Raw genomic sequence first — 217,981 nt, forward strand, 5'->3', positions numbered from 1 at the left:
AGCTTAAGAAAAGTTTACTTCTGTGTGGAGAAACTCACATTTTCTATACACTTAAATCTATCATCGTACAAGTATATATGGAAAACTATCATTGACTTAAGAGGCAGACTTGTAATTACGCCCAGTGGTTTGTTTTTGTTCTGTTTTTATTGTATCGATCCTGGAATATTTTTCTTCAATTAGATGTTTACCTTCACGCAGGCAGTAAAACAGACCAGCTGCACTGACTGATCGTAACTCTCTGGACAGACGGACTCCGAACTCCGTGGTTAGACGCCCGTTTTCACATTTCATCTGTCACTGATTGGCTCATCCTCTTTCCTGGAGAGCAGGAAAATGCCGCTACTGATTTTGTGGTCTTAGAATTGTATGTCAAACTCTGTCCTTGTAAGGCTGCGTCCCTTCATACCGAATTCCTGGCGTGCCATACATTTACCATAGGTCTTGTGAATTTCTCCTTGTTGCCATTGATAATTATATTTTAAACCGTTTAGAAGCTGTAGTAGCCTTTTCTACGTGCACCTTAACAATTTTCTGTATCTCAAAATTTAAATATTTACTAAGCCACTCTAAAATTTGATTTTTACTCAAAGTGGCCAGATTATTTGTGTAACAGAAATGAGAAAAATCATCTGATAAAATACAAAACCTAATATATTTTTATATTTAGTTATAGTTTCAAGTATGTATAATCGGTATATTCGCTGATCTGAGAGAAGAAGGGAAGGGCTACTGCAGCTTTAAAAGCAATTTATTAAATGATTGTAAAATAGCTTGTATAGTGTATAATAAGGATGATTTTTAGATGACAGATTGCTTTATCATGATACATGTAATTATATTTTTTGTAGGGGTCACAAATATGTGGAATGGTAACCTGTACAAGTTGTGGTTTGTCTGGAAATAGTCCTGAAGGCGTTGGTGTTCAATATCCAAAGAAGTGCTGTCTGGAGAGAAGAACCTGGGTTCGGTGGATGCTTTCGGGGTTGATCTTATATTTATCAAATCACTGTGTAGAAATTGAAGTTGGACCTTGGATGGGATACTCCTATCTGTATGTTTGGTTACCATTCACGTTTCCGTAGTGAATCAGACCTCCGCTGCAAAAAATGTAAGCCGAAAAGATGCGCATGTGCGCGTGGATGCGTACCGCTCCGAGCAGATGGGGTTAATTTCATATACCGCCTCGCACACCGCAGCAAAAACAGCTCGAGAAATTTGGCAATAATATGCATACAGGTACCAGCAATATGTAAATACGAGCATAGGTTGTTCACGATACACTAGTACGTTTCTATTGTTCAGCAAAAGTTTGTTTCCAAGTGAAATAGGAAACTAAATTTTCATCCTTTCTTAAATCTCTTTTTGAATGTTATACCTATTAAAAAAAAAAGATACTATATTCAGTACTTTGGAGTAAAATATCTTTAATAAAAAAAAGTAATCATTCTCTTCTCTTTGAATGATCTGTAAAGAATATGTACATTTTGTAACAGTTAAGCTAAACGTCAGTATTTTAATTCTAGCTTTCAACCCAAGTCAATGAAAATATTTATGCGACTTGTTCAAGATACAGATAGGAGTTTCTTGCTGTTGGGTTTCAGAAGGGCTCTTTATTTAAAAGAAGAGCTGGAAAACTGTTCTTACTTTAGAGAATGTTTTTTTTTAAAAAAAAAAAACTAAACCGGGAAGCTCAGTTCACTGCTCTCACTTTGATCCCCAGATACCTGGGTTTGAGCCTGGGCGGGGGCCGCGGGCGCTCGCCTGCAGCGCCGCCCTGCGCATCCCCCTGCACCGAAACGCGCAATTTTGTGTGCCGGCAAAGCGTGACCACAACGGACACGAACAAAGCGGTGTTATCGCCTGCGGAGAACTAGTGACATAGGAGAAGAGAGGCTCTCTACCCCCTTCGGTCTATATGCCTGTATATTCATTTTTAGTTTAAGGATTTGAGGAGGAAAAAAAAAAAAAAAAGGAAACTGTGATGTTAGCGGAAAGCGTTCATCCTGTATGTGCTGTTAGGTTTATAAACTTCACGATTAAAAATACGTAGTGCGTTAGTGAGCAGTGCAAAGTCCATGTCGTGTGTATCAGTAGTCCTTGTAGCACTGGGAAATATCTGCACTCTGGGTAGAGCAGGGAGAATTGCGACTTCTGTCCCTTCAGTGCCTTATCGCAGTGCAGGCGCCTGGCCGAGGGGCCCCGCTCCGGCTCCGCGCGGCGTCGGCTCCGTGCGGGATCGCCCGAGAGGGGAGGAACTGTGAATCTCGCCCGGGACGGTCGTCGCCCGGAGCCGGGTCTTCCCGCGGCCGGACGGGGGGAAGGCGCGCGAGCGGGTCTGCAAACCGGTGCCCGTTGCACAAACGAGGCGGGAAGCCGGAGGGAAGTGCCTGGACACGTCGGCTCGATCCCGTTTCCCTTAGCCATGCTTTAACGAGTGAGGACTTGAGGGTCGTACCTTAAGAGCGAGATTTTTTTTTTTTTTTTAAAGATTGTATGTATTATATACCAGTTAAGCGCTATCCTTAGTCCAGTCTGCAACCAGGCGTTGCTGAGCCATCGATGTTGCATAGGAATCAAATTTTCAGGAAAGGATCGGAGCCTCCGTAAAACCGCAGGAGGCGTTGGTTTCTAGGGAAAGGCTGTGTGTATGAAAATATCCCCCACCTCCCGACTAACTTGCGTAACAGCATAGATTCAACAATGTGTCATTACTCTATTTTGTATATTAAACAAAAGATATATAATGGGGCGGATCCTATATCATACCGGTGTATGGCATTATTAAAAAAAATCATTATTTTTATCACAGTAATTTTAAACAGCATAAAAAATTAAACCAGTGACTCCTGTTTAAGAATAAAAGTTGTAGTTTTTTATTCATGCTGAATAATTCTGTAGTAACAAGTCTGTAGTTTTCACCTACTCAGTGAAATGTTGGACTGTAAAAGCTTGTGTGGAACTGTTGAACATTTATTTTTTCATTTAAATTTGCTGTTCTGGTAATACAAAGCCACACATCTGTACAGAAGTTGCAGTAAATGTGAGTCATTTACAGCAATGCCGAATAATGGACAGAAACCGTATAATAAAATTCTGCTTTTTTCATTAAATGGCTTCAAAATGCTTTTGTAGAGTTTTTGCTGTGTACCTGAAAAAGATCATTAGCGACAGTTGAATCAGTTCATTTATGTCATTCTCATTATTCGCCACATACGCAAAAATTACTTACACTGAAGCCAGTTTCTACTGTAGTTAAGTTGTAGAGTGGAAGAATCTCTGATAATTAAGTTCAGATTAACATTTCAATTGGAAATCATTAGTTGCATTTTCCAAACCTTGCCAGATCTGCTGTTCAATCCATAACCTCCGTTTTCTGGAGAGGGATCGGTACCGGTTTGCTAATCAGCCAAGTGCAGGTCTGTGCGATGGATCGAAGGGATGCGCGCACGTGTCAGCTGGGTACGGGCAGCTCTGTCCGGACAGGCAAACCGGGAGAAACGGAGCACGCTGCGTATTTAGAGAAAAATTAAAATTTATTTAAAGCATCTTTGGTTATTGCAGTGTTTCTTAACAACTTGGTATTTGTCAGCATGTTGACGAAAGCTCCTTACCAAGGAAAGTCTGGGAGGCTGAAAAGTCAGAGGAGGAAAATAAGCAACGTGCGTGTGTGTGTGTGATTGCTTTGGTACCGGTTTTGGCACAGTTTCCGCACACGAAGTCTGCGCTTGCACGTGGCAACGTGATGCGGTGACGCCATCCGACCGGGATGCTGGCGAAGCCGCGCGTCCCCGGGGCCCCTCGGCACAGCAGGAAGCAGCGGCCGGCGGCGGGAGCACATGCGGGCAGCGACGGAGCGGGCTGCAGCGGGCGCCTGCTCCGGGGATGCTCCTGGCCGGAGTGACCCGCGGCGGGGGCAGCCGGCACCGGCGCCAGGCCCGTCCCTGCCACGCGCTTCCTGGCGGGTCCGGCCGAAACCTCCGGCGCCGTGCGGGAGGTTTTTTCCTTAACGTAACTTACTCCTTTACCCCTCCAGATTAGCAATGTACAATTAATGCTATAATAAAATCTAGTGTAACTGCAACATAAAATGCCAACTTCCCAGCAGGGAACAGTTTCTTTGAATTGTTTACAATTAAACCAAGGCTTACATAAATCTCACTCTTTCTTCCCGAGCTGGTTGTCCGCGGATCAGGTTGAGCTGCAACGCAAGAACAAGGTTTACGATAACTGCACGTTTAGTCGTCTAACAATTATGCAAAGACACTTTCAGAAGATATATACTAAGATAAAACAGTCACTTTATGACTAAAATACCAACTCGAAGTCTTGGCTATGCATCAGTTACTAAACATCTCCACCTTCCACCAAAATCTGCTTTGCCCCACAGCGTTTCCGGAGTTATTTGCACTAAAAATGGCCCTGAAAGGCACCAAAGCGCCCTGCTCGTAGGCAGCCTCCGTGTCGCCCACGGTTTCCCGGCTGCCGCCTCCCGCGCTGCCGGCAGCGCCGGCCCGGGTGGCTGCTTTCGCGGGTCAGGGCGCGGGCGAGAGTCGCCGCCGAGCTGCCGCTCGTCCTGCTCTGTCACGATGCTTCGTGCGGCACCTTCATCTCTGGGACGCGCGGCTGGAGCCCAGCGTGACGGCGAGGGCCGCGATTCCCGTTTTGTTTGTGCAATCCCAGCAAAACGGTTGCACGGCTGCCCCGCTGCAGCCCCGGCGTCTGCTCCCGGTTCTGCTCCCGGTTCTGCTTCCCGGCTCCCAAATGACTTAGACGTTCCCGCGGGTTTCGCGCACCAGCACCGGCGGTGCGGCACACGGAAAGGTGCCGCGAATCCGGCCCAGCGGTTGGCGGCGCCCGTCCCCGTGCAGCACCCGGCGGCCGGCGTCACCCCCACCCACAGTCAAGGGCGTTGGTTATCCCCCGAGGTCGCAGCAGGGGACCTTAAGTCTAGAAAACAGCAAGCGAGTGGCAGCCTCCTAATTACAGGCTCTGCTGATTCCAGGCTAAACCACATGAAAAGCTGGAGGGAAGCTGCTGATGCAGCGCTGCCGCCGGGACACGGTTTTCCTTCCCGCTGGAGCAAGCGGCACACGGGGCCCGGCCGAAAGCGGCTCCTGCGCCCCCGCAGCGGGGACGAGCCGGGGCTGGTTTTTTTCCCCCATGCAGCAGATTAGGAGCGACTCGAGCTACAGCATCGCCCTAAAAAAGGGAAGGGGTCAGGAGCTAAAGCAGCAGCATAAGCAGGGTGTGTGTGTGTGTGTGTGTGTGTGTGTGTGTGTGCGCGCGCACATGCACACAGGCACCTTGCTGTCTGCCTGTACATAAACTGCAGCATTAGGGAGGGACAAATACATATATACTGTATACACACGGGTGTGTGTGTGTGTATATATACACATGTAATTATGTATATTGTTTATATAATACATATTGTATAAACACACATACCTATGTATATAAAATATATACGTGTATATAAAAAGCACATATGTTTGCATCCCTGCCCAGTGGCGCAGTTTTAACCCCCCGCTGGCTGGCGGAGCGGGAACGGGGCGGCGGGAGGGCTCGGAGCTGGTGGCTGCATCGGCAGGCGCCTGTGCCCACGCTGCGGTGGTGATACTGTTTGCAAGAGGGGAAAAAAGAAAGAAGGAAAGAAAGAAGGAAAAAGCAAACGCTGGCCTGGGTCGCAGCAGCTATGTGCAACGCAGGCAGGCCGGCAGGGCGCTCCCGGCTGCGCACCCCGCGGGGGAGCTCCCGCGCCCACCCCTGCACGGGGGCCAGCGACCTGCAAAACCCGGGAAGTCACCAAAATCACAAGGTCTCGCGCCAGCGCCGGCCATGCTCCCATACGCGCTCGTGCTTGCTCTGTGCACGCATAAAATATTCATTGCTATAGGAGCATATTAATATCTTTGCATTTTATTCAACACACCACCAGCTCGTTGGTATCTCGCCCATTCGCCCGAAGCCGTCCCCGCTGGTTGCCCCTGGCCAGGGCAGCTGTGGTAAATCACGGGTATCTGGTTATTCCAGAGCCTCCCAAACTGGCTGGATTTTAGTGAGGAGGGAAATGGTCAAAATCACCTGCTCCGCCCCCAAAAAAACCAGGTTTGCCACTGGTTTTGCTATTAAGAAAGCGAAGCACCTGCAGCCCCAGCTGCCGAGTGACTGCGCCTGCTGCAGGGCTGCCCGATCCCGGCGGCAGCCACAGCGGGGCCGAAAACAGGCTGCCAAGGGGCTCGAGCGCTGGAAAACCAGAACATTTGTCCAACAAGCGATTAAGAGATATTAGCTGCCTAAAGAATATCCACAAATGGTTTGACAAACATTTCTCCTTTGCCAGAAGAGCAGCTCTTTGGTCGTCCCTGCTTATAAATAGCCGTATTACTGCCGCGCTGCGAATGGGCGACGATTATTTTTCAAATCACTTACCATAGCTCACTCCTTATTAGCAGCTCTGTACTAATTGCTTCCTGCACCCTGGGGCTGCCATGCCTGGGCTCCCGCGGCCAGATTTGGGAATCACCCCAGATTTGGGACTCGCCACGGATTCAGGAATTGCCCCGGATTTATCTGGGACTCGCCCTGCTTCGCACTGACATTGCTGATGCTCGTTGCTTCTGGTTTTTCCTTTCGGCTTGCGTGTTTGCCTGCCATAACCGAGCTGCAGGAGAACGGCATGTGTTTTTATTTAAAAAAAAAGAAAAAAAGAAGTATGTTTCTAGAAGGCTCAAAACAGAGCAATCACAGGAAAAAAGCCCCAGATCCAACCAACCAACCCGATGCCTGGCAAACCAAAAGAGACCCCAGCATCTCTTTTTTGCAGCCCTCCTGAGCTGCGATACCTTTCTGGGTTTTGAAGGCTTCGTCCCGGGGTCGCGTGTGCCGCCGCCTGTCCGCGGCCCTGCCGGGGCCAAGCACCAAAGCTGGTCTGCAAAAGCTCAAAGCTCTTGGGCTAAACATGTCATCGTTGCTGGGGAAATAAATAATAACCAGTGACCTGATGATGATCCGGGGGTTTAGCTGGTGTCCGTATTGCGGCTGGAGGGCCGTGCACCGGCACAGGCACGGCAGGAGCCCGGCCGACCCACGGCGACAGCCGTTTAGCAAAACCCCACCAAACAGACAGGATAAAGACGGCACAGGCTGGAAGAAGCACACGCATGTCCCAGGCCTAGGGATATTTGGCTTGTAATGGTCTTTTGATGTCCCATGAACCTGCTGCAGCACGAGGACGAAGACACCGTGAGTTTGCGTGCAACAGCAGCCCGGGACAGGGCAGAGTTAGGAGCCCTTTGCAGGGTGAAAGCTGGCGCAGAGCCGCTCTGCAGCCCCACGCCCGGCGCCCGGAGCACCCAAACCGGCCCCGATGGTGCTACTGCAGCTGGCAAGCGCCGATGCAGAGGGAGGGTTTTTTGCATGTGCCGCATTTCCTCCCCGCCGCGTTGGGGAGCGCTGGGGCTTTTGCCCGCGGCAGCCGGGCGCTGCAGGGATCCAACCCCAAATGAAAACCGGGATCAAATCTGCGCCAAGCAGCTCGGAGAGCCGGCGCGATTAAAGCCCCCATGCTGCCGAACCATCAAGTCCCGGGGACGGGGTTGGACCCTGCCGCGGGGACGCCAGGGCTTCCTATTGTAGGAAATCCCACATCCCTGACCCGCCGCTGGCTCCCAGCTTTGCCCCCTAAACCTGGAGCCCGGCGGCAGCGTCCCCCGGCGCTGCGCTGGGGCGGCTTCTTCTCCCTTTGCTAGTGCGTCAGTGAGTTTTCGAGCGCAGGTGCGATTTTTCTAGACACCTTTGTCTGAGGTTCAGAAGCAAGAATAAGCTTCATTAACCGGAGGGCGGATTTATAACGGGTAATAGCTAGGTGCTACCGTGCGAGCAGTCAAACAGTTGTGCTAAATTACAAGCTGCTTTGCCATGCTTGTCTTCAAATAATCAGCTCCTCGCCCAGAGAATAGGATTTTAAATGGCTATTTTTTAAAAAACTTGTTTCTAATCTTTATTTCCCAAAAGCTGAAAATTTGAATTAGCCCAAATGTACAAACTATAATTGCTTTGAGGTTTCTGGTTCATTAGAGTAATTAAAATCCTATGCATTTTCCAAGCAGAACATGTCCCTTCAGCACTAGCTTTTCTTTTCTGCATAGGTAACTCTCCTCAATTATATAGCAATTTGCCTTAAATCAATGCTATGTAGAGCTGGCTGAGATTTAACACACACATGCGCTGCTTGGGCCCTCGTTTTGCAGCTTTGCTGTCAGGCAGCTCCGAGGGGTAAATCAGAGATGTGCAAACGCTCTGCAGAGGAAGGAGGGGGCGAAGCCGAGCTGGGGACACGTTGCGTTTCTGCAGGGTTTCCTGCTGGAAATAGTGGTCGCGGCTATTGCACATCCCACGCACCCGCCAGGCAGTGCCTCGAAATAGGCCTTGGCTGGAAGAGCGATTGCTGAGCCAAGCCTTTGCCGCCTCTTTCCGGGGCGGCCCCGCACCGTCCCGCGGCTTCGTGGCACCCCTGCCGCCCGCCCGCGCTTTCCTGAGCCTTGCGCAGCTCCCGGGTCCCAATTCGGGCGCTCTGCACCAATTCCTGCTCCTCAAGAGCCACGCATGAGATTATGCATCCCCCCCCCCCCCCCCCCCCTTTGCCTGCACTGCCGGGGATGCTTCGGCGTTCATGTCCACACGTGACAACTGAAAGGCTTGCATATATTTAAAAAATTCGGGGAAATGGGTTTTTTTTTTAGCCCTGCAGTAGCGATACTAGCTATAAACTCGTTGAGCCATGTGCAGCCGTCCCACGGCCGGACCAGCCGGCAGCAGCCCCACGAGCGCAGCACGGAGTCCTGAACGGGGTCCCGCCGGCCACGAGGAGTCGCAACGCCCCTCGAACACCCACGGCTTGCCCAGGTCGCGGTGGCAGAAAAGGGGCCGACGGACACCTCTGCGGCCATGGGGGAAGAGCAGAGGAGCCTTTGCAATTGCCCACAGCAAAGGGCGATGATGATTTTTGACTTTTCCGCAGTGGCTGCCTTGGATTTCCGCCTTAAAGGGTAATTTTTCCCCAAGAGCCTCAGGCCAAACAGGGCTCCAGCTTTGGTGGCCCGGGGAGGCTCTGAGACGCACCCCGGGGACCGCAGCCGGCGCTGTGCGAAGCCGCGCGGATTTGTGCCGCCAAAGCTCCCAGGGAAAGCAGAATAACTCCATGCTGGTATTTAAGCAGAGCAATCTGCCGGCTCCTCCAGGAACCCCACGTGTGGCACTGCAGCTCCGGCAAGCGTTTTTCTCTCATCCCTCGCTTCCGTCTTCTTTTGAGGTGTGAAACTGCACTAAGAGCCATCGCTCATCTCAGCTCAGCTGATGGTGCCGATGCAGCTGCGAACCCATGCAGCCCCGTGCACAGCCCTGTGTGTGTTTATGTGCACACGTGTTTATGTGCATATGTATTTAAGTGCACATATATTTATGTGCATATGTATTTAAGTGCATACATCCCGGCGGCGGCCGGGGAGGGCACCACCGGTCTGTGCCCAAGCGGCTGAGATCAGCCGTGATGCTCTGCAGGCCACTGAGGCTCAGCAGAGACCTCGAGACCGGCCAGCTGCAGGGACCACGTCCGTCTGACTGCAGGGCTGAGCAGGAACCTGAGCAACTCGTGGCCAGACACTGAAATTGTTGCTCTTACTGAGTAACAGCCCACTCAGAAAAAGCAAGACGAAACAGCCCCCAACTCCAGCGCTTCCCAAGGAAGCATAACGCTGGAAGCTGGGCACAGAGCCTAGATGCTCCCAAGCCACCCCGGAAAAGCCCAAAGTGGCCCAAAACCCAGGCAGCAGCCAGCGACTGGAGGGACAGACCTGCAGGAAGGTGCCGAAACACCGGGCCCGCGTGCGTCCAGCCAGTCCCAAGCCGGGCGATGTCCTGTGCTGGGATGGCGCACGGCCGCCGGCAGTCGTGACATCCGTGGACCTTCTGCCATTGACTTGAATCATGGCAGGGCTTTGCCCTAAGGCTTGTGACTGGCCTCTGTTTCAGCAGATATTATTGCAACCTGTCTTTTCTTTTAATGCCTAAAATGATGAAACACGCAACACAGGAGAAACTTCCCCAATTAGCAAGTTCAACTGTCCCCACTTTCTGGTAATTTTGACTGATGGCTTTTACAATAATTACGGCACCAAATGCCATGTCAAGTTTGATGAAAGAGAGATATTTTCTATCTTTAATTTCTCTTGGAATAAACAAATGTTTACTCCAGTATTATAGCTGGCCTTAGATGGGAACATTTAGTAAGCATTTCAGCCAAATTTTCCTTTTGGAAAGTTTTTAATTAAAAAAAAAACCCCTCCACTAGCTCTCCTGCAAGAGCAATAACTTCTATTTATGCTTCATTTTTCTTTCCTGCAGAAGACATCTTGCAGACATGTTAGTGTGGTACTTTTCTTCACAGTTATACTCTAGGTAGTCTATCAAAAGTGACTAGAAAAGGAATTTACTCCATTTTCAGAATCACTTGAGCATTTAAGAGCCAAAGGGATGCACTCCACTACAAAAGTTTTGTGGGGTGAACTATTGGCAAAAGCCTCCTAGCGCAGGAGGGGTTTGTGCTGGCAAAAAGCGCTTTTGCTTGTGCACTTTTACTACTTCGAAGCGCGGACCGCGCCATATGCCGTGTCATCTGCAGCAAGGCGGTGGCCAAAACAGAAATGCCGCAGGTGACTTCCAGCCAGCAAACACCACGACATGAGCAAACCGACCGCTCCGGCTCTGGCCAGGGCATTACGTAAGGGAGGCCGGACCGCAGCGCCAACGCCGCTTCTGAAAAGAGCGGTCGAGTACGAGTTCTCGGTGGGAACGGGTTCTCCAGCCGCTGCCGACACCGACCTTTCAGCGTGGGCTTCTGACGTGTTTGACACGAGCGCTTACACCAAGTCAGCTCTCTCTTTGAAGGCCAAAACCCAAGTTTTCGAGCCCAAGCCCATGCCGGGGACCCCCAGGGCCACCCCAGCGCGGGCGCCGAGCGGCAGGGGCTGCAGCGCCTCGGGCTGCGGCAGTCGCGCGTGCAAGCCCAAGGATTTGGCTGGTGTCGCCTCCTTTCCATTGCTCCATCCTCTCCCGACGCCCTGCAAACGCACCGACACGAAGGCGGCAGCGTGCCACCCCCAGCGCCGGCAGCGAGGATGCCCAGAATTCCCACCCGGGCTTCCCCCGCCAAGCGGGATAGCAGGAAAACAGCAATCGCTTTTTTCCCCCCTTTCCTTCCGAAACAAAACTGCGGGAAGTTTAATCACTGCGAACGAAGCGTCAAGAGGACCGGACTTTTAATTCACCCCCTTCGCTAAGGGCCGCTGCGGGCGCTCGGGAACGTGCCTGTGTTTGCAAGCTTTTTTCTGCAAACCGGTTTCAAATGTCCTTCACGTCTCTCATTACAGGTCTTCTAAAAATATCAAATATAGATCTTCCCCTTGTAACATTTTAAGATACTCTATTTATACATTAATTCTTTCAAAAATAAAAAGCGACACATACAGCAAGTCAGTCACTCGGAGTCTTTAAAATCCTTACAAAGAGCGAAGACACCGGTTGCCCGCAGGGCGCGACAGCGGCAGTCCTGCCGGCGGGGTCCTCCCGCCCGCGCCGGCGCTCCTCTCGTCATTCCCTACGGCAGAACGTCGGCGTCCCGGCATGGCCTGGCCCTGGCACGGCCGGGCGCCGCGCTCCCGCCCTCCGTTCGCCTTCGTTTCTGGCTGCACAAACACGAATAGCTGGGAATAATTTACCTTGCACAACCAGCACCGCACGGGGTTGGCACCGAGCGGCACGCGCCGGGCGGCGAGCGAGGAGACCGCCGGAAAGGCGGCAGCGGCCCCGGGCGCCTCCGGCTGCAACGCGCAGCGGCAAGCGGGATGCGGAGCAGCAAGTCCGACACGCGACGTGGCTTCATCCGGGGCTGCACCTTCCCTGCAGGAAGGACGCGCTGGTCGCACAGATCACAGGCGGCTGCCCCGCATAAATCTACCCCCCCCCCCGCCCCCCAAAAAAGAAGAAGTTTGAGAGGTTTGGTCCCAAATATCCTCCCGGCGTTGCGCTGGCGTCTGCCGGAGACGTGGCAGTCCGCAGCCGGCACCGTGCGGAGACCCTTCACCTCCCGGTCTTCGCCCGGCGAGGAGGCTCGGCGAGGAGGACGGACGGGGCCGGGAGCGGCGCTGCTCTTCACGCCCGGAGTTATAGGAACTCGACGTAGTTTTCGGGGATGAGTCCCGTCCTGCCGTTCAGGGTCCCTTCCAGCCAGCCAGGCTCCTGCGACGGGTGCACTGGGGGGGGGGGGGGGGGGGGGGGGGCAGAAGGAAAAGGGGCGTTAGTGCAAATCGGGGCCGCGGCGCCGGCATCGCCTCCCCTCGCACGCGAGCCCCGAAGTCCCGCCAGCGGGAAGCCGGCGACAAGCAGCGGCTCGTGCAGCGCGGTGACGAGACGCGGCCCGCGGGAGAGGGCGGAAGGAAGGACGGAAGGAAGGAAGGACAGACGGGTTATTACGGAGGGGCCACGGCTGTGTGTGCTGATAACGTGGAAGTTGCTCTCGGGAGAGAACAAGGCCTTGCCTTTAATTTGTATTTGCTTCAAAGAAAGGAAACAAATAATCATCTGAGGAGTTTGCAAAGCTGAAGCGCTCTTGCTTTCCGCGCCCGCTCGTTACCGTAACTAACTCCTCCGTGTTTGCTTGTAAAAGCACTAAGATCACGCACCGAAGCGGCGCAGGGGCAGAGCGAGCTGAGCACCAGCTACGGGGCCGGTGTCCGAGTAAGAGCTGGTGCCGCAGGGCCGAGGTAAAAGTGGAGTATTTAGAGTAAAAGCAGGGGCTCAAAGCTTCCTCCAGATTTGGGCTGAAACCTGTTTCATGTTCAAGAAAATGTGGCAAATGCCGTTGTCTCGTAACCCTGCACTTCCTGGCTTGGCCCGGGACCAGGCTCGGAAAGAAAATACATTAGCAAATGCTCCCCCGAAGGAAAGCAAGCACTGCAATCTTATTTCTGCAAAACACGAAGCCTGCACAGTCCGTACAGGATCCCGGGTTGCTCCACAGTCCTGAATTCAAGCAACTGTTGGAAATGTGCTGATTTATAAGAACAAGGCTTACGCCAGCGCAGGCAGGGAAACATTCCCCGCGGTAGGCGATAGCAAGTCAATATTTCAGAGCTACCCAAATTGCCGCCGATTCTCTGCAGGGCCCTTTCGGCTACGCGTTCGCTGGTTCCAGCCGCAGAAGCGACGCGAGCCCCCGGCACTGCTCCTGCAGCCCCTCGTCCCCGCGGGGGCCGGCGTGCCGACGCCGTCCCGGCCGGGGAGGCCAGGGAGGCAGCTCTCGCGCCGCTCCCCGGGGAGGCAGAGCCTCCGCCTGCTCCTCCGCCCGAGGCGCTAATCCTGCAGCGAGCTGAAGCGCAGCTCTGAAACGCGCTAAAAAAATTAATATTTAGATAGCAGCTCGGCTGCGGTTATTAAAGTTAGCGCATTAAAGCACCCTGCAGCATCCCAGGGGGAACGGTGCTGGCGGCGCAGGGTCCGCGTCAGCCCCGAAAGCGGGAAGCCCCGTCGCCCAAGGGCACCCAGCTGCCGACTGCCGGAGATGATAGCTGCAAAGCTGGTCGAGACTCGATGTCTCGTATAGTTCAAGCAGAATGACGCTACGAAATATAGATGCACATTCTTGAAACGTGATGCTATTTGCTGCCTGCACGTCCCTCAGCGTGGTGAGCACCACCCCACTTTCCCAGGCAGATTTAGATGCTACTTTGCCGTGGAAAACCTCAGAGAAGCTTGAAGTCAAGCAAAAAGCTGGCTTTCTTCTAAAGATTTCCAAGATACATTTTCTCAGAGTGGGTTTTATAAAACCCCTTCACCATAACAGTACTTCTACCACACAGTGCCATTTCTAACTCACTTCCCCCAGGTAACGGGAGCCTCCGTTACACCGCTAAGTGATTAGGACATGCTGTATATTTTTTCCTTTGAATAATCCATTGATTCTTGTCTAGCAAACACAATGTATTTAATTCAAACCTGTTCCCCTACTAGCTTTTCTAATTCCCACAGGCTTTCCAAGGGGAGACTATGTTTATTTATAAGATATCTATGGAGCTGCTTAGGAAAAGTGTTTTCCCTAATTCACATGTATTAATTCTCTTCTTGTTTCTGCTATATTCATCCTAGGGTAAAAACAGTGTATGTGGTAGCTGTTTCCCAAATGACAATACTTAACACACAAAAGCCAAAACTACTTGGAAAGTAGTAAAAAGTCTTTTCTTTACATTGGGATTATATCGAAACCAGAGCTGCTTAATTCCATTGGGCACAGTCTCTTCCTCTTGATGCAGGAAACAGAAGGTCTGTGTTCATTAATATCATCTCCAAAAAAACTGACTAATCAGAGTCCACCTATTCCAAGTCTCAGGATACATAGGAAAAAAAGCACACACTACTTTTCCATCTCCTGCATGAAGCATTATGGCAACTGCATAAAACATTTCTGGTGCCGATACTTGGAAACTCATCTCTCTTACCTAGAAACCACTGAAGAATACTTCTTTATACTGTAAATGCTGCTGTCAGTCAACTGCTCACTAGTTTTGGTCTTACACTTAAATTATGGGTCCATATCCATAGAAGGGATGTGGTGTGGTCAGGAGGCCCCGCAGCCACCGCTGAGACCGGGTGCCCAAACACCCACCCAGGCAGCGTGTCCCACCGGACATGGCTGTGAGCACCCCCATACGCTGGCAGAACGGTTTGCATATCACATATCACTTTTTAGCTAAAAAACTGGGGCACGCGTATTGCAAGATCTAGAATAAGTTCCAGTAACCAGCTGCAACATCTGGCAGCTGCTGGAAAAAGGAAACGGCTCGGCTGCTGAAGGTCAGCTTTCATTTCGGAGCAGAGCGTTAGCCCCGTTTGCACGGGTTTCCTTGGCTTACCGTGGCACAAGAGTGACACTGTGCCCCACCAAACATTTTGCTTGTTTTTCTACCTTGGCTCATAGCACACACACCATGTTTTGCAGCATAGTCTGGCGAGCCGCCGCACCTCTTCCACGTTAAGCCTGAACCTTCTCTTATCAACTGCTGCAACACGGCTATCATCTGTCTGGATGAACGTGGTCCAACAGAAGCAGCCGTCCATGCATGCCCTCGCCTCGCGGTGCTGTGACCACCCTCTGCCCTGAAGATGTGCAGCCACTTGCGCATGCCAAAAACCCCCTCTGTTATCAGCCCTGGGGCCGGCGACCATGTACATGGGCAGGGGAATGAGCAGGACACAGAGGGGGTTCAGCTCTCCACCTACGCTCTGTTCTGGGGGAGAAAAGAGGAATCCGTAGCGCACGCTTCAGCCCACCTACTTCACACGTCTTCCTTGGGATGAAGGAACTCATGGTCTCAAAAAAACCATTTTCCCACTGGTCCCAAACGAGGGCTGGATGACCAGCAGATTTTCAGCACGGATACCAAAAGTGGGGCAAGGCACATCCCAAGTTTAATGCTTTTGTTTGAAGTATTTCCGCTTTTTTCTTTCAAGGGGGGTTTTAGTGGTGGGAGTGGGACTGATGATAGTCATTAAACACAAGACTGAAAGGAAACCCCATGAATTTAGAGTCCAAATCATTCCCTGGGTCACAGGAGGAGTAACAAGAATTTGCAAGACTCAGTGATAAATATAAAATAAATGATATTCAAGTGTCATTCTACGTAGCTTTATTTGTATTACTGTTAATGCTCTATCTGTAGTTTCTCACGTGTATGTTAAATAAAATGAGCGCACTGATACGGCATAAGAGCGTCCAGTCTAAAATAAGGGGCAGTGGAGCCCGAGGGAGCCCGGCGAGCCGGTCCCTCGACACGCGGGGCTCCAGCAACTCACCGTTGTCGAACACGGTGCCGGCCGTGAAGGAGAGCTCGGAGTCGTGTTCCGCCTTGCACGCGTACAAAGCTCTGGCTTTCCGCAACGGAGAGCTGCAAAAACACAGAATTTATCGGCGTAAAGGACATGTTATTTATACACCCCCCTGCCTGCTCTCCGGCGGCACGTTGGGGCAAGCAAGGAGCAGTGCCGCAGGTGAAGCTGGAGGCTGGCAGCGGTCGTGGCTGCTGCCGGAGCCGCCTTCGCTGCGCGGGAATCGCGGTACGAGCAGGGCCGCGGTGACCCAGCGCGCCCGGCAGCACTACGGCAGGAGTCACTCGGAGAGCTTCCAAGGGCTAAAGAGGAGAACTAGAGCAGGGTCGGCCACAAGTGTTTTGTGAGTCACTGAAGTGCAATAAGTAACTAAGTGCCCGGCGCTGGACGAGGGCGGCAGCGGGTGCCGTCAGCCACCGGCGCTGCAGAGCCGCCCAGGTAATTGCCGCAGCCATCACTCCTGGAGAGCTCATTTTGCAGCTGCAACCGCAAGAAGCATTTCAGGAGGAAGAATTAGCACTTGGGGAAGGGTATTTCAAAGCAGAAAAATAAATAAGTCCGTGAAGAATTTGTTGCCCTTCTTCAGAGACTGTACCTGAAGATAAAAAAGATTTAACAACCATTAGATGTTAGTGGAAAGGAGCCCGTGTGCCCCCGCTGTGCAGTGGAGTAAATGAGAGTGAAAAGCGCATAGACCCCAAAACGAAGGCAAATCACTGACAGAAGCAGGGGAAAAGGCCGGGACGCAGGACGGTGCAGAGCCACGTGCCCCAGCAGCGCAGGAGCTGCCGGCCCGTCCTGCTCCGCTCCGCGGTCCAACACCACCGGGGGCAAACTGAGACGACAGCGCGGGCAGCGGCCAAGCAAGCACCAGCGGCAGCTTAGACTGATCCAAGCACTTGGCCTTCAGGCCACCCAGCCCCTGCCGAGGCTGCAGCAAACCGTTCAACCGCAGCAGGTTCAAGAAAAGTAACAAAAACGCCCCAAAGAATTGCTGGAATAACAAACCAGGTGTCACTGTTTTCTAGTTCAGTGGCTTCACAAACTTTTCTCTTTCCAAAGGACTTGAAATTATCCTCCTAAACATTCTCAAACCGAGCCAGGATGACCTGCAAGCTTTCACCTGGTAGGGGATGTGGCTCGTACTCATAGAGAAACCACAAGCCAGGGAAGTCAGGGATGGGTTTGGTTTCACCGTGAACAGAGCTCCAAGGCTTAGGCTTTTGCTGTCTAAATTCCAGTCATCTGAGGTGGGAATGGGCAGAATATTAAACAAGCACCCTGAGAGGGTTAACGCTTTTGCTGTTGGCGAGCGGTTCCTTCGCTAGCGGGAGCCGCTCCTCCCGCAAAACTCGTGCAGGCTGTCAAACACAACGCGAAAGGCGTTTTTCTGCCTCTACCACCTTGGACTAGCCAAGCTGTTGCTTCCCGGGCTCCCTCCGGCCTTCGTTTGCACCCTGCGCGCGACTCGCGGCAGGCTGCTGCCGCCGGGGCTGAGACACGTCGGCCGCGGCTCTTCCCTCCGAAGCCCCGCTGGGGCTGCAGGGACTAAAACGCCTGCATCCCGGCAAGCGCTCATCTTGAATTTCTGCCTCCGAGCACGGCACCAAGCCAGGAAAGCACTCAGAGCAGCGTCACCCAGGTGCCCCGTGCAGCTTCGGGGATGAGGAGCATCTCTCCCTCGGAGGAGGAAGGCCGCTCGGGTGATATTACACCGTCGTCAGCCACTGCAGGCTGGGAGCAAACCAAATTAACTACTCTGCCGAACAGGCAGGCGTTTTGGAGCTGACATCTGTGCGGCTGCAACGTGGGGGGACCTGCAATGCACAAACAGGTTCGGCATCCTGCTTCCTCCCTGCTCCCGGAGGTGCCGAGGTCCCGCGGTCCTGCCCAGCATCCCGCTACCTCCAGCTCAGAGCCCAGCCATCCCCACGGTCTGCATCTCCGGCACCCAAAGCAATAGGACACCCTGCGGCACAGCGGGATGCTCCTGGGGTCGAGTGCCGGAGCAAACCACAGCCTGCAACCCAGTGCTCCGGTGGGGGATGGGGGAGACTCTCCCTGATCCCTTACGGCTGTTTTCCCTGTCCGGAGGCATTACAGCGCTCGGCACCCTTGGGGGTGACGCATGTTACTGCAGGAGCTGGCTGGAAATCCTCCCTCTGCGTGTCTGTGACCTCAGGGAACAGCTTACTCCATGGAAGTGCCTGAGTACCAGGGACATGGAGCAGCAGCAGCAGACGAACGTCTATGTCGCACAATTGCCTAACGTCACTTATGCTCCTCAGATGACAGATAAGGGAAGTGGCCAGACAACAAGGCATCACATATTACAAACATTTGCTATTCTCTGCAGCGTCTGCGAAGACAGTGCATTTCTTACCTGCTGTAGAGCTGATGAGTAAAGTGAGCTGCAGGCGGCTTAAATGACTGGGCAAAACCCACAGAAACCACAAGCAAGTTCATTCACTGCGAACGTGACCCGAGAGCGCTGACTCCTGCCTGCCTGACCACCGCAGGCCTGCAGAGCTGCCGGCACGAGGCGGGCGCCGGCAGCCCCGCGGCTCGCCACCAGGCCATGGCCAGCGACCTCCTCGGGGTCAGGAGATGTTGGACAGACTCCTCTTGCTGCATGCAGATAGCTTCATCGGGGGAATTCGAGCAGGATGCAAAGGGAAAAGGAAAGTGAAGTGGGGGAAATCAAGTAAATCAAACAGAAAATAGCAAAAGCAAAGCAAAGCAAAGCAAATTCTGCCACAGACCTGATGGGGGATGAGTCGCTGGACGTAGAGGAGGTGGGCATAGGGCTTGATGGCGCGGAGAACATGGGCCAGGACGGTGAGAGGGGTGACGTTGGGCTTGGACTCTGAGGGCTGCAAGACATAACCAGATAACTTATCAACATGCAACCACAGCAACAAACACGGCCGAGAGACACGCAGACGACAGCCGACGATAGCGAGCGCCTTGGGAATGCTCAGAGCATGAGACATGGCTGCGAAACCAAGCGCCAAGACCTTGGGAAATGCTTCAAGGCCGGATCTGCATTTCTCCAGACAACAAGAGCTGGGTCTTCCAATTAACCCCTGTGAGCTGGGTACCTCGAAAATGGTAAAATTGTAAAATACTGTGCCGTGTGCCCGGTTTTGGGGCTGCTTCACTGTGCACAGCCGCTTGATCCCCGCAGCAACTTACCTGCTTGGTTCATCCTCCCCCTGTCTGGCAGAAAGGGCTGACCGTACTTCTGGATGTTACCGATGCCTGCGAGCAGCTGCATTGCCCTTTTTATTTCGGCCCCCGTGGCGTCCGCATATTAAAGGCTGTTCTCCCGCCCGGACCCGCGCCCAAGCACAATTCCCCATTTGCAGTTTGGACTAAAGGGGTCGTAGGCACCGGGAGCCCTTGGCCCGCTGCGATCGCGCTGCGGCCGCCCCGCTCGCGGGGGATCCCCGAGGTGCACGGCTGGGCACCCACTGCGAGAAGAAGGACCTGCTGGAGCAACGGCTCCTGCCCTCGGATGATGCACAAAGCAAAATTAAGGGCAGCACATCCTCTCGAAACCTAAAAAGGGCAGTGAAGGAAGCGCCGGCGCCCCGATGGCCCGTGCAGCTCCCGGTCCGCAGCCGAACACAGCCGGTCAGCGCCTGTCAAACACCCAAGCGACCCCGGCGCCGGGGCTCTGCGGGACCCCAGCGGCAGCCCGCTGCCTTACAGGTGCTGGAAACGGCTCACGTCGAGCTAATCGATCCTTCAGTATCTCTGCAGTGCTCATGAAATTGCAGTACTATAAAATATTAATTGATCTTCTTCTTTATGCTTCATATTGAAGATCTCTTTCCCCTCCTCCAAACTGCTCTGGACTCCTTACTTTTAAGTTACTACTGTCAATTAAAGCTGAAGCAGGTTACAGACCTGGTAAATGCATGCAGAAGTCGAGTGAGAAGTGTTTGTTTTCTTCAAAACAGTTATATTTAGGTTATTTTCAGGTTTACCGAAAAGCAATTATTGTACTAAAATACTCATCTGAGTCTCATTAAGCTTCTACTGCTCCCGAATTTATCAACTCATCTGCATTCTCTGCCTAGTTTCCCCGCGCTACCACGCGGCGTGCAGGGCTGCGCTTCCTCGGCGCTCAAGGAGAAGCCTCCTGAAGAGCACGGCGTTAGTTGCCAACTGGGGAAAAAATCCCCAAACCCTAAAGCAAACAAGGGTGAAGTCACCCCCATCCCGAAACGGCAGCGCGGGTGGGGGCAGCCCAGCGTGCAGGGCAGGAGGACACGGTGCTGGGTGCCTCGGCTGGGCATGGGGACCCACGGGGACCCACGGGGGCCTGCCAGCCGCCCTGCGGGCTCCAGCGGCTCTTGGGTTGACGAGCACCTCCTAAACCTTGAGGAGCAAGGCAAAGGCTCTGTAAGAAGGGTAATGCTGTAACCCGCGATCATTCGAGGACCATTGCAGCTCACAGCAGGAGAAGCTCCTTCTTCCAGCACCCGGCTTCTGTTTTTTAAGCCCAGACTGAAATACTTTGTTATACTAACAGAGAAGAGAACATAACACACACCTTTTTTTCCATTTCAAGCTCCATTTAAAACTCCAACCTCTATCGTTCTAAAGAAAAAAACCCAACCCCCCCCCAAATCCAGGAGGTTCTCCGAGAAAAATTTATGGTTAATCTTGAATTTTGCGGCGTGATTGCAATTCTCTTTCTTTCAGTCTGAGTTACAATTTAGTAGCTTAAAACTAGAACGGCACTTTGCATGCCAGCTTCCGCCCGGGCAGCGGGTTTGAGCCCCTGCAGTTGACACGCGCGTGTGCTGAACACGCTAGCGTTCGCCGCGCCTGCCTCACACCCGCCTCCGCTCCCCAGCACGGGAAAACGGGGGCTTCCAGCAGTGCCAGGACCTTGCTGACGAGACTGTGACTCACATTAGTATTTCCTGCGTGCCCTTTCATGAGCTCGCCGAGCGGAGCCGAAAGCCAGCTCTATTTTGCATTCTCTGATTGTGACAACTCAAAATTGAAAGGATAAAAGTCTGTGGATTTGGTCCAATTGCTAGGGAGAAAGTGTCCATGTCATAAATATCACCAGTACAACTGGCACCTAGAGGACACTGAAGAAGGTTAAATTTTTGGTCAGAACTGCTTTGAAGTCCAGATCCGTTTAAGGGCAAACTCTTGGCTTCTTCATTCTTTGGAGAAGTTGTGTCACCGAATTCAACAGACACTGACACTCGCCCCCTTGCACGGAAGGGCAATACCTTTATTATTCAGCGATTACATGCATATAGACACGAAGTACAGCAGTGCAGCAGAACCTTCACAGGAGGGCTGTAAAACAGGGAATGGTCATAGCCAGACTTAACAGAAATCCTCAAAATGTTCACCTAATAATTATCAGCATTTAGAAACAATCTGCTTGTATTTTTCTATCAAAATTGTCAGTCTTTTTCAAAATGACTAATTACCTAAATTATTTTGTTTTTGATGAATCTATCAGACATTTGTACTTACCATATCTTAAATCTATTTCCAATTTTAAACAGAGGGAGGTGCTACAAAGAGCACTGAGTCATCCCCAATCACAGAAATTAACCCTTGAAACACCAGTTCTTGCCGCTTCTTTTTCTTTGTAGCAGGAATAGCTGTCTGGCTCTCCCGTGATGATGTCCTACCTTCCCTTAACACGGCAAATTATATAGCATATATGGCATGTAATTTTGTTTTATTTTATCTGTGCATAAGCATGCTTCTGCCCTCTAATGGAGAGAGTACGTTAGACCCATTTGAGCATATGGAGAGTGCTCTCCTCTGCATAAAAGAACCTCAAACATTTCATTATCAGTATTGCAGGAGGTGCTGCTATTTTGGAAGCCCAAGCCCTTTGGCTCTAATACCCGTATGCAATGTTTCCTGATTCTGCACACTTAATTTAAACGGCTCTGGAACATGACAGCAAGCTCCGGGAGGGCCACACGGTTGCAGGGCAAGCCAAGTATGAAGGTGCACCACCCGGGAGGCAGCAGAGGTGCTGCATGCGCCCCTCGTCTTACCACGGCCTCGCGGCACTCGTGTGGACTCCTCTGTCCAGCCACCTCCACCAGCTCTTCATGGAGGTGCACGTTACCCGCTGCAGCCTCTGCGCCCATGTGGGTTTTCTACGGCCAAGGAGAGCCACACCGGGAACAGCCCTCAGCCTCCGGCTCCCGGCTGGAACTAGGTGCCTTTTGCTGAGCAGCCTGCAGGGCAGAGTGAGCCCTAGGACAGCCGAGATACCTTGGCCATCAGGTCATCTTCTGGCTAGCCACATGCCCCCTGAGCGGCCGTGGCTAAGGGACGGTGAAGGCCCCGAGCTGGGGTAGGACAAAGTGGTCACAGCTTCTTCCAAAGAGGAGTGTTGCCCAGAGTCAGAAGGTGCCGGGGAGCAGGGCGGTGAGCCAGCGATTGAAATAACCCCAGGCTTGTTCCCTGCAAGTCAGGAGCATCCATGCAGCAATGCCACCGCCTCTTGCATGGACTCCCAGCACTCTTATTTTAAAATTCCTATTTCAAAATTTTAAAAACCATCCAAATGTAAAATGCACTGGGACTAGAAATTCCCAATGCACTTTTTGAGATGAAATCATTTTAAAAGAATACAGCTCTAGCTAATCATAAAGTCAGCTCTGTCATCACTACATCAACTGCTCCGTCTGCTGCACTAATTACAGTGTATAATACAATCAATATGATTCTCAGAGAATTATTCTGCAATCTTGTCTAGTAAAAAAGCCTTAAGAGCAAGAAGCCCGTACTCGGACTAGCCTTTATCCAAGAAGCTATAAATAATGTGGAGGAGGATTTTGGTGTCTTTGGATCCAAAATGGCACAGAAGACACTCAGTGCCTACCAAAAAACCCGACAGAAATATTAAGTAATGACAGTATGCAATTTTTTCAGCAGTAAGATCATCCTTTTTCAGTTAAGTTACTCACAGAAGAGATGAATTTGGTCCTATGACAACTGAGCTACTTTTGCTCCATCTTGCAGTCCTTCTGCAAGTCTCTCCAGCAAATTTCCTCAAGAAGAACAAATGGACTTTCCAGGCTCCTGCCTGAGCTGGCCCTCCCCAGCACCTACAAACAGTGCGGCTATGAGGCATGCAAGGGTTTATCATCTCCTTTCAGTGTAATACATGCACTTATTTTCAAAGACATTGCTTGAATTTCACCCTACTGAGTTACGCAATTGCAAGGCCTAGGTCTTCCCTTGTCTCATTAGAGAAGTAAATGCACTTGAGTAAACAGGCTATGCTGAGACCTCATTGCATTTTGGAAAACAGGTTTCTTGTAGAATCCAATTTCCTTTTTCTTTCCCATGGAAATAGCAGAGGTGGTGACGGGCTTTTTGGAAATAGTGGCTGCAGCCTGCCTTCAGTTCTCTCTGCAGAAAGTAAATGTCATCTGGACCTTTTTTTTCTTCTTCTTACTCTTGAGGACTTTGCGAGGGGCTCTTCCTGTTAGGTGCATAGTGGGAAACAAAACAGAAAATAAAAATAAAAATGCTAAGAACCAAAAATATCAAAAGCAGGAAACAAAGAAGTGGCTAAAATTAGAGTCTTCACAGGAGGATATTAACTTTTCACGACTAGAAGCAGGAGAGGGAACGCCGTGAGTCAGGAGCCCAGAACATCCCGGTGCTTTAGCCTTTCCTCCTCGTTCACTCCGGGCCCCTCTACTTGAACCACCTTCCAGAAACGCAAAAACAGCAGCAGGGACCTGCAACTCGGGAAGCCAAAGACGTGGCAAAAAAGTGCGCTGGAAATGGCACTGGCATGGAGGGTGCGGTATTTCTGCACTCAGCTCGCGTTGGCTTCAGCACTCCTAGGTGCCCCTTCGAAAATCCAACTGTACGAGCAAACAAATATATTTAGAGATGAGTGAAACCAAATCCTCCTCCTTGCTTCCCGTGACTACTGTACATCTTATCTTTCCCACTCGATGTTCAGTTTGCTGCCTGAACGTGTCAGAGAAACAATTCCTATTTCCAGACTCTGATCCTCTCTCCAGTTCTATCTAAAAAACACTTTTCTAATCCCTTCTCATACATAACTTGTCTCTTTCTTTCCTTCTTCTTTCTCCACCACCTACCTACCCAGACCGTCTCTGGCATTTTCTTTACACAGCTCAAGTCCTCAAGCCATTTACTGGTCTAAAAAATTATTCTCGGCAGGGTTTCTAGACAATTTTTGCTGCTTTGCTCTTTTGGCTTAGAGGACACAAGTTCTACTAAAAAAGCTTTCAAACTTGTTATTTATTTTTGCCTAACTTGGGATTCACACCATCTTTTCCAGCACACAACATCTAACACCTATGAATGAGCAGAGTCTACCAATGAGTTTAAGCCCTTTGAAGAAATCACCTCCAGAATAAGCACAATATTCCCATCCTGACATTATCAATACCTGACTGAATTAAAACAAATCAACAACAACCCCTCCCCCTCAACTGTAATTCTACTCTAATCCTATAAAACAAAGCTCCCAAATGTAAGGCTTCTTTCAAAGTTAGCCAGAAAAAACATTACAAAATCGTTTAATGCCAGGGCACTTAACCTTTGCTAACCCAGGGCCAAGACTGCAGGTCACCAATGGCCATAGCGATGTCGCCTACATGAAATGGGACTCGGCCTTGAGCACAGACGCTCATGAAGCCCGTTCATGCAACGCTGCATCCTAGCAAAGCACAGACCGCGGTTTGGATGGGCTCTAGCAAGCACTTTTCCAGACTCTGGCTGCATTGCAGGTTAGTGATGGCATCACACATGATCCCTATATGTTACCGCTAGCTCACAGGGTTTCAGATTGGCAGCATTTCTCCTCTGATACTTTAAATGCAAGCAAAACAATGCTAAAACTCTCTCCAGTGTTATTCGCCTGGGGGTTATCTTGCTGTGTAATCATTCAGGTGGAAAATAATGCCACGTTTAGGGAAATTAGCAGCCAAAATACACTGTGGACAACATCACTTGACCAAACAGGTCCAAGAAAGTTCAATTTCTTCAGCATGGACTTTCCCACATCTCCATTTATTAGTTCCTATGTCTCCATAAGCACAGCTTATATGATCTTCTTTTCAATAATACGGACATGTCCCTCTTCATACTCTTCAAGATAACCAGCACATTGATTTCTCCTCTTACTTTGCTGCTTGACTTATTTCCCATTATATAGAAATATTTCTCTGCTTTGGTAATTTCATAAACCCTCTACAAGCTTTTCCACTTGCATAAGAGGGAGACTGGGAAGAGTTCTGGCTTTGGGAAGGAAAGCTGGAGTTTTTGTTGTCCCACTTAACAGACGTTTCCGTTTCCAAATATAGAGAGGTTACGTTCAGCGTTTCGAATGGATGCGATTGCGTTGATGGTGTGGTACAGCCTTCTGGCAGGAAGCTTAGAGACTGGTGTTAATGCTGGAGGAAGGCTGAGTGAATAAGCAAAGGATCAGAAATGGCTGCGTTTTCAGCATGACTAAGCACTGAGGAAAGAAAGCTGGCGGCAATGGGATGTATTTCAGCGTGACTTGCAGACAGAGGTCTTCCACAGCGGGTGGCATCCAGGCGATGGAAGCATCATGCCGTCTTAACGTGGAACAGCATTTCATTAGTGGTTGCACGGTTCATTTACAGCAACAAACTTTGCAGCATTACTCGCAAGTTACCAACCCATCAGTCACTACTCTTACAAAAAGATCTTAAGCCTAAATATGAGGCCACACATGAAAACCCCCCAGGGAACAACAACACAAGGAGTGTGGCAGGAGACCTTCACCTCCTAGAGCAGTGCAGGGACATCACTGGCATGGTACTCCGGAGACAGCACCCGAGACGGACACAGGAGGAAGAGCATGGGGCAGGGAAGACAGAAGATAGAGGAAATCACAGATCCGTGGCTAACTCGCCCCTGGTCCTTGGTGGCACCTAGCCCTCGTCTGCCTTGCTCCACCGTTTGCTCTGAGGCCGTATTTTCTGCTCCGAAAATAACCACCCTCACTGCTTTCTCTCTGCCCAAAAGGCTCTCAGCAAACTCAGAATCAAGCCGGTAGATTTTTATGTTGAAACAAGTGCTTTCAAAAGGTATTAAAGCTCTTAATTATTAATAGGAAAGTTGTAATGTGCCAGTCGGAAGCCAAACTGCAGTTTAAGAGGGAAGTGTTGGTAAATCAGGAGCCAGCAGCTTAGTCACATCTTTTTGACCAAGCTGCTTTTCTAATGCATGAGGTAATTCTGCAAGTCTAGATGCATTAGTCACCAGCACATTGTACTCGCTATTAAGGGAAACGTTCCAGTCCTCCAGAAATCTCCCGTGTTTTTTTTCTGGCATTCAATCCACCACCACCACATTTCCCCCAGAAAAGAAAACTCTCCCACCTGCCACCCCGGCAGCCATAGGGGATTCCCGCAAAGCGAAGGGAATTAGAGTACCCGGGGGATCCGCAGCCCCCGGATCGGCACGCAGGGAGCGCTCATGGGATCACCGTCCTCCCTACCCAGGGCCAGGAGATGCGGCACCCATCGCCGGAGGGGCTCTTGGGGCCCTGCGGCACGGCCGCGGCTCCTGCGTGCTGGGGACGGTCGCGGAGCAGAGACGCCCGGAGCCGGCTGCTTCGCCCGCACGGTCCCGGGGGCTAACTGGCACCTCGAAGAAGAAGCAACGTTTTGCAGCCAAGTCCCACAAGCTGTTACTGTCAGCTCCCTGAAGGAAGCAAAGTTTCTTTTATTTCTTAAGTAATTTCTGGAAATGGCCAGAAAAGCTATTCCACGCTGTAAAAAATTCATTGCTTGCTAAGTAATTTTCCTTGCATTATCTGATTAAAGACCATTTTCAGACTCAAATCCTTACATAAAACAAGCACTATCTATTTAAGCCTCCATAAGCTAAAAAATCTTATTTTTTTATCATGTGCAAATATTCTTCCTGCAGCATAAGGAACTAACACCTGCCCCCAGAAGTCATACGTGTTGGGAAAAATAAAGGGGATTGTTTTGGCCTGTAAAAGTGATTTGAATAACGGATGAGTAAAGTCACTGCATAATAAATCTCTGAATTTACTCATAGGCCTGATCTCCCTTTGCACATTTGCTCTTGTTCTGCTTTGTGCTTTGCAACAGTTCTGCGAACACCAGTTGTAGAGAGCTGATCAGAACATTTCGCTCAAAACTCTTCTTTAATCGATTTTTGCCATTCTATTTCCCAACAAAATGCCCGCTTCCCAAAGAAAATTCTGGTTTTAGGGAGGAAAGTCTGAAAACCCAAAGACTACAACACCAAAACGATCCGATCTTATCATACTTATCAGAAGAAGTTCAGTTTGCATTTTGTTCTCTCTCTTTTTTTTTTTTTTCTGCCTTTTCAGGTTGAAAACCCCAAACTTCGTAATAACATTTTTGTTTCAGCAGCTGTCCTCGGCAAAGCCCTGCTCTGCCGGAGCAATCCCGCTGGGATGGGGATCCCGCTTACCGAGCCCAGCCTCCACCTCCCGCCTGCCATCCGGAGAAAAACGCAGCCCCTTCCCCATTCCCACTAGGCAAAGCTAAGGAAGGCGAACACAGGCAATTCGCTTTTTTTGGCGGGGGGAAGGTTGGTTTTGCCTCTCCCATCCGTAGGCCGCCCGGGGCTTGCCGGAGGCCGCCCACGCGGCGATTCCCTCTCCGGCACTGCCTGAGCCCGAGCCTGAGACCGGCGCGGGGCATCAAATAACCGGCGGCGGCTCCCGGGCTCCTGATAATTCCCGGCTTAGCACGGCCCCGCCAACAGCCTGCACGGCGGCCGCTCTCGGCCCGCGCGCAGCTGCGCCCGGAGCGCGCCGGGGCGAATTAATCGCCGGCAGAAAGGAGCGGAGGGATTGTATTACCTCCGTTTTATGCTGAAGTGGTGGCCGTAGAGCACCAGCTAATTTACGAACTTAATTAAGCACCGGGATCTTCTTTCAGGGCGAGACAGGATGTCTCCGGGACTGAGCGGCCCCGTTTCCCCTCCTGCCCCTGCAGGGGAAATCGTCGGCTTTTTGCGGAGAAACGGGACGTGGCCGCGGGGCCGGGCAGGACCGTGGGGCACCGAGGTCCCGGAGGCGACCCGGCAGTGGGGTCCGGCCTCCGGAAAGTGGCTCCCACAGTGGAAAGGCTTTCCCCAGGGCAGGTCTAGACTGCGCCCTGGATTCGGGATTAAATTTGCCAGCAGCAAGAGGAACCGGGGAACGCGTGCAGCCGTCTTAAAAAATATCATGCCCGCAGTGACATTTATAGGTGGCGGAAGGACCTGATTCACTGCGGTTTTGCATTCCGAGGTCTCAGCACGCGTTTTGGCTAGGATCGCACTGGGATGCCCCAGCCCGCGGGATGCTCGGATCCGGACGAAGCAGCGGCGGAGGCGATGCCACGCGGCAGGGCAACGCCGGCACCCGGCGCTCGGCAGCAGCCGCCGCTGGCGCGAGGGGAGGCAGGCAGGGAGGGAAGAGGGAAGAGGGAAGAGGGAAGAGGGAAGAGGGAAGAGGGCTGCCGGGCCAGACGACGGCTTTGCGGTCCGCGCGTCGGCTCGTAACAAAACGCCCTCTGTTCCGCGGCTGCCCTGGGGAAGGCTTTGTTGTAGCATCTTTGATTCCTGCATCCATTTCCCCACAATGGCCCTAATGTATTTTCAAATACCGCTTTATTTGAAAGTAAAATTTCCATTAGCCAATATTTGTCTCAGGCAGTTTCTTTGAAGAAAATACTGCTATGCAGCTATCTCCACACTAATTATATGAATTAAGCAAGCAACGAAAGTGCCATGTCTGTATTTTCTTCCTCGGGCTTTCAAGAAAGCTGTCTTTTAAGTGTATGCGATACTGAAGTTTGAGGCTCTTTTTTAGATCTCTTGGATGGAGCCCTGCAACTCTAATTTAATTCAGTGTGCAAGAAGCACCCTTAGATGTTTCCCGAGCAATTCATACAAACAGAACGGCGCTGTTCAAAAGCAGAAACTTCTGAGAAGTCTCTGGAGAGGCGGCACCGGGCAAAGCCGCAGAGAGCAGGCGCTCGATTGGAAGAAGCCGCAGAAAGACCCGTGAAGAGACAACTCGTGTGTCAGCCTGGCTGCGACCCGCTCAGCCCCCGTGGGGCATCACGTCCGAAGAAACGCAGGTAAGTGAACTCCAAAGAAGCAGATCCAAAGCAACCACATAATTTATTCCTGCTGAGGAAAGGAAGAGAAGTTTCTGATCACGTTAGTAAGAAGAGCACTTAACCTGACAAATTATCTTTGTTTTAATGGATGGATGCGTAGAAAATATTTTGACCTATGACTGATAGTTCGCATGGGGTTAGCCACAAAATTGGAGACTTTATTAGAATATTTGGCTTAATTTTCAAGTTTAATTTGTGGAAAGATTCTAGACCAAGAGCCAAATAAAGAGTGAAAGAGAGCTAAAGCTTTAAAAAGTTGTTATGCCAAACTCTGGGGCATATGAAAAGCTCCCACAGTAGAAAACCAGCTAAATCACCCATCTTCAGCCTTTCCCCTCTGTGAGCCCAAAGCAACAGCCCCGAACAGTGGAGCCGGGCGAAGCTGGGGACCTTTCTGGTGCTGGACTTCTCCTTTTGACCAAAGAGCCTTAAATATCTCTCCCTCAAATGCAAGTTTGTAATTTCCCTCTGCCCTCCCAGAACAAGATCGTTGGTCTTGTGGCCTACAAGCATCTTTCTTCTTCATGTATCTTAAAATACCTCATGGTAGCATAAAAATGCATCTAAAATCAATCCAGGATTACTTAAACCCAACACAGGAAAGACTTATGAAAGGTATACATACACATATAGGCATATATATACAATTTTTGAATGTATTGCCATCAGCTACTAAGCTGCAAGTCTATTTATCTGTGGAGTCTACTGAGTATGCTGCTTGCAATTTTCATGAACTGAGTTTAAAAACGTTCGCCAGCCCCTTGAGTCACTCAAGCGATGGAGTTTTCGCGCTGCAGGCACAATCTTGGGCTCCCAAGTTAAAGCTGCTTTATAAAAAAAAAGAAATGCTGTATAACAGCCTTCACCAAGTAATAAATAAGTCATAAGCTACTTTGAATATTATGTCATCTGGAATAATCCAAGCAACAGACTGGGAATTTTAGGATCTTTTCTCAAATAAGAAAACAAGGGGATGTCTGGTTTCTGTTTTAAACTGTAAACAATCTCTAATCCTCCTGGACACAAAGGCAACCCCACGGCTAAAATACAAAACGCGACGCTCTGCAGAAAAGCCGTATGCCTAAATCCCCCTGCCTGGCCCAGAGACCCGCGCCGGCAGAGAACGGCCACGACATCCTGTCGCTCCCGTCGATGATCTGCAGCACGAAGCTCAGTCTGCCAGCTGTGGGACCTGCCTTTTTGCTGGGGAAATTCAGCACTACCCACGGCCCCCATCCGTCCTGCAGCGCCGAAGCGCGGCCGTTGCAACATGCATGCGATGAGACTCTACGGCTCACTTGTTTTGCTTCTTAGCACAAAATCCGACACGCTGTTTCTGCTGCGGTGTGTCTAATGTTGCTCTCGTAAGGTTTTAATATTTCCTGTGATTCCAAACAGCAGAGGAAACCTTGCGTGTTTGGGCTAAACCTCACCCCAAATCTGCACCACACGCCACACTCTTCCTTCCCAGATCAATACCCAGCACAGCGGGGCACGTGGCTGAGCAGCAACAAGAGCTCAGAGAAACTGGAAAAGCATTGCAGGACCCCCAGAGCAAAGTTTTATAGCTACTGAGATTGCAGTTTCCACGTCTGAGAAACCTCTCCCCCTTCAGACAATATTATCTGCAAATTCGTTATGGGGTCCCAGGAGCTCCTTCCCGTTGCGGCGAGCAATCCAGCACCTCCCCGCATCTCCATGAAGAGCCAGAAGAGATGCAAACCCCCGACCAGCCACGGCAGGAGAGAGCAAGGCAGGGAAAGCTGAAACAACTATATACCGCCAGCTGCCTGCAGTGAAACATTTCCTTAAAGCTGCCTCTGCGGAGGCAGAGGTTTTCGCTCGATTCTCTTGCACGGCAGCAGGGGTGGGCACCGCGCGGCCGCTGTGCCCGTCCAGGCGCCCCCGACTTCCCCGGCCCCAGGCACAGCGTGCAACTGCAGCCCGACGAGGTCCGCTGCTTTTAAAAAGAAATTTAGATAAAGCTTTCCCTGATGAGCTATGATTAAGAGATTTTTTTTACCTAATCCTTTAGAAATGCCATTTTTTTGTTTAATGATATCCTAAGACCCACCCCTGGAGACTGGCCTTTGTTATTAAAATCCAGATTAGGCTAAAAGCCCGACGTTTCGAGGTCTGTGCTGTGCTTTACGTGGCCGCACGGTCCGGCACAGACGTGCTCTGGTACGAGACATTTGTCTGCTGCCGAGCAGATGATTGCTTGCGACTCGCTGTGTGTCATCTAATGGTGATGTACATACACACCAGGCTTTCGGCGCTTTAATCACCCGCCGATTAATTACAGCCGAAGGGGCTGATAAACGCTCTCAGAGGAGAAGAGAACCACCCAGGGCCCTTCTGGACGCCGTGACCCCACGTCCGTACGAAAGCCAAGTACAATTTCCTGGTCTTTTCCCAAATTAAAAGTGGGGCTGAACACTGTGAAGGGAGGAGAGCGGGTAAGCGTACAGGTTTCCCAAGGACAGGAGTACCTGATAGGCAAGAAAACGTGTTAAGCAAACGTCCCAGAGATAGCGTTTCACAGAGACGTTCCCAACGTGGCAGGAGGGAAGGCAGGAGGAGGGCAGCACTAACTCACGTGCCTTCTGCACCTCTAATTGCTATTTTTCTCCAAGACTGTGAATAAAATGAATGAAAGAAATCAGTTACAAAAGCCACAAAAGCCTTTGCAAGTGAATGAAAGAGCGAGGAACCGCAGAAGGTCTCGTAGGCTGAGGGCTCCTTTCTCACCGCCACCGGCTGCTCCGGGAGGACGTGGGACGGACGAGCACAGCAAGCGGCTGCGCGAGCCTGCACCCGCGGGAAGGCGCTTCCCCCCGCCGCAGCTCACCTCCCGGGCTGGGGACACCCGGCCGAATCACACCGAGCCCGTCCCGAGCAGAGGAGTTGAGAGCCAGGGCCGTCCGCACACGACCTCCCCGTGCCGCCGCAGCGGCCAGCTCCCACGACGGTGTGCCGGGCAGGTCCTCCGGCCACCGGTCTCCACCTGGCTGTGCGTTCATCTATAGGTAACTCTTCATTTGAAAAACATTACGGGGTTCCTGTCTCCCGAGCCCAATTCATCCTTCTAAAATGGCACAGGGGTAATATGCCTATATGGAAAATATAACGCGCGAAATCACAAAGTGCTTCAGGTCTGCACTTCGCTTGCATCATCTGATTAAAGGGAAGGGAGTCTTTCAAAAATCTGCTAATCTGTAAGCCTGACCTCCAGGAAATGCTGGTGCATGGCAAGAAACGGAAGCTCAAAACCCTCCCAGCTTCTCCCTGCTCCGAGGCTGAGCCTTTCCCGTGCCCAGACACCGCGGCGCCCATCTCATCCCGCCAAGGCGGAAAAGCTGCTGCCTGAACCGCAGCCTTCTTCCAGATGACTTTCCTAGAACCAGGCGAAGAGGAGGGACGTCTTTAAGAAACAAAAGAACGATAAAGAAGCTGGCTGTTCAGCGGCATGTGCACCTCTCCGTGCCACCCACATGCGGCAGCGTGCTGGGGAGAGGAATTCGCTCCCGGAGCCACCGGTGCCTATAGCACTATTGCTCCTGGTTTCCTTGCAAAACCGTGCAAGGTTGGGAGCGAACGAGCTGCTGCGTTGCCTGCCTGGACGAGCCAGTTAACTGTGCTACGCCCAGCGATGCGGAAGACAGCAAGGACACGGCCCCGCTTCGAGCTGGACCCCCAGGCCCCACGTGTGACAGCACTGGCGGGAAACGCCATCAAATTTTTAAAGTGTGTAAATTGGACCCGTAAGCCAGAAACGGAAAAATGAAACCCAATACTGCTATTTTTGGAACGGCTGTTCTGGATCCCACCATCAGGCTGGTTCAAAGCTGAAGGCTCAAGCCTAGACGGACTTGGGAGTTAATATGAGAATTATCTGTGAAATCTTGGCAGAAGGCGACAACGGGCAGTGGAAGAGGGAGGAGAAGAGGGAGAGGCATTTGGGGTGGAAGTTGCCAAAGATTTATACTCTGATGGTTCCCACAGAGCTCCTGAGGACTGGGGCCACGGAGCAGGACTCGGCGCCAGGCCCTGCATTTATCACACGCGATGACGTCGTTTCCCTCCTCGTTATACAGAGCAGAAGTGTTCAGCCGGCAAGGATTTCAGATCTTTTCTTCCAAGTCAGCAAGATGGTATCTGGCGAATATGACAGTTAAACATTAACCACCATCATTCACATCTTAAAGGTGTGAAAAATGCAGCAGCGACTAACGCGAATCTCCCTTTCAAGACTAACCGGTTTCATTTCACGGCTCGCAACCCCGGCCGTTCATCTAGCATTACTGACGGCACTACTAACTTTAGCTGCAACGGGACATTTTCCTAGCTGGAAATTAAATACTCCTCCGCAGCTGTCGCTGCAGCGCTCCGTGCTGGGTCTGCAGGACGGGGAAGGGCTGGCGGTGAGGATGCAGCCCCGGCGCGGAGGAGGGGGCAGCGCGGCCACGCTGCCCTGCCGCCGCCGACCACCTCTGCTGTGACCAACCACCTTGGCCGCGCTGCCTCTTCGTGCCCAGCGAGAAGCCGGATATAAAATATCACAAGTATCTGTAAAGAAACCAAACCAAACTAAAATGTGGCTGACTGAACCAAAAAGGCAGAAATTACAATATTTTGTTACAGCAGTCAGCAGACGTGAAGCTCATCGCTGACAGTAATCACGGGTTAACTCTGTGGCCACCAAAAAGCCCTATTTTGGTAGGACTGCATAGGTTGACAACTGTTTTCTATTACTGCATTTTATATGAAAATATATCTGCTCTTGAGCTCAGCTTTCTCCCACTTTGGTGAGCGGAAGCGGCTTACGGAGGAGGCTGCCTGCGCCGCCCCGCAGCAGCTACCCCAAAGCATCTGGCCGGCGAGGGTGGCCAGGCTTCTGCAGCGCCCTAGGAACGCTCGAGCAGCGCGCCTTTAGAGGGGTTTTCCGCAAACAAAATCAATTTATTCTGGCTGCCGACTTTACGCGGCACCCAGAAATCAAGACACTTTCCTTCCGACTTTCTGATCGGCAGCAGATTCCAGTGTCCCGTCACCTGGCCAGCCTCCCTGCTCGCAGCGCAGCGACGCGGCTCCCGACGCACGCAGGGCTTGTTCTCACGATAACTAGCCTGACGGAGCACGGCGCAGTAAAGGTTCACATCTCTCCTGGCACTGATGTCTCCACGAGAGGGGAAAAAAAAATAAACAATTTATTTTTGCTGCAGATGCCTGCATTCTGTGTAAGCACAGGAAAACAAGGTTGTGTCATGTTTATGTAGTTATTTTTCAAAGTGGAAAAAGCGACAAACTCCGCAAGGAAATCTCACAAACAAGCAGCACTGGAAGGTCTATTTACCTTTCCTTGTGTTTGTTTTTGCTTACGTGTATTACCACTGATAATTATTGAAGCTGTTTGCATTTTTATGAGATTATTTATTCCAAAAAATACTGCCTTATCCGATGCATTCACAATGCTACATTTGCCACTAGGCACAAATTTGGGATCGTGAAGGATTTCAGAAAGGAGCAAAATGCTTAGGAGATGCTAGTTCAGGAAGGCAAAAAGGTGAATCTTTAATTTTATCTCTGCAGCAACGGCAGAAAAGCATCCAAAAAAGCCCGTCTCCCGAAGCGACGCTCCCTTTGGAACGAGTGTTCACGGGAGCACGCTCCCGCTGCTGGCGCCCATCCACCTACACCGCCAAGATATCCTGCCAATCCCAGCAGTGCGGAAGCGGATGCGGAGAGCAAGGTGCGTCCTGCATCGCCGCCGCGCAGCGGGCCGGGCGAGGGGGGACAGGCGGGCACGGCGCGCGCCGACCCCGCTCCTCCCCGGAGCACCACGACCGCCGGCGGCTGCCCTCGCGCCCGCGCCGCGGCCCCCCAGCCAGCCCATCCTGCAAACCTGCTACCGCAGAGGCTTCTCTCAGGCCTTTAATTTTGGGGAAGGAAAGAAGAAACGCTGCTCGGGTTTTAGCTGGGACGCGCAATGCACATTTATTCCGGCCCCGTAAATCAGAAGCACATGGGAACAGCCTCGCTGCCTTGTATTAACGGGGCTATTTTTTTTTCATGACCGCTAGACCTTAGATCTGCTCCTCATCCCTTTCCACACCCATTGAGGGCAAGAAACAGCCATACTTGGTCAATAACAAAACAAAACAAAATGCAAATAGCCACGCGATGACAAAATCCAAGTTTCCCAAAGCTATTATTTCCCTGAAGCCCGAGTCCCCAGGGCAAAGACGGTCCGGAAGCAGCGGGACGGTCGCCGCTCCCGCAGGATGCCCGGACAGGAGCGGCACCAACCCAGAGCGGGGGGCAGGCGACGGGGTGCCCCTCACCGCCCATCAGGCCTGGCTGCGTTAACGTGCGCGCCCCAAACGCCGAGCAGCCCGGCCGCGGCGCTGGCTCGGCCCCGGAGGGCTAGTACAGCGTCCGCCGGCTCGTAGCGCAGACCCAATTAAATGCAGGAGGTAAAACTGCCTCCAAGTTCTCCCAGGCGGTGCTTGCCGTGGTAAGCAGCATCTGGGGGGCCTGGGCCACTCGGAGGATCAGCGACCCGGGGTGCAGCTCGTTTCATCCGAGGTTAGGGATGCTTTTCGGATGCATTTCACGCTGCAGGTGAGCACGGGAACGGCCACCCGGGGAGGCTCCACTGCGCGAGGCTCTCGCAGCTCTGCAAGACCTTAAAAAATTGCTACCTTTAGGTTCCTTAAAAACAAGCAAGCAAGGAAATAAACACGATAATGTGTAATTTTGAGGGAGCAACAGACGATATTTCCTTCTTCGACTGATTTTCCTTTTGGCGTTCATTATTTTTGCCTTGGTGTGGATGTAAAAAGCCAGTTCCAAGAGCAATTGGTAAATGCGTCCGTTTTCGAAAGGAGCTGATCTGCAATCACAGCGCTGACACGCGTGCCGGCACACAAACCGACCCCGTGTTAAAGAGACTTTAGGACTGCCAAGTCATGTACTCCAAAGCTGGGAAATGCTGAATTAAGTCATCCATAAAGCGTCAATAAAGTTCCACCCCTCGGCTGCAGGATCGCAGGAGGAGACAGTCGTCCCGCAGCTGTTGTACGCGCTGCACGAGGCGCATTTCCTCTGAGAGAGGGAAGAAAAGGCGCTGAATTTAAGGATGTATCACGTATGCACAAGGGCAGGCAAACCAGGGCTGCAGAGGCCCCAAGGCGACCCTATCTCCGGCACGTCCTCGCGTGCGAGCGGCTGCCTCCACCGCCCGGAGGAAGCCCTGGCAAAGCAGTGCCGGGGGGGTAATTCCTCGGATTGCCAGCAAAGCGGACCAAGCGCAGGAAGGCGACCCCGTGCCACCCTGTGCCGGCTGCCACCCGCCGGCCCGAGGACACCGCGCCTGCTATTTCTGGAGACATCCGCTAGCAGCACCGACTCGAGTCCTGCCCCGCAGAGAAACGCCAACCCTCCTGCCTGCCGGGTGCGGGCAGCACTGCCTGCGGACGACGACGATCCCGATCCGACCCCAGCCGCGGCTCCCGCTCGGCTGCTTTTCTCCCAAGGCTCAGCCCGGAGGCGCCGAGCCCATGTTTGCAGCAGGCGAGGAAATAAGCACGACCGCCGGGACTTCCAGGTCGGGGGCGAGAAGCTCCCCGAGCCGAAAGGGGCAGCTCCTCCCGGAGTATCCTGACACGGGGGCAGACAAGAAATGTGAAGTTCTGGCCTCCAGGAACTGTCCTAAACAGTATCCCAGCGGAGGAAACGGGCGTCCCGCAGCTTCAGGGGTCAACCAGCGTGCCTCGGCGAGGGTGCCGGGACCCCGTCACGGGGAGCTGCTCGGAGGCTCCCACGGGCCGCAGGCATGGCCCCGGCGTGATGCCGGCGTCACGGGATCGGAAGGAACGGAATTGGCTTCTGGTGGTGGCAAAAAGGTAAAGCAGCAGCGAGGGGGGGAAAAAGAAACACTCAGAGCCACCATGTCGCTGCAAAGCCCTGGCCAAGGACTTTGCCCCCAAAGAAGCGTCCACCTCTCGTATTGGGGTCCCGCTTGCCGGGCGCCCAACGGCGGCCGAGTTTTCATCCCAGTGGTTGCCATCGCGCTCCGAGAGACGTGCAAGGGCTGCAAGGCTCACGCCGCGGGACATCGAGGACGGGCATTGCTAGAGGTTGGAGCAAAACGCCCGGGGGGACCGCAGCGAGCATCGCCGGTGCCACCCGCACGCCGGGGTGCTCCCCGCCTGGCACGTGCCGCCAGGACGCCGACCGCCCCTCGGAAAGGAGAGCGGAGACGCGCTGCGGACCCCGCGTGCGCATTCGTACTTTCAAGAGTACACACGACCTCACACAGCAAAGCTGCAAGGCAAAAATCCAGCTCGTCTAGTTACCCAGCTAAAAAGCATCCGACCCCACCCTCGCTTCAAAACAGTCGTGCGCGGAGAGGAGCGACTGAAACCCTAGCTCCTCCATCTGCCGCGGCCGGCGTGCTTTGGCCCCTGTTTATTATTTTACAAACTGCAATGCATTAATCGTGCAGCTTTGCAAACAGCTGTAACAGGCCGCCGGAAGCTGCCCGCAGCCCATGGGCAGAAAGCTTGCCAGCGTACCGACAGCATTCGCCGAAGGCTAGTTTAAGATCAAGGTGTTATGCCTATTTTAAGCACTGCAAGGTGATTCTAGCGAGGCCGCGTAACATGATCTCTCTGTGTTTGCAGCAAGCCCATCTGACGCGGCCTCAGCTCCGACTGGAACCCGCCGGGCCCCTCCTGCCGGTCCGTGCAGCTCCGAGCGCAGCCCAGGTCTCTGGATAACGCGGAGGGGGCCAACAGATGAACACCAGGGAGCAAGAAGCCCAAAGCAGGCAGCAGGCAAAGCGCAGGCTGCAAGGCAGCCTTTGGCGGCGAGCAGCCAGGAAGCGGCTCCCGCAGGTTCTCTGCACGGACGTCTTCCGCGCCAGGGCTGCGCGGGCAGGTTCGCGCTGCGCAGCCGCCACGGCACGCTGCTTGTCTTTAAGGATTTTTAAAAAATGCTATTTTAAATATAGTGCATGCTTCTAGTGATCACACACTTCAGTCTGCAAATTTCCCCCTTTCTCAGCTGAAGTATGTGCCTCTGCTAGAAAATCACCACTCCCTGTTTTTTATTTTGCCGTGTTTTCTACGGAAGACGCTTTCTGCAACGGCGAGGGCGAAGAAAGCCAGCGCTTTAAGAGAGCGGCGCCGTCCTTGGGGCTGCAGCGGGTGAGGCAGGCGGCCCGCGCGCTGTGCCGTGCCGTGCCGTGCCCTGCCCCGGCCGCGGCGTGGGACAGCAATCCTGCTGACTCACCCGGTACAACTGCCGCCCAGAGCAGTTTTTCCATAAAAATAAAACCAGCCCTAATAAATAAATGCATTCCCATAGTAAAATGCTGATTGGTTGCTAGGGAGGAAGAACCTTCACCCCGGAGGAAAACAATTTCTCCCCGGGCTGGCGAAGGGGGTTCGAGATCCAGGGAAGGCAAAGCTGGAAGTCCCTGGGTTCCCCATAACACGCAGGCATGGGCGATACCGGAGAGCCGGGAAGAGCGCTTCGGACGCCGGCCTGCTGTGCTCCTCCTCTGCAGAAACCCTCAAGCCCTTATGGCACGCAGAAGCCTGGGAAAAGCAGCGCGCAGATGCTTGGACGATTTAAGAACCAGGAGCAGGACTGAAGAACCCGCGAGCACTTAACAGTCTGCTGAAAGGCTTTTGTAAAAGAAACCACGCACAAACGTCTCAAATTTCACAGAGAATGTTCAAACTTTTTAGCATTAGTTATTTTAAAGCAACCTTTGAATGCGTCCGTGCTCACTGCGGCATAGTGAAAACAAGAAATCTCCCAAACTTGCAGTCCTTAACATCTTTCCCACTGAGCTCAAGAGGAGTTTCACAGTTTTATTTCAACAAGAACATCAGTTTTTAGCTTAATAAGCAGCATAGACTTCAAAACTGCACAATTCCTTTCATGACAACACCTAAAAGTGCTTTTGCAGAAATTAAGTAGCGGCGCCACAGGTCTCTCCCGTGCAGCGAGAAGCCACGAAACGCAACGTGCGAAGACGGGTGTTTGGACACCGCACCAAGCGCTCACGGGAAGAACCGACGCACCGAACGCAGCCGCGGTCCGCGGGGAGGAGGCGAGCGACGAGCTACAGCTCGGTGGTCCCGGGGTTCGTGCAACCGCCAAGGCAGGAGGGGGAGCAGAGGTCGGAGGTGGCCACGCGAGGACATGGTGGTGGCCCTCGGTGCCCACCCGGGGCTTCTCGCCTGCCTCCCGCTGGTGACAGGCGCGCGGCTGCAGAGCAGGGAGGGAAGAGGAGCAACTCCGCGATGAGCGGATCCGCCTTAGGGGCTTGCAAACGTGGTGGGACAGCCTCCACTCCGGTTTCCGCAAGCATGCGAAGGAGGGGCTGGTTCTGAGACAGTTTGTGCTAAGCTCCAGTTGCCTGCGTTTTTCGAGGTCTGCATGTGGAAGGCCTGGAGGCAATGCGCCTTCACGCGGAGCAGAAAGCTGGAGGCCACAGGGCAGCAGAGATGGGATTTTTCCAAGCTGTGGTTCCCAGTCAAGATGTCCCACCGCTCCACGGGGAAAGCCACTGAGCTGAACGGGACCTAAACACCACGGCATGCAACCCTGCAACGGCGACAAACCCGCTCCAGGCCGCTCTGCGGGGTGTCCTTCTGCTCCCCAGCGTCCCGAGCGGGGGGCCAAGAGCACAGGGAACGTGGACGCTACTCTGCAGCGACAAAACGCTGAAGCTTTTTCTGACCACAAATCCGAGTTTGGCTCTCGGTACATTGTGACCGACAGAAAAAATGCATTTTCCACTTAGATGTCATGCTGTACATGCTTTGTCGTACATACGAGAAGGTGACACAAAGCCACTAATGGATAACTCACCGATACCAGGAGACAACATAATAAGCAAAGATTTCAAAGCAGTATTTTATTTTTAAAACGGTAAGAAAGAGGCACATCATGTGCCACTTCCACACCACGTCTGCCATCACCTTTGCAAAGGATCCAAAAAGAGGTGGAATAAAATTGGGGGGGGAGGGGGGGGAAGGCTGCAATTACACACGGAGAAAGGAAGTGGCAGAGCCCCGACCCAAACCGAAATAGCGATGCCGCCGCGGGGCCGCGGGACGAGCCGCAGGGCACGGGGGGGGGGGGGGGGGGGGGGGGGGGGCGCCAGCCCTGCTCCCGCGGAGCGCGAGGGAAGCGCCAGCCTTCCCGCATCTTTTTTTAAACCAGAGCTCGGGCAGCCTTGAGACGCTGCCGCAGCAGTGCCTCAAACAGCCACGAGCCGACCTTAATCAGGCCTTGTTTATATGCCAAACTTCTCCCGTCGTCCCGGGGCTGCGGACAAGCCACTGCGAAACCACCCGGTTTTGGCAGGTAATTAAAGCCTCTGGTGGAGACCTCATTTCTGTCAACAGAAAATGACCTTTAACGTGCATGTTTGTGAGCGAGAGAGTAAAAGGGGAGAAATTTGCTTTATTCATCAGGGCGCGTTTTGTCCCGTCCGGGAGCGCGGAGGAGAGCCGGGGTGCCGGGGAGGAAAAATCGCCCCCGCGGCGCCCAGCGAGGGGAGGAGCGAGCGCGGGGGCGTCGAGACAAATTCAGTCCGGACTAAGCGACAGAGCAGCATCAGCAACCGAAGGCACCAGAATTTTCGTTTCCTTCCACGGCAGGAAGCGAGGCTCCCGGACCTCCTCGCCCCCGGAGTTTCACGGCTCCCAGCTGCGGAGCGGCTGAGTTTTGGCTGAAGGTCGGCTCTCTGACTCAGCACGTCGATCAACTCGCGGGCAAGCACCTAGGGACAGCTAATTATTTCTGAAAGGGTCCTGACACACGACGGCCTGGGCGCCTGGCTGAAAAATCATAGGAATCGGGGAAGAATGCAAGAAAAGCAAACAAACTCAGGAGGCAGGACTCAAGGATGGGTCTCGGAGGACTCGCGGAGAAGCCAGGAGAGCGCCTGAAGGGGCGGGACGAGGAAGGTACCTGGGACCCCTCCGTTGCCATAGGCCCTAATTGCAGGTCGGGTAATTACAGAGGAGTCCTAGAAACGCGCGTTATCTGCTACTGCTGTGCAAGGACTGATTGCGGTTTGCAGAGCTGCCCAGGACTTACTGCAACGCCCAGGTTACCCAGCTGGTTAAAAAAACAGCAAGGGCTCTCTACAGCTGTTATTTGCATGCCACCACAGAGTGATGACGACGACGAAGCCCTCGGGATAGGGGCAGCGCCGAGAAGCCGTGCACCGGCTGCGCGAGCAACCGGGAACCAGCTCCGGCTGCAGGATCAGGCTGGGGCTCCCGGTGCAGCCGCAGCCCGCAGCATCGCGGGACCGCGCCGAGGCCGAAGCAGCCCCTTTCTCGTGCGTTTGCGCCAGGGGTCCGGCTGCCTCGCCGGCACGCACAGCGCACGCAGCCCGAGCGAGCTCTCCTTGCACGCCGGCGCTCCGGGACGCGCAGGAGCAGCAGCAGCGATGCAAAAACCAGCTCAGGCAACGTTTCCCCTACCCACGCACGTCGGCGAGCAAAGCAAGGCGAGCAGCTGGGAAGAGGTGCAAAAGCGGCCTCGGTGAAATGCTGCTATAAAAAGCCTCGCTGGAAATAAGTGCAACGGCAGCGAGCAGCCAGCGCGCTCTGAACAGAGCAAAATCATCCTAATGGCCATCCATTGCGCACGCTTTGTACGGAAACGAAGAGCACGCACCCAAAACCCTTACACGTTTAAAAATATATGTTCCTTTTCCTGCAGTAAGCAAGCAAGCCAGCCTGCTGCACACAATGTTCTCTCCAGTTCACCCCAAATTCAGAGCAAAGATTAAACACAATTAGCTGGTATCAGCCAGCTATAAATAAATAAATAAATGAAACCGATCAGCGTATGTTTAACAACTACGGTATTGCTGACGAAAATTTAGCGATAAAATTTTCATGGGACTGCAAATTAGGTTAAAAGCAAATATTTTAAGACAGACTAATGCATTTCAGCAAACAGTAAAAACAACAGCAATGCAGATAAGAACGAGGACAACAAAATTGGTTCATGCGGAGCACAAACTTGTGTTTGCGGGTAACCGGCACAGACTGGTTGCAGTGAGTGACATCAATGCATAGTGTTTAAAAAGAGTAAAACAAGGCCAGACACTTCACTGCTCCTCCTTGAAAGATTGGCTTAAATTTAAAGATACTGGCTTTAAATAATTGGGGTATAGAGAAGAAAATATTTGCTTTCTAGCAGTACACACTTTAAGATTCACTTTTCAGTCTTTATCTCAATATGGACTGAAAACTTGTTTGTTCTGACTGTGTAAAAATTATCGCAGAATAACAGGATTTAAGGAGAAGCACCAAATACCACAAATACTGTCAGAGTCCTAGGAGCTGGCGATGCCGTTCCAGTAACCGCTCCGCAAAATTGCCGAGGCCCCGTGACGGGCGGCGAGCGAGCGGCACCACGCTCAACCCGCGCGCTAATCCTTGGGCAACGCCGACGTGCCCCCGGCACCGCAGCCCCACGCGGCTGACTGATTTACTCCGCTCCTCCTCCGCACGGCTTTCTTTAAGGCAGGAACGAGCAGCAAGAGGCGACTCGTGGAATCCGAAGCGCCGCGCATCCGGCAAACGCCTCCCGCGAGGTCACGGCGGGACCCGCCTGCCCGTCGGAGCGCTGCGAGCGCGCGGCTAAGCCGCCACCGCGCGGGGCGGCAGGTTCCCCCGCACGGCACCCCCGACCCCCCCCCCAAAAAACTGAGGCCCCCGCGGGCAGCCGAGGCACCAGCAGCAGGTTGCACCAACCGCACCAGCTCCGGCTCCGGCACCACTCGCCGCCTCTCCCAAGGCTGCCGCTGTTGGCAGGGCAAAGCCAAAGCAGGATTTTCCCCGGCTAGCGCAGGATTTTGCCCGTTCGCTCCCAAGGGACTAGAGGTCCCTGCTAGGGCTGGGTGGGAATCTGAAGGTTTTGAAGCCTCGGGAGGGTCGGAGGGGGTGGGAAGGGAGGTCTCTCCTAATTGCGGAGGTCACCGGATAGGGCAGAGCCGCGAACTGCCTTGGCTCCGGCAGGGCTCCTCGCGGCCGAGCTACAGGAGCTGGGAGCGCGGGGGGAATATCGGCTGAGGCTTGCAAACGCTGCAACAGCTCCTGGAGATCTGAGCAGATCTTCACGTGCGCGAGAAGGGGAGGCTCTGTGGGAAAATGCTATCGGGCCCAGCAGAGAGGCGAAAGGAAGGAAATTCCCCTCGGCAGAGGCGACCATTGGTGCGAGAGCTCAGCCGTGGCGGTTCGGGGGACTTCATAAATAACTCAGCCGTCCCCAGGGAGTCATTGCTAAGGTCGCTATTTTTTCCCTTGAACTTTCCAGATGAAGGAAGCAATAGCAGAAGCAATGGCACAAATTTGGCTGGAGATCAACTGTACTGACAACAGTCATAGAATTTAACCGAGAAGAAAAGTCTTTTGTGTTTGCTGGAGTTATCACCAGCTGGGTCAAACAGTTCAAACAGCAATGTGAAGTTCTGCTTGAAAAATATTCCACATGGACAAAATCATCAGAGCTGAAACTAGCCAGCAAATATAACCGACAGTAACTAATTCCACCACTTGGACCGAGTTAAAAATGCAGAACACATACCAGGCTCCAATTAAAAATTAAAATGTTAAATTGTATTCTCCAACAAACTGCTCTGATTCAGAGTAAGAAACAGACCTGATTAAAGATTAAGGATGGAAAGTCTATAAAACACTAATTACCGCTGTACTTACAGTGAATTTGGCCTGTTGGGTTTAATTACTTCTAGTTCGAGATCACTTGAGTTCAGGTTGGGCTGCGGAGCACTGTTGGAGTTGAGGAAGCTGTTTACGTTCGAGGATATGACGGATTCCAGGCTGGAGTTGATGATACTGTTCCTGTTCTCCTCTAAAAAAACACCAGACAAACAAGAATCGTCACACCTCACATATAGCTGCCACTAAATCAAACGCTAAAGAACATACTGCTGCAAGACGTGAAGCATTCCTATTAATAATCCTTGCCCTTATATAAATAGGGCAGCACCGCAGCAGTTCCCAGAGGACAGGCAGTTAGTTTACAGTCGTGTTTTCACATATATTATACTTTAAACTATAAGAAATAGCAACTACTTTTTTTTTTTTTTTTTTTTAGGTGCAGGTACATTTTAAATGAGTAACTCTTCTGGTAAGAAGACATTGATTTTTCTCAAGTCATTAATATTTTACATTCCCAAAGACTTCATAAGTACCACATAACCTGAAAAAAAATTAAAATGCAAACTATATACAAGAATGAATTTTTCTGTCACTGAAATGAGCTACCGAGGGACGGAACGTGCCAGCGTGATGGAGTCGGATAACATTTTAGAGCAAGAAAGGGACAGATCACCTAGTTAAAGTGTTTCTCAGCAAAACATGCTTCAGCCTGGGACTTTACATCAACTGCTAGCGATCCTTCCTGGCCTGGTTTGTAATCAAAAAGCGCTATCCTTAAAAGCAGGGGGCAGGAAGGAGGGGAAGGTGTCTCCACCCTGCTCTAATCTTAGCTTTCCTCTTCTGAGACACGTATTACCTGGGTCTCAGAAACTCGGCTCCTTATCTGAGCTGAAAAGGCACCTTCGCGTCTGCTTCCCCTGCAGCTCCCGCTGCGGTTGGAGGTGCCGGGGAAGAGTTTGCCTGCCCTCAGCCGGAGGGAAACCCTAGCACCACATCTGACGGCTCAGAGGTTTCTTAGAGGTTCTCGTTTCACTTGATCGCAGCCTATTGAGAGATTTCTCCCTCATTTCTGCGACTTCAGCAACTAAGCGTGAAAACATCACGCATCCCAAACCGGTGTCTGCAGCTTGGGCTTCCTTCTCAGCTCTGCACCGGATTTCCTAAAAACACATTAATTCATTCTCATAAGATGCCTTTTCCCTATAAGCAGTAATTGTAATTGTGAGAAGCAATTAACATCGCTGACGGCATGGAAAACCGTCCTACGGGAGAAAACTGCCACTTCCGCAGTGATGCTTTCATGACAGATAGGTACCTGCTGGAAATCACAACGAGTCCTACTTTAATGATAAATCTCTCAAAGAAATGATTTTTCCTTCGTACAGTAATATGATTGAACTACTACTAAAAAGCACACAGCAGCAGGGAATCCCCTGTTCTCCATCCCTTCGAATCGTACTACTCTGCTTGCCTTAGGAGGAAAATATTTAATGCTCCTCCACATGCTGCACACATTTAATGAAGGAATTAAGCGAAACGCCAGGATAAGGGGAACTCCTGGTTATATAAAAAGCTAATCCCGAATATACAGCAGAAAAAAATCCCCTACATTTCTGTAAAATAACAAAGGAGTAGTGCTGTCCCAGGCACAGAGGAGCGCGGCACGGTGTAAACTCTTTATCACTGCTTCGAAGGTAAAAGATTACATTAGCAAAAGGTCTGCAGATGCCGGGGAGAAAAGCCAAGTCTAACGCTCCTTGTCACGTCCATTCGCTGGAGTCCCTGAATCTGCCCTGCGCCTGGGCAAAACCAGAGGGCTGGATGACAGCGAGCGAGGGCTAAACCTCAGCCTGGGCAGGGAGATGCCCAGGGACGGAGAAGGAAGGCAGAGAAGAGGGTTTTGCTATGATTTGGTTTGCAGTCTCATCCTCCTCTTGCAGCCGGTACGACGGGGGCTGCAGAGCAGATCCGAGCTGCTCCCGCGTCCGCGCTACGTCTCGCTGCTGCCGACGCGCTGTGCCGGAGGGTCGCGTGTCGCCTCCGTCGGCGAAACCGCGCCGGAGAAGCCGATCAGTCTCAACACGGCTGCCTCATTATTCACACACGCATTGCATAATAGTCCTGAAAGGCTCGATTAATTAAGGCTGAACGGCACAAACCCATAAGAAGAAACAGACTTTATCTCCAACTAGCTTGATGGCTAAATTACATTAGACAGGTTGAAAAAAGTGAATAAAGGATCAGGGAACTCAAAACGACCTGCCAGAAGTCACGGCTACGCTAGTTAACGGTAGCGCTGGGAAGAGAAGCCGGTTCTTCCCACCCTCCAAGGGAAGAGCTCCCACTGCTCCAAGCAGTGCCAGCTATGAGGCCGATGAGGCTGCTCAGGGCAGTTTGGTCTTGAAAATCTCCAAGGATGGAGGTTGCACAACCTCTCTGGGCAACTTGTCCCACTGCTTGCTCCTTGCATCCAGTCTGAAACCTAAGCCTGCATGGGTGAGCTCATCTTCCAAAGATTACCCAGTCAAAGACACGTTAATTACGTCAATAGATTCCTGAAATTGCATTTCGTTAATCTTGATCTCCAATAAGCTAACAAAGGAGCAAATATGATTTACACTTCTCTGTCTCCTCCTTTGTTCCTATGATTTACTTAGTTATAAGCAGGCCACTCGGATCAGGATTTTTTTGCCCAACCAAGGTTTCCAACTTGCCACTTTTTGGCATGTCAAAAGGAAAAAGCCAAACAAACTCTTTAGCTTTGAGTCATGCGGGGATCAAACAAAAAGCCATGCTTTCCTTAAACCAAGTCAGGAAAGCTCATAAACAAGAGTGATTTCCCTGGAGTGCCAAATTTAAAGATATTTATTGGCCTATATTTTACACCCAGCTCCAGCAGCAGGTAATGAGTTTGAAGCTGGAACTGTAATTCAATCTTATCCTGCAAGTATCGCGCCGGTGGATAGGCTGGAAGAGGATAGTTCATAAAGTTCAGCCAGAGTACAGCCCCGCTGAGTGCAGGCTCCACTATGAAGCTGTGAACTAATGAAAGTCTGCATGGGACGCAGAAGGTGACAATGATCAAACCCATGTTTATTGCTATTAATCCTTCACTGAGCTATGCTTTCAAGCTATTTCTTTCAAGCAAGGCTAACTGCCTGGCTACCATTAGCATCGGAGGGACGCTTGGTAAAGTTTTAGCTTCCAGAAGGGAAATTGCTTACATTTATATCCGTCAAGACAGCACTATTTGTCCATCCTCTTTAGTCTGATTTAATGATGGAAGAACGGGAGCGCAGATGGCAGCGGATGGAAGGAAAATACCAATAGCAGCTGAAATGGATGGCAAAATACCCAACAAAATGAAGGCTGAGGGGGCAGCACGGCGTCCAGGGAACCGGAGCGGCAGCGCTTGTGTGTAATAGCTTCTCTAAGGATAATATAGCAAAAGGAAAAAAAAATCTACTCTAGCTCTTTAGGGAACTCAAGGTTAGGCTGTATCAGGGACAAACGACCTAGTTCTGTACAGCAGCTTACCACAGTGAGAAGGCAAAGCTCTCACGCACGTCTCGAACACTGCTCGTTCCCATCAGAAGAGGTGAGGTAATGTGGTTATGAGAAGTTTCTGCATCTCAGTTGTGCTGACTGAGGTATAAATGCTTCGTGATGAAAAAGATTATCCACGCAGGAGATAAGAAGAGGCAAAAGTGAAGAAAAATAGAGCAACGAACTGTACAAATATTGACAAGAAGATAGAGTGGAGTCAGCAGATGAAGTAAGAGAAGAATTAACCCTGTCAAAGGACTTAAAAAAAACCAAGGCAGCCAGGCCAAATCACTCCTGGGTTTTTGCATCTGATCGCACAGGTTCTACGACAATACCGTGACGGACAATCTTCTCAGAGTGGAAAACCAGAAAAGCCCACGAATTACCCCACAATGAACCTCTACCAGACTGCAGCGCCCTAATGAAAGGCTGAAGGAGGGTAGATCTGCATTGCGAGAATGTATTCTAAAGCTACATTTTATTATTTCCAAACATTTTCTGCCCAAGGCTGAAGTCTGAAAATAAGCTCCATAAGCCTAACAAATCAGTGTCAACTGCCTGTGTAATCTAAGAACTAGCTACCAGCCAATATTAAATTAAAGTCACTATCAGCCAAGAAGCCAAAAGTTTCATCTAAAGAAGATGGGAGATGAATGGAAGAATATGAAACTATCTCTTTATTTTATTTCTTCCCTTTTAAAGGCTGATACCATACTTGGCATTGTGTTTTTAACAGCTTACGTAAAGGATTCCTCACTGTGATACTTTATTTGGTGTTACAGCTCCAAAAATGAAACAGCAAATCTGCTAAAACATATTTCTCCTCCGCCACGCGGAAGGCAGGAGAGTCACTTTGCAGACTGCCGCGGGCCTCTGTCGGAGGAGGGTCGCAGCCGGGATCGCTCCGGCTCCGGCCCCGGCTCCGGCCCCACCGGCTCTTCTCCGCCTGCAGCTCAGCCTCGCCACACTGCACCCCGGCTCCCGCAGCCAGGAGAGCTGCCGGCGACAGGCTGGTCTGCAAGTTCTTCCCAAGGCTCCCCAAAACCTTCCTGGAAAGCCAGGTCAGGGAAACACAACCCGTGCCAGGGGAAAGCTCCACTCGTGCGTTTTTTCCAGTCCTCCCTGCCCTGAAGCCCGAGCTCTGCCCTCGCCGCGAGCAAGTGGCGCAGCCCGTCCCATCTCACGCTCTCCAGCTCGAGAACCTGCCCCACGTCAGAGCGAGCCGAGTTTCCGCCGCTGGTCGCCAAAGCCTTTGCGCACCAGAAGGGAAATAACGTCAGGCAGAGCCGCGCGAGCCTCGCCTAGCTCCGCCGCTTCTTTGGGCAAGCTTCCAGCAAACGTCATACCTTGCTAGAAAACACGCAGTAACTTCTGGGTGATTGATAGCTGTTATCAAGGTGCCCTAGATCTCAGTTATCCACCGGGACCGGAGAAGCGATGACAAAAGCACTTTGCATAACAAAGTAAGAGCAACATGCCAAAACACTGCTTGTAACAAAAAACTGATTAAGAACAAAAAGTTGTATTTACTGTATTAATGACACTTGTTCCACAATATACGCTCAGTTCCTGTACACACTTGACCCAGGTCAGTAGTGAGCAAAAATGTGACCATTTAACAACAAAATAATCATTCTAATTATCTGATCTGTTCTCTGGCACGATACTGTCTGAAGAACATTATGCCATAATCTCCGAGTTACACGTAGCTTTCTCTGAAAATTTTAGAAAGACAGTTGACTTCAATGTACAGATTTGCTTCATAGATTGACGGCTCCTGTTGCATGTCTTCAGTACAGCCGTCGCTCTCAGGGCTCCTCCGAACCGCCTTTATCTCTTCCAATAAATATTTAGAGGCATGAGCACCAAAAGTGTCAAACCCCATGCCAAGGAAACCCCGAGCATCTCGCCGCCGCTGAGGATGGTCAGGCCAAATCCTGCACGTGCGCGCAGCCCGAAAGCCGCCCCCGGAGCCGCAGCTGGAGCAAGCCCCGGCGAAGCGCTCGGAGGCAGCCCACGCTCCTCCGCCTCGGGCTGCTGGCAAACACCACCCGGAGCTGGCAGCGGCTGCACTATCTTCCCGTGAGCCCTGAAAAGTAGCGCTATTTCTAGGGAATCAGTGACGCCAGGGAAGCAGCCCTTAGACAGAGCTTCATGGGCGCAATCTGACCTCCAGGCAGCTCCGGACGGGGACACCGTATTCTGCCGTTTCTCAGCATTGATATAACGCTCGGCGTGGCTCGAGTTACTGCTCAAACCCTTGCTCTTCAGCCTCACACGGAGCTACGTCCGCCTCAGGTCAGAAGAGAAAGGAAACCTTAAACTATTCTCCAACTGACACATGCAGCTGAGATGACACCAAAAAAAAAAAAAATGGTGGTGGTTTCTCATGTGCTTGAAGGAAAGCTGCCAACATGGGGAATCTCCAAGCAGAGGTGGTGATAGACTGGCGAGGAGGAAGGCCAAGAAAACAGTGCTTCAGGTGGGAATAAATCACTACACAAACTCAGCTCCTCTTTTGGGTAAGGTGAAGGTGCTACGTGAAGGAACCGGGAAGCAGGTGACTCTCAAATCTAACAACCGTTCTGTTAACAGCGAACAAATCCGTTAGGCCCAAAATTTTCAAAAGCAGCTTCTGATTTTTGATGCTGCACTCAGAATGACATGATATGCTATTTCCAGAGCATGCATTGATACTCCCAGGACTTCCTTAAAAAACCACGTATCGCTACGACATCCTTCAAAATGAGAGTGCCGGATAATTAATTGTAACTTAATCAGAGGCAGAGAAGGCCAAATATTTGAGCCAGGAGAGTAAACAGCAACCACATGTGCGTGCCGCGTGGTGCCAAGTCGCGGCGCGGTGCATTAACGCTGGTCTTCCCCCGCCGGCCCCTCCGGCGGCACGTTAGCCAGCTCCACTCGCCCACCTGCCGCAGCAACCCCAAACAGCCCCCAGACCCTCTGCTCTTTTCACCGGGTCATTTTTCCGCCCTTCTTGCAAACCGGACCAGCTGATGATGAACGTCAGGACCAGTCCGAGGACGGCGGTGGGTGCGCATGGCCAGGAGGAACGGGAGAGCATCAACGGGGCTCAGGCCACAACGTGAAACATCAGCCCAGGTGGGCACGTTAATGCCGCTACATGAGCAGGGAGGGGACACCAACCCTTTCACTTAAATATCCGGAGCATCAATTAGTGACAGAAATGGAAAGGTGATCTTGAACGTTTTTAAACCGCGGGGGCACATAATCCTCAGAAAAACGCAGAGCCTCCTGGCCGAGGTTTTCCCTTCTGTAAAAGGAAAAGCGCCCGGGGACATCCAGGCAGGACCACCTTCCGAGGGTGTGGGGTGTCCACCCTGCCGCGCACGCGCTGCCGAGCGCAGGAATACCTCTCCGGCAGCTGGCGGGGCGAGCACGGCGGGGCCGCGGGAACATGAGAACGGGAATGCGGAGAAGGCCGTCAGGTGGGGAAAGGACGGCAACACTCTACACCGCGGTGACGCAGCCTCGTTGCAAGCCCCTGGTTAAGGCTTGCACGCCGGGCGATCTTCACGCTCCCCCCATCAACGGGATACTGCAGAAAACGCAGGCCCTATCCGGTTGCAGGACGCATCTCTGCCATCGACATCAGCAAAACTGTATTTTGTGGCGTGAGAATTACACTCAGTCGGTCACAAATAGGGCTAAAGGGTAGGAGGACAGCGCGGGGCTGCGACGTGGCCGGGCACCGCAGCGTTTCGGGGCAGGACACTTACGCTTTTCGTTGGGCTGCGCGGTGTGGAAGAGAGTCAGGGGTCTCTCACTGCAGGAGGGCGGCTTCGAGTCCGTGCTCTTCTTGCGGGATAAGAGCAGCTGGGAGTTCGACGGTGGAGTCTCGGGCACCGTGTTAAATATCTAGTAAAAAATAACAGACAGGTTTTTCTTTAGCTTCACCCTTTCAAACAAAATATCAGTCTACCCGCCTGGTCTGAACAGCTCTGCAATCACTTCCAAACCAGCATCTAAGGAAGATATGCATTCAACAAGATAACACTGGCATTTTCTTAAATTCCACATTCCCACCCTCTTTGCACTCCTTTCCTTTCTTCTTCGCCCAAGATGCCTGCTGTAAGGTACGGAAAACCCCGCTCATCCGGTGCTCCCACCAGTCACGAGGCTACGCGAGCACCTCGGAGGCGGCAGGGAAAGGGGGCCCGGAGCCCGTCGGAGCAAGAGCGCCCACCTGCGCGCCGCCCGGGCTCGCCGCGGAGGCGGCCGCCTCCCGCAAAAGCCGGAAAAGCCTGCCGGTGCGAGCAACCGCCAGAGCTTAATGGGGTTGTTCCAGGTAACAACTAAATCCTCACAAATACACATAAAATCTCCATGCAGGTTGTTACAAATAAATGCTAGAAAGCCAAGACGCCTTAGCCAAAAATTTTAATGTCGCACCTCTCCCAAAAAGCACGAAGAAGCAAGCGTCAACGGCAGCACTTACGGCCCTCGGAGAAGCACTGTTAAACACCCGCCCCGGCCTCGGCAGCGCCGCGGGGCTCGTGGAAGGACCGCGCGCCTCTCCCGGGAAGCGCCAGGGATTTGGGTCACAAACACACGTTTGCGTTTCGGAGCCTGCAAACCATGCAAGGAACCGGAAGCGGCGATGAAGCATCGCGCACGAGCTCCCCACGCATCACGGGCGCCGACAAAGCGAGCAGTCCCATCCGCCTGCGCGGAGTTGGACACGCCGCGGAACAGATGGACGGATGACGCAGCCCCACTCCGGGTCCTCCTGACGAGCTCTGCTGATCTCAGCCACTCGCTTCTTGCGGTTTTGTGCGTTAGCTGATGAGGAACCGGCCACAAGCCTTGCTTCTTTAGAGGCGACGCTGCTGCTCTTCACCACGGTTGCTCGCGCAAGCCCGTCCGGAGCAGCTCCCGTCCGCAACGGGTGGTTCCCCGTGCTGCCTTGCACCCATCCCCGGCGCCCCCGGCACTCGGCCTCTGCCGCCGCGGACGCCGGAAGCATGTCCCATTCGGAAGCGCTATCCGTAGCGCATCGCTTCCTGTGCTAAAACGGTACCCGACCGCACATGCTGCAGGTGCCTGTCCCGGCTGGCGGCACCCGCTCCACGGATCGCTCCTTCTACGCCCTAAACACAGCTAAATACAGCTAAACACAGCTAAATAGAGCTCCTCCGCTCGGCGGGGCTCTGCGCGGGGGACAGGCATCGGGCGCGGGAGCACTTCGCCTTGCACTGCGCTCCACTCTCCCCTCCCACAACCAGTATTTTCTCCTTCAAAACGCTCTTGCATTCGAACTGCTTTTCAACATTACGTTCTGCTTGGGAAATATAGTGAAATATATAAATCAAGCAAAATAAAAACACTTATTTGTGAATTTTGTGTAATGATTTCCCACAGCGCAGTTGAAAATAAGCTTCCAGGTTTTCATTTCCTTCTCTTTTTTTTTAATCTTTATTAAGAGACCATATATGCTTTTAAATTACAAATGTAGTGACTAAAACCAGCCTCAGCTCGCAAGGAACTGGCACTGTTTAAGGCAGCTGCAGCACCGCTGTGAATCCCCACCGCTTCCTTTCCGCCACATTTTAAAAAGCACCAATGCTTATTTTGAAGGTCTACAGAGGGAGCAGCCTGAAGACTCAAAGAGCTGTAAGATAAATAGTTTATTCGACGTTTGCCTTTGCCATTACCATCTGCCCGGAAGCTGCGCAGACCTCGAACAGAAAAGGAAACGGTCTTTGCCGGGCGCAGAGCTGCTGCCCCGCTTCCCAGGGCTCCGGCACGCGCTGCATAAAAACTCCCCGCTCCCGCGCAGGAGAAGTTTCCCAGGCTCAGTTTGTTTTCTGATTTAACAAGAATAAGCTCGCCGCGGTCCCCGGCTCGTGGTGCGGAGCCGCGCTGCAACCCTCCCGCTCGCCGGGTCCCGCTAACGGTGTGCGGGAGAGAGACACGGCTTCCCGGCGGAGCGGGAGCAGCGGGGCCGGGACCCGCGGGTCGCGTTCCCAGCCCTGCCGCCCTCCCTCGCCACCGCTCCTGCCGTCCGCCCGCCCGCGGGAAGGACCCGGCGGCGCCTCGTCTCCTTCGGCACCTGCAGGGCTCTTCGAACAGAGCAACAGCAATTCCTTCTAATATAAGAACATTAATTCTCCCCCTGTACAAAGGCTGGTTTGGGGCCCGCGTAATTCCCTTCGCAACCCGCCTTCTGCTCATCATCAGCACCGCGCGCACTGACATTCCCGCTGGTCAGCCTCCTGCCCGAAGGGAACGCCACCACGGCAGCAAATCCATCTCTTAGTTCTGCAACGCTTTAAAACAACGGCCCTTTCCAGGGGGCTATAAAAATAAAAGCTTCGGAAAATAAAATGGATGGGTATCTGCAATTTTCAAAATATTAAGTGCCGACACAGGTAATATTTCAGCGTGCCTTTTGGCTAACTTTTCGTTTTTAAACCAGAAACATAGTGTTAAATGGAAACTACTTGAGCAAACCAGCCATACCTTAGAGCATCCTTATTTTTTTATGCCCAGGATGGATTCCTGGTTCGCTTGTCAGGGCAACATCCAGAGCCATATGGGAAAAATCATTTTCTCTCCCTACCTAATTCTATGTAAGCAGCGTACATTTTACAGCAAAATAATACCTAAGAGTTAATAGCTATTTACAATCAACGCTGCAGCACGGCGCGCCGGGCGCAGGTCGAGTCCCCGGCACGGGAGCCCGGCTCCGTGCCTGCCGGAGGCCTGTTTGTCCCGGATCACGCCGGGGCGCGACGCGAGCCGAGAGCGGGGCGCAGCGGCAGGAGAGGGGCCGGGGCGAAGCTCTGCTGAAACCTCCCTCCTCCCGGAGGCCGCGGCGCGTGAACGAGCTGCCAGCGGCTGTTCACACCAAGGGGTGTCGTCACCGACCCTTTGGGGTTTTTGGTTATGCACCGACGACAACAATTTTAACGGCAGAGGCATTGCGCTTACCTGGGGCGACCGCAACGTCACACCAGACCTTTGCTGATGGCCAGGGACCGGTCACATCAATCCCAATTTCCCTGTGAACGTACTTAATCATCAGCCGCGTCTGTGAGTCGCCGGTGTAAAACAGCATAAAGCAACGGCAGCAGCGGCCCAGTCTGCTCGCGCGCTGCTCATCCCCTGCCCAACGGCGGGGGGAAACTCGATGAGTTCAGATCAGGCCGAATCAAGAAACGCACTGCAACGCAACCCTTGGAAAGACGGAGACGAAGCAGCACGGATACCGAATTTAAACGAGGTTTTTTCGCCCCAGCAGTTAACGTTTTGCAACCTCCCGCCCTCGCAGGCTCCTTCCTGGGAGCCCTGGGCAGGTGGTGACGGTGCTCCGCAGGCACTTTGCGTGCAGACCCTCGCACTAAGCGGTGCACGCGCGTCCGAGGCTCCGCGCAGACCAAGCCCCGCCGGCGCGTCGCGGCCACGAGGGCAGCGGCTAAACCCCGCAACTTCAGCATCCTCCGGACTCGAGCAACCCGAGCGCGAGGACAAGGCGCGCGGCCGGCATGCCGACCAGCAGAATTCAGCGACGAGGAACGGACAGAGCCAACTGGCAGGCTTCCCCCCTCTCTAGTGCCACAAATTACTGGTAAGGAGGTAGCAATCATCTAGGCGCCCGGGAACACCAGGATATTGAAGGTAATGTTAGTGGTAAGCAGAGCGGAGCGCTGCAGCCCACCCCGCCGCGATCGTTTCGGAAACCTGCCGTTGATCCCTTTGGAGATGCCACCTGATGGAGCACTCGGCTGGCACAGCACGAGACCTAGTTCAGACCAGCAGCCAGTAATTAAGCAATCATTTCCATTACATCCCGCGTAGAGAAGAAGAAAATAGCTCCTCTACGCTGAATAAACGCCACGGTGCTTATGTGCCCGTGGCAGCCCTTTCCGGGAGGATATTCAACCGACGGCCGCGGTTTTCCCATCCCCTCCTCGCCGGTTCTGCGCTTGATGAAACACCGCATCTGCCCGAGGCGTCTGCGGCTCCCGCTCCTGCCCGCGGGGAAATATCACAATTCACTCCAATTCACCAGTCTGCTTCAGAAACGCTGCGTTTCTCACTACGCTCTCCACTACCCGCCGGTGAGCAAATATACCCCGACCGCACTGCGCGCGCCCTGAGGTGCGCTGCGGGCAGCCTGCAAGGAACGCTATATATTCAAAATACATATCGCCAGCAAAACGCCATGCGGAGCTGCAGTGCCGCCATCCCCTAAGATGTCTCCGTCCGGTTCTGTTTCTTTACTTCATAGCCTGAGTGCCCAAATTAGTATTTCTTTCCAACCAAAACCAAACCAAAGACTGTAAACAGAGAACTGTTTGAATTCAGAAGAAAAAGGATTTTTTTTTTCCATAGCTGCAGTTTGCAGTATTAAATAGCCTTTAATGGACAACCATTTTACAGTCTTTTCCTGTATTCGCCCCAAGCTCCCTGGCAAGCGGGGAAAGTCAGCTCTGTTTGCTCGGACACAGGCCACCGATGTGCCGAACTCTGCTCGCCGAAGCAAGCAACAGATGAGAATGGCTCTATAACAGACAAATAGACACGCATCATAATTTAGGATAAAGCTAGTATTCAAATAAACATGAGTTTAGTCAGAAAGCAGGAAACAAGCCTATGCCTTCATCTCCCAGACTGGGGTTTTGTAACAATCATCTCTCTCTTGAAACTAGTGACTAATTCCTATTAAACACCACAAAGGGGGGAAAAAAGAGGGGTTTTTGTAAAAGAGACACAAACCTAGATTCACACCAAGATGACCATAAAAAAAAGCTCATTGCTAGAAGTGTTGATTATGCGATTGCCCTTGCTTATGCCCAAGAACACCCAGGTTTGGAGCCCCCGTTGCATTTCCTGAGCCTTCGCCATCACTGGCAAAGATCAGCAGAAGCTACCAGTTTCTGGTCTCCATGCCGGGGGAATTCCCTGACGGACCAGACATCCAAGACACAGTCCAAACATGAGGAAGCGGTACTGTATCCACCCAGAAGAATGATTCTCCCACGTGAAATTTGGGTTTGAAACAAATTGGTCAGCTATCTGGAGGCTCCAGGACCGCTGGGCGCTCGCAGCCCTGTCCACGGTGCCACGCCGCCGGCCAGCCACGGGCAGAAGGGACGTCACTCAAGGCTGCGCGTCCCAGCTTGCAAAGGGAGACACATCCGTCATAATAAATCAACCATGTTGAAAGAAGCAAGTAAAGGCATTACCTTCTCGTGGTTTTCTATTAAAATTTCAATCACAATGTTCTGAAACTTGATGTCCATAATGGCTGCAACAGTTTCCTCCTGAGGCCGGAGCAGCGTTGGCCCAAACACCACACCCAGGTTAGCCACGGTCATCAGGTTCTGCTTGTGGTTATCTGCAACTCTGCAAGAAAAAAAAGAAAAAGAAGTAGGTGATAGAAATCATCGGAATGGAAACCCCCTTCCTGCTCCGCATTTGGCACAGAGCTTACAATTCTGTTTACGTTGTTTAAACTCCTGGTGAGCTCCTTGAAGGCTCAGCCATGTGGAAAAGTACAAATTTAACCATGGTGTTACTAGTGAAATTCCAGCCCCGGTGAATTGACTAATCCCATAAAACCCCAACGCTGCTCTAGCCACCGAGTCTCAAGTTGCAAACCACTCCCAGGAAAACATCTTGAATCATTAATGCTTAAAACCCTTCTCAAAACAAATTGTTGGACCTCTGACACATGCTGCTCTCCAAGAGAATGAGTGACCTAATCTGTTCCAGCTCCCATCGCTCTCACCCAGCGCAGCGCTCGCCTTCGCCGGCGGTCGGGCTCGCCCAGGCCAGCCGGAGCGGGCTGCAGAGAGGAGACCCGGTTCTGCCACCGCAGGCGAGGGCTCCGCACGTGCAGGCGCACGGGCGCACGCCGCGCTCCGAGCCGGCTCGACGCGGCAGCCCCAGGGACCCCGACACACCAGCTTCTCCTCCTGCCACCTCCATCTGCTCTCGCGTTAGCAAGGGTTGCGGCCCGGCGGGAGCAGATCGGATTGGCAAAGCGAGATAGCCTTGCTGAGGACCTGACCTCCTCCCAGTGCGCATTTTGGGGGTTCAAGGTCCACTCGTGGTCAGGGAGCACCAGCAGCACCCCTGGAGCACGTGCTCCAGTCCGGTCTCATCTGACACCTCCTGTCCACACACACCAGGAGCTACAGCTCCGCAGGTGCCTGCGCAAGTCCGACCGCAGCCCGGCTGCGAGGCTGCTCTTCAGTAAAGGCACAGATCAAATCTGTTCCTCTGACACCGTGAATTCTGGCTGAGCCACGTGCACGCATTACACAACGAAGATCTGCATGTGGAAATTCTGCAGCCCTATCTCCACCGCTCTGTTTAGTGGTTTTCTCTTGACCTCTTCAACCAGGAAATTCTTGATGACTTCAGGCTGTGGAATCACAGAAATTAGCTGAAGTTTTTATGCAAGTGTCTTCTCCCTTCACTCTCTCTCCCCCTCTTTCTCTGGAAAAATGCACAAAGCTAGCACAAAGCGAGGGTAAGAGCCTGAGGCTATTGCTGGAATGTCCCCAAGAGTTATTGCTGCGAGCTTGCGTTACTAATCTCAAAGCCAAGACCCCGCCAGGGCTCCTTTGCGAGCACGCTTAGCTCAGCCCAGCCCAGTGCAAACTAGGGCTGTCTTATAAAACAGTGCTTCTTCCCATTCCCCCAGCTCTCACTTTGCACCAGTTAAGAACCAGCTCTTCATTCCTCATCATTCCACGCGGCCCCTCAGGCTGCAGAAGAGGACTTCCTCACTGAGGGATGCCCCTCAGCTGAGAAGTGCTGGCTTAACTCACCAGCGAGGCCAGCTTAAGCCCCGTTCTCCAAGCAGGCGAGAAGTCTCGCCTCTGGCGTCTGCTACGTTCCCGGAGAGGAAGCGGCACGATCATCTCCGGCAACGCGCTGAGCATTTGCTTGACTCGGGTTCAACTTTCGAAGGCGCAGAAGTCCTGCCCACAGTCACCTGGGAGCTTTGCAGAATTTCCCGCTTAACCATAACTTCCCTCGGTGTCAGGAAGCTCTGAATATTTTATCACGTGTCTGAGAAACCGCCTCTGCCAGTAAACTGCAATGCGGTGGGAGGCAGACCGTGCCCGAGGAAGGCTCGAGTTTCGGAGACAAGAGCTGGAACCCAACGCGCCGTGTCCTTCCGGAGAGCACCCGCCGCCGCCCCAGCCCTCTGCAGCCTGAGACCTAACCAGAGCGGTCCCACGCGGCAGGAAAACCGCCACGTGGGCAGGCGGCAGAAGAAGGCACGCGATGATGGGAGGAAGGAAGGCGATGCTCCATCTGATGAGAAGCCCATGGCCAAGCGCCATATGGCCAAGCAGACGCGCCAAGCGCCCCGCTCCCCCCACGCGCCCCTGCCTCGCTCCAGCTTCACGCGCCGGTGCAAAACACCGGTGTGGGGCTGCAGGCCAAAACGCTGCCACGATACATCAAAGTAGCGGGTTCAGACCTCCTTCCCCGCTCCAACCCACCTCCTCATCGGGACTTTTACAAACGCCCGTGAAGTTTTTACATTGCAACAGTGTCTGTATTTATAGACACGTATTCGCATCGCCCTATCTGGATTTTGAAAAATGCAGCTGTAACTCAAATAGTTTTGAAAGTACTTTGAAATAACTCATAGTAATTTTAATGATCTTCGGTGGTTAGTAAAACAACGCTCATTTATAAAAACACAACTACATCGATCCAAGTCTTACAAAATTAGGCCCCCTCATTTCTCATTACCATTATCACGTAAGGCATCACTCTAATAAATTGCTTTGTCATGGCGAGGGGACTGTACATGCTCCTGTTAATTATTAGAGATTAAATTATTAACAGCTTCCCAATCAGCACCCCATCCTGCAGCACGAAGTGCAGACCCGGCCGCAGCCGTGGCTCGCGGGTGCCAAGACGAGGTGGCCCTGGCCACGTCTCAGAGCCACGCTTCGCACCAAACCGCTCCTTGCTACGTTCGTTTTGAATCTGCAAAGCGTGAAACACATTTTGCCACTGCTCGGGTCTCACTCCTCTCTTAAATAAACCAGGGTGGCACATGAATTGCTGATCGATAGCACGGTACTTTTCCACCAGTGCTCTTCATAATGCTTGGTTACCAAAGCTATGCTGCAAAACATGATTCACCTCTCGCATCCTTCAAACTCCACATCCATTATCCACATGATAATTTACGATAAATTATACCTCTTCATCATCCTTTGTACTAGAAAATAATACTGTGGTTTCTAAAGGTGGGGTGTTCTCATCCCAAAGTGTGGTTAATGTAGGTACTTTTTGCAGCTGTTTTTCTCTGGGCATTGTTAGCCCCATTCCTGCGCCTGCCCTTCAGAAGGTCTGCGAGCATTTGCTGTATTTTCTTTTTAACCTGCTGTTCCTTCCCAGCCCCCAGCGCACTCTGAAAGCAATCGCACCAATATTAATTTAGATGGGTGCGCTTTCAGTTCGCTCTCGGTCCACGCTTTGTAGAAGTCGCTTCAAGCACAATTGGGAGGCCGCAACGAGGGCATCAACCACCGATGCAGAAATGCACCAAACAATCTCTTAATTTGCGCCCGATGCTTGCAGCACGCCGCGATATCAAATGGCTTTTTGGCTCGAGGCCGTCTTCTCCCCCTCTTGGCACACGATCGCTCGCGTGCGTCATCTGGGAATAGCAGGAGAAATGGGTCTGGCCAGCGCGGTGACAGGCTTGGTCTTCGGGGGGGGAGCAACTGCGCGGTGCAGCGTGTCACAGCGACCAGCGCGGCAGGCCGGCCCTTTCTGCGAAGGAAGGGAGGTTTTGCGCTGAAGCAGCGCAGGGGGCAGGCTGGTCTCCCCGGCGCGCAGCAGGCAGTGGAGCCCGGGGGGACGCGGCGCATCCGGCCGGGGCAGGCACCGCTCTCGCTCCGCTTTCGCTTTCCCCGCAGCCGCGGCGAAGGGGAGCGGAGCAAATCCACGTTATGTGTTAAATTAGATTATGCCTGGGTTGCCTGGATACCGTATAATCACAGGCATGACCAAACATAATTTAATACAGAGTAATTGGTAGTCAGGCCTCAGTGCAGCGCGAGCGCACAGGAACAGTAAATATTTCTTTGTGGCGCTGGCTGGAAATCAGCAGCACGGCGCAGAGGGCAAAGGCGGCGGAGCCGGGGGAACCGCGAGCTCGGGGGAAGGCAGCGCTTCCCCTCCTTCCTCTTACAGCCGTTAAGGACCGGGGCTCCTCCAGCCCGAGCGGCAGCTCGTCTTCATTTTTATGGAAACGCAATTAGAGAACTCATTTACTTCTCCGGCTCCCTGCAAGGAAAGCTGCCCCGGGAACGCTCCGCGGCTAACGCACATCGCTCCGCTCACGGTCTCTTCGGGGTCTCCCGTTCCCACCTCTGCGCCCATTTAACCTGAGCAGCCGGTAACGCAGAGGGTTAGCAATCCTCAAGCACGGCAAGACGCTCTTGGAGCGTATCCGGCTTTTCCTTGCGGATGTATTTCAAAACCCAGTGCCGTAACACAAGGCTTGTGGCGTGCGTCTGCGCACGACCACCTCCCGAGCCCGGAAGGGTTAACGGTGCTGCGGACCGGGCTAAGGCACAGCCGCCAAACCGGAGCTTCGTCAAAAGCAAACTTGCCTTAGGAGTAAAGAAACAGCTAAAGACTTAAAATAACGCTAATAATCATGAAAACGTTTTCAAGTTACTAACAGGAGGGTTTTTTCAAATCAAAGCTTTCCTCCTGCAATATCGGACGTGCAGGAGACCAGAAACGGGAGTTTTCCACCCAGCACCGCTGCGCGTACAAACGCCACCCGGGGCTCGCAGCGAGAGAGTCGGGACGACCTCGGCGCTTTGGAAAGGGTTTGCACGTGCCGAGCTACGGGTGTCGCAGGCGCTCGGCTCAGACGATGCTTGCTGGTAACAGCTGCGTGCGCAGCCAGGCACGCGGCAGCGCAGGGGCAAACCGACCCGAAATAATAACTGTTTTTACTAATAGTTATTCTACCCCCTCGGGATGATGCCCCGGCCGGCGACGGGGCACATGGTGGGGATTGCTGTGGCCGGGCGGGCTCCGATCCCGCTGGAGCGGGATCACCGCCGCATCCCGTTGCCATGGCAGCCGCTTCCCTCTCCGCCGGGAGCCGCGGGAAGCGCCAAGCGCTTACGCACGTGGCTGCCGCCGGCCCTGCGCCCCCCGGCACAGCCCCCGGCTAGCGGCTTCTTAATTGAAAACTGAAATTGCCGGTGCCTTAATAGTAGCGCTGCAATAAAACCTACGGAGCCAGCGGCGTAACGGAAAGCAGAAGGAGCGAGTGTACGTTTAAAGAAATCCGCTGCAAGATCGACAGCGATGGCAAGCGATATGCCGAAGCCCACCTGAAAGGTGGGAAATAAGTGGCAATAAACGGGCTTTTGGGAAGCAAGAGGCAGTCGAGCTCCCTCGGCTCCTCAGCCAGCCGCAGCCGCTCCGCCCGGGCGGGCACCAGAAATAATCCACAACCGGGAGCCGGCTCGAAGGGTGACGAGCAAACTCGGCCTCGTATTAACTCGTGTGTTAACACAAGAGCATCGTCACGTCACAAATACGTGATTAGCTTCCTCCCCCCAAAAACAGAATTTTGAAGTTTTGTTTAAGTGGAAAGAAATGGAATACAGAAATAGAGTTGTTGATTAAAAATATATCCAACTGAGTTTGGTTTAATATTGGGCCTGTTTAATATAAAGGGCGACCTAGAGAAACTCTGGTTAAGGTTTCTATGTCCCGCTCTGTCGCAGGGGAAGGAGGAGGAACGGCCAGGGAGAGATGCCAGCCGTTTATTGGAAGCCTTTTGCTCACTCTAGATTCAATCTGCCTCCGAACAGAGAGTTTCAGTTTCGCTGTGATGAACTGTTAAAGAGAATCTGGATAATTACGTGCTACCAGCAACGTCCACCCGACAACATAAAGTTCAAGTTCAAACTCGCAAGAATTTGCTCTTGGGTAACACAAGAAGCCCGGTGCTTCTCCCTCACCCCGAGATCGCTGTCCTCCAGCCGGGAGCCGCACGGGAGCCCGGCGTCGACGTTCAGCCACAAAATCTCCATAGCAAACCCACGACACTCCGTAGGACCTGCGACGTTACGGGACGGTCGTTACCAGCGCTGGTGACGCTAGCTTTCGTTTCATTTAAGATCCCCAGTACCATAGCAGGAGAGATGATCCCCACGTGTAGTGAAGACACAGGACTTCTGAAGAGTAGCAACCCAACGGTTAGGAGATCTGGGACACTTTCTTTAAGCAGGCAAGGGGGAATCGAGCTGACATCTCCCCTCGGCACTGCACGGGGAGGTTAGGTCAGGCGGTTTGACAAGAACAGCTACTAGAAAATTGAGTTTTGTGCCTCTCACGCAAACGGCCAATCTATTGGCCATCTAGCTTGAGCAGATTAAAAGTTCATCTGTAGAAGCAGAACAAAAACTCTTGCTAATTTACACGTTACAGGAAGCCAACCATAAAAAATACAGAGAACACCTACGGGATTTCTCTTCTTACTTCTCCAGAAGGTCACATCAAAAACAAAACCAGAACAGTAAGAGGGAGACAGAGTTGGCGGGGGGAGGTTCCTACCGGGCACCGCATCCAGCCTCGCAGTTGCGGCACGGGATTCCCTGGATGGCGATTCCCAAGGAGCATCAGACCTCTCACCAACACCGGGTAATTCCTGAAGGCCTCGGTGCTCTCGGCTCTGACGAGAGCGTTACCGACCACCTCCTGAAACAACGCAGGCGAGGGAAGGGGCATGGAAACGGCCGGGGAAGTGAACGTTGGCAGCTGGCGAGAGCTTCCCTAAATGCTTCCCGAGTGCGCCTGATATAACGTATTCCGAACTTCGGGATGAGAAGAAGCCTCCGCCTTGTCGCACTATCAGTAATCAAATGGACTATTCTGCAGTAGCAGAAGGAAAACGGAGCTGTGCCCGTCGCAAACAGATGCTCTCCTGCACGGCTGCGGGAGAGAGCGCCTGCCATTGCCGGACAGTGTTTGAGCATCCGCTGACGACGTTTCAGTGTTTCCTCTTCCTTTGCATGATCTAAACGTACGTAAGATTCCTGCAGGGAGGCAGGAGAAGGTGCAGAGAGAGGCTCCTACGGCTCTGAAAAGCTCCGTTGTGCTACAGGGACTTTTATTTGTTTTTGGGAAAGATGTATCTATTTCCAACAACCGTTTTTGCACAAGAAACAAAAACAGCGTGTCTTGTGTTTGGAGCATGCACAAATGCCGCGTTGAACCGGGTGCGAAAGAGCTCTGCTCCCCGGGTCTCCACCGTTCCCCTTCTCCACCAAAACGGGGTGGCCGGAGGCCGAGCACTGAAGCCTTTTCCATGATGCTCAGGTAGCTCATTTTACTCAAGAAAGTCGATTTTAGAAGGAGTTGAATAGTAAATGAACAAGGATTTCCGCCTTTGGCTCCAAAGCCACATTCCAGGCCAAACTCTGCTTTGCAGCTCATGTTTGCCGCAGCTCCGTGGTGAGTCCGCTCCCGGCTCCGTGCAAAGCCGCACCAGTACCTGCCAGTGGCATGTCGGGAGTTTCCCCCAGAAATCAAGCGGATGAAGAACCGAAAACCCTAATGAACTATGCTAAAGGCAAAACCGTCTTCAAGGAGATGAATGCAAGAACCAAGAAAGCAAAGGAGGCCGCAGCGCTACAACAAAAACATGCAGATTTCATTACTGTATGAAACGCGTGTGAGTTTGAACAAGCCCAACAGCCAGAACCGTTCCCTGCCGGAGGCTCCGTAAGGGGAATATGGACCTCCGCGTCCTTTGTCTTTTCATAAAGCTACAGGTGGTTTCGGTTAAACACAGTAATTAAATTAGCCATGCAACATGGTCACTCTAAGATTTCAAACTAATCTTCAGAGTAATCTCTCCACCACTGCCTGTTTCCGACTTTAAAAATACACTAGAGTTTACACGGACCCAGACCACCCGACGGAAGAGGAGGAACCCCGAGGATTTCACGCTGCTCTCATGCATGCGTGCTGGGGAAGCTGATCCCGCGCTGGCCGCCTCCGTATTCATCCCACCGGCAGGCCCACGCCTGCCTGCGCTCCCAGGCTTCAGCTCCCAAATCCCCCCGGCCTCCTGCCTTTCGCAGGGAGCCAACCGAATTACTCGTGTTTTGCTTTGTTTTTCCCACTCAGGAACAAAAAATAAACAGACAACCGGCTACACTTGCTAATAATGTCAAAGCCTCCCAACAAAAAGGATTGCTATTGATCTTGACGGGCTCGGCGCCAATTAGGAAGAGGACAATTTACAATAGCTGCTTAGAACCACATTTTCAAAACGGAGGAAGAGAAACACCATCCGCCGCCCCCATAACACAGAGAAATTGCATCGCAGCGGGCCAAAAGCCGCAGCTGCCGCCCCGCGCCCGGGAGCCGCCGGCGCGCTGGTGGAGCGGTCCCACGCCGCGTCCTCCAGCGTCTGCAAGGGGGGCGACGGGTACGGAGAATTACATTTCATACGACCTTTGAAACCTTTCTTCACAATAAACTGCGCTTATTTGGTTACCTACGTAAGCACCCAAATCCCTTGAGTCACTCAGATTCTCTTTAAGTCTTGCTAAATTCCCCAGAGTAACTGGCAGCGACTTTCTCAAGCCGATTACAAAGAGAGTGATAAAAGGTGTCTTTTTTTTTTTTTTTTAAGAAGTTTTTTTAATGCGAAAACTTTGCCTCTCCCCACCTGCCTCCATTGCACAGTTGGGGGAGCCGACCTCCTTGTCAGTTTTTCAAGGCCATCTGCACCGAACCAGCTCCAGGTCTTTGCCCCGGACTCCACGGCGCCGCTCTCCGGAGGCAGAGGAAGCCGCTCCGGGCGAAAGCCGCGTTTCTGGAGCAGGACGAGGCAGCGGGAATGGGACAGGAGCCCCGTCTGCGTTTCCCACGCGAGGCCAAGAGCGCTCGCTCGCTGTTTGCTTCCAGCGGCCGAACCGGGCGAGGAGCACACGACAAGCGCACCGGGAAGCCTGCGGAGGCAGGTGGCCACTTCCATTACTAGCGGCAACGTCCTGGACAAGGGCGACTTACTGGAAGTCACATAAATTGGGTCAATGGATAGTCTGCAGGCAGCCGCCGCGGGGATGAACCCAGAGCTGCTGAGCCCGCGGCGCCGGGCATGCTCCCATGGGAGGCATCCCTGCTCTCCAGCCAAGGAGAGACCGCTCGACGCCAGCGGACACGAGCGCCAGGTCGTATTTGGGGGCAGCAGACCCTGCAGAGTGCTTTTTTCTTTGCCTGTAAGCCTTCCTTTGGCAGAGACCTCCCGCAGCCTGCATCCCGCATCCCACCGCCTGCATCCCGCCGCCTGCATCCCGCCGCCTGCATCCCGCCGCCTGCATCCCGCCCCGCGGTGCGTGCTGCATCTCTGCCTGCAGACGGAGAGCGGTCGCCTCGCCAAGCCGAGGGGAGCCAGCGGCGCCGGCGAGCGGAGGACAATTTGCACTCGAGATAGCAATCGCTATCGTGCTGCTTGAAACACGTAAACCAGAAAGCACTGCCGCAGCAAAAACCAAGGGAACGAGTCAGCTGTGCTTGATGAGAGAAGATTAATTCTGCTAAACACATGCACGCACGCCTCTCCCGCAGCCCCTCCGACGGCCTGGAGCTCTCGCGGCACAGGGGCAGCACGGGCAGCCGGCGGGAGGCACCGGCACGGAGCAGGCGCACGAGCAGAGAGGCCGGCGAAGGCAGCGCAGGAGCCCTGAGGAAGAACAGGGTATTTTTTAATCAATGAGCCCGGTCCTCGCAGCTACCATAAAAAATAAGCCTCGGATGCAAAATTAAGTCCACGAGAAAAAAAAAAAAAATTCTAATTTCCAGAAACATCATCAGTGCAAAATCCTCCTGCTCCGCATCCCCGAAGTGTTTATTCCTTAATGAAAAAGCACACTAAAAGAGGGGGGGAAAAAAAAGGCAGGGATGATATCCCAGCTCCGCTAACCAAAACGGCAAGTTCCTGCCCTGCAACCAGCCTTGGTCCTGCCAGCGCCTCCGGCACAGCCGCCGGACGCCCAGCGCACAGCCGGGTCCGCACGTAGCTTCGAACCCGTTTCCCTTACTTGGCAGGGGAAAGCTTTCGCTTTAATCAGTGCTGGCACATTCCACTGATAAAAAACATTAGAAAATAGAGTGCAGACCTTCTCAGAGATAGGTGCGGGGCCAAAAGGAGATAAATTCATCAAAACAATTCTCAAACGCGCCAGTAACAGCGTGTTGCTAGGCGACGTGCTGCGGGGTGGTCTGCGTGCAGCGGGGCCGCGCGCGCCGCCGCAGCTCCGAGCGGCCCGTCTCCTCCCCGCTCGCCTAGGAACGGGGCAAAAACGCACGGAATAAGCACCAAGGCCTCCGCAGAAGGGGCGAGGAGCCGCACGTCACGAGGAGCCTGGAGGTGCACGGCCTGCCGGGCTGAGCTCGAGCTGCTTGTAGGTGCAACCGCGCCGTCCAGTTCCCCTATGGCTGTTTTACCAGCAAAAAATATATATATATATATATATATATATATATATATATATATATATAAATCCACAGCTTTCAAGCTTTTTAATTTGCCTATTCATGGGGGTTTTCTCTGTTTAATAACAGCATGCGGCTCTTCCTCCTCAGTATCAGCATGGATCAAATCTACAGCCGCCTGCCAGACAACAAAACGGAGACGATGGAGCCAAAAACGAGCGAGGAGCCTTACCGGGCTCCCCGCCGCCCGCCCCAGGCGCCCCGCTTCGGACGGGAGCCCCCAGACCCAGCACCGCAGCGCCCTGCAACTCCCCCCGGCGCGACACGCGCCCCCCGTAGCCACGGGAAAGCTCGGAGGAACTCCAGCCCGCTTGCTTCGAAGGGGCAACCGCGAAAGGCCAGCGGGAATTGCTGAGGGATCATTTAAAACAGCTCGTTGAGAAGACCCGGAGCATCGCGCCGTGGTGGGAAACCTCCCCGTGACGTGCCCTCCGGCCAGCGCGCACGCCGCTTTCCTCGGCATCAATTCCTCACGCGGCTTTTAAAAAAACGGTATTTTTTATTTTTAAAGCAGGGGACCAGGAGCGCTCTCACCAGCCGTTCCTGGCGCAAATACGGAGGTCTGAGAAGTCACAGATCGATCAAGCACCAATAACCTGAAGCAGCCGCAAGGAAAGGAAAAGGTGTAGGCTGGTTTCGTACTTCAATTCTGTGAAAGACATGGCTTGTTCTGGCCTGAAACAGGAATAACCATGCATTTTTTAAGGTCATCCCGAGTCACACCAGCCTCAGCTGATGCACTGCTAGGGACGCCGGTGGGTACAGGCGAGGGGACGGAGACCCCCGTCGCGGGGGCCCTTCAGCTTCGCAGCTGCTCAGGCTTCTCTGCAGAGACGCTCCGGAAAAACGCGGAGCCAAGGAAACTCCTGCCTTTCAGGAACATCGAGCCACAGCTGGGTTTATCACAGAAATCCTGACAGCATGAACATGTCCCAGGAAGGAAAATTAAAGGTTTCGGCTACTCATAGGTCAAGGATTAACATAATAATAGCAAGTTTCACTGGAACTGGGGTCTGCGGAGCAGAGGAGGAAACTCGGAGTCAAGTTCCCGATAGAAGAGCGCCAGCACGGATTGCTCCCGCTGCGTTACACCGGGAAAGCACATGGACACCGGCCCGAGAGACGGGAGGCAGCACAAACAGAGCTTGGGACACAGCAAGAGGCAGAAATCAACCTCGTTCCCTGTTTGCAGGCTCATCGCCTCCCACCCTGCCTACGGCTTTCTCCGGCACCTGTCCTCCCTCTGCATCCGGCTCTCTTTGCGCCTCCTGTTAAGTGTTTTCCGCCGGGACCGGAGGGCCGGCGTCGGGACGCGGCACCAGCTCCAGCGCCGAATTGCAGCGCCCTCGTCGCGCTGCACCGTGCCCGCCACGGCGGACGCAGGAACCCACAAACACGCAGCGGTGCGACGCGGGACGGGACGGGCGCCGCTTCCCCGCTCCACCGAGCCCCATCGCGTCCCCTTTTCAGTGTAAGAGTCCCCACAGCAACACTGTGAGAAACCTTTTTTTTTTTTTAGCTCATCTGATAAAAATGCAAATCTTGATTATTCATACGCTGCTGGAAAACGAACCAAAACACAACCCAGCAGACGAGGCCGTACCCTGCGGGCGCAGGGAGGAAGGACCCCATGACGGCGCCGTTCCCAAGCCGTCCAGGTCCTACCTCCTCCCTCCAAGCAGCCTCCTTGCCCTGAACACGGGGTTTCAGGGGAACAAGGCACTCTTTCCTTCCAGTGATGTTTTCCCTCACTCCGAGTATCTTCCACGGATGTGAAGCCTTATCTTCACTTCAGATCAACTGTCAAGTCATTTATTCTGCTTTATGGCACCTAAACTGGTTCGTCTATAAGAGCCAAAGCAGTGAGTCATGGACCAAGCTCCCCCCGCCACCAGGAAGGTCCCTGGAGGGGCTGGGGGTCTCCTTCCAGGGCACCGCGGGGCAGAAAGGCTGCCACAGCCGCCGAGGATGCCCCCAGTGCACCGGAGAGGTGCGGAGAGCCGGGTCCAGGCCGGCTGCTACCTTGGCACCTGCATCCTGGTAGCATCTCAGGAGCGTCACCTTGCTTGCAGCTCTGGATGCTTCTGTGCCTGAGGACGTCCCAGCTGACACCTTAGGGCAAACCCTCACACTTGTCCATGGCTCCCTCCAGTAACCGCAGGCAGCTCCAGGAACGCCCGGAGCAGTTCAGCTCTCGCAGGGCCGTTCGCCCCGGGCTCCGGTCCCGCTGGAACAACAAGGCTCGCGTTTGTGCAGCTTCCTGCCTTTCTCCAAGATAATATTTTTCCCATTAAACCACCACTATGAGCTGTTTCTCCTCCTAATATAGCAAGCACCACTATGCTCACTGTTTGTTTATGTTTTGTTTCAGTTCCTTCCCTACTAAAACAGCTTGAAACCCACTGTGCTACCTGCCTCCCCCCTCCACATCTCGCGCGCTGTGCCACCAGGTTTTCCTTTCAACAAAAAGCACTTGAGTTGTTATGAGATTCCTTGCACATACTTGGCTGCTGGAAGTACCTGGAACTCCCTATCCCTTGGCTTGAGCCTATAAATGCAGAAGGTTTTGAAACTCGGATCTGAACCAGCCCTCGGTTTTTAACAGCCTTGCTGTGGATTCCATGGAACCGATACAAATACATGTCATGAGAAAGCATCTGGAGGCATTTTTAAACATAACTGAAGTATCACTTATTATTTTTTCCTCTTACACAGATAACTCCAGGTTTCCCCAGAATTCTGCGGAATTTTTCTGCTGATTTTTCTATGTTGATTAACTCCTCCTGCAGGTTTCTGCAAGGGGAACAGCGAAGGGCAGCGATGGCCTCCTAGCCTTGAGGCTGCCACAAACACCTTCTGATGCCTTCACTTTTTAAACACCAATCAAAGGTTTCCATGGTAACCAGCAAGAGCAGGAAGAAGATGGGAAATTATAGGCCAGCTCTAGCATTGAAAGCAAAAAATTTGACTCCTTTGCTCTCAAAAAGTTTCAAGGTGACCTAAAACTATTGATTAATCAAGTTGCACAAAGGCAAAAAGCCATGCCACAGAATAGTCCTCTATTGCCTCAAAGAAAGCTTTTAGTCCTTTAACACGAGGCTGGATCTGAAGCCCAGGGATGCTCTTAACCTCCAGGGCACCTTCTGGGGAGCCCGCAGCCATTAAGGTGCCATTCAAAGCGACGCTAAATTCCCCGTCGAACGGTGGTGCCTGCTCCCCGCAGCGAGCCAGGCCACCACGGCGCCCCACGGGGCACGACGGCGATGCAGGTCAATTGGAGAGCCGCGCTCCCCTTCCTCCTACGTCTCCTTCCGTACCAATTTTTATTTCACTCACACACAGATTTCCAGTTACTAGTCAACCAGATATGACTCAACATCACACACAAAAACAAGGAAACTTTTCTGCCACTATTAACTTTCAGAGGAAGTGGAAAAATGAGAGAAAAACACATCAGTCATATACATACTTTGCCAAGTGGTTCATGAGCAAGTGCAGCATCTGCCTGTTCTTCTCCGGGAGCCGATGAACGAGGCTGTGGATCTCGGACACCCTGGACTCCTGATTTTCCAGTTCTGCATTGGAAATCAAGGATGATTTATCTCTGCTAGAGGGTTTTTACTATAGAAAAAAAACCCATGCAAGCCCAAACAGTAACACAGACAGACATTCTGGGGACCTGAGGCTTCCACCTCTACCCAGGCACACTGTGGACATTCATGACCACGGTTTTTCCTTTTACCAACTCCAATCAGTCGTTTTAAAAAGGAACAAAGCAATGGGCTGAAATAACGAGCTGACAACAGACACCAGCGGTATGAAGAGCCCGTTGTGATCAGAGAACAGGCTGGTTGTAACTCAGATGTTTCTCTGACTTCACAGGTGGGAAGCATCAGCACCTTCTTGCCCAATGTGCTTTCAAGCACCGTAAAGGTGTTCCCAGCACAGCACCTGGGCAGCGTTTAGCACCTGGCCATCAGCCCCAGCTGGGTCACAGCTGCAGACAGGCATGCTCTCGCTGCCTACGTGGGAGGCATCCAAGAAATCACCCTTGTCTAGTCTCTTCTACCACCGCACAGCCTCACTCATCCGGGGAGATGATGGTTAAAAAAGCACATAACTGCAACACCAGTTATTGCCATCAGTAGTTTCTCCTCTCCCCCTGCAGCATCTACGTTTCTTTTCTATCCAGTAAGTCCCAAACAACAACATGCCCCTTGCACCTCGATTCTTATTCTGCTTTCCCAGATCTGTGAATAGGGAGGTTGGTGGGAAAGTCGCAGGGGAGAGGTTACGGGCAGTTACTTGCAAATTATGTGCCTCTTTCCGACAGATGCCATAGACATCAATAAACTCACTTGCTGCTTTGATGAAGCTTCTTTGAAACTGATACATCATGAGCGGCCCTGGAAGCATCCTAGAGTGAAAGAAAGGTAACATGAACAAAATACATTCGAGCAAAAGAATCCACAGAATTGCAGAAACACAACTTTGCCATTACTGCGAATTCAGCTCCATTTTTTTAAACATGCAGAACTAAGCAATAGCAACTCTGCTAATTAATTCCTCTCATCAGAAGGAATAAGATATACTGAGGGAGGTTTGATTTATTCTTCCTTTCTTTTCTGGACCATACTCAATTCATTTTTAATTTTAGCATTCCTTCAGTAACACAGGCTGAGTTTTGCTACATTAGTGAGTTCGTGATTTTCAAATAAGTTTAAAAATAAATTAAAAAAAGAAACAAACCTAGTCATAAAACTTTAGCAATCACTGTTCCCATTAAATTCCCTCTTTTTCCCTCCTGCTTCCAGATCCCTTCAATGTGACATCTTGGTAAACTTAAGCAGATTTAAGAGAGGAAAAAAACCCCCAAAGACTGTTTCATATTGAATACCGATGAAGTTTGGGGGCCTGGTAATCCTGACTAGAGGCAGGCACATGCAGAGCAGTGCTGGGACAGCTCTCCCCCACGTAGCTGCAAATGCACGGTCCTCTCCTGCAGCAGCTCTGCTGTCCTCATCTTCAGGACCTCCCTGGATTTGCCACTTCTCCTTAGTCTTGACCTTTTTACTCAGTGAGCAACTATTCTCATGCTGCTGACTTTCTTCATTGCCTCGCAAACAATTCAATTCTGGAGCAAAGGTTGCCAATCACGCAAAATTATGTAGCGTTTTGTGATTTTCTAGGCTGAGATCCATGACGCTAATTATATTCATCACCCTAATTGGATTTAGCTTCTCTCTTGCTCTCTCTCTCTCAAAAAACCAAACCAAAACAAAACACACAGAACAGCAACAGAAAGCAAAAGCCTGCAGTCACAACAGGTAGAAGCATGTTGGGGATAATGAAGTACTTACAGCTGCCAACAAACGAACATTTTTGGAAGATAACCCAGGATGATAATGGCATCAACCTTCATACAGCAATTACCACTACAATAAAGCTTAGCACCCTGCAAAAAGGATCATATCGCCTGCCGCAGCCCCAGCAGAAGCACTGTGCTCCCTGCCTGCCCCATGCTCCTTAGCTGGAAGCCTGCAGCGAAAAGCTTAGGGAAGAGCGTGAATCGAGGCAGGGGTGCGCAAGAACGAGCTTTGCAAATCACGTTTGTATGATACATGCATCTACTAGAGAGCTCAGCATATTCCCCATGTCCCACTCAGATATGCCGGAGGGTCAAGGAAAGGGCCAGGATAAATTCTGCTGGAGCGGTCTCTCCTTTGTTAATATTAAAGCGCTCTCGGTAAGCAGCTGCGGCCGCGGGCAGTAGCGCCCAGGCCCGCGCGGGTACCTCCTGCAGCCGCACGGCGGACGGGAGACTTTGCCCCTCACCTCAGGTAGGTTTTCAGCGCACTAGTAATGGTCTTTATCTCCCATTCTGCGCAGATCTCCGTCTCTGTTTCAGTGGCTGTTTTGGGATCTAAGGAAAAAGGAAAAAAAGAGAAAAAGTGAGCCGAAAAGGAGACAACACAGCACGCACCACGCCAGCATCAGCAGAACACAGCCGACCGCATGGGAAGATCTTCGTGCCCCATTTTACGAGCTCTTCCAAAAACCCCCAGCGACCGCGAGGTGAACCCCAGCAGACGCTCCTGCAATTAGGCTGAGTCCGTGGCAAGGGGACACAAGGATTCGCTTGCATGGGACCAAAAAAAAAAAAAAAAAAAAGGGAAAAACGTGAATCATGAGCAATGCGGTGGCAGTTTCACTTAAAGCGTGACATCAAGCAGGATGCAGGAGACCGCGGTGCTGAATGACTGCGGTGACAGAGCGGGGCAGGACCGCGGCGCGGAGCAAACCAGCTAGCGGCTGCCGGCCGGCCCGCTGCAGAGACATCGCCGCGCGCCTAAACCAGGCTCCGGGGACCTGCCACAGCCCCAACGCGCGCAAGCCAACGGCGGCAACGCGGGGGCGGCACGGCCTTCCCGGCGAGCGCTCGGGTTCCCGCAGCCCCCCGCCTTCCCGGTGCTGCGGCTCTTCCTACGGAGCAGAGGGGACATTGGAGCCTGGCCCTCCGAGACCCGAATCCCTGGTTCGCTGCAGCGGCGTTGGATGGAAACCTCAACGGGTCTTCAAAACGTTTTGTGGTGATGAACGGCTTCTCCTGAGAGCTTCAGCTTTGACAAAGGCCAGCAGTGGCGTACCTGGGCGAGGGCCGAGCTATGTCCTGTGCCGCCGCCCTGAGCTGTGCTTATCCCGTCTCCGGAAAGTCCCCGGAGCCTCCGATATTGAAACCACCTTCCCGCTCGAGCCGAGGACGTGCTCCGTCCCACCTCTAGACCTCCAGCATCCTTCGCTAGCGCTGCTGTGACCACTTCTATCCAACCACCTCAAAGCCATCCTCAGGAACCCCAAAATTCACGCAAGTCAGAGGAGAAGCGTAACTTTTTCCCCCCAAATAAAGACAAAAGATCAGAACCAGACGCCCCTGCTCACAAAGCTGCATTTCAGGACATCTCCCCTGTCTCAAGACGAAGCTCTCAGCTCGGTTTCTTCACCGGCCACGCACATAATCACAGCTTTTACCTCTCCTTTCATCCTCCTGCGTCACCCATAACCTCTGCGAGGCCCAAACACGACGGACTCGGGCAGCGACTCGCAGCGCTCCCGCGTCTCGGCCGCGTCCCGTCGCGCTCCCTCAGTCCCCCGCCGGCAGAAGAGGGAGGAGACGGACCCTCACGCCCCGCGGGCCCCCGTCCTGCAGAGCGTCGGGCACCCACGGGCCGTCATCCGGCCGCCGGGCCGGCTCCCCCGGGCACGCTGCACATCCGCACGCGGGAAACGAGCTGCAGCGCCGTGCCTCGAACCCCCCGCCGGCTCGGCGGGGACCAGCAGCACCGCGGTGCCGACGGGGACGGGAGCACCCGGGCAGTCCGCCGGTGCCCGTGCCGCGCGGTTCCCGGCACCGGCTCGGAGGTGAGACCCACAGAACTGCCCCTCTGCCCGTATGTGGATGCGCGCTCCACACAGCGCGTCTGCCCGGAGCCCGGGAGCCTCCGGAGCCGCGCTAGTTTTATGGCTGAATACTGCAGCATATTTTTCTCCATTTCCTCCGGGGCCTTCCCTTCCTTTCTGCATTTCTCCCCCCCTCCTATCTTTCCTTTCAAAAATTCCTTTAAAGAAATCAAAAAAACGTGCAGCTGCTCTGCACGATGTAAATATGAGGCTTTGGAGTAACAACACGTTCTTTCCAAGCGCTGATCTGAATCGACCACTGTGAGCACCGTGCTCGCAGGAATCTGGGGCTTGCTGCTTCTCTCCGCTTTCTGTAAACCACCAAACCAGATCAGGAAGCCAGACTTGTTTGCACAGAGTTCTGTAGTGAGACCAGTACAGCACTATTTTTACCGATTTCCATGAAAACACCTTAATGTTTTGAAAATAAAAGAGCCTTCAGGAAAGCAGGGACCGGGACGGACGATCGCGGTTCCTCCGGGCCAGGAGCAACGAACGCTGTTCTGGCCGCCGCGGACGAGGCGGGATGCAAACTCCCTCCTTCTGCAGGCCCGCGTGCGCCGCTCCGCTCCAGCTTTGAGGCTGCTCCATGACTTCTCGTTGCTCTTTCAGTCCTCACCGTCAGCAAGCAAACTCGGTTCATCTCTCAGCCGTCGCAGAGCGCAAATAAAGCCGAAGGTCTTTCTTCGCTGCGAGCGCAGAGCTCCAGGCAAGCAGGACCCGGGCACCCACGCGGCCGGATCCCACCGACACCCGTGGGAAACCTTCCGGGCATTTCGGGACCAACTGGCGCGGGCCCTACACAGTGGCAGGGAGCTGCACGGAGCCCTCGAGAGCTCGCGGCAGGATGCGGAGCCGCTGCAGACCCAACAAGCGGCAGCGCCAAGGGCTCGCTCAGTGCGGCTGCCGACACCAGATGGTCCCAGGGGTTCGGCTCAGTGGCTATTTTTCTTTTCACAGGCATATATACTGTGCTTTTGAATTTTAAAGCAATAGGTAAACATAGCATATTTTTAAAACTAATTAAAAGAATGCACTGAATAAGAGTTAGGATCTCCCTCAGGGCAAAGGGTGTATTTTAATTAAAAAAAAACATCAAGAGAAGCACTTGAAAAAGTAAACATTTAAAAAATGTATATTCACACAAAGTTCATGTGTGTCTCTCACATTAATCACACAAATGAACACCATCCTTCCTTCTCAATGCCAAGGCAACTTCCCATTGCAATGTTAATAAGTTAAACGTAAACATGGCATAGCAAAAAAAAAAAAAACAATAATAATAAAATATATATATACATATATATGTATATTCTAACTTTTTAAAAGCAAGGCCTTCGCTGAAGCTGAGCAAACAACTCCAGAGTGGATGTCTTTTCCAAACCACATCCAGAAGTTTTTAGGCCTGCTGTATGAAATCCTGCTTGAAATTCTACGGTCGGTCTCATGCAAAGGCTCAGAGCAGATAATCAGCTCTCCTTGACCTTCAGATTTATGAGTCTGCAAATGGTTAGCTTTGTAGGTTACAGACGCAGCATCTGTCTTCCAAGCTAAGGAAGGACGCAGCTAGCCCCACGGGCTGGCTTCTATCTTCACACAAGGACAAATTTTCACACGAACTGGTGCAAATGGGAAATAGCGCCCGTAAAAGCGAGGAGGTATTCCACAGGCCAAATTCGGTTTTAACCCTCAGGTTGCTTATCGCTGCGAATTACTGACATGATGCCTCTTAGCAGATACAGAAAAGGTTAAAAGTGGGAGGGTAGGGGGGAAACAGAGTGGAAAAATAACTCCCCCAAACCTTTTATTCCAGCAGAGATTGAAGGAAGCATTTTGCTCTCCCCTGATGCTACCAGCCGCTAGAGCATCTCTCCGTTTTCGCCTGCCCCGGGCTCGTTCTGCGCGGCTGCAAACGCCAGCCGGGCCAGCGCCTCCCCGCAGCTGCCGGAGCACCGGGATTCACCGCCTGCTGCCTCGCTCGGGGGATTCCTGAGGAAATGAAAGGGAGCTGCAAAGCTCCAGATTTCAGGCGAGAAGAAACGGCAATGTGCTTTTTTATGGCACGGGAATTTCCCCACCGGTCTCCCGGCGGTTGGAGGAGCTGCCTGGAATACAGCCTCACCACGCAGCGGGTCGCTGCAGAGATTTCCAAAACAGCCGTGAGACAGCAACCGATGACAACAGCTCTCGGCCCTAGGAAGCGCCGCTCGCCACCCCTTACTGCCGCGTGTGCACGGGGAAGCGGCGACCAGGTCGCACCAAACGCCGCCATCGCAGGACCGCAGGCGGGCTGAGGTTGGGAGGGGACCTCTGCAGATCGCCTGGTCCCACCGCCCCGCTCGAGCAGGGCCACCTAGGGCGGGCTGCCCCACTCATCTGACATTTCTTGGGTTTTGCCCTCCTATTTATGGTACGTGGTGATGGCAAGAGTTAGAGAAAGGCAACTCCTAACCCAGCTGATCTGCCTCTCGCAAGCTTTGGTAGGAGGCCGCCGTGGCCCGTTTCACCCATAGGAAACCCGGAGTTTCAGCAAAAGTGACCCGTTCTGCCGAAGCCACGAGCGGTGGTAGATGCGACGGGCAGAGCGCTCTCGCCTGTCCCCCGCGGCCGAGCGTGCAGCGCGGCCTCCTGCGGAAAGGCGTCGTGCCAAAGGCCTTTGCGGCAGTGTCACTTACAGCAGCCACCGCTCGCTGAAACTTGATCTTTTTGCCATTTAAACTGTATGCAAACCATTAACACTGCCCACATTCATTTCTAAATATAAGGGAAACCTGAAGTTGTAAGCAAAATTTGGCTTCTTAGTTCATGAGCTTTTGCTCTGAACAGGGAACATTTAAGCAGAGTGGTGCTTCTCCTTTCAAGGCATCGAATCCTCAGGGGGCAGGAGAGAACAAAAGGGGGTTTGACAGTTGACGCATTTCGGTTCGACGCTTACTTTATAGACAGCCTGAATGCTGGAATTTTGTACAGAGAAGATTTAATTGCCTGTGATCCTGAGAAAGATATGGAGACACGGGTTTGCAAAGAGTCCCAGCTGCTGGAGAGCACGGGAGACCCACACCGGCGGTGACGCCTGCAGGGTCCGCCTGGCCAGCACCGCAGCGGCAGCAATCCTTCCGGGAAGCACCAGCACGCGGTGGGACTCTCAGCACCCGCAGCTAATGAAGACATGCCAGGACAAAGAAAAACCACGAACTGTATATCACCACGTTATGAGACGCACGGTCGACAGCTGAGTGGCCTCAGTCACCGAGAAGGTAACGGACTCTGGATGGTGTCCAAAACTGCGAATTCCCCCCAGCTCCGGAGAGCTCTTAAAACGGGCAAGCTTTGCCGTCTGTCACAGCCTAGAACCTCAACCCGCCGCTGACGAAACCGTGCAAACGTAACCGCGGGGACAGATTATGCCCTCGCATGAAGAAAGTGAGCTCAGCCGCTCTGCTAGCCCTTGAGATGAGACACACTGGTATAAAAAGCAGAAGCAGAGGACCTGCCGTATCAGCACTGACCGCGTAGCCGGGCACCCAGGCCCCAGCCTATTTTTATCAGCGGCAGCAACGCGCTTTAACCGATGCTCTAACGCAACAGTGCCAAATGTGAGCACCGTGAGACAGGTCTGGCTTATCCGCCGTACGTAGTGGCTAGCAGGACATATCCACATGCTCCAGAGCCTACGCCAGACTCTTATTAATAAAAGAAAGTCAGTCAGTCACTAGCTCTTGTGACTGCAGAGAACCTTCCAAATGCCAGCACATAACCGATGCAGAGATGTCCCCCTGCATCAGCCAGGAGCCTGAAACAGTGATTTAGAGCGTTACCCTTCTGCTTCCCAATAGTCTCGTTGGAGTATCAATTTTACATAGGTTAATGCTGACAACTGTAACAACCACCAGGGGCTTTATTCAATGAACATTTTAATGGTGGGAAAAGAAGGGGGAATTGGAAGAGGAGAGGGAAAGAGACTGAAAGTGAAACATAATGGATTAAAACTTGTCGCAAGGAGAAAGGAGCGCTGGCGCTTTGTGAAGGCATGGAAAAGGAAGTTAAAAAGGGAAGGGATGCTAATAAGCACATGGAAAAAGAGAGGAAAAGAAAGAGAAAAACACAAACGTCACTCATTTGTCCCAGTGAGTAATAAACACATTTAGAAGGGTGCTAACAAATAATTAAGCGTTTGTTTCCTAATTACCGCACCTAAATCATAGGGGTTTTTGCCAAGTCTGACAAGCATGAGACAGGACTGGAGGAGTCCAGCTGCTCCTGCTCTAACTCAGCAAGTGAGAATTTTCTCAAAATTCTTCTTCAAATGCATGTCACACGCACGTCTAGATGGACAAACGATCCAAAGGGGGCATTTAAAGCAATAAACAACGTAATGAAAGCACGAACAGGAGCCAGATTCGACGCAGGGCAGCTAACGCTGTTCCAGTGCGCAGAGGGTTACCTCGCTGGGAGCCGGCGTGGGAACTTCCTCCCGGCACGCGTCCCCGCCGGATCCATCCGGAGGGCCGGGCCGGGCCGGGGAGGGGCGGCAGGCAGGCGCTCGCACGAGCGGCCGGGCGTCTTCCGCATCCTGCTGCTCTTCAGCAGAAGGGTGCCCACCTGACCCCCAACTCTTTGATTACTGCTGCCGGCGCTTCCTTCCCGCGCGGCAGAACAGAGCCGATACGGGGAGCCCGGCGCGGCCGCGCTGGTGGGTCACGGAGTTAAGGCTACAGCGGCGGCTGGGCTCAGAGACGTGCCCGGTGCGGCTGGCCACCGCGAGACCACGCACGCCGGCGGCGGGGCCAGAGCTAGGTGATGCAAAGGCCTCCCTGTCACTGCAGAGGAGGACACCGTCTATTTGGCCATAGATAGCCGTAGCTAGCTTTAGCATCAGCCTGGATCACGGACGAGGGCGTAAGGGGGACGGTAGGTTTTGCTGGACCAGACCAGGCCTGGAAGGGTAGCAAAAAGACTGGAGGCACATGGGGGGAATGACTCACATTTATTTTTGAGTTGGGTATAACCACCAGGCTATACTTAACACGGAAGCTGTTGACCAAGAAGCGTGACCCCACATACGGCTATGCAAGCTAAGGGGAGATGGAAACCCAACAACACCAACAAGGAACACTCCAAGAGAAGTCAGACACAGCTGTCCCAGACCTACCCGACGCCAGGACCAACTACCAGTTCGCTGACAGTCACCGACCCGTTTGCTCCTGCGTGGATCGGTGCTCAAATCAGGCCCAAGGGAATACTGGTTAGAGCAAGAAGGCACTCGTAGCAAGCACCACAACCTCCCTCTTGCCATCGTATCAGCTAACAGAGGTGGGGAGAGGCTGCTGAGGGCTGCTGGGCAGCCGCAGGGTGGCTGCACATCGCGGCCAGCGCTCAGAGGAGCCCTGTCAGCAGGCACATTGCTTAGCACCAGGCTCTGCTGTTGGGTGACCTGACACAACCTCTCCACCCGAGCACCCAGAACCGCAGGATCCACCGCCTCAGGTCTCAAGCATGAGGAAAACGCGTGCTTGAAAGGCCTGAGCAAGACTGCGTTAAAACAGGCAGAAGAAAGTCCAAGGGGAAGGTAACAAGAGCCACAGGCAGCATGCAACAAAGAGAGAAAATAATTAAAAAGTATTCCGGGAACAACGTGGCAGGTAGGAGATTAAAAACCAAAGCTTTTAGCTATTTCTTTGAAGACTTCAGTTTGCATTCAGGAAGGCTGCCAAGACTGCTGCACATGTGAGCAGGACACCAGTGACTGTACCAGAAGACCTGGTAAAGGTAACGTGCCACGTGAGTCCTACCTTTGTAACCTGCCAGTGGTGCCCTGCAGCCTCCCGGCCTCTAGCAGGTTGTGGTCCTACGAGCACATTCACCGCGATGAGGCACCGAGACAAGAGCCTCCATTCTCAGCTGGCAAGACTTCAAAGCAGCACAATCTACTTGCCTTTAATGTAATACGAGATACTTACCCATTAATATACTCAACAGCTTTTGAACTCTAGAGTTTACTCCAACGATTCGGTAGAGCCCTTGCTCATTGATCCCTGGGAAAAATAAAGAGTTCATTAGGAGTATGTCAAAAGAACTACTAACATTTCTTTCATTTCTTTGGCCTCTCTAACAGCAGCAATAATTAAAGCCTCTCACCAACTGCGTACAAACTCTCATCCCACCTATTATAGAAGAGGGTAAAATTTGGTTTTGATGTCAGAGCTTTCATGTATTCATTAAAAATATTACCCCCAATTAGCTCAGGAATCAAAGATACAAGGACACGCTTTCACCACACCACTCATCAGTGAGCGAGTATGGCTGCACCCTGAAGGATCTGCGCTTAACGCTGAATGGCAGCTTTGGAAAAATTTATTGTGCTAAGTTCTTCAGGTTGAGGTCTGAGCCTTCTGTGCGTTCTTCATAAGGGCCTGGAACAACGAGGCCTTGAACAAAACAATGTTATTATTCTTGTAATGCCAAAAACGACAAAAAGTCTAGACCTCTTTGTTATAGCAGACAACAGCCAGAGGACTTAAACAGTGACAGAAGCCCTCTTTTCACCAAAGCATCTTCGAGTTAGATATGCCAAACCTTACAGCTCAAGCTCTCTCAGTTTTCCCTAATAATTGTAATTGCCTTGTTTGCTTGCTGGTCTCATCTATCCCTCTGTTTTTTGTATTTATTTCTTTGTTCCCATATGGCTTTTAAACCATGACCTGGATGTTACAGAAAGTTGTGAGTAGCACGAAAATCTCAAAATATTCTTCATGTGGGAAGCTGCAAAAGCCCAGTAACCACTGTGTCTTCCTTTACTGTCGACAGCAGCTTCTGCACTGCTGCAAGTATTACGGAGAAAACACCAACTTTAGATAGCCCACATCATATTATACTGTCTATGGGTAGGAAGAAGACTCCAGTGAAAGAACACTGGCAGAAATACTGGCAACTCAGATCTTTACTCAACCAAAGGTTGCCTTTGAGGCCATTTATATAAGTGCAGATAACAGTTCTCACAGAAACGATGTGAGAACAAGACCCATATTTCACTGCGAGGTGGCTCGGATGCTAACAAGATAGCCCATCTGTATATAAATAGTCTTTGCAAGAAATTTAGGGGAAGGATCGAAATCCACATCTATTTATTATCCCTTATGAGAGGAAGTGCTTTGCATAAATATCAACTAAGGCATGCTCAGATGAAGTCTGCAACTTCATTCCTTTCCCCCCATTTTGAACGTCCAGTGCATAATTTCCTAATTCAACTCTCTTTCTGATGTTTGCTTAACCACTACCATCCTAGGCCACCTGGCCAATGCATGTCTCAGCAAAGGCATTTGCGTGAGCTTACTACAGCGGTTATCAGATGTGGGTCTCTGAGAGTTAATGAATCATTTTTGTTCATGAAAAGAGCAGGTAAGCAATCGCTATGCTAGGAACAGATGCGAGGCCTTCCCCCAAAACAAGACCATCTGGCGAGCTGCTCTACCTCTTGTTTCAACAGCATGTATGCATTTCTTGATAATGCTGAAGCCGATATTATCCAACTGGGCAGCTGAAAGGAAAGAAAAGAGAGAACTGATAAACACCTAGCACAGCGAGGGCTTCCCACTGAGCGCTCATTCACCCAGGAGTCATCGCTGACATTCAAAGCAATGTCGTATCGCTGTTCAAAACGATGCGGGGAGGAAGGAACAGGAGATAAATTAGGTGTTGGTGGAAGAAAGGCACTCGTACGCTCGTTTGTACCAGGCCTAACGGCGGCAGTACAGAACGCTAACACGTCACCTCAGCCTCCGCGTCTCTCTGAACTGCCGCCTCCCACGCCTCTGCCTGCGTGTCCCTACGGACCAGCAATGCCCCTGGCTATCTGGAGATTTAAGCCCACAGTTGGTCAAAATATTAATTTAGGATCAAGGTGAGACAACCTGAAGAAAACTTTGCCTGGGAAGTTGAAACTAGGTTTCTTGGAAAAAGAAAAATCACATATATATTTGGCCCAACAAATCCTTGAACACTGCACAAGCCATCTTGCTTGATCTGAACACCAGATAATTCCTATAAATCCTCTAAAATCTCCACCCAGTTAATCAAACCATCGTTGCTGCTGGAAAGAGGGCTTCATCTTGAGGCCATCTCCATCTGTGCCGCACGCGGGACTGCCGGTACGCTTGGATTATGTGATTGGCTTCCCAGGGGAAGCAGGGCAGAGGCTTTCCGGTTGCTTGGGTTTCTCGTTGTTGCTTTTGAGTGTTTTTGCGCAGATGCTTTTTTTTTTTTCCAAGAACAAACCATGTGACAGGTTAGAGCACTGAAAAGTGCCATGGGCTAGGGAAAAGGGAAAGATAACAAAAAAGAAAAGGGAAAGAAACGCCTGGAAAAGAGAAGGAGACAAGTACGAGTAGCAATAGGAAGACAAGAGTAAGGAAGTGGAAGGCGAAAGCGTGGAGGTAAGAACACGGTGCAAAGAAGAGAGAAGGGCCATGGCCGAGAGCAACAGCGAGTGCACGTATTCCCGGCCAACCCCCCTTCCAGAGCAGCCCCGTGCGGGCGCAGACCCGTCCGTCCGTGGTGCGCGAGCCGGCCCCAGCCCTCGGGCAGGCCAGTCCCACTGCCCTCCCCAGCTGCTCACGCCCTGCGGGACACCTCAGATGAACACTGCTGCCTCCCAGGCGATAAAAACACCCAACTGTACAATACTGTCTCACGCACAATACACAAAACATCCCATTTACCCCTTCTCCTACGCAGACGTGCATAGTTCAAGAACAGCCCCTTCTTTTATTAGCACAAATGAAATATTTATTTGGTGCAAATTAGGATGTCCTGAAGGCAGCTGCCTCTGCCTGAGAGTAGGATCTAAAACATTCATGTTAGTGGAATGCAAGACTCAATTAACTCAAGCTGTTGCAGGCTTTCAAATTTAATTTAAAGGGGTTACTAATATGTGGATCCAAATACCTGCTGGAATCCTGAAGGAACATTTATCCCTTAGTCAGCTTTCCACTGCTACGTGGGAAACACTGCCTGCAGTCAGCTATTTGTTACGGGAAATTACTTCCTCTCTATACAAAGGTTTGGGAAACCTTTCCCATGGCAGGAGTCACGCAGAGAAGGGCGTGCAAAGGCACCCAGGACTTCGGGACGGCCTGGAAGCCTCAGTGAAGAGGAGGGATGGCGTGGTGGGCAGAGCCCAGGCGCAGCCCGCAGCAAGCTGCCGGTGCTCGACTGGCCGGACCAGGTCACCCGCGCTGCAAGCACCCCTCCGGCTGCAGCACGGATTATAAACACCGGGAGGAACACGATCCTGGCTTTGCCAGAGACTTGGGAACAGTCACCAAACCTCTTAGGTTCTCCCACTTGTAAAATGGAAGATGCAGTATTTTCCCCAGAGTGTCTGACACAAGGGTTGTATAACATTTTTAGGATTTTGAACTCCAGAAGGCAGAGAAGGCGCAGTATTATCTTAAAAGGAGATGACTTTATGTACTTCTGTGCAAACACTAGGGAATGCTAGGTTGCCAGAGACACAAGATGGCTTTCTGCCTACAGCACAACAGGAGCGGATCCAGCACCTGGGCTGGCAGTGCCCTCGCAGCAAGACACACATGCAATTTTATTCCTTCGCATCCTCCCTGTTCACATCATTTATTTAAACATACTAGATTCATTGCTGGTGCATGTTAAGCTGCCAGTTCACTGGCTGTCTCGAGCTTGCATGGTGCAGTGCCGTGCTAATCACTTGTTTCCAAGGTCTCTGCTGGTACTAGTACTTGCATGATGAATGGCAGAAGAACCTCAAACAGCACGGCAGCTCTATTGTATTTTTCTGGGCAAGCATACCGAAGCGCTGCGCCAACATAAGCAGTCAAGTTGCAGGACGCTTGTACTATAGGGTATATCCCCAAGTCCCACAGGTCGTGCTAAGCTCCTCGTGGATCCCTCAGCACAGCTCCAACTATTCTCCAAGCACAGACACAACGCAAAATCAATGGACCATTAACTAGTGGGACAGACCCAGGGACCCCATACCGTTGAAAAACACAAGCAGGAAACGGTGGTGTAGAAACCCTTTTGTACAGACTAACCCAGTTCAACGGATCTTTTTAGCTTTGCTTAGTGCTAGTCCTAACCCTGATCTTTCGGTATCCCTGTATGGTGTTGCCCAGACATATGGTTCATTATTTCAGGCTCTCCACCATGCACTTTTAAGTGCCAACCGTTTCTGCTAACCTACAGTTTTCACTCAGTTCCTAGCAGGTTTGAATTTGAGAACCTGACGCTTACAAACATATGTCCTTCTCCACAATTTACTCCCGCTGCCGAGCCCACTACTCCAGCTCTGAGCAAGAGCTTAAAACCGCACCTTTCGGCAGGGCTCGGTAACAGCCGAGGGAAGAAACAGGAGCAGCCTCTCCGGATGGAAATGACCAAGCATAATCCTCCCAAGTAGATGAATAAGCTCTTCAACTCGTTGCTGAGCTCTGGATCAGGAAAGGTCGGGGATTTATTCGCAGTAGTTATATCCAGAAATAATATCTGATTAAATATCCAAACTGCCTTTATTCATCCTTAAATTTAACTTTTAATGAGCATCATAAAAGCTTGATTTCCCCTCTCACAGAAGAAGCTTCTCGGTATCTCATTCATTTACCCAATGATTCAGTCCAGCAAGAGCACAGATCAAAGCCGGATTTGAATCTGCTACTGCCCTGATCCTTACACTTGCTCCACTTGCCCCAGCGGCAAAACAGTCTCCAGCCCTGTGCTTCGATTCAGCAGCTTGGTCCCTGTTTGGTAATGTCTATGGGTCAGGAGCGATGGGCAAGGGGAGGGACGCCAGCTTGCCTTTCGGGGCTAGGGAGAGCGATGGTGCGTGATCGTGGCCGCAGGAAGCGCGGGCCGTGCAGTCCCTGCAGCGCTGGCCAGACCCCGGCTAGCCTCCTTGGCCCCCTCCCCTTTCCCGCCTCCTCCTTGCCCTGACGGTAGGACTAGTGCCGTGAGATGGTTCAGCCAGTTGACGTGGCTGGAAAAAAAAAAAAAACTATCAAAAAAAAGTAAAACCAGCAAGTCTTCAGCCAGCTGATCTCAGGGAGAGCTCCGGGCGGCGCGAGGCGGGAGCAGGAGCGTGTGCACGGGAGAGCACGGGACCCCGCACTCGGCTGCCTGCAACCGTCGGGCAACGCTGCCCGCAGCCAGCCGCGGTCAGCAACGAGAGCACGAAGACAGCGGGGAAGAGCAAAGCCCCGAACCGCCACAGAAGAGCACGGCCAGCACGCTTCTCGCTTCTGCACAACAGGCATCCCTAATCCACAGAGAGTGGATTTGCAGAGTCTTTTTTAGCAGGGACAGTACGCTACTCTGTTCAGGCATTCAAGCACGCAGCAGGGGCAAAGCCTCCAACGCTACCTCCTGCTCTTCCCTTCTCTCCCTCAGGCGCTCACTGCCCGGGGGAGGATGCGGAACAAGCAGATACAGCCCAAGATGCGTGTCACGGGCTCTCCGTACAAGAGCAGCATTTCAATGCACAACCGAGACGTGGTACTCATACCATATCGGAGAAATATCTTAGATCAGCAAAGGTGACGCTCATTGCCTGTATTTCAGCTATTGCGTGCACACGCATACTTAACAGACCGTCATGTAAGCACTGTATTTCTAGTGCTACTGATCTGGTCTCATCATATTCTATTTTTGACTAGTAGATTATTTCTACTTAATCCATTAATTCCTCTGCTTTATGCTGATATGGCATATAAGACTGTGGGTAAGGGGGAAAGAAGACTGAATCAGCTCTGCTCAGCCTTGGGCAACCTTGCTGACTCCAGATGTGCAAGCATCGGTCATTGCAACACAAGGTCAAACCTGGCCCTTCCGCATGCCCCATTATACATCTTTGTGCTGTGGAGTGAAGCGCCAGGATTACTATGAACTATTTCAAAGATTATTATGGTTTTAAGAGCCACAGAGGGAGGGAGAAACCAAGAAGTGGAGACCAGGGAGAAATGAGTAGCTTAATCTTACTGCAAGTCTCGAACTACCAGTGAGCTGGCAAGATGCTGGGAATGAAGAGCCCTGGGGAAGGAGCTTGGGTCACCCAGTAACCAGGCCACCAAGACAAGCAGAGACACAGAGCAGGGTGTCAAGAAACTCAAGGTCTGTGAAGAGTTTATAAAAATAAAGACAGTTTTCAATGGGGTCCTGAAGTAAATGGGGAATCAAGTGGGTATGGAAAAAAGACGGAAACATGGTGGTGAGGGGAAGGAAAAAGGAGTTCATCAATGCTTGTCCATGCAACATGTGCAAGTGGCCTAGAGGATTTATTTTCAGAGAGCAGGGCAAGTCCTCTCGGGTTGCTCGCTAGTGCATCAAAATTCATTTAGTTCTAGCAGTTCACTGATACTCGTTCCCACACACCCTGCCACTCTGCACTGCTTCCTTCTCACTCCCAAAGAAGATTAAGATAAATCACCTTGTAGGCTGATGGCCATCTGGCCACGCAGCAGGATGTAAAATCCAAAAGCTCTGTAAAATTAGATAGTGGCCAAAAAGCAGACCTCACTACAGTGCTTCGAGTCTCTTTCAGACTAATATAAGTAAGAGCAGGAAACAGAGTTCTATAGGTTTTAAGGGTCAGGAACTGCATCCGGACTCTTTTCAATTACACTCATTTCAAGTCCTTATAGGAAGCTTCTGTATCAAAGACTGCGTGGCAAAAAGCCAGGCTCAGAATCAATTTTGAGTGTCGCTGGTGAGGCGAGCAGTTCACTACAGACATGGTTTTAATGAGCACTAAAACACAGTCAGATGTTTGAACACAGCAGCAGCAGCAGCTCTAGTCAGAGCAGTATGTGAAAATAATTGCTAGCAGACAAGGCAGGAATACCGTTATGTAAGCAACCTTCATCGGAGGCCCCAGCGCGCGCCACAAAACACGGGCAGGGTCTACAAAGCGGGAAAGAAGAACTATTCTTATCTCTAAGACGGACCATCAGAACGGAAAGGATGCTGGAAGATAAGCAACTTCGCCAAAGCCGACCAAGCCCCGACTTCTTCCTTACGCAGGGAAGAGGAGCAGGAAGAAACTTGGCATTCGGTGCCTTCGAAGCTCCACGGCACTTGGCGACACGCAGAGCTGCTGCGCAGGCTGCAGTCAGGGCGAGCTGGGAAGCAACCAGCCCCCGGCACCGGGGAGCCCGGCCGGCCGGGGGGCGCGGGGGAGCTGTCGGCACCCAGCCTCCTCCCCGGGCAGACGGGGCCCCCGGCTCAGCCTCCGAAGGGAGTGCGAAATTCCCTCCGGCGGGCACGCCGGCTCGGATTCAGCCCGGGAAAATGCACTATTTATACGCCAGGATCCCCCAGCGAACGGGACCGTGAGCCGGCCAGGGCAGGATGAGGCTGGTGTCCCGAGGGCAGGGGCAGCGCAGGGCACACGGTGGCCACGCACGAGCCCCGGGGCTGGCCAGCAGCACGGCCACCAAGAGCCATGGTGGCCCGGAGAGCCGTTATCCAAGGAAACCCAGCTCGGCCACCAAGAGCCGCAGTGGCCTGGAGAGCCCTTATCCAAGGAAACCCTGCGCAGGCGCGCGGGAACCCCTCCGCGGCACCCACCGCACGCGGAACAGCTAAAGACGGGGATTAGAAAGCGCGGACAGCCACGGGAACGGCGTGGACACGTTCGACTCGAGCGCTTACCGATCCTCAAAGAGCTGCAGCTGCTTTGCAGCGGGACTCCAGGCAAGTCACCGGCCCCACAAACGCGAGACGGGACGGTCGCAGCCGGACCAGCGTCTCTTTCAGAAGCAGTAATTGCTTCGCCAGCCCCAAATGTTTTTCCTGCTTTTGCGCCCGCCCTCAACAAGGTTTACAAAATAGTTATTTTCACCAGTTTCTTGATCCCAATCACCACATACTGCCCTGGCGCAACCGGGGGTTGCAGGGAGCTCACAGACTGGTGACAATTAACGACTGGACGAGGAGAGCGTCGAGCCAGGTCTGTCCTCTGTCCCTGCAAAACCTCACTTTGCCCTGCTGCGAAACGGAGAGAAAACTGAGCTGCTCTGATGCAAGTTTCGCACTCGGCTACGGCGTTACCCACACAACCCTTTGCAAGTGCGAAGCACGATTTTTAATGCTGGGAGCACCATCTGGATTGCGCAAAACCAAAAGGAATACCTATGGGATAAGATGCATATGCAGCTGATAACGTGGAAGATCCAGAGGGAAGGAGAGGCCACATCAGCGAGGGCAGAAATGAGGAAAAGACTGTTTTACAGAAAGGCTGAAATTGGGTGCAAGGAACATTATCTGTAAATTATACCTATTATTGTGAGAAAAAATGCTTCTAGTCAAGACAAAAACACCCTGTCCAAGACAGTATACAAATGAACTATTTACCAACCGTAAACCCGGGCCGGGCTCCTGCGTGACCAAGGACTTTGGGGGAGGAGGGAAGGGATCAGCATTTTGAGTACTGCAATTAATGGCAATTCAAGCCTTTCGGGAAATGGCTCAATTAAGGGTTTTGAAACAGAGGACACGAGAGCTAGGACCAGATGCAACCACTACTCCAGCAAGAGAAACAAGTGCTTTCTTGACTCCAGTCCTTGACTGCCCAAACTATAATAAAAACAGCCCGTTTTAGGGGCTCTTGTTGAGTTAGGCAGGACCTCCCCAGCCTCGACATTATTGCTCCAGTTCCCCTTTGGAAAGGGGAGTTAGTCCTCCGGGTTCCTCCCCAGCAGGACGGAGCTGGGGAACACACCAGACTTCTCTTTTTTGTGGTTCAGAAGTGAGAATTTGTTGGCCTGGGACACCCACGCTTGTTTGAAGGAATGACCCAGCTCCCCTTTCCCGGCACGCTTCACAGCCTCGGAGGCATGCCAGCCCCAGCCGGTGAGGCCGAGCCTTCCGCAGCAGGCGCCAGGCCCCACGCCACCCCGACGTGCCCACGACCACGCATGGTCGCTGCCCCAGCCCTTCCCAAAGCCTCGGCGCTCTCCCCGCACGCACATGAGAGCCCAGCACAGCTCCCGATCTGCAAATTACCCAACGCAGCCGCGTTCTCGAGGGATAAGGTCATGCTTAAAAAGAAATACTTACTGCCTTCGCTCTGGTTGTCCTTGTTCGAGTTGTAGACCTGGAAAACACAAGAAGAAAGTCTCGTGAACGCCCTGCCTCCGCTTGCGAAGCGGCTGCCGATGCATCTCGTGGCTAACGCCCACCGGCGACAGCTTCCAGGGCACTCTGTGGCCTTTGGGGACCTGGCCGAAAAGGCCACAAAGGACTTCTACATTCAAAAAGCCAGGTTTTCACAGCTTCACAGTTTTATTAGAATAGCAACCAGAATACTTTTTGGAAGGAGAGAACGCAAAAGAGACGAGGTAAGAACAGAAGCTCTAAGAGCTTTTAAACAAACCATGAAACGGGTGCTCTTCTCCTCTCTCTTCTCATGGAGAAGCAAATAAAGCAAATAAACTTAGTGGGAGGCAGGTAATTCCCATTACATCTTATCAGCATGGTAGGAACAGCTGGAAGGTGCTGTTGAGGCAAGGAGCAGGACGCTGTCCCTGCGCACGAGAGCTTACAGCCTGAGTGAACAGGACGGGCAAACAGTAAGAGAGGGAAAAAAACATTAATTTGCAGAGGACCTGAAACGCAGGAGGATTGGGCAACGCACCGACACGGCCGCACCAGAGCCACTTTCCTAGCCAACATTGTGACTTAACCCCAAGACTCTCCCACCTTCAAACATTGGTGATCTTCCTCCTGTCCACACCACTTTTACAACTCGGCTACCTTAGATTAAAGCAACTGCTTCAACAGATCAAATAAAAGGGAAAAGAGCAATGGCAGAAGCTTTTAATCACAGTTTACGCACAATGTAAAAACACAGAGTAATGAAAACTGTGGCTGTAAGGAGAGCAGCCTTCAAACGTGCTGTATTTCACTTGCTCAAAAGACTAACATGATTAAAAAAAAATCCTTTTAGCCCATCAGCCCAGAGCCCAAGCAGAAATACATGCACGGTGGCGCTTCACTGTCATCATAAGATGGAGCCGAGGGTGGCAGCATCCATTACAGCAGGAAACGACGTTTGTGTAGGCTTCCGAACAAAGCGAGCCGCGTGCACACCCTTCCTCTCCCCGGGAGCAAGGCTGGGAGCCCCCTTTCGCAGGAGCCCGAGACACGGAGCGCTGATTTAATCACACGCTACGTCCAGAAATAGCAAGCGGGGAAGGCACGTTTCCAAAGACAATGTTGATAGCAACGCAGCAGCCAGCAGCAACCGGCACGGCGGCGGGAAGCGGCGAGGAAGAGCGGCTCTAATCTGCAGCCAGCATGCAAGCGCCTCCCGGGCTCCCCGCGAAGGGCATCGGCATTAGGCATGAAGAGGTTCACGAGCCTGCCTCCGGGCACGGGGACGGACCACGTGCTTCTGGGGGGTTACTGCTGTAACATTATTCCTGGGTTTTCCTCGCTACAAGCCGTTGCACCGGCCCCGCAGGGAAGCCACCAAGGCACCGCTACGTCGGGCTGCACTTTCGTGGGCACCTCCGCGGTGGCAACGTGCCGTTCCTTCGGTTGCATTTGCAAGGCGGTGGGGTGAGCTAAATTAGGGAACTTAATCAGCATTAAAGATCTCTTCTTCTCCATTTGCCTCTTGCAGGTTTATTTTTAGCCCAGGTCCATTGCTGGATCCCATTCGGGGCCGGGCCCACAACCAGCTGCGCTGGCGCGGGTCGAGGGTGGGCAGGAGCTGCTTACGGCAGCTTTGCCACCGCGGGAAGGATTTGTGGAGCCGTGAATTTAATGGTGCAAGTCCAAACTGAGGGTTTAGGCAGAGACACTGATCCCTTTATGCTAATAGCCAATCTTCTATAACATTTTCCACAGCTCACCTTCCCTCTCCCCCTCCTAAGGTATCTAGACACACAACGCAAGATGAAGTAGAGACTTTGCTCGCAGGAAAGAATCTATTCATCTCACATCTGGAAAGTGGGGGATGATTCAGCATCAAAAACAGCTGTAGTCAGCAAGCGCATTTTCCTGCAGCAACAGTGTTTATATCACGAAAATAAAATAAGAGAAAACAGGGAAGAAAATAAACAGAAGGCTTCTCGGCCAGTGGCGCTGTCTAGCAGGCCTGGCTATGAAGTCAGCTTCCCCCAAAGATGTTTTTCTCTCCAGCGGCAGCACCCACCCTCGAGGACTTGCTGGAGGGGACGGGGGAAGAGCTCCTCATTCCCAGGGACTTCCAGAGGCACGGCCTTCCTCAGGATCCCATTCAACCGCTCCGCTGCGGCTCACAGGAGCAGGAGCCCGGATATCTAAGTTAATAACATATACCACCAAAGTGGGGCTCTGCTCTCTAGTTAAGAGCTCTGGCGCCTGACGCACGTCCCTTATCTGCTGTCCTCCTCCTGCGAGTGTCCTCTGCTGTCCCCGGCCGAAAGGACCCGTCACTGGGCTTTGGGTCTCAGTGCGAGCTGAGCAGCTACGGAGGGAAATCTGTTTGCCTGCACAGCCGTTCTTCCAATTTGGTTAATTGAAACAATAGCGAGGCTGTTAATCACCAGAGATTGTTCTTTAAAAAAAATAAAAGGAAAAGGACAGACAAGGAAACACAATATCTTTGTGCCACTAACTGTAAAGTATGCACACACCGTAAAAAGGAAATTTCATGCAGAGGTCAACTATGCAACTATAAAACAAGGAGACACTGTCACCCTACATCCATCTTATTAAGGACAAACCTTTCCTCCTCTGTCAGGGTGTTAATCCATTAACACTGCTCTACAACATCAAGGTTTTAACCAAGTCCCACTTCTGTGATATCCTTTCATTTTCCAAGAAAAACACTACTTTTAAAACCAGGCCCTTTTCTCGTAATGCCTCTAGCCTTCCAAAGAGAGATTTTTTCAGCGTAAGAGAAAGTCTCCAAGTCTGAAGAAAGGGCTGTAAACGGGCGGCGTGTGTAAGAGGTCCAAGAGCAAAGCTCTCCCAGGCCCTACGGGCTGCCACCTGCCCCACCGTCAAGAACGCGCACTGAGCGCAGCCAAATCGTGCCTGGCAGCGACGGCCGAGCTCCCCTCCGGGCTCTCGGCAGAGCAATCTCCGCTCTCGCCCCGTCGGGGAAACGCCGAAGGGTTGGGGAGACCTCCAATAACCCGCCTAGCTATTGACCCGCTCCGTGCACGGGTCTGCGTTCCGACAAGCTTAGCTTTTCCAAAATAACAAGAAAAAGACGTAACCTTTGCATAGTCACGGGCCTCTGGACGCAGTTCTCCAAAAACAAGAAAAATACAAGAACGTTGCAGAACGCAGTAAACTGCTGGGAGTTTGCAACTGAGTTCTGCACAAGCCCGACTACCCGTTTTAAACAATTCATTAAGCAAAACAACCACCCGTGGGGGTTTTTTGAATGTGAAAAGATTTGATAGTGCTGGCTATATTTTAAATATGCCGACATCAAAGATTATCCAAGTTACTTTAATGATTTTTGGTGAGATTTTCAGTTTCACTATCATTTCAAAGAAAAGCTGGAACTGAATGGATCCATATGTTAGTATGACAAAAAAAAATGAAGTGTGTGGTTATTAGATATGTGTGTTTGTATATGCATATGTACACAAGCCATTTTTCTGTTGTTAAAACACTCTGGAGGAAATGCATCTACATCCAAAAAGCTTCTCATAAAATAAAGAGCTTCTTTCACTTTCCAGCATTATTCTGTGCAAAAGGCTAGGAGACCGCGCAGAGGTGAGGGGCCGGCGCCCCACGCACGGGAAGAGGCTTAGTGATCCGCTCACGAAACCGGGGCGGCAAAGCCCTACCCCGCAGCTCCGCCACCATTTCAACCTCGTGCTCTCGCTGATTATCCCCGTTTGATCGTCTCTTCAGAGCCAAACTATCTTTACTGGAAGTTTCAGAAGTGAAGTTAATAGAAAAAAAACATATAAACCTAAGACAGAATTTGCAGACCTTGATGCCTTAGTGTTCTGAATTCATACTGTAGATGGTCAAATGCCCTGAACAAAATATCTTAGTGGAATCTTAGTATTTTAGTGGAAGCTACTTCTGCTCAACTTCTGCAGCATCATTTCTATTTGGAGGATTAAACAAGGCTTTTGTGACCCAGTTTTAAAAAATTCTGAGATTCATCTGTAAGTAAACCAGGAGTTTAAGTAAACAGCATCACAGAAAATCCAGATTTATGATTATTTTGAAAATTTCCTGCAATGTTAAATTAAAATACCCCCATGAAACACTCACGCTGTGTTCAGTCATTGACTCAATATTTAAAACAATTTGACAAAGGAAAAATTAATTCTTCCTGGTAAAATATTCCACCAAAGCTACACCAAGTTTTGCAGAGGAAGCAGTTTTATACAGACCATTAGTAGGCCTGCGATAGCCACGGGTGCACTAATGAACCTTGCAAAGCAAAGCGCAGCCGCTTTGCCGCCGAGCCGCTGCTGTGCCGGTGAGTCGTTTTACGTCCTATCTGCAGCCACGGGATCCCTTTCAAAGCTGCCACCTGTATTTCCCTTGATTCGCATCTCCAGCATCTCGTGGACCCAGCTGCGGGCAGAGGTAATGCAGACTGTACCCATCCATTCACCCCCTCAGGTTTCAATTCTGTAATTACTACATATAAATATTTAAGTTAGAAATGCAGCTAATAAAAACCCGAGCCTAACCAAAAAGCCTCCTATAGCCACCATCCGTAGCCTCATGCCATTTCTACCTGCACAGGGAACCAGCAAGAACCTACTTCATCGGTTTTGCAGCCCTGCGCTAGATCAATGGCACACACGAACACGCAAGGAGCAAACGGCTAACGCCTGACTGCCCGTGGGCTGTTTAGGATAAAATTGGAAGTTGTGGGTAACAAAAAGAAAAAAGGAAGTAGATGGGGGTTTAGGTGTGGAACTAGCAAAAGAAGATATTGAGTAATTTTAGGTTTATTTCCTCATTTCAGGGTTCATGCTGGTTGGCCATAATGTCTATTAACTTCCACGATGAATTAACTGTGCTCTCATACGGCAATTGCATGTGTGCACACACCCTTTATAAAAAACACTGCATTTGATATACAAAGCAGTTTTGCATTTAAAATGCAAAATGGCACAACGTAAGCTGTAACCCTTGGAGGTTCGGTGGTGTCCAGCACAGTTCCCCAAACGTGTCAGATTCAGACACTGGCCCTAGATTCTGCCCAAAGGGCTAGGAGCTAGAGGAAAGTGTCGTCCAGCTTCTCAGGGGTGGGAGATAAGTGATTTACAGAAAGCCTTAACCGTTAAGAGCGTCAGCAGTCCTGTTTTGCAGGCACAGACGAGGCTCTCCATTTGAGAAGGAAAACACCATTTCAGCCACCTAGTCCCTGCCCTGGCACGGAGGACTCTTCCTTGCACTTCTTTTTCTAGCGTTGGGACTTACCTTCAACCCAGACTTTCCATTTAGACTAAAGCACACTGTCAAAACGGGCCGGTCCTGCCAGACTTCCTTGGGCTCCCTGGAGGAGCGCAATGTTTTTAAAGCAGTGAGCAATAGAAGGAAATGCTGCAATATTATGCAATTTCCTTGTGATTCATATTCAGAAATCCTCAAAACAACCATGAACAAGTTCTTCAACTTTCAGCTCAGAAGATGAACAAGCCAAAAAAGTATAAATAGAAATCATTATATGTCCTGACAATCGGTAGCCCAGCCAGCTTGCGAGCTCCCCAAGGGCCGGTTGAGAAGGCATGGGCAGGGCCTGCACCAACATTTCCCCTGCGGGTTTTGGCACCTTTCCATAAACGAAAGGGGAAACGGGGGGAAAAGTGGCATAGACGCCGGGGTCCAGCCATGCAGATTTACTAAGACGAGACCTAGGCCAAAGTTACTGGGCGTCAAGATCCGTCCTGGAGAATTTGTTCCCAACCCTGTACAAAGAGTCGGGAGCCTGAGAAGCAGCAACCCCTAGGAAAAGGTTTGTGCAAATTATCCCGCAACGCCTGGAGGAGAAAGCCGCTCGGAGGATGTTGCACCATGCTCAGGCGCTCTGAGGAGGCCAGCAAAGACGAGCTCTTTGATTCGCTTAGCGCTTCGGTAGCGCACGAAAACTTTCTCTGATGTCCTGTAGCAAAGAAACCGTAAGCGACAGCAGGTCTTGTGCGCTGACCTTCGGTAGCTCAGGAAGGGTTTCAAGAGAGCAAAACCTCAATGAATTATTTAGCACGTCTTCAGTTTAAAAGACAATAATGCATTACTTTGTTTCTACTGTCAAATACTCCATTATTTCACAGCAATTCAAGAGGGAAAAAAAGAAAGTGATAAAATTACATTTTCAAACTTAATTTTAGCATACATGGGTGGCGCATTTTCTCTGATTGCAAACAGCATAAGGAGGCACCTAATTATTTCCTTAACCTCCTGCCAGATGCCAGTATTTTCTCAGCCTTTTGAGAAGGGCCAGACTGCGGGCTATCTGCTGCTTCTGGCCAGGCACGTCATTCCTCAGCTCTACGTTCATGTGGCAATTACTGCATTTCTGTCTTGGGTTTTCCACGGTATTGCTAAAACTGGCCTTCGCAAGGACAGCCAGCCTCCAGTCTGCCCTGCCTCCACCCGCGCAGCCCACGGGCGGTCACAGGATCACACAACGGTGGAGGTTGGCAGGGAGATCTGGAGATCATCTCGTCCAGCCCCCTGCTCCAGCAGGGTCCCCTAGCGCACGCTGCCCAGGACCCTGTCCAGACGGCTTCCGCATCTCTCCAAGGATGGAGACGCCACGTGTGGTCCCAGGCCGGTAGCACCAGCTGCGGGAGAAATGGGGTCCTGGGCTTGGCTTCCCCACACCATGGACAGCGAGAGGGGCAGCAGAGCCCCATAGAGGTGGAAACCCCTCCGTGCCCGGCACACAGCGAGTCCCATCCATGCAGGGACGGCCGGTTTGGGCTGCGCGGCCGCGGAGCCGCCGTGCCGGGAGCCGGCCGGAGCGGGCTGCCAGCAGCGCCCAGAGCGGGCAGGCTCCTGCGCAGAGCAGCATATTTCCTCGCGGCAAGCGGGACACCTGGAAACCTTGATGAAATCAGCCCTTGCTGCTGGCTCTGCCTTATCAGCCCTGCTCGATTCTTGTGCCGGAGCCAGATCTCATACTCCGAGCAGGATTTTCAGAGCTAGGCTTCACCGTGTCGTGGCTAGAAATAACCTTCCTCGCTCTCCGAGCCAGAACGATATAGATAGGAGCAAGATCCTTCCCAGCCCGCATCACTGCGAACCGCCCCGCGGGGGGAAGGGAGGCAAAAATATGCCGCGACTCCAAAGCGAAAGACTTGGCAGGGCAGCACAAACCTGCTGCGAAATTCTGGTTTATGTCATCCGAGCGAGGGCTGTTCGTTCGGAAGAGGGTGGCCCGGGGTCCCTGGCGCCTCTGCCCTTCCTTCCGCCCTCCCCTGCCTCCTCCCCGCCCGGCGCAGGGCTCGCGTGCCGCAGCCGGCGCTGCCCCCCTGCGCTTTCGCTCTCCCCCTCCTCGCTCCCAGCACAGACTGCAACCCCCAACGTACGCTGAGCCTGAGCTTGATTAAAAAATAATAAATAAATAAATAAAAGAAATGAAAAATCAAAGTGAGCCATCTGGGGGCTTGGATCCTCTGCGCGGGTCTCGCTGCTGCGCGCCTCTGCGCCGAGCGAAGCGATGGGTCTAATTAAAAACAAGCCCACGTTTATCGCAAGTGCAGGCATTCCCCAGGGCCCCCGCAGCCGAGGCCGCCCGGGCGCCTCGCCAGCCATCTGCACTGCTTAGCTCAGCTGAGTTATATAACCCGCTGCGCTTCCTACCTAAGGAAAAAAATTATCGGGGTCAACCTACGGAAAAAAACTACCTTGCTCAAGCTATCAACCTACCATGTCCAAATGTTAAAGGGAAATCAAGCAGCAGGCGGTTTAAAACAAACGAACAACCAAACCAAACAGAAAGAGGGAAGGTGCAAGGTGCAAAGCGTGTTAGCTATACGCCACTCTCTAGAACAACGTAACTAAAGGTCGACTGGTTTAGAAAAATACGTTTTTGGAATAACTAACGTGCTTAAAGCTTCGCAGAGCAGCACTTCTAAGCAATTCCAGCGGAGCGGATATGTCCGGATCACTCAAGTGACTGCTTAAAAGTGAAAACTTTGACTAGTTTAACAGCTTCCCGCAAGTTTTCTAGGATGTTTGAGCAACCCCTCGCACGGCCTCCTCCGCCGGGTACCAGCCCCTCGCGCTCCCGGGTGCACAGCGCCGTCCTCCCTCCAGCGTCCACCGACCAGCCAGCAGCCTCGGGGCACCAAAACCGGCCTAATTTTACACGACACGGTGTCATCTTTATTTTTAAAACAGCTGTAACACAGACAGGCCTTGCATTTGCATCCCATGAAAAGAGGTTTCGCATTGCCCGGTTGCTCTGAGCAGCAGCTGGCGGCCCAGTGCCGAGGCTGGAGCAGCTCCAAGGCCGGAGCGGGTGTAATCCTCCACTCGCAGGACGCGGCTTGCCGGGCCCTTGCACCCGCGCCCAGCCAGGGGCACTTTGCAGCCTGCTCCCTCCGTCCCAGGTGGGATGCGGGAGCCTGGCGCAGGGGGCCGGCAGCCCCCTTGGCTGTGGCGGAAAGCAGCTCTGTGCCGGAGAGCCCAGCTCGCCGCCTCCGCAGGGTTATTCCGCTCCCCCGCGGCTCGCTACAGCGTCCGCACACTCACGAGTTCACACTCAATGGTCTCATTTTCTTCAGCACTTCGCGGGCTGCTCCTGGAGGAGAGCAAGTCCTTCAACCCGTCCGAAGGCTCCTCTCGGAAACGGCATCAGGATATTCAGCTCCTTCCAGGCACGATCTCCAGTCCCACAAAGCCAACGATCTACCCGAGGACAGCGTCCACCGCACGGACCATCGATGTGCACGGCGCCCGCGAGCAGCGTTCCTGGCACCGGGCAAGCCTTAGTTAGGAGGTGGCATGGGACGGGTCCATCCGTGCTGCATCTGCTGCTGGAGCCGCCTCTCGGCAGGGCCCATCCATGCCAGCCCATTCCATCCCAACACGTGCCGGTATCTCGCCCCGTGCGGCACACCTCTGCCGGAACAGCAAACAGGGCAGTGCCGAGGAGAGACCGGAGCCACAGAAATAACACGATTAAAACATTTGCAGTGTCAGAGGGCAATGAAGTTCCTGAGGCTGCAACGAAGAGAAGGAAAAAGCCAGGATCCGGGACCACGGCGGGTCTGTAGCAGGGCAGCAGATCACTGCTTGAAAGGAAACCCAAGGAGCAACGAAAGGAAGAAATAACGGAAGTGGTTTGTTTGTTTGACAACTGATTGTGCAATGAACCATCTACTTCAATTTTTAATCTGGAGCGGAAAAAATAGTCAATGAAAGCGGCAGAGAAGCTTCTGCGACTACCATGGAGCTATTCCCTGAATTTCTAGACGATTCTTGAATTGTCTGCTTGAGTAATCCTAAACGGAGGTAAGACAAGAAGAAAGAGAGGAGCAGAGAGGACATGTCCCCTCCGCCCGCGGCCAGCACAACGATCGCGGTTCGACCCACCACCGCTCCCGGTGCTGTGCGGATTCGGACTACCTCGCGCCGCCTCGCTCGCCTCCTGCCCCGAACACGTTGCGCTGCACCCCGGCGTCGGGGACACGTTCTGCTCAACAGGCGCGCGTGGTGTGGTGTCCTGCGGAGCGGCAGCCGAAGCGACCGTTAAATCCCAGCCCTCACTTCCCTGCCTCCATGGGCATCATCCAGCAAGGCAACGCTTGAGGAGACCAGCGGCCTCCACCAGTTCCCCAGCAGAAGCACCACCATGACCTCCTCCCGAAGGCAGAAGGGTAGGACTGGCCATCCTACCTGCCAAGTACCACCTCGCTTTGGGAGACCACAACCAAGAGAGCTACAGCAGAGCCAGCTCTAGCCAAGCCCACGCTGCAGAAACGCTGAGGTCCTCGCTCACAAAGAGGAATCATGGAGACAGGAGCCACCGCGCCGATCCTTGGTTTCCCAAGCAAGAGTTAGAAGAAGACAAGGACAAACTTCCCGAGAGGAGCTGGCACTGCAGGGTCAGGTTTTAAAGCAGTGTGGAGGGAGGGCTCTTCTCCGCTTTTAAGATCTCGAATGTTTCTCAGCATCTTTTCCTATTTGTGACCCAAACAGCTTGTTAAGCAAAGGACAAAAGCCTCACAGCTTGAAGCAGCCATAATTTTGGCTTATAAAGCTATCAAAATCTGAAGCAGCATTTATTGGAGCCATACCTAAAAGCCTGAAGTCAAGGCTTAGGACTTCACTGGATTAAGTGCTTTGGAAACAAAATAAAAGCTTACAATCTTAGTGTGAAGTTACTACCCATAGGCTTAAAACAAGCCATAAAAGAGGAGAGGGAGAAGGAGGGAGCAGCGGTGAGAGCATGCGATACCAAAACCAACACGCAACACAACGCGTTATCCGTCAGTCTGAAAGCCGGGGCTGACTCTCCGAGGCTCCTCTTTTACCACCTTGTCCCCAAATAAGCTGACCCAAAAACCAGGTAAACTTTTGGCAAAGCAACTGCAGCAACAGCTGGAACTGTGAGATGCGAAAGAGGCGAGCAGGAATGCTGCGGGGCCCAAGCGGGCCGCGGGCTCTCCACCGCTTCACGCAAGCACCAGCAGGAAGCGCCCGCAGGTGACGTCCCTCCACCGAGACAACGATGCCGCTGTCACGGACGTCTACGGACGCTGCCGGGCGGGAGCGAGCGCAGCCCGACGGCCGCGCGGTTCAGGGAGAGCTCACTAGCTTGTCTGGGCCAGGAGGGCAGAGGAGAGGCAAGGAGAAAAGCAAACGATAGAAACCAAGAGATCTGAGGGGGAAAAAGGCTCCATTCAGCAAAGACAGAGACGGTGGGATGGAGAAGCAACTGGAAGGAGCCAGGTCCCGGAAACCAGAGCAGAAAGAAAGGATGCACCATAAGCAGAGAAACCCGGAGAGGACGAAGGCCATGAAAAACTGCAAGATAAAACATAAACAAATACCCATCTTTCTCCGGAAGGCGCACAGAAACACACGTTTGTGGTTGGCATGGGATTGGGAGAGTAAAAAGAGGAGCACGGAAAGGGTTGCAAGGAAGAAGCTGCACGGACAGGCAGGGACGAAGCCCGTGGGAGCACGGGACGAGCCCACGCGACGAGCGTTCGCCCGCCCGCTCGCCCAGGTAAGGGGAAGCCAGGCGAAAGAAGACCAGCTGCAGTCAAGGAAATTCTGGATGGAGATTTTTCTACCGTCTCTAATAATTCAATTTCTCAGTCGCTACCGGTCTGAGGCTCAATTTACGGCCAGCGTTCTCGCAGAAAAACACCGCTGATATTATCGATAACTTGAGTGATTAGTCCCCGAGCCCCTGCCTGATCTTGATGTAGCAGCAGCTGTAAATACCGCATCCCAAGCATAAATCATCGGCCCTCGTCTCAGTCAAAGAGGGTTTTAAAGCATTGCTGGAAACAGTCAGATACGCTGGTAATGAGTGCAGTATAAAAACCAATATAGAGCAGGCAAGTGACCTCTGAGGAGCCAGAGATAAAATGAATTAAAACGATAAAACAGATTTGCAGCTTCCAGTTAGTTACGCTGGAATACGAGAAGGCTGGGAATTGGTACAGCCGGTATCCAGCCATCCCTCCACGGCGTCTCGGGGGCTGTGATTGAAGCCCTTCAAGTTAATTTATTTTCTGAATGAGCCAAAATGACAGGAATGCCGAGGCTGAAAGCGCTGGATTGAGTTCAAAAGACATCATTTCCACTGGGAAATTAATCTCTCACCATTCTGTATAATTAGACAAGGAAAATGAAAAACAATTTTGGAAAGAATTCCCAGCAGCAGTATCTGGGGCGGAGGCGGGAGGAGAGGGTGCGTGGCGTCGGGCAGGAATGCGCGGCCGGGCTTCGCCGTTACGGTGGGGCTTTGCTTCAAAACACGGCATTACGTTTCCCGAGCAGAAATGGCGAACGAGCCGCGATCCCGCCGGACGTCTGCGAGACGGGGAGAGCCGGGAGAGGGGCTGGAGCAGGGACCGGGCCGCCTGCCGCCCCACGGCCGCGTCCCGGGTTGATCCCGTGGGACGGGGACGGGCTCCGGCGACGCGGCCCCAGTTCCAGCACAGCGCTCACCCCGTTTCGGCTGCAAATTGGTGTTTTTTGGCGAAAGGCGCACGGCGAACAGAGGTGGCGCTGGGGGGAGCAGCCTCCCAGAAACCCTGGCTAGAGCCGACGCTTGGTTTTCCTACGGCCCATTTCACTTTTACAAGCTGAAAATCCCCTTCCAGACCTGTCAGTTTTGCACCATTCCCAAAACACGCTTGAAACGAATACAGAAGCGGAGAGAAGAGGGAAACCGCCGCGCGGGGCTGACGCTCGCCCCGACCCCTGGGCTCTTCTGCGTCCCCTGCCCCGTCTCCGCACGGCCAAGCCACCGACGCCGAGACGGCAAGGGGCCACCAGCACGTCGCCGCTGCTGCCGGAGAGCCGAGCGGCTCCGGGCACAAGTGCGATGAGCGGGCTGGTCTCAGCTTGCCATCTAGTGGAGAGCGGCCCCTACGACATCCCGCCGCCCCCGGGGCCTTCTCCATTTTGTGCTGCCCTCCCGGAGGAACCCTCCCGCCGCAACGCGCCATGCAGGACCGGCGGAGGCCGCCCCGTCCCGACCGGACGGCGTTGGGGGACGCGACGAGCAAAAAGCGAACGGTCTCCACGAGACGTCCCGCTCCTGCCGCCCGCCGCCAGGCGAAACGACGCCAGACCCACCAGGAACGCGGCACCCGGGCGCGAACGAGTGCTACCGCGACGGACCGCGCGTCCCTGCACGTCCGCGGCGCCGCAGGAGGCCGAGGAGAGCTTGAGCGTCTCCATAATACCTCAAAAATCATTTACGAGCCTTTGCGGCCCTCCGGGCTTCTATGAACTCGGCTCTAACCACTTCTGAGCCGTCCGGAGAGCCCAGCGCTGGCAAGCGGCATCGCATCTCCACCGGGGCCCTGGCTTGGAAGGGGAGCAACGAGTCCCCGGCACCCGACGGATAAGCACCGGGGCCGCAACGCCTGGGACCTGCTCCTGCTCCTACAACCTTACGGAGCATACGAAGGAATTGGGGGGGGGGGGTGAGGGGAGCAAAGACGGAAAGGCGAGAGCAGCAGTGGTGTGTCTGCGTTTCGGAGATCTGCCTCCCTCCCCGGAGAAGGCACGAAACACGGCTTGGAGCCGGCCGCCCCGTCCCAGCTGACGGCGCGTTCGGCTTCGCGGCGTTAGCAAAGCCAGCCCCCGCACGAAATGCTTGCTGCGTTTTTACAGACTTGTATTGCTTTAAAGAAGAGAAAAGCAAAACAGAGCAAATCGAGCAAAGGGCAGCACGATGCGAGTGCCAGAACAGCCCTGCTCCGAGCCCGTCCACGTCCTACTGCCTCCGTCAGCATCGCAGGACGTTGCATCCGCCTTTTAACACTAACGTCTCCATCACCAATCGAGGCTCTGGATGATGGATTAATACAGCTCAACAGGGACGCGATCTAACATGCTTCATATTCTTAACCCTCTGCCTGCTCCTGTATGGCTAGGCTCATTTTTTGTTGATGAACATTTTTAAGTCCCAAACGCTTCCAAACACTAGTACACGTCTGCTTGTGCGGACGCGAGAATCACTCCCGAGCTTACCGGTCGGCTCGGGAGGCGAGAGCGGGAGCCGCTGTCGCTGCGACCGCTCTCGGGGCTGGCATGCACGCTCACCACAGACGCGGCCCACAAAGCCACGAGCTCGCGGAAACGTTTATCTTCTTCAGCTCTTTGCCCCAAAGCAAACAGCCTGATTTGCACCTCTCGGTCCTACAACCTACCCCGTTCCCCCCCTCTGAGCCAACACAACTTCTGCTCGCGACTCGGGCTCCAACGGGGTTTCAGCATCACCCCGGGCTCCACCGTACACATGTACGAACTGCATCACCGGGGCGGGGGGACATAGGAAACTTGTCCTGAATAACTGGATGAAGATGAGGGCAACTGCTCTGTTATGGAGCTAACATCTTCTCCAATTTCCATCCTCTAACTTAAAAGAAAAATCAAAGTCAACACGGGGTTTTAAGCCAAATTAATAACAAGTGGTAAGAGTTAACAGACTGATGATAGCTATCTGGAGACTGCTTTGACTGTGAGATATATAATAAATCTTTTCAAGTTGTGACAAATGTCTTGGCTAATGTAGCCCATGTTCTATGTTTAGATCTTACTAAAACGTAGTACAACATTTGGTTTTAGTTTTTAAATTATAATTAAGAAACAAACTCCAGTCCACTTCAATCTAGCGCCTGAGTTTGCTGTGGGATCGCAGTCCCCACCACGCCAATCTTTCCCACACTCCGTGTCCTGCTCAACCAAGACATTCTTTCCAGTAGGGGGTTTTTTGGCTACAAAAATATATTCAAAGCCTCGAATGGAGAATTCTAGGAGTCCAAAGGTTAAATCCCTGTCTATTGCTCAAGGAAATCTCTGCAGAGTAGGTAACACCCCACACCCTTGTGTTGCAAGATAAGAACCCAAACAAGAAGACCAAAAATGCGATTTCCTGCAACTCTTGGTGGAGCCAGGAGGATAACTGAGGACAAGGAGCTACCTTGCCTGTCAACACACACCGGCTTCCCCACTAAAATGCCTCTTGGATCCATTTCCACCTGGGCTTCGTTCCCAGGGGCTCCCGCGCCACACCTGGAAGGCCAGCTTTCAGTGTCTTTAGCATTTAAACGCCCTGAGGTATTGCACCAACGCGTAGCAACAACCCTTGATGTGCTGGATGAGCGAGCTACCCGAGGCTGATGGGCACGAGATAGGGGACAAGGAGGCAGGCGGCAGCGTGAGGACCTGTGTGGTTTTCCACACTCGTTCACCTAACCAGCTTCTGAAACAGGCTCAGCCGGGCAGTCCTGCAGCTGTTGCTTCACAGCACCTTTCGCATGTACGGCACTTCACAAACAAGCGAAAAAACCCACAGCCTCTGACCAGAGGCGGCTGCAAATCGCTGGCTGCACTCCTGCAACCCGATCCCGACAGACGGGCCCCGCTTCTGTGCCAAATCCTGAAAACGTCAGCCGGTCAAAATGCAACCGAGGGCTCAGATTCATGCAGCTGCAATTGCAGGTGACTGCGTTTCACATCCTTACAGCAAAATTTTCCAGTGGAGGTGAGGCAGCGGGAAGTAGGTGAACAGGCTAAAGGAGGACAAGGCTCAATTCGGATTACGTGCAGAAATGTGCAAGGACGCATGTTTCGTTACTGAAAAAAAAGAAAACATTATCCTGCCTCCAGGTGCCACCACAGATGCAAAGGAGGGCTTGGTTTAAGAGGGAAAAAGACAGGTCGCATGCGGGAGCCGGAGGGGGTGGTACGACTTGCACAGGAGCATCTCCCACCGCGGCTGCCCCAGGGAAGGGCCACCCGGGCAAGAGCCGAGCTCGAGGAGGCCGACTGCCGAACAAGGGTCCCTTTCCAACAAACGTCAGAGAAAGAGAGCAGGGGTTGTCCTTAGTTCTTGGTACGCAACGCGCATTCAGGCTCGTTTTTGCTTCTCTACGCACGCAGCTCCCACAACGCCTGTTCTTGGAAACGAGTCTAGATGCAGCTGAGCGGCCTCGTCCCAGCAGCACAGCAGGGAGGGATCAGCGCAGCGGAGAGGCGGGATTAGCATCTGCGGCAGGTCCACGCTACACGGCACGTGTCCTCCTCGGGAGCGGGGCTTACCCTGCGTGGAGGAGGAGAGGCTCCGGGGCACCTGACCGCAGCCTTCCTACGAGGAGGGCACCAGGACAGAGCCAGGCTCCTGGCAGCAGGGCATGGCAGCAGGACGAGAGACAACAGGCGGAAATGGAAATGAGAGAGGTTCAGGCTGGGTATCCAGAGAAACTCTTCTCCAGGAGGACAGACAAGGAGCCCGGAGAGACTGTGCAGGCTCCTTCCTTGGGTGTTTTCAACACCCGACTGGATAAAGCTCCGAGTAACCTGCTTTGACTAGGATGTTGGACTAGAGACCTCCCGAGCTCCTTTCCACCTGAATTATCCTACGGATCTGCGATTCAAAGCTGAAGACCTGACTGTAGTCCCCAGAGAACTGCTCTACCTGCAGTACACCGCAGCACCTTCCAACATGCATCGCCCTTCAGACCTCTGAATCACTGCGGATGAGTCAAAGGCAAGTTGCTCGACTAACAACGGCACGTGCTTAAAAACACGCACCGGACAGTCCGCCTGTCTCCTTGGTGTAACGAACATTTTTTTCTGACAAACACCTCAGTGGCCCAGCTTGGGGGGTCTGCTCAGAGCAGGACCAGCCTGCGGCGGCGGGGCTGCTTCGGGCCGGGCCGGCCCGATCCCCTCGCCGACTCTCAGCTCATCGCCAGAGCTTGACTTCAGCCCAGAAGAACAGACACCGACTCCAAAACGTGCAGACTGTCCCGTAACAACCCTGGCTGCTCTAACTATCCGCAGAGTTTCTCTTCGCATCCTGCTACGCTTTTGGCCGTGCCGAGGCACTGGGGCCCCCAGGCTGACCGCAGGCTGCGCTCAAGGGCTGCTCCTCGGGTTCGTGCTTGCTGCCGCTCCGCCGCCGGCTTTTTGGAAAGGATCCAGGATCCCATCGCCTACACACGGCACCCACAGCAAAACATGTCAGAGGGAGCCCGTTCAGAACCAGAGCTCTTCCAGCCCGGCGGGAGAGGGTGCATGCACAGGAGAACCCTCTGCATTGCCCGAAAGCCTCCCTCCTCCCCGCCAGCGCCGAGGAAGCCTGCGCGGCTTCGGCACGACGGGAACAGGCGCAGCAACGCCGAGGCTATCAGGGACAGGGGCTACGCGCTTCAGCTCACACTAAATCTGCAGTACTCTGCCAGACCCAGGAACGGCTGCCAGATGATTTGCAGGACTCAAAAAAGAAAAGCCCTGGAAATCTACAGCGTATTTTCTTCCACTGCTCTTTTTGCCATATTTTCCTTTTAGCACAGCAGAGCACAGCAGCGTGTTTGTGCTGGCTAAGCCTACCCTCCTCCTTTCCACCGCACCTTAGAGCAATCCAAGCACAGGAGATACAGTATTACCTCAAATATTTAACCAAAGGATTAAACTATTCTCTTGGCAGATTGCGCGAGCTGCCCCACGGATACAGTTCTCACACCGGCTGGCAGGCTCCGCACGGCAGGCTGCTGCGCAGCCAACGATCTGCCCCGGGCGAGGAAAAGCTCTCCGCGTTCCTCCCCACCAGTTTTCACTAATATTTCTGCTCACCGGTTCCCGGCCATCCATCGCCTCCATCCAAAGCCTTCGGTCCTCTTCGGAGAGCGCCTGCATGGTGATCACGCCAGGCCTGCAGAGAGAAGGGGGACACCGTCAGTCGGCTGCAGGGAGGAAAACGCGGGTGGCAAAGACAAAACTCCCGGGAGGAGGTGACCTCTCTCCTAGCCGAGCCGGCAGCACCGGGGGCTGAGCCCCGTCGAGCCTTCCCAGGGATGTCCCTGCAGGTCCTAACCCGGATGAATAAACGAGCAGACGACGCCTCCAAGAATCGACCCGCGTTTCCAGCGTGTCTTTAGAGCAAGAGAACCAGCGCGCAACGCTGGATGCCAAACTCTTCCTCCGGCTTTCGCCCACGCAGCTCACCGGCTGGGGCTAGCCACGCTCGTATCGGGGACAGGGGAACGCAAGGCACAAGCCGAACGGGCTCACGGGGTCCAGCCCCGCACCCAGCTCGCAGCAGGGACCTGCAGCGGCGTAAAGAATTTCAGCACCTTTATCCCCAAGATGTTCACAGCTGCGTAGCACCACCATTTCCCCGACTACCGCCGTACGCTGAGGTTGTTATACAGCGGTACTGATGCAGCTCCACGCAAAACGCTACCGTCAGCAGCGCCGTGCTGCGAGGAACCCCCCGAGAAAGCATCGCGCTGCGGCCGCGGGATGACGGCTGTTCACAACAACGCTGGCCCGGGACGTTCCCTCCCGCTGTGGCGGCTCGTTCCTGCCCCCGTGCTGCTGTCCACCCCCGTTTCTACCAACACAACGGTCCGAGAGCCGCGCTGTAAATTCAGCCACTAAAAAATAACTCTATTTTTTTTATTTCAAAGAGGAGGGAGAAGGGGAAAGGACAGGAAAAGTAACTGCAAACAAGCAAGGGGAGCCTGGGAACAAAAGTAGCCCAGTCCTCCCCCTTGGGCACAGCACCATCTCGGCAGCTTCTGGACAACCTTGGACTACCCTTGTCCTTTACAGAGTTAAAACCTTCTTATTTACTCTGCCTACCAAGGTCATGATGGTCTTAAAGTGCAGAGTATTTGCACGCTCTCAGCTTCAGGCGCAACCGCGCACGTGCACAACAGAGGAACCGTGCTGCGGACAGCAAGAGCCAACGACATAGTCCTGCGGGACGCTGGACGGCCTGACGATTACTCTACTGCATCTGGGTATAAGCTGTCAAGCTTTCGATCCCAAATATCACAGCTTCTCTTGCAGCCAAGAAGTACAGAAGACAAAAAGCCTGGCAAGGCTCATGCTGCTGAGGCTGGCGAGCGGGGCTGCGGGTCTCCGCAGGGTCCCGGGCTCTGGAGAAGCAGCCGCCTCCGGCCTCATTGGGATTCCAGGCAGCTCCGCGGAGGGACCGCCGCGCCGCTCTCACAAAACCCGGGGACGGGGCATCGGCTTCAATTGCGGCGAGACGGCCCAGATAGCAAATCAGCTGGGGTTTCGGCTTTGTTTGTTTGGTCTAGTTTTTCTGCTTCCTTCCAAGTTATTTTCAGATGCATTAGCGCCGCAGCGCAGCTATTTCTACGCGAGGGAAGCGGACAGAATCCCTGGCAACGGGGAAACGCAGGCACGGCAAGAGGAACTGCAAGAATCCAACGTGATCAGAAATGTTTATCAGGGCTCTCTTTGCAGGAATACTTGTGGGTTTTCATCCATCAAAAGGATTAGAGCAGAGAACTTCTGACACTGCAGTTTCCATCCCGGGCAAAGCTCAAGGAATTCCAGAGAAGCAGCAGAAACCCAATCTGGAGGATAACTGCTCGTTGGGCACAAGGCTGCTCGTGGTGCAAGGGGGGGGATGAGCGATTTGACTTCAGGAGCAGCCAACAACCTACAGATAGCGTTCAGCAGAGCATGTAGACTCTTTTTGGTACTAAGTCCTCAACAACAGATAAGGCCTGGGAGGGTTGATTCAGCGGGAGAACGTAAGCTGCAGTAACGCTCTCTGCAAAAGCTGCTCGGTCCTTGATAAGAGCTGATCCTCTCTTAAAAAAGAAAACACTAGCAGGGGCTCTCCTGCTCGTGGTTTTGACCCGTTTTCTACTGTTTGCGTGGTACATATGGGCAAGGAACAAAGAATTCAGCCCTGTTCTTAATTCCACTCCCCAACCAAATAGGCAGTTCACATACTGCACACACAAGACAGCTTAACACAGTTTAACCAGTAGAAGCACTATGTTCGGGCTTGCAAGAAGCTTATGTCCAAGTAAACCAGACATAATGTATTTGATCTTCGCTAATCCCATTGGTGAGTCAGTCAATACTCACCAGCTTAGTGGTTTGGAAGTTTACTCATTTCAAAGGGAAGAGGAAACCACTTAACCATCACCCCATTTGAGAAAGAAAATGTTCAGCATCCAACGCCAAACGTTTTCAAAACACTGAACAAGGCTCCTCGTTGTGCAGAGGCAAAGCGATTCAGAAGAGACGGTGGTGCCTAAGGAAGCGCAGCGGCACTCGCGACGGCGCCCGAGGACTCCTGCCCGCCTGGAACGAGGCGGCTTCTCCGTGGGGGACCAGAGACCCCAGCTGCGCTCTCGCTAAACTAGAACTTCATGCTGAGTTTAAAGCAAGCTGCTACTTAAGGAACAGGTATCCCAGTTGGACAGCACTGGAAAGGCTCTGTCTGTGCTAGGGAGATACGCAAAAATGAAATATGGGGATTTCTGCCTCCTAAGCTGCAACATTAAAACATTAAGAAATTTAAACCATTCACTTGTGGCAAACTTGACACGGGACTCTCGATAAGCGACAAGGTCCTAGAAAGACAGCACTGGTATCTCATGTGCCAGCTTCTCACACACACAAGTCAAAAAGGTGATAAAATGAAAATGCTGCTTCTGCCCTTGAGCAGATACCAGCTCTTCAGGCTTCACTTCAAAGTCGGACTTATTTAACAGCAGGAGGGGAGAGGCTGTGGAACTGAATTAAAAACCCATTTACATTGCAAACGGCACTGCGCTTCCTCCCACAGCCTTCCTTTGCCACAGCGGCCACTGCAGCACTCCACCGTGCAGAACAGCTTTCCCGGTTGTGACGCACTTCAAACGCACCCCACACGTTACGCCTCACTCGCTATTTATTTGGACAACGCCACAGGGTACCACATGCTCAACAGTCAGGTAGGATGTCTGCAGCTGAAACGACGTCCTGCTAATGCTGGCAACACGCAGCTGCATCCAGCTCCCGCTGGCTGCAACCAGCTTCATTTTCACGGGGGCTCCTTAAGCATCAGCTGCCTCCAAGAGCGCGCTCCTTGGATTTTGGGTATCTCAGTTGTTCGGCGTCGAGCCTGGGACGAGGAGGAATTCTCAGAGCATCTTCTCTGACTTCCCTTCCCAAAAGACCAGCGATATTTATTCGTTTCCGTTCCCTGACCTAGTATCCTAATGTTTCTGACTACTGGAGCTTATCTACAGTGTACCTGCTGGGTAGCATCCGCCCCCTCCCGAAGGCCTGGCGCGGCATGCACACGCAGGCAACCTGCGGTCGTCTCCCGCACGCTGGCCAGACGGCTCACCCCAGGGAGCCCTGACGCCGTCCGGAACTGGCACGCCAGGACCCCGTTATGGATCCAAAGTCTAAAATACACAAACATCAACTTTTGCGACAAACAACATAAAGAACCTGCTGACTCGTTACTAGATGCTGCATCATGCGTTTCAGCCTTCAGACTCCAAAACCCTTTGCCTTGTTCTGGGTGTGAATAAATAAGGAAAGGAAATTTTGTCATCAGAAGGAAACAATTTCTGAACCGAAGGGGTGTGCAGGAGCATGAGACCAGATTAGCACATGGCAAGTGTGGTGCAAGAAAGCATATTTTCAGCATTTTCCAATCTGAAAATTAAAGAGACTTTCCATATGAGACCACACAGGAAATTTGAATTTTCTTAATATTTCAACTTTTGTGAACGACAGTCAGCGTTTAAGAAGCTGTGACTAAGCATGCAGAGAAAATGAAAAAGTCTGATGGCTTTTTCTGCTTCCAGAAAAACAAACAAATAATGAAAGCAATAGAAGTAGATAAGAACTTTCAACTCCTGTAGCAGCTTATCACACCGAGACGATCTAAACTGCTGAATGAAAACATAAGAACAGATTAATAACAGAGTCTCGAAGGCTGAGCAGAGCCGCGCGCACGGAGGAGAAGTTTTCGGGTCTGCTCGGAGCGGAGCAGCACACCCACGTGCCGCTGGGCCGGCCCGAGACGGGATCCCACAGTCACGGGAGCTTTTCCAGGCAGCAGCACCCGGCCCCGGCCCCAAAGCAAAGCGCGGATGGAAGGAGGAGAGAGCAGCTGTGGATAAGGAGGGACTTCATTCCTGAATTCAGCAAGTCTCCCGTGTCCGTTCTACGCAGCGAAGCTTCATCTCCTTCCATGCCCGAAACGCTCTCCCAGCGACCGCAGAGGAAAGCTTAAAGCGTTGTTCTGAAAAACGCAGCCACGATGTTCCTCCCGCGCGGGGGCCCGCTCCGACATGTGTCCCCAGAGCCCACAGAGCGGGAGAAGAGCAGCCTACATTTACTCATCGCTAGCCAGAGCGCGACAACCCCCTGAATCTCTTTGTTTAAAAGGTCACTGGAAACGCGACACCGGCGAAGGAACAAGTACAAAGCGTATCGCACGTGATGTCCGAGGCATCGCCGAAGCTCGCCGGCCAGAAGGGGCCGGGAACGCGAGGCAGAGGACGTAGCTCCTTGCAGTCGAGGCTGGGAGCAGGAAGGTGATCTGGACATCCCTGAGGCATGTGCCCAGGGCAGGGCCAACGCACACGCCTGCTGCAAACCATCCGGTCACCGGGAACGCTTGGAACGGCTTCATCGCAGGCGACTTAACGCGACGCTAACGATTACCGAGCCCGCGAGAAGCACAGCGCCAGCCACTATTGGGGCGTACAGGTAGTAAACCAGAGAAACGGCATTACGTGGACAGTTTTACTACCTTTATGAATGACTAAGAGAACAAACCCTAAAAATACGGAATACTTCCAATTCCCATAAAAGCCAATTGTTATTAGAAGCACTTAGCTGGAGGCCCAGAGCAATGACCTACATTATCCTAAATTACAAAGCCTTTGTCATCAGCTAAATGAAATACTCCTCCTCCTGAGGCTCATTTCGTAAGACACTGGCTGTCATCCCTGTGCACCTTGTTTATAAGGCTGATTCAATGCACGGGGACTACAAATGATTTAGTTAGAAAAAAGGGCGTTAACAGTAAACTGCACTATCCATTGGACTAGGGAAAGTATTTCAGCCAGACTAGAACACCGTTCTGGGGGCTAATTTTGCTATAAAGATAGATAATGCATTCTGAACAAAGTGTTAAAATATTCTTCTCTTCCCTCAGAGAAAACCAGAACTGTTTGCAAATACAGCATTAGGAATTTCTTACTCCCTCTCACAAATACACGTATCACAGCTTTTTAGTCTTCAGTATGGGGAACTTTGGAGTCTGCTCCTTATCAGACCGTAGGAGAAGGAAGCAATGTTTTAACTACAGATCAGGCTCAAGATTCTCATTCGCACAGTGCTGAATTATTTTTAGAGGAGAAAAGCCAAATTCTTTCTTTTTTCCCCTCTCCTTTTTTTAAACTGACAATAGTTTCTCTGGGCACATATTAAAAAGGTACAAGCCTGCACCCCACACTGCGCGTACACCAGCTTCCCGAAATGCAACGCTGACAACAAGTCTATTTTTGTGCTGACGGCAGAACGTAACGCGGGAAGAGCGAGCCGAGGCTGCCACCCCCCGGCTGCACCGCACGCTGGCGGCTTGAGCGCGGCCGCCTCACTCGCGATTTCACGTCCTCGCCCTAAGGCCGAGATTAGACGATATCCCCTCTCCTCACGCTTATCCTAAAGCACCTTCACAATCTACAACGGACAGAATTTGAAGAGCTACTCAAATTTCGTGGCAACGGGTGATAAAAATATTGAAGCAGGAAATGAATATTTGCTCAAATAAACTTATATATGTACATTTAGCTATACACTTACGTGGCTGTTAGCACCGGATTTGACGCGTAAGCAAATCGTAGTTATGCAGAGTTATGCCAATGCCTCCGCGAGACAGCGGTATAACCCCAACCGGAGCTGCGCCGCGCCGCCGTCCTCCTGCCCGGTTAGCGAGTCCCGGGGCTTTGCGTGCGGTGCAGCCCCAGGGCTGCTGGCGGGTGACGGGCTGCTCCAGAGGGGATCCCAGCGGGGCACCAAGGGGAGCCAGCCCAAGGCAGCGGGGAGGCTTTTGGAGAGACGCCGAGGGGATTCGCCAGCTGAAACGTGCCCAAACCCGCAGCAGCGCAGCAGTGCCCTCGTCCTCGCTGAGGACGGTGCACCGGGAGCTCAGCGTAGTCTTACTCTTGCCCTACACGTATTTCGGAAGGGACAACCCAATTTAAGTGTCCATCACAAGCACACGACATGTACAGAAAAATCTTTCCGCTCCCTTAATCCATCTCCTTCCAAGCTAGCCGTTTGAAAGGCAGTTTCAGACTTCAGGAGAAGTACCTTCTGGCGACATTATCACCTTCCCTCCCCACTACGCAGACGGTATTCTCAAAATCACGGTGCTCTCCTGTTTTGACTAATTTTTGTCTTTAAGTTGCACTCAGAAATAAAGGAGAAAATTGTTGCAAGTCAGAACACAGTACATGCGTGAGACAGACCAGCATCCTGGGGGTCTGTTTGCTTAATCATATTCAGACTTCCTCCATGGGGCTGAAAAACAAGACATCAAGTTTCTAACTCCCCTATTGCTGGAGACAACCAAAAAACTGCGAGGCAATCCCCGCCCTCCAAACATCCCAGCCCCAAACTAAAAGCCCACGACCCAAACGAGCCTTCTTCATCCTACGGAAACAGGAGCATGGACAGTGCTCCATGTAGCCCTTGCTCAGGGACGGTCCATCGCTTGCGGTCAGCACACTTGGGTGAAGAGGTGCTCGGTGGCACGCGCGGAGCCGGGCTCAGCACGGCGGCACCCACGCGCTGCCAAGCCCCGGTAACCCCTGCTGGCAGGGGGGGTTACGAAGCAGTGGGCACGCCGCGCCTGCTACAGCAAAGCTGCGTCACTCCCCCGCTCTTCCCAGCTCTTTTGGAAAGCTCCGTTATTTTATACGGCTAATGACAAATTTCGATAACAGAACTAGGCAGAGGGCTGCCTGCGCGGTGGGGGGAAGCAGCCTCCGAGAGCCCGTTGCTGCTCTGGCCGTGCCCTGGGGCAGGGGGAATCTCTCGCAGCGGGAGCGAGGCGCGTGGAACGAGGTAAAAGAGCAATTTCTCAGGTTTCCCTCCTTTGCCGCTCCCTGCCATTATTTACATTTAGCAGGCATGTTTCTGGAGGAGCCTCTTGATCCCGTGCCCAGCGGGCTCCAGGCATCAAGGGGAGGTTCAGCTGCCTCCGAACACGCTGCAGAGGAAAACTATTGTGATGGCTGGCTTCTCCTCCTCCTCCTCCCAGCTTTATTTCGATTTTCACATTAAAAAAGGAATCTCCTCGGGGCATAAGAAAAAAAAATCCCCATGTCAGCAGAAATACTGCAGCCTCCTGGAGAGGAGAGCGCAGCCCCGGGCGGAGGGAGGCAGCCCCGGGATTAGCCCCGCACAGGCGGCGCATCCCCCCCTCGACACAGGCAGGGCTTAATCACCCCAAACCCCCTTCTGCTCTAGGCCAGCAGCGCAAGATGCTGTCACGGAAATGCTGAGGAAGCACGGGCCGGACAGGGAAAGGTCACGCGGATTATTCTATCTGACACGTTTATTTTTGCTGAACCTGGTTCAACCGAGACCCTACGAGCATTTGCACCGCAGCCAGCGAAGGGCAGAGAGGAGGCCTGGAAAACCGGCAGGCACCTGGCACGCAACCGCCAGGGCACAGACAGCTGGGGATGCTGGAGCTTTTGTAAACTGTGGAAGCTTCCTGCAGGGAGGCAGGTACGAGACAGTGACTAATGCCGCCTAGAACAGCAGCTCTAGCTTTGTTTTCCTGCTTATATATGTAAGCCACGCGTGATGCTAATTAGACACGATAGCAGGCTCTCGTTCCTAGGCGCTACAGATTAAATCCACACATACATCTGGCTCAGTTGCTAAGTGGTAAATCATGTCAGAAAGCATTTACTTTTGCAAGAAGAAGTGAATTTAAAGTGCAGGAGATGCGAGCTGGACTTCCATTACCAAGCATCCACGGTGAACCAGCAATAGCCAGTCTCCAGCACAAAAGCTGAAGTTATTTGAACACATACCTGATGCTGAAAAGAGGTGTCATGTCCCTGCCAAAACACATGCAGGGCGTCCTTCCCATGACCATTTGCCTTATGTGGTCAGTCGGCAAAAGTGCTAAAATGCTATTAAAGTTAGAGAGACTTGAGTAAACTCAGCACCTTGTAAAATGAAGCACTAACCCAACATATCGAGAGCACCTGGCTAGGAACACCAGCGAGAAGTATGTTTCCACGGACCAATGGTTTCCTTTTGCAGAGGGTGCAACTAAAGGGCAAGACAAACACTCCTGAAATTGCAGCAGAACTATCCCGGAACGCCAGCTAAACACGAGCGCAGTATTTAGCTGTTTGCCGCCTGTGCAGCCCTCTGCCCGCGAGCGCGCAGGGGCCCTCGGCACCCCGGACTGCACCTCCCAAGGCTGCGACGCCCCGTGTCAGCTCGAGCCACTCACCGGTCCACTGCTTCCACGTCAAAGCAAAATCTCTTCTCGATTGAGTCGGTCTTCCGTCGTGTGCAAGATTTGAGGATAACAGCTTCGTCTTCTCCCTGGGAAGACAAAGAATTGTATATTCGGCTGAGAACAATCAACCACACGCCTGTCCTCAGCACCCGCTGCGCTTTCAATTCACAAGCTCAAACCAGAGAAGAGGTTTGCCAACATCAGCAAATCCTCGCCTGCTAGAAATACAAGTTTATATAGCTGAAATGAGGACTGTCCTTTTACCCTTGCAAATGGGTTTCATCCAAAACTTTCATAAGGAACATTTTTTTCTGAATGCACACAATAAAATCATTAAATTGTATGCATTAAGCATCCCATGACCCATGTTTCAGGCCGCCAGGGAGTGCTGGACCACAATTCTGGGGCAAAGTCAGCTTTATTTTCCATTGCTTAGAGCTTATCATAGATCTGGCTGTCAGTTTTCACTCCAGAGCTGGCTGCATTTTTGGCAGCATTCTGTACACAAGCACTCTTAAGGGGAGCAAACATGTCTTAAAATGTTTATTATATAACAAAGCAATGACAAAACCATTCTCCCATCCAGGCATCTGCATCCAAGTTGTACTGGATTTCCATATGCCGAGCAGCAATCTGCTAGTATCCGTGTACACTGCTGTCCTCTGCTGGACAAAACCTCTGCTCAGCCCCTGCGAGTACAGAGAATTCTTCTTTTGCAATTTTAAAAATCCGCTGATGACTCAATAGAAAATAAATTTCTGAATGAGTTCCTGGAGAGGGCCATTTTTCTGTGCTTTCCGTGCTGCTCATAATGACACCTTGGCTGACCACCCTGTACCCTGACATCACCATTTTCCTGGAAACATATTTAGGGACCCAGAACAGGCCCGGAAAGGAAGACTTTGGAGAGCTCTCTGCAAGGCTCCTACCTACGGCAGCAGCAGGGCTACCTGCTCCCAGCTCTGCAGGCGCCGGCTCGCTGCTGGCGTGGGGCGGCTGTCCAGGAGCCGAACTCTCTGTCTGGCATTCCAAGAATGCCACGGTTTTAAACCGACTAATATCCAGCTCCGGCCGCAGCCTGAGGCGGTTTCGTGAGAGCACGCAGCGCCCTTCGCGGTCCGAGCGCGGCAGGGACCTTCTGCAGCACTGGGTCACGTGCCGCTTGCTGCCTGCTCCAGGCAGATCCCCGAAACACCCGGGGCTTCGGGAGGCCACGGAGCACCCGGGGCTCTCACCGGGGCTCCAGAGCAGTCGCTGGCCCCAGGCTGCAAACACGCTGGCGCCCGCGGCCGTCAGCGCGGGGTAATTCTCACCGACGCACCGCTCACGGCACGGACACGGCTGTCCCGTATCTCACGCCAGGAAAGCCGAGAGCCCCAAAACCCTATGCGAGGCCCTAGGCGAAGCGCTGCCGAGCCCGGCCGCCCTGCGCGAGGAGCGCGCGGCCCCAGGACGGGGGGAGCCCCCATGAAACGCGCTGCAGCGGCCGATGATTACAGGGCTGGGGTATTGCACAGCTGAGTTACGATGAAGATGCTTCGAGGCAAGAGGAAATTAACTTCCAAACTTGTTCTCCTTACAGTCACTGCCCCTTGCCAACAGGGAGCCAGGCAAAAGCCTGCTGAGCTGCCAGGGGCATCTCTCCTTGGAAGCGGAGAGCCTCAGCCCCGGCAGCGCTGCCAAGCCCGTCCTCGGGACCAGCTCCCCCTCTGCCTCCGCGGGCCAGCGTGAGCCGCCCGGCCAGGCGTGATCCCCAGAGCCTGCTGCTGCTCCGGTTAAAATGAAATAATTTTATCGGCCAAGCCACAGGGGTTGGGGAAGGAAAAAAAATTATAGACAGATTCTCTTCTCTGGGGTCCTAGAATAGGGACCAGGGACTGGAAATCAGAAGTTTGCGGAGTTGGGGCAGGATGAGTGCACACGGTGTGACTCTGTGCAGCTCCCAGCCTCCTGCTTGCTTCTTCCAAAAGCAGAAAGTCCAGTCTGCTGTGAACTCGCCCTTATATATAACTGTGTGCAGACGCAGGCCTGGAATACAGGGCTAGAGCAATTCCTGCATGCATGGGAGCACAAAATAGCGCTACGTCCAAAGGGCACTGCTCACTCAGGAAACCAGCTCCTCTGCGAGGGCAGCTGACAGTTTCCCAGAGAATTTGTTTCTTTACAAGGCGCAGAGTTCACTCCCCATGTGGCATTCGCTCAGCCTGGAATGAATTTGACCCAGTTCACTTGCATTTTTGTCACCTTGCTAAAAATGGTTTCAGTCTGAGCTCGACAGAGGAGAACGAGATCACTAGAGAGCCTGTCAGCGCCGGAGGGGGAATGGCTTCCAGAGCTTGTCAGCAGGTTTCGTTTGCCATCTTCCTTGGAGGAAGAGACAGGCACGCCAGACCTCTCCCTGCACGAGCTGTCCTAACTGCGTGCAATCCCGCTGTGTACCGGCACTCACCCCTTTTCCTCCAGATTTCTGGTCAAACGGTACCATCGTTATCCTCTTTGATTCCCTCTGATATGTGCAATAATGCTTCACCCAGGAAGTCCCAAAGTGACCTGCAAAGTAAATGAAATTTTTATTCCCAGAAACGGTACAGTTTTAGTGCACTCCCATTAATAACCTGTATGTAACGATCACTTAACATAACAGATTATTGTCCCTATGGTTCTTGTTGTACTTTACAAGTGGAATAAGCATTATTATCCCCATTTTGATCAGGGGAAGCTGAAAGAGAGTTTATCAGTTGCTGGTGGTGATTCACAAGGAGAATCTGGCTCCCAGCTTCATATCTTAATAACCCACCCATTGGGCCAACCTCTCTCACAGAGACTTCGTAGTTTGCTAGATGAGCCTTCATCTCCTGCGCCCTGCTAGCCACATTCACGCGAGCCCTGGTTTTGCCAGGTGCCTCCGACCGGACTCCCCGGGAAGGCAGCACAGGACGTGCCAGCGCGCGGCACCGACACCTACGTTTCTCCTGCACGTAGAGGTAACCCTCCATGGTGTACGGGCTAATGTTCTTGTGCTCATGAGGATTCTCCTTCATCTTCTTCATCAACGATTCAACCTCCGACCTTGTTCCTTCAAAACGATTTCTTGTCTGTAAATTAAGGTAGGCACGTATTATCCTCCAGTAGTCACGGACATTGCAGAATCAAACACACAAAAGAGCGAGCTGGGAAATGACTCTTCTGTCCTTTGTTTTTCCATTCTGCAAGTTGAGACAACTTCAATAAATTCTGAAGCCGGGTCTCCAGCCGCGCTCCTGCGTGGTAGTGAGGACCCGGATGGCAGCAGTCAGGGCAACCCGGCGTCTTCGCCCTAACGCGGACAGGACCGCGCTGTTTCGAGGAGCACCACGCGGGGGGAGACTGCAGGCGGGAGACCCTGGAGCAAGGTTCCTACAGTCCTCGCTGAAAACGGGGCCAGAAGAGCCCATTGTCAGCCAAAGAATAGTTTTTCCTGGGCCTGAACTTAAAGAAAAATATTACAGCAACTGCCAAGTTGTTTGCTTTATGAGTCTTCTGGAGAAGTTGTTTCAAAAGAATGAAACCAGTCTAAGCCCTTTGTAGAAAGAGAGTAATTTTATAACAAAAGAGGAAAGCAAAGCATGTTGCAATGCCAACACGCCAAAGAAAACCGCTCCAGACACAGGCCCAAGCCAGGCTCGCAGACACTAACCACATGCCTGGCTTCGGGGGTGCCTGGGGGCAGCTCTCCTCTCCAGCAGCCCTGGAGACTAGGCCGGCAAAAAAAATGAGGCACTTCCTAAGACAAACAACGTTTGGAAATACTTGCAAAATGGTCTGAAACACTCACTAAAACTATGGGGCACCCAGTGACGTCTGCCCACTGGCCAGCTTCTCCTGAGAAAGTCTGGAGCTCTATATTTGGAATGCCATAAGGAATAAATCGCCATTTAGGTTGTCTGTATGATGTAGCATTATTTACAAAAAAAATATTGCTTTCAATTACTGTCAAACCTCCTGGTTGATGGCACACACACAAAAAAGGAAAAAAATCATAATTAAAATATAGCAAAAAAAGTTAGTTTGGTCTGCAACAGTCGCGGTCAGGCTCACACGGCCTTCTCACACTTACGTTCTGGATGCTGATCGTCAGCTCTGTCTTGAAATCGCTGAAGTCCTTCGCAAGTTCGTAGCCGTGGTGGTAGAAGGTGAAAAGCCCCTGCAGAAAAGCCAGCAGCTGCGTTGGGGTAGAAGGGATGGAGATGGTCAGTGGAGACCCACAGCCGCTGCCGAGGGGCAACGCGCGCCCAACAGCCCGAGGCACAAACAGTCCCCGCGCTCATGCCAATGTCCCTGCTTCTCCGAGCCCTGTCCACCCCCTGCTTCCAGCCCAGCATCCCCACAGACTCCCCGAGCTCACAAAAAATCCGCTTTGAATGATCTCGTATAAGTAAATGAATAATGCACAACTGAGCAAACCTCCCCTTCCTCGGCTCGCTCTCCTCCTCCCTCCCTTGCACTATTTAAACACTCACTTCTCTGAGAACAGGGTCAAGACTTGTTGGGAAAATCAGGCCATAAGCAAACATGCCCAAAGTCCTGCTTCTCTTAACTTTGATTTATTCTTCACTTAAAAGGAATTACTTTTTGCAAACAGCAGAGAAGGTTTTACATTTCCTAGAGGAGCTTTAAAAGACTTAGCACCTGAGCAGAAGTACATGTCGGGAAACTTATTTTTTCAACTTTTATCATTCCTGCACTCTCTTTCCCCCCTGTAAAAGTTACAGTTTGCTTCAGGTTCCACTCTCTTTTCCCAGTCAAGTCTATTTTCCTTCTAATGTAGTCTTCAGCTGCCAGCGGCACTGCAGCCTGAGAGCAAGCAGCCCCAGCCCATCACAGCAGAGACGACAGCCCAACCAAACCTGGCAATGTTCCCAGTCCGCGTGTGACCGCTGAGCTGAAGACTGATGGCTCCAGGCCCCAGTGCTCGCAGAGGGCGTCCCGACACCCAGGTGAAGGACCGAGGGCATCACCATAGACACTTCTTTTCCTTGCTTCCCCCAACTCTCTCTCTCAAGGAGGTGCATGGGTTGAATTTTCCGCTCCCTGGAGACCTCCCTGACACTTCCAAACCCCACTGGCCTCTCCGGTGCACGCTGGGAACCTCCGCGCCAGCGCCTGGCTCCCTGCGGAGCTGCTGCCTGCTCCGAAAACCTTCACCTCATCTCTTCTGGCTGGCCTGGGCCAAGAAAAACCTAGCACTTCTTTGCTGTGACAAAGGCAGCGGGGCAACACGGCTACGGGCACCCAGCCTGGCCGAGGTGCCATCTCAGCCCCGGGAAGCGGGCCGAGGGGCTGTGCCCTGAGCCGTGCCCACCTGTGGGGTCACCACATATGGGTGCCACCAGTGTTGTCCAGCCCTTATCCCTCAAATAAAAGGGAAAACGTTTCACGTCGTTTCAAACAAGCCAGCTGGTATAAAAACAACACGCCTGTCAGAAACGTCTTGCAGGCTAAAGGAGTTTGAACATTCACTTACAGGTTCCACAAACTCAAACATCTTCCTTTCCTGGACTTCTTGCACCTTGAAGACATACTCCAGGGAGACTTCGTAAAAATGCTGCCGAACCAGGTCCACCTGGCTGTCTGCCTACAAGCGCCACGGAGATTAAAGAGGAAACACAAAATCACTACTGACAGCGAACATTTGGCTTCAAGATTAGAAGACATCTGGGTCTAATGGGAATGAGTCCATGCAGAACGTAAATTCAGCTTCAGACACCAGTGCAGGGCTGGACAGATGGCATGGTGACTAAATATAAACTTGATTCACACAAACAGGCTCTTTCTTCAGCTGAAAAAAATGTTTTTGATGACTTATGTTCTCACCTCCTTGACAGCTGTGTAGAAAAGCATGCATTAGAAGCAAGACATGAGAAATCTCTACATACTTGACAATAAGAAACAATTCTCCATTTTCTGGAAAGCACCACGAAGGGGAATTTCCAGGAACGTTCTGTGTTTGAACAAGGTGGTGTACGTGCCCCACCGCCCTCTAACAAGGACATCTCAGTTCAGCGGGTCAGCAGATAGCAACTCCCCACTGCTTTGAAGCTAAGGCCCAAGTGAGCCCAAATAGGGATACGCCTCAATCACAGTGCACAAAAATAGCCTCATCGTGTACGTGCACCAGAGCCACCACGTTCAGAGCAGGGGAAGGAGTACAGGTGCCACCTGGCTGCCTTCCTGTGTCATGGATTTTTACTATTTCCATAGGCGAAACTTTGTGCAGAACACCCTGGACCTGTGATATAAGGGAAGTCAGTCCAGGCGATCTATGATCCTTCTGACCTTGATTTTGGTCAACTCCGTGTTGGTCTAAGATCCTCCAGTGCAAACTGATTGAGTCATCTTTCAACAGGAGGCAAATTCTCCTATCCTAACTGAGGACTAAGGAGTATTTAACACCTTGGAGTCAGCACCCAGGGAGGCTGGGAATTATTATTACTGTGTTTTACAAAGAGGTAAAACTGCAGCTTTGTCACAGAAGACAAATTCTGCCTTCTCCAGAGGCACCAAGCTATTCCCTCAGAGGCTGCACCAGATCCCCTGCGATGCAGCGTGGACAGCAGAACCGCTCAGCAGGACACAGGGTGGTAGGACCTCCAACTCCGACTCCTCTGTCATCCTCACCGCGGCCTGGGCAGTACAGGACTCCCAGGAAGACCCTTCTGGGGTAGGCGAAGCAATGAGCCAAACCCGAGGGGCAGGCTGCTTCGCACATCCCGCCAGAGCTGAACATGCATCTGCTTTCGTACTCTGCAGACACAGCTGGCAAACATCCACTTCCTCTTAACAGGAACTTATTCTCGATTTTCTCTGTGACAAAGCCGTGAAATGGTATATTTTCACCATGACCTGCCATCAACACTTGTACTATGTATCCACAGTGCAGAGTCTGAGATATTTAGCAAACTGAGTTCTGAAAAGCAGAAAACATGATGCAATAAAGTGACTTTGCCAGCAGTTAAGTGGCAAATTAGACTCAGTGTATTATTTAATTGGTCAACAGCCAAAGCAGCAGAGAATTCCCATGGTTTTTTTCTCTCCTCCTTTTGCTACAGCAGTTGCACATGTGGCCGCCAGCATCCTCCAGATGTGGACAGCAGGAGGAGCACAGGAAATATAAAACACCAAATCTCCCAGACACAAACTCGTCTCCTAGGAAGTCAGGGTGTCTAATAAAGCTTTGGACTGCTAATAAGTGGTTGGTGTTACTTTTTCTAAAACATTATTGTCACATCAGTAACTTTTCCAGGCACATCTGCCGTTCCTCCAGCCCCCTCCCCGGAAAGCCTGTTTGCAAGTGGGAGAATGCCCCAGGCAGCCCAGCAGCATTTCCACACTCTGCTGGATGCCACATCTCCATCTAACAACATGAACGCTGGACTGCTGTTTTCACCCATTTCTCTGTAAAGTTTGAGTCATCAAAATCAGCTTCCTAGTGCAGCGGGGAAAAAGAGGCTGGAAACATGAACACCCGAACTGGGGAGCAGGCACCAGGGAGCACCTTCCCTTGCTGCAAAAGCCGAGTCGGAGGTGGAAGTGCCAGCAGATGGCACCAGCCGCCAGCGCGGCCGAACCAGCCTGGCCTCAGCGGTAAACAGCCGGCGGGATGTATGGCAACCCGGACCCTTACCCCTTCCTCGACTCGGGTTGGGAGGAAAGCGATTATTTGCTCCACGGACGCATCTGCACTCTTGACTTGGGCTACGTCCCCAGCACTGCTAGACACCGTAATGAAACCCGAGTTATTCCAGTGCAAAAGTCACTGCCTGTGCCCCTCGAGTCCCTCCAAAAGGGCTTCGTGACCTACCAGCTTTACACTTAAAAGAAAGCGCACACATCCTGCAAGGACCAGCCGAAAGCGGGGCCGGTTCAGGGTATCCCAGACTTGGGAGAAGGGACTGAAAACTGAGTGCCGTCACCCAATAAGAGCATTTGGCACAGCAGCAAACTATGTCCCGACTAAGTAACAGGCTTCTAAGGCAGTTTAAAAGCATTAAGCCTGATCGCTCTTCCCAGGAAGCACAAAGGCAGCACAGCCATTTCCAGAGAAGGAAGCCAAAGACATCCGTGACATCACGGCACACAGGAGGCCTCCGGCAGAACCACTTCCCTTTTGTTACCTTCTTTAATTATAAACTCGCTGTCCTTTTTGATTGCTATCCGTTTGGGGATCTCTCAAATCTACGTACCGAAACAGCTCTGTCCCTTGTGATAAGAAGAGGGCAAAACGCTGCCACTCGCAGCCAGAATGAGGGAAAAAAAAATGAATCTACATCCAGGAAAAACAAAACAGTAAGCTGCATAATGTATTCAAAATGATGTCAACACCAGGTACTACTAGACATGGAAAACTAGAGGTTGGTCTCACCTCCTGGAGCTGGGATTCTTTCTTCTTAGAAGACAAGTTTAAATGCTTTTCTAGGACACCACAATACTTCTCAGTCTCCTTGTCGTATTTCTTTTTGGCATCCTACAAAACAGAACAAAAAGTGTCATACCAGATACAACACTAGGAGACTGCAATGGCATCGTAGCTGCATTACACAGGGCTTGCGAGTCCCAGGCACGAGCTAACCCCCTTTTGCAAAGCCTGTACCGGACAGGCCAAAACCCAAGGGGCACCGAGCGGACGCAGGAAAAAGCAAAGGATTTTACGCAAGCCAGGCAGCGCCGGTCGGCGCGGCAGGTTCAGGACGCAGCGGCTGTGCCGCTCTCGGGGGAGCGGGACAAATGTTCTCTGGTGGGGACCGAAGTTCCCCTGCAACGTTCATTGCTTTACTGATGGGAATTTCATCAGCTAACGCATTTCCGCCAAAACGAGCGAAGCGCGAGGGGCGCTGCGGGAGGGCTGGTCTCTGCGCAGGTGCCCCAGCCCCAGGCGAGCGCCGCTCTTCAGCCCACGGGCAGAAGCTCCAAACGCGGGCTCGAAGACGGGGACACACGTCCACCGCAAAGCAGGCTGAGGCCATCAGCTGCCTCTAACTGTGACCATCAGGCAACGACGGGAAAGCGGATTTCACTACCAAAACCCAAGACTTGGGAGAGCTTCTTCTCTATCACCAAGGCCCAAAGCTCATTAACGCTTCCAGTCCCAGCACTCATCCAAAGATAACACAGTGAGGAAAGTGTTTGCTACCCAGCTAATGAGAACATCATCACCAGTTTCTCATCCCATCCCCTGCCAAACCCAGCAGTGGGTTATCCTAGCTGTTGCTCAGGATGATGATAGAGTAATTTGGTTATTTGTGCCAGGAGTGTCAAAGGAGGACATCAACCTTAACTTTTCTTTTCCACCCTCATCGCAACAGAGGTCAGTCGTCAACTTGCACACGCAGTATTCAGAAAGCTCGAGCAAACTTAACCCTCTGCAAGAACCTTGTTTTCTAGAGCCTGCACTAGGCAAAGAAGCCAGGTTTATTTTAAGTTTCTTCTAAAAACTTATAGCAACCCTAAAACCACACCCGGAGAAGACACGCTTTGAAGGGCCCAAGTTGGACAGAAAATGAAGGAAGTGGCAGGACAGCAGCTCCCCAACCCCGAGCACGCCTGCTTTTGATCAGCTGCACATACACAGCGCTCCGCTCACGTCGTTTGCTGGACGTAATGCAAGAGGCTCTCTGCTCGCGGGCCAGCTGTAGATGGTGAAAGAAACCTGGGCACCGGCCAGCCCGTAGTATCAAAGTAAAGGTGTCAACAACAGCGTCCCAGTACGGTCCCCCACTCCTCGGCTTCAGCGCACCCATCCAGATTACAGGCTGCAGGCATCCGCAGCCCGTGCCAAGAGAGGGAAAGGAAAAACATTCCTGAAAGAGTCAGGAGCCATCAGCTTTCACCATGTGCTGAAGCTTCCAAGTCCTAGAGAGCAGCACGGACAGGAAGATATCAGGCAAGTTCAAACCACTAACGCAACAGCAACAGGAGCCGAAAGAAAAATTAGGCAGGCATTTGGGCCAAAAAACGGCATTCTGCGACAGCTGTGCTCCCGGGGTGGACAGGCAGAAAAGCAAGGGCGCAGGCGGCGATTCCCGAGAGCCCTGGCTGCACGCAGGACGCATCCAAGGGGCGCAGGGCCAAGGCACACACCGGGAAAACAACGCCGCACGGCCACAGAGTGCCTTCCCCGGAGCCGCTGCTGAGCGGCCGCGCTCTCAGGCCCCCGCACAGCGTCCGCGGGACCCCGGCGTCCCGTCGGTCCCCCCTCGGCATCGAGATGGGGCTCGGAGGGCGTCGCTCCGCCCCAGGGCTCGTCGGCAGACAGCGCTGCTTCCACCGAGCCGGCGCGGGAAAGCCCAGGCCAGCTCGCGCCCGGTCCTGCCGCCCGCATCCGAGCAGCACAGTCCACTCGCTTCCTCCCACGCTCCTGTATTAAAAGCAGCATTTGGCAAACAAAACCCAGGGAACGGGCAAACGCGCCAGTGCTGGAAGTTAAACCGCGAGCTCCGGCCTTTCTTCAAGGTGCCAACTATGAAATCCACAGCTGACGTCTTATTACATCTATAGGGGAGGCACAGCCGCACCAGCAGCGCCCTGGGGGAATTTCCAGCGGTATGGACACCCCCGGTTAGCCCCCGCAGGCACGCCGCCCCCACCACTGGCCCCTTCCGCCTTTCCTGTCCAAGCCAGCACACCCGAGCGTATCTTTCTAAGGTCGCCAGCGAGAAATAAGGGCAGGCAGCCCCCAACGGTTTGTCCGGCGGAGGCACTTCTGTCGGCACGGGAGAACGGTTATATCCACAGGAGCTGCCACGCGCTAATAACTGGCTCATTTCTGAAGGACCGCTTGTTTTTTAGCTGCGCAGAACAAGACAGGCCGGCCCAGGCGGACGCACCGTCGCGCCTCCCCAGTGCTCCGGTGCAGCGGGGAGCTCAGCACAGCACCGCAGCGCAAATACTGCCCTGGCTTGCTGGCACGCGCTTCTCGCAGGCAGCAGCAGGTTGTTATAACAACAGAAGAGCAGCGGACAGCATTTTTCATTTCAGAACAAAGACAGGAAAGAAATTGGAAAATAAAATAAAATAAAAGCACAGGCTGTGTCTCACAGCAGCTCTCAGACATCCTGGGGCAGGGGCCAGCTTTCCCCAGGTCCACCCTTGCCGTTAAACGCCGTCCACGTTTCCACAGAACGTTCCAGGGGCTCGTGCGGGACGGCAGAGAACAGACCCGAGGCTTTTTTCAGGCAACTGAGAATTCGTCTGAAAAAATGCTAATTCTGGTTTCGAGGTTTGGAGGGAGAATAAAAATTTACTTAAGCCGGCAAGTGATTTTTGGCCCATGGCTCACCTCTGCACATTGCTCGGTTACAGGCAAACTCGGAAACACTGAGGTGCTTTAACGCGAGCTGGAATTGTCCCCGTCTCTCCGTCCCGCAAGCAAAGGACTTCTCCCCCGTGTGCAGTGACCAGCTCAGACCTGTCCCTGTCCCCGAGCAGGCACGGCCATCGCTTTTCACGTTTCCTTAGAGGAGGAGGTCTGGAGAAGTTCCCACAGATTTTTCCTCTCCTCAGCCAAGCAGCTCCTGTTCGGAGCGGGCGCAGAGGGTTCCTGAGGAGCCGGCGACTCGCCGCAGGAGCAACCTACCTTAGCGGCGCCGATCTGCTCCTTGCGGAACTTCTCCAGCGGCGTGATGAGCACCTCGCTGGCGTTCTCGATCTGCAGAAAGACCGGCATGAGTCACAACTCCTCTCCTCTCGCGCCTGCACCCAGCTGGACCACGCGCTCAAGCACCGTGGGTGTCCAGCTTAGATCTAAGATACCTGCGCCGCATCGCGGCGTTTCTCTGTTCAGTCCCTCCAAACATACACCAACATTGCAGCCTCCTGGGATGAGGACCCTTTCCTAGGAAAACTCTCCTGCAGCCCACTGAGACCTGCTCCCTTCATCTTCTTCCAGATATACACTGGATTAGGATCCAGACAGGAGACTGAAGATATTTGAACCTTGATATTGATATTTGAGGAGAACCAACTGTTCTCTTTACCCCAGCGTGTCCTACCAGCACCACTGCTGGCCAGCTGCAAAAAGCGGAAGGGGGATCGGGGCCGTCCCAGCCTGCAGCGCTGCTGTGCACCACGACGGCGTGGACACCACCCCAAGACCTGCTCGCAGGGACGCCCCGGCCAGCGGAGAGGGGCTGCTAGCCGTGGTCCCCTCAGTGCGGACCCATTCAGTGGGGCAGCGGCTCAGTGACGCGCTGCCGACACTCATCCCTCGAGGATGACTATTCCCATTCTTCTGCACCCACGACCCAGCGATCCGGCTCCTCCACGAGGAGAGAGGTAGGACAGGAGAGGGGATGGGACACCTCCGGCTGCCCTAAGCCCACCAGCCTTGGGCATCCCTGCACCCTCCAGGAGGTGGCCGGTCACCACAGAGCCCATACCATGCGCATCCGCTCGTCTTCCAGGTTCCGGAGAACAGTGGCAAACTCTTGGAGAGATTTGGCTGAAAGAGACATAGCAACAAGTTCAGGTTTTAACACTTTCTTTTTTTTAAACTTCTAACATCGAAGTAGTCATAGCAACACATCTCTAGTGACCACCATTCCTCAGGGAAGATACCCCGGGCAGTCAGGCCAGATCACACTGCAGATTAGCTCCAGGCAAGCATAATCCCAACTTTATTAGGAGGTCGGCTGCTTCTTGGAATCCGTGAGCAAGGGAACTGGCTTTCAAACCTTTGGGGAAGCAATACCCCAAACCAGCTAACGAGCCGGGCGACGTTTTCCCAGTGAGCGTGCTGCATTCACTTGAGACACCGCTGCGCACGTCACAAGCTCAGAAGCAGCAGCAGTTTTGGGGCTCTTTGCACAAGCCTGCTCAGGTTTGAGTTAGCTTCAATTCATCTGTCCCAGGCAAGTCAAAGCTGCTTCTTTCATTTTGCTGACGCACCGGGGAGGGATGTACACACACCAAACAGGAATAGGTGAACCCTGACTGTTTAGAAGTACCGTAGCAGAAGTAGACAAACCAAAAGTTTGATTTTTCCCTGCTACACATTCAGAATATGCTGCCCAGGCCTAAGGCTGCTGGATTTGTACAGTAAAATGAATTATTATGCAGCTCCCACATAGGGGCAGAGGACTGAGCAGGCTTTTTATCCTCTTTGTCCTCTCCCCTAGAAACGCTTACAGCTACCTACAAAAACGACTGGCAGCAGAGCAGCCACAGCCCCACGTTCCCACCTCCAGGGAGAAGGACAGCGCGTTAGTCCCGAATCTGCTCTGCCCAAAGGACAGTCGCTGATCAGCCCGACAGCTTAACACAGGCCTCAGCTGCGCTCAGCACACAAGTGACAGTTCACCGCACCAGCTGCATCTCAGCAAGAGGACTTTGATGAGAAACTGTTTTTGCCACAAGACCAAATACAAATAAATGAGCAAAGTGTTTGCACAGGAAGCTCTGAAAGTTCAACTTGTGTAGAAGTGTGATGATATTGAACAGAGTGGGAGAAGTTGCTCCTCTGAGCCTAGCAAAGACTGCACCCACCTTTGGTAGAGCCAGGTTCACAATTTGGAGAGCACTTCCAGGCTCTCGATGGCTTGTTCACGTGGACAGCGAGTGCCCGAGGTGTCCTTTCCCTACCACAGCCCGGCTAACTGGACTGCAGTTTGTCTCGCTTCCAGATCACAATCCCTTGTAGTACGTTTAGCTGTGACTACATCCCCAGATCACTGCTCTCAAACGGGAAAGGGCAAACGGCAGGATAATCTAGATGGTTTCAGATACGGACAATCTTCTTCCTTGCCTTTCCGACAGGGCTAGATTTAGGGCAAGAAACTACAATGGTTCTCCATGCGAAGGCTTTGCCAACATTGAATTAAAAGGCATATGCATTTCCATAGGGCAGGAAAGATTTCAGAAGAATTTCTGGGCCTCTTGATATCCGTGTGTGTATTTCTATGTCGTGTACTATGAGCTCTGATCAGCCCACGGATCTGGAGCACAGCTTCAGTGCTACCCATTTAAACCAACACCCAGCACTTACCTATGCAGATCTCATCATCTGTCTCAGCGTCACCTATGCAGCGGAATTTGAATTCATTTAGGGAATCTGCAAATTTCCGCTTGGCTGAGGACAGATCTGTCGAGAAAGGAGAGAGAGAAAGGAAAACGCAGATATTAAAGACGGTATGACCCAGACAGTCGCATAACCTGAGCCAGCAAATCCCCTGGGAGGAATCTGTGCGATTTGGGCCCCCCCGTTGCAATCCCAGCTCCAGCTAACCCGATGGGAACACTGTCCTTGTCCTTCGCATGCGCTGCGGGATGGCTGCCTTGATGAGCCCCACGCCGACGACCGCCTCGCCATACTGTGGGAGACGTAAGCTCAAAACACCTCAACTTATCACGAAAATCCTCCGGGACCTCAGCCCTGGGGGCGTGCGAGCCCTGGCACGCTGCCACAGGGCTGCGGCGGCTCCTGGGCTGCCCCCAAAAGTCGCCAATTCAGCAGGCGCTCGCTACGCCTGGAAAGAGCTCGCCTGAGCGACGGCTCTGCTCGCAAGTGTTAACGCGCGGGTCTATTACTCTGCAAGTCGCAGATTCTCTCCGAGATCTGAATCCTATTAAGTTATTACTTGGAACGAGCTGAGCCGAGCCGGGATTGGCTTTTCGAACCGGCCCTGTAACCTCACCCACGCAAACACAGCTGCCGCCTGGGCACCCTGAGGCCAGCCGGCTTTGACGGGAGCTTGTACTCGAACAACCTGAGAGCCTCAGGGAACGCAAACAGCATTAAGAAGACGCTGTGCTGAATCCCCTGTGTAGTATGCCTTCGCTCGGAGTTCCCAAAATTCAGTGATTTTTTTCCTTTCCGAGCATAGGTGCAAAATGCGTGCGCGCACAAAGGCTGCTCCCCCCTCTCAAACGCTTGCAAGCAAGCGGATAGCCGTGAAGGAATCCAGGAGCTTCTCTTTCCCCGTGGGAGAGGGGAGCTTAAAGCTTTCCCCAAGCTTCAGAGCTGCTCTCCAAGCGCCTCTGCCGAGATCCCCGGGGCTAAGGCTGCCCGCGTTTCAGCACACGAGCGGAGCTGCACCGGGCTGGCTTTGCAGAGCTAGCCTCCTCGAGCAGCAGGGAAATGCTAAAACGCGCGAACGCAACGGAGGGGACGAAGGGCGGGAGGCGTGGGGGCTTGGCCGGCAAGCAGGACGAGGACGGCTATTCCCACCGTTCATCAGGCTGCTTCACCTTTACGCTGCTCCTCGGCAGCGGAACGGGGACGGCCGGGACAGGCAGGCCCACGGAGGGGGACGGAGAGCCGGGGTCCGGACGGCGGCATCCTCCCCGATAACAACGAAACGGCGTTAAGGGCTCGCGGGGCCGCTCCTCTCCCCAGGGGCGCCCAGGCTGCCCGCGGGGCATCCTGCCGCGCTCTCCGCCGGCCCGACGCTACCCTGACGGCACCGCGTGCTGCAGACCCCCCATCAAAACAGCTCCGCCGCGACGGCGCTCGCTGCCGCGGCTTTCTGGGCACGATCCAAGCACCGCATTCCGGCACGGAGCGGAGGAGCGGAAAGAAGCTGGTGCAAGGTCTGGGCGGGAGCCAGGCTCGCCCAGCCGCCGGCCTCCGGCGGGACAGGGAGCACACCGGGGTCAGCAGTGTTTGCTTTCCGAGCAGCATCCGTTGCTACGGCCGCCCCCTCCCTCCCCGAGGTTACATGCAGCGAGAGAGTCAGGCCTTGCTGCTCCCCCCCCCCCGCAGCGCCGCCGGGAGCAGGGGGCAATGCACGGGTGCAGCTCATCACACGCACGCCAGCGAGCCTCGAGCGGCCACCGCTGCGCTCGCCGCGTGCTTTGGGGTATGAGCCAAGCACAAGCGCTCGCAGCAAAGCCGAGAAGCCCGCAGAGACAGCGCGACCCTCAGCGTTATCCCGCGGGGCGTTACGGCAGCGGGAGACAGGAGACAACTTCCAGGGCACGGCGGTAAAAGGAAAGCCGCTCGCAGCTACTGGCTGAACAACGGGATCAAGCCACGGGGGTAAAGCAACGGCTAAAATTAGAGGCAGGCTGGGCCCGGAAAGGAGGGCGGCAGCTCTCCTGCCTCTCCACGCCGCTCGGGAGGAGTGACCGGCGACAGAGCTACCCGCTGCCCCGCGCAAACAGCACCGCTACACCCATCCGCGCTGCTGGAATCCGTTCTCCTAAAAGCCTGAACTTTTGGCTAACATTTTGGAAAAAACAAGCAAAAAGCTCCCGCGGCAGCAGTCGCGCCGCCGCCCTGCGGCGTTGCCCCAGCCCCAACAGGCAGCACGAGGGCAGCAAGGCGCGCGGGACGCAACGGGGAGCGCAGCCCGCGGGCGAGACGGGACAGTCCGCAGCTCTGCGGCGCGCGGGCGCTTTCTCGAGGGCCAGAGCGTGGTTTTACAACGGCGCTGAGACAGCACCACCGCTCTCTACTGGAAAGGGCCCCGGCGCCCGGCAAGGGGTGGAGGAAGAGGGCCCAGGACTCTCAACGCCAACGGTTTGGTGGTCAGCAACACGGCCCCAAGGGTCAGCCGAGAGGACGATCCTGGACACCGGAATATGCAAACAGATTTTTTTTTTTTTTCCTCCAAGCTGGAAGTCCTCAACAAGAACGGCTGCCTTTGCCCTGGGATCGTGCCTTCAGAGCAAATGCGCGGCAAGTCTCAAGGCTCTTCATGCCAAAGTTCAGCTCGATTTCATTGCACAGCAGATGGGATACAAGCAAGGAAGTGTTTCTTTTGTGAGAGATCTTTAAGCTATAAAATAACATTTACACCCAAAGCAAACCCAGGCCAGCTGGGCCTCGGTTGTACATAGCCTTGCTAAGGTCTTGCATTTGCAAGGCCACTGCTGAGTCTTCGTTCAGAGCCGGCAATCCTGTCCCTCGGCCGTAGCACCCCACTCACCTACCGAAGCTGATTTTTCATTTGGATTTGGGATGAGCAAGCTCAAAATCCTACAAAGGCTCAAGAGAAACTTCTGCTTTCTCTTGCGTGCGAGTTAAACCGCGCAGATCTCCACACACGTGAGCCAAACGCGGGCTGCGCCAAAGGCTGTGAAAGCTTCGCTTGCCAAGTTCTCTAGCTGGTTTCATCGATCAACCGCAAAATAGGGCAAAACCACCACAAAGCCAGAAAAATCTTTCTCCGTGAGCAATGTGACCAGCTCGAGGTTTGGGCACCACTAGATGGTGGTCCTGCCACGTCAGAAGCGAGGCAGGGAAGGACGGATCCCGGCTTGGGGCCAGCAGCCTGCAAAGCCCGCGGGGCAGGGGGCAGAAACGGGGGCGTTTCTCCCACCCCGACACAGCGAGCAGGGCAATAAAGTCTCTGGGAGGACACCACCGTCCCAGCCGCTCCAGGCACGATCTAGCAATCCTGTTCTGCCCATTAGCACCAAGCGCAAGTTTTCCACGGGATGCCCTGCGGAAAAGAGCCCAGCACGGAGCCGGCAGTCCCTCGAACCCTCCCCGCTGCCCCGGAGGCACGTCGCAACCGCAGGCAGAGCATTCACACGACAGCCCCCGCTCCGGGCGGGAGGATTTCCAAACAAGTCGCAGCTGGGATGATGCAACTTCGCAAAAACATCGAGAACGGAGCAGACGCCTAACACACGCCCCTGCCTCAGGAACGTGATTGGTTTTGGTACCGTGCCTTCTTGCATGCCGTTAGGCAGATGAAAACAAGACACTCTGAAGCCCTGCAGTAGGACTCCCCTCTCCTACGACCATTTTGTCCTGGCTTTATTTTCTGGCACGCTGTCACACCAGGAAAAGGCAGTGCTGGGCAGGGCTACAGACAGCCGAGCTGGGCCTAAGGGCACGATAGAAGGATTTATGGGGGCAATAAGGGAAAGCGGGACAAGCATCTGGCAAAACGGGCAGGCGAAAACAGAGCAGAAACCGCACGCACAGGAGGTGGCAATAGCCCAAGGAGCTCGGCAAGCTGCAGAAGCGCTGGAGCGGCAGGAGGGTGAAGCACAACGCCCACCTCTCCAGCAGCTACGAGGGGTCTGGACCCACTGGAAAGCCTTAGTGAAGTCCTGGGCACGTCCTCCTGGGCATCCTGGATATCGCAGCCCACGTGGAGCAGCGTGACAGCCAGCTCCCGGGATGAGAGGGAAAACGGAGCGGAGAAAGTCGCAGAACAAGCAGTGGGGAAGCAGAAATCTGTCTCACGTGAATATGTATTGCTTTACTGAGATGCTACCACAGCTGGGGCTCTTCTTCCCTTTGACGCCACATCACGCAGTGAAAGTACCTCAATTTGGGGTCAATGCGTTCAGTAACGCGTTATGCTAAAATAATAATTAAATCTGCAATTACCTAAGTTCACTTTCTTTCCTGTCCTCCCCTCTGCTCTAAGGCGGGAGAGCTCTTGCCCCAAATTCTGCTTTGTCGATTACTTATTCCCTTTCTGTCTTTACTTGTACCATCTTCTCGGTGTCTGTGCCAACGCAGCCTTCCTCTGAGACGCATCCAAACACTCCCTGCTCCGGGCACTGGTGTTTCCCAGCAGCACTGACGGAGATAGCACGAACCCTTTAAGAAAGTTAACTTGACAAAAACCAGGCACAGGCACCACGCGTCGGCGGTTCAGCCGCGTAACTACAGCAACCAACGGCCCAAACAAAATGCCCTTTTAAAAATGATATATTGGCTCGTTATTACAATATAAGGTTACCAGCTACAGTAGCATTCTCCTTTCGGAGAACTTTGCCCTCCCTGGAAGAGGAGTTTTTGCAACTTAAGAGTGCCAAAAAGGGAAAATTGCGGAAGGTGGGGGAAGGAGGGACACGAAGGGAGTCGAGAGCAGCGACACCCAGGCCGCCCGGACGCGGAGGCACCGGCAGGCTGGCGCTGCGCTGCCTCGGGCCGCGACGAAGCGCCGCTTCCCGCGTTCCCTGCTGCGGCGGTTCATCCCCGCGGCTGCGGCTGCCCGGCGGTGCCTCGCTTCCCGGCACCCCGGCCTCAGCCACGCAAGAGCCAGGTGCAGGCACGCAGGCTCGGAGCCGCCTCCGTGCTCCTTCCCCCGGCTTACGGCACAGGTCACGTTTGCTGGCAAGACTGGTGCGGGGGAGCAAGAAGGATCAAAATCAGGAAGCCTATCTGCATTAACCTGATCCTGCTAATTTTTAACCATCCCGATCTTTACTATTGCTATTTTTATGCTACGCTAGCACGTAACCTCCTGGTGCAGGGCAGGACGTGCTCTGGCAGCATGGGGCCGGAGGCTGCCGGAGCAGGGACACGTCGCGCTTCCTGCGGGGACGGCCGGCGCTCCAGCACAGCTCCGGCTCGGCTCTCGTCCCTCCATCCAGCGCTCCTGCAGCGCAGCCGGGCAAGACCCCCCACGCCACCGCCGCCGGCCCCGGCTAGCAGGTCCCGCCGACCACGGGCCGTCGCCCCGGGCCCTGCCCCGGCCGTCCACCCCTCGCACACGTCTCTCTGCAACGCTTGTTTTCATCTCGTATTTCCTTGTTCTTTCTTATCTAAAGCACCGTGCACACACCGCTCGGGAGGGGAGGGAGGACTGGCCCGGGTTTGGGTTTCCCAGCTTTGGGTTTCCGTGACGGGCAGGAGCGCCGCGGAGCGCGTGTGGTGCTGAACGCGCTGCCGGGCAGTCGCTGCTGCTCCGCACCAGCCCGATCCACGCGCTTGCCTCACCCCCTTCCTCCGCTCTTCCCTCCCGCCCCGGCCCGGGAACCAGCCCCCTCCTCCGCCGGTATCCGTATTCCTGCTTTTCCGCCCAACAGCAGAGAAAGCCAAACCAGAGGGGGTCAGCCACGACGTCCCTGCGCGAGAGCCGTGCAGAGGACCCATCGCTGCTGTCCCACGCGGGGACGTTCAGCCCCGTCTCCTCCCCTGCCGCCGCGTGCAGCCCTGCCCTAGGCAAAGCCCGTGCACAACTCGGAGCGCAAGCAGAGCCAGGCCGGCGCGCGCCCACGCTCGGGGCTGCCGCTCGTCCTCCGGCGTCTCTCATCCTCTTCCTCAACCCTTCAGTCAAAGCATCTTTCTGGGAAGTGGCTTCTGGGACCACAGTGCGATTGAAGTGTTTTGTTTTTAAATTAAAAAAAACAAAACAAAACCAAAAAAAACCCCCAGAAAGTCCCTTCCAAAGAAGTTGGGAAATACTGCAAAAGGCCACTGACAAAACGAAGACGTCATGATTTTGCAACCCTCTTCCGTATGTACGCGAAGGAAATGCCATGGGAGCCGCGGGCTCCATCCGGCTCCGCGCGGCCCGGGGAACAGCGCAGGCAGGACGGCGGCAGCTCCTGCGCAAGAGCGGCGCCTCAAAACGAGGGGGGTCCCGTCCAGCCCCCCCCGCCCGGCTCCCCGCGCAGGGCAGCCGCACACACCCGATTCCCCGGTTCGGACGACTCCACTCGCACGGTTTCTCCCGGGAAGCCCCCGCACGGCCTTGGCACTCACCACGGGCGACTCCTTCCCCTGCACCGACATGCAACTCTTTCCTGAACTTTATTCCTCAATTAGACGTTTCGCCTCTCCGCAACCCCCCACGCCTAGCGCCTTCCCTCTCTCCGTGTTCAGGCTTTTCAGGCTTTCCGCGTGGCACACGGAGGCGCGGGGCACGGGGAAGCTGAAAGCCCAGGCAGATGGGCACGGGGGAACTTTAACTTGAGCAAAAACCTAGGAGACTAATAAGGGTCTGAAAAGAGACCGCAGCTGCTCCACTTGCACGTTTCTTCTATGGGGTGGAAGGGAACCATCATCATGGGACACAGACTGACAGCAAACGGCTACAACATACCAAAATTGGACGTGAAAGAGCCCGTGTGAAAGTTCCCACGTTGCAGAGCTGCTGCACCGGCTGCAGCATTAATCCTGATCAGAGCCACCGAGCGAAAGGGCCCCGTCTCCTCCCGGCTCGCGTGCCGAGGAGCTCCGAGGGCTGCTCGCGGGGAGGGGATCCACAGCCGGCCATCGCCCGCTGCTTCCCCACCACACCGTGCAGACTCCATGCATCATGGAGACCCCGCACATTGCAGACATGCCGTGCGCTGAGCAGACCCTGTGCACTGCAGAGACACCACGCATCGCGCAGACCCTATGCCTTGGGGGGATGCTGGGCACCGTGCAGACCCTACGCTTTGTGGAGACCCCGTGCATCGTGCAGACCCGCGGGCCAGGCAGACCCCACGCGTCGGGCAGGCTGTGCCAGGCAGAGAGCGCCCATCGGAGAGGCAGGGAAGCCCGGCAGTGCTCCAGGGCAAGGAGATTCCTGCTCCCCCTGCTCTCACCACCTCACAGAGTGCCAAATCCAACCTCGATTTTGAATTGGTAACACGCCTAAAATGCATTCCCTGATCACCTAGTCTCTGTGGTCTCTGGCACAAGCCCCTCTTGTGAACGACAAGTGAACTGCAGCCTCAGGCTTCTTTGAAACGTTTTCAGAGTCGTTATCTAGCGCATCTCTCACAGCACTTTCAGCATTTGGTTCTTCTCTCGCGGCCGCGGTTTGGGGGGGGGACACGTGATGGCAGGACGCCCAGGGAAATCTCCAGTGTTCGCAGGTGCAAACAAGCGACCTGCGAGAGCCGTACAACGCCTCAACTAGAAGATAAATTAACTTTGCACGGAAAACACCCTAAAACCACCCACCTCCTGGAGTCCCGCTGTGGGGATTTTGAGGGCGTGGGAGGGCAGCGAGGACCAGCTGTGCACTGCTGCAAACGGGAAAGCACGCCCTTTCCTGGAAGCCCGCGCGGCGGCTCCGCTTCGCCGGGGTGGGGTGCGAGGAAGTGGAATTCCCTCTCGTTACCGTTCCTGCAAACTCCAGCGTCTTCTCACGGCGACCAGCGCCCAGAGCAACGTCGATTTTTTTTCTGTGTTTATTTATAGACGCTCGGAGCTGCTCTGACGAACGAGGGGAAAGCCGGCTCCCCCGCCGCTCGCCTGCCGATCCATGCTGTGCTGTGCCATGCGTCCCTCCGGCTCGCGAAGGCGGCTCTTCCGTGGGGCTGGCCGCAGCAGAGCCAGCCGGGGCCGGCAGGTCTACGGGACGCAGGGGCACAGACACACGGGTGCCAGCCCGGCCCTCCAACGCGCAGCGCCCGCGGGGAGGCTCTTCCGTCGGCCAGGCTGGGTCTGGACCCAACGTTCAGAGGAAGCGCCGGGGTCCTGCTCTTGGATTTGCCCCGGCTCCATCCCGTCGCCTCCAGTTGACACCTACTACCCTGTTCCCCTCGGGTCCCCCCCGTGAGCGGCTTGTCCTCCTCGCCGCGCGCTCTGCCGCGAGGACACCTCCACCGAGCACACGTGTTTCCCCTCCCTGATGGGGCCGGGCTGCCGAGGAGCGTTTTGGACGCAGCTCGGAGCGACTCCTCCTTCCCCATGGAGCACGCTCTGGCCTGCACGCAAGCCACGCAGCGCTCGCCTGGGCCTCCCCGACACGCCAGGCCCCGGCCACGACGGCAGCCGCCCTTCGGGTACCTCCAGCCCTCGCGGTGGGAGAGCAAGCGGAGGCAGCAGGCACCAGCGCTCCCGTCCTCCACCTGCGTCCCGCCTCCCGGCGCGGAGAGCCAGCGGTGCGCCCAATGCTTTGCCTTTCGGAGAGCCTACCGCACCTTCCGGGGCTCGAGCTAATGGGAAAGGTCAATAAAATTACAAAAATACACGGCAGATGAGGATTCTGGCTGGAAGAACAAAGCGACGCTGCTATTTCTAGAGATGGGTAGGGGGAGGATCATCACTATGCAACCAAGAAACCCAGAACAGAAGCTTTCAGAAAAAGCGTTGACTGGGATCATCACCAGCTGCCAAACACAAGTTGTAGAAGTTTAATGATCAGAGTAAACACGCCTGCGTAGGACGCAGCACCTTCACGAGCAGGAGCGGTGGCCGGCTTCGGCGTCCTGTGCCACCAGGCGCAAACCCACGGACACGTGCGCGAAGCCACCTGGACCGAGTGCTCCAGACTCCTCTGGCCAGGTTGGGGGGGGGGGGGGGAGACACAACCCAGGGGACTTGGGGAAGGGCCGCGGCTGGCCCTGCACCGCTGTTCGAAAAATCAGGTCAGCCAGAGGAAAAACCACGGCTGACGGCTTACAGAAACTGGGAACTCGGAACCTCCCCCAAGCTTCGTTTTCAGCTAGCTCGCTATTTAAGTTGCAAAAAGGAAAAATAACGCTGGCTCAGCAGCATCAGCAGGCACCTCGCGCACCTGGGACCGGGCGCACCGGGAGGGCAGCGGGCAGGACGGCCTCCGCAGGCAGGGAAGGTCAAAGCAGCCAGCCTGGTAACCAAAATGCACAGCAAGATGCGGGAGACAAGGGTTAACGTTACTGCAAAGGCGACGCAAAAGATAACGATGCTGACGAGGCCAATGACACGTCCGTGAGTCAAGTTTCGACCCTTGCCATGTCCAAGACTTCGTGCTCTGGCACAGAGTTGTATTTCTACACTTCCTGTCAGAAAAGTTGCTTAATAATCTATATTTAATACCCACTGGGACAACAGGAACCGAAACTCCTGACCCTTCCTTCCCTCGGCCCAGAAAGGAAGGATCCTGGGGAGCGCAGCGGCAGCCAGGAGAGCCGGAGCAGCGAAGCCGGCCCCGAAGGACGCGCCACGACGCGCTGCCACATATTGGATTTCATATCCCTTGCAAAACCTTCCCGGAAGAGGTGAAGGATGCGCAGGCAGTGCAAGAATTCCCTTTCACCATGCCCTGGCCTGTCCTTTGCCATTGCCACATCGCTCCGCAGTGGGGATGTGCAGCTCCTGCCGTGATGCAAACGCAGGTCACGCGCTGTCCCCTTCCCCGGCGCATCAGCGGCTCCGACGCAGGAAAACCAGGATTCTGGCCTGCAGGTGTTCCAGTGCAGCTTCCTCCGGGGACGTTCAGAAGACAGGCGTGAATACATACACAGCTGTGCATGTGTGCGCGTATGCACAGATACACACACACGTACACGCACGTATTTCTGCACAGAGCCGGGCAGAACGCCCTGCTACCGACTCAGAGGCGGCCGCTGAGCAAGAGCAGCTTTTTCAAGGAAACCTCCCCAGCTATCGGAAGACAGCTACACATTTGCTTTGCATTACAGCCCTTAACAGCTTCGGTGCACGATCAGCCCTGGTCACCGTCCGGCGAGACCTGCTAGACAACACCCAGCCGCGGGAAGCAGCAGCTCTCCCGGCCGGCTCCCCGCGGGCCAGAGCCCGGCAGCGGCACGGGGCCGGGAAATCCTGAGCCGGGACGGCGGCTCTCCCACCCCGCAGCCCTGGGAATCAAAACCCCGGCCGCAAGGGAGACGCAGGTCTGCACGCAAGTCTCTTCAACACGCAGCACGCTATAAAAGCTGTCAGTCTGGGTATTTTCAATACTATACCGTGTTTCAATAGGAAGAGAGAGCGATAAGGGGAGAAGCGAGGCTCGAAGCAAAGGACGGCCTGACCCTCCACGCAGCTGTTACTGCCTTTTGCAAGCCCACAGGTCTCCCTTGGCTCTGCCAGGGCTGTTATCGAGCCAGTGAAACCCCTGGAGAGGTACTGACAGCTAAGCGGAGCCTCGCTAAGCCCCGCTCAGCCGTTGCCTCCGCGCTCCTCGAGGCTCGGGGCTAGACCCAGAGCCCTGCTGGCGCAGCAGCTGGGAAGTATAACGAGAACGCCTGAAATGTGCTTTTTGGAACATCTCAATAGGAACCGCCTTGGCAAAGAGACTAACAGCCATCAGCAGAAGATAATCACGCACTCCAAAACTGGACCCAGTTCCAGTTGCGTCAGCCGCCCCCGGCAGCTCTGGGCCACCCGTGGCCCCAGGAACGGACCCTCCAGACAGGCCACCGCCGTAACGCCCTGGTGTCCAGCACAGCGCTGTTGCTGGAGCTGCGCGGGGAGCGCTGGCCGGCGGCGGGGAGCCGTGCCGGCCTCTCCACCCGAAGCCTCGCGCCAAGGAGCGTCGCGGGGGGCAGGCGCCCTCAGCCAGGACCCTGCTACCGGAGGGCTCCTGTGAAAGCTGGAGCAGGTCAAAGAGGCGAGGACCGCGAGTGCAGGCCACGGCGTTCGAACGCCGTCGTGGCTTCACGTAGCTCAGCCGAGCGAGGAACCGCACCAGCCCGCTCCGAAGGGGCTGCGTCATCGACTGGCACACATCGCCTCCGAGCACTCGGATGATCTCCTCCGTATCGTGGCAAGTCCTCGCACAGATGTAGCTCCAGGCGCTTGCAGAGAGCCCCTCAGCCATGAAGCAACCAGAAGATGCCCGTGGTTGAAACGGGAGACGGTGCCGCACTATCCTGCCTAAGAGCGATTCCCACCGCTCAGTCCCTCCCACCCCTGGTGCCCGCATACCCATCCCGTATCCACAAGGCTCAAGGCAGCGTATTCCCTCTGAGGGGGAAAAAAGGCGAAACACGGAATTCCTCCAGCACGTAAGGGGACTCTGCCATCGCAGGGTTTAGCCTGGCTGGTCCGCAGAAGGCAGCGTTACAACCACCACGTCACCAGCACCCTCGGCATCCCCGCGGGAGCCGGGGAGAGCAACGGCCCCGAGGGAGAGAGGCTTCTTCCCACCGCCCTGGAACGGGTGAGAGCGGGAGAGCGAGGAAACCCGGCTCGGGGGCGGCCAAGCCTTGGCCCAGCGGGAAACACCGAGAGAACAACTTTCAGAAAACACCAGGCTGAAGGCGGATGATTTACGAGAGTTCTGGGCTCTATTTTCAAACACGAGTCACGATACTGGAACCAGGTCCTCCCTGCCACACCACAGCCTCCGCGCGATCCCGCATCTCCTAGCGAACCGCTGCAACGCAGGCATCAGCCAAGATGAACTAAAGCTTTCAACATTTTGCTGCGTTTGGGTTTTATTTTTCCCATGTCAGCCCTGCCAACTCAACCTCCACCAGCTCTGAAACGAGAGCAGAGATGACCGGGAGCTCCGTCCCGCGGCCGTCGAGGCTGAGCCAGAGTCGGGGGGAGAAAATTCCCCTCTGCAAACCCTCTGCTGTCCTGAGGACGGACGGTCTCGTGGCTGAATCCCAAAGCCTGCAGACAAGAGGTCTGGGCCTATTCCCAGCTCCGTCACTGGGTGGTAAAAATATGGACAAGTCTCTTCGTTTCCCTGCGCTTCAGCTCCCCCCCCTGCACGACAAGCCCTGCCTCCCCGGGACGACGGGGGCAAAGCCCCCGAGCCTGCCCAGCGCTTCGGGATCTGCGCACAGCGGACACCACCGCAGTGCAACGTCTTGGTGTCACCAGGCATCGTCTGCCCGAGCTCAGGGGATAGAAAATATATACACAGAGTCCCTGGACAATGCTGCTCAGCGACAGGCCTCAAACGAAAATATTTTAACATAAACAGTATAAATTATAGAGCGACAATCTAAGTAGAGCATGTTTTCCCCAGGAGAAAGAGAAGCGCAAACACACTCATTGTTTTCGAGCAATTTCAACCATGCAACCGTTGCTGCCCTAGAATTCCTGAATTTACAGACCTCTTTTTTGCCTGCAGGATCCCAGGGCACCGTGCCCGAGATGCAGTCACACGCTTCTTTACTCACCGCTGAATCAGAGCCACCTCGGGGGCTCAGCACAGGATTACTTCCCAGGACACGACTTCAGGGCAGCGTGCAGACGGCTTGGTAGCGGGCAACCCGAAAGGGCAGCTCTCACCGCCAGCGGTTTGCTGATGACACCAGAAAGGGGACAGTCCTTCGGAGCTCACGCGCAACGTCCTGGGACGACGGTCTGATGCCTGCACGAGCGGCCGAGAGACCCGGACCGCAGGGAGCTGCTCCCCGGCCTGCAGGAGCAGAGGACGGCGGGGCAGGCACCCGCATCGACTCCTCCCGCGGCCACTGCAGGGTGCCAGGACGTGGTTTCGTGTGGCATCAGCCTCAGAAGGGGCTGGCTGCCTCCCCCGGCCGCTCTCCCCGCTGCCTCCGTCACCTCGGGACCAGCACGCCAGGGAGCTCACTGACCCTGCTGGAAACCAACCCAGCGACACCCGGACGCGACCACGCTTTGAGCAACGCTCAGCTCGCTGCACGGCCTCCAAAATCGCCCGCAGGAAGGAGAGGGGAGACTCGCGCAGCCAGGACAGGGGCGTCTGCGCAAGCGGTGGCCCTCTCGCCAGCTGGCCGAAGCCGGCCACAAAACCGCACCCCGCGGGCACGCTTCTTCACCCACCTCAGCTGACCCACACCGAAACTCCCCCGGCGCCACCCTCCCCGCGGCCCAGGCTTGCGCGGTCATGCCCTCTCTTGCGTCAACGCCGGCACACGTGCAACCGGGCAGCGTGCTGTCACATCCAGGCAACCGGCCCCCGACGTGCTCAGGTGAGGAGGTATCCTGAGACCAAGCAAGTCACTGCGGGTGCTGGAGGGAGCAACAGAAAGCAATCCTCTTCCTTACTTAAGGAAAATCCAAACCTTCCACTCATTTCCTCTGCCAAGCACAAAGGCGCAACTTGGAAATTCTCAGTGACGTCGTCCCTTTTGTTTTCCTTGCCCCGGCGGCTCCGAGGGGAAGCCGTAACTCCAGCCTCTCTCTTCTTCAACCTTCATGACTTAATCCCCAGGGCTGGCGGGGGAAAGGCGGCGGAGGGGCACGTCAGCAGGCACCCAGCACACGCGAGCACTGCGGCTTGGCGCAGACCTCAGACAAGCCACGGTCAGGAGGAGCTGCGGAGCCTGGCACGCTCCCTGCACTCCGTTTTTAAAGCTGTGCAATTACAGAGCATGGCGAGGGCTTTGCCGGCCCCGACAGGAGGCAGGAAGCCGGAGAGGTCCCAGGGAGCAGAAGCAGAGCGTTTGCAGAGCGCTTGTTTTCTGGCGGTGACCTGCAGAGCCCTGGGTGTGCCTGCCCTGGCGCAGTAAGAGCCCAGGCTGCTGTCGGCACACTCACGTCCACCCGACAGGCACCGCGGCTCATCCGAAAGGCTTTTGGGGCAGCTGCGGGTTTCCAAGGCCGAGGAGCCGCATGCATGCTCTCACCGGCACGCCTCGGGATATCCGGCCCTACCTGGCGCTCAGCTTCCTGGCATGCACTGATTCCTTGGGAGGAGGCGAGTCGGCAAGTGCAGGTTAATCTAGGTAACAGCTGCTACAGCTCGTGGCCAAAACAGCCCAATTACAGCCAGTGAAGGATGCTCAGGAAGCAGCAACACGGTGTCTGCCATCGCAGCGAGCGAGTGCCGCAGCTAGCGACCAGCACGAGTCGGGGCACGCTGCAAAACGCCCAAGGAAGGGGCTGCGGTGGGCGAGCCTTGCGGGCAGAGCGGGCACTGCAGCGCGGCCACCAGCCCCGGGGCGCCCAGAGGCCACCCGAACACGGGAGCAGAGGTTTGGGAGGGGGACACACCAGCATAACTACGGTCAAGCAACTCAACCTCATAACAAGGGCCTTGTGCCTAAAGAAAAAAAAAAAATCATTGTTTATAAGCACAAAAAATCATATTCAGCAACTATACAGGCCAGGCTCCCCTGGGGCACAGTCCAGAGCCTAGTGTGGTCAACATGGAGAGTCGGGTCAGCATCATTAAAAGCGAAATTTGTTTCAAGATGTTTAAATCCTCCTCCTTTGCACTTTACAGCAGGGGTTAGCAAAAGCACCGCTCTTGCAAGACACCACAGGCATCCAAGGCCAAACCAAGCTGGGATCAGAGGCAACCTCCAAGCAGCTTTGATTCACAATTAGCAATGATGTGTTTATTTAATAACTTCTCAGCCAGGTGGTTGGAGTTAATCAGTGATTTAGTACTGGACTAGAGTTGCTGGCAGGTTCTGCCTTTGAATCATCATTCAAGTTAATACAAAACAAAACAAAAAAACCCACAAGAATGGAGAATGCCCCATCTCAGATGTGTATTTCTTTCACTGAGGTAAGTTCATGCATAAAAGCATGTGAAAAGGCTGCACTGGAACTGTAAAGATAAAGGTCTCAAGGGCAGGACACCAAACAGAACACGCTTACACTGACTGTGTGCAACAGGCACTAACACTCATTATTAAATACTTAATGTTGTGTTCTTTCGGCTTTCACCTTTAACAACAGTAAACTAACCCTAAAGACAGGTGCAGAAGAACCCAGATTACTTATGAAGTTCAGAGAAGAAAGTCCTTTCACAGCGATGGCTTTCTGTGTTTCACTTCCTAAAAAAAATAAAAAATAAAACATCCTCTTAACAAAGACCTGAAGCCTGAAAACAGAAGCCGCTCAGCAAACGGGAGGGACAGCGATTACACGTGTAGGAGATGGGAGGAAAAGGCAAGGAGACAAGAAGCCAGGCTTGGGGCTTGTCTCTCCGGACCACAAAGTGCCCGAAGGAAAGCCGTTAGAGACGTACGGGAGATGGATGTGGAGCCTAGGTCCCCCTAGGAAGGGATTACTGAGTATAGAGATTTATTTTTTTATTTGCACACATTCCAGCTGATTTTACAAGAAGTTATCTGAAGATCTGAACAACCTCTCCAAAGACGTCTTGATTTAGTAGAGAGTCTAGGCACAGACGTATCTGTACCTCGGTGGAGCCTGACACCTCAGCATAACTAGCTGCTGGTTTTATTGCCTTTACTCTATATAGCCTTCAGCTGCAGTTTAATGGTCAAGTCTCATCTCACCTGTGCACGTGAAGAGGACAAAAGCTGCGGACAGGGGGTTTTGCGATCAGAGGAGGCGTTTCGTGCAGGCAGCCAGAGAGATAAGCCTTTCCGACCACAGAAATTAGTCAGTCTGACTCAAGTCCCACAGAGCTGAGCATCAGCTCTGCACAGGCTCGCCTGACAGGTCTTTCCCAACTTTAATATTTATGAATCCCTTTAAAAGTCTCCCGTGTCAGTTATAAGTATCATTAGATAGGAGAACCGAGTCCTCTTTGCCAAAATGTAGCTGTATTTGTTTAAAAAGGCTTGGATACAAGTATTTACATTGGCAGCAGCATCCTTTTTTAAAAGGAAAGCACCATGAATTTACTCACAGGAATAAAAAAAAACTGATGTGGCCGAGGTCTGAAGCTCCATTTTACCGTGGCAAGTTTAGAAAGCCATCATTCACTGGGAAATACAAACAGAAGGGCCGGGTGGTGTCACGGGCAGGGCGGCAGAGCGCGAGCGCTGCGGCCTCTTCGTCTGGAACCGATCAGCCCGGTGCCCTTTGGTTTACAAAAGGATCCTTACTTCACACTCCAGATTGACTTTTGGGCACCAGCAAGTAAAACAGCTACCGCAGAGACGGGATACAGCACTGGAAACAGAAAATCCACCATAACAACTCGTCTGTAGTAACAAGCCTTAAGGCAAGATGAGAAAAAAAGGAAAAGGAAAATTTTTACTACGGCATCTGCTTGCAGACACGGCGAAAGCTTCCGACCGCCACGCAGGCAGCGCCGAGATGCGCAGAGCGTCTCAGAACACCGCAGACCAAGCGGGAGCCGATTCCTAGCACGAGAAGGGCACAAATCGCGCACGACGGCGCCCATCCTCTCTCCTCCCACGGGAACACGGCCTCCGAGCTGCACGCAAACACCACGCGGCCATCCCAGCCCATCCCGTCCGAGGGCAGCTCCCGACGCTACGGGTTAGGAAATGCTATGGTTAAAAGAAAGCCCAAACCTGCCCCAGATCAGGAGTCGGAAGCGAAGGCTGCGAGGGGAGGGAATTCCACCAAAGAGCAAGGTCAGCAAATAAAACCAAACCCGCTTTGCCGCCTGCGCTTCCAGCCACTCACTGCTCCCCGCGCGGCAGCAGCCGGCCGGAACGTCCCGCAGACGGCTCTGCCGTCCCTCTGCAACCTCACGGACGCACACAAGCCTGCCGCTGCAAGCCGTGGACCCGCGCACCAGCCCACGGGCGCTCCTGCCGCGCGCCATGCAAAGGGCGCTGAGAAGTCCAGAGGGTCCAGCCTGCCGACCCCAAACATTTCCCAGAAAATCAGTGGTGTTAAAGCAAGCCCCAGAATTTCCCAGAGGCCGGCACGTGACAGGCCGCAACCAGCAAGAGCATCGCGGCAAACAACGGACACAAATAAAACGGAGCTCTCCAGGAAAGCTAAGAGGCTCATGCAACGCCACGGGCTCACCACAAAGGTGAGGTCCAGGCCACATGAAGCGGCCCGTTATCAAGACGATGCTGTGGCTGGTTCAGTTACAAAGCCTGCACCTGGCTGAGGTGTTTTCTTTATGTGGTTTTGCCCACTTTTCAAGAGCGTCCAGGTTCCTCGGTCTGCATGAGGACACACGCTATGATAAACAGCATCTTGCACTGACCAGTTGCACCTCAAGAAAGGCTGTATTTCCCACATCTTCCTCCAAGAGGTCCTCTGTGCTCAGAGAGCCGATCAGTGCTTCACACTGGGAGCTCCTCCTCCTACGGCAGGAGGCATCCGGAGAGGGAGGACGCTGGAAAGGGCTGGGAAGCTTTCAAAGGAAAACAGATGCAAGGTGAAGGCACTGCGCAGGTTCTCACCGCGAGCGAGGCTAATTGCCCCGTCCTTCCCACTAGCAAGGAGTTGCTTTTCTGCAATGCACATCCTATTCCAGCACCTCGGACAAAACAAATAAATACCCCTCTATGAATCATGCTTCAAGGAAAAAACACAGAATTGTTTGGACATGCTAAAACACAAGAAAAGTTAAGTGCTCTGTCCAAGACAGCTCGAAGATTTAACCTTCAGGAGCTGCCACAGCTTCTACTCAGTCTTTCACTCCAAGCACTAGAGCATGTTGTGCTGCTCTTCAGTCAATGCATCATCGTATGCCTCGCTTCACACACTCAAAGTAGATTCATACGACAAAATGTTTGCCAGAGGGACAGAGAACCTATTGTAGAATGAATAGGACTATTGACTGAGCTCAAATAGCAGATCAGATCTGAGTAACACGCTGAAGACACGAATTATTTTCATGGTATTTGAAGAGATAAAAGTTCTGTGCTTCACAAAAAACAAAGTCAGTCTTGGCGAAGGATTGCCTGGTTACACAGCTAAGCTTATTCCCTATTCCCCATCAACCCAACACCACGGCCATATCGCTTTGTCCCCCACCCCCAAATCAGTAATGTTCCCAGTTATTTTGGGAGTGCTGCCAGGCCAGGATGTTTTTCTGAAGCTCTCCGAGATTCCCGATGAAAGGCACTGAAGATCCAAAAGAAATGAAGTCCGAAGGACGGTCAGGTCCCTTGGGAATACTGTTGGACGTCCCGAAAGAGGGAGGAGGTTTCCTTTTGTTCAGCAAGCGAGCCTAGGGGAAGCCAGATGATAACCTCCCTTCGCAGCAACAGGAAGGGCAGGCTACGGACTTGAGGCAGCCACCGCATTAAAACGGCAGCCTCTTCAAAGCGTGTATAACCAAAACCCAAGACGATGCGTTCTCCAGCGCACCGCGACGACATTGCCTCCTTCCCACCTCCTCTCCGCCACCGCGGAGCTCCTCCTGCCAGCTCGTGCCTGCCCCCCCGGCGGACCCCCAAGCCTCTCCAGACCCACCTGCCTGAGCAGCAGGTTGGCTTAAATCCTCTTTTAGTCAAGATCCTTCCTGCCTGCTCAATCCGAGAGAGAATTTCTGTCTGACTTAAAAAGACTAAAAGTAGGACAGTTCAGTTTATTTGACCTCAAGCTTAAAATTGCTCAGTTTGCGTGCTTCCACCTTCAACAGCCTCGTCTGAAGGCAAAACGAACTGCTGTACAGTGAGGAAAAGCATGTTTTATCAGTAATGAGTTTTGGTCTGTGTATCACCGAGGGCAGGTGCGTGCCAAGGAAGAAAAGAGGGCAATTTTAGAAAAAGAAAGCAAGCAAGAAGCAAGCCCCTACCTAGTTTTTGGAATTGGGCTTTTATTTGCTTTGGACAGAGAAGCAGGGAAGAGGAATGCAACCGCCTTTTCCCACGGATCTCCGAAGTGAAGAGCTGCAGAGAAGGAAGGAAGGAAGACTGAAGCCTAATCTCGTCACCGCTTTTCTTTGATCTAGAAACAATTAACGCTCAGCCCAGACCCCGGGTGCTGCCAGAGACGCTGCGAGGCGAGGGGCAGTCCGGGACCGCGGCAGAGCCCGGAGGAAGAGCCAGCACCACACCAGGGAGTCGGAAAGCCGTCCCTGGGACCAAGGCACAGGCTGATGCTAAGGTGCCGCTTGAAAGAAAATTTTAAAGTCGTTTTAAACAGATTCAAGGAGGTAAACGCTGCAGAGCTTGCAGAAAGCGACCGAGATGCAAACCGAGGAAAGTTCCTCTCGAGCCCTTGCAAGCACCGTTTTAAGTCCCCGTCACAGAAGGAAGCAAAGGAGGAAAGCGAACGCGCGCGGCCAAAACTCTTGACTCGAGCGCTGCGAGAAGTCATCGGATGCCAGCACAGCAGCCGCCACCTCCAGAGCCAGTCACTCCACCCCGGCCAGCTGAGCGGGACGCAGAGGCTTCCTTGGCTATGCAGCAGTTTTATCAATTATATTATTTTATGCACATAGAACAATCTGCATGCGGTCCGACAAGATCACCGTCCCGGCCAGCACAGAGCCGGCAGGAGAGGACGCCTTCTCCCTGCACGGATAGGGAGCAGCCTGCCTGCCCCTCACGTTACATCCTCTCTTAATGCTTCTATTTACAAATTGTCCTAATCTCGAACATGAGGTTTACTAACTTGCTCAAAAGAAGTCAGCGATAACCCCTGGAATTCAAGGTTGTTGTGAATCCTGGGTGTGCATCCCAGGCGTTTCTCAGGCTGGTGAATTTGGCCTTGCATAATATCCTGTAGCAGCAAGACCCAGAGTCTGATAATACACTACAAGAAAAATTACTTCCTTTTATTCATATTGAACTTGCCACTCTTCTATTTCCAGCAGCTGCCTCCTTATTTCAGGAAGCTAATCATTAATTAGAGCCCTCTTCCCTCTGCCCCCTGCCTCTTTTCTGAATTAAAAATCAATCCTAATCCTTTCCAGTTTCTGGACATTTTAGTCCTGTCTAGACCCTGCTTTGCACTTGACAAGCTCTTGAGACCGAGTACAAGCCTCACTAACGTATTTCGCCACACGGTTCTCCATCCTTCCTGTTCAACTTTTCTTAGCATTTGCCCTTGCACTTCCTATTAAAACAAAATCATAACAGCAGTTTTCATGACACAGATTTTTATTGCACAGTGACCGAGACACTTTAGAAAACTCATTTCTACAAACGTCTCTCTGTTAGGTCCCCTCTGCGCTGCCCCGCTGAGAAAAAGCGTAAATGGCAAAGGTAGTTAGAGAGCCGGCTGCAAAAAGCCTGCAGGCCCCTGTGGGTCACTGTCATAAAAAAGGGATTACTCCGCGCATTCTGAGGCTTCCATCCATGCGGAAACTTGACTTGCAGTTACAAACCTTCAATAACCACTTTGTTAAAACAGTATTTCAATACTTACTTTTCACATCATTTGGGATCTATATGAAAGTCATTCTTGGTATCTGAACTACATTTATAATGATGAACCTCACTTCAAAACCATCGAAGCTTAAGAGTTTACAAAGATGCAACACAGTTCTTGGGGAAAAGAGCACAGTTAATTCCAAAACCAGTTGCTGAGTTAGCACATGCTGTGCAAACACGTTCTTAACCATCGCAGAGCAGCTCGCTTTCCACAGGGCACGGCGAGGCGGCCGCCCGAGCCCCCCGCGCGCGGGGCGGGAGACGAGCACGGACACGCGGACATCGCTACGCAGGGCAGCGGCCGCCCGAGGCCCCCGCGCGCGGGGCGGGAGACGAGCATGGACACGCGGACATCGCTACGCAGGGCAGCGGCCGCCCGAGGCCCCCACGACAAACACGCTCTATTGAAACCGCGGTGGGGTTTTAGAAGAGATCGAGTGCAATCTACCCAGAGCCCAGCCACAGCCAGGTCCCAGCCACCGGCCTCCTAACGCGGAGGCAAGGCGCGCCGAAGCCTCTCCGAGCAACCCGGGCGTGGGACAAGGGGGCAGAAGCAGCTGCGGAGCCCTCACCCCGCATCGGACACGAGCGGGGTCCCCTCTCGGAGCTGACCGCCGGCCTCCTGGCACGCGGTTCAGCAAACGCGGGCGCTTTGCAAGAGAACCGCGGCAATTTAGATCCCCGCAAATGTCAAGTTGCCCTACCGAGCAAAGGAGTAACACACTGAAAGCCTGCACGCCACTGAAGAGTACGTCCAGAGTGCAGATAGCTCAGTAGGTTCATCTAAAAAAGTAATCAAAAAAATAAAAATAAAATTTTACTTTTTTTGCAAGCAAACCTAATTGTGAATTTATTCCTGTTAAGGTATCTTACTGTGCTGCACAACCTTTAACATAAAATGACCCTTACCAGATGCCAGCAACACTTTCTCCCGAGGGTCAGCAAGTCAGAGACCCGCTAGAGAAAGAAGCGCGCTTTGCTTACGAAGCCTGGCAAGTCATAGCAGACCCGGTGCAAGACACTGCTTTTGAGGAGGACCAGCGTTTTGCTCCCACGCTTTTCCACATCTGCTGGGGCACCGGCTTCTGATTTACCTCGCGCTGCCCGCACTAGGAAGACAAAAACGCTGATCCTGCTCCAGCCTGCTGAGCACCGCTGCGACAGCCCCGTCAGCAGCATCGTAATGCACCTCCTTCCCCCGCAGCAGCTGAATGAGCACACAAAATCCATGCTTTCACTGTAACACAATGGGAAAAGCGAATTAAGCCCTGCAAAGCGCACTCCCAGCTCGCGCTGAGATAGCTGCTATGCCAGGAAGCCATCTGTTTGCACGGTGGCTCAGCTTACCCATCCCTTCTGCAAAAGCTGGTGATAGACAGGCACGCAAACAAGCGGACCGTCACCGAGCTGCAACAGCAACGCTTCAGCTATCCGCCGTCTCCGCTGCTGGCATTTCATCCGCCCAGTCCTCTTCCCGAAGGGGCCGTCGCAATTCCAGTGCTTAGGCATGTGAAGTGCTAAATGGTGATGGGTTCAATCATCTTTCCATCCCTCCAGGAGGGCGAGATACACACCTGCTACCTTGAAAACCCAGGGCTACCACAGGGAGGAATTTTGGACCGTTTTCAGCTTCCAGGTACCTTTAACTTTTGGGCTACACTGCCGGCAGACGTTCGCCGAGTAGAAGCAATAACGCAAAGCCGAGCGCGTCATGCCATCCCGCCCGCCCCAGCGCAAGACCCAACCTCCACGGCTCAAACGGGCCAGGAAAGGGTCGCCCAGAGAAAAAGGAGCATCAAAACCTGACACAGGTGTGAGCTTTGCTACAGCCGAGGGCGCGACTGTTTGACGCTAAAAGCCACCTGCGGTGTTTCCATGCCATGCACCGAGCAGGATATCACCCCACCGGTTAAACCCACGGCAGACCTGCCTGGCCCCCAACCCTCGGAGTCCAGGAGTTCTTCCATAAACATGGTAAAAGACGAGAACGCTCCCAGCAGAGCCAGTTAAATATTGCAGAAAGGAGGGAAAGCATATCATAAACCTATCAGGCAACAACCCACGAGGTTGTCAGCCCTTAGCAAAGGAGCACCCAGTAACGAGGCAAGGTAATCGCGGCGCTATCCACGGCTCCTGCTGGCCCTGGAGCATCCCGCCGGGCGCCCAGGACACGGCCCAAAGCCCGGGCGCCGCGGGAAGGGACGGCAGCGGGGCGGCAGCCTCACCGGCACCCCTCTTCCCGCCTTTGCAGCGGGTTTCCTGGGGTGCAATCCGTGCCCCAGGGACGGGACGGGATCCAGGCCGCCCTCCCCCTTTCTGGCACCGGCCCGTAACCCGGAGAGCGTTTCACACCCCTAGCAGCTCGCCTAGCAAAACCAAACAAAAAAGGTTTCTCCGCTTCCCCACCCAACTACCATAGCTGGCATTTTTCCCTGTGTTTATTTTTGTTCACATCCTGGTGTTGTTTTATAGCAGAGCTCCCCGGGGCCCTTCCTAACCCATAATCTTGTCAATAAGTAACTGCTGGTGCCTGGCAGAAAGGGTGCTGGCAGCCAAGCGCCCGCGCGGGGGGCCGGGGAGGCGAAGCAGGCTGCTGCAGGAGCCACGGCCGATGCACTGGGAGCCACTGCAGGTGGGAGCAGATAAGGGCTTAAACTAAAATCGAATGCAAATGTTCAACGTGCTAAAAGCAGATGAGGGCAGTGTCAGAACAGCAAACACGGATGACAGCTTAAGTACCTGGAAAACTTTAGGGAATGGGCAATGAAACAGAAGACTATCGCTCTAGTTAGTATTTCCAAAGGCAGCATACATACAAATAAAAAACGCTGTGATAATTCATGTTTGCGGCGTTGCAAGCTTGAAATTATGAAATATTTTTCTATTTATTCAGGACAACAAGGATTTAAAATACTGATTTTTCACTCCTCCTGCTGCAAGATCCCCTCTTGCCGCCACGCTGCTCCACCAAGAAGCCCGGTTGGAAGAGGCGTCCCCAGGGTGCGCGCTCCTCCCGGGACACACTGCTCCCGCGGAGCCTGAGCCAGCGCCAGCGCCCAGCCCAGTCCATCAAACACCAGCTGCACACTTAACACGGCCCTGTATTTACTCGCACAATGCTGTGAACAAAAAAGGTAGTTCACAGGCTAAAAATACATCCCAGGGAAGAAGCAGGCATGCCAGACGTGCATGCATTAGGAGGTGGCTGCCTCGAGCTCCCATCACCAGTGCCGGCAACTAGAGGCCACAGAAGTTCTCGTGATCGCAGAAACGACAGCAGCAGACAGGCTGCTACCCGAGCATGCCCTACATCAGACAGGCTGCCCAGGACCCCCGCGCGGGGACACCGTCTCCTGCCCCCAAAGCTGCCCTTCTGTGCATCTAAAAGAAAGGGGAGCAACCATCATCCAGACCTCTCTATGCCATTGACATGAGGAGCAAACAGAAAGAGTACATATACACACACACACGTATATTTATACACAAACACACATGTATTTACATACACAGGGACTCACGTCTATATCCATATGAATCGAAGAGATCCTACAGGAAGGATGCCAGCAGGCGGGAGGGACGCAGGTGCCATGTGCGGTATCTACTGGATCGGTTGCAAAACACGAACTATTTGTGGTCATTAAAAATAGCGAGCCTCTTACAAGCGCACAGTTCCCATGTCCTTTGCAAGCCCGATACAGACGGTCTTCAAGAAGGCAGCATTTCCCCAGAAGTTTCAACGGGAAATGGCATTTGCCTTCACAACCTCTTCCAAAGAGGCACAAGCTTTATTTTGTACTGCAAAGCTGTGCTCCTGTTTCCCCACAGCAAGAAGTCACCCGATCGCTCTTTTAGTACATATATATATAAATGCATTAAATATGTACATTTACGTACAAATTGCCTACTTCATGGAGCCCCAATTTCTCTGGATTTCACAAATAGTTGTTACAGAAGGCAGGATGGAAATGCCATATTTTGTTGACAACTCTTTTTCCGCAGCTCCTTAGCTGTGGAGGGGCAGGAGGGCAGATACAGGATAACGTTACACGCTCCTTTGGTAATTATGATTTCTCCTCTGAGCCTTTTCTGCTTCTTTTTCTTTTTAAACCCTGAGAAGATGACATACAGAAACAGTGCAGATTACCCTACTCTTGTTTCCATAATAATTCATTTACTGGAGCCTGGAATCACATTTCATTACAATAAAATGCTCTGTCTGAGACAGTTAACCAATTTAGAGGACACTAATCCAAGAGAAATTTGCTTCCGAATAAGTTAATAACCCATTAGTAAAATGGGATGCCCAGGACCAAGAGCCAAGGGTAATTTTCACGCGAGCGTGCCTGTCGGACCGGGAGCAGCACGGCTCACGTGTTCGTGCTCGCTGTGCCGGGACGGGTTTGCTTTTGCAGTCGCTTTTCTGCGGCAGGAGCCTCCAAACCAGACGCCGTGTGCTAACGCCGAGCGAGGGCACAGATTACCTCACGCAACAGCCACGCACCTGGATTAGTTTGTTATTAAATCTAATCAGTTAATAGCCAGCCCAGCAGGGACACTACTTGATTTCCAAAGAGGAAGGCTCTGCGGCTTAAGGATCCCTTGGGGGGAAAGGCAGGCTTCCCGGACCCTGACCGCCAGCTTCCTGCGCCCCGGGGCAGAATTACGGGCTGTTGTGCCCCGTGCCCGACAGCAGAGCTCACGCCGGCGCCGTCCGTGTCGCGGCTCGCTCGGGAGGGCAGATCTTCAGCGATGCCCAGGTGAGAGGGTCAGACGAGCCTCCGCTTCGCTAGCCAGGAACACGAGGGCTGCAGCAAGGCTGGGACAAGGCACCCGGGTCCCGGCTCGTGCTTTCTGATGGGGGACGGGGTCCCGGGGCCGAGCACGGAGCCGGCACCTGCAGCGCACTGCTTCCTCCAGTGTTGTCATCCACGGCCGCCTGCTCCGGGATTGCAAGCTTCCCACTCACTAAAGCACAGGCTTAATATCAAGGACAAAAATGCCACACGACAGAAGAGCAGAGATTAAGCTGAACTTCTAATTGCACGATCAAAGCCCGAGTAAATAGGCCTTAATTTGAAAGCCTGCTCGGGGATGCAGGAGTCCTGCCTACCCCACAGCCTGGCTACATTTACTTTCTTTTCCAGTGGTCATCCCAGGAAGAGCTGACTGCTGAAGACCCGTTTTAAGCCACGCTGGTATCATGCCCGTCCGGCAAGGCCTTAGCCAGCTTCCAGCAGCCCAGCAGGGTTTTGCTTCCTGCTCGCATCAGGAGACGTTCTGCCCTCACGAAGCCCCGGCTTTCTCCACGAGCGCTCGCGAACAGCAGCTACAGAATTAAAACCAAGCGGCGGCAGAAGAGCCGGGCACGGGGCTCGGCTCTCCGCAGCCTGGAAGAAATCCCTGTTCCTCGGTCACCGCGAGCCAGCCCCCGAGCAGCCCCTCCGAAGGGGTCGGCTCCAGCAGCAGGCTCCATCTCTCCTAGGCGCCCGCTCCAGCGATGCGGCAAGGTCTCCCCCACCCTGCACACGGCTGTTTGACGGGTCACCGCGCTGCGGGTTTGCACAGCCCGGAGCTCACCACGCTGCTCCTCCTGCACGACCCGAACCGCAGCCAAAGCTCTCGCAAATCCCCCGGCAAAGGCTCGCGCCCCGGCACGCGGCAGCCCCGAGCCAGAGCGCAGCTCCACCAGTGCTGCGCACGGACACAGAACAGCCACGCAAACCAGGGAACGTAATCAACATCCCCTACGGAGGGGCAATAAATGGAAGCTGTAATTTATTTAGTGTCCAACACAGAATAACCCTTTAGTCAGTGTTTACCATAACCGCAACTAGAGGACACAGGATTTCCTGCGGATTACGGGAAAATTTTCACTCTTTTCTTCTCTAACCCACAATGAAATTCAAGCTCAGGATGGATGGCAACAAGCAGACGTGCACCACGCAGCACGGCAGCTTCCTCGCCCACCTCCGGCTCACCTGGGCCAGCTTCACTTCACGCCGAGGGACAGGACTCTTGAAGAGCGCATGCTCAAAACACCCTCAAAAAGCAAGTCACGACCCATTGCAACGGCTCTGGTGGGAAAGCGGAGGTTGTCCATACGTGGATCTAGCAAACATCTTGAGATACCGATATCCTGCCTGCACTGGCTCTGTCTAAAGCCACGTCCTCTCCAATGAGCTCCTCGAGCAAGATGACTTGGTTGTGGTCCTGCGTTTCAGCCTCTTCCAGTCCTGAAAGCGTTACAAGATGGAGGGGACTGATCCGAGCAGCCAGAGGCAATGGGCAGATGTCGTCCAACCCCCCCACAGCCGCTCCTCAGCCCTTCAACCACACAAAGCCCTACACAACAAACTCCGCTAAAACGTGACCGTGGCACGCACTTCGAACTTACAGTGGAGCTTGACCTGCCGATTGAGCCGTCGCTTCTCGCCTGAGCGTAACCGCAACACAAAGTCCCCTTTGACAGGCTGCCTCGCTCTTTCAGATGCTTTACGGCTAGTTAGTTCAGCCACGGAGCAGGAACCGTAGCGCAGGTCGCTGGGATGTACTCCAGTAACAACGCACAATGGGCCATTCTCCGGGCGCCCGGAGCGCCCCGCGAGCCAGGCGAGGCTCTGCAAAACACGCTCTTGAAAGCGAGTTCCACCTCAGCCATCTTCTCCAGCAACTCAAAGGCCGTTACTGTTCCGATTCCTGAGTCTTCTCCGCCCCCACCCCCACCCCACCCCCCCAAAAAAATCCGTCACAGCTGAAAACGGAGAAAAGGAAATTTTAGTCAAACCTCTTTGGGGCAGCTGGATCTTCTCTTCAGCATCTGCTAGTCTTGCACCCTTAGAGATGCCCTACTGCCTTCTTGGGCTGGCAGGTGGGCTACCAAAATCGGTGCATCCTGTGCAGGTGCTAGCCGCAAAGCCAGGGAAGACCAGGCTCTGCAGTCACCACTGCGTCTTCAGGGGACAAAAGACAACAACAAGGGAGGGAGGGAGAGCAAAAGATACCTGTTTTACGCCCAAAGGCAGAAAAAAAGGCAGCGAGTATCTGGGGGATTTTTTGTTTTCATGGTTTGCAGGGTATCTTTGCAAAGCCTCGGGGTTTTTTCTTTTCCATTCCTCGCCTTTCGAAAGGGACGATGCCAGGAGGAGAGCCAGGCACAGGCGTCTGGAGCGAGAGCCGGGTCTGCCCTCGGCGCGGCGCTGGGCGAGCTCCCTGGGCTACGCGTCTCCGGCCCAACGCCTGGCCAGGCTCCTGGGCACCGGCGAGGGCGGCATCTCCTGCTCAGCACCACGACGGGCTCCACTGCCGCTTGCGAAAGGATGCGGCTCCGCGTGTGGCCAGCGCTTGGCATCCCGGGGAGAAAGCAGCGGTGGGACCAGTTAGACCAGGCTGCCCCAGCGACACCTTAGAAAATGAGGGGCTTCATTTCTCATAACGAGGCAAGTGGTTTTGCTCGGCCGGAGCCTGCACCGGGGCCACGCAGGCAGCCCTGCGCCCCCAGCCCCGCCGCCGGCCAAGCCTTCCCACGGATGGCAGACGCAGCAGGATCAATCCAGCAGCTCGCGTTAAAGCCCTTAAGGTGACTTCTCTCGTGCGAGAGCAGCCCGCTGCAGAGGAGGCTTGCACAGCCCACTACCTCGGCACGTCAGACGCGTTTTCCCTTTGAAGGGCAGGCATCCCGACCCGACCCGGCCCGGCCCTCCCGCGGCTCCTCCGGGCCAGAGCGGGGAGCCACCAACGTGCACCAAGCAAACCCGGTGGCCGGTTCGGATGTGGTCACGCAAAGCCTCAGCCGACCCCGAGGAAGCAGCAGCCCGCTCCAAACGGACCGATCGATACGGCTGGCCACGAAGGGCAGACAGCGTGCCCGAGGCATCGGCACACGGGCGCTGGCTGAGACCTTGTTAATCCTTCTCTGCAGTGACACTCTGCACTGTCACGTTTCTATATGAATAGAAAACGCAACTGAAAATTTCATCTCCAAGGAAGTAGGTCTCCACAGTCTTTTTACCAAAAAAAAAAAAAAAAAAGCACATAAATAAACGAAAAAAAATCCTACTTTGGCCGTGTGATGACTTGAAGAATTTATTTACAACTTACACATTTGGATCTAATATTTTATGAAGTTATTTGTATAAGGACTGCTGCATAACGAGATCCCTCCAGGCCCTGGGAGCGGGGAACGAGAGCGACGCTCAGGCTCCTGCCCAGAGACGTGGGGGGACACCAAGACGCCGCTTGGACCCAAGAGAACATATGGTTTTCTACGCGCCTGCTGGGGCGTTCCCACCCTCCAAACAGAGATAAAACAGGGCAGGCTCAGGAAGGGGCTGAGCAAGCTCTTGGACAGCAGGAAGGAAGGAGGAACAGCGAATGGCGAAATCGGAGGTGGGGAGGCAAGCCGGGCTGCAGGAAGCAAGTCCTGGGCCTCAGCCCCAACTCAACGCTCAAAAGACGAAGCGGGGCTCATGCACATTCCTTCTCCCCGGGAAAGCCAGGCGGACCTGGAGGATTTGCAAAGTGCCAAAAGCTCTGGCAGATGGCAGGGTAGGGACAAGGGGCAGAGAGGAGGGCGAATAAACCAAGCAAAAACCCAGCTTGGAAAGGGACGGGAGATGAAAGGGAGCCGTAGGGAGATGACGGTTTCATCCCCACGCTGCCGGAGGCCCCAGGTGGACCCGTGGGTTTCCTGGCCAGGGGACACTTTCCAAACTGCCGCAGCAGTACACCTTGCTAACACGGTCTCACTGCAAAGACCTGAGAGCCAACAGGTGACAGCAGGAAAAGCGCGGTCATCTCCGAGACCCTCAAAAATAAGTTTTGCAGCAGTCTGCTTCCCTTTTCCTCTCAAGGAATTTGGGGAAATCCTTTCGTCTCCAGTGCTTCCCCACCACGCTCTCAGAAAGATCCCTGCTGAATGAGTCAGTTTTGCCTGTTTTATAGGGGGGAAAAAAAAAAATCCCAAAACCTCAGAAGCATGTTGAGTAAGAAACTGCATTTCTTCTGACAGCTTCAGGAATAAATCTCTCAGAAATAACAGGGAGCTGGGGTTCCTTGGAGAACCAGCCCTGGTCACCCCACAAAGATCCTCACACCCTTCATGCTCCTAACTTTCCCCGGGCAGATCCCGCAGCAGCAGAAGACCCGATGCAGACATTACAACGCGGCCAGCACGATTTCAGGTGTTCGCTGCCACGGCGGCTATACCAGCCGTTGCACTAAAACACCAGGGAGCCCCTTCCCACCACGTGCCGCTGGCTTGTTTAGCGATGTAGGGTCCAGAACACATCGGCAGTCTTTAAGTCGTGCTTTTTCCAAAGTTTGCGGTCACCTAGATCGAAAGAACTGGAAATTCAACTCCCCCCTCCCCATAAGTCATCCTTGTTCAAGCACAAACCCAGTAGCTCCCGACGACACCAGTCAGGGAAACAAGAAGCCAGGGCACAAGCACCAAGGAGGCAGCACGTCTCCTCGCCCCCGCGGGTACAGCCACAGTCCCCCGTTACGCCACCGGGACATCCGCCGGCTCTGTGCAAAAGCTGCAACAAGGGCAGGACCTTTCTCTGCCCAAAACTGTGGGAAAAACATGAAGAGCCGCTTCCTCCGCTCTCCTCTCCCGCGCACCCTGAGCAATGCCACTGCTGGAAGCAGAGGGAAACCAGGGTAATACCGAGCAGTGTTTTTGTTTTGCAATGCCTTCTTTTTAAAAACAGTCATCGCTAAGCAACCGGTGTTTGATGAGGGCATCACTCGACAGACACGCTTCCAGCTAGAAACAGCAGCAGGGCGAAACGCTACCGGGCAATATTATTTAAAAGACGCACCCAAGCTCATCCTACAGGTTACGCAGCCTGCGTGCAGGACCCTCTTACGCCTCCCTCACCAAGCTACCGAGGCATGATCAGAAGCCACTAAAAAGCAGCAGCGCACACACACCTCCCACGCGCAGCAAGAAGCCAAGCGCCCGGCGCGATGGCAGCCCCGAGGCTCCCGGGCACCGCTTACAGCAGCTGCCTCGCAGCGCCGCGCTGCAGACGCCGCACGTAAGCTAAACTTTGCAAACTCGTAACTGCGACTCGCCTGGCCTTCAGCTCAGCAACTCCCGGTTGCAACATGCACGGCCCAGCTATCAGTTCGGAGAGCTGTACAAACAAACACTGAAGTTCTCATTCTAAAAGAAAAAAAAAAAAGTTCTTATTCTCCAGCAGTTTTATGAGCTATTTACTGCCTATCTCTAGATAAACAGTTCATATCTTTTCAAAACAGATTCTTTTATGCTGCAGCCCAGAACAAAGGGAGCATTTTTGTCGTCAGAGAGAAAGACTCATCTAGCTGGAATCGTTTAGGAAGAGCAAAGCAGCAAGCATGCACGCACCCAGAGCAAGGCTCTGCACGCCACGAACGGAGGGATGAGCCTGCCCTGCCCGCCAAGGGTGGGCACTGCAGCCGGCACGCGGTCCGCTTTCCCGGAGCCGGATGGCGTGCCACGGCCAGCGCCAGCCAGCCAGAGACCGAGGGACGCTGCTGCGGCACTGCTGAACACCTCCACGGCTGCTGCAGCCGCTCCAGAAGCTCCAAGAGGCTCCAGGAAGAAGAAGAAGAAGATGCTTCCTCTTCAGGCTCAGCTAAAGTTAATTAAAAAAAAAAAAAGTAAGGAGATTAAAATAAGCAAATAGACCGCACCAAAGAGTTTGTGCATTAGCTGACTAAATCATAACAACCGTCAGCTTGTGACAAATGCCATGTGTCTCAGTTGCAATTAAAGAAGAGGAAACAGCATCTGTGGCCTTTCTCCGATCACTCATCTCTCTCACATACGCACTCCCCAGCCCCATGTGCCGCACAGCTTTGCCCACCACTTAACATGCAGAAACCATATGGTTTGGAGGCTTGTGTACTTTGCATAAACCCAAGCTAGAAATTAGCTTGGCATTAAAGCAGACGACTTCCCCTTCTCTCCTCCCTCCCCTCCATCACTACACCATGGTCATCGGAGCATCTTCATCCACTGCAGCCTCCTCTGCTCAGATACTACTGGGAGATCTGCACCTGTTGACACGGGGTGCATTTCTCCTCACCACCCCATAGAAACATCACAAACTACAGCTCTCCTCTTCGGCAGATGGGAGCCGAGGCAGAGACAGGCAACTGACTTTGGAAAAAATCAGAACGGGGAATGTAATTCACTGCTCCACCATGTCACGCTTGAGACCATTCTTGCTCTCAGCATCCTAATAACAAAGCGTCCTCCTGGTTCAGAACGGCACACGTGTGCTGTCTACAGGAGAGGTTGCATAAAGAACTGACAACTGTTTAAGGTCACCCTATTTTTGCACAGAGCAATTAAAAAAAAAAAGAAAGATAGATAGAAAACAGGTGGAAAAGTCTTGGTGGCACAGGCTGATGGAGGGGAGCATGCCAGGAAAACTAGCAAAACAGATTCTGTTCTGCCGGTAGCGGCTTTCACTGTGACAGCTAGCTCACATGCTCGGAGGAGAAAGGAGAGATGATTCATAAGAAGCAGCAGTGAAGCGAACAGGGTGTGCAGATTTCAGTACAAGTTCTCCCTCATTTTCTTTCCCCTCCCCACCCACAACAGGTCACGATAAATCTATTTATCATGCTGCATACGAAGCTGGCTCGTGTGGTTATGCTTAAAATTAACAGATCAAAAAAAGTAGTGATAAATACCTAGCAAAGCACATCCTCCTCCTGGATTAGCTGCTGGAGGATGACTAAAGGAAGCCGAAAGGCTGCCCAAAACGCTCTGAACCAGGAGAATCACAGGTCAAGGATGGTTTTGCTTGGTACCATCGCCTCTGCTGTCGCTTGCTGAGCTGTTTGCTCGGCAAGAGCATCATTGCCTCCTGGACGGGCCAGTCGGGAAGCCCAGGGCTACCTGGGCCATGCCTCAGCCCCAGAGGGACTGCTGGTACCACCGAGGTGGGTCAGCTCGCTCGCTCCTCAGGCGAAGGCTTTTTTGGTAGCCCAACCACACGCTTTATGCGGATGCACTTCAGAAGCCTCGCGGCCATCAGGGACGCGCGCACCGGCAAGGGAAGGGCTTCCCTTCCACTCGCCCCACGCCGGGCTCGTCCAAGGTGCCGCCTCAGGGCTAGTCACCCCCCCCCCCAGGAAAACTCATTTGTCCCCCAAAAGAGGATGCGGTCCCTGCTGGGAAAGGGGCCCACCACTCATTGCTCCCTCCCCCAAACCTTGGCATCTGCCGTTCCCCAGTCGACGAGCATCCGGGTTTCCGGCAGGCCGTGGAGCTCGCTGCCGAGTCCCCTCTCCTCCAGGCGGGCCTGGCAGAGGCGGCAGCGCAGCTGAGCCTTGCACTGACTCATCCGGGGTCTCCGGGAGGCAGGAGAAGCAGCTCCAAAGGCTCCGACTTTATCCGCTTTCTTCTGATGAACTTCAACACCTTCCCCCAAGTCCTGACTAAGCGACTTGGCTTCCCGTCAAGCTCGTGGGAGAGGGAAAGCAAAACGCGCAGCGGGCTCAGCAGATGCCAGCTCCGCGCGTCCCCGTCCCCACCTAGAAGCAAGCGTGAGATCCCCGTCCGGGCCGCGAGTGCTGCAGCAACGCGGCTGCTGTCGGTCTCCAGGCGTGATTAACCCCCGATTAAACATGCTCGGAGACCATACGTGGTGTTGCAGCCCTGCTAAATCCCCCTGATCCGGCCGCCTGCTCCCTCCGTCCCCTCCCGGGAGAGAGGGGCTCAAGGCCCAACGCTAATGACGTCTGAAGGTTACTGGTTTCTGCTGACGAGAAGCAGGAGCTAGCACGGTGCTCATTCGTTATCTCCTTCGCCCCGCGAACGCTCCCTCTTTCTGCAGCCTGCTTATAAGGCACAGAGGAGCAGCGGCGGCCTCCTGCCCCGGCTCAGATTAGCTGGAAGAGAAGGTGCAGTCTGCAGGGAACAGGAAAGGGCCGTTCAGAGCCATCTGCAGAAAGGCACGGAAGCGCACCAGACTACCCGGGACCGTCACGTCGGCTACCCTCCGCAGACGCCACAGCAGCCATGGAAACGCTATTTCCTTGCATGCACTTTGAATGCTGCAATGACTTACCACCCTCAAAAAAAAGAAAAGCAAAGAAAAGAACAGAACAACCTCAAAGCAGCGTGCCAGGCCGCTCGGATAGCACAGCATTCACCGCACAAAGCGCTTGGTGCGGCAACACGTGGTCAATGCCTGCTGGTGTCAGGGCTGCAAGCAGCAAAAGGAGACACGAGCTGAGACCGTGCCAGCTTCGCGGCAGCCTCTGCTCAGGTACACAGGTTCAGTCTACTGCCCTGGACACAAATGGTTCATATCCGAGCTGAGGAAGGATGCATAGGTACCAGGAGAGATCAGCTGCATTCCTGAACACCGGCCCCGGAGCTGCAGGCAGCCCTGTGAGAAAAGCCTATGCAGAAGCAACAAGTCATCCACCCAACCCCACGTCGCCCTAGAACAGAGCTAAGGCCATGTCAGAGACGTAAAAACATGGCTACAGAGTGCTGCAAGAGGACAAGAGCAAGGAAGGCATCACGATTTCCCAGCTCTCCCACCAGCGCCAGGAAAACCACTCCTTAGCTCTCCAAAGACACCCTAGGAAGCAGAGCATGTCCCTCACGAGAAGTACACTGGGGAGCCAGCACACAACACACACACACACACACACACACACACACACTCCTCACCCAACTGACCAGGGGAAAAATTGCCTCTTGATCCAAATCTATTTAATGCTGAGTGCGAGCAGGACATAGCAGATGGCTGGTTCCTGATGCTGGAGGATCACCAGCAGATCCCACCCTACCGCCTGACAACCCACCACGAAACACCCTCTCTACACCTCTGTTCCTGTGGGACTTTAACCTTCTTAGATTTACACAGCTTCTACTTAAGGTTTTCTCTCAAAAAACAAGCATGTGCTTTTGCGATACACTGGCTTTGGCAATGAAACCAATCTCAGAAGACCCTGCCTTTCAAAGCAGGTGTTTGTTCCCCAATCCATCCCTCACCACCCCAAAAGGGTTTATTTTAACCCGTCATTTTGACACCCTGATTTAGGGTGCAGCTGATTAGGGCCTTCAGTGCCACAGCTGAGAGGGCTGCAACACAGGCTCAGCGACAGCAACTTAAGACGACATCACCAGGACTAGTGCGCTGGGACACGTGCCCAGATTTGCTCTGTAGCACGCTCCTAATTAAAAGGCCTTCAATGCTTTGTTAATGAGCTTTCTCCTAACGTAATTTAAAAGATTTAATAACCCATGCAAACTTCCTGCACTTCCAAAATCCTTCTGCTCACCAGAGTTTCTTTCTCCGGTCTTAATGAGAGGCCAGATCCGGCTACATCTCAGAACGGTGAAGTGTAAGAGAAGATGCGCAGGAGTAGAGTTACAGACTGGAAATGACACAAGCATAGCATTTACTGCTTAACTAAAGAGGAGTCCATCCCAGCTTAAATCCAAGCTCTTTGCTTTCGGTTATCAGCGCTGTGTTTCCAGTTCCCTGAACACAGAAACAGCAGAGGTGTCCTAGCTTTGCATGCAGCAGGAAGGAACAGCGCGCCTTCCCCGAGGAACGTGCAACGGGCTTCACCTCCAGCGTGGGTGCTCGGGGTAGAGGAGAACGTAAAGGAAAGTGTGCACCTGCCCAGGGCTGGGTCCCCATGTGGGACAGCGGGCAGACATCCATTTGGGGGGAAAAAAGTGCACAAGTCCCCATAAAGCTCACAACAGATTTCTCCTGGATTTTCGTTCTCAGTGTCAGGCTGGGACTGCAGCCTTTCCGCTACCCACACACTGTTGGTATTTAGGCTGAGACACAAAAGCTAACTCTGTCCTGTCCTCTGCAGGTGCAGACCGGAGCGGAGGGCAGGGCTCACCTCCCCTGCAAATACCAGGAGGTCCGTAAGCAGAATCCACACGCAAAATTCACTACAGAAAGCTCAGCAACAGAAACAACAAGCTTCTCTAGAGCAGAGAAATATTCCTGTTGCTACTGGAGAGGAAGAGGAAGAGTCTTTAAATTGTGCTGAAAACGAATCAGAGTATTACTATTTACTATCTAGCTTGAATAAGATACCAGACAAGCTATTAAATATGCGACTATAAAAGCCACACAGATCATGCAAAGAAGGAAGAAGTCCTCTCTCTTTGGTCCTGTTGGCTCAGGGGCAGGACTGCCTAGCTGAACCATAGTTCAGCTCTCCTCTACTCTCCCTTACTGCAAAACCTCTCCCTTACTGCAAAATAATCCTTGCACTGAACGTTTCCTACAGCCTTTCAGAACGGAAGAGGAGGTGAAAAATACATCCTGACACAGATGAGCCATGAGTTTGAGGCTGCAAAAGGCTGCAAAATTACATCTTCACTAGATGAACAAAGCAGAAAAAACAGAAGCAACTCATCTTAGAAACACAAACCAAAAATCATGTGCCTCCCATCTCAAATTGGTCTTGTGGTTAGCTTGTATGGCCAATGTAAAGAACACAAGCTGGCAATGCAGGAAGAATTTACAATGCTCAGCTACTGCTTAACTTTGCATTGTCAATTAAAGACCTGCCCAAACCATAACAGTGAGACACGGAGAAAGCTTTCTTCTCAAGAACAACAAGAAACCTCCAACAGCTCTAAAATGATGACATTTACACTGCAGAAGCTGAAACCGGCAGATCTCATCCCCCCCCCCGCCTCCCATTTTCCTCTCTTTAAGCAGGAGGATGCTAGCCCACGACACATCCGACTCCACATCCAACAGCACTGCTTAAAAGCCATCTTGATCTGAGTCACACCACAAGCAGAGGCACAGAGCACTTGGTTACGACAGGTTTGTGACGATGACTACATTTTAAATAGGAAGAGAGATAGCATCAGGCTGTGCGGTCTGCAGGAATGAGCACAACGCTGGCAACCAGGAGGCCCCAAATTCTAATCCTGACTTGGTGACCGATTCACTTCCTGGCCCTAGGCCAGTCGCTTCAATCTTGTTTGAGTTTCCACATATTAAAGTGGGGATAACACTTAACTCCTGTCTCCCAAGAGTATCACTGAAGATTGGTTAGCTGAAATCTATGCAAAGCTCTCAGTAGGTATTATTATTAACAATATAACCTGAGACTTCCATTGCTAAAGAGATCTCATCCGCCTGTTTAGATTTATTTCTCTTAGTGATGAAGAGCTAGAAAACCTTTTTGAGCTCCATTTTGGTAAAACGAGCTGCCACATATTTGAAAAAGCAACAAGTAAATTGAAAAGAGGAAGAAATCTAGTGCACTGCCAGCCCAAGGAAAGATTAGATCTACATAAAGCAACCAGGTTTCAAAAGCGTTAAATACCATCACCTGCTGCAATCGTGGTACTAAAGTAAGAATTCACTGAATAATAGCATTTGAGCATCAAAAGGGCACACAGAACAAGAGCAACGGTTCATTTCCTGGAACCGGAGCTGTTCATAGCACGTCAGAGGACAGAGTGAGCTGATTTGGCAAGTCCTCCTGTCCCACCATAACCATCTCTGAGAAGGTCTAGGAATGAGCCTGGGTTTCTCCCACATCCAGGTGGATCTGCCTGCTTTAAGGCCCCGAACTTCGCTCAGGTTTTGGGCAATCCTGCAGTCCTCAGCAGCTCACACCCCACTGAACTGCAGAACAGGCACAGGGAGACGTGCTTCTGAGCCCTGAGAAATCCTCCCTCCATAAAACAGCAATTTTCTCAGCAATTTGAAAATGTAAAACGTGTTCTGCATTGAAAGTAGTGTGACTCACCTTGATAATCCTACTACCTGACTGGTGTTGGTAGGCTTCTAGCAACGATTGTTCAATCCATGCTTCCAAACATCGTTTCCTAGGGTACAACCGGTACAGAATTTAACTCCAGTGGCCATAGCAACCCAACATGGGATTTTTTTCACCCTCTAGAAAGCATAACACTGATTTACCCCCAACTTCAAGTCTGCAAGAGGTAAAAATGCCTCCTAGTCAGGAACACATCTCTAATCATTAATGCTTGCACCTGCAAAAATAAGGGCCATTACTAGAAAGATCAGATCTAAACCTCTGCACCTTGATTTCTGCTTTCCTCAATTTGTACGCAAAAGAGGGGAGGGTTTTGGTTGTTACCGCTCTTTTAGAGAGATGAGCAGGGCAAAAGGAATGAAAATAATCAAAGAACAGTTTTAGGTTTCTTCACCCCAGGATTCCCAACGTTCACGGGTTTCTGCAAGACACGTTCTCCACCTCCCCATGTCAACACTGGAGTCCCAGGGAGCGTGTCGGAGGGGACCACTGGGTCAAGCCAGTGCAGCAGCTCCAATATCCTTAGGGGACAGGTACTGCTCTTCTTGCCCCTCTCAGGAGCAGCAGCCACCAGCGACTCTTCCAGCAGCTTGTTTTACCCTGCCATGAGCTGCTCTGGCCATCGGTGATGGCTGTGGCTGGTAAGCCCTCAGGTGACAGGCGCTGCTGAGGTAGCATGCAACAGGGGCATTTCACCCCAGAGAGCATCAAGACTATTAAGCAGCCCAAGAGATAGTTTTTCCTCCAAAACGCCTAAGGATTTTCACTCAGCAGAGATGTAAACCAAGGACATTTAGAATATATTCCACCATTGTATTTACCTGCCCGTGAAGCTGAGCAGCTCCACCTCTGCCTGAGCCAGGACCACCCTCCCCGATTCAGAGCGGGTAGTGGCAAGTAAACAAACATATGCTGCAGTTAACTCCATCAGGGTTTATTTCTTCAATAGTCTTGGTCTCAGCAACATTTTACCTATCTGGGTTTCTTGAATGTGTGTATAGCTTTCCAGAGGTGCAGAGCATCTCAGCCCACATCCCCCATCGCGCTGGGAGGAGAGCGCGCTCCGCGCGGGGCGTGCCGGCCAAGAGGCTGGGACAGCCCCTTCACCACCACCCTCAGCTCACTTCCACCAGCCGACGCAGAATCCACTTCCTAACTTGAAGAGGGGGTTTTCCGTAAGAAAAAGTTCCTCTTTGTGTCAATCCACAGGAAGAAAGCAAAGGGGCTCAACCCAGCCTCCCTACTCAGCCAAACCACCTACTTCAACACTTCGGACACGGCCCCCAGCAACTCACAGGAAGGGAGGCACAAACCAAGGAGAAAAATACTTCATATACACACCTTCCGGGGAAGGACTGAGAGTCAAATCAGTGTTTTTTGCAATGATCAGCAGAAAGGCAACACATCTGACTTCTTAGCTATTTCGATAACAGACAGAAAGTTAGCTGGGGCTAAAGGCAACTGAAAGTATTGGTTGGAATCTAAAACACATTTCCTTATTCCAAGACTAAGCCTTGTTTATATCAGAAGGAAATTAACTGCTCAGATTAAACGATGGAAAAAAGTTTCACTTTTCCTTCTAGGCAAGCTGCAGACCCGCACGCCAGCTCTAGTTACCCTGCTGCAATATCTGGGTTACAAACATTGCAGAGGAACATAATCATGGACGCAAACATTTGATAAAGGCTTGATTTTGGCAAGAAGCTGTTAAGAAACAGAATCCAAATCCATGTGCAATTCGATCCCAGAGAACACAGTCTGCAAGCCCAGCACTACACATTCGTGACACTGTGAGAAGGAATCACACAACACCATTTTATTCCTTAGGCGGCGAGGCCACCATGAAAACGGAGGCATCCCAGGTGCACAGTTGTGTCTCTGCTTACAGGTATTAGTCTCCTGTCTTCTCGTACAGTAGGTGGACCTCTTTTCCTTCTGGGGAGGTCACTCGCACCACAGGATGAGCTGTTTTGTGGGGCCTGCAAAGATGATTATAATGCAAATGCCCTGTGCAAAGGGGGAGGGTTGAAGGGCTCCCGCTCGCTCTGGTGGGATGAGAAGGGGACGAGCAGAGAGTACAAGCTTTGTGTCAAAATCATGCTAAGTAAATAACTCCTGCTCTGGAGAGTAAGCGAGCGATGCCAGGGATCCGAGGAGCCAGGTGCTCCGCACGCTCACCGCAGGAGGGTGGGCGCAGGTCCGCAGCCTGGCTCAGCCACAGAAACGGGATCCAGCTTGGCACAAACCCCCGAGCAGGTGGCACCGGCGCTCCCCTCTCCGGCTCTTCGTACTGGTCCTCTCCCCTCACCGTATTGCAGGAACGCGTGAAAGCGGAGACCTCCCAGGTACGCCACGGCCTCTCGCCGCTCCAGCGCGGCGGGCTCGCGGGCGTCCTGCCCGCAGATAGGGCAGGCAAACATCTCCTTCAGGAGCGGCTAGAGAAACCCAAAATATGCATCGGGAATAATAATTAAAAAAGAAAAAAGACTGCTGGATAGACCCGCTGCCCTGATTTCGGGAGCAGCAAGGCTCACCGGCGGCAGGTTCAGCCCCTGGCAGCGCTGCGGATGCGCGCACCTTGGGGACTTCAGACTGCCTCGCCGACTCCAACTTTCCACACATTAATGCGGATCACCCCACCGGGAGACTAATTAAAAGCGTGCGCTCCATCAGAAGATTGAAAGGCGATTGCATTTCTTCCGACAGGCCTGGAGCGAAGTGTGCCTGGAGAGCGATGGGGATGGCTGCCCTGGGAATTGCAGCCTCGGGAGGGGAGCGGGACCAGGCACACCGGCCCCAGCGAGGCCACGGGGACGGGGGAGCGCCAGCGAGGGTCCCGCAGCCCGCGCAGCGCCCATGGCCAGGCCTTTCTCCGCATCCTCTCTGGGGAGGCTGATCACCCTGCGATGGTGTTGCTCCCCAGCCGGCTGGAGGCTGCTCACAGCTCCCGATGATGGGCTTAGCCCAGCATCGCCCTTCTCCGTGCCGGGACATGCGGTCCCACTCCCTCCTAGCCGGCACTGCCCCTCCTGCAGCGACCTCAATCGGAAAGTTGTCCTGGATGAAAAATAGCCAAGGGAAAAACCACCAAAGCCCCAAACTGACGAGACTGCTTCCTCGGGCAGCCGGGGCAAAGTGTTCACCGGCTGAGACCCTCCTTGCACCAGGCATCTCTTCCGCCCTCTGCAAAGCCTCTGCCCTGGCTCCAAGAAAGCCCGCAGGAAACACGGCCCCGCCGGGGGTGCGAGCTCCCGGGTACGGCTGTCGCACCACAGATCGGGGGAGCGGGGACGCGGCTGCAGCTTCGGAGCCCTCCGCTCGCCAACAGCCCAGCTGCAAAACACTCACTGGAGCCCCACGGCCTACGGGCACGCACAAATTGTACCCTGCGGCAGCATTTACGCACTCAAGACCAGGGGTGTGGACTAGTTTGGTGGCTTAAAATTAGTGCTTAGAAGTTAGAGAAACAAGCAAAAAAAAATAGTGCCACCACGCTGGACCGTAGCCTTTACTGCAGCAGCAGAGTCCACTTCTTCAGCCTGTCGGGTCTACGCATGCACGTGGCCAAAGAGCGACCAGAAAGCCAGAGAGAAGACAAGTCCATAGAGCCTCCGGTCTCCCCTAGACACTGCACAGGACCCAAAACTCAGATGAATAGCCAAGATGTCACTGTTTCATCCATGCAGAGAGAGGTTTGGACCTCAGCGTTGGCCACGCTCCTCAGCCCAGCGAGGGGCCGCGGGATTAAGAGGCAGCCGGCGCGGCACCAGGCGATGCCGGGGCAGGGGCAGACCCACGTGAACACACACCTATCCCCAACCAGCCAGGCGGGCTTCCTTCTCCAGGCAGCACACGCGGGCAACTTCCCTCGCGCAAGGCAGAGCTTCCTCACGTGCTCCCAGGGGACGGACGCTCTGGAAATAAACGGGTAGTTCAGGGATGAATTGTTTTGGTTTTTCTGAGTACCTTGTGACTCCAAAAAGCCACTTGTTTCAGACAAACAGGCATCACTTGAAGAGCAGCGTTAGAGACGCACAACCCTGCTGCCTCGGCCCTCTGCTCCAGGAGACGTGCATCAGTGACTCCTCTCAAGACTCACTCTTCCAGATCTCCTCCTTGTTTTAGTCAGCCGGGAGCATTTCCATCATCGCGCTTCTGATCCCACAAACCAGGAGAGAGTCTGTAACATCCGCAGCCCCATCACCATAGTGACACGGCACCTCCGATCGCGCAGAGAAGTTACTAGGCGGGCTGCACGAAGAACGGGAGATGCATCTGCGCAGTCCTGCTGCAGCTCTTCCCATTTAAAATGCCTGGCGAGCAACCCTCCACGCGCAAAATCCCCCGCACCGCTTAGGAGGTTCAAGGCGGCTGCATCCCCCTCACGTCTTCCACCTCAGGGCGCTGCGTTCGCTTCACGGAGTCAGCCACGAAATTGCTCAGTACCACCGCCTTCACCCAAAACTCAGCCGGAGAGAAACCGTGACCTGCCACAGGCTCCCAGGCTCTGCCACGGCTGCAGCTAGGACCCTCGCCCCCTTTCCTCGGCGCTGGGCTTCCCGCCCAAACACCCCCCCCCCCCCCGAATCCCAGGATTTTCCTCATTGTGAAAATAAAGCCTTGATACGGCTGATCTTGCTAATTCCCCTCCACCAAAAGAGAAATGGAGAAGGGTCGTGTCGGAGCCGGTGTCGAGACCGGCGCAGCTCATCACACCCGTGGGAGGCTGCAGTACCCGCGGGCGCAAGGCGAGCTGCTGAGCGAGCCGAAGGCTCCCGACCGGCTGCTGTTTCACCTGCGCAGGGGAAATGTGACAGGGCCACAGACCCCGATATTCCTGGTACCTCCAGTCGCCGCAGAGCGGCTCAGTCCGATTCATCCGCTGGAGAACCTGCGGGATCCAAGCTCCGAGTTCATTATTCATGTCTCGCTTTGGTCCTTTGCACTTGCAAAACTTTCTGAATAATTTATGCACGGTGTATAAGGGAGAAAGCAGGACATGTTTTGATGAAAACCAGGTCACTAAGTATAAGGAAGCAGTAATGGAAGACAATAGAAATAGGGACAGATACTCCCTTTCTGAAAAAATAATTATTATTATTTGTATATAAACTTGAGAGATGCCCTAGACACCACAGGATATTTAGCAAGACCAGTTCTTCAGCAAATGAGGATTATTTTTGATTTTCTCTCTGTTTGTTTTTTAATGAAGGGAAAAAAAAGCTCTCAGTCAGCAGTACCATTTCTTTCCATATCTTCACACAGGGCAAAAGCAGGGTGACTGCAAACAGCTCCTCCACAAAATCCACAAGAGACATTTTCTTACACGCATTTAAACAAGTCTCCTCTTCCCCAACACACAGCTCTCGACACGGTGGGGTTTAAGAAGCGCAAGAGGCAGATGTGCAACGAGCCCAGCCTAGCAAACCTAGAGCGGGAGAGTTTGGGGCAAGAGCTGCCTCGCGGCCCCTCTGCAAGCAACGCAGAACAGGTAGGCACCCACCACCCCGCCGTCCCGTCCTGCCTCCGGAAAACGCCTGCAGCCCAGAGCATCCCCATGTCAGGGCAAGGATGAAGGCTCCCTCTCCTCATCCCCCCCTCCACCTAACCGCATTACAGCTTCTATCCCAATTGCCACTCCAACTTACTCACTTCTCTCTGGTATAGAAAAAGTTAGTGTTTCCTTCTCACCCAACGCCTGTCTTCAAACGAAGAGGATGTGAAACAGTCAGTAGAAAATGCAAGAGGAAGGAAAACGTGAGAGGATATTGCCAAGACTTCAAACCATTTCAGTTTCACACTGCCTCGCTTGTGCTGTGATCCAAGATGCCTACAAACACCTCTTCCCCGTAGGGAACACCCCCTGCGCTAGAGGTCTGCTGGTCATCCCGACCTGCCCGACACCATGTCACCACTGCCTCCGCAGCCATAGCCAGCTACAAAAACCAAGGAAAAGCCTCCGGAGCCCTCCGAGGCAATGCCGACGACGAGACGTCCCAACAGCCCCTCCAAACACACGCTTACCAAGCCAAAAGACAACAAACCATTTGAAGATACTCTAAAATAAAAACCTCAGTAAGGCAAGCGAGCATCGTGCTCATTATCAAGAGCTATCACCAGTTACCACCTTCAGCAATTTCAATTCATGGCAAACTAGAGCACTGTCAAAAATAGCCATTCAGGAACACACTTCCCTGCAATGCCTTAGTGAAACAGAGCGAACCAACTCCCCGTCTCACCCTACAAAATACAGAGCAGCAGTTCTCACTTTCAAGAATATCTTTATCCATATTCAGATGAATACCCTGAAGGCTTACAATAGTCTATATAACTTGGCAAGAATTCAAACTTCTTGTACTTACATAGGATATGAGCATGGAAGCAGGTCAGATCACCATATGAAAGATGGTCACGCTAATCTGAATTCACAGGGAAAGAGCTGGGTCAAATCCTGCGCTCTCCCAAGCCTCCCTCTTCCCTGAAGAACTCGATGGAATTACTGCAAATTTGCAGCAGCATAACAACTTGTAAAGTCCCTTTCACAACTAAAGTATAGGCGAGGTTAAACAAGATCATGCATAGGGAAGAAACAAGCATTCTGGAGCCACGTCTTGGGTCAGACGGCAACACCCAATTTTTTATTTCCAACTCTGCCAGCAACTATCCCACAAAGGAAGAGCTGTGCATCCCAGTCCAACACACCGCAGAGCCCCACCGCCCAGTTCTACAAAATCTTCCTACTGAAGTGTTTTGTAGACCAGACCTTTGAGGAATTTGTCCTGCTCTCGTGTCACCACATGCATGTTCCTACATGCACATGACATGTCTGCTACTCCAATGCTGCTTGCAAAAAGCCAGGCAATGGCGATGCAAAGATTAATTCACAAGCAAGGTCTTTACTATTCACACCCATAGCCACTGCATCTAGCCTCCCGGAAGTCAACGGAATAAACTCCCAGTGCCCTTAAAGGAATTAAAATTTAATCCAAGAACGTATTCAATAGAGGCTAGAAAACAATTCAGTCGTAAAGACATCCTTATCTTCGGAGAGCAGTGAACTTTCTTCCTGTCGCAACACAGACAAAGTCTTTGCAACTTCAGCCAGTGAAAGTCTGCAGCTCAAGGACTGTGCTGTACCCTGTCCCGGGAATTACGGCGGCTGTCTTGCACCAGTGGAAAACGAGCCAAGGATCACCTACGAGCATGCAAAAGCACGCGTGGCAATCCAATTTAGCCTACATGTGCAGATGCCACTAGAGAAAGGCAAATCGTATCAGTTCAGTGCACCAAAACACACTTGTCACACAGCATGAACTGGACGAGCAGAGAGTGACCGTTCTCTGGTCAGTCACCTTTCCGAAGAAATTCACTCAAACGGCATTTTGACTTATCTGGAAAGCTTAGAAATAAACAACGTTAGGACCCACAACTTGAGTTCTAAAATTTATTTTCAATAAAGAACACAACACTGATTTGTTGTCAAATAAAACGAATATTCCAGGAAGAGCCAGGCACAGGCTGTCTTGCAGCTCTACAGGCGAACACGCTGCACTAAAACCTCGCATCTCAGAGCTGCGTAACAGTAAGTTTACTAGTATGGGGGGGTTACCCAAAACGTGAAGAACTGATACACTGGGGGACCCCGTAAATCAGGGTTTGCAGGACGAGATTGCCAGTGCAGGGGGAACCGACACGCGCAGGCTCCGCATCAGCTCTGCAGGGCAACGAGCAGGAACCAGACCCCAGCAGCTGCAGCTCAGCGCCGAGGCGGCACGCGTCCGTGCCCGTGCCCAAGCGGAGCGCGCGAGCCACAGGCAGGAATGTCACCTGTCTCCGCGCTGCGTGGGCGAGCCCTGCCACGCTTCGGTTCCCAAAATAACCCTGCGGCATCCCAAACGCCGCGCCGGTGCGTCAGAACCGGAGGGCAAAGGCGCGAGGATGCCGCTGGAGCGCCTGGATGCGTTTTATTACGCGTCGCGGCTTCGGAGCGTGCACGTACGCGGGTTTCCTCTCTTCCTCCCCGTCCGTCCCCGCTGCTGAGCGGGAGGGAATCAAATCACAGCAAAACAAAAGCTTCGGAGAGTTCAGTTCGGTTACAACTCACTTTGTCAGCTTGTTTAGCATGAAAAACGCACTGGCCAGGGAAGCTATTCATCATCTAGGCCACTTCACAGTGAAAAAGGCAAACCATAAACCCCCAAATTACCTCACTGGGGAAATTACAGAAATGAAAGTGCCGCTGAAGGAGCACGTTTCAGCCTACTGTAACAGTCCTAACCACGCCGAGCGGACAACCAGGGCTGCACGAGACAACACGAAAGGACTCCAGCCCTTCGACCCAGAGATGCGAGCAAAATTAATGCGTTAATACGACGAGAGCGGGGTGGGAACGGTGAATCGGGGGAAGAGCGTGCTAAAGCAGCGCGGCGAGACACGGGTGCTTGCGTGCAATACCGCAGCGCCGGATCTCCCCTCAGCACCAAAATAGCCATCCGCATGTGTCAGAACTTCCTCCTCTCGCAGGGCTCCAAACAAACAGAACAGGAGCATTTTGCAGTATTTAACCCCCAGCCAGCGCCTCTCTTGCAAACAATAACCTCCGTTTCCGTCTGCACAGACGGCTCGGGAGGAGGCGACGGCACAGGCGGCAGCGCGGCCCCCGGCAGCCGTCCCAGCGGCGTCCCGTGAGCTCCGGCGCCCCCGGCACGGGACAGCCAGGCTCCGGCGGTGCGCTGCCGTTTCGCCGGGCGGCGAGGACACACCGAGCAGGAAAGGAGAAACTTGGGTCTCCAGGCAACCCGAAGCTCCGCTCGGCTGCGATCCCCACCGCCTTCGCCACACGCGCCTCGGACGGGAGGACGGCGCTGCCGCGTCCCCTGCCCCCGGACGGCAGATTGGCACGGGCAGAAAGCTGTGCAGAGAGATAAGGCTCCCGCAGGCAGCAAAGCGACGGGTGCAACCTGCAGGGCGCCACTCTGCTGCTGCTTTCCCCCGGCCCATCCCGCGGGAGGAGGCAGCCGGACCCGCGCTGGAGTGCTCCAGCATGCCATCGGGCGTTTTCTGCCCTGTAACACCCGTGCGTGGCACAGCACGGCTCCCTTGATGCAGGTGTGGGGCAGATGGGCCACGGACAGGGACCAGGACTGCCATGAGGGACAGGTGGACCACGAAGGGTTGGGTGGACCACAGTAGACCAGGAAGGTCACGATGATCCAGGACAGCTACCTTGGCCCAGGTGGGCTCCCATGCACCACGTGGACTCCCATGATGGGCCAGGGCAGCTACCTTGGCCCAGGTGAGCTCCCATGCACCAGGCAGGCCAGGACAGCTACCTTGGCCCAGATGGACTCCCATGCAGTAGGCAAACTCTTATGCACCAGGTGGGCCATGGTGGGGCAGGACAGCTACCTTGGCCCAGGTGGACCCCCATGCACCAGGTGGACTCCCATGATGGGCCAGGGCAGCTACCTTGGCCCAGGTGAGCTCCCATGCACCAGGGGGGCCAGGACAGCTACCTTGGCCCAGATGGACTCCCATGCAGTAGGCAAACTCTTATGCACCAGGTGGGCCATGGTGGGGCAGGACAGCTACCTTGGCCCAGGTGGACCCCCATGCACCAGGGGGACTCCCATGGTGGGGCAGGACAGCTACCTTGGCCCAGGTGGACCCCCATGCACCAGGCAGACTCCCATGCACCAGGTGGGCCAGGACAGCTACCTTAGCCCAGGTGAACTCTCACAGCCCAGGTGGACTCCCATGGTGGTCCAGAACAGCTACCTTTTCCCAGGTGGACCCCCATGCACCAGGGGGACTCCCATGCACCAGGGGGACTCCCGTGGTGGGCCAGGACAGCTACCTTGGCCCAGGTGGACCCCCATGCACCAGGTGGGCCCCCATGCACCAGGTGGGCCCCCATGCACCAGGTGGGCCATAGTGGGGCAGGACAGCTACCTTGGCCCAGGTGGACTCCCACAGACCAGGTGGACTCCCATGGTGGGGCAGGACAGCTACCTTGGCCCAGGTGGACCCCCACGCACCAGGGGGGCCCCCACGCACCAGGGGGCCCAGGAGGACGAGGGGGCCCGTGCCGGACGGGGAGGGGGGCTCCGCGGGAGGGGTGGGTGCCGCCGGCGCCCCGGGAACTCGCTCACTCACTCTTGAGGGCGGCGACGAGCGACTTCCCGTCCTTGATGAGCTCCTTGATGAACTTGTTGGTCTTCTCCAGCTCGGCCTCGTGCGAGCGGAGGCGCTCGCGGAACTGGGGGCTGTCCAGGCAGCACTCGCTGAACTCCAGCGCCGGCAGCCCCATGCTGCGCGCCGCGAGAAAAAAAATGCAATTTAAAAAAAAAAAAAATTGAAAAATTTTTAAAATTTAAAAGGCGCAGCGCGGCGCGGCGCAGCTCCACGCGCGCACCGCCAGGGGAGCGGGCCCCGCGGCGCCCCGGGCCGAGCGGGCCGGGCCGGGCCGGGGCGGAGGGCGAGCGGCGCGGGAGCGCTGAGGCGCGGCGCGGCGCTGCGCGGGGGGCGGTGCTGCCGCCGCGCTGGGGTGCCGCCGCCCGGGCACGGCTGGCGGCGCGGCGCGGCCCGGCACCGCCCGCCCCGCCTCCGCCCGCCCCGCCGCGGGGCTCCCGCCAATGGGAGCGCGCCGCGCCTGGCCACGCCTCCCAATGCGCCCCGCCCCCCTCCTCGGGAGCCCACGCCACTGGCCCCGTTCGAACGCGGCGCCGCCCCCCGACCAATCAGAGGCGCCGCCGCCGCCCGCGGGGGCGGGGCGGGGCGGGGCGGGTGCCCGCGCCGCCGTGAGGGGATGGAGCCGGATCGAGCCGGGCAGAGGAGGCGGCGGCGGGGCCGGGGCCGCCGCGCTCCCCAGCGGGACGCGCCAGCAGCTGCCCTCCGCCTCCGGCCGCAGCTTCCAGGGGCAGATCCCCGCCCCGGGGCCGTCGCTGCCCTCAGCGCGTTCGGCCTCGGCAGCCCCACAGTGGATAGCGGCTGAGCCGCAGTAAAAAGAAAAAAAAAAAAAGGCAGCGCTGGCCCGAGAGACTCTAAAAAATGCATTTTCTGCATAAATGGCCAAGGTGGGGGTGAAGCAGCCCCGCCGCATCCTACCGCGGCTGCAGGTGGAGGCATCGCGGTGTCGCACCGCCAGACCGCACCACCCAAACCCCGGCGAGCGCGGCGCAGCCCAGCTCGAGACGCTCGGGGCGGTTTGCAGACACCTCGTTTTCGCCGAGCTTCACCCACGGGCCCAGCCGAGGCCGCGACGTTCGCTTACACCCGCGTCGCATGCGGGCGCGCACGAGCTGCAGCTCGCTCTCGCCAGCGACGGCTCCCCGCCGCGCGGCAGCGTCACCCCAGGCGGTGACAAGCAGGCGCATTTGCCGGTAATCCCTGGATGCCTGGAATTCCCCTTTCCCGGGAGCCTGGCGGTTCAGCTGGTGAGGGGGAGGCCGCCAGGCCGCCGTTCAGCAGATAGGGATCCGCACGGCAAGTGTATTTGGGATCGAGCACGGTGACAGCACAGCATTCCTGTCAAGTCAGCCACGAAACGCGACGCGGAGCCGGTGCCAACTCCACGCTTGCTTGCACACGGGGGAAGACAGATGCGGTCCTGCAGGAAGCTCGGACTTCGCGTAGTGCTGACAACATGTGACCCAGCACAAGCCTGGTGGTACAGAGTTAATCCACCTGTGTTTTCCAGTGAACGTGTCCAGGCATAATGACCTGATACCACCTCAAACCCTTGCTGCCTGCTTTTTTTTTCCCCCTACTGTACTGCAAGGTTTAAAGCACAGTTTTTCCTATCATCGCACCACAGCCTAGTTCTAGCCAAGTCACTGCCTCCAAGTATGGTTTGTGAGCCACATCTTTTTTTGCATGAGATTTCCTAATTATAAAGTGGCTGTAATACTAATTAAATGCTTATCTTAAAAGCAGGGTATAAAGTTTAATTAGCTGTAATTTATGCCATATGCCTACAGCCCCATAAAAGCACTAGATGTTATTTGTGTTATGCTCCTTTATTCTACACTGCAAAAAGCCACAGCAGCACATTTTTTGGTTTTATCCTTCTACATTGCTATTGCTTATGTTAAAACAGTGTTCCAGCACTTACAGCTAATGTAGAACCTGTAACTAGATTTATAGGACACCACCTTAGAGAATCAGAGTATTTGGGATTCAAAACAGTTTTTGTACTCAACTTCTCCACCTTTCCAGAATCACAGAAGGTAATTGTGTCAAAACCATCATTTTCTGATGAGGACAAAATTGAGACAATGCAAAGCTGTCACATGCGCAGTATCACACAGACACCAGGACTGGAACCCAGGCCTCCGGCAGGCAGCAATCTACACGCCAGGTATGCGCTTGTCCTCCCTTCTGTGTGCTTGTTTGCACTGTGCTCATTATGTTTGAGCTCCCAGCGTGTCTCTCTTCGCAGAAGCGGGGCAGCAGGCCATGGGGAGGAGCAGCCACTGAAGTACTTCAACCAAGCTTTGCTGGGATCATGCATCCAAACTGTAGAAGAATACCAAATGAAAAAAAACAAACAAAACCCACCAAAACTGAGAATCAAAACTTCCACATTCTCCTGTCTGTGGCTAAGAGTTTGCATCCCTCAGTGCATTTGCTTGCCTGCCTGCTTTGAGGGGGTGTTTTGTTGTTTTTTTTAAAAGCAACTTTGTCTTACACTCTGGTGAGCTAAGTCAATTGGACACTGTATGTGGCTCTGGCAATACTTCTATTTAAACCAACAGAAACATTCCTAGTGATCCTAGCAGGTGCAGAATTTGGCCTGTCATTAGTCCCTAGCAAATACTTCTCTGTGCTTCTCTAAAGCTGTGCTCACACATAGTCGAAGCAGATCAAAGTTGCTGCCACTGCAGTCCCCCACTCCCACCCATGAGCTTGTCCTTGACCATGCATTAATGCATTCTCTTGCATAGTCGCTGACTCTCATCCCACAATTAGCTCCCTCAGGGAGCTGAGTCAACAGAAAACTAATCCAGCATTTAACAAAAAAAAAAAAACACCCCCACAGTTTCTACCTCGTTTAGCTCACTGTGTGATCAAATAACCACTGGTGTTGATGCAAGTGCATGGGCCACTACAGTCCTGACTGAGTGGGAAAAAAGATGACTGCAGTTGTATCAACTCACATCCACTCCAGCTGCTGTTTCCCAGCCTTCCCTTGCACCAGCATTAGCTCTTGGTGGGCCATGCAATCAGCTGGATTAGGCAGCTTTGTCTGAAAATTAATTATTTTTGTAGAATTAGTTTCAGCTGGATCATCTCCAGAATCTGGCTGAGCATGACATCTCCCCTGCTTCCCTTTTGCTGACCCACCACAAGCTGCATTTTCCTACCCCCTTCCTTGTGCTTCCTGTGGTGTTTACAGCTGATGTTCTTTCAAAGAAGGTCCTATTAACATGGTAGAAGTCAGCCACTTTTCTGGAGAAGTTGTCTGCCAGTTAAGTGGGATAAGTGAGGCTCCAGAAGGGTTGACAGCACCAGAGCTAGCACAAGATGAGCAGAAGACCCACAGGGACACCAGGAGCGGGGGGGGGGATGCTGGCCCCATTCCTCTTGCAGCAGTACAGAGCTGCTGTCAGCTCCCCGTATCTCACAGGCTCATCTCTGCTGTGGAGCAGCCCAGACAGACATGGAGACAGGCCTTGGGGAGGCAGCAAGGCCTGCGTTGCAGTGCGTGCACCCGTTTACAATTACTGCAGTGTGTCAGGAGGTGTTCAACCCAGTTATCTTCCAAATATCTTGCATCAGTGAGCTTGGAGGCTCTCTTCAGACAGCTGACATCCACCAGTCTACACCTGAGTTTCCACTGTTTGGGGAAATGTGGACCAGTGCTATAAAGGATTTGAGGGAACAGGGAGAACCAAGGTGGTAAAAACACCCATTAATTAGATCCCAAAGCTAGCAGATTTGGGCACACAAACATTTATTTAAAGCCCAGGAGACTGCAGTAGGCATTTTTACTATTAGAAACCAGAAGACACATGCAAAGTTTCTTGAACTTGCCCTCAAGCAGCAGTGTTCAGGGTCCATTTATTATGTGACTACATATCACCCATGTCTCTCTTGCTCTCAAGGATTTTTTTCTGAGCTGGGCACAGATGAAGCATTGTATATGAAGAAAAAAGTTACAATACATTAGACCTTTGCAATGAATCTGTATGAATTCCCTGTTGTAAACCAAAGGGCATGTATTGACCTATTGTACCGACAACCTCTTGAGGGATCAGATCATTGGGTCTGGACTTTTTGTTAGTTATGAATACTGCACTCTGAAGTAGACACTCTTAGAGCTCCCCCTTCTTCTCCAACACAGTCATGTCATCCTGAAAATATGCTCTGGGTGTATTTTTGTCTAATAGATCTTCTCCCTGTGGCTGCAGCGAATAGTCTTAGAGACACCTTCAACATGATCAGGAGTGCTCCCTCTACCAAATTCTAGTGTTTTACATATAGCAAACATGACTGATATGATTTTGCATATATTTGTCATGCAATGATACCTGAGTCACCCCTCCAGTAGCAGTGTCCATGACTTTCCACTGTTATCAAGGGAATTTCTCCTCAATTCCTCTTTTCCTTTTTCAGCTTATGCCTTCTTTTGTCCTTGCAGTCCCCCTCCTGGCCTTCAGGAAGATTTGCACAGGTGCCCAGGACAATCCTGAATGTAGGTCTCTATAGAGAACACAGTGATTGAAGTACATGAGCCTCTGCATAGGGGGCAGAAGTAAAAAGCAAATAGGACTGGGGTCCCTGATCCCAAACTGCAAAACCTCTTAGGCGCCTAGCTTACAAATGTTAACCTCCAGTAGATTTAAAGCAGATAAAATTCCTTGCAAAACCGGCCATTAGCCTCTTGTGCTACCAAGTCTTCTTGGGATTCAGGGTCTAGAAGAGTCCCAGGATCGAAACAGTGTCAGGTGCAAGCAGAGACACAGGAGCCAGTACTGCACCCTCAGTCTCATTTTGTGGACGCTACAGATTTGCTAATTGTTTTTGGAAGCTGGTTCCTTTTTGAATGCAAACATCAATGGGATATACTATTAGTCAGTCTGCAGTGTCCTGCTTGTAGCAGAAATGACCTCAACATCTATTTCCTTCCAAGTTACTATATTTGTTGTTTGTGCCTTGGGCAATCATTTGTTGTCCCCTGCAGAGCGCCTATTACCATAACTATAGCTGCTGCTGTCCTGTCATCTATCTGTCTTTGACTAACTAGCATCTTCTACTGCTTTTGCTCTGCAACAGCCAATTATCTTTAAAGCCAGCAACCATACATGCCGTGGGCATGCCAGCTACTTACAGCTTCATCTTTACCAAGCCACTTCCCTGTCGCGTGCCTCTTCCACACCCATCCGGGAACACTGGGAAAAGAGCAGGAATCTAAGTAAAAAGAAAAAAGCCATATCTGAGTGGAGCTACCTTGAAAACAGTATAGCACCATTTCCTTTCATCTTCCTGGCAGGTGTCAGGTCAAATAGATCAAAACCCAGCTTCAAGCGAAGCAGCAGAGTGCTTCCAGAACAAGCACAGGAACGGTCACGGGTTTGAAAGTTTATGGTGCTTGAAGGTTTGTTTGCCTTGATTCCTTGTTTTAAAAATCCTTCAGTACTCCAGAGTTAGGCTATGCACACATTTTACAGCCACTCACACCTGTGTGCAAAATTTGTTTAGTGAAAACTAGTATTAATGAATTGTAGAAAGAGGCACATCCAGCCATCCTTGGAGAGGCAGAAAATGAACCAAGACTCAAAAGCCTTATATACCCTTGACCTTTCAACTGACTCCTCAGTAAAAAGAGATGTTTTGCTAACTAGGACAGTCCTTTGCACTGGGAGGAATAAGACTTGAAGCAGAGGGATGGCACTTTTCCTAACTCTGGCGATTTTTGGTCTGATTTTCCAAGTGCTATTTGCTTCCCCCTTCTCTAATCTCAGTGTGGGAGTTTAGTCTCTTTAGCATCCTACAGCCATCAGAATTTTTATAGGATCATGACCTTTTTTAAATGGTATGGACAGGAGACTCTGGGTATGTCCCATTTAATTTAGCCTTTGCCTGTTAAGGCAACTCCCGGTGGTGAGGAAGCCTAGCTAGCACTCCATGTTTCCTTAAGTCGGTGTAACATCCCTCTCCAGCTCAGCACTTATCTGGTTTCACAGGCTGCAGTAACAACTGTCAGCTAACCTCACCTCCCTTTGGATCCCTGCTAATGACCTTCATCCCTAGCTTGTGTTCCTGCATTCGGGTTGTGGCTCAGGCTGCTGCCCTGCTTTTGGGGAGCTGAGATGAAAGGGTTTTTTTTTGGGGGGGGGGGGTTGGGGGGGTTGTTTTATGCAGTTTTTCCCTTTTCTTATCATGAGTGCTGCAGGTGCAGAAATACTAACCCTTGGCACAGGGCCACTTGAGTCAAACATACATCTGCAGTCTTTTACTTTTAACAGAGCTGTTTTTCTAACCCAGTCTTACCTGCCTGTAGCCAGTCTGAAGGTATCTGTATTGGTCTGTGTCATAAACCATAGATCACTTATGATCACTGGTTAAATCGCTAGGTTATGACCAAATAAACCTGTTTTCTAGAGCAGCATCTTCTATGTTAAAAAGCAGGATTAGAACACAGATCAGCTTGAAGTGAGATACCCATCTGAAGTAATAAAGCTACATACTTGCTTGAAAGGAGGATGAGACAAGTATGTTCAGTGCTTTCCCTGGTGACCACTGCTGCAGACCTTCATTAGCATTCACTGTCTTACCCAGCACTTTAAAAGAGATGTCATATACCACGTGCAAAGTGTGTTTACTAGCTTGCAGTCAATACCTAATGCTGCATAGCATCATTTTGCATTTTGGGAGTATTCCTATTTGTTTGCTTGGAGATGCCCATTGTCAATATCTCTGGAACAGGAGCACTGTTTTATGAGAAGGCTCTCACATTCTTACTACTTCATTAATGTTTATACTTGGCTCCACAGGCAGACGTCTGCCCTGACTGCTAACCTCTTCTGCCATTGCAAGTTTGTGACCCCAAAAAAGCAGCCTGCTATCAGGAGCCTCCCAGGAGCACAGGAGATACTCTTGAATCCCCTTGGTTTTCTCTAGTCTGATATTACACTTTGACTTTTTGTTTCCAGGATGATGATCCTCCTAGCACTGAAACCAGGACACTGGCTTCTACAGCCAAAGTGTCCTTTGTTGTCTTAATTTGGTGATGATAATGACAACTGATGATCAAAAGCACCATGAGATCCTTATGCTTAAGTACCATGGAAGATTGAACTAGTTTGGGGTTTTTTGGCTTTTTTTAAAGATATAATTAATCATGCTCAGGTCTATGGTTACATTGCCCTGCCCAGAAATTGGACATAAAATAACTTACAAAACAGAAGCATTATTTTAAAGAGTAATGCCTTAATCACGAGATGCCAGAGGCTTAGTTACTCAGTAGCGCAAATCACTGTTTGATTCAAGTCACAATGACTCCTTTTCTAATCTCATTTTAAAACACCATTCATACTGTAAATGTTAATGACAGCACACACACACGTACAAGACATAACCAGATGATAAATGCACTGCTTTGTTATCTGCAGCATGGTTTAGACTGTGCTACAAATCGTGAAGACAGTGACCATGTGGTCATAACCTCTACAGAGATGCAACGTTTGTTCCAAAGTACAAAGACTTGCATAAGAAATTATTGGGTGAGGAAACTAGTATGTCTAGAGGCACTTAGCACATTTAACAATACAAAATAGCAGGAAGAATACACCAAAAAACAGACTTCACTGTTCACATGCATGTGTTTGTATATATAACTACCTTCTAGGCAAAGAGAGGGTTAATTGCATTGAAGACTCATGGTTTCCTTGCTCATGGCTGGGGTCATAGCTCATCCTGGAGAGAAGGATGCCCCTTGTCCCTGGCGTTTGCTGTGCTGCTCGACAGCTTTACCAGCTCTTTTCCCATCCAGGTCTTGTCTGTGCAGGACTTCTGTGGAGCAAGATGGTGGTTATTTAGCAAGCACACGCACAAAAAAACAAACAAAAAAACAACAACACACCGCCCTCCCTGCAGCTGCTGGAGAAGTAACAAGGAACATGCCACTGCAGGCCCTGTAGGGAACTCTTACCAACAAGAACAAAAAGATATGAAAACAAGAAGAGTTTCAATGCTTGGGTTTTTTGGGGGGTAAACCCCCTTAGGAAGGGATGATACACACCTAATAACAGAAAACGCACCATGTGATCTAAGGCAATTACACTGGTCTCCTAATCGGCTCCACAGATCTCGGTCTCAAGAGCGTTCCAGTTCTCTTACAACTTCTCCTGCTTCTTAACGCATCACTGATAACATCCTCCAAGAATGAGGGAGGATTAGAGCAGCAGGTTCGCTGAGCCCAGCTGTCACAGCCACAGCCCCTCAAACTGAGCTGCACATGCCACCGTCAGCGGAAAGCCCTGCCGAGGCCTCGCAGACCTGTGCGCCACGATGGACCGGCAGGTCCTGCGCCCAGCTCCAGCGGTGCCCGTAGCACACCAGGAGCGCCTTGGGATGGTGCCAGCCTCTATCACTGCGGGCTCTGCAGCAATCAGCTCAGACCTGAAGGGTAAGGATTAAACTGACAGCCACGGCGAAACATGGGAACGCGTCCCATTGAGGAAGAGGCTTCCTAAAGAAGGAAAACAGCATTGGTGTAACATCTCTAAATTCTCTGGGAATCTTTTCCTAGAGGAAGACAAAGGACTATCAGGTGCATTTGGGCAGGGATAAGGCATCAACCAGGCTGTCCAAACTACAGCTAAATACACAAAGACAGGATAAGAAATGAATTCACAATGAAATAAAAAAGTGAAATTAGTCATGCCCCTGTAAATTACTGTAGCAGAGGAGGAAGCCGAAATGGAAAAAATAATAAGTGAATCAAGCACTACAAAATCTTCAAAGAGGTTCATGGAAGAAGTATTTAAATAAGAGTTAATTATAGATACGACAAAGTTTCATTGTCATGAAAGGCCAAAGAGTTGTGTGCGTCTATCCTTACTCATTTTTTCAGGAATTAAGAAAGCTCGTCTAAAGACCAGCCAAGCAGCTGCCATACATTTCCTCTACAAATACAAAACATCAGCCTACATCCACATTGCATGTGGGAACTTCAGTCTCCTAATACTCCACAGAAAAACACTTCCACGGATCTTCACACAGGAGAATGGGGTGGGAGAGAGAGCAAAGGCAAAGGATTGCAAGGTCCTGATGAGCAAGGGTCTAGGAGCCCACCATCCTTTCACACATCAGCTTATTTATGCCCATCCTGAAGATGAATAATAGCAATAAACATCCAAAGACAGACACACTCGGGAGCAGAGGTGCAGCCTACCTTCCTTGCACCTAATGTAAAGGGAGTTTTACCAAAGCCTGGAAACCAAAGTCCTTCCACCACATACATGCCACGTATTTCCTTTGAACTGTCACACAGATTTGTGCCAAGTATATTATATTCCTTAACTCTTCTTTGTAAGTGACACTCTTAAAAGTCATTAGATTAACAGAAAAAATCATAGTTAATGCAACCCAGGCATCTGATACAACGAGATCTGTGGCCCCGAGAACCCAGTTGTGCCAGATGAACCGCAGGCTACAGAGCTAGGGTAAGGAAATGAATGTTGTATGAAATTCATAAAGCAATTTCCAGCTTCTGCTATTTGTGCAAAGCTTTCAAAAACTCCCTGGCTTGGAGGAGACCCACTGCCCTGTGTTCCTTGGCAGGCTCTCTCTCCAGAAGACCATTCCAGCTTTTTGAGACCGAACATGAGAATCGTGCCTGGGCCCCTGAAGGGTATTGGGATCTAATAACATCAAGGTTATACAGAGGAGTAGCTAGCTCATAGGATACCTACGTGCAGCAGCACTGTGCTAGCCATAAGAGCTGGAGCATCAGAAATATAATGCATGTCCCAGGCTTTGTAAGGTAGGCTGGGAATCAATAGCTGAGGAAGGCAACTCAGAACTGAGAATACTAAAATTTAGGTGACTCTTTTAGGCCTATTAGTATTTGGCCTCTCAGTTCAGCAGAGGCAACCTGGGACAGCCCAGGGAGCTCCTTAAGGACAGACAGTTACTCAAAGCTCCCTTTAGCAGAGCTGAGCCCTCAGCAGCCAAAAGAGCTCAGCCACACTGCAGAGTCCAGCTCTCCAAGCCTCTCTGCCTGCAACAGCAGCAACCTTTTTTTCCAAGCATATACCAAAAAGATGAACCCAGATTAGCTCCTGTAGCAGAACCACATTGCCTGCATGGAGGCCACAGCCAGAGCAGGAAGACTTTGGCCACCACCTGCATTAAATACCCGCTCCCCCAGGACACCACTACCTGAGGCAGGCTGGGAGCTGGAGATAAGCTCCCACAGCAGCAGCAGATGTCCCAGATGCACCACCATACAGCAGAGACACAGCCTCACAGCACTCTCCCAAAGACACTCAGCCCAAGGGCACCTCCAGCCCCAGCTTCTTTTACCTGCTTGGGCTGAACGCTCGCACCTGGTGGGAGGGTGAGGTGGTAACACGAAGCACCTGAGCACCAGATCTCTGCAAACCCAACGGACAGAAGAGCATTCACTCATTGTGTGGTTAAGTTTTCTCCCCCTTTTAGCATTGGGGCCTCTGGGCTGCTCTGTCTCATGCCGACTCTTAGGTTTGCATGGCTTGCACGGGGCAGAGAGCTCATCCAGCCGTGCAAAGAGCAGGTAGCAAACCGGGTGCGTTTTAGCTAGGTCAAAACCCAATCCAGCAGAAGTTGTGGGCCCACTCTGCGTGTCGAAATACAATGGCAGGCTGCAATAAAAACACAGGCACATGATGAATAAACAGCACCTAGCAATTTCTCTGCTCAACTGCGAGCTACTTAGGAGCACAACGCAGATGGGGCTGCTTCTTGCAGGCTCCTTCTGAGACGGTTTCGAAGCCATACAAAACCCCAGCCCACTTAAATGAAGTTATACTATCAGAAGACAATTCCAGCGAGAGGAATGTTTTCCCCAAATTTGTATAACCACTGGAAAAAAGTTTCAAACCACTGTGAAATTGATCTAAAACTGCGTTTCCAGGAATTAGAACCAGAAGTTCCCAAACCAAACTCCAGTTTCCTTTTTGGAGGATTTCCAGAGATGTCTGCTGTGCATTAGCCCTGGTATGACCTGTAAGATGGATATAAGTGCTGGCTCTCCCTGTATAAATAGGAATTTCCTCCAGGTCCTGCTCAGTTGTCTCAGACCTTGCCGTGCCATCTTTTCTGTGTCTCCCCTCGTGGAACCTGGATTAAGCTTTTCCTTTCCCTTGGCCACCAGGGACCCTCTGGCCGTCCCTTACACCCAGTTCTTCTGCCCCGATGCCAGTTTTACATCAACTTACCACCGTTGGCTTCAGTGGAAATAATTTTTAGTTTCATGATTACAGCAAGGCGGCTGCCTTTCCTGAATAAAAGTAGTCACAAAAGCATTTAGCGATATCTCCAAAATCCTGTGGAAATCCCCACTAAATACATTGACTTTGCCCAGAAATCCAGACAAAGCGGTTTGCTTTGGTAGGGTGGGATTCAAAATCTGGATCTGAACCTCATGGCTCCTTCTGCCCAAATCACGCGCCGTCTCCGCAAAACCCTGCGGAGACCTGCATGGGTTAGAGCCAGGCGCTCCAAACGTTGCTCCTAAATACATCCCTGCCGACCCACCACCATGCAAGCTCGATTTTTGCGTGTTGGGGTTTTTTTTTTCAGTTCTGGGTGCAGCCCTTAATTTTGACCCTTTTCTGCAAATCCAGGGATTGAAATTTTCTGTTTCTTCTCCCAGTACAAAAATCTGGAAAGTTGCATAAAACGAAGAAGGAAGATGCATGTTTGGCTCTTTGGCCATTTTGGTGCCCAGCAGGCAGCTGTGAAAGGGCGGCTCAGCGGGTCTCCGAAGTGACAAGAGAGCCAGAGGAGTTAAGAGGAAGAGAAAAAGAGAAGTTGCAGCCAGGATAAGTTACCAGAACGGAGAACAAGAGTCAGGAAACAGATTTGCGTTTTGTTTTCTTAAGTCAATGAATTTAAGACCCAAGATGACAAGCGGTTCTGCAGGAAAATGTGCCAGCTCCGTGTTCCTCCAGCAAACAACCAGCCACGCACGGAGGAAGGGATCAGATGTTTAAAATAAAAGACGTTTTGTCCTGCTAAAAGGAGGCGACTTCTTCTGAGCTGCCTGGCGCACGCTGGAAGGATTAGAGGCGTCCAGCTTTCCTTCTCCCTGTCATTAACGTCCTTGAACCCAGGCCGATACAGGCATGATATTTTAGTGAGCGAGCAAATCAGGTGTATCCCCACGTCTGAGGATCTTTGAAACACCTCCAAAGGCATATGTTTTGCCTGCAAAGTGAGATAGCACTGTCACATGACATCACCTGATGAGCGATGTGGGATGGGACATTACAGCAGTAAATATCAGATCATACTAAACTCCTTGTGGGAAAGCATAAAAATCAATAAAATAATAATACCTAGTTATGTGGTGTTATATTTCTCTGTACCTCAAAGCTCTCTATGGAACCGAGTAAGAACTGATGGTGCCATTTTACGGATGTAAATTAAGTTAGGGACATTTTAAGTAGCTGGGTATGTTTGTATAGCTGGATGGTCATGGCCGGCTGTCAAGTCTTCCGGAGAATATGGAATAGGACATAGGTCATATAAGAAGCAGGACTTTCATCTCAGCAGGTGATCTCTACCATTAAAAAAGAAAAAAAAATCCAATATCAAAGGAATTAAAAGCAGCTTAAGGATTAACAGACATTTGCCATGTCGGGAACAGGAGGGACGTGACGTTGGTGATAATACGAGCGACGCAGAGAGGAGCAGTTTTGCACTTGTATTCCTCGCACGTGACACTGGCGTTATTTCGCACGCTGCCTTCCCCGAGCCGGGGAAGCCGGAGGAGGCTTGCTCGCCCGCGTGCGCGCCCGGCTCGCCGTGTCCCGCGGGTCGCCGCGTCCCGCGGGCCGCCGTCGCGGCGCTCGCCTCCCGCCGCAGCCCGGCTGAGCCGCGGCAGCCCACCTCACCCGCTTTGCCTGTGCCGGCACGGACGCCTACCGCCAAACCAGAAAAGCTGCCTGCGCTCGCCGGCCTGTGCGGCGGCTTCTCGAAGCCCCCGGGGCAGACGAGGCTGCGCGCGAGGCGGGCAGCTGCTGGGGCGGCGAGAACAGGATCGTCCTCGTCAGCGCCGGTTCTTTGCAAGCGTGTGTTTTGTGCCGGCAAGGTCACTCCGTGAAGCGTCCTCGTGCGCACGCACATCTCGGCACACTGAGCTCCCGGGGAACGGGCGCAGAAAGCAGATCTACCGTCTCACCTTTCAGCGGAAAACGTCCTTCGTTGCACCGTGTTTTTACCTTCGCGGCGACGAGGACGCGTCCTTGAAGCAGGCGGATAAGCCACCCACGGTTGGAAGCTGTTTCCTTTGCTGTTAAAAACGTTGCGCGGCTTGCGAGCTCTTCCTTTGCAATCTAACTCCAAACGCGCAGAGCGTCCTGCCGCGGCCTCCCACGCGGAGGCGGCCGGGAAATTGGGCTCGGCTCACTCCGGCTCTGCCCCGGCTCGGCCGGCCACAGCTGCGCTGCCCGTGGAGCCCCCTCTCCCTTCACCCCACCGAAAACCAGCTAAAATCCTCTGTTAATAGGGCCTGATTTTTCGTCTCCCTTTTTGGCTTGGTTGCCTTCCCCTTCGAGTGACAAAACGCCGGAGAGCCCTGGGCGCTGCGCGAGCAGGTTTGCACGCCTGCTTGCATTCACTTGGCTTGTGAGATACAGTTTGAAATGGGCCTCTCTTAAAATAAAAATGTGCTATTTGTTGTACAATTAAATATTTGTTTCCTAGTGGGTGGGACTTGATCGAACTGTACTTTTCAGAATACTCTTTGCTAGGTATGATTTACATTCTTTCCCATTGTTTTCATTTTTGTATATTTAATTGCTTTGCTCATTATGCCTTTATTAGCTGCAACGAGGTTTTCCTGTGCCTTTCTTTACACAATAAAAAAGAAACCAAAAAAAAATTCAAAAGAACAAACCCAATGATTTTCAAAATGATTTTGAAATCATATTCATCTTTCAATAATTTAATTTGATATGGAGGAAGTACAGTGGCAAATTGAATACAGAATATTTTTTAATTCAAGAATATTTCCCTGTGCAAGTACATTGACCCAATCTGGGCCTGGAATTATCATATTTTATAATAATAGTGCCGCACTACACTCAAACGAACTGTCCTAGCCTTCGCCTGAGATTATCTGGATCACCAAACGTTTCCCATCTCGGTCGTGTTTAGTGCCAGGCCGTATCATTATTTACACAAGACACACTGAGGCGCAGGGCTGGGCTTCCTACGAGCCGAGCGCCGTTGCTGGATTTCGTACGACTTCCTGTGCCCCGTTGGGCAAATCGCTCGCCACGTCATCGCTTTGCAGCGGCAGGAAAAAGTCCCTTCGCTGCATTAGTGTCTTCATTTGCAAACGGAGCCGCTAACCGATTTAGCACATTGGGGAAAGATAACTGCTGCAGTTTTTGATCCTTAGACGAGAGGGGCTTGAGGAGGGCGTTTGACGCCACCGGTATTTAAAGCAGCGCGTGGTGCCCGAGCCCAGAGGGCCGGGAGGGAGCCCGGCTGGGCAGGCAGAGCAGAGCCGCGGGCGCTGCGTGTCACAGGGCTGGGGGGCTGCTGGGCTGCGCAGAGCTGCTCGGGGACCTCGTCCGAAAGATTCGGGGGCAAAAAAATTGAACACGGGTTTGGCAACACCAGCAAATCTTGCGAATGTACACTTTTTGCCAGATTACTCATGCGCTGATTCAAAGTGACTCCTCGTTTTGCTGTTTTTTGGACATATGCTGTTGAAAATAATTTAGTTTTTTAAAAAAAAAAAATTTCCCTACTTCTTCTGGGAGCTGGTTAGTTCCTCATGCGTTTCGTAATTTCTAGTTTTACATCTCCGTGGCGGCAGAGCGTCCCACCCGGCCAGGTCCCGGCCGTGGTCCCCAGCAGCGGGCGCCCTGCTGCTCGGCCACGCGGCGAGGTGGCTCGCGGGCTGCTCGAGGAAGCCGAGCCCAAAGCCGCCCGGGCTCCTCTCGGAGGCCCCGGTGCAGCCTGGCGAGCGGCTGCTGCTCCGCACGCCCCTTTCCCGGCGGGATGACCCGTGGCAGCCAGAAGTGATGGCAGGCGGCAGAAGAAATGGAAGAAACAGATGGATATGCTAGGAAAAATGTCCAGAGAAGAATGCGCTCCGCGAATGCCGGGTTCCCAGAGCCCCAGCGCTGCCGAAGCCGCTGCAAGCTTGCAGCAAGCTTCTTCCCTCTGCTGCCCCCCGCTGCCCCCAATTCACCATTTTCTCATTCCAACACGTTGCTGCACTTCCGATGTCAAATTTTTTCCTAATGCCACCGAGCGATGCTGCGCTTGCAATCGCGAAACCCTCCAGATCCGCAGGGAGCAGGCGCGCGGCAGAGGCCGGCAGGGAAAGCCGTCACCATGCCCGCGGGCCGCGCTCCGCCTGGCCCGGGCGCACGCGGGACTTCTCCACGTTTCCCTGCCGTCCCCCACTGCCCGTTACCGGCATCGCTCAGTGTCCCGGGCGGGAGGAAAGTCGCCTTGGCTTGGCTGTGGGGGAAGCAAAGGCAGCTATAAAAACTACGAAAACCATTCCTAACAATCGGAGGAAATAGGAAAGCGATGATAACGAGTAGATATAACGAGCTACCGGCCTCACCTTGTGCGAGCTTTACAAACAAAGAGCTCTGGAAAACGGTGGCCTGCAGAAGTGGGAATGCGAACAATAGCGGGATGAAACGCTTCCCGCGCCAGCAGCCATCCGCAGAGGTGCCAGCAGCTCCCGCAGGCAGAAACGTCAAAACAGCAAAATGCAGGTAACCTGAATCCACAGGAGCCGTCTCGACTCCAAACGTTAATTTTCAGTAAGTCTTGGAAGACTGGAAAAATTCCAGCTGAGTAAAAGGCTGATGGGGAGCTCTGGGTAATGACAGGCCTGTCAGCCTGATGTCAGCCTTGGGAAACTGGTGTAACACTTGCTATTGGACTTGATTAACCATGACCTGAAGGAGGGAAATAATGCCAGTCAGCAGGGGATTATGAGAGAGAGATTCTGCCAAGCTACCTTGATGTATCTTCAGATAAAATTGTGATTAAGCCAGTACTTGATAACAGCAGTACTTTTAAGGAAACAAGCTCCTCTCAGGTATTTGATTTGGAACAAATGCAGCATGGTACATATTAAATGAATCAGAAACTGTCTGATGTTCCCAAAATATAATTATAATAGAAGATTCATCATTTGGTTAGTGTATCTCAAGAGGGGTCTTCTGGGAACCAGTTCTTGACTCTGAAGCAGTGCTGAGTGCAAGTAAACAAGATTCATTTTAATATGTAAGGTCATCCATTAGGAAACAAAGAAGAGAAGTCATTCTTCAGGAAGGGGCACGCTATCCTGGGAAACAGGGACGGAAAAAGACTGAAGTGATCCTGGTGAAAAAGCCAGGACTGAGAGCAATGCGCAAGTCCACAAGAAAGACAAACAAAATTACTTCACTGTGTGTCTGGTTTGGAGAATGTCTGTTTTCGACAGAAATCAGGGTGAACGAGATGATCTTAATGAGAAACAGTCTTCCTGTCTATCTGCAATTCCTTCCTAATTGCCCTGGCGGTAACCGCGGGGGGAGGGGAGGAAGAGGCCTGACTCCCCACCTGCGGGTCGGCAAGGGAGGAGGTGCGAGCAAGCCGCCAGCCCAGAGCGGCCGAAACGCTGCTGCAGGTCGCTGCTCGCCAGGCAGCGGCAGGAAGCTGGCGGAGGCTGCGCCACCCCGGTCGCTGCCCGGGGGCACCTGACTCTGCGGAGACGGGCGCTGCCGGCCACGCAACCCGCCAGCCGGGCCGCGGCCGCCAGCTGTGCGTGCCGCCAGCTGTGCCCAGCCCAGCTGCGTGTGCCACCAGCTGCGTGTGCTGCCAGATGTGCGCCAGCCCTCGGGAGTGCTGCGGCTCCCAGGTGTGCCACCCATCCCAGCTGCGCGCACCCCAGCTCTGCCACGGCTGCGCCCCCAGCAGTGCATGCTCCAGCTGTGAACCCCAGAAGGGGCGCGCTGCCAGCTGTGCCCAGTGGTGTCCCTCGCCCCTAGTCTGCGTGCTCCCAGCTGTGCCCGGATGTGCCCCTGCTCGGCACCCTCCCAGCTGTGCCCAGCTGTGCTCCCCGCCGCTCTGCACGCTCCCAGCTGTGCCCGGATGTGTCCCCCACTCTGCACGCTCCCAGCTGTGCCCAGATGTGCCCCCCGCCGCTCTGCACGCTCCCAGCTGTGCCCAGCTGTGCTCCCCGCTGCTCTGCACGCTCCCAGCTGTGCCCGGATGTGTTCCCCGCTCTGCACGCTCCCAGCTGTGCCCAGCTGTGCTCCCCGCCGCTCTGCACGCTCCCAGCTGTGCCCGGATGTGTCCCCCACTCTGCACGCTCCCAGCTGTGCCCAGCTGTGCCCCCCGCCGCTCTGCACGCTCCCAGCTGTGCCCAGCTGTGCTCCCCGCCGCTCTGCACGCTCCCAGCTGTGCCTGGATGTGTTCCCCACTCTGCACGCTCCCAGCTGTGCCCGGATGTGCCCCCCGCTGCTCTGCACGCTCCCAGCTGTGCCCAGCTGTGCCCCCCGCCGCTCTGCACGCTCCCAGCTGTGCCCAGCTGTGCCCCCCGCCGCTCTGCACGCTCCCGGCTGTGCCCAGCTGTGCCCCCCGCCGCTCTGCGCGCTCCCGGCTGTGCCCAGCTGTGCCCCCCGCCGCTCTGCACGCTCCCGGCTGTGCCCAGCTGTGTCCCCCGCCGCTCTGCACGCTCCCAGCTGTGCCCAGCTGTGCCCCCCGCCGCTCTGCACGCTCCCAGCTGTGCCCAGCTGTGCCCCTCGCCCCCCCCGCGCGCTCCCCGCTGCGTGCGCGGCCCCTGCGCGCCCCCTGGCGGAGCGGAGCGGAGCGGCCCGGGCCTGTGCAGCCCTCCCGCACCCGCATCTGCCCACGCACACGCGAAATACGGGCCCAGCTGCCAGCAAGGGAACATGCCACACGCCTCTGGTCTGCAAGATGCAGCATGGAGGACAAGTAGCTCCACCTGCGGCCCTCGCCCTCCTGCCCTTCCCTCGGGTTCTCTCGCAAGGCTTCCTCGCCTGCGTCACCTTATTTATACTGTTCTCTAGTAAAATCTCATTTGTGCTTTACAAGGTAATTGCTTTCCCCTGGAGTCCACATACAGCAATTGTTCAAAAGGGGGTAAGTGGTTTAATAGGAGCTTTTTTTTAATCTATTATTATTATAAACTATCTAAATTGTACATAGTGGAAAAGAGAACCTTTTACCCTAGCAGTGCCAGCCAACAAGATTTCCTACCCTCCTTTAGAAGAGCACAGCACATCTAATAGGCTCCAGAGAGGAATTCCTTGTTTCAAATAAATCTGGCTAATGGGAGGCAGGAAAAAGAAAACTTCACCTTTTAGCTAAAGATTATGAGAAAGCCTGAATAAGGGAGTGATTTCTAATTTTGGACCGTAATGTTTCACTTATCTGACTTGTGCCTGAGATACTCATTTTTCTGCAAGCCAGCCTGTACTTCTGAGTGCACCCCAGGTGCTTGGCTTTCCGTCACTAGCGGGGCTTTTCCCCAAACTTGAGCCACCCAAAGGGCCGCTCGGTGCTGGGACGCCCCCGACTGCAGGGACGGAGCAGCTCTGGGTGCGAGCCGGGATCCAGCCGAGCGGGTCCCGGTGTGCCGGCAGGGAAAGGCACTCGTCAATGCAGGGTTTGTGCCAGCCCTTTGGGGACTGCGGGGCACAGACAGCAGAGCTGAGCGATTGCCGTGCCGGAGCTGGTGTCCCGAGCTCATCCCCATCGCAGGCGGATGCGTGTATGTGTCGCTGTCACCTGCATCGTGCCTGCACCGCTGTTACCTGCGTTGCATCTGCGCTGCTGTTACCTGCATTGCGTCCACGCACAAAGTCTCGGGGCAGAGCAGAGCCCGCAATCCGCTGCAGCGTTCACCCGCCACCTCGGGCGGTCGGCACGGGCGGAGGAATCGGGACCTGTTTCCTTAAGGCAGAGGCCCAGTTTGGGTAAGCGAACACACTGTGATAATCCCTGATTTGCGAGGATGTTTCCTGTGTTTTGGCAGCGCCGCGTGCTGCAGAAACGCTCCGGCGCGGTGCACTGAGCTGCCCCGGCCTCAGCAGCTCCTCCTCGCTGCTGCGGTGCTGCAAATCCCCAGCTCGCCCGCGACCTCCTCTGCCCCGCCGACAGCGCTGCCTCCTCCCGGCCCCTCCTGCCCCTCCGCGGCCCCCCTCGCCGCATGCACAGCACAGCACAACACACAACACACAGCAGCACGCGGGTCCCCCGGTGCAGACGTGCGGCCGTCACCGCCGGCCGGGCTGCAGCGGCGGCAGTGCTGCGCCTCCGACTGCAGATGCCAGTGTTGGCCCGGCCGCCGCCGCCTCTCCCCCGAGCAGTCGCTCCGCGGCGCCGGGGCTGCCCGGCCGCCCGCTGCAGGAGGCTCGGCGGCGACATTGCAGCAGGAGCGGGGCAGCACGCGCCTCCCCGAAACCGGCGGCGGCTTTTCACCCCGGGGGCCGGGCAGCCGCTCCGAATGCCCTGGAGGCCCACAGAGCCGGAGGGGGAGGCAGGCGGGACTGAATCCTTGGCTCTCACCTGGGCTGGAGTCCAGCCCCAAAATAGCAGTCCAAAAACAAGATCACATGGGAGGAAAAAAATAGCAAGGCCAATGGTCATCCATCCTCCCCGGCCCGCCGGGGTGCAGCGCCAAATCCCGCCCGGGAGCCCGCGCGGCCCCGACGCCTGCGTTGCTCCGAGGACGCCGTCGTCCCACGGGACCCTTGCTGCGAGCCGGTGCGTAGCGTGGGAGCGCGTGCAGCACCGCAGCGGCGGGGAGGAGCGCTGAGGCCGGGGCAGCTCAGTGCACCGTGCCGGGGCCTTTCTGCAGCACGCAGCCTCACGGCGGGCGCTGCGGCTGCTGCCTCGATGCTTGCAGTGCGGTTTTGCCGTTCCCACACTCCCAGCAAGGTTTACGGGCTCGAGCGGCTGCGTAGCACCGCGGGAACAGTTAGTGTTGCTTTTTCCTCTCTCCAAGCTCCGGAGCAGAAAGCCGAGGAGAAGGGAGGGGAAGGGGGATTTTCCATTTCAGCGCTGCGTCCGGGCTGCGCTGGACTGCGTTACCCTTGCTCAGCTGCATCAGCGTTGCCGCTCCGAGGGGAGTAAGGAAAGCAAAGCCAAGGGCCTGCGGGATCCCGCGGGTCTCATTTTAAGTAACGCACTGGCAGAAGGTCTTGCCTGAAGCATCCCGGTTGCTGGTTCATGATTTGGGGCAGCGGCTGAGCACTCGCGGCTGTGCGCTGTGCACGCTCTGGCATGGATGGACGCGCCTGCTGAACGGAAAGCAGCACCTACTGCTCCCTCCGTAGCTAATTATTTACTGCGCTCCCAAACAAGCCAAGGAAGGGGCATCATTTCTGGGACGCAGAGGGCTGGGCAGGGATCGGCGCGGGAGGCAGGGCAAAGCAAGGCTGAACGCAAAGCCCTGAGCCCCTCTCCCCCTCCTTGCCGCTCCGTGCCGACGAGCCGGCGCGAGGGCCTGCGGCTCCTGCGTGCGTTGCTGCTAGCGGCACTGTGCCCCGAGTCCTTCCCCGCATAGGGCCTTCCCGCCGGTCGTCGGAGGTCTGCGCTCATGGATAACCGCTTGAGCTCCGTTCTTCCGCAGCTGCTTGTTCGCACCGGAGGTGGCTGCATTTCAGGAGGGCGAGCGAGCCCGAAATGCTGCATTTGGCAAAATGCCTGCAGACCAACGGCGGCAGGTCGGTGACCAAAGCCAAAACGCCCCCGACGTCACGGGGCATCATAAGAGCGCGAGATAAAAGGAGGCGAGGGCTCGAACCCTGGGGAAGGGGCTTCCCATGCCAGCCGGGGCCGGAGCTGGCCCAGCCAGGGGCTGTGCTGCGTCCCGTCCGGTTGGGAGCTTGCACATGGTGAAACCGGCCTGCAGCCCGGGGAAAAGGACTTCGCTTCCCTCCCATAAGAAAATGGAGCAGCATTTCCTAAAATTCCTAATAGCCTAATCCCATTCATCCAGGAGAAATTAAGCTAAATTCAAATCCAGTCTTTTCTGGGATTCTGAAATAGCTTCACACACACACACCCCCCCCCCCCAATTTCAACTTATAGCTGAAATGACAGGAAAAAACGTTGTGCAGCCTTGTTCAAACCAAGAACGGACCATTAGGATGCTGGGGAGGCCTGGAGGCAACCTGGGCCGTCGGACACATTAAGAGCAACCCAAACCCGGTGCTACTTGCTCACTGCAGCTCATCGGAACATGGTTTTAACAAAAGCGCTGACCTCAGCGTCCTCTCGGGCAGGCTCGGCTTGCCAAATGCACGGGCCCCATGTCAGCTGGGAGTAAGGATGTATTTTAAGCAAGCCTTAGATAACACTGGTGAGACAACACGCCAAAATGCCAGGGGAGGCAGGCCAGGCCGTGAACTTGTCCCGCTTGTTTCTTTAAGCGCTGTAACCAGCTCCAAGAGATATTAAGCTTGCAGCCTGTCTTACCTAGGCAGGACTCACCCAAGCTCGCCTGCGTTCCTGCCTCCTTGCGGAAACAATGCCGCGGAGACGAGCTGCTCTGATGGCGCCGGCATTAGGACCGGACAGAGCCAAATTCCTCGGGGGAGGCGCGGTCCTTTGGGATATCGAGCCGCATTTTATCAGGCTTACGGCACTCTCAAAGCCACTTCAGCTTTTAAGGCCAAACTCTCCCTGCTTGGAGGTGCTACAGGGCTGTTAAGGCAGCAGTGACCAGTTTTGGCATCCTGCGCACTCAGTATCCATCTGGGCACCCTGCATCCTCAGTATTTGTCTGGGCATCCTGCATGCTCAGGGTTCATCCACATCCCACATCCTTGGCATTTGTCTGGGCATCCCGCATCCCGTGCGTTTGGGGTTCATCCGCATCCCACATCCTTGGCATTTGTCTGGGCATCCCGCATCCCATGCGCTCGGGGTTCATCTGCATCCTGCACACTCGGCATTTGTCTGGGCATCCCGCATCCCCTGTGCTCGGGGTTCATCTGCATCCTTGGCATTTGTCTGGGCATCCTGCATCCCGTGCACTCGGGGTTCATCTGCATCCTGCGCACTCGGCATTTGTCTGGGCATCCCGCATCCCATGTGCTCGGGGTTCATCTTCATCCCACGTCCTTGGCATTTGTCTGGGCATCCTGCATCCCATGCGCTCGGGGTTCATCTGCATCCTGCGCACTCGGGGTTCACCCACATCCCGCACGCTTGGCATTTGTCTGGGCATCCCACATCCCGTGTGCTCAGGGTTCATCCGCATCCTGCACACTCGGGATTCATCTGCATCCCGCCTGCTCGGCCTTTCAGCCCAGGGGCAGGTGAATCGGGAGCGTGATGACGGTTAGGGGCTCCCGCCTTGCCCGGGAGGGCACTAAGGCAGCCAGGGGTTTCACAGAAGGGCACGGACCACAGCGGTGGGAACGAGAAAAGAAAGCAAAAGAAACGCTGCTTTTCCTCCAGCTTTTCCCCCCCCCCCCGCTCCTGCTTCACCGCAATCCCCCGTTTCCTTGGCAATGGGAGGCTCAACACAAACAGGAGGCGCTGGGCTGGGGCCAGCGCTCCGGCCGGCGCTCCGGCCAGCCGCCCTGCCGCAACGCCGCGCTGCCCGCCGAGCCGCAGCCGCAGCCGCAGCCGCAGCCGCAGCCGCAGCCGCAGCCGCCCGCGGTGACCTTCCCCGTCTGCTTCCAGGCCCCGCGGCGCCGAGGGAGGCAGCGCGCGGCCCTGCGGACCCCCGTCCCTGCGCGCTGCCCCGCCGCAGCACCAGCACCAGCGCCAGCACCAGCACCAGCAGCAGCGCCGGGGGCTTCCCTGCCCTCCGCGGAGCGAAGAGCAGCCCGGGCGCCGCCGCGCGCAGCTCCGCTCCCGCAGGACCCCGCGGTGGGTGAGTCGCCCGGGTCGCGGCCAGCGCCCCGGCTTCGGTCTGCGCGTGCGGGGGGAGCCGGGGGGGGGGGGAGGGACGCGCGTTTCGGGGGGAGACGCTGCAATTCCTGGACCGCGGCATCCCCCGGGGCTGCGAGACGCAGGTGCCCGAGCCGTGTCCCAGGGCAGCGCGGCGCGGAGCATCCTTTCCCGCGGCGCTTTGCATTCCCGCAGCGCATCCGCCCCCCCCCGAGCCGGGCTGCGGACGGGAGACGCAGCCTCCCTGCCTGCAGGGCCTCTGGAAAAGCAGGGAGCGCTTTCCTCCAAAGACAACGTTAGGATGCCGGAAATATTTCCCTACCTGACTTGGCCAAAACCCCCAAACTTTGCAAATGTGTCTAGACTGCCGTGTCCAGGGAGAAAATAAGGATTCAAAGAAAGGCTGTTTCATTTCAATTAGTAATTTTTAAATTACTGCAGATTAACATAAAGCTTTTGACAAAAGACTGAACTGGAATCGGAATACACAGAACATTTTAAATTGCAAAACACAGTATTTGGACCATTTTGGAACTTTTTTCCCAAACAGGAAATTTGTTTAAATGACACATTGCTATAAAATGGTTCATTTCTGATGGAAAAAAGTGTTTGCTTTCTAAAAATAAAAAATAAAAAAAGCTCCTTAAACCTGCTCTAGCCAGAAGCCCGGGTACTACTGAAAATCTTCATCATTTTTAACTCACGTAGGACTTTGCAAATTCGGGTTGCGCCAGCAGCGAGCGCCCCTAGCCAGCCCCCGCGCCCCGCGGGACCCGCCGCCGGCCGGCGCTGTGCTCGGCGCCTCCGAGCCAACGCCGCTTCCCAAAGGGGGGACGAGGGAGGTAACAGCACGGAGTAACAGCAGCGATGGGATGAGACAGGCTGGAAGCGAGGGAAAGGGGATTGGGGGGACGTCTCGGAGCCCCGTCGCCTCGGGCGATCCCGCCAGAGAGCGCGTGAGCCCCGCGGAAAGCTCTGCACCAAGAGGGTCGGATGCGCCCCGGGCTCCGGGGGCAGGCGGATGCTCGGGGCGCCGGGGCGGCACAGCGCCACGTTCCTTGCCAGCGAGCCCGGCCAGCGCCGTCGGAGCACGCGTGGCGCCATGCACGGCGCATCCTGGCTCGGCGGTGGGGCCCCTGCTCTCAGGCCAAAGCCAGAGCTCAGCAAGACCTCTGGCTAAACTCCGCTTCCCAGCTCCACCCCAGCCCCTGGGATACGCTTCCCTCCCGCGCCCCCGGCCGGGCTCCGACCTCCTCCCCCGGCCGGGGCCTTTGGCTTCATCCCGGCCGCGGAGCTGCCGGCGGCTCCCAGCCAGCCGCGCCGCCTGCCCTCCTCCTCGGTCCCCGCGTGCGCTGCCGGCTGCTCCGGAGACCCTGGGAAGGGATGCTCAGGACTGGCCTCCGCACGTGTTTTCCAAGACGAGGGCTGGGCCAGGCAGCGCCGATCCTGCCCGCCCGCGCGGAACGGGATGCGCCGAACGGGAGCCGCCGGCGCGGGGTCCCAGCTCCCTGCCCTGGCGCCCCGGGGCGACTTCTGTCCCCCGCGGGGGCACTGCCCGGCGCTGCGTTTGCTCCGGGGACCAGGCCGTGCTCTCCAGCTCCTTCCCCCCTGTGTTCCAGTTACCCTGTTTTTGCTAAAATGCGTGTGCGAGCTCAGCCGTTCGGGAAGGGGGGGAAGAAACGGCGCGGGGGCAGCGCCAGGCACCCCATCCCGCCCGGCACCTACCTGCTGCCCGCTGCCCTCCCGGCAGCAGCCGAGCCGGCAGCGTTTCCTTTGGCATTTGGCATCTCGGGCCGGCTTAGGTGGCAGCTGGCAGCTCCAGACTGGGGTGTAAGGCGGCATTAGGGCCAAGCACGCGGCCCGGGGCGGCAACGGCCGCGGCAGCGTTATTTCGGTCCCCTCTTCTCCGTCCTGCGGCTGCAGCGGACCGAAAGCGCCTTCTCCAGCGTTTGTTTGCTCTTTTGAAGCCAAGTCAACGATTTAAAAAAAAACCCCGCTTAGCACTTACAAAGGAGCTTTTCTTTCCTCGATAACCCCGGCGGGTGTTTTCGGCACGGAAGAGCCGTGACGCAGAGCAGGTGACTCGTGCGGAGCCGCGCAGCGACTGGCAAGGCCAGGACTGGCGCCGGGGCTCCCGCGGGAGCGTTTCCCGCTCTCGGAGCGCGCCGCGGTGCCGCGAGCTGCTCTGAGTCGCTGCCCGGCAGCAGGTTTGGGGCAAGGGGACATCGGCAGCCCAGGGCCGGGCCGCGCTGCCTGCGGCTGCGTCGCAGGGGAACGAAGGGAGCCGGCGCGGCGGGAACGCCGAGCTGGGATTTTCCGCCCCTCCGGGTTCACAACGCTCTTGGCGCCGGGGCGGCAGGTGCCGTGGCAAGGAGAGGCTCCGGGCGGCTTTGGCAGCGCTGCTCCCCCTTTCCTGCAGAAATCCCTTGCCTCTTGGTGGTTTCCATCGTGCCGGCACTGGATCGGGCTCCTGGATCGGCGCAGGAGCCCAGCCAAACCGCAGCGCGCCCGTGCGTTTCCCAACAGGTCCCTGCCTGCCCGGGCGACGGCCGGCGGGAGGCGGCGCGCAGAGGGGTTTTGGGAGCCCTTGCACGCTTCCACCCCCAACGCACGCGTCGCAGCAGGAAAGGAAAGGGAAGGAAAGCTTTGGGGCGCGGATTACGGAAAGCGAGCTGCAACTCGGCAGCAGGGAAGCAACCAGCGAGTTTTATTTCCATGGCGCAGTAACTGCCGGGGGCAGCAGTGCCGGCTCCGCCACGGTGGGGCGGCCCCGGCCCGGCCGGCAGCCGCGGACCCGCTGGGAAGGGATCCCGGGAGTTTGTTTCCCACCCGTGTCTCCTGGTGCTGGTGAGTGCTGGCCATTCCCCCCCCCCCCCGGGGCACTTTGCACTTGCCGGGATTTGGGGGTGCTGGGCGGTCGTGCTCCGGCGGGATGCGCGACGGGCAGAGCCGGCATGACCGCGGCACGAGGAGCAGCAGCTGCCGGCGCGAAGCGGCTGTGCTCTCCCGCCCGTGCGGCTGGCGCGGGGGAAGCCGGAGGGCGAGCTCCCCCGGAGCGGCATCCCCGGCCCCGCGGGGCAGGGAGCCGCGGCCGCGACGCTCCCGCCTCCCAGGACGGCCTCCGCGGGAGCGGGGTGCCGGCCCTGCCCCGCGCTCCTTAAACGCCGGTTTGGGGTAATTACACGGCAGCCGCCGCCTTAATTTAGCCTGCTCGGCTGCGACGTGCTGCCCGGCAGCACCTTGCTCCCGGCCGCGGCTCCCTGCAGCGAGGCGGCTGCCGTAACGCCGAGCACCTCCGGCCGGGGCATCAAGCCCCCCCCCCCTTAACGAGCCTTAATTTCATCCCCCAAACTCCCAGGAGCTCAGACGGGACAAGAGGAGGCATCTGCTTCCCCGGGCGCCGGCTCCCTCCCGGCAGCCCACCAGGCAAACCGGGGGCCAGGGAGCCGCGGGCCGGCTGCAGACCTCGCCTCTGCCCAGCTGCCCCGTCCTCCGGCTGCTCGCACCAAAAAAGTCTTTTAGCGGATATCCCTTGAACGGGAGCGTACAGCCTAGGGGCCCGGCCCTTGCAAGTGCTGCGGCACGGACGACTCCGGGTACTGATGCATCAGTCTGTTTTGCAAAAATTCATTATTAGGGCATTTTTAGAAATCTTATATTAATTTTTTGAAAGTGCATGCAAAGAGTTAGTGTTTGAGCCAGAGGCCTGGCTGAGGTTTGTTGCTGTTGTTGTTGGGTTTGGGGTTTTTTTTTAAACAACTCGCAATAGAAGCCTCTCTGCAGCAGCAATTTCGGAAGCGATGCAGCAGAAGAGACAGGCGCTCTCGCTTTGTCATGGCATCGCTGCCCCAGCACGCCGCGCGGCCCCAGCAAATGCGATAATCCTCCCTTAGTTCCTCCCTTTGTTAAATAACAAAAACGCCTGACACGGTATTTCTCTGCAATATCAGTTACTATTTTTGCTGCGCTTCCAACATCAGCGTCTCTTATTTTAATGCTGTTGTTGGCGAGCGAAAGCAGATGCCGAGGTTTTGCCCGCTGCGCGTGCGGCTCATTGCACCGCGGATGCGGGTCGCTGCGGCGGGAGCCGGGCTCGGGAGCGGCACAACGAGGATGGGAAAAGATTCCCACGACGCGGCTCCTGCGGCTCCGCGCCAGCAATCCCTCCCCATCTCTGTTAGCTCGGCCTCCTCCCCGGAGGCTGGGGGTTACTAACCCTTTCAGGGAATTTCAGATCAAACCAAGTCAGAAATTGCAATTTTTAATCTGGCTAAAAAAATCCCAGGAAGCAAGAGCCAGTTTTCTGGGCAAAGCCTCCCCGGGGGAACGGTGGCAGGTCCTGCTTGCGCCCGGCAGGCAGGGACAGAGCCGGGACAGGGATGGGGACAGCGCGGGCACTGCGCCAGCCCCGGATTTGGCCGCTTTGGGCTCGTTTCTCGTGTGCCACCGTCCTCGCTGCCTCTTCCCCCGGGCGCTCGCGGTTTGCCCGCAGCAGTCTAGACGCGCGGCTCAGACATGACTCACCGCTTTCCTGGGCTTAAAAAGCTCGTCCCCACCTCCGACTTTTATTTTAATTTGTACTTTAAGGGTAGAAGCCTGGGCGTCAGCCTCGGCCGTCCCACGTCCCACATCCGGCGCGTCGGGCGCCCGACCCGCTTCGGGAAGTCGCCCCCCTCCAGGCTGGAGGTGCCCTGCGGGTCACGGGGAAGGAGCCGGAGCCCGGAGCTAGTTGTTTCCCGCGCTTGCCGCCCATGCCCAGCGTGCCGGAGGGGGGATCCTCATCCCCGGCAAATCCCGGCCCCGCAGCCGAAAGCCGGCTGTCGGCACGCGCCGCAGAGCCCCAGCGTCATCCCGGTTGCTGGAGCTCGGTGCCGGGCGTCCGACCGCCCTCCGCATCCCCTCCGCACCTCGCCCGCGGCGCCGCGGCCCCGCCGTCCCAAAACCCCTCCTGCCTGGCACGGACGCCCGTGTTTTTTCCGGAGGAGGCATTTGTCCGGCTGGCTGCAATAGCTGCACGTCCTCGCCGGGCATATTGATCCGATACACAAGAATATCACTCGGATGACTACATTTTCCACTAGCGTTTCCATCTCTCTCTATATTTAAGTTTTGATTTTAGGTCAAGTCTTGGACATAATGTCAAATACTTTTCAATATTTTAAGTGAAACCGGTCCTGTCTCCCCCTTCCCTTCCCCTTTCCCAACACCTTGCCGAAGGGTGTTGTGAAAAGCTGGGATCCCCAGGCAGGACACGGACGTCGGCGTTCACGGGAGCCGGCTGCGCCCAGGAGCTGCGACCCCGTCGCTTCCTTTCGGTCGGTTCGGCTCGGTTTGGTTATTTCCCCACTCACAAGGTCGTAGGAGTCGAGGAGCTGGTCTTGCTCCAGAGACACCGGGACACGGAGGGTCGCAGCTCCTCGCACCAGTTCACCCCCCAGCTAGTTACCCGCTGTTAACTGCTTGGGGTTTCATCACGATTCAGCTTCCAGCTTCCCTGCTCCCGCGGGAGAACAGCATCTTGCCCCGAAACGCCCCCGGAGGCCCTCGTGCGCTGCGGTGCCACCCTGCAGGGCTCCTTCTGCAGCCCGCAAACCGGGCGGATACGAAAGTTATCATTTGTTGGAGGATTTTCCTGATACACAGTAACTTAGGCTTGCGTTAAATTGGTGTTGGGCAACAGCGCGCATGGGAAAACGCAGCTCAAGCGCTTCACTCAAGCGGCCGGGAGCTAAAGCAGGGTTAGAGTCCGCAGCTATTAGACACTACATTTAAATGCAGACGCGGAGCAGCAGGATCCTTCCAGCCAGTTTCTCTTAGAACTGAGCGTGACAAGCTGTATATTCCTTGGACAAATATTTTAGAGGGAGTGTAATTAACTCCCTGTGCATTTTCAGGGCAGTAAATCAATGCTGAGCTTACGGTGAAGCCAGAAACCAAGTGATTTTTGTTTGGAACAGCTGAGGCTGCGACTCCGCGGGGGGAAGCTCGATGCCCGAGCGACGATGCGCCTGCCGACGGCTAACCGCGACGCCGAGCGCGGGGTTTCGCTGCGACACTGCAGCAAGCACCCTCTGCTCCTTTGGGGAAGGACGGCGCACCGAGCCCGAACCCAGACTCTAACCCAGCCCCTGAGCCTGAGCCAAGCCCTAATTAAGGCTGGCTGCTCTTCAGAGGCCCGGCTGGAGGAAGAGCTTCATCCGACACCGCGGGAAAGTCCCTATTTGCAGTTTTCACTCCCATTTCAGCCGCATGCCCTATTAGCAATGATGCACCGGGATTTCGGATCTGAGCTGCTGGAGCCTGGCGAGGGTCCAGGGCGGCAGCAGGGCAGGCGAGCGGAGCGTATCCGAAACACGGCCGCGGTCCAGAGGCTTTGCTCGGGGCGGAGGCGGGTACCGGGGCGTCAGCCCGGCTTTGCCGGCAGAGCTGTCCTGCAAGCGGACACATGCCTGCATCCTCCGTACCTGCACCCAAAGCGAGGCAGAGCAAAGGGAGACAAACCGTCCGGGGAAAAGCGCCTATAAACGGAGCAGCGAAACGGGATGCCGGAAGCATCCCGGCTCGGGGCTGCTGGGGCGTTGCGGCCCTGTGCCGCACGCGGGAACCGAGCGCCCGACCTGCCCTGCGGCCTTTCCCGTGCCAGCGGCGGATGCTTTCAGTGGCGACGACCCATTGCTTTTGACAGCATATAACGTGGCTTGTGATTTCCCGCCCGAGGAACCGAGGGGCAGGAAAGCAAAACGTGCCGAAGCCCAACGCCAGGAGCCGGCCGGCGGCCCCGCGCTCAGCCGGCGGCTGCCCAGGGCGCGCAGCGAGCGGCACCACCGTCACCCCTGCAGCGCGACTGCGCCGGCCGGGCACGCGCCGGCTGCAGTTATAAGCTCTGAAGGGCTCGTTGTAAACCACGGCGAGTAAGAAGACAGTGTACGTTAGCGCAGCGCCCGGACCCGAACCCGTAGCCCTTCGCTTGGGCCCGTCCTCCAGGCAGCGGGGACGAGCTGGAGCTCCCGGCACCACGTGCGTTGCCAGCACCTGGACAGACCAGCCTGTGCCACTAAGTGCTGTAAACGACTGCCTCAAAAACAGCCTTTCTCCTACCAGGAGGGGAGCGGGCAGGAGAGCAGCAGCCGCCCACCCACAGGCTCCTTGCAAGAGTCCAGCAGTTTCGTCATCCCGAGCTGCAAAGCCCAAAGGTGTCCAACCCCCCCACCCCCCCCCCCCAAGGCAATATATCTTCCACTACATCCTTAACCGGCAAAGCAGCTTTTCCGACTCCCCGTCCAGGGCGTTCTTTCCGTACGGGAGGGCCCCGACGTCTGGCTGGCGTTGGGAGCGGCGATTGCAGCCCGGGGCCGCGGGATGCGGGGCCGCAGGGGCTGGCGGCAGCCCAGGTGGTCCCGTGGGGCCGGACCCCCGGCGAAGCGCGGGGCCACAACGCAGAGAACGGGGGGGGGAGCAGAGCATCGCCTTCCCCTTCCCCGTCTCCCTGCGGGCGCTGGCAGCTTGCCGAGATGCGGCGCCGACCACTCCGGCTCGGAAGAGAAATCGCGGCTTTGAGACAAAGCGTTCAGCTAAAACGGGGCTGGGAGGGCATAAAGCGGGCAGGATCCGGCCCGCGACCCTGTTCCTGCCCCGCGAAGAGGGGCCGGGAAAGGCCGCCAGAGCTCTGGGGTTATCCTTGCGCCTGCGCACCCTTCCCTGGGGCCGTCGCTTGCTCCTCAGCGCTGCCTCTAAGGGGCCACGAGGAAACGGACCCGCTAAACTCCCGCCCCAGTTAGTAACCGGGAATCGCCCTTCACCATCCACCTGCAACCGAATGCAATTTTTTCCTTGATGTCACTTTATCGTGATGCTCCTGACTGCTGGTCACCAGCCTTTTTTCAGCCGGGAGCTCGGTTGCCCTTTCCACCATTCAGCAAATCGCTAAAAGTTTTATATCCACACTCCTTTCTGCTTTACCCAAGGAAATCTCATGCGATCGAACGGGAACGACTGTGTTCCCAGGTCCTGGTAGAGAGAAGGAGATGATGACTATAGGCATTAGCTAATTTAATTCCTGCAGTTTTGGTCACGCTTTGTGCCACAATTTCCACTTACGCAGGGTGGAACCCGATTGAGGAGCGTTTCATTAAGCGGCTAATCCTCTTGCTAGAGATAAAGTCAGTAGCTTACCATTAACCTTGTTAGAAAGAACCCAGCGCTTTCTGCCCCTATGCACAGAATTACCCGGTACGTATTGACCGTATGCTTTCCCTAAGCGGGTATTAACCCCCTCTAAGAGGCTGCCCGGTCCCTGGCATCACGGGCCCCTGGCCCTGCTGTCAAGCGCAGCTGCGGGTTTTGCCTGCCCTGGGCAGGTTCGCTCCCTTCCCTGAAGCTCCGGAGAGCTTTCCCGGCACTGAGGACACGCTGGTAAATCCACCGCGGGCAGAGTTAAGGGGATTGACCCAGGAGCAAAGGTCTCAGCCAGCAGCAGCAGCCTGAGCCAGCAATAAGCGGAACAAGGAGAGTTGGGCCGGTTCCTCCGGAGGGAAACCTGTCCCAGAGCAAGCAGCATTCCCAGCCGGGTGTCCCCGGCTCCAGCAGGCCGAGGGACAGCCTTTCCCAGGACACGCAGCACCAAGAGAGTGGCACACCTGGGAAAGGCTTGTATTTTCCAAGCAAAGAGAAGAAAAAGAGAGACTTGTCCAACTGCGTGAGCTGATTTTCTTAAGGATATTTAAGGCAGAAATCAAGCAGATCCTTGGCTATTCTGCCGGCACTGACACGCAAAGGTGCCGCAGAGGTGGCACATGGCCCGGACACAGGTTGCAGACAGACAGACACACGAGACACCCTCGTAGGCGGGACGCGATGACGATAGCTGCAGACGGCACTGTCGCCTTGGTGCGGTGCATAAAGCAGCCTGCGTATCGGGAAACGCCTGGCTGGTCTCCAGCCCTGCCTGCACCCAGCCTGACCCTTGTCTCCTGGGTGAGGAAATCCACCCCACGCAGTGGATCTTCAGGCCTTACGATGAATACAATTCCTGTTTATCCAAGGGATTTCTGCTCCGCATGCTCAGACAGCTCTCGGGTCTTTTCCTCGCCACCGCAGTTCCCCAAAGCGGTAGCTGTTGCTCCCGTGGGGTAAGCGTAGGGCACGTGAGGAATCATCGGGACGCACGGTGCATGGCCTAGAGCCAGAGCCTAAACGCTTCCGAAATATTTTACCTGCTGTAACTGCTTTCCAGTCTCGTACGCAGCATCGAAGCTTCCCGGGAAGTGAGTGCATTACCCAGCTGCCTGCAGGCAGAGTGGGAAAGGAGCTGGATCGCAGCTGGGTTATATACGCTGGTGCAAACATCGTTGCTGCTGTAACGGAGAAAATAGCCCTTTCCAGAGTGAAACCAATTACAGTGCTTCCACTGAACTCGTTAGGCCTAATTCAGGAGATGCCGACCTCATTAAGAGAAGTCTGACAAAACCTTGAAGAAATCCCAGTGTAGCTGTGTCCCTCTTTTTTGGAGCTTTTTTGGCTGCTCTTTATGTGATGACCTAGATGATAACTGCTATTAACTGCACTTTTCTCCAACGCGTCCAAACCTGCGCTGAAGCTGTGCTTAACACGGGCTATCCAGAGCGTTTTGTTCCAATTTTTTATAAAGGGTTGTGTCTGGGGCCAAGAACAATTTTAATGTACTTGAGTCAAACCTGGAGCTTCTTGTAAGCCGTGTAAGTGAGGCATTTTTGGTTCTTTATGCGTAGCGGCTGGGTATTTTATATTTAAGGAAGCAGATAGGCTCACCTCCGTCGGCAGCCCGGCGGTTTCCAAGCCCACCAGGGCAGGGCTCGGAGGAGAAGGTGGTGACCACGCCGCCGTGCTGGGCTGCAAACCCCACGGTGGGACCCACGGAGCTTCTCCTTGGCTGTGCTCTCCTGAACGTGCAAAACTGCTGCCGCTGGTCGAAGGCCCGCGATGGCGTTTGGGGTCAAACCCCAACTTTGCAGCCTTTCACGGCTCCTCGCCTCCCGCGCCTTGGCTCACCGCTCCCTGTTGCCTTCAGCAACTTGCATGTCATAAGGCTCCAGCGGCCCCGATTTAACAGGATTTGGGCAAAACTGACGTTCACGGCTCGACTTTCTGAGTCCCTTTTTAGTTTAGTAAGCGAATTTCCGCTCCTCGGAGCCTAACGCTCCCGAACACCCGCCGGAGCCGAGGGCAGCGGCTCCCAACTCCAGATCGCAGGGATCAGGCGACTCGCTCTCCGTGGCGATTTTTTTTCCTCCTGTTCCCCAGCCCTAACCCGCAGGATGCGACTCCGCGATTCCTCCCCTTTGCTTCCCAGGCTGAAAGCTAGGAGGTTATTTTCTGTCGGTCGCGGACTTCCGTGCCATGGGATGCTCTTCCCAAGCGGTTCCTGCCTTGAGCCCGTCAATCCGGGGCGCGGGAGAGCTGCGCTTGCTCAGCAGGCAGCAGATCTGGATCTAACAGCGAATCCAGCCCATCTGAAAGAAAGTCACCAAACCGGGCGGTTACTTAAACAGCGGAGCACAGGAAAACACCTAAAATAAAGCGGAAAAGTGCATTGCTCGGGGCGGGAGGAAAGCGGTGAGCTCCTGAACACAGCCGGGCTTCGACGAGCACCAAATATCCGCCGGGGCATGATGTCTCTCGGCTTAGCGTCTTGCAGATAGTTTTCTACTCCCCTTTGAGCTACTAACTCATTTTTGGGGGCTTCTACCCAAACAAGTCAGGCCTTTACGTTGTCCGTGGCTCAGGTTCTCTCTCTTGCTTTTTCCCTCCCACAAAACCCAACCTGTCCTTGCCCAGCGGCTGGCAGCCAGGCCGAGAGCGGCACCGCGTGCGGAGTACCAGCTACGCGGCCGTGAAAGTATGGGAACGGCGACCGTGGTTAGCAAGGAGAGACAAGGCGCGTGGAAAACAGTGTTCATTCGGCTCCTCTTGTGGAGGCAAAGGCAGCCAGCGAGCACCAAACACCTTCTAAAAACAGCAAAAAAAAAAGAAAAAAAAAAAAAACCCTTAAAGGAAAAACATGAAAATGAGCAAACAACCCCCAAGTTTCCAATACAGCTGTCCTGTTAAAGCTTTCCACGGATGCACTTGAGTGTCCCGACGTTCAAGTAAACAAGTGCAGCATCCCGGCGTGCAGCTCGCTTTGGCTGTAGCCGACGCGCTCTGAGCTCCCGGCTTTGGGGGGTTGTTTCCCACTTCCAGCTGTCACCGGCCCTGGAGATTTCGGAGCGCCTTCACGCTCGGGTAAAGGTTTCAGAAGAGCTTTAGTTCTGGTAAATGATGTGATGCCGCGGTCTCGGATGAATTTTGAGTAAAGCACTAAAGACGCCTACGTACCCTGCCGAGTGATTCGGGGAGCGCTGGGCAGCTGGGGGGGGCTCTCTCTCTCTCTCTCTCTCTCTATATATATATATACATATCTTACTGCAAAGGGTTGCAGTCCTTAACATCTCCCAGGTCGCTCTCATGTGTGCCAACACACACAAAATAATACTAGCTCCATCCTAATGCAACAGTAGCACAACTCAGTGCTAAAAAGATGTTTTTATAATGTATAACGAATATAAGTGTAAATAAACAGTGAATATACACTATTTCCCATAATATAACTGTGGGGGGGAAATGACATTTAAAGTCCTTTCCTGTATCTGGATTTACACGATGCCCTGTCTTTTTCTATTCATAAACCCACTTCTCTATAAGTACTAAGGAACTTGGCACACGAAAGGCAGGAACCAAAGACGTGGCTTTCAGTTTTGACCATTTTTGCTGCGTCCGGCAAGGGTGCACAGGTATGATATAAGCTAGACGCAGCAATGCCTTATTTCAGGTGCTATTGCACAGCGTTTGGGTAAATCTCCTGCTTACCGGTAACCTGAATTGCAGCCAAACCGGTGCCCAAGCAGCGAAAGCCTCCTCTCCCCCTGCTGCCTCCCCCAGCAGCTAAATTTTGCTCTGGTCTGCACCAGGTGCCGGTGAGCCGCAGAGCGCCGGGGTACGAAGGAGCGTTTGCTGCCCAGCGTGCGGTTCACGTTGCAACACCGCGTCACGGCCGTGCCTCAAGCTCGTTATAGCGGAGGGAGTTATGGCCCTGAGCTTCCCGCCTCGCGTGGGTTTCGAGCGGGCGCTGGGTGGTTCTCAAACCTTTTTTTTTTTTCTTTTTTTTTTTTGGGGGTGTATAATTTTAGTACGTGCGTCAATAGAGAGCAAAAAGAAAACAGGATTTTAATACGATAAAATTAAAAGTCTCCGCAGCCGGATTGCAACCAGGGAGCGGGCGCCGGCGGCACCTCTCGGCACGGCCGCCCCGGGAGAGCGCGGGAACGGCCGGCGCGGAGCGGCGCGGAGCGGAGCAGCCGCCGCGGCCCTGAGCTGCTGACTCTCTCGTAGCCTCGAAGGCGCCATGGCAGAAGGGGAGATAACCACCTTCGCCGCCCTGACCGAGAAATTCGACCTGCCCCCGGGGAACTACAAGAAGCCCAAGCTGCTCTACTGCAGCAACGGCGGCCACTTCCTGCGGATACGCCCCGACGGCCGGGTGGACGGGACGAGGGACCGCAGCGACCAGCACAGTAAGCGCGCCTGCCTCGGGTCGCGGCTCCCCGCCGGCTGCTTCGCCGGCCGAAAGGGGAATAACCAGGGAATTTGTGGCTCCTTTCGGACCTTTCGGGGAGGTCGGTGCAGCAAGCAAGCGAGCTGGCGGCACGTAGGCAGGTCCCGGAGAGGTTCGCTGTGCACGCTGTTTCACGTCCGCAGCTGCATTAAATATGAAACCGGTCATTAAAGCAACCCTGGTCAGACGGGCAGGTCGCGCCGGACAAGCCCCGAGCGCTAATTGCAGCGTGGCAAGCTCACGCCCGAGCCGGCGGCCGGGGGAAAAGGCTTAGCCGGGGCCGCACGTCCCACGCGCAGGCGGCCGCTGCCTGCAGCTGCGCGGCGTCCTGGCGCTCGCTCCCCGCGCGCCGGCTCGGCACAATGCTGCGATTGTGCAGAAACGGCCCTTTCCCTGCAGGAATGACCTTTCCCAGCGGCGCGCTGCAGCTGTGCTTCTCCGCACGCGAAGGCGTCTGCTGGGGCGGGAGGAGGGCCCGGCTCCCCAGCGTGCAGGACGCATCTTGTCCGTGCGTTTTGCACGCAGTGTGCTCTGGTCTTCGGGAAATTCCCTTTCCTCTTAAGCGGCAGGATAAATTCCTGCGGGATGCAAAAGTCCAAGAGCGGCAAGAACCAGCCAAAAGCAAGCTGCTTTGTGATTTACGGCTTTAAACCCACAGCCACTTTACCACTCACGTTTTTTTTCTGAAAACAAGGACGGCTTGCTGCGCTCTGCATCGGTTACGACATGCTCCACGTGCTTCTGCCGTGCCAAGGGCTTTGGGGGTGAGCAGAGCTCCTGCGCGCGGCCGGCCCGTGCGCGCAGCCCCACGCCGTTCCTGCAGCACCTTCCTCCCCCAGAAGCGGCTTAAGAAAAGCCTCCTCGGGGGCTGGCGGGACCCTTCAGCCGAAACACGGCTTTGGCCTGCAGCAGCTGCGGCTGTGGGGGGAGCGAGCCCTGGCTGGGGGCTGAATTTGCAGCTGTAAATTGTTTGCAGGCCTTTAGCAAAGCTCATTACTGCTACGAAGCTTCCTTTTCTCTTTTTTCCCCCCCCCTTTTTTTTTTTTTAAAAGCAGCCTTCATATTTCTAAGAAAGGACCGACGTTCTGCAGTTCTCCCTGGTGCCGCGACGCTTTCACGGGATCACACGGGATTTGAGCGTTGTGCCCGTATTCAGCCGCCCCTTGGAGGGGCTCAGGGACTCATCGTGCATTTGTACTATTCTTTCTAATTGTTTTTTTTATTTGTGATTAGAGCTGGTCTTGCATCTGCCCGGCTTTGGGCTTCTGAACAGCTCCAAGCCTGTGTAAAATGACTCTTTACCCTAGGACTCACACATAGCGCGTGCTCCTGCAGCTTCCACCCGTCTTACAGTCTTTCCTACCCTCTTCCTAACTCTTAGCTCTCTGTTCTCATTGCTTTTCTCTGCTGCAGGTAGAAAAATAGGCTACACGGGGTTTACTCTGCCTTGGTCTGCACCAGACAGACCTTTAGGGAACCTCGGTGAGGCTGCTCAGAGCAGGCGTTCATGAGCTCCTACAGAGCAGTGATGGGTAGGAGAAAGGTCTTCCCGGACACCCGGCTTAGCTCGGTGCGATGCCGCTGCCCTCCGCGGCAGAGGGAGCGCGCTTCCGAAGGCCGATCGCTGCCGAACGCGCCGGCGGAACGCCTGAGACCACCCTCGTCGCCGCTTTGCGGTTTTCCTCCTTCCACGCTCGACGCTGCCAGTGCAAAGTGCTGCAGAACACCTGACGCAGGGAAACACTAATGTAAAAAATTAATAATATTACCCTGCACGGCCAGAAAGGACGCATGCGCGTCTTTTCCTGTAGCTTCCCACGTCGCTGAAGACCCTGCAAGCACTTTCCCTCTGCCCGACCGGAGGAAACCAGCCCCACGGCCCAGCGAGTGCAGCGGGGCGACGTCGCCTGCGCGATGCCCCAGCCTGAAAATCCGCTCTCCGGCCGGCGAGCACACCGCAGCCTGGACGGTTACCAGGACATGACCGGGATGTGACTGGGCTCGAATCCGGTCAGAAAGAGGGGTTGCGAGCAGCCAAATTTGCTTCGCAGCTTCTAAGAAAAGCACTTTTCTCCCTTGCAACCACAAGTGCACGTGTGCTTCCCCCCCCCCCCCCCCCCAGACTTAACCTTTCTTGTCGTTGCTGCTGCAGCGAAAGGCAGCTCAGAGCAGGGTTTGCGTTCGCAGGGCGCCGCCGCCCGAACCTCCCCGGGTCGTCCCTTTAGCTCGGGTTGCCTTACCAGGTGCCACCCCAAAACCGGCTAGGGCAGCCGACAAGAAATTAAATGCTCGACTCATTCTCGGCCCTCGGGGTGCAGAGCTGTCGCCGGCACCTTCCCGCAACGCCCGGGCGCCTCCGGCTTTCACCGCGGCGCAAGACCAAACCTCGCCGGAACGTCCCGGGCCGCCGCGGACGAAGCCCCCCGCTCGTTTCCAGAAACGCGCCTTTCCCCAGCCGTGTTTCCTCTGCTTTGCCCCGTCGCTCACGGAGGCAAAACAGCTGCGGAGAGCTGCAAAAAGCGTGCGGGTTCAGGCACGGGAGCCCCCCGCCGCCCTCGTCCTCGGCTGCCTCCCGCGGCCGCGCTCCTCCTCCAGGCACAGCAACCTCCAGCAAAACGCCTCTTCCCTCGCCAAAGCCCTTCTTGATAAACATATTAATCGAGAACCAGAGCCCGCTTTTAACCATTTTACTCTACTTTTTAGCCCCAAAGTTCCTGGTTCGGTTCCGGCGCAGGTCGCAGACACTGAAAGTCAGGGATGAGATGATCCGCTGCCGCTGCTGGCCTGTTCCCACGCTTGCCGCGAGCCCCTGCGCAGCACGGCCGCCTCCGCTGGCAGCTTCGGGTCTCACTTTAGCGTCTGGATCCGGCCGTTCGCATTGCGGCAGCCACCAAACCGGAGCAACACAGGACGTGGCTCGTAAATCCCTGCGATAGGGGAGATATTTTCTGTTTCTGCAATAGTGAGCAGAACCGGCGCTGACGGTGGCGTCCCCAGTCTGCACCTCGGGTTGTGTTTTCCTAGGCGACTCCTTAAGTGTCCTGGCAAAACCACAGGAGAAATTTGTAAATTAGAGCCAGGATTAAAACGCCAGGCTCCCGCGTCCCCTTCCAGCGCCCTAACCAGCGGGCTGCCCTTCCTTTGGCGGCAAATAAGGAAAAGCCCGGTCTTTGGGTCCTAAAACACGGCTGCGGGGTCCCTTTGAAGGGGAGGGCACAGGGAGACGTTTCTCCTAGGTGCTGTGCTGCTTCTCAAGCTCTCATAAGCGGGGCTTCAGAAAAAAATACCCTGCGAACTCTCCTAGGAGCTTGGGCACGTCTCTGACAACAGCTTTTTTTTTTTTTTCCCCTCTTATTTCCCTCTTATTTTTGTTTTTGGCGCTGTTCCGTTCGGGCTTCCAGTTCAGCTGCAGCTCAGCGCGGGAGGCGTGGGCGAGGTGTACATCCGGAGCACCGAGTCGGGGCGGTACCTGGCCATGGACACCAAGGGGCTCCTCTACGGCTCGGTGAGTCGAGGGGAGCCCTGGCGGGGCGGCGAGGGCCGGGGGTCTCCGCCAGGCTGTGCAACCCCCCTCCCCTCCCTCCCTCCCTCACCGCCCTTCCCGGGGCTCTTCTCCAGCAGCTGCCGAGCGACGAGTGCTTGTTCCTCGAGCGCCTGGAGGAGAACCACTACAACACCTACGTCTCCAAGAAGCATGCCGAGAAGAGCTGGTTCGTGGGACTCAAGAAGAACGGCAGCAGCAAAGCGGGGCCGCGGACGCACGGCGGCCAGAAGGCCATCCTCTTCCTCCCGCTGCCCGTGGCCGCCGAGTAGGCGAGGAGCCCAGCGCCGGGCGCCCCGGAGCGGCTTGGCTCGGCTCACCCCGTCCTGACGCCGCTGCCCGCCTCCCCCGTGCAGAGCTTCCGATACGTCCTCCGGCCGACCTCAGATTGCACCGTTATTCGTGCCGCCGAGCGAAGCCTGGCAAGGAATCCTTGCAGATAGCTCCTTTGCATTAAGCTAAGCTAGCACCAGCCAAAGCTCTCCATCCCAGGCAGCTTATCCCTCCTTGCAGCATCAGCATCGCTGTATGTCGTGCTAACGGCTGCCATATATTATGTGCATTTATTTATTAAGTAAATCCCTGCAGGGCAGGTGCAGGGCAGTTGTCCCGTCTGCTTTGGGCTGAAGCTGTAAATAAAACGTGCTGGTATAGCAGCAGAATAATAAAGCTTGATATGCAAGAGTGCAACAGGATATGTTTGCTCCTAAAGTAGAGCAGCTTCAGCAAAAACGTCCCAACCGCCCTGGGAGCGGAAAGCAGGCTGCGGCGCCCCTTCGCTCCGGCGTTGCTTTGGGGATTAGAGCACAAATCCCCCCGCTGGGATGGCAGCAGCGGCAGCGGGGCGCCCGGGACCCTGGCCTCGAGCGGGATGCGCTGCGGAAAAAAATCCGGGAAAACCAGCATTTGCTGCAGCTCAAATGCCCAAACCTAGCGCTCCCGCCTGCTAGCGCTTGGCTTTCCTTATTCGACAGTAAGGGGGGAAAAAAGGCATTTAGGTGCAATGCGTAACTTAATGTAGTTCAACGTTACAGTGTTGAAATAATAACTCTGGGCCGGCTGTGAAAAGCGCTCCTGTTCATATCGGAAAAGATGGTTAATCTAACTTATTTTGCCTTTATTTTTGTATAATAAATCCCTGGAAACCGCAGAAGCACGTATTTGGCAGGAACATCGCAGCAGCTCATCTGCTGGCTCCATGCAGCTTTTCAGAGCGACGGGACTATTAGGTGAGCCGCTCGGAGCGCTTCTACAGCTGCGCGACGGCTTTAACGTTTTCCTACAAAACTTTCTGAAGAGCGAAAACAAACGAATTTCCTGTTTACACAGCGCCGGAGCCGATTCCGGCCCCGCCGGCGCGCTGCACCGCGGCGGGCGCAACCACAGTACACAAACCCGGGTTTTTTTAGGCGCACGCTGCACCTTCTGAAGCGTCCACACAAGGCCCGCAGTGTCCACTAATTAGACATTGCAATCTATTTTTTCCTGCCAAGCGACTTTCCGAAGAGGGGTGTTGCCACGCCGAGGCCGCCGCCGTCGCGGGAGCGCGGCCAAAGCCACGCTCCGTCCCCGAGCGACCGCGGCCGGGGGCGTCCTGCCGCCCCAGCACCGTCTGCTCCGAGAGCGGCAGCGCCCGCGTACGGGCGCCCTCACCCCGAGTCGCAAAGGATGCAAACGGGCTAATAACGACATTTGCGCCCGCAGCCCCCGTCAGCCAATGCACCGAGCTCTCGGGGCGGGGGGGGGGGGGGGGAAAACCTGCGTCACACGGCTAAAAAACTGCAGAAATAATCTTCGTCTGCAAGTTTTTTTTCTTAAAGCTTAACGGCCCCGCGTGGCGCAGGGGGAACCATGCCCACACCGAGTCAAAAGGTGAGTTCGTCTTTCTCTGAAACGCTGCTGAAAGCCGTCTGGCACCCTTTCTACACCGAAGCGTCCACGGGAGGGCCACGCTGAAGCACGGCCTGGTACGTCTTTACTGCGTGAACAGCTCGCGCTCGATGGACTACCAACAGCGATTTCCAGTTTTCACTTATTAACTCCAATAGCCAGAAAGGCACATTTTTATTCTATATACGAATTAAAACACTTTTATTAAAAGAAAGAAGAAAGTAATGCTTGCAAAAATCTGCTCAGCACAGACAACTT

The 217,981-nt window shown here is 53.9% G+C and overlaps 2 protein-coding genes and 1 long non-coding RNA gene across 7 annotated transcripts; 1 reads left to right on the plus strand and 2 right to left on the minus strand.

Moving 5' to 3' along the window:
* Window positions 1–11,304: 11,304 nt before the first annotated feature.
* On the minus strand, window positions 11,305–176,921 carry ARHGAP26 (Rho GTPase activating protein 26). Of its 3 annotated transcripts, XM_067305019.1 has the most exons (23): window positions 176,715–176,917; window positions 129,442–129,537; window positions 127,838–127,899; window positions 127,036–127,107; window positions 123,826–123,927; window positions 120,928–121,038; window positions 119,521–119,625; window positions 118,390–118,519; window positions 117,874–117,974; window positions 115,416–115,510; window positions 106,727–106,805; window positions 89,528–89,564; window positions 81,915–81,980; window positions 80,404–80,478; window positions 72,821–72,908; window positions 71,344–71,402; window positions 70,455–70,560; window positions 56,647–56,806; window positions 51,175–51,313; window positions 43,904–44,057; window positions 18,705–18,815; window positions 15,910–16,001; window positions 11,305–12,314 (listed from the first exon to the last, which is right to left on the minus strand). In XM_067305019.1, exons 1-23 carry the CDS (start codon window positions 176,866–176,868, stop codon window positions 12,226–12,228), a joined length of 2,283 nt encoding a protein of 760 aa, XP_067161120.1. In that variant the 5' UTR covers window positions 176,869–176,917; the 3' UTR covers window positions 11,305–12,225. The 3 variants fall into 3 exon arrangements, with proteins under 3 accessions (XP_067161120.1, XP_067161121.1, XP_067161122.1); XM_067305020.1 differs by lacking the exons at window positions 80,404–80,478; window positions 81,915–81,980 and having other exon boundaries at window positions 176,715–176,918; XM_067305021.1 differs by lacking the exons at window positions 11,305–12,314; window positions 15,910–16,001; window positions 18,705–18,815 and adding an exon at window positions 21,168–23,434 and having other exon boundaries at window positions 176,715–176,921.
* Window positions 176,922–180,530: 3,609 nt separating this feature from the next.
* Window positions 180,531–184,489, minus strand: LOC106487202 (uncharacterized). Its single transcript, XR_001293025.2, has 3 exons — window positions 184,404–184,489; window positions 181,891–181,970; window positions 180,531–181,262 (listed from the first exon to the last, which is right to left on the minus strand). It is a non-coding gene; the product is annotated as an uncharacterized lncRNA (long non-coding RNA).
* Window positions 184,490–199,401: 14,912 nt separating this feature from the next.
* Window positions 199,402–216,987, plus strand: FGF1 (fibroblast growth factor 1). Of its 3 annotated transcripts, none has more exons than XM_067304924.1 (4): window positions 199,402–199,647; window positions 212,070–212,251; window positions 215,694–215,797; window positions 215,911–216,987. In XM_067304924.1, exons 2-4 carry the CDS (start codon window positions 212,083–212,085, stop codon window positions 216,103–216,105), a joined length of 468 nt encoding a protein of 155 aa, XP_067161025.1. In that variant the 5' UTR covers window positions 199,402–199,647; window positions 212,070–212,082; the 3' UTR covers window positions 216,106–216,987. The 3 variants fall into 3 exon arrangements, with proteins under 3 accessions (XP_067161025.1, XP_067161027.1, XP_067161026.1); XM_067304926.1 differs by having other exon boundaries at window positions 215,914–216,987; XM_067304925.1 differs by having other exon boundaries at window positions 199,402–199,643.
* The last annotated feature ends 994 nt before the right edge of the window (window positions 216,988–217,981 follow it).

Source organism: Apteryx mantelli, chromosome 14 (genome assembly GCF_036417845.1).
Source record: "Apteryx mantelli isolate bAptMan1 chromosome 14, bAptMan1.hap1, whole genome shotgun sequence".
Classification (NCBI taxonomy): domain Eukaryota; kingdom Metazoa; phylum Chordata; class Aves; order Apterygiformes; family Apterygidae; genus Apteryx; species Apteryx mantelli.

Excerpts from the sequence above, each read along its gene's own strand:
- ARHGAP26 (XM_067305019.1), bottom strand. The coding sequence starts at position 176,868 with ATGGGGCTGCCGGCGCTGGAGTTCAGCGAGTGCTGCCTGGACAGCCCC. Across the intron at positions 127,900-129,441 it reads AGATGATGAGATCTGCATAG|CCAAATCTCTCCAAGAGTTT; the intron begins GTAAGTGCTGGG and ends TGTCTCTTTCAG. Across the intron at positions 118,520-119,520 it reads TGACGATCAGCATCCAGAAC|ACAAGAAATCGTTTTGAAGG; the intron begins GTAAGTGTGAGA and ends CTTAATTTACAG.
- FGF1 (XM_067304924.1), top strand. The coding sequence starts at position 212,083 with ATGGCAGAAGGGGAGATAACCACCTTCGCCGCCCTGACCGAGAAATTC. Across the intron at positions 212,252-215,693 it reads GGACCGCAGCGACCAGCACA|TTCAGCTGCAGCTCAGCGCG; the intron begins GTAAGCGCGCCT and ends TCGGGCTTCCAG. Across the intron at positions 215,798-215,910 it reads AGGGGCTCCTCTACGGCTCG|CAGCTGCCGAGCGACGAGTG; the intron begins GTGAGTCGAGGG and ends GCTCTTCTCCAG.